General features: G+C 39.0%; 4 protein-coding genes and 2 long non-coding RNA genes across 11 annotated transcripts; 4 read left to right on the forward strand and 2 right to left on the reverse strand.

Annotated features, from left to right (window-relative positions):
* The first annotated feature begins 455 nt into the window (after nucleotides 1-455).
* LOC127450354 (gastrula zinc finger protein XlCGF26.1-like) lies at nucleotides 456-175,829 on the forward strand. Of its 6 annotated transcripts, none has more exons than XR_007898967.1 (2): nucleotides 456-692; nucleotides 71,268-72,842. XR_007898967.1 is itself a non-coding variant. In XM_051714413.1 (2 exons), exons 1-2 carry the CDS (start codon nucleotides 611-613, stop codon nucleotides 175,823-175,825), a joined length of 1,350 nt encoding a protein of 449 aa, XP_051570373.1. In that variant the 5' UTR covers nucleotides 456-610; the 3' UTR covers nucleotides 175,826-175,829. The 6 variants fall into 6 exon arrangements, 4 of the variants coding, with proteins under 4 accessions (XP_051570373.1, XP_051570376.1, XP_051570374.1 ...); XM_051714413.1 differs by lacking the exon at nucleotides 71,268-72,842 and adding an exon at nucleotides 174,558-175,829; XM_051714416.1 differs by lacking the exon at nucleotides 71,268-72,842 and adding an exon at nucleotides 6,499-8,141.
* On the forward strand, nucleotides 44,753-70,190 carry LOC127450405 (gastrula zinc finger protein XlCGF49.1-like). The gene is made up of 2 exons (XM_051714495.1): nucleotides 44,753-45,024; nucleotides 66,670-70,190. The coding sequence occupies exons 1-2, from the start codon at nucleotides 44,943-44,945 to the stop codon at nucleotides 67,359-67,361; spliced, it is 774 nt and encodes a 257-aa protein (XP_051570455.1). The 5' UTR covers nucleotides 44,753-44,942; the 3' UTR covers nucleotides 67,362-70,190.
* LOC127450438 (uncharacterized) lies at nucleotides 77,899-95,511 on the forward strand. Its single transcript, XR_007898989.1, has 9 exons — nucleotides 77,899-77,925; nucleotides 80,534-80,568; nucleotides 92,099-92,614; nucleotides 92,700-92,750; nucleotides 92,852-92,878; nucleotides 93,030-93,094; nucleotides 93,307-93,529; nucleotides 93,632-94,123; nucleotides 95,370-95,511. It is a non-coding gene; the product is annotated as an uncharacterized LOC127450438 (long non-coding RNA).
* LOC127450381 (uncharacterized) lies at nucleotides 81,777-91,366 on the reverse strand. The gene is made up of 8 exons (XM_051714467.1): nucleotides 89,329-91,366; nucleotides 85,696-86,113; nucleotides 85,505-85,589; nucleotides 85,119-85,266; nucleotides 83,747-83,940; nucleotides 83,354-83,501; nucleotides 82,435-82,562; nucleotides 81,777-82,289 (listed from the first exon to the last, which is right to left on the reverse strand). The coding sequence occupies exons 2-8, from the start codon at nucleotides 85,815-85,817 to the stop codon at nucleotides 81,987-81,989; spliced, it is 1,128 nt and encodes a 375-aa protein (XP_051570427.1). The 5' UTR covers nucleotides 85,818-86,113; nucleotides 89,329-91,366; the 3' UTR covers nucleotides 81,777-81,986.
* Nucleotides 175,830-182,263: 6,434 nt separating the features above from the next.
* LOC127450437 (uncharacterized) lies at nucleotides 182,264-184,584 on the reverse strand. Its single transcript, XR_007898988.1, has 6 exons — nucleotides 184,566-184,584; nucleotides 183,548-183,627; nucleotides 183,360-183,452; nucleotides 183,152-183,254; nucleotides 182,482-182,742; nucleotides 182,264-182,402 (listed from the first exon to the last, which is right to left on the reverse strand). It is a non-coding gene; the product is annotated as an uncharacterized LOC127450437 (long non-coding RNA).
* A 21,237-nt stretch (nucleotides 184,585-205,821) lies between these two features.
* Nucleotides 205,822-224,815, forward strand: LOC127450341 (gastrula zinc finger protein XlCGF57.1-like). Its single transcript, XM_051714391.1, has 2 exons — nucleotides 205,822-206,063; nucleotides 217,915-224,815. Exons 1-2 carry the CDS (start codon nucleotides 205,982-205,984, stop codon nucleotides 219,261-219,263), a joined length of 1,431 nt encoding a protein of 476 aa, XP_051570351.1. The 5' UTR covers nucleotides 205,822-205,981; the 3' UTR covers nucleotides 219,264-224,815.
* Nucleotides 224,816-233,257: the final 8,442 nt, after the last annotated feature.

The following is a 233,257-nucleotide window of genomic DNA, read 5'->3' on the forward strand; positions in this document are numbered from 1 at the left end:
GTTGGAGTGATGGCTGCTGGAAATGGGGCCTGTCTAGATTTGATCAAAAATGACTTTTTTCAAATAGTGATGGTGCTGTTTTTTACATCAGTAATGTCCTGACTATACACTGTGATCAGCTGAATGCCAATTTGTTGAATTAAAGTACCAATTTCCTTATGACACAGCAAAATGTTTACATTATTCCAAACCTTTGGCCGCCAGTGGGGGGTTTCAGGTGGGCAAACGCAAAATCCTAAGAAGGATAGGTGGGCAAATGGCGTATGCCTGCATATGCCCTAGACTACACTACTGACTAACAGTAAACGACAGTGTATTTGATGTCCGTATGTTCTTCGATGTTGTACAGTGTGTTCTTGAAAATATTTTCTTTACGTCTCTGGTCCAGATGCTTTCAGTAGGTGGCAATATTGCGCTGTATTAGTTTGTGAATCACCAGTAGAGAAGAGAAGAAAAGAAAGAAAGAAGAAGAAGATGATGATGATGATTCTCTGCGCTGAATGAGAATAAATGTGTGTCTTTCATCTGTTTTATTTCTAGTGTTTATTTTCGGCGGGAGAATTGTAAAACTCCAGGAAACAAGTGAAATCTGTGTGACACTGTTGTAAAGATGTTTATTAAAGAGGAGAGTGAAGATATGGCTTATCCAGAAGCATGCAGAATTAAAACCGAACACACTGACGAACAAACAGGTTGGTGTTCATTCTTCATTCTTTACATTCAGACAGTTGAACAGATTTGATGACTGTAGTTATTAAACCAGAGCAGCTGACAAATAACCTTTAAAACACGCAAAGATAGGGGAAGATGTGGGAGATGCACCCTTAAGAATAGTTACCTGGCATCATTCTTCTGATACCATTCTTTAGTGTATTTTTGGAATTGAATGTAAAATAATAAATCAAATGTATTTTCACAATTTAGTTGAATAATTGAATAATGACAGACAAATCTTCCTCAGTGGTCTAACTTTACGTTTTTTACTTAAAAGTTCATTCTTATTGTTTATTCCACAAATATAAATACATTACTGTGTAAATACATCTCACAAATGTTGATGTTTAGGTGAAATTTGTACAGTTTAGGGATGGGTATTTTCAAGTAATTTTGTAGTTGAGTACTCTAACCCAATTATCGATTACTCGTAATTTAAAATGAAATTAAAAAATAACAAGTATGAAAAATACATAAAATAATATATATATATATATATATATATATATATATATATATATATATATATTTTTTTTTTTTTTTTTCCCCACAAATATTACCAAGAACCAAGTTACAAAAAGTTTCAAAATAAGCTAACTTCAACAAACTATGCTTTTCTTTAAAAAATAATAATAATAAAAAAAATGGGGGGGGGGGATTTAAAAATAACAACAAAAACATTTGCTCTCACTTGGAGCTTATATAGAAACCAGTACTGATGGCATATGTGTAATGCACTTACATAAATTCTGAGTCTACATAAAGGCTCAATAAAATTTTATTATTTAATATTTAATGTTATTATTTGAAAAACAAGTGGTGAAAGTTGGCTTTTTGTAAAATGAGCTTTGTTCAGAAATTGAACACAAAACACATACTGGTCTGAAGCTTCTAACTTTCTTGTACCACTTTGCCGTGTTGCTTCTGGCAGGCAAATGCGCAAATAAAAATCAGTTTGTGATATTCTTATTCGACTAGCTGGTGAGTACTCAAAATAATCTGCAAGAGAACGCAAACATTTTGCGAGAGCACGCTAAAATTCTCGGGGGTCCGCAAAGTTTTGCGAGAGAAATCGAAAGCATTTTCTTTTTTTTTTCTTTTCTTTTTTTTTCCTCGACCCAAAAGGCTATATGATTTTCTTTTAAAGCTTTAAAAACATATGAATGACAAGCAAAGACAAAATGTAAAAGCATACATTTTAAAATAAAGTAATATTTTAAGTATATTTTAAGTATAAAAATATTTCTAAATAACTAAAATATGTCCTTTTTTTTGTGTGTGTGTGTCAGGTTTAGTCTTAGTCCATTTTAAATTTTCATACTTTTTTTAAACCCAGCCAACCTGTATAGCTATTGTATTATAGTATTCTTAAATGAATCACTTCCATACATTATTTTAAGGCTCTCTGATTAACCCATGTGCCCTAATTTCTCATGTAGGAAGACTTTGAGATTCTATTTCTTGCATTTTATCATCTCCACAGAAATAGAGTAGGTGGGCATCTACTGTGTGTGCATGTCATTAACAGTGAGTGAATGAACCCGAAATGACCACGGACATTTGCCATTACATGTTGTTTAAGTGAAAATGGAGCGCTTTGCTTTCACTATTAAATTAATAAGTTTATACCTCGTTTATATTTTCAAGGGAGTTTGGCGCAAGCCTCTGTAGATGGTTCCAGACGTTCAGAGTTGAATGACACAAACTTGTTTTCCTGTGCACTCATGAGACACAGCATGCAGGGAAAGATGAGGCTGAATACAGCTTCTTAATCTTCTGCTTTTTATTCAGTAAAAGGATCTCGGTGCTTCGACACTACACAACTCAATCACTGGCAGGTGAAATGTTAATATTTACTAGCCAGTGGCTAAAAACAGACATATTTTAGTAGCACTGCGCTAAATTTACTCGCATATGTGTGTGATTCACGCTATGTAGAGGAATGCTAAACCAAACCAATCTAATCAGTCTAAATTTTACAAAAAATATCTTGATGCTGCTCATCAACTTTCTCTGTCAACTCAGGCTTTGATCCAGAGTTTAAGATTAGTTCACACTAGGGCTGGGTGGTATATCGACTTTTTAAGGTATATCGATATATTTTCAAACGACATATAGGATGAGACAATACCGTTTATATCAATATAGTTTGAGGTTGCGTTACATAACCTGTTTCTTCCGTAAAGCCGTGCCAGTGTTTGCATCTCTCCTCTCTCACACTCTCCGCACAACCCCACCCCGACTCACCCTACTCTTTAATTAGTAGCATTCCTCATTTCTAAACTATGTGGTATCTTTTTGGCCCTGTCTTCCTCTTTTCATGCAAAGAAGGGGATTATGTCTTTGTTATTGCACTACCCGTACAGCTAGAGAACACAGCTTGTGCGCACGATCAGTAGCACAGCATGATAGTATACAGTTTCCCATAGCAACAGCAACTTATACAGCGTCGAAGTGACTGACTGAAAAGGAACAGTCCGGTTACAACTGTAACCTTGGTTCCCTGAAAGGAATAAAGCGAGACATTGCGTATGCTTGTCGCTCTACTGAATTCTTATTGTAAAGGGACAGAGAGATGCTCTCTCTTCCCTTCATTTGGAAATCCTGATGGCATCAGGGGTGGAGTGTCAAATGTCATCTGCCAATAGATTGGCTTGATTTTTAAAGGCTTCAGAGATCGCCACTCCAAGGAGGAGTTTTCTCATAGAGTCAGCAACAGAGACTGCATCTTGTGATGGAAGGCATTTTGAATGATCTGCCAATAATTCTGAAGATGACAAACTCTTTGGTTCTGATGAAAAAATAACATGAAAGATTTCCAACAAGAATGGACTTGTCAAGTTGAATACTCTTCACACTACCGAATCAATGGGTTTGGTAAAACTTTACAATAAGGTTGTATTCATTAAAGGAATAGTTTGCCAAAAATGAAAAATCTCTCATCATTTACTCACCCTCATGCCATCCCAGATGTGTATGACTTTATTTAATCTGCGGAACACAAATGAAGATTTTTAGAAGAAAATTTAAGCTCAGTAGGTCCATACAATACAAGTGAATGGTGACCAAAACTTTGAAGCTCAGAAAGCACAAAGGTAGCATAAAAGTAATCTATAATACTCCTGTGGTTTAATCCATGTCTTCTAAAGCGATCCAATCGGTTTTGGGTGAGAACAGACCAAAACATAATTTCTTTTTCACTATAAATCTTGAAATCAGCAGTCTCCTTGCCAATCAAGATTTCAAGCTTGATACCAAACCATCTAGCCATCTGCGCATATGTCAAGCACTAGGAAGTGTAGTTGAGCTAGAAATCCACTGTTTGTGTCATTTCTGAAGACATGAATTAAATCACAGGAGTCATATCATAAAATCCAGTCATAAAAATGGAATTAACTGTAAAATGTGGAATATCCTGGAATTTGACATATTTGAGATAAAATGAATGTATGAATACACAATCAAATTAAGATTGTGATGTATCCTAATATTGTGAATAAACCACAAAAAGCAGAGTTAATGAAATAAATACAGTAGAAGTCAGAAGTTTACATACACTTAGGTTGAAGTCATTAAAACTAATTTTTTAACCACTCCACATATTTCATATTAGCAAATTATAGTTTAGGCAAGTAGTTTAGTACATCTGCTTTGTGCATGACACAAGTCATTTTTCCAACAGTTGTTTACAGACAGATTGTTTCACACTTAATTGACTATATCACAATTCCAGTGGATCAGAAGTTTACATACACTGTGTTAACTGTGCCTTTAAGAAAATTAAATAAAAAAATTTCCGGAAAATTCCAGAAAATGAATTTAAGTAATTAGACAATTAGCTTCTGATAGGTTAATTGGAGTCAACTGGAGGTGTACCTGTGGATGTATTTTAAGGTCTATCTTCAAACTCAGTGCCTCTTTGCTTGACATCATGGGAAAATCAAAAGAAATCGGCCAAGACCTCAGAAAAAAATTGTGGACCTCTACAAGTCTGGTTCATCCTTGGGAGCAATTTCCAAATGCCTGAAGGTACCACGTTCATCTGTACAAACAATAGTATGCAAGTATAAACACCACGGGACCACACAGCCATCATACTGCTCAGGAAGGAGACTCCTAGAGATGAACGTAGTTTGGTGCGAAAAGTGCTAATCAATCCCAGAAAAACAGCAAAGGACCTTGTGAAGATGCGTGGACGAAATCAGTAGACAATATCCACAGTAAAACGATTCCTATATCGACATAACCTGAAAGGCTGCTCTGCAAGGAAGAAGCCACTGCTCCAAAACCACCATAAAAAAGCCAGACTACAGTTTGCAAGTGCACATGGGGAAAAAGATCTTACTTTTTGGAGAATTGCCCTCTGGTCTGATGAAACAAAAATTTTACTGTTTGGCCATAATGACCATCATTATGTTTGGAGGAAAAAGGGTGAGGCTTGCAAGCCGAAGATCACCATCCCAACTGTGAAGCATGGTGGTGGCAGCATCATGTTGTGGGGGTGCTTTGCTACAGGAGGGACTGGTGCACTTCAAAAAATAGATGGCATCTTGAGGAAGGAAAATTATGTGGATATATTGAAGCAACATCTCAAGACATCAGCCATGAAGTTAAAGCTCAGTCACAAATGGATCTTCCAAATGTACAAAGACACCAAGCATACCTCTAAAGTTGTGGCAAAATGGCTTAAGGACAACAAAGTCAAGGTATTGGAGTGGCCATCACAAAGCCCTGACCTCAATCCGATAGAAAATTTGTGGGCAGAACTGAAAAAGCGTGTGCGAGCAAGGAGGCCTACAAACCTGACTCAGTTACACCAGTTCTGTCTGGAGGAATGGGACAAAATTCCAGCAACTTATTGTGAGAAACTTGTGGAACACTACCCAAAAGTTTGACCCAAGTTAAACAATTTAAAGGCAGTGCTACCAAATACTAACAAAGTGTATGTAAACTTCTGACCCACTGGGAATGTGATGAAAGAAATAAAAGCTGAAATAAATCATTCTCTCTACTATTATTCATGACATTAGTGATCCCAACTGACCTAAGACAGGGAATATTTTTCTACGCTTAAATGACAAGAATTGTGTAAAACTGAGTTTAAATGTATTTTGCTAAGGTGTATGTAAACTTCTGACTTGAACTGTATATAGTCTGCATGTGCTGGGCGCTTCAAAGTGAATGTGAGAAGCTATCGTCAAAACATGAACGAAAAATGGTTCGTGTTTTCTAAAAAAATATAAAAATTCAACTAATCTAGATGTGTGAAAGTGAAGAAATTGCTAAAGATTTTTTTTTTTACATTATAGTAAATTGTAATATTTAATGTAGTAGTAGTAATAACAATCTGTCTGTCTATCTCTATATCTATTTTGTACAAATTATTTTACAATTGTTGGACTGTGCTAATTAAATTGGCTGCTACTAGAATCAGTCTTGCAATCTGCTGTGGTTGGACTGCAGTAGTCAAGCAAGTGTTATGCATTTTTGTTCTTTGTCCTCAGTATTGAAGCACCAGCATTTTAAGATGTTAAATATTTAACATATCCCAGTTGCAATCGCAATATGACAACAAAAAAACTTTTTATTTTTATTTTGCCAAATTGTGAATTTCTAATTTGTTCACTTGAATCGACATGAGCAAAACACTTATTTTTTTTAATCTTTAGTATATTAAATATGATTTAAAAATAAATACTTGAACCCTGATGATTTGTTCCATTCAATTTCTTCTATTACATTGAAGGTCACTTATATTGCCTTTCATTGATATTTTCTTTTCAGATTTGATGGAAATGAAAGAGGAACATCAAGAACCAATAGAAGTGAAAGAAGAAAGTCAAGAACGGAATGAAGTGAAGGAGGAACATCAGTATCAGAATCCTCATTGTTTCATAACTGGAGAAACATATTTTACTTGCTCACAGACTGAGAAGAATTCCTCACAAAACAAAACTCAACCAGAAAATTCCTTCACATGTCCTCAGTATGGAAAGAGTTTTACACAGAAACATAAAATAGTTCACACTGGAGAAAAACCTTTCACATGCCTTCAGTGTGGTAATAGTTTCACATGTAAAGGATCCCTTAATGTGCATATGCTAATTCACACTGGAGAGAAACCTTTCACATGCCCTCAGTGTGAAAAGAGTTTCAGAGTGAAAGGAAAACTTAAAAAGCACATGAGAATTCACACTGGAGAGAGGCCTTACACTTGCCTTCAATGTGGGAAAGGTTACATAGACAAGTTATCCCTTAAAAGACACATGCTATTTCACACTGGAGAGAAACCTTTTACGTGCTCTCAGTGTGGTAAGAGTTTCACACAGAAAGGAAAACTTAAAAAGCACATAAGAATTCACACTGGAGAGAGGCCTTTTGCATGCCTTCAGTGTGGAAAAAGTTACATAGAGAAATTAGCCCTTAAAAGACACATGCTATTTCACACCGGAGAGAAGCCTTTTAAATGCCTTCTGTGTGGTAATAGTTTCACGTCTGTAGGATCTCTTAAAGAGCACATGAGAATTCACACTGGAGAGAAGCCTTTCATATGCCATCAGTGTGGGAAGTGTTTTGCACACAGATCAGGCCTTAAAGATCATGTAAGGTGTCACACCGGAGAGAAGCCTTACACTTGCCATCAGTGTGGAAGAAGCTTCACGAATAGAGGAGGCCGTTATACTCACATGAGAAGTCACACTGGAGAGAAGCCTTTTGTATGCTCTCAGTGTGGGAAGAGTTTTTTGCGTAAAGCATGCCTTGGCATTCACATGAGAATTCACACTGGAGAGAGGCCTTATGCATGCTCTCAGTGTGGAAAGAGTTTCATTCAGTCAAACGCCCTAAAACAACATGAGAAATTGCATACTAGAGAGAAGTCAAAGCAGTGACCTTAATGTGGGAAAGTTTCCGTCAAAACATCATAGTAAAAAAAACTTTGCTCAGAGTAATTTGCAGGTAATGGTGTGTCATTGATTGATCTATATGTGTTTTCTTATTATATTAATCAATTTTCTATTTTTCTTTTTACTATATGGTGCAAGTAACATGTATGTAATCTGAGGGGTGACTGAGGGTCTGTATATCAGGAATGCAATAACAGTGATTGTTCATTTAACCCGGCTCCCAGAGAACATTCATTTATATTGTACTGCATTTATTACATAATCAACTATACTATATCCACTTGACTTCATGTGATTTTCATGTACTGACCTTGTCTTGACTGTTTATTTATGTGTGTGCCTGAAAATTAGCAGGCGCATCTCACAAGTTTTGTGTGACTTTGGTCATGCCCTAGTTAAGGGAGTATAAGACACAGCTGTTGTTTTGTTGTTCAGTTCACTTGTTCTCCTCTCCTTTTCTTCTTTATTTTTGTATACCAGTTTGGTTCTTGCTTGAGCTCTAATGAAAGCCACTCTTTTTAAGCCCTCGGCCTTCTGTTGTCGTCTTTTTGTCTTCAGAGAGAAACATCACTAACACTCTCAGTGTGGGAAGAGTTTTTTTGCGTAAAGGATGCCTTGGCATTCACATGAGAATTCACACTGGAGAGAGGCCTTACACATGCTTTCAATGTGGAAAGAGTTTCATTCAGTCAAACGCCTTAAAACAACATGAGAGAGTGCATACTAGAGAGAAGTCAAAGCAGTGACATTAATGCGCGAAAATTTCCATCAAGACATCATAGTAAAAGGACTGCTCATAGTAATTTGCAGGTAATGGTGTGTCATTGGTATGAAATTAAGCATTGCATCTAATAGGCTCATTTGCTACATTGTATTTACCTGTAGTGATGAATCAGCTGGCTTTCTATGTAAGGGATAGTAGGAAGTAGAGCTACATTATAGTGTTGTAGCAAAAAAAAAAAAAAAAAAAAAAAAATATATATATATATATATATATATATATATATATATATTCTGTATGTAGTTCGATGTGTTGTGCACTCGGAGTAAGGATGTGCAGAACGACTAATTTCACTGATGTTTAAATGAAAATTTTGAAGTCGACTAGTCTAAACAGAGACCAACCTTCAGAAAAGAGTAATAAAAAAAAAAAGTGTTTATGCGAACCATTTAAAATATTTAATCTATTCCAAATCCGACACTAAATTCCACTGTAAAGGGGCATTTATCTACAACATGCTAGCCTTGCATTATGATAATTTTACATTAAATATAGAACATGACATGCATTCACTGAATCAACGTTAGGGAATATTTAAGTCATATTTATTGAAAACAATTGAAAGAATAGTGCAGGACCAATAGAGCAACCCAGCCTGTTCTAAGCGGAATTCACCAAGTAAAAGTTACTTAACATATTAAAACAGTAAGGATATTGTTGAAAATAATTAACAGGTAGGCTAAGCCAAATCTACGAGAGACATTTGTTTTTCTCATATATTTCACGACGCGCAGTCATGCATTAGCCATTGATCTAATATGACAGCTGTTTGATAAAGAACATTAACTAATAACAGTTACGATGTAAAATAAAAAAGTAGCTATAGAATAGAAAAAAATAGTCCTGTGATGTAGCCTAAAATAAACCTAATGTATTCTAAACATGACTTGCACACAGAATAAAAGACAGTTTAACCCATTAAGCAGTCAGCACTTTAATGAAAATAGCCTTCATCCCTAATCAGCAGATTTAAAAAATGACATACCTAGCCTAAAACAGTCATTTTCTAGGCTACTTACTCAAAAGCATACACTTCTTGATGAGCAAAATTAACACGACGATATGGTCCAGTGAAAGATGGGACTTGACTCACCTGAGGCGATTATCCTGCGCTTGAAAAAGCCTGCACAGCAGAAAAATAACGTACAAGCATGCACAGATTTAAAGAAGACTCAAATGTAGAAAATATCCATAGGGACTTTCAGAACGATTCCTGCCCTTGCTTCCTCCCTCTCTCTCTCCCGGCACGCACAGGAAAATGCCCTCTCGCTAGATGAGAAAACTCAGCAAAGTAGTTATGAAATCACTTTGGCGGTGGTGTGGTAATTGGATTTCCAAACGTTTGAAAGTCCCAGCCTGAGGTGAAATGAAGCTTGGTATCTGCTCCAGATATCCTCTTTGTTTTTTTGTTTGTTTTTTTTTCTCCCCAATTTGGCATGCCCAATGCACTCTAGGTCCTCGTGGTGGCATAGTGACTCGCCTCAATCCGGGTGGTGGAGGACAAATCTCAGTTGCCTCCGCTTCTGAGACAGTCAATCCACACATTTTATCACGTGGCTTGTTGAGCGCATTACCGCAGAGACCTAGCATGTGTGGAGGCTTCACGCTATTCTCCGTGGCATCCATGCACAACTCACCATGCACCCCACCAAGAGCGAGAACCACATTATAGCGACCATGAGGAGGTTAATCCAATGTGACTCTACCCACCCTAGCAACTGGGCCAACTGGTTGCTTAGGAAGCCTGACTGGAGTCACTCAGCACACCCTGGATTTGAACTTGCAACTCCAGGTGTGGTAGTCAGCGTCTTTACTTGCTGAGCCCCCATCAGATATCCTCTTTTTAAAATAATATTTGTATTATTAATTCTATTTTAAAAATTTTACATTAATATGACAGTAATTTAAGCGCAACCTCTGTAAAAATATAAAGCCAAATGTAAATGTGTAAAAATGTTTATCAGTTTAATGGGGTGAAATATTAACTGACTAGTAATTCCAGTGTCGACTAGCAGCATCAAAACCGTTTAGTCGACTAGTTTCGCACATCCCTAATTCTGAGATGCTATTCTACAATTGTACAGAGTGGTTATCTGAGTTACCATAGCCTTTCTGTCAGCTTGAACCAGTCTAGCCATTCTCCATTGACCTCTTTCATCAACAAGGTGTTCCATCCACAGAACTGCTGCTCACTGGATGTTTTTTTGTTTTTGGCACCATTGGAGACTGTTGAAAGTGAAAATCCCAGGAGATCAGCAGTTACAGAAATACTCAAACCAGCCCTCTGGCACCAACAATCATGTCACAGTCAAATTAACTGAGATGACATTTTTCCCCATTCTAATGGTTGATGTGAACATTAAAGGTGGATTAAGCGATTTCTGAGAAAGACTGTTGATATTTGAACTCAACAGCCAAACAAACACACCCCTCCCTTCAGTGCTTCTTCAGAAGCTCCACACCCAAAATTCATGTACGCCCATTGCCAATGCTGTGTGATCGCAACAGTGTTGTGTGGATCGGTCCGATCCACTTTCCCATTTACAGAGCTAGAGCTGTGTAAAAACACCGGAGTTTTTTTCAGTGCACACACATAATGGACAGCTAGCGGTCCGTGAAGAGATATTTGCGGCATTTGACAAAAAGTGTAATGGATTAAAATGACTTACTCCACCTTTAACTGAAGCTCCTTACCTGTACCAGCTTGATTTTATGTATTGCACTGATGCCACATGATTGGCTGATTAGATATTTGCATGAATATGTAGGTGTACAGGTGTACCTAATAAAGTGGTCTGTGAGCATGTGTGTATATACACTGGCAGCCAAAGGTTTGGAATAATGTACAGATTTTGCTGTTTCGGAAAGAAATTGGTACTTTAATTCACCGAAATGGCATTCAACTGATCACAAAGTATAGTCAAGACATTACTGATGTAAAAAACAGCACCATCACTATTTGAAAATAGTAATTTTTGATCAAATCTTGACAGGCCCCATTTCCAGCAGCCATCACTCCAACACCTTATCCTTGAGTAATCATGCTAAATTGCTAACTTGGTACTAGAAAATCACTTGCCATTAAATCAAACACTGCTGAAAGATATTTGGTTCGTTAAATGAAGCTTAACATTGTCTTTGTGTTTGTTTTTGAGTTGCCACAGTATGCAATAGACTGGCATGTCTTAAGGTCAATATTAGGTCAAAAATAGCAAGAAAGAAACTACTTTGTCTAGACACTCATCAGTCAAAAAACACTCCGGTGTTTTGAGGAACGAAGGCAATACAATGCTTGAAATTGCTAAAAAACTGACAGAAAAAGATGTGGAAGGCCAGATGTACAACTAAACAAGAGGATAAGTACATCAGAGTATCTAGTTTGAGAAATAGACGCCTCACATGTCCTCAGCTGACAATGCCCAGGAACTCGCAAGTGCCTTGGTGGAAGGGTGGGGTAAAATCTCACAGCAAGAACTGGCAAATCTGGTGCAGTCCATGAGGAGGAGATGCACTGCAGAACTTAATGCAGCTGGTGGCCACACCAGATACTGACTGTTACTTTTGATTTTGACCCCCATTTGTTCAGGGACAAATTATTCCATTTCTGTTAGTCACATGTCTGTGAAACTTGTTAAAATTATGTCTTAGTTGTTGAATCTTTTTATGTTCTTACAGATATTTACACATGTTAATTTTGCTGAAAATAAAAGCAGTTGAAAGTGAGAGGATGTTTCTTTCTTTCTTTTTTTTTGCTGAGTTTATATAAACAGTATATATATATCTCAGAATCAGCTTTATTGCCAGGTATGTTTACACATACAAGGAATTTGTCTTGGTAACAGGAGCTTCCTGTGCACAACAATACAATACAGCAACAAGACAAAGATAAAAATAAAAAACAACCAAAAAATAAATAAAATAGAACAAAATAAAAATTGAATAGAAAATAAAGTATATAGAGAATACACAATAAGACATTATATATATGTAACAAGGCAAAAGGGAAAGGAGGCGAGAACCGGCTTAATATTTAATGGTTTAAACAAACAGTTATTGAAGTGCGGAGGACAGACTCAGTGACTGCTGAGTAGAACTGTATCAGCAGGGCCTGTGGCAGGTTGAACTTCCTCAGCTGGCAAAGGAAGTACAACCTCTGCTGGGACTTTTTCACAATGGAGTCAATGTGTGTCTCCCACTTCAGGTCCTGTGAGATGGTAGTGCCCAGGAACCTGAATGACTCCACTGCTGCCACAGTGCTGTTTAGAATCGTGAGGGGGGTCAGTGTTGGGGTGTTCCTCCTGAAGTCCACAATCATCTCCACAGTTTTGAGTGTGTTCAGTTCCATGTTGTTTTGATTGCACCAGACAGTCAGATGTTTAACCTCACTTCCGTATGCAGACACATCGTCATCTTGGATGAGGCTGATGATAGTGGTGTCATCTGCAAACTTCAGGAGATTGACAGAGGGGTCCTTGGCGATGCAGTCATTTGTGTACAGGGAGAAGAGTAGTGGGGAGAGCACACATCCCTGGGGGGCACCAGTGCTGATTGTACAGGTGATGGAAGTGAATTTCCCCTGTCTCAGTAGCTGCTGCCTGTCCATCAGAAAGCAGGTAATCCACTGACAGATAGAAGTGGGAACAGAGAGTTGGTGTAATTTAGTCTGCAGAATAGCTGGGATGATGGTCTTGAAAGTCCCTGTTCTGTCCAGATGTTACATCCTCCACACACCTGTTTGCATGATAAACAAATTGAAGGGGATCTAGAAAGGGTCCAGTGATGTCCTTCAGGTGGGCCAACACCAGTCTCTCAAATGATTTTATGATCACAGATGTCAGAGTGATGGGTCTGTAGTCATTAAGTCCTGTGACTTTTGGATTCTTTGGGACAGGAATGATGATTGAGCGTTTGAAGCAGCATGGGACTTCACACTGCTCCAGTGATCTATTGAAGATCAATGTGAAGATGGGTTAGCACAGGATCTAAGACACACGGGTGAAACCCCATCCTGGCCCTGTGCTTTCCTTGTCTTTTGTTTTTGGAAGACACAGCACACCTCACAGATCTTAAGTGCAGGTTGAGTAGCAGGAGGGGGTTGGAGGGGGTTTGCAGGAGGTGTTGGTGTTTGTGTATAGTGAAGGTCAGAGCGGGTGTGGGGTGTGAGATTGGGCATTCCAAATCTACAGTAGAACACATTAAAGTCATCAGCCAGTTGTTGGTTCCCTACAGTGTTGGGGGAAGGTCTCTTGAAATTAGTAATGTCTTTCAGGCCGCTCCACCCTGATGCAGGGTCGTTAGCTGAAAACTTGTTTTTCAGCTTCTCAGAGTATCTTCTTTTAGCCACTCTGATTTCCTTATTCAGTGTGTTCCTGGCCTGATTGTACAAGACTTTATCCCCACCTCTGTAAGCATCCTCTTTGGTCTGACGAAGCTGCCTGAGTTTTGCTGTAAACGTTGGTTTGTCATTGTTGAACGTTATATAAGTCCTAGTAGGAATGCATATATCCTCATAGAAACTGATATATGATGTAACAGTATCTGTGAGCTCCTCCAGATTGGTGTCTGCAGTCTCAAAAACACTCCAATCAGTGCAGTAAAAGCAGGCTTGTAGTTCCAGCTCTGCTTCATTGGTCCATCCTTTACAGTCTTTACTACAGACTTAGCAGATTTTAGTTTCTGTCTGTAGGTTGGAAGAAGATGAACCAGACAGTGATCAGATAGTGCCAAAGCTGCTCTAGGGACAGGGCAACGTGCATCCTTTATTGTTGTGTTGCAATGATACAGTATATTTCTGTCTCTGGTTGGGCATGCAATGTGCTGTTTGTATTTGGGCAGTTCACGTGTGAGGTTTGCTTTGTTAAAATCCAACAATAATAATAACTGAGTCCGGGTATTATTGTTCCGTGTCTGTAATTTGATCATCCAGCTGTTGCAGCGTGGCGCTCATGCACGCGTGTGGTGGGATATAAACGCTCACCAGAATAAACGAGGAAAACTCCTGTGGAGAGTAAAAAAGCTTAAAGTTAATAAGGAATGCTTCCAAATTAGGACAGCACATCTTCTTTAACGTTGTTACATCTGTACACCAACCTTCATTGATGTAAACGCATGTTCCACCACCTCTCGTTTTCCCCGTTAAATCCGCAATGCGATCCGCTCTGAATAGCTGGAAGCCCGGCAGATGTAATGTGCTGTCCGGAATGGCTTCACTCAGCCAGGTTTCTGTGAAGTACAAGGCAACAGAGGTTGAAAAGTCCTTGTTTGTATGGGTAAGGAGATGTAGTTCGTCCGTTTTGTTAGGAAGAGAGCAGAGAATCGCTAGATGAATACTTCGCAGGGCTGATTCCCCGCCTGCGTCACTTGAACAGCACAGCTGCGCTTCTGACTAAAATGTCCAGCAAAGCATCCGAATAGTCAAAAACTGGAAAAAGATTGTCTGGTATATGCTGCTGAATGTTCAGCAGTTCATCCCTGGTAAAACTGATCGGAAAAAGATTACTAAACACAGGACAAACAAACAAAAACAACAAAAGAATTGGAGAGCCACCGAGGTGGCCATCCGCAGCGGCATCTTGATGTAACAATATATATATAACAAGGACACATGTCAAGGTCTGGGTAGATTAGATGGTAAGTGAACAATTAGTTCTCGTAGTCAACATGTTGAATGCAGGAGAAATGGGCAGGAGTAAAGACCTGAGCGACTTTGAAAAGGGCAAAATTGTTCTGGCCAGATGACTTGGTCAGAGCATCTCTGAAACGGCAAGGCTTGTGGGGTGCTCCCGGTCAGCAGTGGTAAGTACCTACCGACAGTGGTCCGAGCAGGGACAAACCAGTGACAGGGTGTTGGGCACCCAAGGCTCATCGATGCATGAGGGCAACAAAGGCTATCCCTTCTGGTCCAAGGTCTACTGTGGCACAAGTCAAAGAAAATTTAATGATGGTTATGGGAGGATTGTGTCACAACACAGTGCATCACATCACAATGCAGCAACTCCTCATTAATGTTCTTAGGAGTGCCAGCTAGGGTCACCTTGGCCCTGAAAAATGCCTGGACACCTGATCAATGACCGAAAAACATATTGCTGGCCATCACACAAGAAATAAAACCTTTTATTTATGATTGTTTAGTTGTTTGATATAAAAAATGTAGCATATTGCAAATAATTAAATCAAACAATAACATCAATACATTCAAAAAATATTTTAAGGTTGATAAAGAGTTTATCATTTTTCTTGTTTCGAAACCAAAAAAAGCTTTGTCAGCCACAGAGGTACTAGGTGCACTTAATTTTTTGACCACCAGATGCCAGTTTATTAAACTGTGTCCAGGGGCTGATTGCACCAGCGATACAGTTACAACTTAGCCTAATTGTGGTGTTAATAGGCACTAAGTCACAATTTTACACACTACTAAATATTTGAGCGTTGCACCATTAAACTTAGGTAGGACGGAACCCTACATATAAACTAAATATCTACAGAAGTCTCCGACCAGGACAACGGATGGAATAAAAAAGCAGACTGATTAAATGAAATCAATGAGCTCATGTTTTGGTTGACAGGCTTCAGTCCTTTCGACATATATGATGATGTTGGCATTTACACTCGTTTACATTAATGGGAGAAAACATTATATAAAAAACTTACTTCAGCACAAAACCGATCTAATGGTGCACTTTCCTGTGTACTCCGCCTGGTGTCAAGTTTCAACATATACAAAATGGATATTAAAATGAATAAACGTCTATTTTTCCAGCCTATTGTATTAGTATTTATATATTTATTGTCCCTTATGCATTTTAGATACAGTTATTTAATATTATTATTTACATATGCTAAAAAATACCATTAATGAAGTCTTGTTTTATTATGTATCGTATTTCAATGGGGATATCATTTATTACAGCTGACAGATATTTGAGCAAACAAGGTTTGAACAAGATCAAACTGAAATTCACAGCTTTTTAACAGTTCTGTGTACAAATTTGAAGGCTGCTTATTGGATCAATACAGGTAAACATACTATTATGCGTCTATGCATTAACGGAGAGCTTATGACCTACTAGTTAAGTCTTTCCTTAAGAACAGGTGGTGCAACCAAATTAAGCACTGACTTAGTTACAAACTAACTAGTAGTTACTAAGCCCTTAGTGTGAACTTTACGTCTCAACTTAAGTGAGACCTTACGCACAGCCGGTGCAACCCTACCCAGAAGCTTAGAGTAATAAAACCATTTTCAATTCATTTGTATTTAAAGCCCCATTGCTTCAGAAAGCTTCATTTTGCCATCACTAGCTATCAGTTAAGCAGTATCTTCCATTATTTACAATGCAATGAAACTATAAAGGGAAATCACTAAATACATGGTACGATGAAGTGCATACAGCAGCTACACCATCTGGAGCAGGAGAAAGGAGTCTTGCTGTTTATGCTCTCTGCTTGATATTTAAGCCTGTCCTGCTCCATTCACCAGCCAGTCCAGACAGGGGAGTGATTAGTTGTCATGACTGTTGGATTTACTGACACCAGGTCAGTGGCGGTTCTAGCATGCCACCCTGGACGGCTGCCCATGTCACCCATTGAAGCACTCATTGAAGCATGTAATGTACCTAATTATTGATTTGTAACTGAAAATAAGATATATAAATGTGGATTGATGTAAAAAATATTGAACTATGTTTTTGTTACAAAGAACAAAACAAAAACAATCAGAGTTAAGTTAAAATCAGCACTGAAGTGATAGAGTTTTCTGCTAATTAACATGCAACAGAGATATGGGGCGAATTCCAAATGAAAGTGATCATCCCTATGCCCTACTCATTACAAAGGACAAAGCTCTTTATGTGGGCACTGTAATGGAAGAATGACATTACAGTTTGAATGTACCCTTCACTAAAAGTCTTATAAAAGGGCACTTTGTGAAAAAAAAAAAAAGAACTTTCCTACTTCTGTTTGGAACGACCCCTCCAGTGGTCTCCCCTTCCTGAAGTGCCCTTCAAGGGAGCAAAAAATGCCATTTTGAAAACGCCCATGGTGATTTGTTACTGTGGTGATCATTGCAAATAATTTAGTGAGAAAATGCATTGATGGTCATACATAAGTGATGTTTATGTAGTTGTGTTTTTTAAGCTAGATGTATTTTGATTTGTTAAATGTGTTTTTGCTCCCATATTTTGATGGAGAGTTGAACAAGCAGTCACAAATATTAATCTTGACAGATCTGACAACCCATTATCTGTTATATTTCATCTGAATTGATGACTGAAGTACTGAGTGATAATGTGAATACTCTGCATTTATACAGGTTGTTTTTTTATGAGTGATTCCTTCCACTAGATGAACGTTGATCCTGGGTAAGGTGAGCCAGAAAGATTCCCATGACATCTCAGCACGCCACCTAGTGGAGTGGAGCTCTTCATCCGGATTAAAATGAGTGCTTTGAGAACAGACAAGAGATTCAAACACTCAGAACACTTTGCATCATTTCAATGATCGCAAGACAATTAAAAAACTACCCTGGTAGTAGGTTTTTTTCTTTTCTTTTTATGAATGTATGTTTTTTTATATAAAGTTCCAGTTTTTTTTTTTCTACATCGCCTCTAGGGGTCACCAGTAGTTGTTATCTGAGTGACAGTACCACAATTAGAGGTCTGCACGGGCCTTAAAATTAAACCCAAACCCGTACCCGAGACAGTGTGGCTCAACCCTACCCGGCCTGAATGATACCGTCAGATTTTAAGCCCGTACCCGACCCGAACCTGATATTGCTCACTATCTTTATAATTTCTTCTCCTAGCAAGCACTGTTGCAATAGGCTGTATTTTATGTAAGCATATAGGCAACATTCATAACAGTATCGAACCAGTAAACATACACAGTTTAGTACATTAGAGTAGAGAGGGAAAAAGCAATAACTCATCGTTTATTTGCTGAAACTTCACTTGGTGCAGAAAAATTATGAAACAATGTAACAGTCCCCTCTATGTAGCCTGAACTTGTTCAGAATGTTGAATCTTTGTGACAACTGTGCTAAAAAGAATGAAACAGAGCGCAGGTGTCTCGACATGCGGCTTTGAAAATTTGAAGTTCTTTTTAACTTGACACGGTGTTTAAACAGTGCCTGTCCTGTGCGAGACACCGTAGAAACAGCGAGACACCACGCAACCGCGAAGTCAAACACATTCGTCCAGCATGTGTTTGCATAGGAAAACAATGGGAAAACAGAACAGACATCTGCAAATACATGTTTGGTGTGAATGGCCCCTAACTCGTCCATTCACACGTGTCTGTGAGTGAGAGCGCGTGCGCGAAACAAGTTCAGTAGGCTGTTTTCTTTCTTTTTTCTTTTTTTTTATGAATTACAAACCCGAACCCGACCCGAACCCTAAGTCCTACTTGAAAAACTGACTTGAACCCGGCCCGAAACCCGTCGGGTTCTTGGGTCCCATCAGGCCCGAGTCGGGTTGCAGACCTCTAACCATAATTGACACTTTGCTAAGCACCTCTCCCTTGGTTATGGTCGCTTGCTTAGACAAGCTCTGCAGAACTCCCCATTGGAATGAACAGGAGATTGTCGTGAACAGCACTTTTTTGCAAAATATTCTCATAAACGGAATGGTTATTACATGGGCTGGTATGAAGAGTGACATTATAATGCATATTTATCGGAAGTTTTTTGTAAAAGAAATTGTTAAATTACACAGTAATTTGATTAACTTTATTTACAGTTATTAGCTTTAATTTACCTTGGAGCAAATGTAGGTGTCGTTGCAGATGTTAGATGTTCATTTGGGAATGAGGGCTGACACAGTTTAATCCATAACTTGCTCTTCTCCAGATTTATTTAAAGATTAACAATAAATAAAATAAAAAAGAAGAAAGAAAAACATTGTGTGTATCCTCTCTGAGTAACTCATGTCACTATTACAAATGACCCGGCAACAATGTGTTTTAAAAAATAAATTTTTTATTAATCTGATAAAGCCCCAATTAAAAGTACTCAAACACATATTACTTCCAAACGCTGTCATTGTAAAATAGCAAACATGTGTCAGAGGGCTTAGCGAAGGGTAAATTGGAGGCACATAATAAGTCATTAAAATATATTCTGAGTTTGGCTCTGTAGATCAGCGCACCCAATGAGATGCCGTCCTAGGAAGCCGCCTGCCTAATGGGTTGACCGGCTCTGATAGGAACACATTACTCTTTATTACCCATTATTTCCATAATTTATAACACATAAAGTCTCAAAATAAAACAGCTAATTATGCAATAACATTTTTAATATTGCTAATATTTAACATAATTCTTTAAATGTTATGTTTACAGTTCAATATTCAATTATAATCAACACATGCCAACTTTGGAGTGTAAAATGCAACACAGGGTCATACCATCACTTTATTAATACACATTACAATGATATTGTAATTTTTGTAATTGCATTACCTAAAAGTACATATTTAGTAAAAGTATATAAAATATGTATATTAGTATATATGAAGTATAATTAAGAATAATAACCTAATAAACCTAAAATAAAAAAACTTCACAACCTTAAACCTAAAATACTGAAATTATTGTCTCCCTCTCCCTCGCCTTGAGAATGCTGGACAGCTAAAAATATATTACATCTATATTGCCAGTAGGTGGTAATATTATATTATATTATATCATATTATATTTGATGCCTTTGATGCCACATTATGATTTTTTTCCTTCTCCTTTCCCCTCTTGTCCTGTATTTCTTTATCTTCATCTTCGTTTCAAACCTTTTTCTTTCTCTGCAATGAATACACCACATTCAAATATAACATCAGTATCTATCTCACATTCTCTATTCATTTTTTATTATCATCATTGTTATTATTATTGTCACCATATCATATTTAATAATTATTACTATTCCTTTCACTCACATTTTTCTTTTCTTTATTATTGCTTTGTTTTGCCCCCCAACCCCTTCCTGTCTTACACCATTTCCTCTTTCTAAATATTACTATATACTTTTATATACAAAAATCCAAAAATATCTTGCTTGCTAGCTTCCCCTTTTTTCTTTCAAGTTCATTTCTTGTCACCCTAATCTGTGTCAATTCAGTCAATCAGCTACTAACTTTCTGAGTAAACTTACCTGGTTTAGTTGCTCAACCTGCTTTCTGGAACAGACCCCAGATATATTGTGTAAAACTTGATCATCAGTGGTGAATTCTCAGGGCCAGCAAAGCCTTCTCTGCTGGCCTAACATGCCAAATAAATAAATATTTTTCATCCTTTCATTCTCAATCACCTTTTTGCCTATGAATTTTTAACCGCTTTCCACTCTTAATTAATCTACAAACAAATAGAGAAAAATGAAAAGTTTATCCAATTAGAATTTATTCCTTGATGCTTACAAGAAAAGTGTGACAACTGTTTCACAAATCGCATGCCCGAAGCAGCACGTGAGTTTGAGCTTCACCCCATCAGTCCTTCAGAATTTCTTCAGAATCTCTAAACAGTGCAAATGAATGGGCAACTAAAGTCAGATTGTCAGATTCATCAGCCAATCAGATTGATTTATTTGTTCTTGGTGGGTGTGATCTTTAGGATATGTCTCAGTCTGGGTCTTCTAGCTGGACTTGAGTGACGCAATCACGCTTAAGTGATGTACGTAATTCAAGAGCGAAAAACGTAAGATCAAGCTGTCTGACGAGTCGGCTGTCATCACTGTTGAGAAAGAGATCCTTATGGATTTAAAAACACGAGATGTTCTGCATGACCGTGTGATTGCTTAATTTATTAAACAGGAAAGGAGGACTGATTTTCACTTCAAGTAAATTGGTAAGTGCTTTTTGCATTGTTATAGCAACATCAGGATTGTTCTAAATGTAAATTAGGCTGCTTGAGAATTAAATGTCGGATCAAGTTTTGAAAAGTAGTGCTGCATTCCATTCAACTCGGAAAGTCAGATTTTACAACTTACTACTAGTAAAAGTGCAATGGAATGCATCTTTAAGTCAGAATTACAACTTGTAGGCTCATGAAGAAATTCTCAACTCCGATTTCACCGAGATGCAGGGGCATGATATCACACAAACATGTCGACACTCAGGGAGATATACAAAGTATGTGATAAACATTCACTTTTTTAAGTAATATCGATAAATGAGTTCGTTTCCACATTACATGATATTAAAGCTTGCTTAACAAATGCCTGCAGAAACAGGTGTATAAAACATTATTTCTTTTGATAATTGTACACCTGAAGCACAAATGCTAGCGCTGCAGCATTGTTTATCAGTTGGGTTGCTAGGAGACCTCTCTAATGAGAGTCAAAACCCTGCTAAGCTAACGGGAGCGTTGCAGTTCCGAATATCAGGGAATCAAGTAGGAATATTCCACATCCAACTTGAATGGAATGCAGCATAACCGTGTACCCTGACGAAACAAAATTTATTGCAAGCAACATTTAAATAACAAATATTATTAGATAGATTTTTCCAGGTATTATAGACCTCCTTGGTAGATTCATATGAAAAATGTTGATTTTTGAATGTCTGTTTGGGAGACAAAGCAGTCATGCTGCAGTTAAAATTAGGCTTGCTTGAGCGTTAAGTGTCGTTTCAAGTTCTGGCTTTCATGCGTGGATGTGTTTTTAAAATGTCAATTGGTATTATTAGTTAGCTGCGACATAATGTATGATGCCCAAAGTCATAGGGTGTCTTATTCATTGTGAAACTGTGTTTTCTTAATGGCATGAATCACACTGAAGGCCTAGACTTTAAATGCACGGCCCGCCACTGTTGATCATGATCTATGAAGTACATTTTTCAGTTTCTACAGATAGTGGTGATGATCAAACCTGACTGCTTCTGCACGAGAACACTGAAACACTGAAACACAAATTGTTGAACAACTGTGTGCTGTTGATTTAAAAGTCCCCTGTTGCCTTCTTAAAGAAAGTGTATAGACCCCTGAATAATAAGACCATAATAAAATGTAGTTTCATTAACAATGTCCAGGAGGAGCACGTTCATTGTTCATCCTCGCCTTCTACAGCTTCCTTCGCTGTTCAGAACTCACTACCACAGCTAAATTCGACCCAAGAATCCACCCCACCATTTTGTTGGTGGACACTTGCTTATCCTTGTCAAAAAGGCAGGCCCCACCATTTGGATGCCACGGGGGTCTCTCCAGCCAGTCCCCCCCCCCCATTATCAAAGTGCTGGACGGGCCCGCCACTACACGTAAGGGCCCTCCCTTTAGAATCGCAGCAGGGGGTTATCCAGTTCGAAAGCGTGCAAGCTAACTCACATTTATTTGTATCATGGGCTCCCCATTCGAAGTGCAAGGAGGACTCCTCTGTTAGAATGCTGCAAGGGCCCCTTCATTGTGTCTGGATGGGGAGCCAGGTCGGTTTCGAGTGGCTAGGATTCATGCCTCCGCTCAAACTGCTCAAGGCCCCCGTGATAGGGCATTGCAGACCCCTCCAACACAATCCATTCAAGGGCTCTCCCATTCGATCAGCAGTAGGATCTCCCTCCCGAATGCAGTTGGAGCCATTCACGTTTATCTGTATCGTGGGCTTTCCCGTTTCTCCTCCCACAGGGCTCACACCGTTCGCCACACAAGCCCATTTGTTGAACTAACCAAGCCAGGAGGGAGACTTAATGTCAGTCCGGCTAGGATTCACGCCTCCGTCTGGGTGACCCTGCCCTTTCTCGGGTGTGTTCCCCACGTTACGGCGTAATGACCTCTCTTGCGCACAGCAGCACTGCCACTGTCCCTTCAGTGTTTCAACTTGCATTCACCCTCCAATTTCTTCGTATCCTACACCTCCCATTTTCCTATCCCCCGACACGGACCCATGTGCGAAGCTGCATCAGCTAGCGGCCCAGCTCGATTCTATCTTCTTTGGCACTCCTGCCCATCTCTCACAAGATTGGCAAGCAACATCCAGCCCTCGCCCCGCATATTGTTCATTTCCGGTTTGTCTTTTGGGGATCAGAGGTTCTTTATAATCCACATCCTTCTAAAATCAAGGCTCCGTAGCTAACGACTCTCTGTTCTGCTTATAAGCTTCTTTTGGGGGGTATTCAAGTCTCGAGCCTCGAGCCCTTCGCCCAGGACAGTGAGCCACACATGTTTACACTATCCTTAATACAGGATTACATTAACTTGCAAACTACTGAAATATAGTTTCAGTAACAAGGTTCAGGAGGAGGAATTTAATGTAGTCTGACCAATCACACAGTCAGAGCAAGAGTATATAAACAGCTGCTTACCTCTACGTGGTACTGAGAGTTTCCGGCATCCCTCCACCTCCCCATCTCCTCCTATCTGTTAAATCAGTACTAATCCAGTCTGGGGGCGGGGGGGTATTCAAGCTCGAGCCTCGAGCCCTTCACTCAGGACAATGAGCCACACTTGTTTACACTATCCTTAATACAGGATTATATTAACTTGCAAACTACTGAAAATATTTTGTGATAATAGGCTACTATAATGAACTGTAAATGACGGTGTATTTGTGATGTCAGTATGTCCTCAATGTTGTATGTTCTTAAAAATATTTTCCTTACTATGTTTCTGGTCCATTCAGCTTTCAGAAGGCACTACGATTATGTACAGGAGGCAGGAGCTATTAGATCAACACCAACTACAGCATTACAGATTAAATTGGGATAAATGCCATTATAACTGGGTTAATATACAGGGGCACAATCAAAAACATCCAACAAGGATCACTTTAAAACCATTGTAGCAGTTCAATGATGGCAAAGGAGGAAGCTTGGACCGGCTTGACAATCCACGTAAGACTTTAATTACACACGACGGTACTACACTTTTCAGAGTCACACATAACACACTGCTTTTCAGCAATACGAAACCATATACACAGATAGCTTGCTTTTCAGCAGTCGCTTCACACTGACACATCGGCACACACACAGTCAGCTCCATGCATCTCTCTCTCTCTCATCTGCCGCTGTCTCCTCTCCTTAAATACTCCTGCCGCCCCTCACTGGAACGTGAGACCGATGTGGCACACAGGTGAACCTCATTCACCACTTATCTTCCCTGCCTCGCTCTGCCCAGATACCGTTTGGCCCCACCCTGTTCGCCACAACCATGTTGTGAAAAATAAAAACTGTAAATAAAGAGTTTTGGATGGGAAATACCAAAGATAACAGAAGATATGGAAATAAATTAGACTACCATTAGACCAACAGTGTAATGGTTTTGCAGTGGGTTGAGGAAATAAGGCCATTGAGGGCTCTTATATGTTCTGACTCAAGTTCTTCATTAACGACATTAAAAATGAGTCATACTGAAAGTAGATCAGATGTGTTGTTTGAGATATTACAAAAGTTTTATAGGACTCAGATGATGGGACTCAGTGTAGCATTTCTATTTCTATTAGATAGCATATGAGGGTGCAAAAGAAGCCACAAAGAAAAGAGATATAGACATAAATGTTAAATATAGTAAGACTGAAAAGTATAAATAAACAACAAATGACAAGTAGATGGCAAAAACAATGGGAGGAGGATAGAACAGGAAGATGGTTTTATAACATATTACAAAGAAATGTAGGGATAGGTAGGGTAACAGGAAGAAATAGTAGACAAGAAACCATATTAATACACATACAGTACTTCAGTAGTTCGTATGTTAATGTAATCTTGTGTTGAAGCAATAAATGCATTTGGCTTGCTGTCCGTATACTGGAGGGCTCAGAGCTTGAGACTCGACTCCTGATTACCCCCAAAAAGGCGTTAAAATGAAAGAACAGAACCATGACTATGGCAGGAAGTATTTAGGACAGCAATGCTTCTGAATTGTTCTTCCCCCCAAAATCTGTATAGGAGTGCTTTACGCATTTGTTTGAAGGTGTGTTCTTGTATGATGGTTCGTCAAGAGGGATATGCTGCGATTCGAACGAGAGACCACCACTCGTCAAGTGGATGGGCGCACGGTATGCGAATAGGGAAGGTGAAAATGAGAGTTGGCTCATGCTGCATTCGAAAGGGAGGGCTCACACTGTGATTCAAACAGGAGACTGTTCTAAGAGAGAGAGAGCTCACGGTATTCGAACGGGTAAGCCCAGCAAGTAGTCGAATGAAAAAAAGAGTGAGAGTTGGCTCGTACTGTGTTCGAAAGGGAGGGCTCACACTGCAATTCGAATGGGAGACTGCTCTATAGAGAGAGAGAGCTCATGGCATTCGAACAGGTAAGCCCAGCAAGCAATCGAACGGGGAGAATGAGAACGAGAGGAATGGGCCTTGTTTGCAGAGGTAGCCTCTCTCAATAGACTACCCATAGATAGGGAAATATGGTGCTTTGAGAAGAGGAGGTGGTGACCGCTATCTGCTGTAATGCTAGCTGCAGCTGCTGAGAAGCAAAGACAAAAAGACTTCGGATGAAGCATGGTAAAACACTGCTGTGGCTGTAGAGTAAATGGTTCTCCTGCAGGAGCAGGGTTAAGGCGGTGCTGTGGCAGTGGATGGAATAGTAAAAGGGGGGGCACTCCTGTGGGAGTGGAGTTTAAACCACTGCTGTGGCAGTAGAGTAAAGTGGGCCTCTCATGGGAGCGGAGTTTAAACCACTGCTGCGGCAGTGGATTGAGTATTTGGGGGCATAGTGAAGGAGCTCCTGTGGGAGCGCTGCTGTATTTCCATTGCTGTAGATGCACTTCTATGAAAGTATGGAACTTAGTCATTGTGGAGAAAATATTAACAACCATGTACACATTTGATATGGGTGAGGCACTGTTGCTGTGGTATCGAGTAGGGCACAAAAGACTTCATTAGATTTATTAACACCTGTAAGGGAAGCAAAGGTTAGTTTGTACTTACCTGTAGGGGAGCAAATGGTTAGTTAGGAATACGTAAATGTATTACCTTTATATACATCTGCAAGGGAAGCAAAAGGTTAGTTATGGAAAACATGTCAATTATGTTCATATGCAGCTTTAAGGGAAGCGAAAGGTTAGTTAAGGATACAACTTTATTACATTTGTCATGGCAGGGCACTGCTGCGGCAGTATCAAAATGTGAAAGGGGGTGATGCTGTGGCATAATCGAGAGTATGGGGGCAATGCTGCGGCAGTATTGAGTGTTGGCAGGCGCTGCAGCACATTATCTGGTGGGGCAATGTGGGTGCAGTATCAAATAGGGCACACATGGTTTATCACATTTAGGCACACCTTATTGTGTGTTGGGCTCATTTCGACCATGAGCAAAGGAAATGCCAATGCCAAGGTTAACGGGAAAAGCTAAAAGGCTCTTAAGATTACTGCACCACCACTGCACTCGAACGAGAGGGCCCACATTGTGATTCGAACGGGAGAGCCTGCATTGCAGTCGAACGGGAGGGCACACATGGTGATTCGAATGGGAGAGCCTGCGACCAATGCGCTGAGGCTCACACTGCTTTCGAACGGGAGAGCCCACACTGCAATTCGATTGGAAAGCCTGCATAGCGTTTGAACGGGAGGGCCCACATTGCGATTCAAACAGGAGAACCTGTGGCCAAATTGCATAGGCTCACACTGCGTCTGAACGCAAGAGCCCACACTGCATTCAAATGGCGGGTGGCGGAGAGTAAAGAACCTTGCCGAATTGCGGTTTGTGATGGGTATATATTTATGAGCTATGACCCTAGATTTTTAATAAGAGGAAACATAAGAGGAAACAGGAAACATGATTGCGGTGTTGTGGGAGATTTAGTGGCACGGCCTGAAAGGTTCCGCAGTTGCGCCACCTGGAAAACACATTTGCGATGCTTTGCCATGTGGTGGGAGTTTGTCACATGGTCCGAAGGACACCGCAGTTGCGGCACCTGTACAGCACGTTTGCGCTGCTTTGTGGTGCCGTGGGAGTTTGTTGCATGACCCAAAAGACACCACAGTTGTGGCACGTGGACAGCACATTTGTGCTGCTGGGTGATGTTTTGAGCTGAAGGCAAGCACTGCAGTTGTGCTTTTTAACTAAAATGGTTGCCATCTTTGGCTCCTCGGTAGGTAATGGTGAAGTCTTGGAATGATACCTAGATAAAGAAAGTGAGAGGTAAACCTGCATACAATCCAGTGACAGGAATTTAAATGGGCCCTGCAGAGACCTGCTGGAAGTAATATTGGTGAGACCCCTGCAGAAGGTGCAATTTCAGGTGTGAAACTTTAGAAAAAATGTGCTAGGGAATACAGTACATCTTCATCAACAATGTGAAAAAACAGCATAAAATGATCTGAGAAATAAGAGCTTTAGCTCTGTACTGCATTCAGATATGCATGAACTTGCAATCATCATTGAAGGATTCACTTAGGCCATTCGCTCCTTAGGAGTATAACTGTCACCTGTAGTACAATATACATCTTGCATAGGAATTGCATCACATAGCAATAGGTGTGAATTATCTAGGAATGCATTGAGTTGCAGCTCTGCACTGCATACAGAAATGCAGGAGATATGTGCTGGGAAATACAGTACATCTTAATAAACAATGTGAAAAACAGCATAAAATGATCTGAGAAATAAGAGCTTTGGCTCTGTACTGCATGCAGATATGCAGGAGAAATGGACTTGCAATCATTACTGAAGGATATGCTTGTGGTCATTTGCTCCTTAGGAGTATGACTGCCCCCTGCTGTACAATATACATCAATAACGCTGAGCACAAGCGAGATGCGTTGTGGGATGTTTATGAATGAGTTGGGACGCGGTGCATGATCCGCCTCTTGCAGAGCCGAATTCAACTTGTGTCTGTTCGGACAGAGGCCGTGTATAACTGCAGTGTGCTGTGGAATGGTAAGAGCGTGTGCTGCACAGCAGCAAGCTTGTGTTAAAATGTCTGCGTTGGTTTGAAAATAATTTGTCATTAGATTATTGGTCGATTGAAAGGAGTTCTGTGTTACATGATGCCCCTGTGTTCAGAATTAAATAAATCGCACTCCGTAGGGCACTTTGGAGGGAGAAACAATCGTGATATACGTTAGAAGATGACGAACAATCGCTGAATAGAGCATGCCCCCTAAACAAGCTGCTGTGAGATAATGAGGCTGACGGGCTTCACCTGTGCGGCAGAACCTGATTAAACCTGCTGGGGTTGAAATGGTGGTTGGACTGAATAGTTAATCTTTGTTTCTCTCACTTTCAAAAATGTAATTCTAATGGCATGAAGCCGGAACGGCGCCCGTTCGCAAAAGCAGCTGGCACTGCTTTCCGGGTGGAAAGTTTAGATAAGAGAACATATGAGTAGTCCTAGAGAGCTGTTTCACATTTTTAAAGTGCAGGAACAGTCAGTTTGCGGCAGCAACTTCATGCTATAAACTGCTTCGTCGAATGGAGTATAGAAAGAAAGACAGGGTAAAAATTTTTTTATATATATATATATATATATATATATATATAAACTGCCTGGGTCTGTTCATGGGAAATAGGCAGGGCCAAATGCCGGAAAGACTCTCATATCAGGAGAGTTGTCACAAGAAGCAGGTTAGCAGTGGCTTTTATACTCCTGCTCGTTGGCTGTGATTTGTCAGATTAAAATTAACATGCTCCTCCCGAACCTCTGTTAATTAACTCCATTTAATAATAGGCTACATTGCACAGAATAGGGAAACATGATTCAGGGAAATAGAATCAGTAGAGCATGTAATGATGATCTGTCCCAAATACTGTAATGAAAGAAAGACATTGTTTTCTAAACTTAAGAAATTTAAGATGAATTATGAGTTGACGAGCATTTTGAAAATGAAATTCAAGGGAAGAATGTTTTTTTCTGATTAACAATTTTTATTGATTCATATAAATGTATCTCATAGAACAAAACATATATACATAGAATCAAACTTAACCCCAACTATTACTCCTCCCCCTCCCAATCCCACCCTAACCCCAACAACATAACAGTGGTCTTAAATGACATAGACACACATGCACACACATAAAAAAAATACGTAAAAATAAATAAATAAACAAATAAAAAAAAACACAACAACAATAATCACACATCCACAAATGACAAATACCTGCCCCATTTCTCCACGAACACTTTATACCTCCCCTTACTTCTGAATGTAACTTCCTCAAAGGCCGTCACCCTTCCCATCTCCGAGCACCACTCCTGAAAAGAGGGTGCTCCAGCCAACCTCCAGTCCCTCAAAATGATCTGCCTGGCAATCATGACACTGGTTAAGACCCAATTCTTTATGTGTCTACTTACAATGTCAATGACCGCCCCATCACCCAAGATACAGAGTCTGGGGCAGAATAATACCTGAATACCTAACACCTCGCATACCAGACTCTGCACCTTTAACCAAAACTTTTGAATTTCAACACACCCCCAAAAGACATGGGGTTAAATCTCCATACTCTGATTGGCATCTCCAGCAGGTGGGTGTGTCTTTAAGACCAAGCCTATACAATTTAGAGGGGGTCCAATAGAACTGATGTAAAATCTTGAACTGTATAAGGCGCACCCTTGCATCTCTAGATGCAGTTTTTATGTTTTTTAAAATCCTAGCCCATTCTCCCTCCTCCAATTCCAGGTCTAAATCCCTCTCCCATAATCTTTTGAGAGTGGTTGAGACTCCGTCCCCCAGACTCTGAATTAAAAAGAAATAATACACTGATGCCTCATGACCTTTTCCAAAAGCAGAAATCACCTCTCCCAGAGTATCTGCCGATCTAGGGGGGTGTATGCTATTCCCAAAAATAGTACAGAGCAAGTGTCGTAGCTGAAGATACCTAAAAAACTGAGATCTGGGGTTCCCAAAATATTGAACCAAATTTTCAAAGGATCTCATCACACCACTCTCATAAAGATCACCGAGTGTATTAACCCCCATCGCAATCCACTCAGACCAACAAAAAGGGGACTTATTAATGCATAGTTTGGGGTTTAGCCATAGGCTCGAGGCAGCATTTAGATAAATATCTGAATTAAACACTCTGGACACTTTTGTCCATACTTAGTGCAAATGTGAAATAACGGGGTGTGATTTAACTTCTCTAGTTAATTTGATGGAAAGGCTTTGCAATGGCAAAATAGGGGCAAGAAGTTCTTGTTCAATGCAAAACCAGGGAGGGGCTCTTTCAGGTGGAAGTGACCAATGAGCCAAATGTCTGAGACCGAATGCATAATAATAAAACAGAATCTTGGGTAGTCCTAGCCCACCTTTGTCCATCGGCCTATGTAACTTATTAAAATTTAACCTGGCACGTTTACCATTCCAAATGAAGGACTTCGCTATGCTATCAAATTGCCTGAAATAAGAGAGGGGGACATCTATAGGGAGAGATTGTAACAGGTAGTTGAATTTTGGAATACAATTCATTTTAATAACATTAACCTTCCCAATCATCGATAAGTGTAATGAAGCCCACCTGTCCACATCATTCGAAAACCTTTTTATTAAGGGATCAAAATTAACTCTGACTAAATCAGACAAATTTGCTAGGAATAAAATTCCCAAATACTTAATGCCCTGTTTGGGCAACTGGAAGGCACCCAGCTGGAAGGCCGTTACTGAACAGTACGCTGTCAAAGCCAAAGCTTTGGATTTAGACCAATTGAATTTGTATCCTGAGAACTTGGAAAAGGAATTAATAATTCTATGGAGGCAAGGCATAGATCTAGTGGGGTTGGAGACGAATAATAAAATATCATCTGCGTAAAGCAGATTCACCCCTGGAAAATCATCCTCCTTTCTTATCGCGGCTTCTAATGATTCCAGGGCAAGACAGAACAATAATGGGTAAAGAGGGCAACCCTGCCGGGTGCCCCTATCCAGAGTAAAATAATCTGAAATTAGTCCATTTGTTAGTACCGCTGCTACAGGGTGTCTATAAAATAACTTAATCCAACCAATAAAAGTACTCCCAAACCCATACATTTCCAAAATCTTAAAAAGATAATCCAATTCTACCATACCAAATGCCTTTTCGGCATCAAGTGAGATGGCAGCGACTGGAGATTGATCATTCGCTACTGATCACATGATATTGATGAAACGCCTAATGTTATCAGAAGAGTTACGGCCCCGAATAAACCCCACCTGATCTATATGTATCAGTGATGTCATAACTTTACTTAATCGGTTAGCCAGGATTTTTTACAAAATTTTTACATCTAACTGGATCAGGGAAATTGGATGGTAACTTTTACACTCACTTGGATCTTTGTACTTTTTAAGAATCAGACTGATCCGGGCTTGTGTCATGGTTGGTGGGAGCTTTCCATTCTTTAATGATTCCGTATAAACTTCTAACAAAATTGGAGCCAGTTCTGTAGCACAAGATTTGAAAAACTCAGCGGCAAAGCCATCAGGTCCCGGAGCCTATCCTGTATGCAGGGCCTTAATTACCTCATCAAGCTCCTCCAAGGTTATCTCAGAATCAAGAGAATTTTTTTGCTCAGTCGTCAATTTAGGGAGTTTTAATGGTTCCACAACTGAGCAATCAACAACAGATGAAATGAGGGACTTAGATATAAAAAAAAATCTATTCTAGAATAAATCTTATGGACTGATGAAAAAAATTTATAGTCCTTACCAGATGGGTTCAAAAGTCTCCAAATATCTGTAAGACCAAGATTTTTACACATCCTGTGAAGTGACATTGTTGCTCTAGGGGGCTTACACACTTTTGCTTCACTATGATCAAGGACTGAATCCATCAAAAGATTAAAGTCTCCTCCCAATATTATATCATGAGGGGTGCCAGTGGCTTACAACATCCCTTCAAGATCTATAAAAAAGCCCTGATCATCAGAGTTAGGCGCATAAATATTAGCCAAAATCAACCTTTGCCCCTGAATTTCAGCTAAAATAATAATTACTCTCCCTAATTTATCTTTAATCTGTTTGAGACATTTGAATTGTAGATGCTTATTTACCAATATAATGACTCCCTTGCTGTTACTTGAGCCAGCACTAAAAAAAACATGTCCACCCCATATCTTCCCAAATTTTTCAGCTTCCTGCGGGGAAAGATGCGTTTCTTGAAGAAACACTATATCATATTTCTTACGTTTAAGAAAAGTAATAACCGTCCTTCCATTTACATTCCATGTGGAGAGAGACAATCCACTCATTTTAACAACTGACATTTTGATATAGTAGAAAATATAAATTGTGTGTCAAAAATAAAATAATACAGACCACATTCCCCTTTATTGAAACAATCAAACCCCAAACTTCCCCCCAAACAAAACAAACAGAAAAAAGAAAAACGTGCGCATTAACCCCGCGCAGGACAGCGCCAACCAGCGACGATCCCTCTAAACTCAAAAGGTCCATGAACGCCCACAAGCCCCCACGACAACTTTGCCATTGGAATGCACAATTTTGCCTCACAAATTACATAACAGAACATACTTTGAAACCAAAATGACGCCCAGCTTCCTCAAAAGCCAGAGTAAGTACAGCGAGTCGACCCACTCACATGAGAAACATCTGATGTTTACTCACCCATTGATTCTATAAAAGACATTGCCTGATTGGGACATGTAAATACTTTGCGACCGTCCTTCGCTTCTATTCTCAGCTTGGCTGGAAACATCAATGTAAAAGTGATTTTACGTTGATGAAAGAGTTTCTTGCATTCCCTGAACCGATCGCGTTTCTCTCTTGTCGAACTCGCAAAGTCCGGGAACAAGAAAATATTATGATTCCTCCAAGAAAGCTTTCCTTTGCTCCTCGCCTGGCGCAACACAAGATCTTTATTGGATGATCTCAGAAATCTGGCCAGGATTGATCGGGGCCTGTCTCCCTCAGCAGATCTGCAAGCAGGGACTCTGTGAGCTCGCTCGATTTCCAGCTTGTGGCCTGTTATGTCGAGCAGACTCAGGAAGAGCTCGTCCAGAAATTTCACCATATCTCTGACCTCCCCATGCTCAGGAATTCCAACTATTCGAACATTATTCCTGCGGCTTCTATTCTCAAGATCTTCAAGCTTCTCAAGAACCCGTTCCAAATCAACTTTGGTCGTGGGCAGATTAGCGGATGATTCCCTCTCCAAAGACTCCAAATAATCGATTCGTCTCTCAACATCAGTCACTCTTGTAACTAACTCAGAGAATTTTATTTCCATCGCCGTAATCGATCGACGTATTACAGCGAGATCCTCCAAGTCAGCAAGAACCTTCGTCAGCATCACCGACATGTTGGACAACTGACGCTGGATCTCCTCTCCCACCGTACCATCTAAATCGAGTCCCCGGTCTGTAGGCCTGTCGGGGCTTTCATCCTGAACATGTAAGTGTCTTTTAATGTCTCCAGAGCCCAAAGATTTTGACTTCTTTGCCATGTTTTACCTCAAAGAGCAAATGTGTTGGGCCTCTTGTATTCAGATAGAAGACAAAGGCAGGCCTAACACAGTCATAAAACCTAACTCAGCCCCCCACATACCAAGTCGTAAATCTTACTGATAAAAACCGTGCAAAAAATCAAACAAAGGGAGTCCAAAACAGACTACAAATCCCATGAAGCCTTGCTCACTAAAGGATCGAACTCTCAACTCCTATTGGATGAGGCACACAACAGAACGCATCTCAACCATGACATCATCAGGAGAAGAAATACCTCTGAAATGCTTCCAGGATTTGCTTCCAGCAACTTTGCTCGCTGTGGGTAGACGCAGCTCATCGCTGCTCTCAGGTGCAGTCTCGTGGCACAAGCAAGTAACGTCCAACTAGAAACTGTGGCCATACAATCTCCATCTCGCTGGACGAGTTGAGATTACTCTGTGTTCAACCGAACACTCTAACGGATCCAAAGGAGACCGCCGAGCAATCCGCATCTTCATCCGTTTGCCCGCAGAAGTGAAGAGATTAAAGATTTCTCTTCCATCTTCAATCAAGTCGACGTTTCTGATTTCTCTGCCAGCCCGCCGAGAATCAGCAGCCGTACCGCCTGCCGACAGAGCGAGGAAATGGCCTCCCGTCATCACCCGAGCCTCGAGGAACCGAGTCTGAGTTAAAGGACGGATGAACACACATTCCACCTGCATCCTCATGCGATTCAAGTAAGAGGTTTACGTCTGGGCAGAGATAGAATCTTATAGTGTGTTATTCTTGTGTTTCAAGGTTTTTGCTTGTACAGTTTACGGACCGCCTTGTCTGCTCATTATTAATACTCAGGGTATTAATTATCACGAATTTGATTTGCTGAATTTTGATTTGTGGTCCAACCACATTGGGCTGTTGTGCATTTCCGCCATCGCGGGTGAGACCGGCAAACTGAGTTTATCCATTAAAGAATCAAAGAATGCGGGACTGTTTACGAGCCGTCCACCGCGTCTCTGAGCGATAAACTAACAGCTGCTTTCTCTCCCACAATCGCGAAATCGGCTTTGGGGCCGTCACTTAATTCTCTCTCTCTCTCTCTCTCTCTTGTACTAACCACACACACACGCGACCCCTCACAAACATTCTGGCACACATTTTTGGCTAGTAGATAGCTTCGTGATAAAGCTCAGCTTTGTCCCTAAGCTACCATTGACTGGTTTCTCTCCGCCCACATTCGTGGTCATATTCCCTGGCCGGAAGTCTCGCGTGACATACTCTCCATGAGTCTCACGTCCGCCATTTTGTGCGCATCCCTCCTTACACACACACACTCTCACACACACACCCTCATGTGTTATAGGATTATTTTGATTTCCATATCTAATCATATCACTGTTTAGTTTGGAAGTTTATTGACTGCATTGTATTAATTATTAATTGTTATTACTGTATAAATAAACTGTTATATTACAAAGAGAAGTGTTTTGGTTTGTTTTGCATACACCTGTGTCATGCTGACGGGATGTCAGTGCTCGGATTCAAGCCTTCATTCATTGTTTTTTTTCTCCCGAAAATCGATATTCTTTGGATGTCGATTTTCCTAAGAAAACGATCTAATATTGAGACTGTTATACTATCTGGTTATTAGTCCCTGATTCCAGGGTGGTGCCCCGTCAATGTTAATCCTTATTAATATTCTATTGATTTTTGATAATTGATAATTATCTTTGATGATTGTTGAATTTGAATGATCAATAAGCTTTTTGTTCATTTTAATGTTCCATCGATGTTAACAATTAACGATTATCTTTGATAATTGTTATTTAAAGGATTAGGAAAAGCTAACATTGATTCTCATCAATGTTCTATTGATTTTAATAATTAATAATTATCTTTGATAATTATTAATTATTGCTAATAACCAAACCCGCTCCTAAACTACATTTACTGGAGCCCCATATAAGGTTTTAATGAGTTAGATTCAATTAATTAATTTAAATATTAATTAATAACTAAAGAAATAATTACCAATTATTTCTGATAGTAACACTGATCTAAACAACCAGTAAAGCCCTACAAATGTGTAACTGGGAGTATCGAATTTCACCAGATTATAACATGAGAATAATTAAAAATTAGCAAAGTGTGCAGAGCTCGTCGCTCACACATCTGCTTCTTGCATGGCGTCACGTGACCCCTAGGGAAGGATGTTTTAAATTTTTAATACAATATTTGAAAGCGACAGAATTAAGTAAGCGAATATGGTCACAATTGTTTAGAAGAATTAGCTGATCCTGACCCACACTCGTTACCAGCTGGTGGCAGAAGTATGAGTCCTTGGCAATAAGCTAAATGTTGTACAGGAATTAAAATATTTAGGAATTGTTAATGACGCTGAACTTTCTTTACAAGGCATGTGAAGAAAGTTGTAAATCCAGTACAATTTAATTTGGCAAATTTGAGATTTATTAGAAATAATCTGATCACCGAGGCAGCAGGTTTATTAATAAATGCAACGATTCTTCCTCATATTACATATTGTATGACTACCTGGACTCAGACATCTGTTCTGAAGCCTGTTGAAACAGTGTACAAGACAAAAAAAGTTTCATCACTGTTGTATTTTAAGTAAGTATAACTTCTTGAGGTGGGAAAATTTGAATAAAGTTGTAGGTCTAATGTTGACTTTTAAAACTTTTTAAAATCTTGACCTACCCATATTTAAACAGTATAAAAATGACAGTAAATGTAACAGGTCTGACATTAGGGGTGATTGTAAAATACTATTAAGAAAGAGTGTTTTTGGTCAGTTATCTTTTGCTTTTAGAGCAACCCATGACTTGAATGGACTTCCAGCTGAACAAGTCATGGAGTTTTCTCTAAAAAAGAAAGTCTGGTTACTGTCATGCCAGAACTGCCAACATGGTATTTAGTGTTAGTATTGTCTTAGGGATTTTTTATATTGTGTTTTTGAGTTTCTTTTATTTCTTCTTTTTTAAAGATTTGTTATTGATTGGATTTATTGTTATGGTAATTTTAACATTTTGTATAATGTGTAATTTTCGGAATAATAAATATAGTGGTAATGCTATATTGTAATATTTAGTGTAACTGGTGGTGTGTTGTTATGACTGTGTGTCCTCAAAGTTGTATTTGTGCTTGTTACAGAGAAAAAAATTACAATTTAAAAACAATTTACATGTCAGGGTATACATAAGGTACAACTTAGCCTAGTTGTGGCGTAAATGGGCACTAAGTCACAATTTACGCACTACTAAATATTTGAGCATTGCATCATTTAACTTAGGTAGAACGTAACCCAACGTAGGGTATAAACTAAATATTTAGGGAAGTCTCCGACCAACAGTAACGAATGGAATAAAAAAGCAGACTCATTTAATGACATCAATCAGCTCATGTCTTGTGTGACAGGCTTCAATCCTTTCGACATACTATATGATGATGATGGCATTTACACTCGTTTACATTTACGAGAGGAAAAAAAACAACTTTTAAGCAGCTCTTCAGCATGAAACCAATCTAATGGTGCAGTTTTCAGGGTGCCTCGTCCGATGTCAAGTTTAAACACATTCAAAATATCTACTGTATAGGATATTAAAATGAATAAATGTCTATTTTTCCAGCCTATTGTATTAGTATTTATTTATCACCCCTTATTTATTTTAGGGTGTTTTCACACCTACTTCGTTTGACCACTCCAAGCGCTCTCAGATCGGTAAAGTGTATGTGAACAACCCAAGTGGACTTAGACCACCTAAAAGGACCCAAAAGCGAACCCACAAACCTGAGGTGGTCTGAGTACGGTTCGTTTGTGGGTCCTTTTGTGGTTCGATTGATTTGTGCAATGTGAAAGCGAAGAGGTACCAGTCCGCTTGGCATTTTATGACATAAGTACCTCGTGGTTTGCCATAGCTGAATTACATACTTCATGTTCCAGTCACAATTTACTGTCCACATATGGGAATTTTAAGTGAATATAGATATACCATGATTACCATGACGTGTTTTTGTGTGTTCTTTTTGTATTATTTGAGCACCTAAAATGAACGGACCAGTCGCATTCAGAGCAGAGCAGCGCGTTAAGATTAACCACTTTAAAGTGCTCTGATGGGCATACCATCTACGGGGGTTCCCGCCAAAATCCCACAAAAATACAAGCGAAAATTTTTATAGTTTCACTTTAATTTTATTTGTGCAATGGCAAATGTTCTTGGCTCATACACACAGTGTAAAATCTTGTAAAAATGTTGTTAATTGCTGTAAAATGAAATACAGTATAATACTGCAAAGCAATTTACAGTTAATTGTTGTATGTGAAATACAGTGCTTTGTTGGTTTTTTACAGTAATATAAAATTAAACTTGTATTATATGTTACAGTGATTTTTTTGTAATTCCACTAAATTACAGTATTTAGCTGGCAACTACAGTTGCCAATAAAATCCTGTAGATACCCCAAAAGCCAAGATTTTGTTATAACAGTTTTACATCGAAAATGCTGTAAAGAATGATTTCTACAATAAACTGTAATCTATTATTTACCAATATCTTGATGTAAATATATTAGAATGAAAACTATTTAAATTTCTTTACAAATTAATAAAATCAAATAAAGTCAAAGCTGTTGTAAGTAAAATATTTATGAAAACTGACAGAAAGCATTTTACTTTAGACTTTTACTGGTTTTTTTAACCGCTTAATAGAAAATCTTATTAAAATCACAGTCACAGTTTAAATCTTGTTAAAACTCACTGTAACTCTAGCTTTATTTAAAGAAAAAGAATATATATTTTGTGATAAACAACATTATGAAACATATGCTGTGCTTATCTTCCATTAAACCCAAAATATTTCATCTAAAAACAACTTTTAAACACTGTTTTTTTTTTTTTTTTTTACATTTTGTTTGTAAGTTGACCACCTTTTGGCAGTGAACAAGATTTTAGTAAAGATCAAAAATGTTAGAATGTAACTTAAAAACATGTATGTCTAATAAAACAAGTGTCTTTTAACAGAAGTCTCCTTCTGTATACAGCAAGTCGTGGTTTTGATACACATGTAAACTTACATGCTTAACCACTCAAAGTCCATTCATTTTCTGAGAAGAGTACACACATGAGGGTTGACTGTGCTGTTCCTCTTCTCTGAGACCTTTCCGCTTTTTTGCCTCCAACCTTTGTTGGGGCTGTCTTGGTGCCAGTGGGTGGGTTGATTCCAACAAAACATCTGCACAAAGATCAGTCACAAAAACACAAGTAGAAGCTTTAGGACAGTGTGCAGAATTGAATTAAACTGAAAAAATATTAAGTACCACTTTACAATAAGCACTACTGCACTAATAATGTATTAATTAGTTAACATATACACACTTATATTAAATACATTTTGCTACCTTTGAACAAATTTAAGTGTGCAGGATGCCTCCTCCTGGTACACCAGGTTGAAGTTGTAATAAGATGAAAACAAAGCTACAAATCCAGCCACAAAGTTGGAGTGTGAATTCACAACCAACCCACCCTCAATACTCAGCATCCACTGGGTCGCAGTGAGAATTTCACCTAAAATTAATAAATATTAGCAATACTTTATAAAAAAAAAATGTAAACTAAAATACAACAGTCAAAGTTTATTAAATAATTTACAACAGATTTCAGAACATTGTACACTACCTAAGACAATCAGTCTGGGAGAGTCTGGAAGCATCAACATTTTCTCCACATCAGCTGCTGTTGCAGACACCTACAAGAAATAAAAAATTGGAAAAAATGTTGTGATACTTTAAATGTATTTACATACAGTATATAAGATCAAAATACACCCCCACAACACACAATTTTGTACACTACATATGACTTACATCGGTCTGAAGAATGAGTGCTTCAGGTTTCTCTTTGAAGTGTGATAGAAACAGAAGGACCACACATGGGATGAAACAAGATGCTCCACTATCATCAAACTTCATAATTATGCACTGTATCTCATCTGCATTAGTCCCCACTGGCTTTTGTCGGAAGAACTGAAGGATCATCTTTCCCTTTTCTTCCATGGAGCTCTCAAGTGTTTCCAGAATGCTGATGTTTGTAAGTGATTTAAAGTTGTTATACAGTTCTTTGGGTGTGAAAAGATACAGCCAGTCATTTTTCAACCCAGCAATGGATGGTGGTGGATGGGCATTGATGGACTTCCGTTGGAGATAGTATGTTGCTTTCATTAATTGACTGAGATATATTCTCTCTACCCCAGCTGGCCCCTCTGTACTATAGTGGTCCTTCATTTCTTTTTGTTTATCTTTAAGACTCTCCTCAGGACACTCAGGCTGTCATCTCACACAACCGTACTGGTCAGCAGCTCCTGGAGCAATGTCTTCCACTGGTGAATATGAGGTCTTTTTCTGTTTCCTGCATCTTGAAAACGAGCAGCCATGATTAACATGCTCTAATCTTGTTTTTAGTTGAGTCAAAAGAGATCCATAGCCAGTGCCAATCCTTGTGCCATCTCTCAGGACATCAGCAAAGCTTTGTGAATACTGTTTAACGATCTTCTTAGCGACAATCAGGCACTGTGATTTTTATGGATTTAACTCTGTCAGTCTCATTTCATCAACAATGATTCTTACCATTTCTCTGCGATCTTTAGCTGTAGGGCGTTTTCCCAGTGCAACAGCTGTTTTAATACCAAAAGGCATCCTATTCCTTGGGAAGTTCAAATGTTTTCAGGCCATACAGTTAAATCCACAGTTGTACTGGAGCTGTTTGTGCTGGACACACTTGGTGTGCTTGAGGAACTAGACTTTGATAGCACAACAGAGGATTCTCCATCATCAAAGAGTATGTTTGTGGATTCTAGAGGTGTTACTTTGACATAACTTGTTTGGTCTGAAAGAAAAAAAAATTCCTTGTAATAGCCTGATACAGCTCAACATCCGCAAACAATGAACGTTGAATTAGTTCAACCAAAAATGATTCTCTCATTACTTGCCGTTATATTGTCTCAAATACAACTTACTTTCTTCAGCAGAACACTAAGATATTTTCATAACTGTAATAAGTCTGTAGGGTCCTTAATTGGAGTCCTAAACTTTCAAGCTCCAAAGGACATAAAGGCAGCATGAAGGTAATTCATACGACTCCAGTGTACAAGGAAGTGTAATCAAACTTCATATATAATCATGCCAAGGAAACTACTGATGTCGAGATTTATAGTGAAAAAAAAAAAAAAAAACATTTAATCTGTCTTCACTCAAACCAGATTATATTACTTCCGAAAACAGGGATTAAACCCCTCCAGTTGTATGGATTATCTTTATGGTGTATGTAAATCTTTTTTGGAGCTTGGAAGTGTTGGGCCACATTGACATGCGTTGTATGAACAAAAACACATCTCCATCAAAATTTCTTTGTTAGTGTTCCACAACAAATCAAAAGTTGTTTGAGTTTGAGACAGTATTAAAGGTGAGAAAATTACATTTTTTTGGTGAAATCTTTATTTAAATCTTTAATATTAAGTGCTTTTTGTACAGTAGTGATCAGAAGATTGACCATGATATACCTTCTACATTCCACGCATTGAGGAGTCGACGGCACTGTATTGGCATAATGTGAGCAGGGAGATCCTCCTCCTTTAATGAACTGCAGGTCAGATTTGGACTCAACTCCTATGCTCACCAACTTGTTCAGGAGAGAAAGTAGTTTCTCCTCTGGTAGCCCAGGTAGGACTGAAAACACAGCATATCGTACATCCTCCCCTAATGCTGACATGACTCTACAAATCTCGGAGAGAGTGATGAAAAATAATCACTGGTAAGCCATTCATCTTGTACTGCACTAATGGATAATAATCAAGGAGATTCTCTTGCTTTACACACACGTAGTTTGACTCTTGAACTGTCTCTGTTAGACAATGGATGCCCATATCAACTAGCTCCACAGCCTGCTGCCTCCTCACAACAAAGTAGACAGAATCATTAAAGTGAACTAAAATCAGTTTAATCTCACCCATGTGTAGACCTTCTTCATCTTGTTTTAGTACAACATACATGTTTTTTTTGTTTTTGCAGCTACAGTGGAGTTTTGAGTAAAATTAAATGCTGCAGTTGCTACCTTAATGCTTTCATTGTAGTCACCAATATAAAATTAATTTCCTCTTTCCACCTGAACTACAGGTGGAAAAAGAGTCCCAGCACTTAAGTATGATTGTAAGAGCTGATGTCTCTCTGGTAAAGTAGCACACAGGTTTTTGAAGTTGTGCAATTTTCTTGCATACTGTTTGAAGTAAGTGTGCTTACTTTCAAATCTCAGAGTCCAAAGACGGATCAGAGGTCCAAATTGGATTTTAAGCTCTGGATAGTGAGAGAGGTAGTGGTGTTTTGGTTTAAGGGAAAACTCAGTGAATAACTCCACTCTAGACTGGATGTATTCTTCAGTAAGAACACCCAAATAAGCAACCTGATCAGCAGTAATAGCTGGTGAACACACATGCACAACTATATCTCTCAGGAGCAAAATCAACTTCCATACACTACTTTTGCTTGTTTTTTTTTATCCTGTCTCCAACCAATAAAGAGAGGACCCTCAACAGGCACCAATTTTAGACTGCATGTCCACCCAACTTCCCACTATTTGGACAAAACTCAGGAGGTTTGTCATTTGCATCATTTCCAAGATAAGTAAACTGACTTATGCTTCTGTTCAGTTCTTCAAATGTGAAATGTTTCTCTGTGTTTACCAAGTGGTTGATGCATAATGCTAAGTCACAGGAAACAATGCCCTCAAAAAGGTCATGACCTAGACATGGTGGGAGACCAGGTTGGCAGACATGAAAGTAAAGCAGCTGGTTGAATACTGAGTCAAATTTTATTCCACACACTGATTCTGTATTGCTTTCTCTTAGGTTTTCAACATGCTGCTGATATGACAGCTGTGTTCTTTTCGATCTTGCTGACAATTGCCTAGACTCGATTGTTTGTCTATCTATGTCACAAAATCTAAAAAATAAAAAAAAAGCACTCCTGCTGAAGTTTTCCAGGAAGCCACCAATACTGTGTGATCCCAGATTGTCTCCTGCTGTTGCGCACAGAGCCTTTTTAATAACTTTACAATCCTTCAGTGCAATGCCACTCTCCTCTAGGTCTTTAAGGTCATTAATCAATTTATTAAAAACTATTTCCTGTCCAAAATGCTTAAAAACTTGTTCCCTCAATATTGGACATTTTGTATGGCAAAATATCACCAAGTGTTAAATATACTGCCAAAATCTTGTGTTTCTTTCGGCCTGATCCTAAAGGATTTACAACCTCAAATGCATCTTGATAGAGAATCAAGGCTATAGATGATTTGTTTGTTTTAAATAAGGCACTATTAGCAATATTATGTCCATACCAAATGTCCTTAAACACATCATTGGTCAGTAGGCGAGAATTTGATAGTTCATATTGCTTTTTGAAAGCCTCTGATTCAAAAAGGGCATTAAGAGTTTCCTTTATAGGCACGTACTGTGCAAAGCAGTCTTTCCCTGAGTCATTAGTACCTAAATACACAGGCACTGGTTCGACATAATTAAAGCAGTTTTTAAAGACTGTCTTGTGACACTGATCTGTTTGCAAGATGGAATTGCCTGCCTTAAGTATATCGTTCTTTTGGAGTTCCTCAGTTATATTTATTATTGTGTCACTAGACACTCCAAATTCAGACAATCTGTCCTTGAGTTTTAAGAAGACATATGACTGGACCAGATCATGAATTCCTTGGACTTCTTCAACGATGGTCTGAATTACACATGAAGGTAAAAGCTTTGCTTGCAGTTTTAAATAAAACAAAGTCAAATTCTTCAGAAAAAAATCTTCATCTACACTTTCAAGGACCTCACCTGGCTCAGGTCTCTCACTCTCATCTAGAGATGTACAGGGTTGACACTCATGTTGTGATGGGTTTGCAAAAACAGCTTCATGTAGATGCTCAGGTGGACTGTTTTTGTGTGTTCTTGAGATATGAGACGCAAATGTGGATTTAACACTAAATGTCCTCTCACAGCTCTTAAAAAGGCATTTTATTTCCCTGCCCACATCTATATGGTCCTTTAAATGCCTAATTAAGCCCTTCAGACTTGTACATGTGAAATGACAATATTCAATCTGGCAAATCAATGCTGTGTCTGTTTGGTCAAATCTGACACCTCTATGAGACCTATGATACCCCTTATGGTCTCTATATAGATGAGACTTGAATGCTGAAAATTTTGTAAAAGCAGGGGAACAGTCAGGTACACCACAGGTGAAGGAACAGTTTGGAACATTCCTGTGTACTTTCATATGCTGAGTAAAACCTAGAATGGTATTGCTTTCATGCTGACACAATTTACAGTGATACATTTCTCATTTCTATTTAGGTTCTAATTATAGTAAGATAATTATAATTAATATATGGGAACTTTGAGCAGTGAAAGAAATTGAAATCGCAAATCTTTTGCCAGTTATTTCGAAAAAGATACATTCCTACAACATCGATCGCATCAAATTGCTTCACGTTCAATGTAGTTATGATGTAGGCCTCTGTTAAACACTACTTTAACATGCCCTCAGTAAGAAATTTAAACTGGCGAAATAAACGAGAAAATCGCAGCATCCAACCATGTTAACATCTTATTTTCTAATGTTTTCGTCACCCAAACTGACTACAAGTACATATTTACCATGTAGTTTTGTCTCACAAGCACTTCAGTCGAATCAAACTAAAATTCACAGCTTTTTAACAGTTCTGTGTATAAATTTGAAGGCTGCTTACTGGATCAATACAGGTAAACGCCATATTATGTGACTACGCATTACTTAACGGAGAGCTTACGACCTACTAGTTAAGTCTTGCCTTAAGAACAGGTGCAAATAAAGCACTGACTTAGTTACAAACTAACTAGTAGTTACCAAGCCCTTAGTGTGAATTTTACGTCTCAACTTAAGTGAGACTTTACGCACAGCTGGTGCAACCCTACACTGCTCCAGATGCGTTCAGTAGGTGGCGATAATGCGCGGTATTAGTTAGTGATTGGAAGAAGAAGAAGAAGAAGACGAAGACGATGATGATGATGATGATGAAGAAGAAGATTCTCCGCGCTGAAGGAGAGTAAATGTGTGTCTTTCATCTGTTTTATTTCTTCAGTGATTTCACAAGTTTGATTTCCAGTGTTTATTTTCGGCGGGAGAATTGTAAAACTCCAGGAAACAAGTGAAATCTGTGTGACACTGTTGTAAAGATGTTTATTAAAGAGGAGAGTGAAGATATGGCTTATCCAGAAGCATGCAGAATTAAAACCGAACACACTGACGAACAAACAGGTTGGTGTTCATTCTTCATTCTTTACATTCAGACAGTTGAACAGATTTGATGACTGTAGTTATTAAACCAGAGGAGCTGACAAATAACCTTTAAAACACGCAAAGATAGGGGACGATGTGGGAGATGCACCCTTAAGAATAGTGTTCTTCACAAATTAAAAATGATGAAAAGCCGACCCGGTAGCATTCTTAAGAATGTTTCCTTCTTTCTTCCCCCCCCCCCCCTTTTTACTAAATCAATTTACAATGTAATTTTGTATTTTCACAAATGAGATATTGGAAATTTAATTTGAAAATGTTATGATCTATTTCAACCCAAGGAATTGAGAAATTAATACCCTAAGTACAGGCTATACAAAATCAGTATTTTCTATTAGAAAGTGGCTGTCCCAAACCCCTAAATTAAAATGTATGAAATCATCTTTTGTATTTGTTTTCAGTGTTGGTTTTTAATTTATTTTAAAGTGAAAGAAAACAATTTAGATTCTATTATAAAACTAGATAATTTTTTTTTTTTTTTTTTTTTTACTATTGAAACGCAAAGTTTTATTCCACTGGCTGAGCATGATTATCCCTGTCCATCATGGCTGTATGGGCAGTAGTTTAGAGCCCTTCATGTTGAAGAAAATGCACTGCAAAGTGTGAAAAATCTGTGTGTAACTTTAAGAATTGTAAGAGAAAACGTTGCGAACATTTTACAGAGAAATATTGCATTTAGATTTTGAAAAATCGTATAAATTGAACTTTGAAATTTGTAAAATGCATCGTTTAAATTGATTATGTTTTTTTGGGGGGGGGGGTGGACATACATAGACATTTTAAGATGTTTCCAACTCTGAGTATAAACCAGTCTGGTAGAATGGTCCATACACTTAGACACCCATATTTGTAATTGAAGGGGTGTCATAATATCAGTAGACTACTATGAATTAAGATTGAATGATTCCACTCATTTTGCCTATAGGTTATAAAGAATAGTGAAGATGTTTGAAATGTACATCTAAGGCATGGAATTATTAGATAATAATAATAATCCCATGATTAACGAAAATAATAAATTATATAATAACACAATAATAAATGAGTGGTCCACCGATCAGGAAATTTGAGGCCGATACCGGAGCTGCTGAATAGCGGTGCAGGAAACACTGACTTATAGACATAAAAACTTGTAATATCCAACATCAGGGATGCTCCGATCAATCGGCCACCGATCGGTATCGGCCGATATTCACGTCCTATGACTCGATCGGTGATCGGTAATTTGGTCGATTGCGTAAACTGATCGCTCATGTTGCAAAAGACACGGAGCTCCTTTAAGATTTCAGCAGCACTGTCATGGCATGACGGAGTGTGGGGGATACTGGCATAGAGTTGTAAGACTACAAACTTGATTTAGCAGTTAAGAATAATGCAGTGGGAGTGGTATGGCAAATATGAAAAGTTTGTGTACTGTACTGTTAATGTGCAGTTTCACACGCGACAAGGCAAAGGGAAAACAGCACGAGCTGTGAAACAGTCCTTATCATTCATGGCATCAGCTTCTCTGTCTCCACCGGGCATAGGCATCTCAGTAATAACACGAGTTACAAGACGTGGTGTAATTCAAACCTCTTCATTAAATATCTCTATTAACTATTAATAAAATCATCCAACTAAATGAAAAGGCAGGGAAGGAATTTATAAATATAATAATTCTTTATACAATATTAAGATAGCATAAAATAATGTATTAATTATAATGCAAAAATAAAATAGAAATAAAATAAGGAATAATAATTATTAGGCTATATGAAATAATGACAATGAATAATTAACCAAATATGTCACATTAAGTTTAATTGCACCTATGGGTTATCAGTTTGTCTTTAGTTTGACACTAAACTTACTTTTTAATAGGGTTATCTATCTTAATGTTTTGTTAGCCTATAATTGTTTGAAAGTCTTATTAAAAAAAGCTTTTTTAGTGTGTGCACCATAGAGACTGAGAAGGACCTTTTGAATCTGCCTATTTGATCCAATTATTTAAAAAGTCCACTGGAAAACGATTTTGCCCAATTTGCAATCACAACATGTCCATTAATGTAATTCCTTGGAGTGAGAGTGGAATGAGTAGTGCAAAATTCAGAGCTCTTCAACACAATAGCTGCAGTTTTTTCCTAACTGAATATTATACAAGGAGAAAAAAATGAAAACGAGAAATAAATGAACACATTCTTATCCTGCTGTTGAAAATAATCCAGAACGCGTAGGTTGCCGCATATAGTTTTAATTTTATAATTAGCCAGCAATCTAGTAATAGCTGTGTGCTGCTTTATGAAAAAGATTTTTTTTAATCAATGTGTGTTTAAATGTGATTGGAGTTCATACAATTATTTTAAATGTAAATTCATCATCTTGACTAGGCATTAAATATAAAACATTGGTATTTTAACTGTAAATGGAGGAAAAACAGTGTAAATAGCTTGCTAATGGTTCTTATATATATATATATATTTTTTATCCCCTTTTCTCCCAATTTGGAATGCCCAATTCCCACTACTTAGTAGGTCCTCGTGGTGGCGCGGTTACTCAACTCAATCTGGGTGGCGGAAGACAAGTCTCAGTTGCCTCCGCTTCTGAGAATGTTAATCCATGCATCTTATCACGTGACTCGTTGTGCATGACACCGCGGAGACTCACAGCATGTGGAGGCTCATGCTACTCTCCACGATCCACGCACAACTCGCCACGCACCCCATTGAGAGCGAGACCCACTAATCGCGACCACAAGGAGGTTACTCCATGTGACTGTACCCTCCCTAGCAACTGGGCCAATTTGGTTGCTTAGGAGACCTGGCTGGAGTCACTCAGCACACCCTGGATTTGAACTTGCGACTCCAGGGGTGGTAGTCAGCGTCATTACTCGCTGTGCTACCCAGGCCCCGCCTGCTAATGGTTCTTAAGTGTTTTTGTATTGTTCACCTCTTGCATATGACAATTGAACTATTATAATACCTGGCTAGGTAATTGGAAATTTCATCAAAGCGCTTCTTCACTGCAGTTTTTTATTGTATTAGCTGATATTTTCTCTGAGAAGAGCATTTTTTTCCTGTGCCAGCGGACACAGATCGTTTAAAAAGGCTTGTTTAGAGGGGGGCCTGGGTAGCTCAGTGGTAAAGACACTGGCTACCACCCATGGAGTTCGCTAGCTCGAATCCCAGGGTGTGCTGGGTGACTCCAGCCAGGTCTCCTAAGCAACCAAATTGGCCCATTTGCTAGGGAGGGTAGAGTCACATGGGGTAACCCCCTCGTGGTCGCTATAATGTGGTTCGTTCTCGGTGGGGCGAGTGGTGACTTGAGCGTGGTTGCCAACATGTGCTGGAAGGTCTACAGCACATGTTGGCTGGGTGCAATACTGCGATAGATTATAAAAATGTCTTAAAATTGACATTCCTAAAATCTTAAGTAGAAATATGAAATTTCTTCAAATTAGATGTAGAATTAATGCTGATACCTCAACTGGCATGAGTAAGCTAAAATCATATAACACGTTCAAGCAATTGGCCTTCTTCATTTCAAAAAGCCCTTTCAGGATAGGCCATGGATGTTCAGGTGTTGAACTGCTGCTTGAGGCATACTCCACATCCGTGATGATTATTAAAAGCAGTTGGTGTCACTCAACCGGTCAGCTGCCGTTCAAGATTTCAGTGCTTGTTTTGATTTGATGGGAGTCACGAGACTCTCCCTAGCCATTCACTTTGATGGATACAAATAAAAACAGATCAAGAAAGTAGCGAAAAGAGACAGTGGGAAAGTAGCGCAGTAAAAGTACAGTTACAGCCCTTAAAATGTACTCAAGTAAAATTATCCCATTTTAAAACTACTCAAAGTAAAATTCTTGGAAAAAAATACTTAATTACAGTAACGAGTGTATTTGTAATTCGTTAATTTACACCCCTGTGTACAGATGATTATTGTCCTCACCCAAATTTTTTGAGGAGGGACTACCTCTTTTGCCTCCTCGGAGAAAACACCACCGAATGATGTGCTTTTTAGAAAATGTAGTGGCCAGATAAAAAGTACATTAAAATGATTGTGATATTCATGATATTTTTTTAATTGGATATGGCCTGCAGAATCATTGCGATGATATCTCAGCCTTGTACAACCTTGTACAGCCCTGTACAACATGTGCTTGTTCTTTGCAGGTGACATGTGTTCACTTTGTTTTGGAAGGAAATCACTCTTATAGTTCTAGAAAAACATCCCTCCTCCTTCAACCTCCCATACACTGCCTGCTCATCTGCTTGAGGAGCGAGTGAGACACAGATGCCTGTTATCGTAGGCCATATCTTGCTCGGAAGGTTTTAAACATTAAGATAGACATTTCAGAAAGTTAAATACAGGTGCATCTCAATAAATTAGAATGTCGTGGAAAAGTTCATTTATTTCAGTAATTCAACTCAAATTGTGAAACTCGTGTATTAAATAAATTCAATGCACACAGACTGAAGTAGTTTAAGTCTTTGGTTCTTTTAATTGTGATGATTTTGGCTCACATTTAACAAAAACCCACCAATTCACTATCTCAAAAAATTAGAATATGGTGACATGCCAATCAGCTAATCAACTCAAAACACCTGCAAAGGTTTCCTGAGCCTTCAAAATGGTCTCTCAGTTTGGTTCACTAGGCTACACAATCATGGGGAAGACTGCTGATCTGACAGTTGTCCAGAAGACAATCATTGACACCCTTCACAAGGAGGGTAAGCCACAAACATTCATTGCCAAAGAAGCTGGCTGTTCACAGGGTGCTGTATCCAAGCATGTTAACAGAAAGTTGAGTGGAAGAAAAAGATGCACAACCAACCGAGAGAACCGCAGCCTTATGAGGATTGTCAAGCAAAATCGATTCAAGAATTTGGGTGAACTTCACAAGGAATGGACTGAGGCTGGGGTCAAGGCATCAAGAGCCACCACACACAGACGTGTCAAGGAATTTGGCTACAGTTGTCGTATTCCTCTTGTTAAGCCACTCCTGAACCACAGACAACGTCAGAGGCGTCTTACCTGGGCTAAGGAGAAGAAGAACTGGACTGTTGCCCAGTGGTCCTAAGTCCTCTTTTCAGATGAGAGCAAGTTTTGTATTTCATTTGGAAACCAAGGTCCTAGAGTCTGGAGGAAGGGTGGAGAAGCTCATAGCCCAAGTTGCTTGAAATCCAGTGTTAAGTTTCCATAGTCTGTGATGATCTGGGGTGCAATGTCATCTGCTGGTTTTGGTCCATTGTGTTTTTTGAAAACCAAAGTCACTGCACCCGTTTACCAAGAAATTTTGGAGCACTTCATGCTTCCTTCTGCTGACCAGCTTTTTAAAGATGCTGATTTCATTTTCCAGCAGGATTTGGTACCTGCCCACACTGCCAAAAGCACCAAAAGTTGGTTAAATGACCATGGTGTTGGTGTGCTTGACTGGCCAGCAAACTAACCAGACCTGAACCCCATAGAGAATCTATGGGGTATTGTCAAGAGGAAAATGAGAAACGAGACCATAAAATGCAGATGAGCTGAAGGCCACTGTCAAAGAAACCTGGGCTTCCATACCACCTCAGCAGTGCCACAAACTGATCACCTCCATGCCACGCCGAATTGAGGCAGTAATTAAAGCAAAAGAAGCCCCTACCAAGTATTGAGTACATATACAGTAAATGAACATACTTTCCAGAAGGCCAACAATTCACTAAAAATGTTTTTTTTTATTGGTCTTATGATGTATTCTAATTTGTTGAGATAGTGAATTGGTGGGTTTTTGTTAAATGTGAGCCAAAATCATCTCAATTAAAAGAACCAAAGACTTAAACTACTTCAGTCTGTGTGTATTGAATTGATTTAATACACGAGTTTCACAATTTGAGTTGAATTACTGAAATAAATGAACTTTTCCACAACATTCTAATTTATTGAGATGCACCTGTATGTATACAATCAGGGTTGGACGGATTACTTTAAAGCAGGGGTTTTCAAAGACAGTGAAGTTGTAAAATAAGGGACACTCAGATTGGGGGGCACTCAGATTCCTGACCCATGACTTATAAAAAGATCTTTTCGTTTTTTTTTTTATATATATATACACTGGCAGCCAAAAGTTTAGAATAATGTACAGATTTTGCTCTTATGGAAAGAAATTGGTACTTTTATTCACCAAAATGGCATTCAACTGATCACAAAGTATAGTCAGGACATTAATAACATGAAATATTACTATTACAATTTGAAAACAATGTTCAGAACTTCTTAAACTACTTCAAATAGTTATCATCAAAAAATCCTCCATGTGCAGCAATGACAGCTTTGCAGATCCTTGACATTCTAGCTGTCAGTTTGTTCAGATACTCAGGTGACATTTCACCCCACACTTCCTGTAGCACTTGCCATAGATGTGACTGTCTTGTCGGGCACTTCTCACGCACCTTACAGTCTAGCTGATCCCACAGAAGCTCAGTGGGGTTAAGATCCATAACACTCTTTTCCAATTATCTGTTGTCCAATGTCTGTGTTTCTTTGTCCACTCTAACCTTCTCTTTTTGATTTTCTGTTTCAAAAGTGTCTTTTTCTTTGCAATTCTTCCCATAAAAGGCCTGCACCCCTGAGTCTTCTCTTTACTGTTGTACATGAAACTGGTGTTGAGCGGGTAGAATTCATTGAAGCTGTCAGCTGAGGACATGTGAGACTTCTATTTCTTAAACTAGAGACTCTGATGTACTTATCCTCTTGTTTAGTTGTACATCTGGTCTTCCACATCTCTTTCTGTCCTTGTTAGAGCCAGTTGTCCTTTGTCTTTGAAGACTGTAGTGTACACCTTTGTATGAAATCTTCAGTTTTTTGGCAATTTCAAGCATTGTATAGCCTTCATTCCTCAAAACAATGATTGACTGATGAGTTTCTAGAGAAAGCTGTTTCTTTTTTGCCATTTTTGACCTCATATTGACCTTAAGACATGCCAGTCTATTGCATACTGTGGCAACTCAAAAACAAACACAAACACAATGTTAAGCTTCATTTAACGGACCAAATAGCTTTCATCTATATTTGATATAATGGCAAGTGATTTTCTAGTACCAAATGATCAATTTAGCATGATTACTCATGGATAAGATGTTGGAGTGATGGCTGCTGGAAATGGGGCCTGTCTAGATTTGGGCTATATACTGAATACTTTGTCTTATATGTATTCAGTAAAGTACTCTGAACACGTCACATAAAAAAGTAACGTATTCAAAATACAAGAATACTTTTAAAATACATATTTATAAAGGTAAGGCACAATTGGAGGAATTAAGGGTGATATGTCATTATTATCTTATCTGAAGTGAATCTGAATATCTAGTTTCTTTAAATTAGATTAGAGTTGGACACTAATGTTTTTATGGAAGGCAGAAGACAACAACAATATTTTAACATTTTAATCTTTTTCTTAAGCCATTATTTGATTGGACTGTCAAAGAATAATACATTTTGATACAACATTAGGTAAGAAATGCAAATAAACCGTATTTATTTTTGAGATGATAACTGGATGGCATAAAGTAGTGAGGTCAGTGTAGTATATTAATGATTTTTAACTAGGCTTGCTTACATATTTCCATATTAAGGCCAATTGTTTTTTTTTTTAATTTCATATCTCTTTTATTACCAACACTTTTATTTTGGGTGCTTTTGATTCTTTTACTCATCCTTTGTTTTGTTTTTTTGTATGAGATGTTTTTTAAAAAGTGAGAAATAATACTAATATGCCTTTGTTTCAGTATGTGTCATACTGATCTAGTCTTACATATGTCTGTAAGCCACAAATTTTATAGTAGCTATTTGCAAGTTTTTCTGTCGTCGTTTCGACTCTGATCTACTTCAAATCCTTTTCCCTCTTGTAGTCTTTGCAGTTCTTTCTCCCATATTTTACCTATTTATATAATTTTGTTAATAACTGCTATTTCTCAAAAGTCCTTAATCTTGCGTGTTTCTGATGTGGATGTGACTTGCCAAATGCTTATCGTGAGCTGTCCGTCTTTACTCCACCTTTACACAGAAGTCGCATCTGCAGCTGCATAAATGTATTTACACAGCAACAATTGCGGGAAACAATGTATCGTGCGCAAATTTTATATTTATGGAAAGCACGTTGCAGACTGTATTGATACAGCTGACAGCGCACTGATTAAGATGTGCCGGTGTGGTTACCAGATATTAAATCCAGGAATAAAACGTTGCATTTCTATTCTTAAGTGCCTACCATCAGACATTTGGTGATCATGGTCCATTTTTAAAGTATCCCAAAACACCTTTTTCTCCAAATTTGGAATGGCCAATTCCCAATGTGCTTTTAAGTCCTCGTGGTCACGTAGTGATTCGCCTCAATCCGGGTGGCGGAGGATGAATCCCAGTTGCCTCCGCGTCTGAGACCATCATCCCACGCATCTTATCACGTGGCTTGTTGAGCGCGTTGCCACGGAGACATAGTGCATGTGGAGGCTTTACGCCACCCACGTGGCATCCGCGCTCAACTCATCACGCGCCCCACCGAGAACGAACCACATTATAGTGATCACGAGGAGGTTACCCCATGTGACTCTACCCTCCCTAGCAACCGGGCCAATTTGGTTGCTTAGGAGACCTGGCTGGAGTCACTCAGCATGCCCTGGGATTCGAACTAGCGAACTCCAGGGGTGGTAGCCAGCATCTTTACCACTGAGCTACCCAGGCCCCGATATTCTAAGATTTTAACCCACGATTGTTTCAAATTTTCCCAATTTGTTGTGAAAGCTGGCAACACTGCACGCCCCGCTGCTGATCAAAAAGGAAGAGAGAGCGAGTGTGTAACGTGCTCATGTGCACTGTTTAGGAAAAGCTGTTTCTTACTTGATTGGCAATAATTTTTTCTTTAATATCTGTATAAAAGTTTTCTAACAAGATTTTATAAAGTAACTGTATTCTGAATACAGGTGCTTGAAAACATAACGGGGGCTGAATACACCTCATTTTTGTGTTCTAAATACATAACACCATTACATGTATTCTGGTGCAGCCCAACCCTGAATATGATATAGTATCTTATTTAATGTAACTCTTGACAGGCTCAGATTTCTAGAATATCTGTTGTGACTCATGTCTTTTTGTACCTCTCTTATCACCTCAGAGGAAAACTTACCTGCACATGTTTGAGAATACAAAAAGTATTTTTTTTTTTTTAAAAGAATGTGGCAGCACGTGTGCAGAAAATCTGAAAATATGTGGAACAAAATCAAAACATGTCCATTATTGAGAGTTCAACATGATACTGTTTCGACGTGTCTTCATGTGTTTGTGACAAGTGCAGTTTCACTTAGATTTTATCACAAATATAGGCTAAAACAGTTAAATAATCCCATTTTCATAAGGACAAACATACACTTTTAATAAAATAATGCAAAATTCAGTTTTGTATCATTAAAACAATATTTATAGTGGTTAATAACGCACCAGTGTATGACGTATCGCCGAATGAGTCTGTCAGACTGAAGGTTATTGATAATTTACATTAAGTCATTAAGCAGGTGCTTTTATACAAAGCGACTTACAAATACAACAATATCTGCAGTTTCACACAGCCGAATTCTCAAAGTGACTGGAGTAGTATAGGAGCTAGTGTAGAAGATATATATATTTTTAATTATCAAATAGTAAGTGCAGTTATTGTGGATTGGTTAAGTGCTCGTGGAACTGAAGTGTTTTCAGCTGCTGCTTGAATGTTGAGATGGTTTAAGCAGATCATGTTGAGGTTGGAAGATCATTTCACCACAGAGGAACAGAGAAAGTGAATGATCGTGAAATAGACTTTGTGCCTCTTTGCAACGGGACCACAAGGAGCTGCTCGTTCATTGACCGCAGAGAGCAAGAGGGGACATAGACCTGGAGGAGTGAATTGAAGAGGGTGCTGCTATACTAGCTGTCCTGAAGGCCAAAGTCAAATCCTTGAATTTGATGCTGGCAGCTATATGTAACCAGTGGAGTGAAATCAAGAGTGGGTAGACGTGAGCCCTCTTTGGCTGATTGAAGAGCAGATGCACTGTGTGGTGGAAATTCTGTAATAAAGACTGAGGTGCCTTCCTAACAAGTATTAATGAACACATATGCAAGGTGGACTCAAAAACCATACAGAGACTCTTAACTCCGACTGGTAGTGAGCAGTGAGCTTCCAAATTTCTGTAGCTTATATGGGCCCTAGGTGGCAATTGGATTTCATCGTTCAGCATTCCTGATAACAGACTCAATCTCAGCTAATAAATGGTTTCTCTCTGGGGCCAGCCGCCCCCAGCTCCAACCTCCCCAACTTGCCCCAGCCATTTGTAAGATAAGAAGAAAGCAGTCAGGAGTGGTACAATGTTTCCACAGGTGCAGGGAGTGTGAGTTTTAGTCATGCACCCAGAGAGAAACACTGAAAAACAAGACTTCACTCAAGACTTAATGTATGATTGTGATTACACATTACTTAGTATATAGTATTAAAATATATTACACACTGCTATGTCCTGGACCATATTTTGTCTTTACTGCACTTGCAGAAGTATAACCAAGTGAAAAAAACATACATTTTATATACAAAATACACTTATGTTTAAGATACATTCTCTTAAAGCAAGTCTAAATATCTTATATGTTGCTTCTCAAGTAAATGTATCTTGTTTTAAGGATTTTTAGACTATTTTAAATGGAAAACAAGACAAAAACACAATAGGATTTTTTGCAGTGAATTTCTTTACTGAATTAAACTTAATAAAAAAATTTTTTTCCCTTTAATTCAGTGAATGTCATTTAGAGGTATTTTTAAAAGATGATTTTGTCGTATTTATTTGTAAGCACGTTTAATACAACCTTTTAAGTCGGGGGACAAGCTGAATAATTGGTTAAGAGCTAATGATTAATCATTGCAATAATCGTCAAATAGTCAAATAATCATTCTAATAATCGTTAGATTAATTGATGATCAAAATAATCGTTAGTTGCAACCCTTACTGTCCAGCATATTCAGACAGGAAAGTTCTACTTTTCCTGATGTTGTAAAGCGCAAACCTGCAAGACTGGGTGGTTGATGAGATGTGGGCAGTTAAATTAAACTGGCTATCTACCAGGTTCCAAGCTATCCTGGTTGGCGTTAGTGCAGTTGAACCAAGATGAAGTGAGGTTGTGGTCAACAGACAACTTGGCTGGGATGGTGAGGAGTTCTGTCTTGGCCAGGTTGAGCTGAAGGTGACGCTACTTCAACCATGACGAAATCTCGAGCAGGCAGAGATATAAGCCGAGGCGGTGGGGTCGTCAGTCTGGAACGGCAGGTAGAGCTGCGTATCATCTGCACTGCAGTGGTAAGAAAAGCTATGTGTTGTAATAGATCTGAGTGAGATAGTGTTGATCGAGAAGAGGATGGATCCAAACACTGATCCCTGAGGAACACCAGTGGTCAGTAGGGCTGGGTTATATATATTGAATATTAACGATATAATCAAGGTCATTTTATTGACTATGTAAAATTGACCAATATCGTGAATATCGCAGTGATTTTAATGTGCTTTCATTTAGCCATTAAGTTTCATAAAGAGCACATCAGTAGACTAATTTCACAATCCTTCAGGGCTGCACAATTAAACAAAGTAACATCAAAATGGCAAGTTGGTCATATGTGATTATTAATCCACAAAAGGCTGTGATTTAAAGACAGATAAACAAGGTCTGTGTGTGATTCAGAACAAACCAGTGACTGCACATGCATGGCGGCGATCTCAGATCAGTTCACATTGTGGCGGTATGGAAAACCGCACACATGCAGGTACATTTGCACCTGTCCTTAATCACCTTGATTGGTGACTCTCTGGAGAATCTGGTGGTTCACTGTGCAGCAGACAAGTCAAGGAGGATGAGGACAGATAATTTGGAGTTTGCTCTCATCAGTCATAGGGTTTCAGCTACTGACAAGAGGGCAGTCTTTGTCAAGTGCCCTTTTTGAAGCCAGCCTGATGTCTGTCGAGTAGGTTGTTCTATGAAAAAAGCAGACATCTTGTTGAATACAACCCTCTCAAGAGTTTTAGCTAGGAAAGGTAGGAGAGAGACCGGTCTATAGTTATCGACTTCTGTGGGGTTGTGTTGTTTTTTTGAGCAGTGGGGTACCTCGAGCCTGCATGAATGTGTTGGGAAAGTTTCAGTTGTAAGTGCTGTAATGGTGATGTGTGCACGTGTGGGTAAGATCGTTGGAGAGGCAGCTTGCAGAAGATGGGAGGAGATATGTTCAAGAGAACTGGTGGTAGCACAGTTAGAAAGAAGCACTTTGGAGATATCTGTCTCAAGAGAGAGGAGAGAAAGGAAAACAGAGGATGGGAAGTAGATAGAGGCGGTTGTGGTTGTGTGGGTTAGAACAGTGTTTCCCAACCTTTTTTCTGCAACGGCACACTTTTTACGACTACAAAATTCTATGGCACACCACTAATCCACATAGGCTAACCATCGTCAATATTTTTCCTTTTCAAGAACTTGTCCATGTTTTCTGTCCGTCTTAGTAGCGTGTTTACTTGTAATGTTTGCAATTCGGCTATGCAAAAAAAAAAAAAAAAAAAAAGTCACATAGGTAGGCTACGCTGTTTGAGGTCACAGGTGGCAAGAGCGCTAAATGGGTAATGAAAAAACAACAAATTTGTTTCTTTTCTAATCTGTAGATTTGTTCTTGCAATGCCACAACAAATTACAGGGATGCAAACTCATGAGGGGCGAAAAAGGTAAGACAATCACTGGTCCACAAATGTTTTTTCTGGGGATATTTTTTTTAAAGAATAAGATAAAAGCATCAATTCCAGCTATTTTAGTGATTCAATTTTATTCAAGTTTACAATTGTGCAGAATTAGCTGCAAAATAAAGAGTATTTTGGTGAGGCTTGCTTCTGTTTCACAAATTTGTTCAATTTTATTAACTGATTAGTTCAGTGACCCCTTCTGGAAATGTCACTAGGTGGCGACAAACGAGCGTCTTATGTGCTATGAGTGAGTCAGTGAATCATTTTGAGTCATTCATGACCTAAATCTACCAAGACACTTTATAGTGTTTAAGCATTAAAAGAACAAAGAAGATCTATAGTCTTCCTTCAGTCTGAGCATTATTTTTCATCCAAAAAGACAACAATAATAGTCTAATAATAGTGAGCTTCAATAACGTCCTTACCTTCTCCTTTATTAAAACTTGCATGGCTACAAATCTGTTGACTTCATTATAAGAATTATAAACACAAAGCAGATCTACGGTATCATTTTCCTACAGATTTAAACTGCTGAGCATGGCTTTTATCAGAAAAGACCACAATAATAGACAAATAATAATAATTTTGAGTTTCGATAATATTCTTTCATCATTGTAAAGCACATTTCACATGAGTTGAGTCGAGGCATCAACACTCCGTTCAGCGCCAGCGTCAATGCTGCATTGCTCTCCACATGACAAGAGTTGCAAAAAGCGTCACAGAGGGGCGATTTTACGAGTTTGCCACGTAAAAAAGCAGGAGGTGTGCACAATAAACATTGAAAACATGTATTTGGAAGAGAGAAAAAAGCTTGCAGTTGCTTTGATAGTAGAAAGTAATAAAAGGACTCGTTTATGTTTAGGTCTAAGCGTTTTCTTGGTGAATTTAAATTAGTTCAATAACTGGGGTCTCTGATGTTCGTAAATGATGAGGTAATATTTAATTAAAAGAAATTATGAGACATTCAATGTCTCTTCACAAATTTGGACAGTTTTTAAATATTTCTTGTTGCTTAGTACTCTCAAAGACATTATTGGTGAAGCAAAAACTTGTGTGTGAAAAACACTTTGGTGTGGCATCACTTCATAGACTTCAATGTATTCTGCAGCGCTCACGTGAGTCATGTGAAAGACCCTTAACGCATATAAATATCAGTCACTTTTGCACATTAATCATTGCTCATCACAATCACAAAAGTGACCAATTATGGTTTCAAAACGGCGAATTTCTCCGAAAGGTGAGGAGTTTGGATCCCTGAATTTTTTTTTTTTTCATGCATTTATTTATTTTGTGGAATTTAATAATTTTCCACGGCACACCGGCTGGGAAACACTGGGTTAGAGAACTAGCTGCTGATGCTTTGTCAGTTAAAAAAACACCTGTCCCCTTGACCCTATCCCCTCCACTCTTCTGCAAGCTGCCTCTCCATCGATCTTACCCACACTCACACAGCACATCTGGTCTTCAATCAGCCAAAGAGGGCTCACGTAACTCCAATCTTGATTTCAATCCACTGTTACCTTTTAGCTGCCCACATCAAATTCAAGGATTTGTCTCTGACCTTCAGGAGAGCCAGTGGAACAGCACCTTCTTCAATTCACTCCTCCAGGTCTGCATCCTAACTCGCTCTCTGTAGTCAATGAACGAGCGGCGCCTGGTGGTCCTGTCGCAAAGAGGCACAAAGTCTATTTCACGATCATTCATTTTCTCTGTTCCTCTGGTGGAATGAGTTTCCAACCTCCACACAATCTGCTGAAACCATGTCAACATTCAAGAACCAGCTGAATTCCATGAGCACTTAACTAATCCACACTATTTGCACTTATTATGACAATAAAGACCAAAGTATGCTTCGGTTTTGACGCAAATGCTGAGCATCTGCATACAGCTTGAATGCACACCTTTCAGAGTATACTTAATTTGACTGTGCATACACAGGCAGTTGGGGCATGTGCACTACGACTGCTCTGGGACACCAAACTATTTATCTTCAGGAGTTTAGACACATAAAGATGTCTTTTTATTCCATCAAACTCAAGTTATACAAATGCAGGTATCTCCGGACCTCCTCACACGCGTTCTTGATGTGCACATCCACTGCACTGTAGAGACATGCATAACTTGAATTAACATAGGCAAAACAACTTTTTTTTTTTACCTTTTAGTACATAAAATATTATATAAAAATCAATACTTGATTTCTTCAATTACATTGAGGGTCACTTCTGTTGCTTTTCATTCATATTTTCTTTTTAGACTTGATGGAAATGAAATGAAGGAGAAACATCAGTATCAGAATCCTTATTTCATAACTGGAGAAAAATATTTTACTTGCTCACAGACTGAGAAGAATTCCTCACAAAACAAAACTCAAGCCAAAAATTCCTTCACCTGCCCTCAGTGTGGAAAGAGATTTGCACGTAGAGGAGACCTTCTGAATCACAGAAGTCTTCACAATGGAATAAGCCCTTACACATGCCATCAGTGTGGAAAGAGTTTCACACAGAGGAAAAGTCTTAACAGACACACAAAAATTCACACCAGAGAGAAACCATTCACCTGCCTTCAGTGTGGTAAGAGTTTCATGTGTAAAGGACACCTTAATGAGCATATGAGAAATCACACTGGAGAGAAACCGTTCACATGTCCTCATTGTGGCAAGAAGTTCATACAGAAAGGAAATCTTAACATGCACATTAAAATTCACAATGGAGAGAAAGCTTTCACATGCCTTCAGTGTACAAAGTGTTTCACACAGAAAGGAAGTCTTAACAAGCACATGAAAATTCACACTGGAATGAAGCCTTTCACGTGCCATCAGTGTGGAAAGTGTTTCACTAATAGAGGAGGCCTTAAGGATCACATAAGATATCACACTGAAGAGAAGCCATTCACATGCCATCAGTGTGGAAAAAGTTACATGAGTAGAGGAAACCTTCATACTCACATGAGAAGTCACACTGGAGAGAAGCCTTTTGTATGCTCTCAGTGTGGGAAGAGTTTTTTGCATAAAGGATGTCTTGACATTCACATGAGAATTCACACTGGAGAGAGGCCTTACACATGCTTTCAGTGTGGAAAGAGTTTCATTCAGTCAAACGCCCTAAAACAACATGAGACTGTGCATACTAGAGAGAAGTCAAAACACCGTCCTTAATGTTGGAAAAAAATTCTGCCAATCAAGGTCTTTAAGACATCTTCGAAAAAGTGTAATTTTTTCAGAGTAATTTGCAGGTAATGGTGTGTCACTGGTAGTGTTGTCAAAAGTACCAGTAATTCGGTACCAAGTCAGTACTAAAATAAAAAATATATAACAATACCAGTGTTTCTGCAGTAGTACCAAGCACCGACTATCCAGTACCAGCACGCAATATGACTGACACACTGACAGCTTTAAAATGCTCACAGGCTTAATTTGAACGCGTGCTTTAATTTGAACTCTTTTTACACTGAAATGGGCAATTAATCCAAGTAATGTCCTAATGTGATTTATTAAACTGCTGAAGGCTGCAATCTTAGTGTAGATGAGCTGCGTACTTTAAATTAATGTATTAATCTGACCACTCATACTCTGGAAACTCCACAGACATTGAGAATCATTCACATTGTTTGAGATGTCAAAGCAGAGCACTAATCCACTGTGAACCACGCAGCACATGTAAAATATATATTTATATAATTAAATCACAACATTGCACTTTAATCTGAACTCAACTTTATTTATATATGTATATACAGCTCTGGAAAAAAATTACGAGACCGCTGCAAAATGATAAGTTTCTCTGGATTTATATTTATATGTATGTGTTTGACTAAGATGAAAATTTTTATTTTATTCTATAAAGTACTGACAACATTTCTCCTAAATAAAAATATTGTCATTTAAGAGCATTTATTTGAAGAAAATGACAAATGGTAACCAATAATCCTCTCAGCAGTCCGAATTGTCCTTTGTAGTCTTCTGATGTCTGATTTCGTAGCTGAACCAAACCAGACAGATATTGAAGTGCAGAGGACAGACTCAATGACTGCTGAGTAGAACTGTATCAGCAGCGCCTGTGGCAGGTTGAACTTCCTCAGCTGGCGAAGGAAGTACAACCTCTGCTGGACCTTTTTCACAATGGAGTCAATGTGTGTCTCCCACTTCAGGTTCTGTGAGATGGTACTGCCCAGGAACCTGAATGACTCCACTGCTGCCACAGTGCTGTTTAGAATGGTGAGGGGGGGTCAGTGTTGGGGTGTTCCTCCTAAAGTCCAAAATCATCTCCACCGTTTTGAGCGTGTTCATCTCAAGGTTGTTTTGATTGCACCAGTCAGCCAGCTGTTCAACCTCCCTTCTGTATGCAGACTCATCGTCATCTCGGATGAGGCTGATGACAGTGGTGTCGTCTGCAAACTTCAGGAGCTTGACAGAGGGGTCCTTGGTGATGCAGTCACTGGTGTAGAGGGAGAAGAGTAGTGGGGAGAGCACACATCCCTGGGGGGCACCAGTGCTGATTGTACAGGTGCTGGAAGTGAGTTTCCCCTGTCTCACAAGCTGCTGCCTGTCCGTCAGAAAGCTGTTAATCCACTGACAGATAGACATGGGAACAGAGAGTTGGTGTAATTTATTCTGGAGTATAGCTGGGATGATGGTGTTGAAAGCCGAACTGAAGTCCACAAAAAGGATCCTTGCATATGTTCCTGGTCTGTCCAGATGTTGCAGGATATGATGCAATCCCATGTTGACTGCATCATCCACAGACCTGTTTGCTTGATAAGCAAATTGAAGGGGATCTAGAAAATGTCCAGTGATGTTCTTCAGGTGGGCCAACACCAGTCTCTCAAATGATTTCATGACCACAGACGTCAGGGCGACAGGTCTGTAGTCATTAAGTCCTGTGATCTTTGGTTTCTTGGGGACAGGAATAATGATTGAGCGTTTGAAGCAGCTTGGGGCTTCACACTGCTCCAGTGATCTATTGAAGATCTGTGTGAAGATGGGGGCCAGCTGGTTACCACAGGATCGAAGACACGCTGGTAAGACGCCATCTGGGCCTGAAGTTTTCCTCCTCTTTTGTTTCCGAAAGACGTGGCTCACATCATCTTCACAGATCTTAAGTGCAGGTTGAGTAGCAGGAGGGGGGTTGTAGGAGGTGTTGGTGTTTGTGTGAAGTGAAGGTCAGAGTGGGTGAAGTGAAGGTCAGAGTGGGTGTGGGGTGTGAGATTGGGCCTTTCAAATCTGCAGTAGAACACATTCAGGTCGTCAGCCAGTTGTTGGTCCGCCACAGGGTTGGGGGTAGGAGTCCTGTAATTTGTGAGTTGTTTCATGCCACTCCACACTGATGCAGGGTCGTTAGCTGAAAACTTGTTTTTCAGCTTCTCAGAGTATCTTCTTTTAGCCACTCTGATTTCCTTGTTCAGTGTGTTCCTGGCCTAATTGTATAAGACTTTATCCCCACCCCTGTAAGCATCCTCTTTGGCCTGACAAAGCTGCCTGAGCTCTGCTGTAAACCATGGTTTGTCATTGTTGAACTTTAAATAAATCCTAGTAGGAATGCACATATCCTCACAGAAACTGATATATGATGTAACAGTATCTGTGAGCTCGTCCAGGTCTGTGGCTGCAGCCTCAAAAACACTCCAATCCATGCAGTCGAAGCAGGCTTGTAGTTCCCGCTCTGCTTCATTGGTCCATCTCTTTACAGTCCATACTACTGGCTTGGTTGATTTTAATATCTGCCTGTAGGTTGGAAGAAGATGAACCAGACAGAATAAGGCAAAGAAAACAAGTTCATATTCATTTTTTAACAATACAATACTAATGTTTTAACTTAGGAAGAGTTCAAAAATCAATATTTGATGGAATAACTCTGCTTTCGTGCGTCTTGGCATGCTCTCTACCAGTCTTTCACATTGCTGTTGGGTGACATTATGCACTCCTGGCACAATAATTCAAGCAGCTCAGCTTTGTTTGATGGCTTGTGGCCATCCATCTTCCTCTTGATCACATTCCAGAGGTTTTCGATGGGATTCAGGCCTGGAGTTTGGGCTGGCCAGGGTTTTCCAACTGCACCCACAATCCCCCCACATCTCTACCAATTTTTATTCCTTTTTGTATATTTATATACAGTTTTGTATATAGGCATATACAATAGCCAAGTAAATAATGAGATAGCCTCTGCCACATTTCAAAAAGAAATCTTTCCATGCCCCCCCACCCCAGTACATTTTGGCCACTTATAACAAACTTATTCAGCAATGCGTCATTCACTGGTGCATGATTAACGGCTATAAATATTTCTATCAATAGTATTTTGCATTATTTTTTTATATTAAAAAATTCCAGTTTGCCCATATTTGTGATAAACTTGCATCACATGAGCCAGTCTCTGTCTCTATTTGAAATTGCACCAATATCATGTTGAACCCGTAATGATGGACACATTGTGATTTTGTTCCACATATTTTCTGATTTTCTACCTAAGTGTCGCCACATGAGCTCTGAGAAAATCCTTTATGTATCCTACATGAACTTGTGCGGTTTGGGGTAATTGTCGTGAGAAAATGTGAGCCGCAACAGATGCTCTAAGTGGACGGTTTATATGTCATTTAATTGTCAGCGAGCATCAAAATATCATTCTTGCTTGTGTGTGTGTTTGTGTGTGTGTGTGTGTGTGTGTGTGTGTGTGTGTATATATATATATATATATATATACACACACAAACACTGGCGGCCAAAAGTTTGGAATAATGCAAGATTTTGCTCTTATGGAAACAAATTGGTACTTTTATTCACCAAAGTGGCATTCAACTGATCACGATGTATAGTCAGGACATTAATAACATGAAAAATTACTTAAACTACTTCAAAGAGTTCTCATCAAAAAATCCTCCATGTGCAGCAATGACAGCTTTGCAGATCCTTGGCATTCTAGCTATCAGTTTGTCCAGATACTCAGGTGACATTTCACCCCACACTTCCTGTAGCACTTGCCATAGATGTGGCTGTCTTTTCGGGCACTTCTCATGCACCTTACAGTCTAGCTGATCCCACAAAAGCTCAATGGGGTTAAGATCCATAACACTCTTTTCCAATTATCTGTTGTCCAATGTCTGTGTTTCTTTACCCACTCTAACATTTTCTTTTTGTTTTTCTGTTTCAAAAGTGGCTTTTTCTTTGCAATTCTTCCCATAAGGCCTGCACCCCTGAGTCTTCTCTTTACTGTTGTACATGAAACTGGTGTTGAGCGGGAAGAATTCAACGAAGCTGTCAATTGAGAACATGTGAGCGTCTATTTCTCAAACTAGAGACTCTGATGTACTTATCCTCTTGTTTAGTTGTACATCTGGTCTTCCACATCTCTTTCTGTCCTTGTTAGAGCCAGTTGTCCTTTGACTTTGAAGACTGTAGTGTACACCTTTATATGAAATCTTCAGTTTTTTGGCAGTTTTAAGCATTGTATAGCCTTCATTCCTCAAAACAATGATTGACTGATGAGTTTCTAGAGAAAGCTGTTTCTTTTTTGCCATTTTTGACCTACAAACACAAAAACAATGTTAAGCTTCACTTAACGAACCAAATAGCTTTCAGCTGTGTTTGATATAATGGCAAGTGATTTTCTAGTACCAAATTAGCAATTTAGCATGATTACTCAAGGATAAGATGTTGGATTGATGGCTGCTGGAAATGTTGCCTGTCTAGATTTGATCAAAAATGACTTTTTCAAATAGTGATGGTGCTGTATTTATTTTTTATTTATTTTTTTTTTAACATCAGTAATGCCGTGACTATATTTTGTGATCAGTTGAATGCCACTTTGGTGAATTAAAGTACCAATTTCCTTCCAAAACAGCAAAATCTGTACATTATTCCAAACTTTTGGCCATCAGTGTATGTGTGGCACAATTATTGGCACCCTTTTATTCAATACTTTGTGCAACCTCCCTTTGCCAAGTTAACAGCTATGAGTCCTGTCCTATAATGCCTAATGAGGTTGGAGAACGCATGGCAAGGGATCTGAGACCATTCCTCCATACAGAATCTCTCCAGATCCTTCAAATTCAGAGGTCCATTTTGGTGGACTCTTCAGTTCAGGTTTTCTATGGGGTCCAGGTCAGGGGACTGGGATGGCTTTCTGGAAGAGGCAGTCAGTTTTTGATTTTTTATCTGTCGATATTTGATAGAGTCCATGATGCCATGTATCAGAAAAAGATGTCCAGGACCTCTGGCATAAAAACAGCCCTATAGACAGACATCCTCTTCCAGGCTGATTCTTAACATCTCCAGTTGATTGGAACTACTTAATTATTGCCCTGATGGTGGAAATGCGCATTTTCAGTGCTTTAGATATTTTCTTATAGCCACTTCACATTTGTAAAACTCAACAACCTTTTGCCGTACATCATAACTTTATTCTTTGGTCTTCCCCATTGTGATGGATGACTAAGGGAATTTGTCTTGTGTTTTAACTTATATTTATACCCTTGTGAAACAGGAAGTCATGGCTGAACAATTTAATGTTCCTAGTCACCCAGGTGTACTAAAAAATGTAAAAATATGAATGGCAATATACTTGAGATATATTTTACTCATAAGAATTTCTAGGGGTGCCAATAATTGTGGCAACCATGTTTTGGAGAAAAATATTTCTTTAACTGAGATTTTTCCCTTCAATTATTTTACTTCAATTAAAGGTTCGATTTTTGTGAATATTTTGAATGAAAGATCAAAAGGATAAACAATAGCGAACATTTTTTACAGCCTTCTTTGCTCATATTTACCAAGGGTGCCAATATTAGTGGAGGCAACTGTATATATATGATCTCTGTAGACCTCCATGCTTTTCTTTGATTTTCATTGATATTTTCTGTTTAGACTTGATGGAAATGAAAGAGGAAAATCAAGAACCAATAGAAGTGAAAGAAGAAAGTGAAGAACTGAATGAAGTGGAAGAGGAACAGCAGTATCAGAATCATCATTTCATAACTAAAAAAAGATATTTTAGTTGCTCACAGACTAAGAAGAATTCCTCAAAAAACAAAACTCAAGCCCAAAATTCCTTCACCTGCCCTCAGTGTGGAAATAGTTTCAATCATAAAGGAAGTCTTAGAAGACACATTAGAATTCACACCGGAGAGAAACCTTTCACATGTCCTCAGTGTGGAAAGAGTTTCAGACAGAAACAAAGTCTTCAGACACACATGTTAATTCACACTGGAGAGAAACCTTTCAAATGCCATCAGTGTGGAAAGCGTATAACACGGAAAGAGAGTCTTAAGATACACATAAGAATTCACAATGGAGAGAAGCCTTTCACGTGCTCTCAGTGTGGAAAGAGTTTCGTACGGAAAGGAGATCTTAACATGCACATGAAAACTCACACTGGAGAGAAGCCTTACATATGCCATCAGTGTGGAAAGAGTTTCATACGGAAAGGAGATCTTAACATGCACATGAAAATTCACACTGGAGAGAAGCCTTTCACATGCCTTCAGTGTGGAAAGGGTTTCTGTCGCTCAGATGCCCTGAAAAAACATGAGAGAGTGCATACTGGAGAGAAGCCATAACAACAGACTTAATTTGGGAAAAGTCAAAGAAAAGGGCATTGCCCAGTTGTTGTTGTGAGCAAAACTGAAAGACAAGACAAAAAGAAAAAAAGAACATGAAATAATATATACAGTATAACTCTTAAGACCACTATTCATACAACTTTTCTTTCTTCCAAAATAAGAATTAAGTAAATAAAATAAAATTGAAACTATAACAAAGGCAAAACCATTTGTGTTACAAATATAATTATATATATATATATATATATATATATATATATATATATATATATACACCTTAATCTCAGTTAATCTTCAAAAAACCTCACCAGTTTTGCCCATTTTTTTAAAAAACATTTCTTTTTTACCAGTTTGAACTCTTCTCACTCTTTCTCTAATTTGTAATAGTGCTTTAAATATATTTTAAATACAGGTAGAAATAAACCTTTACCATCAACCATTTTGAAAATATATACTTTTATCATACAAAATAATACTAGAGGTAAATAAATCTTTTTGTGTACAATCACCCCAAAGTATTATGTATAGATGCAATGGAAAATGTATTTAAAATGCAGCAAGCCATTTCGCTATATTGAACCACAAAGAAGCATCACTAGGACAATACCAAAAATAAATGCATAATATTTTCTTCCTCTTCTGAACAAAATCTACAGGAGAAGTCTAATTCAGTGTTTCATTTACATAACATCTTTTTTGTTGGCATTATTTTATAAAATAATTTAAATTGGAAAGCCTGCATTTGTACACTTGATGATGTTTGGTAAAGCATCCAAAAACATAACTTCACGGAATAGATATATCAAAAAGGTCTTCCCAATAATCCCTAAAGCGTTGTGGAGACAAACATAATTTTTTATGTTGTAAGGCAAACTTATATGTCTTTATTAATTTTCAAATTCCTCAGCCATTTATAGTTTTTCATATTTGGACGGCAAGTAATGATAAATTCCTTAGATATTTTTTACTTCTTTTTTCCAGTTTACAGGTATGGCAGATAGTAATTGTCTATAACAAAAACTTGAACATTTCCATATTTCTTTATAAATTCATCATAATTACTGAAAAACAAACCTATTCAACAAGATCATTTATAAAGTAAATATGATTCTAAATAAATATCTCCCAAAATAAACATTGTCCTCCAATTACTATATTCTGATTACACCATAAAAGCTGCTGAAGTATCTCTACGGTTGAATCAGGCCATTATGGCATCTTTAAAGAAAGGAGGAAGATTATGAAAGGGAGATGGTATTGTTTCTACAGACATTCTATCCCATTGAGAAAAAAAAAAAGAGGAAATCATTTACATGATAGATATTGCCAAATTCATACAAGAAAGAATTTAAGATGTGAACCAATTTTGATTTATATTTTGATTCAGTTTTGATATGTCAGTTAGAGTTAGGGTGCTTGAGTCCGGTCTAAAGTCCAACTTTTAATGGACTTGGAGTCATCACAGACTTTCTGAATTTTTACTTGAGCTTGAGTCAGACTCGAGTCCAGCCGAGTCCATGGCATTTGTGACACACTGATAATAAAAGAAAAAGTACAAAATAAAATAATAAAAACAATAAATAAATGAAAGTGTTTCTGTCTGCATGGAGCTGTAGCACCCCTTTATGTCATAGCCAGAATTTGTTCCACCGTGTTAAACATGCACAGGCGGTAAAAGAGCACAGGCTACTGCTTTCCCCTTTGGTGGAAGTGTTTGTGCTCACACAATCAAGCACTTCATTAAGACAAGTCACTCCATCTTGAAGGTCCATAATCACTTAATGAATAAACTGTTTCACTTTTCAAATAGTGTGTTAATTGTTAGTTTTAAAGCTGGAAGCAGCTCTTAACTGATTAAATAAACAGTTTATTATTGATTTACTGTATTTTCAAGGCATTGACGAGCTGCTTAAAATTCCAGCATACTTCCAGTATTCACAAAATGCAACCATCTACAATAAAATATTAGGATATTATGGACAGCAAAATGTTTTGTTTAGAATTTAATCCTATACAGTTTATTATTCGATGGCAGAATTTGTGAATCTAAATTTTATGTAACAAGTTGAATTTAGTTGGTTATGATGTTTTTTTTTTGTTGTTTTTTTTTTTTTTTTAAACCACTGGGTACCTTATTTACTTCATGCTTTTTATATCTTTGACACGTTTTGAAGGACAACTTTGTTAATTGTATGAATCTGTATTACTATGTGCTGTGTTGAATGTCAACAGAACGCAATAAGAAGTGGAGATGTAACTATATAAAAAAAAATCTAGTTCTTTGAGTTTTGTCTTTATACACTTCTAGCACAGGCCTATGCGTTTGTTCTGAAACCACTTTGAAGTTTGTTCAGCAGGATACGAATTACGAGATATTTATATGAAATGCAACAGAGGGATGTTTTTGTTACATGTATATTGACAGATTGTTTTTCTTAGTTGTGAAAAAATAAGCTTAAAGTATTGATGTAGTGGCTCAGTGTGTGTTGCATTTACTGTTACAGTTTGAATTCAGATTCATTCAGACTTTACTTGAATTTGACTCTGCCTGTCACATACTCTTTAAAGCAAACTGAAAGTAATGGTATGAAATTCATAAATTCAAAGAGCAATTACACATTCTATTTAGCAACAAAAAATGTAAATATAATGTATATATACAGTGTCTACAAAAGTCTACACACCTGGTAAAATAGCAGGTTTTTGTTAAAATGTACGAGATGAAACAAGATAAATCATGTTACATCATTTTCCACCTTTGATTCAACTAAAGAACAAAGTGGAAACTTAAGAGAAAAAATAAAAGACAATAACCTGGTTACATAAGTGTGCATACCTCTTAACTGATATTTGATAAAAGAACCTTTTGCTTGTTAAACAGCACCCAGTCTTTTTAAGAAAGAGTCTATTAACTTGATTTGCCAATTTTTGCCACTCTTGCTACAAAGCTCCAGATCGATTAAATTATGAGGGGACCTCCAGTGCACAGCCCTCTTCAAGCCATTTTGAGGGTCTCAATGCGATGTACTCAGACAGATGTCAGACACTGTGCACAAATTTCAGAAGCCAACTTGAAATATTTGGCACTTTGTTCTTATTGGTCAGCAGCTCAGAAACTGGAAGCAGAGGCTTGTTTAAGCCATCTCCAGGGAGAACAAGGGCATACAGTACTTGCTTGATCTTGCTCACTACTCCTCCAGTTGCATCAAGATGTGTTGTGATTTTTCCTGAGGTGTGATGACAAGTATTCCCATTCCCTGTTCTGTGTACACGTGTACTGCTAATGGATCAACTTGCAAGTGCTGTATGTACCCAGGGCTGTTGCAAAAATCTGTGTTACACACTCTGAGTATTTTTTGAGTGATCATAAGTTCCATAACAATATTGTCATGTAACCAAAGACTCCTTTTGACCTCAGATGATATGGTTTTGAGGACATTTTTGGTAAGACATTGAGAAACGTTTCTGGCTATGAGCCCTGCAGCAGGAGTGCAACTCAGTTTTTTGTAGTAGAAATGAGAAATTCCATCTTTTATTGCCTTTGCAATTTTGCCTCTACAAGTGTAACTTGCCCTATGAAATCACATTTCTGATTTGGCATGTTCAACACGGCCAAATTGGGCAATGCAGATGGTAATTTTTGGTTGTGTGATGCTGGTTCATTATGGGTAAACAAATATATGGCCCTGCAACCAGAGAATGTGCACACTGCCTTTAACTTAAGAAATGGCCCATGTTTTCTACTGTGAGTGCAGCAAAACTCTCTGGTACTTAAATGCAATATGGCATGATGTGTTTTTTTCCTGAACTGTGTGTAAAGTATGTGTCCAAGTTCTTCTGAGTTTCATTCCATTTTTATACAGTCTTTGCTATTTATCTGAGTTGTGAATTTCTTTTTACCAGGTGATGCTGGTCTCCACTGGCTTTCTTCCCTTTGTCCTGTATCCTCAGGTGCACCATTGCTGTCATCCTTTGTCTCTGCAACCTCTTTAGTTGGATGACTTTCTTCAAAGCAGTAGTTCTGTTCATTGCTTTCTTCAGCCATGTCATTGTAAAGATTATCATGTAATATGACATGATATCTGTAATTATATTTTTTTCTACATCTGTATTGACATTGTCTTCATTATCCTGGTGGTCTGTACACTTAAGTTTTCAGCGTAAATTTGTAAGAATTGTCGATTGAACATTTTTACAGTTTCTGTGCCATACAACTGAGAGCAAATTTTTATTTTTGAAAGTGGCACTTCCAAAAATATTTTGGCTAACACAGCCCATATGGTGTAGTTCCATTGTATCCTCTTTTGTAGGTTCAGTTCAACTTTTAAAAACTCTTCAACTAGCCATTCGACCCCTCCACATTCACCCCAAAGTTCTGTAGCACCATGCTTCATGCCTCTTGTTTTGCTAGGTTTGGCCATGCTGGGCTGATTGACTGATTAACCCTGAGTGACATTTGAGAGTCTGATGTGCAGGATTTACCTTTAATGTAGTCTTTTTGATGGATATTGTTTTTGAGTATTTTGATGGTTAACATATTAATAATTCCTATCAAAATTAAAACAATAATGATGATGCAGTAGGACAGTTCTGTTTCTACCAGTGATGAATCACCTTGACTCCACATTTTGTTAGCAACTAGCGCAAAACCCCAGGTTGCACTTCTGCAGTTAACATGATAAAATAACCAACAAAAACCTCCAGTGCATTTCTTTAACACATCCTATTGGCTGGTGCTGAGGCATGTAATTAAACTGTCAAGAAAAATCAATTAATCCGGTAATTGTCCATGAGGACAGCTGGCATTCATTTCAAATATCGAATAAATATTTTAATATAAAAAATAAATTATATTAAAAAAAAGGCATTTTTTGATATAGATATAAAGATATATTTTTTTAATAAATGTAATGTAGTTTAGCCATCAATATTGCCAGTTACATTGCCAGGTAGCCTACTATAACATATATGGACTACTAAACTTAAATATGCTCGACATAAAATAGTAATCTGACAAGTTATATACACTACCGGTCAAAAGTTTTGAAACACTTGACTGAAATGTTTCTCATGATCTTAATCTTTTGATCTGAAGGCGTATGCTTAAATGTTTGAAATGAGTTTTGTAGACAAAAATATAATTGTGCCAACATATTAATTTATTTCATTATAAAACTAAAATTTAATTTAAAAAAATAAAAAAACGTTTTTGAAATTGATGACTTGGACCAAATAATAAAGAAAAGCAGCCAATAAGTGCCCAACATAGATGGGAACTCCTTCAATACTGTTTAAAAAGCATCCCAGGGTGATACCTCAAGAAGTTGGTTGAGAAAATGTCAAGAGTACATGTCTGCAAATTTTAGGCAAAGGGTGACTACTTTGAAGATGCTAAAATATAACACAGTTTTGATTTATTTTGGATTTTGTTTAGTCACAACATAATTCCCATCAGTTCCATTTATGTTATTCCACAGTTTTGATGACTTTACTATTATTCTAAAATGTGAAAAAAAAAAAAAAAAAAAAAAAAAATATATATATATATATATATATATATATATATATATATATATATATATATATATAACTAATTTTATTAAGTCTTATTTAAAGCTATAACATTAAGCCTATGTTATCCTTTAAAATTGTCAGATGTTCAGTCTATCTTGGATGTTTGTAGAGAGACATAATGTCTCATTTCAATAAGAGCATCAACAGATTTTTTTGTTTTTTTACCAGAGATTGTTGCCACCAAAACATTGTGTGATGATAATTAATAATATCATATAATATAGTATAGTATAATATAATGTAATAGAACTATAATTAGTAAAATGGGCTAATTATGAAGCCTGTTTGGTTAAAGCCGAAAAAACCCTGACATTTTTTACAATTGTATTTGCACTACAAATAAAAATTCTAATATTTTCACAAGAGTTTTACATGGTCATTCAGCATGATGTATGTCATACAGTTTATGTGTTGCACAGAAAATTGTTAATTTTCACACATTTTCATGTTATGGCTGAAATGTTTTCAGCGCCAGAATGACTCCGACTAGCTCGAGGCAATTTAAATGTCATTGCCACCTCGCTTCTGTCTGTCGCACAGGGCTCCCCAGCCTGTCTTGGATGCATCCTTGGTGACGACTTTGCATCTGGTCACCTGTCCCAGTGGGACACCCAATCGGAGAAATGAGACCTTCTTCCATGGGCTCAACGTTGAGATGCAACATTGCATCACCAGAGTGCGCAGACGTCCGCGACGCAGTGTGCACCATGGAACTCGCGCACTGAGCCAGTGCTGGAGTGGTTTCATATGAAGGAGGCCCAGTGATGTAACCACGGCTGAAGCGGCCATGAGATCCAAAGCCCTTTGAAAAAGCTTCAAAGGGACCAGACTCCCTAGCTTGAACATTTTCAAGCAGCAGAAAATAGACAGGATGCGCTCGTTAATTGAACTGCATTCCCAAGAATGAGATGTTCTGCACTGGTACAAGGTGGCTTTTTTTCCAATTGACAAAAAATTCCAGGCCTTGCAAATAAGCAAGCAACAGGTCCCTGTGATCCCAAAGCTGCTCCTGAGTCGTCAAGGTAGTTCAAGATGCGCTTTGAGGGGTGCAGGTGCCACATCGACACATTTCGTGAATGTGCGAGGTGCCAGGGACAATCCAAAGGAGAGGACCTTTTACTGATAATAAATCCCCTCAAAGGTGAATCTCAAGAACAGCCTGTGATGAGGGAAGATTTGTACATGAAATTAAACATCTTTCAGGTCCATGGACATAAACCAATCGAGCGCTTGAATGTGCGAGAGGATCTGTTTCTGTGTAATCATTTTGAACGGGAGCTTCGCAAGGGCCCGATTCAAATGATCGAAATCCAAAATGGGCCGAAGGCTGGCGTATTCGGAACAAGAAAATAACGTCTGTAAAATCATCTGTGAGCATCACACGGGGGAATGGTCTCTATTGCTTCCTTCGCGAGGAGATTTTTTACCTCGGAGTGCAAAATGGGTGTGTCCTGCACTGATACACTGGAGGACAGAACACCGTTGAAGTAGAATATGGGAACTGTAGCTCATAACCATGATTTACCATATTCAGAACCCACCGAGAAACACTCAGTAGCGCATGCCACTCAGTCATGTAATGCATGTCCGGGCGAAGGTGCTTAAGCAAGAGATGCGGGGAGCTGCCGTTTATCATATAGGAGTGATTTACAGCAGGCTGTAGGTTCAGGTTTAGAGAGTGAGGAGGAAAAGAGCTCTTTTGTGAGAAAGTGTTTGTCTCGTGCCGACACGGCATCGAGGTGTAATTTCTTTATTAGAACATTTGCAACACACACATTGTGAACATCGCTGACTTGTTGCCAACAACCGGCGGCGGGGAGAGCAGGTGAAATCCGAGCCATCTTCTGGGCTGGACTTACAAAGGAGAGCTCCAACTTCCTTGTCCCTGAGGGTGCTGAGGTTTCACTTCCGGCTCAGCGGGGCTGGGCGAGCCGGGACAGGAGTGATGCCAGACTTAGCAAGGTGCTGTCCAGATGATGAGCATAAGCGTGGCGCCTTCCCAACGGATGCTGCAAGTCGAGGCAAAGAGTGTTTGATTGCCTGGGATTGCTTTCTGACAGCAAGGAATTTCTCAGAGAAATCATAAAATGTATTACAAACAGGCACGTGGGTGATACGGGGGCGTCAAGCTTTTTTATTTTGTTGGCCTCGCATCTCCGACACTTAAGCTAAAGATGCCGCTCTAATGCCACCAACGAGCCCATTGATCTGCCAATGGCTTGAGCCGTGTCTTTTGTGGCGCACAGCGCAAGATCCGTCGTGCTACGCAGTTCCTTAAAGAGTGAGAGGTCTGGACCATGCTCCTCCATGTCTTTTAAGATCTTGGCTTGGTACACCTGCAACACCGCCATAGCGTGCAGGGTAGCACCAGACTGACTTGAAGCCACGTAACGTGGATGAAAGCCTACATGGCTTGGACGGGAGCGTAGGGTGAGATATCCAGGTGGGGGTGTATGCGTTGCAAAGATGTGCGGCGATAGCTTCCTCTACCTGTGACAGTTTTTAATAGCCCTTTTGCTCAGCGTGGTCAAGTGTTGTAAAGGCGGCAGCACCCGAAACGTGACAGTGCACGGAGAATGGCGCTCACCACGTTTTGGAGAGCTCATCGTGCACCTCGGAGAAAATGGAACTGGGCGGCAGGGAGGTGTTTTAGGCTGGCTCGCAAATGAACAAATCTCACAAATCACAAAGCTCTATTTGAGCCTACTGTGACCCGTCTAGGTGCTCCGTGTTTAGAATTATAAGCTGGTTTCTCTGATGGCTTGGACCTTTATCCACTGACACAGCATATTTTGTAATTATTACACAAGGCAATGGGGATAGAGCAGTGAGACGCAATCAGAGGCAACCAAATGTGATTGTGAAATTTTTTTTTGTGGAGGATGATGTCACCTGAATTCACAAATCATGAAGAATTACATGCAACAATATTTACATGTTTTTTTGTCTTTAAAATGAAATAACCAATAAACCTTTCATTTATCACATTTCCGTTATCTGTCTTTATCACATCACAACGATATATGTTGTATTTTCTTGTTTTTCAATGTAAAAAGAAATAGTCAAAAACAAGAAAACAAATATCATTCGAGCATATAAATTATTGAGATGATATTTGTTTTGCACATGTGGGCGGGCCTGAACTCCTGTTTCTACTGATTAGTCTGATTAATTTTTGCTAAATCAATTTAATGTCTGTTAAGACATTTTAATGGCCTGTTATAACAAACAAACAAAACAAACCAAAAAACAAAACAACACACTGTAATGTTGCTTATAAACACTGGCCAGTAGCACTACTTTAACATAAATGTTGCCCTCCTTCCTTCTTTAAGAGAGAAAAAATAATAATTTTGAAGAGAGAAAATATTTTAAGACTTAGGCTCAGGAAGGAACTGAGACACTATTTTATTTTTTATTATTATTATTTTATTTTTCACCGTTATTTATTTTTTCCCACCTTACGGTTCAGATGTTCCGTAAAAATTAACACAGTCAACACATGAAAACACAGATTCAACTTTTAGCAATATATGTCCGAATTGAACACACGAGAAACTTTTGTCCACACTAAATGCATGTGTGAGATAACGGGATGTGTCTTTACTTCTCTGGGCAGCTTGGTAGAAAGACTTTGCAATGATAAAAAGTAAGAAAGAAAATGAAACGAGACAGCCTCCATGACGTATGCGGCCAACAAATGCGACCTCTGGAGGACGCAGCCTTTCCAAACGAGACACAGCCGTGGAAAAATCTGAAGCAACCAATTAGAGAGCAGCCTCGGGTCACCTCCTTGCCAAAAGTTTAAGGACATACACGTTCCACTTCACTTTTAACATCCACCTAGCTAACAGCAAACAGGGGATGTCCCCCGGACGTTGCGAACGTCCACTTAGGTCCGCTTTGTAACGTTCGCTGGCAGACGTTCCGAGGACATTCCGAACGTTCGCTACAAGTCCAATTTTCGTCCGGGCCAGAGTTTGCGACCGTCCCTCATCTGACATTTCCATAACAACACTTGCAAAATCCATTCGCCCATGTGTTCCCTTTTATCATCAGACCTGGCACCTTACCACTCAGACAAAGGAAAAATTTAACTAAAATATAAACCCATATTAGATTTAACCATAAGGAATGTGGGTATTCCTTAAAAACATCCCTTAAATTAACTGTGATAATGGATTTTATGCAGAAACCATGTTTTGTTTTGCAGATTGACATTACTATGATTATGGTTTTGTGGTTGCTATTGTTTTATTAATAAAAATAATAGTTACTATGGAACAAATATTATTTTCCTTAATATTGGTTTAGAAACTACTCAATATTCTGTAAAACATGGCCTTTATATTGATCCTTTACTTATTATATTACAAAGATCCCAGTAAACCTGCTTATATTTGTACTATAATAATTCTATTGTATTTAATCAAAATAAATCAAAAAGATCTGACACCTTGTAATTTATTCATTAAATAAATTGTCCCACCATTACTATATATGACTTTTAAATATTGTCAATTAAATGTGCTTCATAATCTAAATCACAGTGCACATATTCATGCAATAGTGAAAGAATCCACCATTGTGAAGTTATATTTTAACTGATTAAATATAAAGTGCCAATACTGATACATTTATTTTGATTAATATGACACAGTGTGTATAAGTGGTTCTTTTTCATGTGGAGTCTTTGCATGCTCCCATATATGAAGTACTGTGAAATAAATAATTGTCGTCATAGCAAATATCCACACAAGCACATTAAATCAAGGAAAAACAAACTTCAATGTACGACTACAGCCCAAATGGAAAACTCCTAAGACTTTTATTATTGCCAAGGGTTCAAAATGCAAGTAAACAGAAATGCAGAATGACAGCTGCTGAATCAGATGCAAGCAATGACAGCAAATGCAGGAGAGGCCAAACAGGATGGAAACGAGTCCAATGCTGAAACTGCTGGAAAATAAAAATGAAAAAGGTACAGGTAAGACATACATCCTCATGTAAACTTGGACTGTATCACATTCTACACCCATCATTTAAACTGGCAAACTGTTGGTCAGGCTGCAACATAAGGTGATTTCTTTTTTTTTCTAAATAATAATAATAATAAAGAATAACAGTTTCATGCAGAATATTGGGTGGAAATGTAATTTTCCCCTGAAAATATTTTCAGAATTATCTGTAAACCCAAATATTTCTTATTTTCTCAAATAGGATTCTCACCTGTAAAAGGATACAAGCTTGACAAAATGTATACAAATGAGACTATAGATATGGACAAACTACAAACATGTAACCAAATTTTGTCACTACAGACACAAATTGTTTGGCATACTTCACAGAAAAGGGTTGAAATGTTTATGACCCGGTTACACACCAAAAATACTGGTGTGAAAGCACCCTTAAAGAACAGGGGCCAAATGTATAAAGTGTGTCAAAATTCTAAGAATGACATAATTTTACTCTTATTCCTAGACTTAAGAATAAGTGTGATTCATAAAGGTTCCTATGTGTTAAGACTAGGGGTATGTTTACACGACAACGATGTACTAAAAACGGGAAAGTTTTTCCTTTGCGTTTTTGAAAAGTTTCGCGTACAGATGACAACGTTGTCAAAACGATTCCCGTTCACACGGATCCGCGAATACGACTAAAAACGCTATATTATGCATGACAGGCCAGTTGCCGATGTCACTTTGTAAAGAAACACTACGCGCCTGCGCACATAAGCATTCTTCCACAGAGCGGTGAATACAAACAATGAAGATGGCGATCGCTGGTCGTAGTAGTGATGCAGTAAATCTGCACTTTGCTAGAGAAGTATCAATAAACTCAAAATCTTGAGCAGCACAAACACAGTCCTGTAGTCCGTAGCATTCAAAACAGTGTTACTATGAATGCAAACTTTAATACAGTGAAAAAGACACACTATCAGCATCACATAAATATATATATTAATACAATTGGTTCCACTATTCCCACATGTTACATTTTCTCCTACATTCTTTTGAATGTTCAGTGAATAAAATAAAATATTAGATGCCATGAGTGTACCTTCTACCATCATTTCCACATTTGAATTGCAATTGCAATTGCACCAAAATACCACACATTATTAAAATTCAGCAAAACTAAAAGCAATATGCTGATTTCAATTATGACATTTCATGGTTACGTACCCATGTTATCAAATTCTGTCTGTCTAGTATGTAGAAAGGAAACAAGTTGTGTTGTAACAGGAAAGATGAAAGCATATCTCGTTGTTATCATGTGTATTATATTATCATTATAGGTCCTGACTGAGAGCGGGAATAAAACACATTTGAACGCAATGACGTCTCGCGCTTGATACTTCAACTGACACAACGGCCTTAACGTCTGTTGGTTGAAAACAAGCTCCTATTGATTTCGTCTTTTTTCATATAAATTGTGTGTATTTTGTAGTTAATTATTAGATAAGTTAGTTATTTCGTTAAGTTATCTTTATAGGTTAAGTTATAGTTACCATATATAGTATTTATATTAGTTATAGTGTAGTTTGATAAGTTATATTTACTATAGGTTAAGGTTTGTAGTTTATTCAGTGTACAGTTAGATTGTGTGTGTATATATAAGCTATTCTTAAGTGTTTGTTTATAAGATTAGTTAGTTTATACAAGGTTTGTAGCTATATTTACTTGCTATATTTGATTGTTTAAGTGTTTGCGTAGTGTAGTTCATTAGGTGTGGTAGGTTAAGGTTTGTAGTTCTCGTACTTTAGTGATTTTTAGTTTTTAGTACGTCGCAGGTCCATTACTGTCTCCGCGACAACTGAGCACATACAGTTACATTTGTGGTGAGTGCGGCTGAAGTGTGCGAGATAAGTTATATTTCTAGCTCGTGACGCACAATCTGTCGAAAGAATTGATTCTTAATGAATAGAAAAGCAAACATTTACTGTCGTGATAATTAAACACATTTTAACGAAAAATCTTACTTTTCAAAGGGTTTTCTGTCCCCGTAGTCTGCCAGCCGTGCTGTGTGCATATTATAGGCGGATATGGTGATATATATCGTAAATGCAAGTAACTTTTGGGCCAAATCACAATAATAATTCACCTCCTGTGTTTGTAGAAATATGTGGTTCATTAACTTATTCTTAAGGACACAGTTGGGTGTTGCCTGTGCAGCCCATTGATTCAGCCTGAATTTATGTATAAATACATTTCTTTTTGGAATTATCTTTAAACCTTTATACATTACTACATTCAAATTTAAATTAATCAAATTAAAATGTATATTTAAATGAAAAATTCTAACTAGGAACATTTTACAAATTGTTTACTTAAAAACAAAAACATGTGTTACAAGTTTAGTTTTATAAGCTTTATGTCACAAAAAATGTCATGTATTACATTTAATATAAACACGATATTCAAGTAAACATCCAACTTAATCTTTAATAAAAGCAAAAGCACTTGTAACAGTATGGTGGGGGGTTGGGGGGGTACATCTGAGTAACAACATTTAAGCAGCTTCTTAATTTTATGCTGTTTTAAATAGTTTGATGTATATATATTAACTTTCTTAATTTATTTCTGTTTTCTCAGCGTTTATACTGCTGGCAAATATGTCCTCCAAAAAGGTAAGTTCAGTACCAAATCAAATTATGTTATATGGTTGATACTGGTAGTTTGAGAAAAACAGATTAAATCTGGAAATGTATTGAAAAACATAATTTATTGAATTATTGGCAGAGACACCAGTACAGTAGCTTGATGACATCCAAAGAGCATAAGAGGCAGTGCAACAAAATCTGGGCTAGAGTGTCAAGGGCACAAAAGAAGGCAGCCAACAAAGAAATGATCAGTTCAGTTGAGATGGCCAGCATTGCTGAAAGTGACAGCCTTAGTCACAACCAGCATTTTGAGGTGGATAATCTTAACATGTTTTCAGATCCAGCCTTGTCAAGTTCTGAGAGCGAACAAGATATGACACCCACGCTCAGGAAAGAACTTTCAGAATGGGCATGTATGTTTCAAGTTAAACATAATGCTTTGGATGCTCTCTTAATCATCCTTAAAAGATATGGGCATGCAGAACTCCCCCATACTGCAAGGACACTCTTTGGAAATGAGAACCATTATGAACTTACTACCAAAGATGCTGTTGAGAGTGTACAGTTTAATGTGGCAGATCAGCTCTCAAAACATCTATGCAAATATCCTGCAGCTGTGACAGACCATCTGCAGTCACTTGACCTCTCCATAAACGTTGATGGGCTGGCATTATTCAAAAGCTCAAACCTATCCCTCTGGCCAGTTCTCTGTTCCATTTTCCCCCTGTGCATATCCACTGCTGCATCCAAACCCAAAACTCTACACTCTAAAAAATGCTGGGTTAAAAATAACCATTGCTGGGTTATTTGGTAACCCAGTGCTGGGTAAATATTGGACAGAACACATGTTGGGTTATTTTTGACTCAGCTTGCTGGGTTATTTATTTTAACCAGTGTGCTGGGTTGTTTCTTGACACGATGCTGGGTTAAAGCGACTACTTTTTAAAGGTTCTTTATTTTAGATAATCTACTACTAAAAATAGTAATAAGCATGTTATGCTTATTTAAAAACATGTTTAAAAAAAACATGTTTCACAAAAATTCAGATAAACAACAGTATACATGTACAACATGTAAGTATTTTATTTAATTAGTAAATGGCCAGCAAAAATGATCATTTTATTCTGAACCAGGCAGAAAATTAAAAAACTATTAAAAAACTTTTGGATGACAAAATAATAGCAAATAGTTATTTTACAGAATATCAAATTAAATAAATACTATCAATATTTTTATTTAACATTTAATTTATTTAGTCCAGCATCAAATAATTCAAACAGTGTTTAATTAAATTTTCAGAACAAGGCAGTGCTTTAATTATTAAGAATGTACATTAATTACTAAACTGTAGCAAATCAATTCACAATACACCAAATAAATAAATAAATACAAATATATACATACATGGATACAAAATACCTGCATTAGTTAGTTTAATAAAGAATTTAGTCCTCAGCAGCATAAATGGAGGCACGCAAAAAGCGAATTGTTGAATTTTCAGAACCAGGCATCTCATAAACTACCTGCTGCAAAAACTCCCAGGCAAGGGCACACTGTTTTGGAAAGTGGGTGTCAAAGCAAAAAAAGGACTTAAAACAAACATCTACTGCCTTGAGGAGAGTCTGCTCTTCTAGGGCTTCCCCATTCACCACCACAAAAAACTGTCCACCAACTCCAAGTTCTAAGACAAATGGGAAGGTCTTCTCCTCCCTCTGTTTTTGTAGGTACTGCACCATGTTGGTTCCAGACTAAATAAGAAAATAACATCAAACATTAAAGTGTATGTACTCCTTACCAAAACATTGTTACAGTTTTAGTGCACTTGATGAACAGCTGTAATTTAAAATAAATAAGTGAGCCTGCTTTGGTGTTGTTTTCACATGTTCTACTTACTGGTTGTACATCAATGAAAGAGGTTCTGGCTTCCTCAATAGTTGGCCGGAAGGTTTTGTTGCCAGTCTTGTACACTGATGGTGGAATGATCTGAGGTAAAATTTTCAGTGCCATGGTGCCTTTGATATCTAAAAGGAGATAAAAGTTAATTGCAGTGATCCGATCACAAGCGATCAGCACTAAATACAGGTGTAAATGGGGCCCAAAATGGTTTGTAACTGGATCACAAAAAGCATATACTATATGGAGGTCATCAAAACACAAGTGACCACATCACATTTTAGGTGTAAACACTAGTCCATCCTCAATGCGTCCTGGACAGTAGCTAAAATACACCTCTCAGCTCCTAAACAACTCCTGCACTAATAAGAACTTTAAATGTTGCTGGTTTTGTGTGGCTTTAAAGGAATAGTTCACCAAAAAGATTTACTTCTTTCACAGTTTTCTCATCCTCATGCCATCTCAAACTCATATGACTTTCTTACTTCTGCAGAACACAAACAAAGATATTTTGAAGGAGATGTCTGTTTGTCCTTTTAATACAAGTCAATGGGGTCCGAAACATTCAAGTTCCAAAATTGACCTAAAGGCAACATGAAGGTAATCCATACCTTCCAGAGCCCAGTGGTTTAATCCTTGTCTTCTGATTCAATAGCTTTGTGTAAGAGACAGACCAAAATGTAACTTCTTTTTTCCAGGGCTCCAGATTGCAACAACATTTTTCAACTGGTCTGACAATTTTGTTATAGTTCTCACACATCAACAATAATTTGTGTTTTGCAGAGGAATGAAAGTTATTTGAGTTTGAGCTAAACAGCATTTTAGTGTTTTTAAAAAGTGAGAAAAGAGAAGATCAAGAAGGGGCAAGTACTTTTAATGCAACTGTTTCTTCTGCATTTGATTTGACATAATTACTAACCTGCAGATATGTTGTCTAAATTCAGTAAATCCATTTGTCGTCCATCTCTTTTAGCAAAGGCCAGGATCTTGTCAGCAAAGTCAGGCAACCAGGATGAGCACAATTTGTCAGCAGCATCAGGGTGAAGTACTCTGAAGTCTTGAGATATCTGTAGTTGGAAATTATGATTATGACAATTATGATTATAACGTCATAGAATTTTAGTGATAAATTCAATTTATTCTTTATTGTATTTTTATTTTACTCAGTTTTTTTAAAGTGATGAAAGTGAGGCTGGCACTTTATCACATGATTAATGTTATTACAGTTATTATTAAATCAAAATTAAAATTCATCTGCTTCAATCTACTGGGCAACAGAGCGAAAAAGACACTGAGGTTATATTGCATTTACCATGCCTGGGGTATCCATTAGACGAGGGAACTCTGATAAAATCTCAGATATTGGTTTGGAGCTGTTCTGGCGAATCCAGTGAGCCCTAAAAAGAGCAGTTGCTTTCATATACTGCTCAACCTGGTCCTGTGGTCTGGTATTGTTTTTTAGCCATTCTTTTAACTGAATTGCTCTCTCAGTAGACAAAGCTGATGCTGTTGAGAGGTAAATTGGCAATGTGAAAAGTCATACTGGTTAATTTATATCAGCTGTATATGTACAGTGCCCTCCACAAATATTGCCACCCTTGGTAAATATGAGCAAAACAGGCTGTTTATCCTCTTGCTCTTTCATTCAAATACTCACAAAAATCTAACCTTTAAGTCAAGTAAAATGATTGAAAAATCAAAGTAAATAAATGTGGGGGGAAAATCCACAATATAATTGTACTGGAGTATAAATATGAGGAGACACACAGGCCAAATTTCTACAGTCATGGAATACAGTATTGATGTGCAAAAAAAGGTTGCTGAGCTGCACAAATCAGGACATCTCTAAGTAAGAATAAGTAAGAAGTTTATATCTACTGGTAATGTTAATAATGAGAATGGAAAAGGACATGTGTCAGTGTTGACCCCATACATAGTGAGAAGAATAGTTTGAGTGGCTAAATAATCTCCAAGACGAGAGTCATGGCAGAAGCAGGTAATCACACAAGCCCGTTCATTCGCTCGCTCTCTCGATCTCTCACACACACGCACCCTTGTTACCCCAATAACTGATTAAAAGCACCATTATTATTTCTAAAGTGACACTATCAACTATCAACAGCAAAAAAAATAAATAAATAAATAAATTAAAAAAAATGTTTTATACCCAGTATTTTTGTCCTGTTTTACTGTAATAATATCTAAACATTCTTAAAACAAATTTTCTTTTCAAGCAAAATGGCATAAGATATTAAGTCTTGTTTTCAGAGAAATCTGACTTTATTCTTACAACAAGAAAAATAATCTGCCCATGGGGTTAAGAAAAATAAACTTGTTTTCCCAGTGAATTTAAGTTGATTTTTCTTACCCCATTAGCAAATAGTTTTTCATTGTTTTAAACAAATCTTACTAAAATTTAGATTTTCTCTCATAACAAGACATAAGATCTTATGGCATTTTTCTTGTCAAGTAAATTTATGTTGTTATAAGAATGTTTAGGAACTTTTACTTGAAAAAAAAAAAAATTAAGTATCTAATAAAAAAAAAATAAAATAAAAAAAAAGGTTATATTTTAAATATTTTAATGAAAGACAAAGAATATAGACAGGAAAGACATGTTTCCACAGCTTGATTTCCTTATATTTACCAAGGGTGCTGTAGTTGTTTATAAGCAGAAGTCTTACTAGGAATGAAAGTCAACCTCTCCTCACAGACAGGCACTACGGAGGGCTGTGTTCTTAATCTCCGCATCCTCTTTCTTATGTTGCGAAGCCGCTCCTCAAGAAATCCTGTGGAAGGCCTGTGTTTTCGCCCCTGGCTGAACCAGGCCTCCTGAAAGATAATGTTTGTTGTTGTTGTTATATAATGTTTCAAAATCTACACAGTATCATTTGCAACCTTAAATCACCAATGTGCAAAAAACACCAGTAATGGTGGACTCACATAAAAATAAAAAATCATAAAAGGGAACGAAAAGTTGACCAGTATAACTTAATATAACAGAAAAGTTAAATGACAGCTGAGATAGATAATGTCAGTCAGCAGAATAAAATAAGATGAATATACTCACAAAGCCATTTCCTTCAGGGTCACGGAGACAGGGAAATGTCTCTACTAGAGACATGGCCATTGCCTTTTTGGTCTCTGTTGATGGTCTGTATTATGATTGCCAAATAAGAAAGAAAAACATTGTTTCAAAATAGTCTCATTCTGTCTTGATTTGGGTGAAAATACATGCAAATACAACTTATTTATACTCACGTTTCGCCATATTTCTCAATAAGATAAGAAACAGTAATTCGCACCATTGCACGCCTTTGCTTGGTGGTAATTTTATTACTCTCTAGACTCTCCACAATGGAGGGTCCATGTGGTGCTTTCATCAGTATTGCACGGATATCCTGGTACTTAGCAGAGTTGTCAGTAAACTACAGTATCTTACTGAATGCAAATAGGAAATGTTACTTTACAAAAAGGTACTGACAACAAATTAAAAATAGTTGTCAGTAGTCATGCTTTTCCTAGTTGTCAGGAAACATACAAACATGTCATCTTGAAAAAGATTAAGGACAAATGTTGGCTGTGTATTTTCCGATGCAGTGTTGGGCTGTGCAATTTCAGATGCAATGGTGGCCTGCGCATTTTCATATGCAGTGCTGTGCTGTGGTGGGATACTGTTCTACAGAAATAAATAAAAAATAAAAACAATGTTTAGGCAAATACATTATACAGTATTCTATATAAAAATATAAGTTAACTTAATGCATTTAAAATGAACTGAGAAATTGATAAGGAATACTTGGAAATACAAATCATATTTCATATTGCACTTTTTGACACACACAACTGCCAAGCCTGAAATGTGCACAAATTCTATGTCAAAGGTCTACTGGTCCTGACCCGTCTCCATAGCTGGCTTGTGGACATAGGTGCCTCTGGTTTCACAGAACTCTATGCATGCTTGGAGCTAGATAATGATGAAGCTTGCCTCCAACAAAAAAATATCTTCCCCTACCTAGACTGTATTTGTTTGACAAAATGTAAACTGATTTTCTAAATCATTTTTGAAAAGCCTTCAATAACACTAAACACTAAGAAAACTTTATTTGGATTAAACCAGATATGGTTAGATTACATGGAATTAAATGACATTATATTTGACCATTTTAAACAATAACTGATTTCAATTTTTTTCAGACCATTACAACACCCTGTATCGGAGAGACACATAAAAACAGTCATCATTCTTTCTGAATGACTGAACTGTATGAACAGGATGATGATCAGTCAGATCAGTGACATCAATACATGTGATGGCACGAGTGTGTTGCACAGCAAAGGCAAATAAATGCCTTTCAAATACAACAGTGACTAACTTCTCAATCACTGATATGAATTTGGAGTTAAAAGCCAAGCAGTGTCTTATACATCCAAATTGTGGGTCACCACTTGAACAGTAAGACACAAACACTGTCATACCTGGCCTATATGTTGTTCCCTTAAGGTTTACCCAGGCTGGCACATACACCTATGTGTAGAATGGAATATTTTCCAAGCCTCCTTGGATTTCATCACATCTCTCAAGATCAGCGAGAATAGTGCTGTGACCTTGGCCCACTTCAACATTGTGATCAAAGACACCTCCAGAAAAGAAATTGTAACACAACATTACTTGATATCTAATGGCCATCGTCTTACAGATATTCCTGAAGTTGCACGTGATATGGCTTATGCGTTTAAAGAAGCCATGCTTCGCTTCAAATCGCATAGTCCAAAACTGCACCAATGGCCCAAGCTGTCTTATGGCTCTTGGATAATGCAACATGAAGTGGTGTTTAGGTTTCAGATGTTGATGTGGGTACAACTCAAGAAAGAGAGTATGGTGTTCCTCTATTAGCCACTTCAAGTAGATTGTGCTCTCGACAGTGAGAGATGGAGAAAAAATCTATTCCATGCAGGAAAGAAGGAGAAGCAGTAGCTCCCAGAACCTATTTGACTCTGGGACTAGATCTCCAACCATTAGAGGAAGCAGTCTCAAAAGGCACCACATCTGTGCTGCTGTCTGCTTCATGACCCCATCTTTGTTACGCAGGTAATGCTTTGTAATCAAAGTGGGCTTGTTGTGGACATCACTAAAGCCATAGTCAAAGCTTGTTATCCTGTAATTTAGTGTGTCTATAGAGAAGTGTCCTTCCTCAATCAGTGAGTTTATGATCAGCTTCATCTCATAACTCCCTACACCTTCTAAGATGTCATGCATAATGTCTGGTGCCATGTTTTTGCTGACATCAAAAAAGTGGAGATCACTGAGGGCACTTGCACATTTTAGGCCAGTGTCTGAGACACTATCAAGACCAATGTCTCTCTCATTGGACTCAGCAGTTCGGAGAATGCCATGGTCTTCTTTTACCTGTACCCTAAGAACTTCTTTTGGAACACGGCACCACCGGCAAGCATAATTGCTTGCAAAGCTTTCAGTAAATCCAAGAACTGCATTCAGCCCCACATTATCACCAACAACCTGGCAGATGCTGACTTTTACTGTTCCCTCAAAGGATGATGTTTTGATATCAACACCCTCAATCTCTAATGATTTCATGTCCTCCACTATGGGCTTTAAAACGGCATCAGTGCCATAGGTTTTGGCGTCATCAGTTTTGTCGACTGCCAGCAAAAATAGGGAGGTAAGGCTGGAAAGCAGCTCTTTCGGTAAACATATGATAGCAAAATACATAAATCCTAATTTGTGGTAAGATGTCTTTGAGCCAAGGGGATTCACAGTCTCTACATCATCAATGTAAAGAAGAAGAGGAATAGAGACTTCATGGGAGAACAGGGCATGGTTTTTGCAGAGCTCACATCACAAAAGTCTTGCAGAGCACCACTGTCTTGCTTCTGCCATGCAACAACCTTAGACATGATGCCTGGCAGTTCAAGTATCTTTTTTAGGAGAGGTCTAAGTGGAATGCGCTGAAATGTGTCACGCACTGAAATATGCTTAACTGTACCACTGTTGGAATCTGTGTGCTGAACAAAGGAAATGCCAGGGAAAGCCTCCTCAACTGGCTGAATGAAGTTGCCAGACTGCATAAAATACTTAATTTGCCTATATTCAGTTTCTAGGCCTTTGAAAGGCTCAGAAGCTACCTCGAATTGACTGTTCAGTTCTTGTGCTTCTATGCTTTTGTCTTGTCCAAGATCTTTAAGCAAAGACATTGTTCTTTCCTGAAGCTTGGAGACAATATCAGACAACAGACTTGATGTTTCCTGCACTGTAAAATTAACAGCAGTGAAAGTCTGTGAAGACTTTGATTTCAGTTTAGCCAGGAAAAGAGCTACCCGATCTGTCATATCCTCTTCTTCCAAATCATCCAAATCACAAACCCCACTAAAGTCAGACACTTCCTTACAAGAATGTTCTTGAGCATCAAGTGCCTCAAATATCAAACTGGGAGCCTGGTCAGAATCACACCTAGCTGAGCTGCTGGTGTCATGGTCATTATTGTGTTGAACTAGGTGCCTTCTGTATGATCTCATATAATAAAAAGTCCTTTGACAACCATTCAGATTGCATTCAAAATGTGTAGAAGCACTGTTAATGCTGTGGACTGCCCCTAAGTGTGTAAAAAATTGTTTCAAGTCAGCTATTCTGGCTTGGCAACGAAAACAGATATATTGCATGTCTAACTTACTAATTTTAGTTCTTGGAAATGTTTTAAAAATTTTAGTCGGAGGCCAATTTTTGGGATGAGTGCTGCAATTGTGTTCTCATCCAATAACAAGAAACTGTCATCATATATCTGCTCATCTGGAAGATAACAAACAGTAAAAGCAGGCATGGATTACATTATATACATTCTATTGAAACTGAAAAAGATGTTTGTGAATGGTTACCTGCAAATTTTTCAACGAGGCACTCAAGATTCCAGTTGGTGAGTTTTTGTTCCACAAAAATGTCCATTGCTGTACAAAAACACATGGAAACATTTGATTAGCAATATCTTGACTAGGTTAGCTAGCTACTGCTAACCAAACCTAGCTGGCACTGTTGTGTGTCTTGCTAGCTAGTTGTTGTTGTTTTTTTTTTTTTTTGTTTTTTTTTGTCTATTTCAGCTATTCTCAAAGATATGTAATATGCCTAACAATTCAACATTGTCAGGGTTTTTAAGTGTACTATTTCGTGTTTAATAAAACATATTGCACCCCTTTTGTGATGATGATGATATGACGTGTATGCTGGTCATTGGTTGTTACACAGCAGGTGCCGGGGTTGCTAGGTTATGGGGGCGGGTACTGCACTTTGGTTGTAGTGAGTCGTCTGCCTAAACCTTACTTTTCTGAATCCTCTTTCCTTGGTTTACTTAACGGTTTCATTGTGGCCTGATATTTTTTCATCTTATCATCATATAACTTCATCGTTTGATAAGGCTGAAAAACGCAGTATGGAAATAACCTGTTTTATACAACCACTAGAGCATTTAAGACGAAAAAATGAATATGTCTAAATAAATATTAAAAAAATAAATAAATAAAAAACTACATCTTGAAATGCAGTAACCATGAATTAAACTGAATAATTGATGCTGGCCTATTGAATTATTGTCATTAACGGGCACCCGAAGAGTAACGGCCACGACGCGATTACAACCTCAGAGTGTTCATAATTTTTGAATGGTCACTTTTTCCTTAATTTTGTAAATCCCAAAAATATCATACTGCTCACTAGTTGAAATAAAGCTAGTTTTATAGATTTATAGCAAAACAAATATCATCACTCACCTTTACTCATATACTGTCCAACGTCGTCCTCCTCTCGACCGTTACGTTTTGGCTTTGAACAGCGCGAGGAGATGAGGAGATAACCCAAGCACTGGGTCAAATATTCCAAGTGCACTTTGTGGCAACCAAGGAACCCAAACGCTGGGTCAATATGAGCCATTACCGAGAATATAACCCAGCAAAATAGGTTAAAATATTTAACCCAGCGAATGGGTAGAAAAAATAACCCAGCATTTTTTAGAGTGTAAACTTTGTCAATGACACTGTTCAGGAATTGGCAGAACTAATCCAGGATGGTCTGACCTGGGGAGGCAAACGCTTAAACATCCAACTAAGATGTGTTACCTGTGATGCTCCAGCAAAAACTATGGTCAAATGTGTAAAGCAGTTTTCTGGATACTATGGGTGCGATAGATGCAAACAGAGGGGATCCTGGGATGGTCGGATGATATATCCTGAAACAAATAACCTGACCATGAGGACAGATGAATCATTCAGGGAGTGCTGGCAACCTGAACACCATCAAGAAGAGCAGATCTCACCCTTCTCTGTCCTCCCAATTGACATGATCAAATAATTCCCCATAGATTATATGCACCAGAGCTGTCTTGGGGTAATGAAAAAGTTGCTGCTGTTGTGGACAAGAGGTAGAAGAGGTTTCCATCAGGAGATGTGACCCGTGTAAGCGAGAGGCTGGTGACACTAAAGAAATCTATTCCTGACTGCTTTGCCAGGAAGCCAAGGGGCTTGCAGGAAATTGAACGTTGGAAAGCAACAGAGTTCAGACAGTTTGCTCTGTACACAGAGAAGATCGTTCTGAAGGGAGTCCTACAAGATCAGCTGTACGAACACTTTTTGTGTTTCAGCATGGCTCTTTGTATTTTAGTAAGCCCAGATCTTACAAAGGCACAAGGGCCTTATGCAAACCAGCTGCTGAAATATTTTGTGGAGAGAGGACGGGAGCTATATGGGGAGACATTTTTAGTTTACAATGTCCATTCCTTGCTGCACCTTGCAGAAGATGCCCAAAACTTTGGCAGCCTTGACAACTGCAGTGCATTCAAGTTTGAGAGCTATCTTCATCAGATGAAGAAACTGGTCCGCTCTGGGAAAAATGTTTTAGCACAAGTTGCAAATTGTCTGGAGGAAACATCAAAGTCGAAGATAGAAAACAAGGAAAAGTTGATGTCATTCAAGTGCCCAAACAATATGTTTGTGTTAAGCCCTGAACAATGTTGCGAGGTGGTGTCAGAAGAAGTGGACAGCACAGTGTTATGCAGGGTGTACACAAATTTACAGCCATATCTGATGACACCATGTGATTCCTGTCTGTATGGAACATACATGACTAACATTAGGCATTCTCAAATGCTTTGTCTAGACAGAAAGTCACTTCAGAGGAGGGCATTCATCGTGGAGGAAAACCATGGGATCAGAATTGTGATGTCCATACTTTATACTTTCTAGGATGTGACAAAATGTACTTAAATGGAGTAGTTCACCTTGAACTATTCCTTGAAGTATTCCTTTCGCTCCCTGAGTCTCTACCTCCTTCGGCTTCACCCCCGAGTCTCTGCCTCCTGAAGCTTTACCCCATGACTCTCTGCCTCCTACAGCTTCCTCCCTTCTTCTAGTGACTTGCTCTCCAGTGCCATATGCCCTTTTGAAAACTGGACCATGCATGTAGAAAACAAGGCCAAAAACAACCTAGATGTTTCCAGTACAACATTTTTTTATTTTTTTAAATTTTTTTTTAATCGGAAAACACAGTTTAAGCATGAGGTTAGAGAAAGTAGCCAATGGTTGTCTATTAATAGGTCATTTTGTACAATTCATGTGTGTACTGCAAGCTGAACTTACAGATTTATCTGAACTTTACTTACAGGTTAATCTGCACTATGTTGTGCTCCATTTCATTGAGCAAAATGAGGTTGAGGTGGCACCATCCTTGTGGTTAGAGTGGAATGATGGGGTAGGATTTAGTCCATATGTTTTTTTATAAAACATAAATGATAAACATTAAACAAGGTCAACTACACACATATATGAATGAAAGATATTGTTTTGTTATTGGCCTAATTCAAATGCTGGGACCATGGTCAAAAAATGTGCCATACCATTCAAACAGCTATGGGCAAAATATGCAGTCAGAGTATTTTCTGACACAGGTAAAGTACGCAAAATAATACCAAGGTTCTTTTTAATCTCAACAAATACCGGCAACCATTCCTAAAATATAAATTGTTTATATAATGTATATTAAGCAAAAGTTGTGCTATTTTGAGAACAGACAATTACAACATGGCAAGACATCGGGCCCAAACAGCACTGGAAACCTCTCAGGTTGAGGACTCTGATGGAAATAGTGTACGAAAGATCATCCCACCAAGACGATTTAGAGGTATCAGATCTGTGCTGACACTGTAAATAAGGTAAGTTTCTTCACATTGAAAGATAATTGCAGTTTTAACTTTTGTTTCTTGCAGAAGAAGAATTCCAGCCCAGCAAGCCCAGAAGGGCAGAACAGACACAACATTGTAAGCATACATATAAAACAATTGAAGTTAGAATAATCAAGGAAAGCCAAAATGCATGTTGTCTATACATATTTTCTTTAAATGCTCATTTTGTTTTACAGTTCAAGAGGACAGTGAATGATCTCAAGGTGAAATCATTATTATGTCACTGCCATTGCATTCATTGTTAAATATGAGGTTAAACAGTGGGTATAAATGATTCAGAACAGGACCATTTTGCATCTGTTTCTAATTGATATCAAATACTTATTTCTTGCCCTATTACTTTTGGCCCTGAAGATGAGACTTCCAGTTTGAGAGCGAAGAAAATAAACGGTCTAGATCAACAGCAATTGCACCTGAGTGTAAGTAGAAAGTTAAAAACTATTCAACTGTTGAATATTTGATTATAACAAAATGTGAGATGATAATCTAAAGAATACAGAGAAGCCCCTTTCTATGTTGTGCAAAAATGACCTAATTTAGGAAGGCCTATACATTTAGAAATGTCAAAAAACTTTCAAAGTCCATATACAGTTAGTAATGTCATTGATGTTTCAAAACAAATTCTGGACAGAAATATTCAAGTTTTTGAGAGTTTGGAGAGGAGAATAATGCTGAAACGAGACCAAATCCAGGACAACATCACAGCAGCGGTCGGAACAATGCAGCAGTCAATGAGCCAGCCAAGCACCTCTGTCTCTGATCTTACAGAGCTGCTAGAGGAGCCTTGTAAGACTGTGGAGGAATTAGAAGAGCTGTGTAATAAGCTGAAAGATCCTGACTTTTGAAAGAAGATGGTATGTGCCATAACACAAGCAACATTACTAGTCATTGTTAACCTGTAATAATTTAAAAACCATTTACTCTTGTGTTTAATTACTGATTGTTTTTGTTTGTAGATTCGTTATCTGTGTCTTCAGAGTGGAGGCAGCTTGGGAGGTGGAATTAGGAGGATGCTGAAAAAAATTGGAGATAACTCCTTATGGGGACGGTACAGTTACAAAGGGAGAAACGGAAAACTTAAATTTCAGTAAATTTAAAAACTTGCCACTAATGACTAATAATGTGTCTGTGTCAATCCCCAAGATCTCAAAAATGATGTGAAATGTGAATAGGTTGTAAATAAGAATGTACATTGTAAATGTAGAAGTTGTTAGTTCTCATTACATAAATATTCATAGCAGTTAATGGTCTATTTTGACAAGATTAATGTTTGATGCTTTTGGAATAGAACTTTCTACATCTGAGTTCTAGTTTTAATAACTTTGATCTCTGTATTGAATCAAGGTACCTGCAGTAAGGCAAACCCACACCAAAAATCCCAGAGTGTGGAGGAAATGATTGCTGTGACCCTAAAACATGCCCCAGATCGTGCAAAAACAGCTAATCAGGTGAGTGCATTATGGATGGATGGATGGCAAAACACTGTACATATATGATAGTCTATAAAATGGTTAATATGGAATACTAATCAAACAAAAGTACTTGCATTCAAAGGCAGCCGGCACAAACAACATTTTATATCAGTGAACATTTAGTGGAGACTGCACTAAGAGATCTACTTTTAACACAATATATTATAATTTGTATCTGTTTGTCATTATTATAGCTTTGGGCCGTGCATCGCAAACGTATCCACTTTGATCCGGATGATCAAACACGTAATGGAGTTCCAAATGTAGCGTGTAATTAACAAAACTTTTCTTTCGCTTAACGCTGTGGGCAATAATATCACAACAATATCAAAGATCATAAACAGATCAACATATGTCAAGTTATATTACTTGATGTCACAGTAAAACATGAATAGAGGCCATTTTCACACGCTGAGCTTATGATCTCTGATCTGTGACTGAGATGCCCCTGTGACAAGGTCGCCCTGGAAACAACACTAGATTTTTAGTTCAATTACTTGAGCTATTTTTATTTGTAAGCCTACATGGCTGAGCTTCGTCTCTAAAGAGATCGAGCAGTATATTTTAGCATTTGCTTTTACACTATACACACACTGCATAAGCCGGTGACACAATTGTTTCAACCTTAAACAAGTAGCTGCAGAACACTTTACATATAATATAAGCTATAAAATTGATTGGCGGGGGACAAGTTTAACCAGTTTGATCAGAAAAGTCGCGCTTAATTAACAAAGTTTATTTCGCTTTGCACTGCAGACAATAATATCACAATGATATCACAGATCATAATAAAAACAATCAATATATGTCATAAGACAACTTACTTGATGTCACAGTAAAACATAGAGAGTATTTTTCGTACGCTGAGTACATGATCTCTATAGCTGTATCTGAGATGGGTGTGACAAACTCACCATGGAAACGAAGCTACTTTATAGAGTTACATTATGATGTTTGCATTTACACATATACACAATGGGTAACAACTGTCCAAATATACCCACTTTAACATTTAAGCGAACTGTTCACACCAATTATGATGACATAAACAAGTACAAATTAAAAGATTAGGTTAAAAAAGACTTGAGGGCATGCTTTCAGTTTTAACGCAGAATTTTGTCTCCCTCACTTTTAAAAAGATTGTTAGGGCTTTTATTGCAAGACAACATTTTAGACATATCAAATCATAACACTACTGAATGTGTTCATTTCGTTGTTTTAGATTAGAAGCCAATGGGCAGAATTGCCATCGGAATAACCTCACAGCTGACAACCAGAGACACACACACACAATTGCTATAAGCGTGTTTGCCTGACACACACACACACACACACACACACACAGAAAGAGCACAGCACCTTTACAATTGTTCAAAATAAAATAAATGTACTTTGTTCCTTACAATTTCTCACGTGTCTTTTTTCTTTGGTTAGTCGAGAAGTAAAATAAAATGACGTTCAAAGGACTTTAAGTGAAAGTCCCAGCTAACAAAAAAGGTCCTCAGAACGTCCCCTAATGGCCTCTGTGAATGTCCCCTAAACGTCCTGAATGGACGTCCTGTGAATGTCCCCTTGAATGTCCGGAGGACGGCAAGAGGACCCTACACATGGACGTTCGTAGAGGCTATTTAGGGGACGTTCTTAGGAGCTTTTTTTGTTAGCTGGGAACTCCCCTAAGCACTTCCCCTCAGGGGAATCCCCGCTGCCATTTTGGAAATCCGTTCCACTTCGTTTAAGTGAGCCAGGTGAGTTTCTGTTGACAGATCCTCAACCCCTCGATTTTGACCTATGGAGCGAGCCTGCTCTGATGTACGCTTCAGGCAGCTCCATATACCACAATGTGACGTGACAGCAGATCGCACTCCATCAACCCCACCCCCACACAACTCTAATAATGAAAATGAAGTTAGGTCAATTAAGCAGTTTACGAAAATTTATATTGAGATTTAACAGCATAATACTTGTAGCTACCTTAAACTGTTTGTCACACAGTTAAAGCCTATGTGTTCATTGTTATGTTAACATTTTCGTTTGGGTAAATCTTGATTAATCCTTTCTACAATTCATTCTAATTACATTTACATTTTTAAAAAACATACGAGATTTATACATAAGCCTCAGAAAGCAATCTCCGAAAACATTGTTTTCTCAGGTGCACAAATCACTAAATAATTCCACAAATTGACATCAGCCTTCAACATGCTCCAAGTGATCAAGGGTTTAGGGTGTTCCAGTTTAACCACGTCTTGCACGTCTTCCACCAGTAGTGGAACGTAAGCATTGACGTACATCAGAGTCCATGAGATGGAGTTAAGTTTGCAAGGGAAGGGGATAAACCATTTAAACCACGTCTTACATGTCTTTGGCAGTAGTGAACACGCACAGTTTAAGCAGAACGTACATCTGAGTCCATGAGACAGAGTTAAGTTTGCAAGGGAAGGGATACAAATTTGGCCAAGATGGCGTCGTAGGAAGACAGTCTTGTGGTAGCTCTTAAAACTTTGCTCAAATCCTGGCTTTTTTAAGAAACACTTTATGTTCAGAACAAACTAGAATGTGCTGTTAACACTTTAAGTGAAGCCTCTTTTTATCTGCCTTGTTTTTCTTTTCTTTTCTTTTTTCTTTTTTTTGGGGGGGGGGGGAGTTCGACAGACGCAACTGATTTTTGTGATCTAGTTGCTAATTATAAACCACGCACATGTTTATGCTACATACTGCTGACTTGTGAGCACAGAAGAAAAAGAAGAAACACATCTTGCTATCCATAGCTATGCAAGGAGAACACTAAATGCTAAATTGGATGCTGTTGCTTGGCAGCCTGGACTGGTGCCTTTACCCAGTACTCCTGAACCTAAACCAGCCAAAAAGAGCAAACCGAGTACCAACAGTCCTGTGGTAGGGTTGCCAGCCATCCTGTAAAAATATGCGTCCCATATTGAATCAATAGGGGACGCGATTTGTCCCGTATTTAAGCTGGTCAGATGGCGTCACAGTGAAATCATTCCAGATTGCCAATTTAACATTGATATAAGTTGGAAAATTTGCTTACGGTGGATAAGGGACCATTTCAAAAATCCACACATTGTACTAAAACGTGCTAATACTGTGGAGGGTGTGTTGTTTTTTATATAGAAATGTTCGATGAGATCAAACAATGTATGAATACAATCATAAAGACAAGTACAGGTGAAGGAAAAAAATAAACAAATAAAATAAATAAAAAATATTAAAAAATATGTATAAACCATCCAATCTGTATACATAAGATAAAGTAGACAAATAATTGAAAAAATTAAAATACATATATTTTTAAATATAACTGAATTTTTTTTTATAAGTCATGGGTCAGGAAAGTTCTCATTTTAGCATATAAGAAAGGATTTACAATTTTTATTAATAACGCATATTAACTCAAGGCATTTATTGCTAAAACTGGAGGATGTGGTTAGGGGCCGTTGACCACTAAAGATGTAATCAACACTTAGAACTCAAACAATGTTCAATCTCAATCAATAAGCAAATAATTAAGTTTGGTATTTGTTTTTTTTTTTCTCTGAACTCAAATCGGAGCACCATCAAATCAAATCAAATCAATTCAAATCACTTTTATTGTCACACAGCCATATACACAAGTGCAATAGTGGGTGAAATTCTTGGGTGCAGTTCCGAGCAACATAGTAGTCATGACAGTGATGAGACATATACCAGTTTACAATCAACATCAGATTAACACAACACAATTTACATGTCTAATATACACATAATTGCACACAACAATATACAAATAATAACATACAATGTACTGTATACAATACACACAATATAGAATACCCCCAGGGGACTCAGGGATAGTGTCAAACGGAAAGCTTTTTTTTTGTTTGTCAAAAAACACAAGTCAGATTTTTGTTTCCTTCAGGAATGTCATTCTACTAAAGATGACTACAAATGGTGGAAATCTCAGTGGGGAAATGACATTTGGAGTTCACTGAACACTCGGCTGGAGTAAGGATTTTGAGAAACAAATTTGGAGGGGACATATTAGTGTCAGATTTCGATAGTCTGGGTCACTTTCATTTGTTAGTGAGTCAACAAACAGTAATTCTGAGCAACATATATGGATACAATATTTCTCGGGATTTTTTTTTTTTTTTTTTTTTTGACAGATTAGATGAGAAACTCACATATTGCTCGAATAAATTCCTTAATGCACTTTTTATTGTATAGGAGGAGATTTTAATGTATCTATTAACAATTCTTTGGACAGATATCCACCCAAGAGGACAGCTTGTTCTAGTCAAGCACTATTAGGATTAATAGAGAAATTTGATTTGGTGGACATTTGGAGAGAAAGATTCCCTAACAATTTGGAGTTTACCTGGGCCAACAAGAGTGGATCAAGGCAATCATGTATTGATTATTGGCTCATATAAAAATGTATGTCCAGTTATAACCTATCTGTTGGCATCCAATGTACTCCTTTGACAGATCATAAAACTATATAGATTAATACCCCTTTAATGGCAGATTATGCACCAGGCCATAGCAAAGCTTCTTTGTTGAAACTTAACAGTTCACTCTTAGAATTATCAGAAGTTAGGGGAAAATTTGATAGTTAATTGCTAATTATTGGGAATTAGCCACAATTCAAAATTCCTTTTGCACTAATTGGGAGTTACTTAAATTTGAGATTGGAGTTTATTTGAGAAGTGTTGGAGCAAATTTAGCCAAAAAAAGAAGAGCCTTGGAAGATAGCCTGATTGTGAAATTATCTCAAGCCCACAATTTTGATTGCCTGTCTTTCGAGGAAAAATCTGAAGTTGCAGCTTTGCAGACTAAATTGGATGAAATGTATTTGATGAAGGCTAGGGGTGCTTATATAAGATCCAGAAAAAAATGGCTTGAAGAAGAAGAGCTTCATTCTGCATATTTCTTTAATCTTGAAAAGCGGAATTTTGCTCTCTCAACAATTGAGCAACTATGTGCTGATGGAAAAATTGCTAAAGATCCAAAGGAAATAGCAAATTTCAGTGCCAGGTTTTATAAAAATCTTTATAGTTCCAAATGTTCAGAGCAGATGACAACCTCATTTCTCAATTTAGTTAATTACGTTAAAGTGATTTCTGAAAGTGATAGGAATTTTTGTGATGGAGATTTTACAAGTACGAAGTGCAATTAAGAGCTTGAAAAACAATAAATCTCCGGGATGTGATGGGCTTACAGCTGAGCTGTACAAATTATTTGTTGATGAACTTACTCCATTTTTGACTTATGTTTTTAAAGAGAGTATTGATAAAGAAGCGCTGCCTCCTACGTTGATACAGGATGTCATCACGTTAATTCCAAATTCGAAGAAAGATCTCACCAATTTGGACAACCGGCAACCAATCACACTCCTTAATAACGATTATAAATCTTTGCCCTAGTATTTGCGAAAAGTATGTAAACATATATTAAGTAAACATACTTAAAGTATGTTTGGAAAGCCTTATAGATGAGACTCAATATGGATTTATGAGGAATCGACACATAACAAATAACATCAGATTAGATCTAGATTTACTTGATTACAGTGATCTGGTTGAACATAATAGTTTTATTATTTTCCTGGATTTTATAAAGCCTTTGATTCGGTGAAAACAATTTCATTTTTAAGTCAGTTCAAAAATTTGGTTTGGTGAATATTTTGTAAAGTGGTTAAAACTCTTTATTACAACTGTAGTAGCTCAATTAAATTAAAATATAATATTGCACTTCTCCTAGATTTTACTTGTCACGTGGAATAAGACAAGGTTGTCCAGTATCCCCTTATTTGTTTTTACTTGTGTCTCAGATATTTGCATCATAAACGTCCCTTTTTCAGGACACTGTATTTTCAAGATAATTTTGTAAAAATCCAAATAACTTTACAGATCTTTATTGTAAAGAGTTTAAACAATGTTTTCCATGCTTGTTCAGTGAACCATAAACAATTAATGAAAATGCACCTGTGGAACGGTCGTTAAGACACTGAAAGCTTACAGACAGACAATTATGGTCACATTTATAAAAACTTAGGACACTAAAGAGACCTTTCTACTGACTATGAAAAACACCAAAAGAAAGATGCCAAGGGTCCCTGCTCATCTGCGTGAACGTGCCTTTGGCATGCTGCATGGAGGCATGAGGACTGCAGATGTGGCCAGGGCAATAAATTGCAATGTCCGTACTGTGTGATGCCTAAGACATCGCTACAGGGAGACAGGAAGGACAGCTGATCATCCTCGCAGTAACAGACCATGAGTAACAACACCTGGACAGGATCGGTACATCCAAATATCACACCTGCGGGACAGGTACACGATGGCAACAACAACTGCCTGAGTTACAGCAGGAACGCACAATCCCTCCATCAGTGCTCAGACTGTCCGCAATTGGCTGAGAGAGGCTGGACTGAGGGCTTGTAGACCTGTTGAAAGGCAGGTCCTTACCAGACATCACCGGCAACAACGTCGCCTATGGGTACAAACCCACCTTCGCTGGACCAGACAGGACTGGCAAAAAGTGCTCTTCACTGACGAGTTGCGGTTTTGAGTCACCAGGGGTGATGGTCGGACTCGCATTTATTGTCAAAGGAATGAGCGTTACACCAAGGCCTGTACTCTGGAGCGGGATCGATTTGGAGGAGGAGGGTCCGTCATGGTCCGGGGCGGTGTTTCACAGCATCATCGGACTGAGCTTGTTGTCATTGCAGGCAATCTCAATGCTGTGCGTTACAGGGAAGACATCCTCCTCCCTCATGTGGTACCCTTCCTGCAGGCTCATCCTGAAATGGCCCTCCAGCATGACAATGCCATTCCTCCCAGAAATGTCCAGGAACTTGCAAGTGCCTTGGTGGAAGAGTGGGGTAACATCTCACAGCAAGAACAGTCCACGAGGAGGAGATGCACTGCAGTACTTAATGCACCTGGTGGCCACACCAGATACTGACTGTTACTTTTGACTTTAAACAACACCTTCTAAGTAAACTGGATAAAGAACTCTATTAATAATCCCTCCTGTATTTTGAATCTGATCCCTAATATTATTTTGTCCAAACTATGTGGTTTGAGATTCTTATTAATATGCAATTATAACATAATGAAAATTCCAATCAAATTGTCCCTTTTCCAAATGTTATTAGCCTGGTCCCTCATTTTTAAACATACTTTTATACCTCATTCTTATCCCATTTGGAATAATAAGGACCTATTGTATAAACACAAATCTTTTTTCTTTGACAGTTGGTTTAAAAATTTTATAATTTTTGTATTTCAACTTTTCAATCAAAATTGAATGAATCTGTACGTTGAATGAATTCCTATTACTCCAAAAGAATTTGCCATTGTGGCGGATGCAATACCACAAGGAGTACTTATGCTTTTCAAAGGGTTGTCTATGTCTCTCTCTTCTCACTCAGTGGATCTTTGTGAAACATTTGAAGGTAAACAGTGTCTTTCTTCTAAATCTAAAAATAATAAGAAAATCAGGGCTTTGTTTCAGGAGGAACTGGTTTCTATACCCTATGTGATTTCTTACTGGAATGGTATTGCAAATGATATCACAATAAAACACACACACACACACACACACACACACACACTTTTTAGATATAACATTTTTAGATGAGATTTTATGTTATGTACATTTTAAACATACGACTACAATTTTGAAATGGAACACTGCCATGCACACTCATTTGGCCGGCGCCCTGCACACTGTAAGTTTAGCCTATGTATTCACACAAAAATGAACCAAATTCTAAATTCAAATGCTAAGATGACTACCAGGCACATAGTACGACTAAATAATTTTGAAATATATAATTAACTTACGTTTAACATGTTTAAGTAGCCTTCTTTGGATAACTTGAAGGGGGCGGCGCCCCCTATTGACCAGCCGCCACTGTCACCAAATCGCTTTTGGGATGGGATGGAAGTGCTTACACACACACACACACACACACACACACACACACACACACACACACACACACACACACATATATATATATATAATTTTTTTTTTTTTTTTAAGGACAATTATAAATTGGGATGCTGTGCACAGACCAAACTGTAACTAAATAGATTTTGTTATCTGGTCATTGTTGTTGTTGTTATTAATGAAAATTAAATCAAGCCAATAATTGCAGGGGAAACATTAGGGGAAATATTGATGTTCACTGGATGTGAATAAACCTCGCAGGACATCGTCATGGTTTTGAGGAGTACAAAGGACACAAAAGGACCATGAGCTTTTTTGAGGGTAGGGGCTCAGCTCTCATTGTTCATGTAATGTATTATTATTTATTTTATTCTCTCTTTCAGTTTTTTTCATTCGTAGTGTAACCTTTTGCTTTCCAATGTTTATTCGGCATGTGTCAAGTTCAATGTCGACCCGCTCGCCATAACATTGAACTGATGAAATAAAATGCAACCAAACGCACCTTGTTCCTGATTTACTTTAGCTGACATGCAGTTGCATTTTGCTTAGTTTATTTGAAAAAAATCAATAGACCTACCTATCTGAACCTGAAAGCGCCACCCTCACACTCAAAGCATGAATCCCTAGTGTAATTAATTTATTGATCATCTGTTTTATTATTATTATTATTTTATTTTTTATCAGAAAGGTAAATGTAATACACTAAAAGTGTATTAAAAGTGTTGCCCGTTCATTCAACCCGATCCGTAGAGAATCGCGTTGTTGGTAGGCTACATCAAGCCAAAAATCCAAGGCACTCACAAGGAGCACAGGCTTAATTTTAACAAGGCCGGTTATTATAATGGGGTAATAATATTTAAAACCATAATCAAATTGTGGTCAGAAGAGCCTTACTCATGCACAACAATTAGTTGACCTATTTCCCATTAAGTTTTAAACACATTCGCTGTCCATAAATAATATTTGATTGCGTATTGGTTGAACGCATACAGTGAAGGTAACATCTTGTCTGTATGCAGATCGTATAGTCCAGATGTTAAAGAGAGACAACTGCATGATAGATAAGGGTGTCATTGTATTCAATCAGTTCATGGTTAGTTGTTGTATTCTAAAAAATAAAATGAAAACTACTTTCCCCACCGATATTTCAAAAGGTATCCAGATAGAAATGTTGGGCAAACTAAAGTATTTTCTGACTGTAGCCATGGCAAAATGCGCACCTGAAACTGCAACACGAGCACTGACTGTAAAAAAACAAACAAAAATGCTGTCCTCAATATATAGGCTACGCGATAAACTTTCTGTGATTTAGCTCGCCATGTCCCGTATGAAAATAAATAAATAAAAAAAAGAAAGAAAAAAGAAAGAAAGAAAAAAAGGAATGGACAGAGTTGCGACAATCTTTGATCTTGCCGACACGTGATCACGTGGTTCATGTAGCTCTCAATACAACCAGTTTGAATGGTTTCGGCGGGACAGATAGCAGCACCAACTAGATTTACAACCATTTACGGTATATTAACACAATGTCCATTGGTTACTGGTGTGTTATATTATTTATATGTCTGCTACTTTATTATTATTATTTACATTTATTTATATTATATTACTGTATAACACTAGGCAGCAGTATTGGGAAGCAGAGCTAGAAATGGCTATGCTAGCTACTGTACTGTAGCCTACTGAGGACTATTATTAAATGTATTATTACATTTAACGTTAGACTGTTTAAGTAAATGGGACTTGTTCAACACGTTCTTTTATTAATTAGCCCACATTACAATTTACTATGTTGACGATACTTATATTTATAGTACTCGAAGCAATGACAAAGTTAAATCTAATCTAAATATCAATCACACCAGCAACTGCTCAATTTAAGCCAAGAAAGGAGTTTGGTCAATAGTACAGAATGTACAAGGCAACCAATTGCATTCAATAAAACATTTTATTATACAATATGTCCAGTGAGAGGGTAAAGGATGTTCACCCACCCATGGTCTTCCACTCATGTTATTTGTAGTGCTAGATCCAGTGATCTAGATCAGTGGTCTTCAACCCTGGTCCTCGAGTACCTTCTACCCTGCATGTTTTATATGTTTCCCTCTTCCAACACACCTGATTCAAATGAACGGGTTGTTATCAGGCTTCTGCAGAGCTTGATGACAACCAAGTAACGATCTGTTATCTTACGATAAACTTTAAATAAAGCTGGCTACATAAAATACCACTATTGACTAAATTGATAAGAGGTCCACTAATGCTTGGAATATGTAAAAAATTCAGTCATTTCATCAACTTACCAGCAAGCGTGCTTCGGAAACACTGAAAATGAATGCGGTTGCACGTTGTAACTACACAATGTCTGTCAGCCCATGACACGCGTTACTTCCGCATTTTTCGATTACAGTGGAAGTCTATGGGAGTGTCGCAACTCTCCTTTTCAATGGCTCTGGACAGATGACATTGCAGGTTTAACCAATCAGTAGAAATGGGTGTGTCACATCAATCCACTTGTGCAAATCAGATAATAAGATTGTACACTTATTTTAAGCGTTTGAATGAAAAAACAGGAAATCGAGATGAAGTCCTGTTTTTCTATTTCTTTCATGAAATGAAAAAAATAAAAATAAAGTGTTTTCTCAATTTCTTTCTAGAGGAAAGACAAAAATGAGAAAAATAATTATCCGAAGGTACAGTACACGGACCCCATTTGACTTAACACTTAAATGGACCATCAATTAATCCCACGCCACAAGAAATCTGATCAGGTTCTGCGATATAGATGCAGACCTCTAATCTAGACTGTACTTTAGTGTACTTCATGTGTACAGTATATACAGTACATACTCTGCTTCAGTTTAAATGAACTCACACACAGTTAAATACATGTAATAGCTTCATAATTAAATTAAAATGGCACAATATTACATAGTAATAATCACTTTAAAATAAAGTGTATCTAGACTGTACTTAAGTGTACTTCATGTGTAACTACATACCTCAACAAGCTGTGCTTAAGTTAAATTAACTCACTTTCACACAGCTCAATAGATGCCATAGCCATGGTCGCCAGTATTGCCATGGCAATGCTAGTTTTATTTTAAGTATTGCCCGGCAACACTACTTCTCTCTCTCTCTCTCTCTCTCTCTCTCTCTCTCTCTCTCTCTCTCTCTCTCTCTCAAATTCAAATTCAAATTGCTTTATTGGCATGACATACAGTAAGTATTGCCAAAAGCGTTACAAGAGAAACAAAGTGAATACAGTAAAATGGACATGAACAATAAGACAAAACAAAACTAGACAAGAAACATCTAAGGAAACAAAGACATGTAATTGTGCTCGCCATATACAGTAATATGTAAATAATTAAATAACAGTAGCTAAACTAAACTGCTGAAACAGGAGCTGGATGTGTGTTCATTTCGTAGCTTGTGGCATTTGTTAATGTGATCAGCCACTAAGGGTGAAGTGGGTCCTTCACCAAGTAAGATTTTCAGTTTGTCATTTTCACTGAGGGACTGAAACTCTGGGATAAGTTGCTGTCATTTCATATATAATGAATCTCTGTGGTGTGAGTATTTTTCACAGTGAATGAGGAAGTGTACTTCTGTCTCTACTTCACCTGATGTAAAATGGACACATGTTCGATCTTCTTTAGGTTGCCATGTCTTTTTATGCCTTCCTATTTCAATGGCCAGTTGGTGGTCACTTAGTCTGTATTTGGTTAATAGTTGTCTATGTTTGGTATTTCTGACCAAGAACAGATATTCAGCAAGTCTATACCCTTTGTTGAATTGAAGGTAATGTTGTAGGCGACTTTGTGTTTTTGTTTGTTCCCTCCAATGTTCCATGTATATATCGTTTTGGAGATGCATTCTTGTTAGTTGTTTTGAGTTGATTTTGGGTGCTTTGTTTGTGAGTTGTGACACTAATAGGCAGAGAGGACTTTGTAGAATGAGTTCTTGTGTTTTCAGTGCTTTATAATGAAGGATATCTTTAGAACTAGAATTTAAGTGAATCCAAAACTTTAACATTATTTTTTTAATATTTAAGTTGAGAGGTAGACGGCCGAGTTCTGCTCTACATGATTTATTGGGTGTCTTTCTGTGGACATGAAGGACACTTCTACAGAATTCTACATGTAAACCTTCTATAGGATGCTTTTCCCAAGCATTATGGCTGTAATTACTGAATGGAAACCAGACTTCACTTCCATATAAAGCAATGGGGAGTATGACACTATCAAATATCTTTTTCCAAATTCTGATTGGAATGTTTATTTTGAATAATTTCATTTTTATGGCATGCATTGTTCTGCGGGCTTTTGTAATTACTGTTTTAATTTCCAAGTTAAAATTTCCAGAGGGGGTTAAAACAAGTCCTAGGTAAGTATATTGTGAGGTATGTTGAAGTGTGGTATCATTTAAAGTAAATTTGTATTTTTGTTCCAGTTTTTTTTTTTTTTTTCTGAAATATCATAATTTTAGTTTTTTTGGACGTTGATTTCTAGGGCCCAGTCTTGGCAGAATTGGTTTAGGATATCTAGATTGTTTTAGAGACCTTCTGGTGTTTTAGATAAAATTAATAGATCATCTGCATACAGTAAATATTTGACTTCTGTGTTCTGTAGTTCTAGTCCTGGACTGGCGGATCTGTCCAGCAGGTCTGCTAATTCATTAATATAAATGTTAAATAAAGTCGGGCTGAGGCAGCAGCCTTGTCTTACCCCTCGATGTTGGGAAAAAGTTCTTTTCTGACCAATCTTTACTGCACATTTATTTTGGGTATACATATTTTTAATTATGTCATATACCTTACCCCCTATGCCACTTTAAATCTACGAAGCATGCAAATATTTTGCCCTCATTCTTTTGGTGTACATGTTTGTTAATTAATGTGTTTAGTGTAAATATATGGTCAGTGGATCAATGTTCAGGAAGGAAACCAATTTGAGATTTACTGATGACATTATGTTCTTTAATGAAAGATGAAAGTTGTGAGTTGATAATGGAACAGAATACTTTTCCTAAATTACTGGTTACATAGATTCCCCTGTAGTTATTGGGATCTGTTTTGTCTCCACTTTTAAAGATTGGAGAAATAAGCCCTTTATTCCACACATCAAGGAAAACACCCAAAATCAGAATCATGTTAAAGAGTTTCAGCAATGCATTCTGTACTATAGGAGAGCTGTTTTTTAGCACCTCATTTCTGATGTTGTTAGGACTGCAGGATTTATTGGATTTAAGGGATTTCAGTTTTTTTGATTAATTCTTGTTGGGTTATTGGATAATCTAGTGGATTTTAGTTGTTTTTGATGCATGACTCAAGAGTATTCAACTTTTCAAGGATTTTTGTTTGATTAGGGCAATTTAAATAACCTATTTGATGGGTATTGAGGTTTTCAAAATAATCTTTCCAAATGTTGCCATCTTGTATGGCTAGTTCATGTGGTTTTGTTGTGCCTAAGCCATTCCATAGGCTCCAGAACTGACTCTGGTCTATTGTGTTTTCAATGTTTTTTAGGGTCTGGTTGTAGTATTCCTGTTTTTTCTGTCTCAGTGTCTTTTTGTATTGTTTACGAAGATTTGAGTGTTCTAAACGTAACTCCTTGTTGTCTGGATTTTTCTGTTTTTGGTTTGAAAACAGTCTTAGTTCTTGCCTAATTGATTTACAATCACGGGCAAACCGTTTTTTGGGAGGTTTTTGTTTAGTGTCTCTTTTGAACTCATTTGATTTTGTTTCCCTTAACTTTGGTTGTCTGTGAGACCATCGAGGAGTCATGGCTGGTCTGTAGAGCTCTTGTGATGGTCTTGAGTGAGAAGAAGGGCCAGATGAGTCTGAAGACTGCATTCTCCCATAATGTCTTTTGGTTCCTTTATAGCCAGTTGATCGTCCAAGAGCAACATCTTTAATAGCTTTGGCAAATATCTTGGTACCATCCTGATTCAGGTGTAGGCCATCATACAGGTGCCATGGCCTTATAGAAGTATGATGGACTAAGTGTACATTGGGCAGGCAGATGCAGGTATGACGTATCTCTTTATTGATATGATCTATCATATGTGGAGGGATGTCCAGCCGAGGGAGCAGGTTGGAGACCAGCACACGTGTTGAGGGGAATGTCTGTGATGCTTTCTCTGACATTTCATACATGGCTTTGGCTGTATCTTTTCTTAGGCTGTGAAGATCATTCATGCCTATATGAATGATAATACATGCAGGGCTGCCAAGATCATCTGTGTTCAACAGTTCAAGAGCATGTTTAGTGTTTTTACAATGGTATGCTAGTACTCTCTGTCTTGGGAAGAGCTTCTTGGGGTCTATGTTTTTGCCAATTGAGTCCATAAGTAGAACTACTAGTCCCTTAGCCTCTTCTGCTGGTGTGCTGGAGGATGCCTGTGTATGGTAATTCAGTGCATCTGAAGGTAAGGAGCTGTGTGAGATTGACTCATGATGTAGTTGTAAATCAGCTTCTGCAGTGTTGTTGGGAGATTCACTTTTCTTATCTTGATGTTGTAAACAGACTGTACTTTGTTCTTCCCACGTTTCTTTCAACTCGGATGATTCTCTCTCGGCTTCTTTCTCTCTCTATTGAGTCCTCTTTTATTTTTGTAATTTCAGCTCGTAATTTCATGTTGTCTTTGTGCATTTCTTTGATCCTCAGCCTTGAGATTGTTGATGGTGAATTCTTCAGGGCGGGTAAGAATCAGCTGTTTGAGTTCTGCTACTTCTATTACTAGAAGGGCCATTTTCTCTGGGAGACACTGGAGGTAAGTTGATGTTCGTGTGGCCTGTTCTGAGATCAGCAGCTCATCAAATGTAACAGAAGATACACTGACTGGAGAGTAGGCCATCAGTTCATTCTCCTCTTCAGATTCCTCCTCTTCATCTGTGCATTGTTTCATTCTCAACTTTTTGTTTTAAATGTGGAAATGATGCTTTAAATTCTTCAAGGCTGGCTTCATTCCTTTGAATCAAAATCATTCCACTGTTGTACAGATTAATAGTTTGGTAATGGGAGGTATAATCAGCAGTTTCAAAAATGCAGAACTGACAGCCTTTACAGATCCCCTTTTTCTTCGTGAAAGGGAAATGTTCACTGATAGTGTTTTTCCATATTTTGCTCCACTCTGTATAAAATATGAGATTTGTTCTTTTGTATTGAGATGTCAGGTCTGCATAGAGACATTCTGTATTTTTATGGAGAAATTACTGTTTGAAAGCCTTTTTCTTGTCCCCTTTAATGTCGGCAGGGTAACTGATCTCCATGGCAACCAATGAACGCGTCTTTGACCGTTGAGCTATTTTCTAATGTTAGTGCTGTTTGCTAGGTAAATAAAACTTCTTTTGGTAATGATAGTCTTTTCTGTTGGTGAATGTTGGTGAATGTTTTTTTAACGTGTTTCCTTACTATCTTGAGTCAGCGCTGTGTGTTGATTGAATTCAGCACCGGATAGCTCCACTCGCATTGACGGCCGTTGATGGCTGAATCGTAAATGCGTTTTTGAAATGAAAAGGCTGGACGTTTCCACGTGGTTTCATTACTTGTCTTGTCTTTGTATATTTACTGATATCTTAAACCCAATGTTTTATAGTTTTACCTCCGAAAACAACAACATTTAAAGTAAATTAATGAGAGCTCATATTCAGTGCATCTGTTTTGGAACTCTCTCTCTCTCTTCTCTCTCTCTCTCTCTCTCTCTCTCTCTCTCATGGGGCTTGCACTGAGGTGGCTGCCTTCGTTTGGGCCACAGCTTGCATGGCTTTACCAGCTGCAACATTTGGCGGCGCTGAGGCAGCAGGCATGAGGTTTTTAGTAGGGCGCTGACCTGAGACAGACCAGGAGCGAGCTGGTTGTGATGAGGTACTGCCCGTTTTGGCATAATATGTCTCATAGCCCGTGAGTGTTGCTGAGTTGTGACGTAGCTCTCAGCAAATCTATCCAAAGATCTGCAGAAAATGCCGGCTGGAGACACCTGAGCATCAAATAGAGTGGCTTATTCCGGGTCACACATTTCCGTGAGGGTCAGCCAGATGTGACAGTCCAAAACCACCAGGCTGCTTATTGACTTGCCAATGGCCCATGCAGTTTTGTTTCCAGCGCTAAGTCCATAGAGGTGCAAATCTCTTTGAACTCTGTGTAAAGTAAGTGTTTCTAAAGGTCTCATATTTACTACAGTGAATGAGGAAGTGCAGCTTGTCCTCCACGACTCCTTCAGTGCAGTGTGAACAGTCTGTCCTCTCTGGATCTCCAGTTCTGTCTGTGTCGACCTGTCTCTACAGACTCCTTCAGTACAGTGTGAACACAGTCTGTCCTCTTTGGATCTCCAGTTCTGCCTGTGTCGACCCGTCTTACAGACTGTGCTCACAAACACGATACTTTGACAGTAGCTTTCTTTGTCCATAGTCTTTAATATGGATCAAATATGGTGCCAGTTTGTAATCAGTCTTGATTTTGTGGAAGTATCTTAATTTATGTACTTGTGTGACTTTGTGCTGCCAATCATGAATGTATTCTTCCTGGGTTATACTTTCTGTCTGTTTCAGTTTTGCCAGTCTGAACCTGATGGATGAATTTAGTTGATATTTTTCTACTAAATAGTACATAGGGTCACTCTCTGGGTGTCCTGTCCTGTGTGTAAAGGCACAGTGATGGTAGTTATCTGGAAGTGTGTCTCACAAATGGAACCAGAACTTAGCTGCTCTCTTCTGGATTTCAGTGAGGAGAGGGAACTGGCCCAGTTCTGCTCTACAACCCAGACTCTGAGCATTTCTGTGAATTCCTAGGATGTTTTTGCAGAATTCTAGGTGGAAAATTTCAACAGGGCTTTTGTCCCATGATTCATAATATAATTTATATTTGGGGCCCCAGATTTCACAGCCATATAGGACTATAGGTTTGATGATGCTGTCAAAGACATTCAGCCACAGTTTAATGGGGGGGTTGAATTTAAAATAATTTTCTTATACTATAATATGTCCTACTGGCTTTGTCAGTCAGATCTTTTATTGCCAAATCAAACTGTCCTGAAGCAGAGATTGTAAGACCCAAATAATTATAGCAGTTGGCATGATGAAGGATTGTTCCCCCGACTGTAAATATATATTTATTGCTCAAAATGCAATTTCTTTCCCGAAAAATCATGACTTTGGACTTGTCCATTTTTATTGGTACAGCCCAATCACTGCTATATTTTTCTAAAATTGAGAGGCTTTCATGTATTCCCTCTTCATTAGGTGACAGCAGCAGGAGTTCGTCAGCGTAAAGGAGGCATTTGATTTCTCTGCCTACGATTAGTCCAGGGCAAGGTGACTTTTGAAGGTTTGTGGCCAATTCATTTATATAAATATTAAATAGAGTTGGACTGAGGCTACAGCCTTGACGAACTCCCTTGGTCTGATCGAAATAATTGATTCTTTTGTCATTAATCTTAACACAGCATTTATTGTCTTTGTACATGCCTTTTATGACATCATATGTCTTTCCTCCTATTCCACTCTAGATGAGTTTCAGGAAGAGTCCGTTATGCCAAACAGAATCAAAGACCTTTTTAAAGTAAATGAAGCAGCCAAATATGTTACCTTGTTTTGTTTGCTGAACATATTTCTGTATAAGTGAGTGGAGTGTGTAGATATGATTAGTTGTTTGCTGTTTAGGCATGAATCCAATTTGACATTTATTTAGTGTCTTGTGTCCTTGAATGAAGTTCACTAATCTGTTATTTATAATGCAACAGAATAGTTTCCTGAGGTTGCTGCTTACTGTAATGCCCCTGTAATTATTTGGGTTGTACTTGTCCCTTTGTTTGAAAATTGTGGTGATTTGATTTTTCTTCCAATTCTCAGGAAAGTGTCCTGATTTTAATAAGAGATTAAATAATTTAAGAATAGCATCTTTCAGTTTGGCTGCTATGTTTCAGCATCTCATTATATATTCCATCCAAGCCACAAGATTTATTTTTATTTTTGAGGGATTTCATCTTTTCAGTTAGTGATTCAGTTATCATTCATTTAATGATATGGGGGTGTCCAAATGGTGTAATTGATCTTTTATTGTGTGTTCCAGATTATTTAGTTGGGAAGTCAAATGTTTTTGGCTGGTGTTTGGTTCATTTTGTGAATAGAGGCTTCCAAAATGTTCTGTCCAGAGTTTTGGGTTACAGATGGGAATGGATTTTACTTTTTTTTTTTTAATCTAAATTATTCCATAAATCCCAAAAGAAATTTTCGTTGAAAACCTCCACAATCTTGTTGAGTTTTGCTGTCATATGTTCAGCTCTTTTTCTTCTTAGTAGTGACTTGTACATTTTAAGGGTTTGATGATATGTGGTTCGTGTGTGTTGGTTTGCAGGGTCTCGTATTTTTCATTTGATAATGATCATAATTCCTTTCTTGATGTTTGACAATCTTTGTCAAACTTATTGGATTTCACAATATCTTTTTTTGCTTCTGTACATTTGTCTTTTTCTCAGGGCTTTGCTGGCCAATGTATAAAATATTTTAGTTAACTGTTCTGTTGCCAAATTGATACTTTTCTTGTCTAGTCCAAATTTGGTGTAGAAAAATTTCATATTCTGAACATGAATGCTGTGGAGCTCAGCTTCATACTGTGCTGGACTGTCCATATAAATTTTGCAGGGAGGGAATACAATTTACATTTTCTGATCAGAAGATGGCAGATTTGCTGACTTGTTTAGACTAATGACTATGAGACTGTGATCTGAGAAAGGAAGCTGTGACATCACCATGAAGTAGTTGATCTTATTGTGGTCTATATCTGTTATAGCGCAGTCCACTGTGCTGCTGCCTCGAGTTGAGCAGTAAGTAAATCGACCCAGAGAGTCTCCCCTTGTCCTGCCATTAACAATATATAAGCCCAGGCTTTTACAGAGCTGCAGGACTTGTTTCCCATGTCTGTTTATCCTGTTGTCATAGCTCTGACGTGCTGTAGTAAAGAGTTGATTCTGCTGTATATGCGTACTGTTAATATATTTTTCCCCAGCTGAACTAATGTAGTCTGGTTCTTTCCAGTTCTTGCATTCAGATCCCCCATTAACAGTACAGAGCCTAGAGACTGAAACTGAATGATCTCTGACTGTAGTGTTGGTAAGATGTCCTCATAATAATAGGGGGACTCGTATGGGGGGATATACACTGCAAGTGTCCTCATCTGAACAAATTAGTTCCTTATTAAGTTTTATCCAGATATGTGTTTTCCCTTTTTTTACAGGCTGAATATAGTGGGAAATATGCTCTTCAAACCAAACTGTAATTCCTCCTGAATCTCTTCCATTTTTAACATGAGGGTTTTTGATTGAGGGTATAAATAACTCTCTGTAGTTTGAAGGAGTGTAGGTTTGAGACTCTAAACGACTTCATGTCTCAAGTAATATAATTATATTCTAACTAAATACAATATTTAATAAATCAGGGTTAGTGCTTTTCTCTCCAAAAGATGAAGAGAACATCCCCTGAATGCTGTAGCATGTTATTTTAAATGAAGACGTGTTCATTTGAAAAGAAATGTTCTGTTTACCAGAAAGAATAATATATAATTTTGCGACCCAATATTATTTTGAAATATACTGAATCAATTAAAATGCATTTCAAAATAATAATAATAATAATAATAATAGTAATAATAAAGGATTAAAAAATATGCTTGACTAAACTCACATTGTAGGTAATTAAGCTAATAGATTGTCACATATAATTTTCAGCATGTTTTTTATCTGGCTTAGGTCACTGGTGTCTGAACTACCTCTACCAGCCACAACAGCGGCGTAGCTGTTTGACTGTCTGCCGGGATGCTGTGTGACCCTTTCCTTGCTGACAGGACGTGTTCTCTGGGAGCTACTGAGAGCCACGTCCTTGATGGATTTTGCAAATAGTCTCATGCCGTCTCGATGAATGTGGAGATGGTCATATAGATGCGCATGAGTGATGCGCTGATGATTTGCTATATGTATATTTGGCATGAGTGCACACACATCAGTTATCTCTGCATTAATGGGCTTGATGGAATGTTTTGTGGAACATCTCTACGAGGCAGAAGTTTAGAGATGATGACTCTGGAACTGGGGTAGATTCCTCTAGCTGATTTCACCATGTTGATGAGAACTTTGGCAACGTCCACTCTCCTGGTGCTGAGGTCGTTTGTCCTAGTGTGCAGTATAATGTGTGAGGGTGCACCCAATTCACCTTCTCTCAGCAGTTTCAAAGCAGAGTGAGAGGTGGGACACCAGAGTTTCCTCACAGTTCTCCCCGGAAACAGTCGTCTCTGGTCGAGGTGGTTGCCGTTAGAATCACAGAGGATGGCGATGTTGTGTTGTCTCTTCTCTGTTGCTGCTGATAGATGTTGTGGTCTGAGGATATCTCTGTCTGGTGCTGATGTCGTTTCTCTTGGAGTTCTGAGAAGATTGAGAGACCTGAGAAACTTGCGGGGTTGCAGGGGATGGGATGGTGTGTGTTTGTGTGTTGACACACTGCTGGTGTTTTGTTTTGTAGTGTTGTTTATGTGAAGAGGTGTTGAGTGTTTCTGTGCTGGTACACTGTTGCTCTGTGGTTGTGATATGTTCAGGGTTTGTGTGTAGCCATTGTCTCATCTCCTCCAGTTGTTTCTCCAGCATATTACTGTGTTGATCTCTCTTGACCAGTTCATCTCTCAACCTCTTCCGCTCCTCTCACAGCTCCTGGTTGTTCTCCTCCAGCAGTCTGACAGCAGAGCAGAGCTGTTGAAGTTGTTGTATGCTGAGGTGGCTGGTCTGGTTTTGGAGCTGGCAGAGGTTGTTGGTAGTTTCCTCTTTAAACAGGAAGTAGTCCTGCTCCAGGTCAGTGATGCTGTCTCTCAAGGCCTTGATCTTTGGAGATGCAATGTCTGTGTGCTACAGGGGTGCTCGAGCTGAGGTCAGTGTTTGTGGCTGTTATGTTGTAGGACACTACACTGCTCTTCACCTCAGGATCTTTCTTAAACTTCTGAACCTCTATTCTGAAACTCTGGAATTCATCAAGGCTGGGTTCTGACCCTTGGACCATGACTGTACCATTGTGATACAAGTTTACAGTCAGCTTTATCTCCTTTTCTCCTTCTAGAATGATTTGTCTGCCTTTACTGATGCCACCTTTTCTGCTGCAGTTCATGGCAGTTATGAGAGTGATGTGCCAGGCTGATGGGTGATCAGTGAAGAAGAGCAGGTTACACCAGACACTGTTGGGTTCTGGTCCACTGTAATCAGACAGCAGCATCTCTGGGTTCTTTCTCAGCATCATCTCTTTCATCTTCTTATCTTTGTTTGATTTAACTTCTGCTGAATATATTATCTCCAGCTCCTCTTCAGTTTTGAAAGATGCTACTGCCTTAGACAGGCCCAAGCTGTGATCAACAGTTTTAACTGCCATTAGCCTGGCTAGCAGTCAGCTTGATGTTTAGGTTATATGTAATTTTTTATGTGATCTTTAAGTTTCTTAGAGGTCTTACCTTAAAAATCTTCTGCCTCTTTTGATCTTAATTCAGTTTCCAATAATTTAAGTATTGTTGAGTCATAAAAAACTGAAGTTACAGCAGGAGCTGATATTTTTTGCCAACTGCCATCGGAATTTTCTTTCTCTCTACTCTCTCTCTCTCTTTCTCTCTCTCTCTCTCTCTCTCTGAGCACATGCGCGTGAATGGCGAGCGAGTGGAGCATGGCTGTGAGAGCATTTGGTGTACACTGGTCTTTATTTTGTAAATATACTGGTTGTATTGTTTAGTTTTTGACAATTTTCAATTGCTGATTCTGAGCATTACAAATCCGTTTGTTTTGGGGGGGGAAGCCATGGCATGTCCCTCAGGTGAGGGCATGTCGGCGTTCTCTATCAAAAATGGATGCAAGTGTTTTTCTGATCAAGAGTTTACTGTTGAGGATGTTCTCTTGGCCATGGGACACATTGTAGGTTATGAAAAAATCGTGTCGGCTTCTAGAATGAATAAAGCTATTGTCGGTTTTCTGAAAGAAGAAAAACTGGTGAACACACTTGTTGAGAATGGGCTAGTAATATCAGACACTTTTGTGTTGGTGACGCCTTTGCGAGCACCTGCTACTAGAGTGATGATTTCAAATGTGCCTCCCTTCATCACTAATGAAGAAATTGTGAAAGAGCTTAGCAGATTTGGCAAATTTGCTAGTAATGTTAAAGTAGTTCCGCTTGGCTGCAAAAATTCCGCACTGAAACGTGTTGTCTTTTTGAAGACAAGTGTTTATGTTTTTAAATGCGCCCTCCAAGTTTTTGGAAGTTTCTTTTCGGATACAACATAGAGACAGTTCGTACATGATTTTTGCAACTACATAAACATAATAATAATAATAAAAATAATTTAAAAAAAAAATAATAATTTTTTTTTCTGCCCACACAAAAAATAGACGGAAGGTGCAAACGCAGAGAATAATGACACTAATGAGGAGCACTTAGATCAAAGTGACATTAGGGAACATTCTGAACCTGAAAAGAGATCTGCAGTTACAGAATTGATGATTCCACCCGCACAACCCCCCCCACACCCCCTTTCAACATGAAGTTCAAGGTGAAGAGATGAGAGAAGGATCAACAAAAAGTGAAGTTTCTCTACCCACTGAGACCTCTCGTGTTGTTACGCCAGTTGAGCAGAGTGTTTCTGATGAGAGTTCAAAATCAGAGGTGAGTGCACTTAATCTATCTAAGATGGTGAATTTGAAATAGGCCCAACTGTGCAGGACAAAGTTGTTTCTGTTACTGAGAATGGAGATGATACAAATGGTGAGATAGCTAATGTCAGTGTTTTGCAGCCTGATTTATTGTTAGAGAAAGAAGAAAGTTTTGGAGAACCGATGGAAGATTGTGATAGTTGTTCAGATTTTTCTGAATTTGATTGTAGTCAATCTATGGAGGATGTTTATTCTGTTGAAGAAATAAATGAGTTTTTGGATCAAACCAAAGGGAAAAAGGTAGATGTTCTTAAATACTTTCCTGATGCTAACAAATTTGTAAAGTCGATATTGATTGCTCAAAAGACTGTTGGCTTTGATGTGATTTCGAAGCAAAAACGTTTTCGTTTGAAAAAATTTCTGATGGCTGCATGCAAGGCTCAGAATGAGAAAGGACTTGTAAAATTGTCAAAACGAAAAAAATAGATGCACATGGGTGTGGTTTCTAGGTTTTTTTATCTATTTGTTTGCTTGTTTTGTTTTTTGTTTTCCTTTCTCCTTTCCCTCTCTCCTAAGATGCAGTTTTTAAGAGTAGGGTCTTTAAATGTCAATGGAATGAGGGATGCGGAAAACAAGGTTTATTGATTGAGTATCTTAAGCTTAAGGACAATCATGTAGTGTTTCACACAAGAGTGGGGTTTGTGGTGGAAGAGTGGTTGTTTTCTAAGCCATGGAATTAGATAAATGTCGTCTTCTGATTGTAAAAGCTGAAATTAATAATCAAGTGTTTGTATTTATTAATATTTATGCTCCGAATAGAGGGGTAGATAGAATTTCTTTGTTTAAAAAGTTAGGAGATTTCTTTAAAAAAAAAAAGCTCTATTTTTTTTATTCAGCATGATTTTAAAGATGTGTGGAGAGATTGAAATAGTGATGTCAAACAATACACTTGGACAAAAGTTTCACAGGGGAGGATTAGTGCAGCAAGACTTGATCGGTTCTTTATTAAGCACGCAGTAAATAGTAGAGTTGTAGATTCTAAAATATTTCCATGCTGCATATCAGATCACCATTTTATTACAGTGAATATTACTTTGTCACAGTGTCAATCAAAGAGTCCTTACTGGAAGTTTAATGTGAAGTTATTACAAGAGAAGGATTTTCAGGAAAAATTCAAATTGTTTTGGAGTGTCTGGGTTTCTCAAAAAGATGAATTTGACAATTGAATACAGTGGTTGGAAATTGGAAAAACACGAATAAATGTTTTTTTGTCAGCAGTACACTTCTTTTTCTACTATAAAGATCAAACAAAAAAATCTCTGAATCTGAACAAGAGATTTTTCAGATTATGTCAAATGTGCATCAACATTCTGAAGCTTCTATAACTAGAAATGTATCTGAAAAAAAAAAACAGGATCTTGAAGCTTTATTGCAGGTTCGGGCAAAGGGTGCACTTATAAGATCTCGGTTTATGTCTGTAAATTATATGGATGCGCCCACTGCTTATTTTTTCAAAGTGCAATGTACTGTCTGACGACATCTGATGGATCAAAGACTTCAGATTTGAGACAAATGCGTAAAATCGCAGTGGACCTTTTTTCAGAACTGTATAAAAGAGAAGACACAGATACTGACGACACCTCACAATTACAGCACAGCTTCCTAGCATCACTAAAAAGCAGAGTCAAAAGCTGGACTGCACTATTTCTTTTAAGGAGTTATCTGATGCTGTTACACAGATGAAGCCTGGGCAGGTACCAGGAATAGACAGTTTGCCAGTGGATTTTTACAAGGCTTTATGGGGGATTATTGGAAGAGACTTTTATGAGGTGTTTCAAAAATGTCTTGATGATAAATTACTTCCCAAAAGTTGTCAACGAGCAGTGATGGCGCTGTTACCTAAGAAAGGAGATTTGAGTCTTCTAAAGAACTGGAGGCCTGTAGCTGTTTTAACAGCCGATTATAAGTTAATAGCTAAAGTATTAGCAAATAGGCTGAAATCTGTTTTGTCTGATAAAATACATGAAGATCAGTCTTATTGTATCCCTGAAAGAACGATCTTTGATAATATGTTTCTGATAAGAGATATATTGGATTATTCCAAACTAAATAGTTTAAATGTGGGCCTTTTATCCTTAGACCAGGAGAAGGCCTTTGATAGAGTGGATCATGGGTTTCTTTTTAAAACACTGCATGCTTTTGGGTTTGGAGACGTTTTTATTTCCTGGATTAAACTGTTGTATATGAATGCTTCTTGTATGGTAAAAATAGGTGGAGGTTTAAGTCAGCCAATAAGAGTACGGAGGGGCATTAGGCAAGGGTGTCCACTGTCAGGTCAATTGTATGATTTAACAGTGGAACCTTTATTGTTTATTAAGAAAAAACTTTTCTGGTTTATGTGTTGTTGAAAACTTGACTGCGTATGCAGATGACATCACTGTTGTGGTAAAAAATCAAAAAGATATTGAAGTAATTTAATAAAGTCTTCAGTTATATGAGAGAGCATCTTCTGCAAAACTCAATTGGGGTAAAACTGAAGCATTGTGGTGTAACGACAAAACAACATTTTACCAGCCATTTCAGGAAATGTCAAGTGGGAAAAGTCTGGTTTTAAATTTTTAGGAATATATTTGGGCTCTGAAGAATATAGGGAAAAAATTGGGAGGGTGTAAAGGATAAAATATGTGCCAGGTTGTCTAAATGGGAATGGTTGTTGCCTCAACTGTCCTATAGGGGAAGAGTACTGGTTATAAACAGTCTAGTTGCCTCTACTTTATGGCACAAGTTAACTGTGTTGAATCCACCAGAGGATTTTTTTTGGAAGCATCCAATGACTGCTTGTAAATTTTTTCTGGTCTGGACAACATTGGCTAAGAGAGTCAATACTGTATCTACGGATCCATGAAGGGGGTCAAGAACTTATAGATATCAGGTCAAGAGTGGCTGCTTTTAGACTGCAGACTGTTCAGAAATTACTCTACCATCGACCACAGAGCTGGATGGTAGTAGCTTGTGCCTTATTGAACAGAGTGGGACATTTGAATCTGGATAGTCATCTTTTTTTAATGAGCTTGAAAGAGATGGACCTTGGTGGACTCCCTTCTTTTTATGCCTCAGTATTTCAAGTATGGCAGATCTTTGCTGTGGAAAGGGAACAGGTTGACACATCTAGTGCTTGGAATCTAGAAGAACCTTTAATTTTCAACCCTTGTCTGACTTGTGTGTTGCTGAAATCACAGAGTGTCCGTGCATGTCTGGTGAGAGCAGGACTTCACAAGATTCGCCATCTCAGGATAAATGAGCAATTGATCACTGCAGAACAGCTGGCTACAAGAACTGATATTCGCTCTGTTCGAACACTTCAGAAATTACTGGATGAAATCAAAGAGACCTTTCCTGTTTTGCCATTGCAAGCTGTGACAGCTGAGATAGTGTTCCCCAGGATCAGTGTGGCTGTGGATGTTGGAGATTGGCAGGAGACTGAAGGGAGGTTGCTTTCTTTTAAAACACCTGAACTTGGTTAGCCCTATACTCTGCCTGTGTGAAATTTTTCAATCTAAGAGCACTAAAGGAACTTCCTGAGACCAAATGGACAAGATTTATTGAGCCAGGCTCTTCTCTAAAAGGTAGTTGGAGGTCCTTGTATAAGAAGCTAATTGAAAAAAGGACAGGAGATCTTCAATGGCGGATTATATACTGTATAATAGCTACAAAGAGACACAAGGCATATCTAGATCCTTTACAAGGGGAAGAGTGTCCTTTTTGTGGGGTTTCAGAAACAGTGTTTCACATTTTTGTTGGTTGTTCATGTTTAAAATATCTTTTTGTTTTGTTAAGAGAATTTAGCTACAAACTAGGTTTTTTGTTTACAAATAGTTTCTTTATTTTTGGACTAAAATATAGTGCCTCAAACAAGCAAAAAACAGTGTTACTGAGTTTTATATTTGGTAAGGCTAAAATGGCCTTGGAAGTGTAGAGGAATGTAGTTTGGCCATTGGAGAATTGATTGGTCATAAGTGTGTGCTAGCAGCGTTAAGGATGAACAACTCAGTTATTCTATTCTTAAGCACAGTGGAGAAAGTGAATGAAGTTGTGGAGAAAGGCATTGAAATTCAAGATTAAAAAATCACTATCTCGAATGTACCTCCCTTTATTAAAGATGAGATGCTGACTAGGGAATTGTCACATTTTGGTAAACTGATAGCTCCTGTGAAAAAGATTGTAATATGGAGTAAATCGGATTTAGTAAGACATGTGGTATCTTTTAGGAGATTTACCTACATAGTCTTAAAGGACAATAGAACTGAGCTTGATTTGAATTGATTATACTGTCTTTGTCACCACAAACACAATGAAGTGTTTTGGGTGCAGTAAGTCTGGGCATCTAATTCGTGTGTGTCCAGAGAATAGTGCTCATAACAACAAACAAAGCGATGGTGTAAGTGAAATCACTGCGCAAAGTGAAGACGGAGAAGTTGCTAGCACTGCTCAGCTGTCAAATAATAATCTGACCGCCACCAGAATCAGAATCAGAATCAGCTTTATTGCCAAGTATGCTTACACATACAAAGAATTTGTCTTGGTGACAGGAGCTTCCAGTGTACAACAATACAAAAACAATACAAAAACAGTACTACAATCTGTTATCTGTTATGTACAGTGCAAATTTTTTTTTTTTTTTTTTTTTTCAGAGGAATGAAATGGCAGAAGAATGTGTTGGATAAATATAAAAAAGACTAAACTGTGTATTGCACATAGTTATTGCTCAATGGGGCGATTTAACTGTTCATGAGATGGATAGCCTGAGGGAAAAAACTGTTCATGTTCCTGATGGTTCTGGTGCTCAGAGCTCTGAAGCATTGGCCAGAAGGCGTTCATGGTGACATGGTAGGACATTTGAAATATGTCCTAATAGGCAAGTTTTAGTTACATTTAAATGTTGTTTCGGCTAAAGCAGTTCTTTAAATTGTATGCTGTATGATATAAATATGATATGTAATATGATATAAAAATAATATGAATGTTTAGATTATATTTTAACTAGAGTTTATGCTGCCTCATTATCACCAACGAAGCTTGTGCTTGCAAATATCTGTTTGGGTGTAAATGTGTAAAATGTGCTGTAAATATGCCCATATTAGAAAATCAGCATATTAGAATGATTTCTGAAGGATCATGTGACACTGAAGACTGCAGTAATGATGCTGAAAATTCAGCTTTGATCACAGGAATAAATTGCATTTGACAATATATTCAAATAAAAAACTTATTTTAAATTGTAAAAATATTTCACGAATCACTGTTTTTGCTGTATTTTGGATCAATTAATGCAGCCTTGGTAAGCAGAAGAGACTTCTTTTAAAAACATTAAAAAATCTTACAGATCTAAAACTTTTAAATGGTAGTGTAGGTCTAAAGTTTTTAAGTAAAGTCTTTAAGAAAATGTATAGTCAGATTACTTCTTTTAACTTAAACTACAAACAATACATTCAATCATTAAGTCTCCTCACATTTATTCTCTCTCAGGGGAGGGGTCTTTGTCTCCTCAGGTGTGAATCACATCAGTATTCATGATCATTCACGCCTCCTCACATATGGCTTTTCTAACACTAAAAGTGTCTTACAAAAGTTAAATGACTATATTGTTTTGTATGAATGAGTGATCAGGATGGTTTTCACATCATTTTATAGCAAAAGTCTTGTGAACAAATGTTTAGTATGTGTTATATGGCCTTATTTCAGTGACTTAAAATTTTTGTTTTTTCAAAAACCATGCATAAACGTTATTTTCTCAAAAATACAAACATGTACATACATCTTGCTCACATATTATTGTAGCCCCGTTTGTGCTGAATACAGTGTTATCAGACTTTAGCCATTAATATGTTTTTAAGCAAATGAAAAAAGCACAAATGTCAAGGCATGTCAAAACTTCTCCAGGGCCCAAAACACCCTCAGACCACAGAGGGTTAAAGAGAAAAAAGAATGGTGCTGCATTAAAACAAGCAAGAAAAACAGGAAATGGAAAAAGAACAACATAGATGATGGTGGTAGTGAGAGTGAGTTTTCTGACTCCAATGTTTCTGTTTGTTCGCAGTCCATCTGGACATGTCTAGATTATGGAGTAGAAGAAATAAAAAAACTCTTGAAGTTGACCAAGAATGTAAGAGGTGTACAAATTGTAGAATACTTTCCAGATCTAAAACAACTTGTTGAAAATTGTATGTGCTTAATGAGTGAGGGACAATTTACAGACAAAGAAGTCTATAGTTTAAAGAAGATCATCACAAAAATCCAAACTCAATTGAATAATGGTGATGGTGAAATGGCTTAGGTTTTATACCTTTTTTTAGTTATCTTGCTCTTTATTGTGCAGTTTCTTCCTTTTCAGTAAGAATGAGTGACATTCGCATTGCTTCAATAAATGTGAATGGAGCTAGGGACTGCAGAAAAAGAGCAGAGATATATGAAGTAATGAAACAGAACAAAATGTATGCCCTGTTTAAACAGGAAACGCACAGTGATAAAAAAAAAAAATATGCTATTGAATGGGCTAAAGAATGGGTTGGTCTCTCTTTTTTAAGCCACAACACAGAGTTGCAGTTTTATTTAATAGAAGCTTCACTCCTTCATCTTTCTTGTTAGAAGACATTGTAAAAGGTAGATTATTAAAGATTAAAGCTCAGTTTGAAGATCATGTCTTTGTTTTTGTTTGTGTATATGCACCAACTTCACAAGTAGACAGAATGTTTTTTTAGATAAATTATGTGCAGAATTAGAAAAATGTAATAATGATGAGTTTTTAGTTTTGGGTGGAGATTTTAGGAACCATATTGAACCGCATATGGCTTCACGCAGAAAGCTTATACAAATGACAGAAACAAATGAGTTATGTGATGTATGGAGAAATTTCCACATAAATGTAAAACAGTATACATGGACACATGCTCGCGATAATTTGATATCTTTGGCACGGTTGGATAGGTTTTATTGTTTTAAGTATCATTTTAGTTTTTTAAAAATGCTCTATTGTTCCAGTGGGCTTTTCTGACCACAGTTTAGTTGTGTGTACAATCATTTTAAGTTCTGTAAAGTTAAACAGTGCTTACTGGCATTTCAATACAACATTGTTGAGTGATTTACAGTTTAAAGATGTTTTTGAGTTTTACTGGAAGAATTGTAGAGAAGAAAAAGTTAATTTTGTTTCTATACAGGAATGGTGGGATATTGGCAAAGTGTTATGTCAACAATATACTCAAAATGTCACAAAACATTTAACGCAATCTATAAAGAGTTTAGAAAATTATATTTTAAAAGTTCAAGGTTTAATTCAGACATCTGGAAATCAAGACCATATAGAGTCTCTAATCTCAAAAAGATCTGCTTTGTCGGAGTTATATAGAATGAAAGCGCAAGGGGCATTGGTCAGATCATGATTCCAGAATACAGAGCAGATGGATGTTCCATCCAAGTTTTTTTTTGGTTTAGAAAAAAAGAATGGCCAAAGGCGTTATATTCAAAATTTGCATTCTGAAAGTGGGGTTCTGTTGTCAGATCCAGCTGAAATGCATAAAAGAGCAGTTGCTTTTTATAAGGATCTTTTTAGTTCTGAGCGAAGAATAGACCAGGATGATAAAAAAATTTTTTTTGAAGAGCTACCAAAAGTTTCTGAAAAAGATAATGCTAAACTTAGTAAGGCTATTAACTTAAAAGAACTGTATAAAGCTTTGCAAAGTATGGATAATGGGAAGGTTCCAGGGATAGATGGTATCCCTTTTGAATTCTATAAGATATATTGGGCTATTATAGGAGAGGATCTGCTTGAAGTTATCAGTGATAGTTTAGCAAGAGGGCTTCTACCACTGAGTAGTCGGAGGGCAGTTCTTACTCTTTTACCACAAAAGGAGACTTAAGTGACATTAAAAACTGGAGACCTGTTTCATTATTGTGCTCCGATTATAAAATGATTTCTAAAGTATTAGCTATTAGTCTAGGGAAAGTCTTGGAAGATATCGTCAGTCCTGACCAATCCTATTGTGAGCCTGGCAATTCTATCTTTGATAATATTTATTTAATTTGAGACTTAATAGATTTTTCAAAGATTGGTGATTTAGATTTCGGCTTGATTTCCATTGATCAGGAAAAGGTGTTTTACCGAGTGGAGCATAATTATTTGTGGGAAACTCTAGATGCTTTTGGTTTTAATTCGGATTTTATAAATTACATTAAAGTATTGTACTGTGACATTGAGAGTTTATTGAAATTTAATGATGGCTTATGTGCTCCCTTTAAATTTCAGCATGGAGTGAGACAAGGATGCTCATTATCAGGGATGCTTTATACTTTGGCAGTGGAACCACTTTTGCACAGGTTAAGAAAAGTGTTAAAAGGCATCTCTTTGAATGACTTTGAAAATATTCTCTGTTTTTGTCAGCTTATGCTGATGACATTATTGTAATAACTAAGAAACAAGCTGATGTAGATATTTTATGGAAAACATTGGATGATTTTGAAATGATTTCAGCTGCAAAAGTCAATTGGGCCAAGATTGAGGCAGTCCTGGTGGGGAAGTGGACAGCTGGGGTCCCTAAACTTCCAGATGGACTGACATGGACAAGAAAGGGTTTCAAATATTTAGGAGTTTATTTGGGTGATGAAACTTTTCAGTCAAAGAACTGGGAAGGGATATTTGAAAAGCTGAAAGGCAGTCTGGATAAATGGAAATGGATTCAACCAACATTGTCTTATAGGGGCCGAACCTTTATTATGAATAATCTTGTCGCTTCCTCCCTGTGGCATCGGCTTACTTGCATTGACCCACCACCACTTTTACTTGGAAAAATTAAATCATTCTTATAGACTTCTTTTGGGACAAAATGCACTGGGTTACTCATAATGTTCTGTATCTATCAAAAGAGGAAGGTGGACAAGGACTTGTGAATTTGCAGCGCAGAACTGCAACCTTCCAAGTACAATTTATACAAAGTTTTTTGACAGGACCAGAGTTCGTAAGTTGGAGACCAGTGGCCAGTGCTATTTTAAAGACTGTTGAAGGTCTGAGCTTGGACAAATCACTGTTTTTAATTAACTCTGGAACTTTCAACACAGCAAAATTGCCTGTTTTTTACCGGAACCTTTTTAAAATCTGGAACCTTTTTCAACTGCAAAGAACAAGTAACACAACATCCTTATATTGGCTTCTTAAAGAACCTCTGGTGTATGGTGCAAGATTAGATATAACTGGTACATGTGTTTCATTGACTGAAGCTTTTATTATTGCCAAAATAACAACTCTTGGCCATCTAATCAGTTTGGCAGGACGAGAAGTGGATAAAGTGGCAGCACATTTAGGAGTTAGATCCACTCAAGTGATTGCTAAGCTACTGCAAAAGTTACAGACTTTTCTTGCAATAGAGGAAAAAAATATGCTTAGAGAATATTGTGGTGGAAAAATTACTCCTAATGATAAAGACTGTTTTCCAAAGTTGCTGATATCACCTAATTTAGATGAATATGTTGGAATTTTCTTGGAGTCAGAAAATATAATGGATATGGATTTTAAGGAAGCTAATGGTAAGAAGTTATATAAATCTTGTGTAAAATATTTCAATAAGAAAGCATTAGATAGAAAAGTTGATTCACCTTGGCGTACTGTTCTAGGTCTGAACAAAGAGGTAAAACCACAATGGAGAGCTCTTTATAAGCCACCACTATCTAAAAATTTTGTTTTACAGGGGAGAATTTTACATTGTATTATTGCTGTGAATGCTTTTATATCTGTGTTGAACCCAGATGTTAATCAAGAATGCCCTTTTTGTTCTCAGAGAGAGACTGTCTTTCATGCTTTTATGTACTGTTGCAGACTTAAACCTTTGTTTGATGTCTTAAAAGAACTGTTTAAGTGCTTTAATGAAGAATTTTCAGTGCAAATTTTTATTTTTGGTTTTAAGTATACACAGAGACGACGGAATGTCAGTTGTTAAATTTTGTTTTAGGCAAAGCTAAAATGGCAATATATATGACCAGAAAAGACAAAGTTGAATAAGATCATGATTTCAGTGTCGTAACTGTTTTTGGTGCTATGATAAAGTCAAGACTGCAAATTGATTTTCGTTTTTATAAAACTATTGCTTGTTTAGCAACATTTGAAGACATTTGGTGTCATGGGGGGCATTGTGCTTTGTTGTTGATGATGAGCTTTATTTTGCACAATTTATCTAATTATTATTATTTTTTTATTATTTATTTATTTATTTGGGTGGGGGGGGGGGGGCTTGTTGAGTTTAGTGTGAGTGCAGATTTGTAAAGTAAAGTTGCACATTTGCTGACAGTATGTATGTTATACCACGTTTCTACAAGTCAGCTTCGTGATATAACAATCGCTCCTGTTTATACAGTGCAAGCGCGTGACTTTGGAGTGATCTAGTTTTGTTTGTCTCATCACATTGTGGCGCTCCCTTATAAAACAGTGTCTTTGACAAGAAAGGCAGAAATAGCAAAAACGCTTTGTATGTAAAGATACCAGAACTACTCAGAGTGATCACCCTGCTAAACATCTGTTACATCTCCCTCTTCTCCGTCATCTGACGTCGGCTATGCAGGTATTTTCTCTGCCTTTGTGAATTTGTCAAGTTTAATCTTATAAGTAGGCCATATGTACCAGTTATGGTATACATAATAACACTGTAATAATTACTATAATATTAATACTTGTAATATACATGCATAATTTTAAAAATATAATTTTTCTATTTATCTTTAATATACATGTTATTGTCTTTCAGTAAACATCATAACTGATTTAGCAACAAGGTCCTCTCTTTTAGGATTTCATCTGTTAACATGTTCAGTGCATTTTGACTACTTGAAACTTGTGAGCACTGACTATTGAAGGGATTGTTCACCCAAAATGAAAATTCAGTCATCACTTCACATTTTCACGTTTTTGCAAACCCATGACTTTTTTCTTCTTCTGTGGAACTGAAAAGGAGACGTTAGGGAAGGTAACTTAGACTGACATTCTGCTTAACATTTTTGTGCTACACAGAAGAGAGAAATGTATGTGGTCAGGGGTGCATTAACACAAGGGCTTATACGGGCTGAAGCCCAGGGGCCTACAACTGCCATGGGGCCAGCTCACGGCCATGGGGCCCATTTTCCCCTATCCACGTTCGCAGGAGGAGCGCGTTTAAACGCTTTCAATGGGAGATGCAGTTGTTGACATGGTAACAGTGCATAACTGTCCATGTAGTGCTTGTTCAATCCACAGCAGTTGGTGTTGTTTTTGCAAATAATAACTCATGGGGGTGCATGCCCCCGGACCCCCCTACAAAGTAAGTGTACACTTCTTTAATTGGTCAGGTTCCTGTATGTACCCCCTGATAAAATCCTGCAGATGTCCTATATAACATGTATATGCAAAGTAATAGGTTTAAGTAACAGACAGTAAATTCAAAAAATATACTTGTATATAACTATGCTGTGATAATATGCTTAAGTATAGTAAATGAACACAAAATTGAAAAAACATGCTTTTATAGCAGGTAGCCCAGCAACTTACTTAGTGTTATACGACTTGTTGTGAAAATTTGGCAATACTAGTTTGATACATGTGAATACAATATTTAAGTGTACGATTAAAATTACACTTACATAAAAAAAAAAGTCAAATAAATTAACTTTTATCCTGCAAACCACATCTATTATTGATTTCACTGACACTTTCTTTTTTGCAGCCATTTAATCAACTTAATATTGTCTTTTTTGTTTTTAGGTCTTCCGTCTTACATTGTGTCAAATGATTTGTATAGACCATTTCAAGACGGTTTAAGGAAGTGATGTTTATTTGAACATTTCCTGCTAGTTGTGCATTCCAAACGGGATAAATCACCCTCTGAAGGGTACTTTGAAGGGAGAACAGTCATGATAGTCATGCTGTTGCTTCAAGCTGAATTTCCAATAAAAATTGTTTCAAAAGTGAGTTCTGAATGACCCTTATTTTTGAGCCCCACACCTTTTAGCCTTTCAAAGTTCTCAGAGTGGATGGTAAAGTCTTTGAAGAGAATAGCGCATAGGATTGATCACTTCTGAATGGAACAAACCCTCATTCAATACAACAGCATGAGGCACTTCATTCATAGTGACTAACACAATTACTAAGCTCTGAAAGTCATTTACTTTTACATTTAGTCATTTTTGGCAGACACATTTATCCAGAAGAAAGAGACAAGAAAAGTATTTTAATTATTAAACAAAGAAATCCTTAGCTTGTCCACGGATCACACAGACAGCTTAATTGAATGGCTTCATTGCTTATAACCAGAGACTGTTTAGCAGAGACAGGTCATGTCAGTTCAAATGAATGGGAGAAATTGGGACGCCCAATGGTCAATGGATGTAGAAAGAAAGTCCCGCCTTACAGGTAAATGTGCCAGTCACCTTTTAGATACAGACATCATCTGCCAATCAACTCGAGAACACGCATGTGCATTAGCTATACAAGCTGGGAAAAATCGCACAGACAGGTTCATTGAATGGCTTCATTGATTATAACCAGAGACTATTTAGCAGAGACGGGACACTTCTGTTAAAATTAATTGGAGAAACTGGGACACCCAACGGTCTTGACCAACCATTTTGAAGGTTTTTTTTTCTTTTCCCATTCAAGTACACAGGCACTGCACTTGTATGCTGCTTGTTTACATAGAAATTAGCTGCCCAAATAACATTCCAAATATGCCCGAGTGACCTGACTTGCATAAAAAGACTTCGTAATAACAGGAGTGATCATTCCCAATCTCTTTGCTGAGGAAATAATTGTGAGCATCTAAACTACGATACATTTTCATCGACTCTCTCACGTAGATGCTCAGTACCAAAAACACGTCTGGATAAGTCACTTCAGGTAAATGTTTGATGTTATTTGAGGAAAATATGTTAACTCAGATACCTACAGTATTTAAAGGATCCTTTAATGATACCAAAAGTGCTTCCGGAAAACTTGCATTCAAATTCTTTATTATTGTTTACATTCTTGAAATGGTCTATAATGTCATCTTTACCTTTTCACTCATAAGATTCTTCCGGTTTTTCTTCACTTTATTTTGGCGCCGATGCCTCATTGAACAGCTTTATCAAGTGACCATTGTAATGGAATTCTGGACATCACCTGAAAATGTATGTGATGGAATTACTGCTTGATTTATGAAGATAGATATACTTGTGCAGCTGGATGAAATGTGGATTGAAAAAATTAAGGTTTGTTAAATTAATATATAGATTTTACTACAGTTTGTGTACTGTTACTGCGTTGACCAATAGGTAGTTGCTTGGTTTGGTGGAGACCTCTGTGTGGACGGTGCTTCGTAAACTGTTGTGGCAGATTCCCCACACCAGCAATCGAAGCACAATCGAGTCAAAGATTTCTCGGAGTTCTGATTCCAAAAATAGACTTTTATTACAAAGTAACAAAGCTGAGGTGGTTCATGGAGCATCTGAATTTACACTTCAGAACATGACTATTTTATACAGTTTCTGTTCTCCTTATCTCTTTGGGCAATGGCCTCTTCATCCAGTGAAATCATCTTATGCCCCCCTAGTTTCGTCATCACCGTCTCCCTTCATCCTGACCCCAACATGCTTCAGTGATGGCAAAAGCATGACAATTTCATTTTATATGCATAAAACACACTGTAATCACTTCATATGTTTACATATTTTATATTAACTAACAATCATTACTTTCTGCATTAATTTGATTAGTATATTAAATGATTTCCCTTATTACAGTCGTTGGTTACACACATTCCTGTAAGATGGGAAATATGTGCACACCCACATACATTCATTTCATCTAATTTCTAGCGCACATATATCATCTGCCTCACACGGGGCAACAGGCAGTGCCTGACTCTGCTCTTATTAAAACATTATATCTTCCTATATCATCTGCCTCTTTTGGACCAGGCAGTGCCTGACTCTGCTCTAATTAAAACATTATATCATCCTTTTAGTATCGACACACACACACACACACATGTCCTTCTAGGTCATTCACAGAATGGGTCATACAGAGAGATACAGAGAGAGGCTGTAATTTTCCATAGAGAAGTTAAGTTGTATTTTTCCATTGATTTGCACTTTGATTATTAAACTGAGTAAATGATAATTAAATCAATATATGAATGATAAAATAAAAATATATCATAAGACCAAATGAAAGATGTTTACGGAGTAACTCAGTATTCTCATTGTGTTTATTGCTACCGTGTAATAACAACATGAGAATTATTCCAAACAAAGCCAGTTTAAGCTAGAAGAATGATCAAATACCCCCATCTCCCTTTAAACCTGCACACTGTCTTGTTCACAAATATATGTGGAATTTAATGCCAGATGTTGCCCAGTCCGTGGTGGACCACAGGTTTATGGGAAAGCTCATAAACCCATATCGCAGGAATGGAGAGCTTTAGCCACAGCCATCTGTCTGAAATTAACAGTTGCGTGCAATGCTTTACCGGTAAACACAACGTTATTTTTGTTTGCTATATGCTGTCCTTTATATATTTAGATATGCAATAATGAAGCATAATTAGTTTTTGTTATTTTAGGCTTTTTATCACAATATTTGATTCAGAATAAAATAGACTAAATGCATTTGCTGTAGATACAGTTTGGGATGTTTTTTCTTCATGGCAACTACTTGTAACCAGCTAAATAGCATTTTAGCTTAGCGTAAAGCTGACAATTTACACAAGGTTTATTTCTATTTCTTCTGCTCCAAACTTACTTCAAACTTACTTCTCTGTAAGTTTGTATTATAGGTCACTATATATACTTTTTTATTGAATAATGTGTATCTATAGTGTGTGTATTGTACTGTACAGTGTATGTTATTATTTGTATATTGTGTTGTAATTATGTGTATATTAGACTTTAAATTGTGTTGTGTTGATTTAATGTTATTGTAAATTGGTATATGTCTCATCACTGTCACGACTGTTGATCGGAACTGCACCCAAGAATTTCACACACCATTGCACTTGTGTATATGGCTGTGTGACAATAAAAGTGATTTGATTTGATTTGCTCGTATGAATGTAACACATCATTAGAAAGTGTTTCACCGCTGTTCATATGCACTTTGGATCGCATCATTTATATGTATAAATGTTTTCCATCTGAAAGGACTAAATATTAAATGAAACAAATGACAATAAAATGCAAAGTAATCTCTTCAGTAATCAAAATACTTTTTGAATGTAACTGTATTCTAATTACCAATGATTTAAATTGTAACTGTAGTGGAATACAGTTACTTATATTTTGTATTTTAAATACGTAATCCCATTACATGTATTCCGTTACTCCCCAATCCTACCAGCCACAGCATATTATGGCATCATATATAATACTTCTAACATTACTGAAGCTTTTATAGTCTTTATAAAATAATCACCTAGTTTATTAAAGGAGTAATGAGCTTCACTGGAACATGTGACTTGTAGAAAAAAACACTGGTTTCACATTGAATGCATTTCATGGATGGCTGGAATCAAAAGAATACAAGTGTTTTATGGTAGTTAATTTAGCTCTGTGTGCCTCCTCACCCTGTAAATAGGAGCCAAATGTCTCTGTACGGATTTGTCACATTTCTCCACAAACACTGAACACTGGCCCATGCATTTCAGATGATACTGGCTCACTTCTGAGTTTTTCCACAGACATGTGAAATTGTGTGAGGTGGCTCTTTGTGTGCAGGCGGTAGATGACAACATCACCTTGATGCGAATCTGGAATAAGAGAAGTGCTCTGCCTCTGGTCCTGTGTTGACATAATATGAGAGCTTGAGTCAGTGTGTGTAGGTGAAAGGAAGAGATAAATAGACTGTGAGTTACACCCTGAACTGAGTTTTCCTGGGAGGAATATGACTAGATTCTGAACAGGTATAGGACAGGTTTTTCTTTCTTTATCCATCTACATCAGCTTTTTTTCTTTTTTTCCCCCCAAGTGCCAGATACAAGGTTTTCACCAATCAAAGGGAACAGTTTCTTCATACATAGTAACATAAACTTTTAGAGAGATATTATTATTCAAGTTATTATTATTATTATTATTAAAATATTAGCCTACACTTTATTTGACAGTGTCCTTGTTACAGTGTAACATGAACTTACTATAGGTTTAGGGTTAGTTGCTTGAAATTATGCATAATTTACTGTTATTACTATAGTCAATACATATTATATGTATAATAATGTGTTACCATATTTAAAAGCAGAAAAATATTAAAAAAGAAAAATCAAATAGTTACAACACAACAAAAAAATTGACTTGACAAAAAAACAAAAACGTGACTATATAAAATAGCAAAAAAAGACAACAACAATCATAATATTTAAAACAGATTTAGGATTAGATGTAGACTAAATGCGCATTTTAAATTACGACTCATTTTAAAATGATGCTGCTCTCGCATGTCTCTCGCATGTCTATAGGTTCAGCTATTAAATCAGATATCAGAAGACTAAAAAGGAAAGTTCGCTGAGAGGATTATTGGTTGCCTCCTGCCCCCCCTTCAAAAAGTATACACTTCCAGAGTGAGGAAAAAGGCTGGAAAAATCATTCTGGACCCCACTCACCCTGCCCATTACCTTTTTGAACTGTTGCCTTCTGGCCGACGCTTCAGAGCTCTGAGCACCAGAACCGTCAGGCACAGGAACAGTTTTTTCCCTCAGGCTATCCATCTCATGAACAGTTAAAACTGCCCTATTGAGCAATAATTATGTGTACAGTTTAGTCTTTTTATATTTATCCAACACATTCAACCTCTTCTGCTATTACATTCCCTTGCACTGTGATTTGCACTACTATGTATGTATGTGTGTGTCTGTGTATAATATATATATATATATATATATATATATATATATATATATATATATATATATATATATATATGTGCATTCTATATATACTTTATTTTCTATTTCATTTTTATTTTTTTATTCCATTTTTTATTATTATGTCTTGCTGCTGTTTTTGTATTGTTGTGTACTGGAAGCTCCTGTCACCAAGACAAATTCCTTGTATGTGTAAGCATACTTGGCAATAAAGCTCATTCTGATTCTCTCACAGCCACCTCCTCCTGCATTGTCATGTGACACGCTTTGCCGGAGTAAATCAAATCTTGTCCAATCACAGCCTGAGTGGGGCGTGTCCGTTTCTTCACATTTATTTATTTATTTATTTTATGTTTTCACATTCTTTATTTACTGTACTGAACAAACAGGTCTCAAACATGCAAAGAAATTCTTGAAATTACGAATCCTTCTACGGTGGAAGGCAGGGCTCATGAATCTATTACGCTTTATTCTGCTTGAATATTAATTAGGGTACGCTGGCGTTCCTTCCGGAGCGTTGTCTAGCTCAGGGGTCTCTAACATTTTTTGCAACACGACCGGTTTCGTTTTTTTATTTATTTATTTTTATTACAGAACAAGAACACTTACAACAAAATATACATACAAAGGATCACAATGAAATCACTGTTACAATCATAGTAGCAGCAAAGAGTAAAAGCAAAAAGAAAGAAAAAACAATAACAAATAATAATAATTAACCAAATAAAACCAGGGGATAACTTAAAATGAATTAACAAGAGAAAAGGTTTCAAGTATTCTATACATTCGTTTTGCCTTTTTATTTCTTGTATCTTTTAGAGTCTCAATATAATGCATCAGTTCAGTTTTAAATGGTATGATGCTAGGTTTATTGTTTGCCCATTTTTGTTTGTGTATATGGTATTTTCCATATATAATTAACAGATTTATCTCCAAATTTTGTTCCAAACTCTTATTCTAATATAATAAATATATATCTGTACCAGTTAGGCGTTTTCACATTTGACAGACTCCATATGACGTCACTCGCTGCTCTGCGCTCAAGCAGTAACGCGCAAAATTGCTCTGAAAGCAAAGCGGCAACATCTCCGAGTCAGAGCCTACAAAACACATCTCCTTCAATGCATTTCACTTCTTCTCCCTGGAATGTATTCAACACCATCTAATTCTGACTGCAGGGTTTGGAGCCGAGGACCTGTTTGAACGCTTGTACATTTTGCCGTTAGCCTATTATTTATTATTCGCGCGACCCCCCAATTTTTAGGTCGTATATTGTTTCCGCCAGGAGAGCGCCACCAAAGAGCGGTGCTTGATATTAAAGAGGAATAAAATAGCTTGAGCCACGAGTGAGGACGTTTCTCACATCACTTGAAATCAAAATCAGTACATCCTGAACATAATTCCCGCAAAAGACCCTTGGAGACCCCGACGGAGGCCAGCAGCACCAAACGCACAAATACAGGAGGTAAGACTATTTTAGGCATCATCGAACGCCGTCCAAAAATGCTGTCTAAATAGGCAACACAGTAGGTTTTGAGCCACAGCAGACGAATAAGGATGCGACGCTTCCCAAAGACAAGTAGTATGAAAGTCCCATTGGTAATGGTTGTTAATGGCAGGTTCATCGTGTAAACTTGACCATGTTGATCGAAAGTGGCCAGGCTTCACCACACATATGAAGTTGAAAATATGATTTGCGTCCATTTGAATTGGCCCTGAATTTTTGTGACAGTCTTACGGATAGTAACTACGACAGTGAAAGTGGTTTGTAGCAGACCAGAGTCTTCGTAAATCAGGAGACTTAGATGTGGGGTAAGCGGGTCGTATATTCCTAAATATAGGCTAATGTCATGGGCACGTACCCAAACAGAAAACATGGCTCATGCGTGTAGACGCATCCTTGCCATCACCACGGAAGACCTTGCGTTGTGATCCGGTACATTTGTTTTAGTTTGAAAATTGCTTAGAAATGAATTATAAACTATTATAATATTTTAGTTTAGAGATATCTTCGAAATTGATGGTTATTATAACACGTACGCTGCAATGTTCAAGATAATAGGCTACTCAAAATTGGTTAAAAATGATGGGCTTGGCTGTTTTGTGCACATTTGTATGCACTATCAGCATCACTGATCTCAATGCACTGAAGTGCTCTCGTATAACTCCATCAATATTTGACTGTACTGTTTATATTGGAGCCATGCTTGTTTATTATGCATTCCGTCATGTGCTGTACGAATTTTGTCTACACGTGTCTACTAAACTGCTATTTAACCAGTAAAAACAAATTAAACGTGTACTTCTTACCCCTTAAAAGTGGCGCGTAAATGATGTGATTGGCGGATGTTTACACGTGAAAGAATCGATGCAGATAGCGTTATGAATTGTCAATCAGAAGAAGCATGCTGGACCCGTGGGAGTCATAACCTGCATCATCCATTTGCCCAAATGGAAAGGCTTTGATGATAAAGAGATCTAGCCTTTAGTGCAATTTATTTGCCAATAGGGACTATTCTTCAACAGAGTTCAAAGTATAAAAATAGGATATTATGGTATATTATGATGGTATATTTAAATGTATAGCAGTGTATGTTAATTAGGACTGCAACAACTAATCGATCAAATAGATAATTACCGATAATGGAAATCATCGACAACGAATTTCATTATCGATTAGGATATTTGCAGTCAGCACAGACGTGACGTCAGTGACGTTACTTCACAGCCAAGTGAAAAATGTGTAGCGGAAAAAATAGGACCCAAGTTGTCCGGCGCACGAGAGCACTTTATAAACACTTAAAAAAAGATCATAATAAGTATACAGATTAATGTGGAGCGGTTGCTGCATCAGGTGCGTTTACAGAGTGATCGTGCTGTTTGATGCGCGGGAGTTGTTTCTCTCCAGCGCATTACTTACATTTTACTGCTATTTTCTATGTTTTATAATGTATATATATTATGAGTTCAAAATCAGCCGCGTATTTCGCAAAACTGTTTATTCTTACCACAAGCCAGTCTCCGTTAAACTCTAACGAGCAAGCGAGCACGCGCATCCGCGTCAATCAAACCGATCACAATGGAGAAAGGGAGCGCAATCATTTTGATTAAACTCCTACAACATCATACCACGATTTCAGTTTCAATGTAATCAATTGTGCAGCTTTCATGGATATCAGATTGAAATCTCAGCAGTCAAGGTGTGCCGGTTTTTAAAGTGTTTTCTCCTGCTCATGTAAGCGCATATAATACAGGGAGTCTTTTCAGCCTGAGAGTGAATTTGCACAGGGTTTACAGATGATTGTACTGTATTAATGTAAGGCTGGATATAATGTATAATAATGCTAAGGGTCCTGATATTTGAAAGTCCTCCTGATAATGCCACATGTAATGTCTGATTTCACTAGTAAATTTATACAATGGCATACATTATTTTACTGGATAAACATACACATTTTTTTTTTTTTTTTTTTTAAAGAATAGTTTAGAAACATGTAATCAGTGAAAATACTATTTTAAAAACTATAATATTATAATACTTAAATGTATGTAATCAGTGACAGTGTACAAGGATATGTATCTAACATAATTATGTATTTTTCAGCTCATCAGAATTATTATTTCTGTTCTTGTGTCACTATTGCGCTCTGTTGGGCTGATTTTTTTTTCCCACTCCATGCCCTATGGATAATTTTACTCTTTAATGATGAGCACTTTTTGTTAAGTTTTACAAGTAAAGGAACTGTTTCTAATAATTATAATAATTTGTAAAAATCCAAATGTAACTTTTCATGATTCAGGCTTTGTTCAAAGTTTTGTGAGAGTAAAGAACTGTGAATTCAGTAATGTAAATCAAACCAAATCCTTAAGCCCTTCATCATATCAGTTTTTTCAAAAATCATATTTGAATAAAATATGGGAAATAAAATGTCAGTTTTTATCCAATTAATCGATTAATCATAGAAATAATCGAAGATTAATCGATTTTCAAAATAATCATTAGTTGTAGCCCTAATGTTAATATCATAACATAATTTCACTTATTTTATAATTATATAGTATGAGGTATGTTTTCACTATTTGTGGACTGAGATATTCCATCTGATTTTATTCACCCAAATGTTTGAAATGTGTAAAGTGTGTCTTTGGAAAGGCCATGATAAACACACAACTATGTGTTAAAACATAAATCATGACATATTTTATACATTTTTAATTGAGTGTTTTGTATCTCTAAGAGTTGGTAAGATGTGCTGATAAATATGTGGAAGGAAATTTTCTTAGAAGTTTTGCATTTGTATTAAAAGAGATTGAAAAATGTGGTATCAACATGGCTGCATCTTAGGGGCAATATTTTTCCCCTGTTTGACTCTATTAGTCAGGTATTAACTAAATTAAAATAAGTAAAGATGACTAAAGAAATGAACATATATCTATATTTATATCTTTGCGCTTCATGTTTAGACTCCAGAACACTGAAAATAACTATTTTGTGGTGATGTAAATATAACAGAAAAGATTAAGTACTTTCTACATTATATAAGTTAGTTTAAGCATGAACTTGAAAATATTAAGTAAATTCTACATTTGTACTCAATTCAGACATGTAAAAATGAATGCTGTAGCTTATAAGATGTTATTTCTGAATGTTATCTTTACAGTGCGTCATCTTGTATCAGTTGTAAAATAAAGAAAACCTTGTCATATTTATTTGCTAATTTGAGTAAATTTCACAGGTAAATGAAATAAGTAAATTTTACTTAACTTTTCGAACCTAGTGTTCCCAGCATGCACTGGGCTTGAATAATTAATGAGCTTGCATTGTTTCACTATTTGCAAGTTTATTTACACCATTTTTATTGTTGATTTTGTTGTTACATTTGGTAACTTCTTGTTTTGTGAAGTCTGAAGTTAATATTCTACTCAGAATTACCCATTTATGATCAAAACAAATTATCTGTTGATTGTTACCATCATCGTGTTTTGTTTGCATGCGAAGATTACTAAAGACGATAAAAATGAAATGAAATGTTTGTACACATTTAAAAGCATGGCTTAATTCAATGCTACAATGAAATTAGTTAAATGTACAAATAAAGAGTGAGTAAAATTTACCCAAAAAAGAGAATTGCAAAGTAAACGTTACTTGAGAATTTCTAATTAAAGCCACCAAAAAAATATGCGGTTAAATTTACTAGCAATTTCTGAGTGGAAATTGTTTCTGTGGCTTTTTTTAGGCAAGGCAAGTTTATTTATATAGCACATTTCATACACAATGGCAATTCAAAGTGCTTTACATATAAATTTGAAAGAAAATACAAGATACATAAAAAATGAAAATAAAAACAATTAAGAACATGAAATAAGAATAAAAAGTAATACATTGAGAAAAAGTTATATAAAAATAAAAAAAAAGAATAAAATAGAATAATTAAAATGAAAGAAAGACAGAAGCAAAACGATTCAGTGAAATCAATAAGTGCAGCACAATGATCAATACATTTTTAAGTAAACCCCACTCCAAAAATTTTTTCAGTGCAGTTGGACAGGGAAAGCATTGGTCAAAGTGAGAAACTTAACTGTATGCATAGTTTTCTTGAGCACTTTTGTCTAAAAACAAAGGCCCAGGGTGATTCAGTAAACATAGCAAACACGACTTCCTATAACCAGAACAAAATATCTGTACATTTAGGGGCAGTGGTGGCTTGGTGGTTAAGGCTCTGGTCTATTGACTAGATGATCAGGGGTTCAAGCCCCAACACCACCATGATTCCATCATTGGACCCTTGAGCAAGGCCCTTCACCCCATCTGCTCCAGGGGCACTGTATCATGGCTGACCCTGCACTCTGACCCCAGCTTAGCTGGGATATGTGAAAAAAAGAATTTAACTGTGTATGTGTGATAAATAAAATTATGATTAAAATGACTAATTTGTTTTCTTATAATATTTACTCTCTTTGATTTGGTATTCACATAGTGTCTTAATTTGAATGACTTTTGTTTTGTTTGAAATCATTTTATTTGATTAAGTTAATACCACATGTACCAAGAATGATAATGACAAATATTGCATTTCAAACATTATTAAAAAAAAAAAAAAATTAAAAAAAATGTTTGGCTTAAAACAAGAAAAATTTCCAGCCAATTGATCTTTAAGTCTGTACCCTGTTTCAGCTTAAACTTCACAGAAGAGCCTCTCTCCACTTTCCGGAGCTGTCTCATAAGATGTAATGTTTTAATTTAGTTTTACAGTTAATTTACATACGACTTTCTAAGGCTTTTAAGACTTTTAGGACATATTGATGTTCTAGCATTAGGCGAGGGGACTGTGACCCTGCTATGGCCATGTGTGTAGAATCCTGTGTTGCATTTACTAAGACATTTTTAGGTCAAGGTCAAGGTCAATAGCTGCTCTTTACAGAATAAGCGACTAGTCTCTTTTTAAGATTCCATTCCTTGAGCAGCTCTTTCTCTGTGATGAGAGAATACGTAGAGAATCTGTATTAAAAGATGTTACATAAACATGATTTGCCAGCTGTGTTTGAAGATATACCTCCACCCCCTCAGACACTTACATGGGGGACAAATAACATTTTCGCCGCCGTTGCCCACCTCGTTCACTCACATCCCACAATGCAATACTTCTACCAGCATTCAGATTAAGCACACAGGTTTTAGTATGGCTGCTTTATGGAAACACATTTGGGGTTTGTTCCGTTCTACCCTTTTGCTCCCCCATTTGTTCGTTTCGCCTCTAATCACTGTTTGGGGTCAGGCGATCTTTATTCCACCGCCTTTGGGTCCATCTTTTCCATCTCCCATCAATAACAGCAAGTCATTGATTATCCATACAATCTTCAGTCATGCTTCAGTTTTTTTTTCTTTAAAGCACTGCGTCAAAGAAAAAGAAATAAACTCTTGCAGGATGTTGTGGGTGGGTGTTGTGAAAGGCGGCCCCACATTGGATGATTTGCTTGCCTCTCTCGGCTCGTCTGCCATGGAATGGAGGACGGGACCTTTAATGAATATGTATGAGACGAAAGAAATGTGAAAGGAGAAGATCTAGCCTCCTCTTCAAGCCTTTGCACTTATGTCAACCAAGCTCGTGCAGCAGACATTGAGAGTCGGAGTAAATTGTTTAAAGTACAATGTTTATATCGGAAGTCATTTTTGTCAGGCAGTTGCTTGGATAGCCATACAGAGAGAATGGTCCTTTCATCACTCCACTATTATTAGATGCTTGTTTGTTATGTTTAAGCACAAATGCTTGCTAAACCAATGCTGAGCCTCAAATCTAATGCAGTATTATGCAGTTTAGTTCACCCCAAATAACATTTTGTCATTATTTATGCACTCACCCTTATGTTGCTCCAAACCTGTATGACTTTCTTTCTTCTATGGAACAAAATGGAGATGTAAGGCAGAATGTTAGCCTCAGTCACCATTCACTTACATTGCATCTTTTTTACAGTGAAAGTGAAGGTTGACTGAGGCTACCATTCTAACTAACATCCACAATTTTTGTTTAATGGAAGAAAGTCATATGTGTTTAGAACAACATGAGGGTGAGTAAAGGAGTGAATTATCTCTTTAAAGGGGTTATGGCATGCCTTTTATTAATTTTTTAATATGGTCCTTGAGGTTCACTTATAATATTAGTAAAGTATTTTGCACCAAAATAGTCATAAAGTTGTAAAACATGACCATTTTTCACCCTCATTCTGACCCAGTGTCAGAAACGCTAGGTTTAGGTGCTGCTTCTACTTTAAGACTTGACAGTAAACGCCCACTGTTATGATTGGCTCTCTGCTCCTGACTGACCTGCTCTCTACTTGCCATCTCACTGTTCACCGCTACTGGGCAGGCTACGGAAGTGATTAAAGGTAAAGTAGGCATTGATGTGTTGTTGTGGAGGTGGTCAGATGCAAATGTCTACCATAGTGTGACATCACAATGTGGAGGAAGTAGAGAACGAGTCGTTTTGGCAGCTTGGTCTCAACAAATTTTGTTTTGGATGTTTTGAGTTCTAAATTTCTTTTTAGTACAACGACCTCTTATATGACAAAAGATCAAGGAAAATTAGATTCCTCATGTCATGACCCATTTAAATCTACAATGCAGAGTTGTTATGAGAGAGTAGACCAATACAACAACAAATTAAAAAACACGTGCCAAAGCTTAAGGGTGCTATATTTGCCTTTGTTACTCTGTGTCTATAGCCTGGTTTGTTGGTCCATATCACCCACAAACACAAGCTCTCAGGATTTGATTCTTCAATCCTCAGGCTAATTCTGGACCACTGCTCTCTTGGGAGCCTCTAGCAACCAATGGTTGTGTTTACACCCACTGGTTTATTATGAGTAATACCCAATTGAGCTTTTTTTTATTTTTATTAATTATTCTGACTTCTCAGTGAGGATAACATACATACTGTATATATAGAAATATATGCAAGACAAGGCTTATTAAGATATTCAGTGTGCTGGAGGGAAAATGTAATAAGTATAAGAGCGTACCAACTTGTTTTGTTTTGTTCCCTGTATAACACAATGGGAGCGATGGGTTGGACCCATTTCCCTCAAAGGCACAGTTACGGATATACATGTAGTGTTATCCACTGATTTTTCACAGCCAGGGCTTTGTGTTGACAAGTGACAGGAAATATGCTTGATCCAACTCAAACTTGGACTTTAGATGGCTTTTTTCCATTTTTTAAAAGGGAAGAAACAGAGAATCTCTCCAGTATTGACTGAATGTGCGAGGCCCCATTGTTCTTCGAAAGATTTTTTAGGGCCATAGCACTGAAAGTGCGGAGGCCCTATTGTTCTTCTAAGGATTATTATTTTTTAGGCCCAAGTACTGAAACTCAACTCCTTTTTGTGTATATTCACATGTTTTGAGGTATTTGGCATGCTTGAATTTTCAAGTGTATTGTTAATAAAAATGTAATGCACATATTTCTTATTTTTTATATAAATAAAATATAATAAAAATATCAACTGAAATGTAAAAATACTAGAAAATCAAAGCCATATGTCTAACCCAGTTTTGAGTGTCAATTACAAGAAATGTCCAGTAGAGGGCAGCCAAGCTCCATTGTTGAATGATTCCCAAAATAACACTTTGAGAAGATTTATCGTGTCCTGTTTAAATGGGATCCCTCTTTCATACATTATGTATATGAAGTATGTGTAACTACGTTCTTCAGTTAACTATATTTCTAATTTCATGTGTTAAACATCTCCAGTTCTTGAGTTGGAATTTCTGTTTCATCTGATCTGTGTATGTTTTGATTGCTGATCCAGCACTGGAATGTGTTATTTTGAATTTATGATAAATGTTTGTTGTGGCTGTTATCAGTGTTGTTTAGTGTCATCAGTTTTTTCTGCAGCTAACGCTCTTTTCCAGGAAATAGAAAAACGAAATATGTCCCCCATTGTTATTGCCTTCTCGGCCGTATTGTTTGCGTGTATGTAGAGTGTGTGTTGGTCATTATCTCTCTCTCTCTTAATCACTCTCAGGTGTGGGGTAACCAGGTGAGCTGATTGTTAATGGGGAGCACCGGCATGCAGTGTGTTTCATGGCTGGGTGTTCGTGAACTGTGCCATCTTGGTCACCGATGCTCTCGTGCAGATTCCCACTGCTGGAACGGAGAGTTTGTGGTTGCCGCTGTCTGAACTTCGGAGTTCGCAGTTTTTTTTTCTTCAAATATAGAACGGTCAATAAATGTGTCTGTGTTTCCGCTATTCTCGTCTCCCCGCATCTTTCATTGCATTTTATTTTTAAAGTGTAACACCCATCCACTGACATACAAATGCAATCTTGGTTTATTACAATACAAGTTTATATTTGGGTGAATTATAAACCAGAACCTCTAAAAACTAGACGCAAAAATTAACCACTAGACCAACCAGTCATGTTCTTGATTAAATTACTGACATATGTGTTCATCTACTGACTAACAAAATCCCAAGACTGATAGTGGCAGACGTAGAGATTAAATTACCATATAATGTGAAATATCTATTTGATTGATTGAATAGGTCATTAAGAACGACTGTTTATCAAAATAGGTGATTTAAAATAATCTCTTATTGTGCATAAAATAATTATTATTCATGAGTTTCGCAGCACTGCCACCCAAAGTACAGCTTTCCTAGAGTTTATTTTTATTTAGAACTAACTTTGTGTTAATGTTTCCTTTGAAATGGCTTATTCTAGCTGTTACAAAGTTGATAGATCTACAGGATTTTATTAGCAGAATAACATTGGATATGCATGCACAACAAATTGCAACAAAATTACATCCATGCATACACTTAAAAAAATGGTCCTGCATAATGTGAAGTTTATTCCAGATTGCCAGTTTTATGTCAAACTAAGGAACATTTAGAATTTGTTGATATGTTTAATAGACAATGTATTGGCACTCTGGAGACTTTTATGTTGGCAAATCAGTAGCAAAATTGTTACTATGTGGTTCCTGTGGAAATGCAGTTGTATTGCAAATGCATGGATATTTATAATTTGATTTTGACTCCAATTAATGAACTAGTACTTGTTGCAATGAAGCTTGGTACCTTAATCCATAAACTCTATGCATGGGCGCATGCTTTGGTGTTGCCACACCTCATAGTATATAGTAGATAGTACAAATATATGAACTCTAATTGTATTTGTTCGTATATGGCCATATACCAGATTTAAATATCAGACAATGCAAATATTTCAAAAGTCCTAATTACTGAATACTCATTTGTGTTTTTAGTTTACAGATTTATTGTACATTTATTTTAACCATAGATACGTTTTCTTGCATTAACTAACTGCACCGTAATTTGATGACCAAACTTTCGTTGTGGCAATGTAACTGATTATGTTGTGCCAACTGGAAAAGTGAATTTCCTATATTCATAGCCACAACGTAACTTTGGACTGGTGCCAGTCCGTCATTATGATGTTGTGGCAACATCAAGGAACAATAGCTGTTTGTTGGTTGACAGCTGGTAATTTTTGCTTTTAATTATTATTCTATGGGTGGACATGCAGTAGTGTAACCTAATTTATGTCCTTATTTTCCCAACATATTTTAAAGGTGTAACACTTAAAGATGGGAAAGGAGGAAGCTGGAACCGGCTTGAGAAATACATAGACATTTAATAACACTTTTCAGCGTCCAAAGAAACAAAAACACGTACTGCTTTCAGCCAGCTGCTTCAAATCCTAAAGACACGCGGACAAGTTTCGTACATCTCTCTCCCATCTGCTGCTGTCTCTTCTCTTTATATACTCCCGTCTCCCCTCGCTGGAATGTGAGGCCGGTGTGGCGCACAGGTGGAAGTCATTTCCCACTTATCTTCCTGGCCTCGCTCTGCTCCACCCTGCTCACCACAAAAGGCTATTTAAACAGTTGCGTATGAATAACGAATGCAGACTAAAAGTCAATGTACTTCATTTATTTTGAAAGAGAACAGAGAAAAAAATGCAACAATAAAAGAAACTGAGACCTATTGTCACATAATTGCAACAAAATTACAAGGCTAAATGACTTCTGTGCTCATATTAAACTCTACCTAGACCAACTTAACACCTAATGCATTGAATTACAGTTGTTAATTTAATTTAAAGCAATTTTAGAGATATATAAAAATGGTAAATGACTTCATTACGATATAATCTTCAGATCTACATATTTTTTCAATAAATAATTATATTAAACTATAGCAAAAGTATAAAATTAATCAGTTAGCAATAAAACAAAAAAACAGTATGAACCGCGGAGCAAATGCTTACTGAACCGCAGGACTCCAGACTAAAAAAATGACATAGGTGTCCATGGCTCCTAAACTGAAACATTAAGGAGCCAAATGGCTGTTTTTATTTGCCAAATCACAGAATTGCTCAATTTAGATTGCTGTTCAGAACAAGATAGAAAGCCAAAGAAAAGGAAGTCAGCTGATAACCCATTAATCAGAGGTTTAATAAACAGTATCTATATAGTTGAAAGTGTGCATTCACTTTTGTCTCATAAATGTTCACACCCCTTTCATAACTTATACAAATATAACAGATAAAAGTGGCATTCAACCGATCACAATGTATAGTCAGGAAAACATGAAAAATTACTATTACAAATTGAATTTTTTTTTTAAGAACTTCTTAAACTACTTCAAAGAGTTCTCATCAAAAAAATCCTCCACGTGCAGCAATGACAGCTTTGCAGATCCTTGACATTCTAGCTGTCAGTTTGTCCAGATACTCAGGTGACATTTCACCCCACACTTCCTGTAGCACTTGCTATAGGTGTGGCTGTCTTGAAAAGCTCCATGGGGTTAAGATCCATAACACTCTTTTCCAATTAACTGATGTCCAATGTCTGTGTTTCTTTGCCCACTCTAACCTTTTCTTTTTGTTTTTCTGTTTCAAAAGTGGCTTTTTCTTTGCAATTCTTCCCATAAGGCCTGCACCCGAGTCTTCTCTTTACTGTTGTACATGAAACTGGTGTTGAGCGGGTAGAATTCAATGAAGCTGTCAGCTGAGGACATGTGAGACTTCTATTTCTCAAACTAGAGACTCTGATGTACTTAACCTCTTGTTTAGTTGTACATCTTGGCCTTCCACATCTCTTTCTGTCCTTGTTAGAGCCAGTTGTCCTTTGACTTTGAAGACTGTAGTGTACACCTTTGTATGAAATCTTCAGTTTTTTGGCAATTTCAAGCATTGTATATTCTTAATTCCTCAAAACAATGATTGACTGATGAGTTTCTAGAGAAAGCTGTTTCTTTTTTTGCCATTTGTGACCTAATATCGACCTTAAGACATGCCAGTCTATTGCATACTGTGGCAACTCTAAAAACAAACACAAAGACAATATTAAGCTTCACTTAATGAGCCAAATATCTTTCAACTGTGTTTGATATAATAGCAAGTGAATTTCTAGTTCCAAATTAGTATTTAGCATGATTACTCTGATGGCTGCTGGAAATGGGGCCTGTCTAGATCTGATCAAAAATTACTTTTTTCAAATAGTGATGGTGCTGTTTTTTACATCAGTAATGTCCTGACTGTACTTTGTGATCAGTTGAATGCCACTTTGGTGAATTAAAGTACCAATTTCCTTCCGAAACAGCAAAATCTGTACATTATTCCAAACTTTGGCCCCCAGTGTATATCATTTTAATTGTTTTAAAATATTTCTTATGTCTTTCTTTACTGTTACTTGATGGCCCAGACACAGAGACTACAAGAGTACTGCCCATCTTGTACTACTGCAAACTGAATGAAATCCCAGATGCAGTTTATTGTTCTACTCCAATCCCAATCAATAATTACCAGAAGAAAAAATGTGGTACACAATACGGGACTTTTAATTATAAAAAAAAAAAAAGCCTGAAATACACATGGGACACTTATTTTGAAATGTCTGCACTCCCATTTGTGAGTTCACTAACGGCTGATTCGCTGAGAAAGTGAATCTGATTCAAACTGCTAACCTAAGCTCCTGAGTTCAAACCCTCAGTTCTTTTCGGGTGATTCATGAAAAAGATCCGGTTCAAAAGAATCATTTGTTCACGACTCTCTTGCGCTGGGTCAAGTCAAGTCAAGTCCACCTTTATTTATAGAGCACATTTTAAAACAACAGAAGTTGACCCAAAGTGCTTTACAGATGAAACAAACAAAATTAATTTAAAGTTAAATATCGAACATAATAAAATAAATAAAAACATCGAAATACAACATCATGTATTAATCCATTTCACCTATTCAATGATCTATTCAAAAGCCACAGAATAAAAATATGTTTTTAAAGAAAAATTAAAAAATGCTTATGATGAAGCTGACCTCACATGGAAAGGGAGACAATTCCATAGATTAGGACCTATCACAGAAAAGGCACGGTCACCCTTAGATCTATAGCGGCAAGGAGGAACCTTCAATAGATGCTAATCAGAAGACCTGAGCGCTCTGGTTGGGGTGTAAAGGTGTAGAAGGTCACTGATATATTTGGGCCCGAGACCAGATAGTGCCTTGTAGACAAAAATTTGAATTTTAAAATCAACCTTGAATTTTACTGGAAGCCAGTGTAGAGATGCTAAGACCAGGAAAATGTGATCCCTTTTTCTTAACCCTGTTAAAAGCCTAGCTGCCACGTTTTGAACAAGCTGTAGGCGGGATAACGCAGTTTGGGGCAGACCAATGTACAGTGAGTTGCAATAGTCTAACCATGATGAAATAAGTGAGTGGATCACAATTTCCAAGTCTTTATGGGAAAGAAAATGTTTTATTTTAGTGATAGATCTCCGGTGGAAAAAGCTACCCTTGACAACAGCACTGATCTGCTTATTGAAAAGTAATGATGAGTCTAAAATCACTCCAATCACAAAATCACTCACATGATCTTGTACATTCGACGACAGAGGACCTAACTGGGCAACCAGGCCAGGTAAGTAGGACATGGAGGAACCTAAAATCAGAACTTCGGTTTTGCTTTCATTTAATTGTAAGAAATTGTTTGCCAGCCAATGTTTAATATCTTTGAAGAAATTTAGGCCATTATCAGATGAACAATTCTTGTCTACACTCACTGGGAAATAAAATTGGGAATCGTCAGCATTACAGTGATAAGATATGCTGTACTTATTAAAAATAGAGCTCAGAGGAAGTATATACTGTGAAACTAACAAGGGTCCTAAGATTGACCCTTGAGGGACACTGTAATTGAGCCGAAGTAGAAAAAAAATTACCTAAATTCACAGAGAATGTCCTTTCTTTTAGATAGGAGGAAAACCACTGGAGGGTCATCCCCTGGATGCCAACCATACATTCTAGGCGATTGAGGAGAATATTATGGTCGGTTGTGTCGAACACGGCACTGAGATCTAATAAAACTAAGACGACAGGTGAACCTGAATCCATGGAGAGTAAAATATCATTAGTGACCTTCAACAATGCAGATTCAGTGCTGTGCAAGTGTCTGAAACCAGACTGAAATGTATCTAAAATGTTAAATGTATTTAGATTGGAGTAGAGCTGCAAATAAACAACTCTCTCCAAAATCTTGGAAATAAAAGGCAGTTTGGAGATTGGTTTGTAATTGTTGTGTATTGCCTGATCCAAAAAAGTTTTTTTTAACAAAGGATGTAGAATTGCATGTTTAAAACTACTTGTAACAACTCCACTTGCTAATGAGCTGTTAATTATAGCTGTCACACTGGAACTGATAGTCATGAAACCTTCTTTAAGAAGGCATGGAGAAAGAATGTCCAGCTTGTAACTGGAAGACTACATCTGCTAACTGTTCAGATGTAACTGGTTCAAAGTGAGTCAGGGAGCTGGACGGGGAAGGAATTAGTGGTTGATCAAATTGTGCAGGTACAAGCGCACCTTTAATCTGCTCAATTTTATGAGTAAAGAAGTTTAAAAATGTTTCATAGTTCTCTTGGGTGGCGTCCAGAAAAGCATTTTTAGTTGGGTTTAAAACAGAATCAATTGTTTGACCAAAACCTTTGGTCAATTTGCGTTATCAGAGATTAATGTAGAGAAAAACTTGGCTTTAGCTTCCTTTACAGCTCTCTGATAGTTTGTTGAACACTCCTTTAAAATATCATAAGAGACCTGATAAGAAGCTTGTCTTGTTTCCACTTGCGCTCAGCTTTTCTGTACTCTTGTCTGAGAGCGCAGGTGACGTCGTTTAACCAAGGCTGTGAAACACCCTTAACTCTCCTTTGCTTAAGCAGAGTGACATTATAAAGTGAAAAAGTACAAGATTTATTAAAAGCTTCAACCAATGATTCAGTGTCGAGTCCAGCTAAGACATCATCTGTGAAATGCGTTAGATAAAATTCTGAAAAAAGATTGGCAGTAGACGAGTGAATGGACCGGGAGTGATGTAAGGGCTGAGATAAAGTAGGGAGAGGACACGTAGACACAGACTCAAACATTATTGAATAATGATCAGAAATGCCAATATCTAAGACCTCTAATTTGGACACAGAAAGACCATACGAAAACACCAGATTTAATGTATGACCCATATTGTGAGTAGGACCAGTGACATGTCGTACAAAATTTAAAGTGAGGGAGATAAATTCATCTACCAGAGGTTTTTATGGACAGCATACTTGAATATTAAAATCCCCAAGAATCAGGAGTCTATCACCACGAGACACTAGTCCAGAGGGAAAGTCAGAAAATTGTTGGATGAAGTCCTTATTAAATCTGGGAGGTCTGTACACAAGTGCACAGAAAGCAACAATTAGACCTCAAAACAGGAATACATGTCCATAGGTAGCATTCTGCATTTAAAAGAGTTTTTAAAAACAGTGGCAACACCACCTCCTCGTCCTGAAGACCATGGAGAATTTAAAAAGTCACAACCTGGCAGTGTTAGATCCCCCAGGGCCATTTGTTCACCAGGATTCAGCCAGGTCTCAGTGATGAATAAAAAGTCCAATGATTGTGATATAAAAAAGTCATTCAGAATAAAAGACTTGTTTGATATTGAACGTGCATTAATGAGGGCCATCTTAATAGTGGCGACATCCACGTTTTGCGGTGAAATAAAAGATGTGCGTTTCAGCAAGCTGAGATTATCAAAATTGACACCCCGCTTAATATCACTTTCACCAGTCAGAGGGTGACGGTGTGAAGACCAGATGGCCATCATGTAGTTGTTGTCAGGGAAATCAGCCGGTAATCTGCAGGGATATCGGCGTGACCCTCAATGGACATACCGAGGGTGACGTGCAATTCCAAGTGCAGTGCAATAATTGTATACTCTGTCTGACAGGCGGTCCGAGGAATTCAAACATCGGAATCCAGAGATGAGTAGAATAAAACCATATCAGAAGAAAGATGATTGCATGGACTTGCAAACAAGCAGGGGGCTCTCCACTGTAAAGGGACAGTAAAAAACCAGTAAAACTCCAGTTGGTCAAGATGGGCAACAGAAGACAGAACATCCTCAATGCATCCACCAACACAACTCGAATTCAAAGTCAACACGCTCCAGCCCCACTGGACGTCAACGACGGACAGGGAATCAAGCAGCATATTTAAGACTGCACGTAGCAGTCCCGGTGAAAACCATCGGTGAGTGCAGCGGTGTTAATTTCCTTGAAGTAGTCCAGTCAGACGTGAAGTGTAATGTAGATTTCAAACAAACTAAAAAGTCACTAGTCCGTAAGATTGTCCATAAAAGAGATGTATAAAACTTGATTTCCTGAGGTCGCTCATACAAAAGGCCACTAAAACAAAAGCATTTAAAAACATTGAAAAGAACCTGGAGAGCAGCAGCAGACAAACACACCAGCGTTAACTCTACCAGAAGTCAGAGGTTCCCGGCTGGGTTTGTTGTTGCATGTGGTGCAGCGAGCTCGTCAGAAACAGAATTTGTGGAAAGCGGCCTGAGACACACTGGTGGTGTGTGCTCTAAAGATGTATTCAATAACTCACAAGATGATATCTGACGAAACCGCACACACCCCGACTGTCGCCAATGGCGACTAGGTTTGAAATTATTGTCGCAATCAATTATTTTTGGTCGCATATGCGACAATTTAGTCACAGTTTGGAGCCCTGAACCGTGGGTGGTGAACCGTGCGGTTTGGTTTTTTTACCGTGAACCATTATACCCCTAATAGATAGATAGATAGTGTTGTGACAGATTCCCCAAAGCAGCCATCGAAGCACAGTCGAGTCAAAGATTTCTCGGAGGCACAAAGTTTTGATTCTTTTATTATAGAGTAACAAAGCCGAGGTGTTCCATGGAGCATCTGAAATTACACTTCAGAATCATGCATTTTTTATACAGTTTCTTTTCCCCCTTATCTCTTTGAGTGATGGCCTCTTCATCCAGTGAAATCATCTTATGCCCCCCTAGTTTCGTCATCACTGTCTCCCTTCTAGCTGGTCATCCTGACCCCAGCATGCTTCAATGGTGGCAAAAGCACGACTATTTCATTTTATATGCATAAAACACACTGTAATCACTTCATATGTTTACATATTTTATATTAACTAACAATCATTACTTTCTGCATTAATTTGATTAGTATATTAAATAATTTCCCTTATTATAGTCGTTGGTTACACACATTCCTGTAAGATGGGAAATGTGTACACACCCACATCCATTTGTTTCATCTCGTTTCTAGCACTAATTAACGCACATGTATCCTCTGCCTCTTTCAGGCAGGTACCAGGCAGTGCCTGGCTCTGTTCTAATTAAAACATTAGATCATCCCTTTAGTATCAGCACACACATTTTTTTTCTGGGTCATTCACAGAAAGGGTCATACACAGAGATACAGAGAGAGGCTGTAATTCTCCATCAAGCTACATTTTCCCATTGATTTGCACTTTGATTATTAAACTGAGTAAATTATAGTTAAATCAATAAATGAATGATTAAATATCTAACATATTGAATAACATTCATAATGCAGTTATTAATAGTACATTGATTACACATTGTCATTTTTAGATCATTGCATATTGCATACATATTAATTCAGTTATCAAAAATGGATGAACTGAATGATTAAATACAATATTCAATAAAAGATAGATAGATTCACATTTATATTATTTTATGTATAAATGTATTTTAACAAATAGCATCAAATGTATTTACATACATAAAAGCTTATCCTGTATAATACACTTCCGTTAAAAACAATTGCCATAATATTAGCAGACATTTCAGGTGAATAAAGCTGCTAAATAATCACAGATTCAAAAATATTAACAGAACTTCAACTAGAAGGTAATAATGTTAACCAATCTGATGTGGTTGTTGCATTTTCATCAGTGGACCCTTACAATGAAATGCATGCTGTTTTTTGGATTGGATCATAAACAGAGAACATGAAACCTAAGTACTGTCGCTCACATGTCGCATGTTTTAAAAATGCACTCTTTTAACATTTTTAAATGTTTTCACTGTAATGTTCTAATTGCAAAATAAATATTAGTTTTTTATATAAAACTAAGCATTTGTTTTATAGCCACATTCAAACAGCCCACCTGTTGACCAGTGACAGTTAACAGGTTTAAAATGGGCATGTAAAACAGCCTCTGTAGCACCCCAGTTTTCACCTACAGTCACCAGAATTGGTACGTATATAGTTCTCATCAAGCTGGACAACTTTCAGAATTATAATTATTAGCTCTGCCCAACAGGAAGTCATCCATTTTGGATTTTTTGAATATTGCATTCTCTGAACTTTTAAATACTCCTCCTAGGGGATTCATGAGACTGTCACCACATTTAGACAATATTATGCCAAGATATTAAAGATGCTAAATTGCGAAAAGGTTCTGAATTATCGAACGGTGTTGCCATAGTGAGGCACTAAATGTATGGCAAAAAATGGGAAACAAGCAGTGTCTCATATCTTCTGTGAGCAATGTGGGATTTAGATAAAATTTGAGATGTACTGTATGTTGGGGGCTAATCACATGGATTTGACCATTTTGGGTCACGGACGTAGTGTCACCACCGGGCAGCAGGAAGTGTGGCTCTTACAAGAGACTAAAATAGTTATCTTATATTTACCCAAACTGCTTCAAAATTGTTTAGAATAATGTAAAATGCCAAATGCATGTGTCCACCTTGCATTGTTTTCCGAAAGCCAACGTGTGGAAATGGACCCATGGTGCTTGGGCCCGTCATTGTTGCTTGCAGCTATATTTATTATTTTTAGCGCATTCACCCATTTTTTAGGCATTCGTCATGCTTGAAAACACAAGAAACTTGGCACACACATCAGACCTGCATAAAATCAAAAAGTTATGTAGTCTTGAGTGTGGTCGAGGAGCTCTACAGCGCCTCCAAACGCAGGCAATGGTTGGGATGAAGTTGCTCAGATGTGCACAAATTTGGTATGGTTACTGCTCTCATCATGTTAGACAAAGTTCACTTGGTTGTATTTGACTCTGCCCAACAGGAAGTCAGTCATGTTGGATGGAATGTGGGATTTTCAAATTTTCCCGCTGTGTTTTGAGAGGCTTATGATGGCTGAAAACGTATGAAAGTTTACAAATATATTTGTCTTAGGACATCTTTTGATTTGATATTGCAATTCAGCATAGACGTGCCTCATCAGTTCCAGAGCACCCCCTAGTTCGTAAATGCATACTTCATGCCTTTGGAATACTCGAAAACTCTTGAAATTTGGCACACCCATCAAAGTTTGGCAAGATTTTATCATTCTTTTGTCATTTGTCTTGGGTGTGGCCAGTAGACTCCATAGCACCCCCTATTATTTCTGAATGAATTTATCACTGTGGTTGCCACAGAGTTTGTCTGATATTCACAAGTTTTGGTTGGGACATTGTTCTCACCATGACAGACATATTTCCCGTTGGCTTGTATTAGCTCTGCCCAACAGGAAGTCGGCCATTTTGGTTTGTTTGAAAAAATGCATGCTCTGGAGTTTGAATACTCCTCCTAGGGGATTTATGTGACAGGCACCAAACATGGTCAACATCATGCCAAGACATTGAAGATGTTGACGGGATTTTTTATATATCGAACGGTGTTGCTATGGCGAGGCGATAAATTTATGGTGAAAAATGAGAAACAGAAAGTGCTCATATTTTTGCCGTGCATTGTGTGTTTTAGATCAAAATTGAGATTTATATTTGGTATTGGGGGATGATCACATGGATGTGACTATTGTGGGGCACAGTCATAGTGCCACCAACTAGCAGCAGGAAGTGTGGCACTTTTTACAGACTTTGGAATAGCACTCTCATTTTTACCTGAATTGCTTCAGACTTGTTTACAATAATGTCAGGACAATGCTGATGTGAAATTGGTACGGATTTATTGATATATTTTATAATGTTGCCATGGCAACACATTGAATGTTATTATTTCTTTCTTTATATATTAGGTGTGTTTGAAGCACTTGGAATGCTTAAATTTACATGACATTTGGCACACACATCAGAGTTGTTAACCATTAGGGCTGGACAAACGTTCACATGGGGGGGGGGGTCGTGTGGGGGCTCTGTTTTGCCTCCTTTAAAATATGCATTTTTGGGATGCTCTGTAGCACACCTTTTTCCAGCTAAAGTCTCCAAACTCTGTACATATATAGATCTCATCAAGCCGGACAACTTCATGCTGACAGTCTTAATCTCTGCCCAACAGGAAGTCAGCCAGGAAGTGGGTATAACTTGGTCATGCTTGGTCTGATCAGCTTCAAATTGTGCATGGTTACCAATGGGCCATTCCTGATTACACCAACATGGCAATTACGAGTCATAGTTATAGCGCCACCTATATTGAAATAGTTATGGAATATAAATCTTTTTCCCATCAATTTCCCACATTAAACCCAACTTTTAGATGAGAACATCATAATAACCTGTTATTCATACTCACATTATAATACATACTTACATTATACTGTCTGACATGGTCGACATGGAAACAATGCTACATAATGAGGTTAATCAGCTGTCTCGTCTCTTAAGAGATTGACCAGTGAATTTTAACGTTAACATTTACATATTTACACATTTGCTGTAAAAAAGAAAGAAAAAAAGGACAACATAATCACATTTGCCCAGTGAAGAAGTGCAGGGGACAAACTTAGGTTTTATCGAAAGTGTGGGGGACACATCCCTGCATCCCCTGCGTATTCTACACCCATGCTTCAAACCATATGATAACACTCCACAATAAGGTTAAATTTATTAATATTAACCTTGCAAGGGTACAAAGTACGTCTTGTTTCTCGATTATCTTTTATATTATGCATTTTATGCACAGATTTTATTCATAGACAGCCATTTCCCCCCAGAATGACGTTCAAAAGAATACCAACTAGCATACCCTCATGTCACCCTCGTGTCATCCCCAAACTGTTGACATCATTTTAGTTTTAACATGTACAAGTTCGTTTGACAACTTGTTTTGTGCGTTTTACCTGCTTTAACTCATCTTTGACATTTTTCAAACAAGTTTTATTATGCAAATGCATTTGATCATTTTCATTATAGTCACTGGGAATATTACAGCATGGAGAACCACAAGGTGACCAAATTCACCCCTCCATTTTTACAGAAAGTAATATGCAACTTTGGCTCTATTTTAAAGACTTTGGGATAAATTAAAGCATTCTGGCAAGGTGTTCTTCCCCCGTGGTGTGTGTTTATTAAACAAAACATGTTGTATGATGCCATGTTTATTTGTTGTTCTTAGTGAAAAAATGTATCTGTTAAAACTACAAATTTCTTTGAATTACAATCTGTTTAAATTGTAATTCCTTAAAACAAATTCCATTTGAAATTTTTAACTCTGTATCCTATTTGATACAAAGACAAAAATGAAGGAATTAATCCGTGCTGTACATGATTTGAACAGATTTTAATATTTTGTTTACTTGGTCTGGAGAGGACAAGATATGGATTCTATTTATTGTTACTTCAGTAATAAAATTGTAATATACATTTGAATAAATCTTAATGAATTAAATGTTCAATAAAGTGTTTTACATGAAAAAAGGATACATTTCTTAAACCCTTAATGGACTGTACCTACTAAATAGTGAGTACTAAAGTGATTTTACTCTATACCTGTAAACACACTTTAACTGTTAAATTTACACATCTACAGTGATTAGTTCTATGGTACTTTATATATTCTGCAATTTTAATATAATGTCTGAGCTGAAATTTGAAGTAAACAGCAAAAACAGTTAAACTTTATGACACAATCAATTACTGTAATTAATTTTGCTGTAGAGTAAATATAGTGCATTTTAATATATGTTATGCAATTAACTACCATAATTAATTTTGCTGTATCAATATACTGTAAATCTTTATACAGTATAAGGTAAATTACCGTTGTAAGTTTTACATTAATTTGACTGTAGTTTGAAATACAGAACCCTAGTATAATAATCACCCACTCATCTGTCTACATAAATCAATAATAGCACAACACTTTAAAACTGAGACATATGTTTGTCAGTTTGCCCTGGCTACAATTTGCCCTGTGACAGGGGGACCCCTCGTTCATATTGTATTTGATGTGCTGAATTGAACTGTGCTACATTTCAATCCATATTTATAGACCAAGGAGAGGAAGTTGTCATGGTCAAACTCTCAAACATTTGGTGTCTCTGAAAAGCCTAGGGAGGCCTCAGATAATACCCCAAGGTTTACCACTGTAGCATGTATGGGCTAAGAAAAACTTAAATAACAATGTCCTACACAAAAATTAATAGCTGGGCCTCAGGAGGATAATGACCATTAAAGCGTAATGTTTCAAATATGATACATAAGTGCAAATTTTTTTTTTTTTTTACGATTTCGTTTTATAGTTTGCCCAATGATACTAAAAACAGTTTCATGTCAAAAAATTAGAACTTTCTGACAATTCTTTCATATGTCAGGCTTTACAGGGTTAAAAATGTAAATATGAATGTAAATATAAACAATGATTCTTAGTTAAAGGGATCGCTCACCCAAAAATGGAAATTCAGAAGACAAAAATATCTTCTGAAGCGATATAATAAGAGATCAATATTTAAGTAATTTTTTACTATAAGTCTCCACCTTTAAACAGCAAAATTGTGAAAAACAAAACAAAAGAAGAATGTGGAAATGAAAGTGGAGATTCATAGTAAAAAAACTTAAATAATGATCTGTTTCTCACCCACACCTACAGTATCATATCACTTCAGAAGTCATGGATTAAAACCAATGGAGTATGGATTACTTTTATGCTGCCTTTATGTGAATTTTGGAGATTCAAAGTTCTCACCACCATTCACTTGCATTGTATGGACCTACAGAGCTGAAATATTCTTTTAAAAATCTTTGTGTTCTGCAGAAGAAAAAAGTCATACACATCTGGGATGCAATGTGGGTGAGGAAAGAAAGAATTTTCATTTTTGGGTTAACTATCCCTTTAACATTGTCCAGCTGATACACTGATACTTTCACCTAACCGTCCGTAGACCCAGGGTCTCACATATCATTTATATATCTTATGTTGTACAGTTCATATACTGTTTTTCAGAAACAGATACATTGCATAGGTGCATTTTGTGAAGAATGCTTTTGCACGATTATTCTCAGAGAAGAAATCTGTAAACAATGGACAAATGAGGAAAACAATGAAATGATGTTTTAAAAAGAACAGGGGTCTTATCGAGAATGCCCAGTAGTGTGTATTCTTGATGAGCACTTTTCATCCAAAAAAAGTGTCATTCAACCTTCCTTTGCTGCTTCTGTGACATGCACACACTTTAGAGTTGAGAATGTGTGAGACAGAGGCTACTGATTTTCACCATCCTGACTTTATTCAAGTCAGGTTTATTTGAATTAATCCAGATAAATTAAAGCTTATAAATGGTTGGATATAAAAATAGATTTGAACCGTTGCCACAGTTGCTGACAGTCTAAAAATTGGCATTGTAAGACAATAGAAAAAATTGGGAAATTAACTTGCATTAAGGACATGACGATTTTGTTTTTATTTTTTATTTTTTTGGGGAGACCACACATTCTGTAAAACTTTGTGAATTTAAATGCACAATCCAGAAATAATAATAGCCACATAATGTAGTGGAGTTGGCATTCCTAAGAACATGTAATATTTAATCTTTATTCATTGTCATTTTCACATTATTGTGAAAAAATTGCATGACAGTTGTAAAGTGGCATTTACAGTACATGTTGAGGGAAAACCATCCAAAACACCTTGAAACCTGCAGACTTTGACCTTTTGGACACTGGTGTGATATCCATCAAGGCAGTGTTATGGACTGAATTAAGACTGTTAAAACAGTTATCAAAGTTACGACTGATGCATGATGTCCAGTGCATCATGATGTCGACTGATGCATGATGTCCAGAATGTGTGGACATGTGGTTAATCAAACTTTGCTACTTAAAATCAGTATTTGAAAAAATATAGCTCAGTGTTTCTTGAGATAAGGGACGAAACATGTTTAAAATCTGAGTTTTTATTTTTTTAATAGTAAATTAATTTGAAATGGATATATTTGTAGACAAAGGTCTCAGCTAACGAACCATGTAAGGGAACAGGTTTTTATAAAAATACCCTTTTCTGAAAATTGACATTTATTCACTTCATTACTTACATTTTACTGTCAATTGTGTCAACTCTGTCAGATACACAAAAAGCATACTATTTCAATTCGATCCATCCAACAAGAGTGTAAAGTATTGAATTATCTAATAATGGTGTTCAGTAAAGTAATTAAGTAATAAAATACATTCTATAATTTTTTTTCTTCTGGTTTCACACTATTATGAAAATTCAAGTTGACAAATTTGAATATTTTTCCATCTTAATGATGTGTTGTACACTGGAGACATTTAGTTTTTTCCTCAGTTGAAGCTGCCTCAATAACCTGAACTTAAATGCCAAAATTTATCCCACAATTCTAACAGAAATCATCATAATGGGAATGACGGAGTTGACATGTTGAAGCTGTGACCGCAGAGACTTAAACATTGTTTTTTTTTTAAATATGAAAATTACCAGATCATGTGTCCTACTGTTGCATCCAACATGAGCAGGAAGTAGGAAAGGGATCCTCAGAGTTATATCTGACCATGACATTGTCTGATTTATTCAGGATTATATACAAACCTGATGGAGTTGATGCAAAGTGAGTACACAACTTTGCATTTTTTTTTTTTTAATGGAAAATAGAATTTAACATTTACTTTATGTATTATTTGATAACTTAAAAATCCCTACCTTTCATTTGATATTTATATTTAAGAATGTATTTAATTTTTGGCAGTTTAACATTGTGACCTCTTGCTGAGGACAGTTTAAGTTACATGTGCATGAGTATAGAGCATGCATTTTTTTTTACAAATGTAATGAAATTATTTATAAATATTAGTAGGGGTGTAACGGTACACAGAAGTCAAGGTTCGGTACGTACCTCGGTTTTGGGGTCACAGTTTGATACGAGTTCGGTACAACAAGAAAAACAACAAATCCCAAATGCTAGGTTTCTTTTCATTTATTTTGAACAGACAGTAGTGCAAATTACAGTTTGTTCAACCTAGCGGCATATAGTACCCCCTGAGGTAGTTGGTACAGTACAGCCTCCTTTAGTGTATTAAGCACTAAGCAGTAAACAGAATGCACTCTTGCATAGGCCATATTTTTTTGTAGGGTTGATAAAAAACAAAAGGTATTTGGTCATAATCAGCTACAAAACTGAAAAGCATCTCTTGTGTTATAAAAGTACAAAATAAATAGAATGAAAAACTTGTGCATTAGGAGAAGTCATTCTTGTTTTGGGTTGGTGCGTAGATGGTCTCTTCTTCTTCTGCTCTTTTTCCTGTTGTGGCGGTTAGCAAACAGCGTTTCATTAGCGCGTGCACCTCCTTCTGGATTGGAGTGTGGATCGCCTGTGACTGACTCGGACGTATTCTTCATCTGACTGCATGCACCGAACCATGACGTCAGTACCGTGACGGTTCAGGACGAATACATGTACCATTACACCCCTAAATATTAGTAATAAATGCCCTAAGTATACACATTTCCATTAGATTGAACTTTTCCAGTATTTTTATTATCAATTTCTTGATTTTTAACATAAAGATGACTTTTGTATGTAAGACATGTTTTGTCCCTTATCTCAAGAATCAGTGAGCTATATTATACTGTTCCTTGAATATTACTTTTTTCCATGTTTCTTTTTTTTACCTGGTTGGGTCCTTTTTTATATAAGTACTTTATTTTATTCAAACAATTACAAATATAGCTGTTACAGGGCCAAGCACCTAAATAGCCTACAGGGCTATTTGACCCAGCAGGACTCAAAAGGCACACAGAGTGGCTACACCCAATGTTTGAGGTTGTACTCAAGAAATGTACACACATCACCACTCAGCTGACACATCTTAACAATGGCAAAGAGATATTCAAAGTTTAGAGTCAGCACACAAAATTGTTTTGTTATCTTTTGAACAATAGGTGTTGCTGTCTTCAAACTGTTCAGGTACCCTCAGGACATGATGTTTTATTTTTTTATTTCTTGACCCATAAGTGGCACCGCTATCAAACATGGCTTGTACCCTCAGATCATAAAGCATACCATGATTCGTTTCCATAGACTTGCTGAAATACAGCCTTACTTCCAGTTCCCCTTCTGTCACTCACTCGACGTTGTGTCGATGTAGTGACAATAGGGTCGCTCTTGGGAGCTCAAAACACCTCTGATTTTTGAGAAAAGGCCAATGAGAATTGGCGAATGGAATTTGCATGCCACTCCCCCGGACATACGGGTATAAAAGGAGCTGGCTTGCAACCACTCATTCAGATTTTTGCTTCTACGAAGAAGCGTATGCTGTTGGATATACGGCGCATTCCAGCGGCTTTCTCTCCTGCACGATTAGTGCAGAGTACGCCCCTGGGCGCTTCGACAGCACTAAAAAGAGTATATTTTCTGTATTAGAGCAACACATTGACGTGGACATTTTTTTAATGACGCGTCATTTTAAAGATGCCTTTCCGTCTTTGTGTGATTCCAGGATGTGGTCGTTATCTCTCCACCTCTGACGGCCACGGGCGCTGCCTCACGTGTCTGGGCCACGATCACACTGAGGCAGCGTTTGTGGATGGTTCATGTTCTCATTGCGGGAACATGACCATGGCAACTTTGCGGTCACTGCTTTCCTTCCTCCGAGGGAAAGCCACTCCAGCCGCCCCCCGCAATTCCCCCTGCAAGTCCACCAGGCCAAGGCACTGAAAGAACTGCACGTGGGTATTCCTGATCCTGATGTGATGCAGGAGCTGCGCTCGGCGACCGACCTCGCCCTCTGGGCAACGAAGGTCACGGCGTGAGCACTCAGGCAGGCGATGCCCACCATGGTGGTCCAGGAGTGCCACCTATGGCTGAATCTGGTCGAGATGAGGGACGCCGACAAGGTTCGCTTTCTCAACTCGCCCATCTCCCAGATCGGCCTATTCGGCAACACTGTCGAGGACTTTGCCCAGCAGTTCTCGGCAGTGAAGAAGCAGACAGAAGCAATACAGCATATCTTTCCCTGACGTGGCTCAAGATCCGACGTGTTTACGACCGCCGTCATCACATCGACCGGACACGAACACTCGCAGCCAGGGCCCTGTGAATGCGGCCCCCCTGCCTTCGCACGCCCGGCCGCATCACACCCACACCTCTGGCCAGCCAGTTGGGGGCAGTGGTGGCTCAGCGGTTAAGGCTCTGGGTCACTGATCAGAAGGTCGGGGGTTCAAGCCCCAGCACTGCCAAGATGCCACTGTTGGGCCCTTGAGCAAGACCCTTGACCCTATCTGCTCCAGGGGCGCCGTATCATGGCTGACCCTGCACTCTGACCCCAGCTTAGCTGGGATATGTGAAAAAAAGAATTTCACTGTATATGTGCAAAATGTATAATGTGTGATAAATAAATATAATTATTATTGTGACGAGTCTCGAAGATGGCCCAAAATGCCCTTCTCCTCAGTCACTGACCCACCCTATGCCGGGAACATGGAGCAAGGTAAGTGCTTTGAGGTTTCCCTCAGCGCAGCCACCTCAGGACGAAGCAAGGCTCCTTGACGTGGCATTTCCTGCTCCCTCCTGCCGCGTAGAGGAGCCTTGCTTCTTCCCGAGGTACGTCAGACGCGATTGTCCCCTTAGTTCCCCTTGCCTGGAGCTTGGACACATGGCTAATGCTTTCCAACCCGTCGCGGTGGCCAGGACCATCCGACTCGGCTACGCGATTCAGTTGGTTCAGCGGCATCCTCTTCACCTCGGTGCAGGGCGAGAACACCGCCACCCTGTGTGCGGAGATCGCGACCCTTCTGTGCAAGGGCGCGATAGAGCCTGTCCCTCCGGCCGAGATGAGGAAAGGGTTCTACAGCCCTTACTTCATCATGCCAAAGAAAGGCAGTGGGTTGCGGCCAATCTTGGACCTGCGAGTTCTGAACCGGGCCTTACACAGACTCCTGTTCAAGATGCTGACATAGAAGTACATTTTGGCATGCATCTGGCATCAAGATTGGTTCACGGCGGAAGACCTGAAGGATGCGTACTTTCATGTCTCAGTTTTACCTTGACACAGACCCTTCCTACGGTTTGCTTTTGACAGCTGGGCATATCAGTACAAGGTCCTTCCCTTCAGCCTGTCCCTGTCCCCTCGCATCTTCACAAAGGTCACAGAGGCAGCTCTTGCCCCGTTAAGGGAAGTGGGCATCCGCATACTCAACTACCTCGACGACTGGCTGATTCTAGCACACTCTCGATAGTTGCTGTGTGCACACAGGTACCTGGTGCTCACGCACCTCAGCCTTTCAGAGCATCTCTATTCTCGCCTCACAAGCAAGCGTGTGCAGTCATTGCTGAACTGCCTGAAGTCATTCAGGCGGAGGACAGCGGTTCCACTGAAAAACTTTCAGAGGCTCCTGGGGCATATGGCATCCTCGGCAGCGGTCAAACCGCTCAGGTTGATGCATATGAGACCACTTCAGCACTGGCTTCAGACTCGAGTCCCGAATTGGCATGATGCCGCGGCACACATCGCGTGGCTATCACGCCGGTCTGCCGCTACTTGTTCAGCCCTTGGACAGACCTTGCGTTTCTGCGGGCAGGAGTCCTCCTACACCAAGTGTCCAGGCACGTCATGGTCATGACCGATGCCTCCAAGTTAGGTTGGGGCACCGTGTGCAACGGGCACGCAGCCGCTGGCTCCTGGACAGGACCGCGGCTGTGTTGACAGATCACCTGCCTCGAGTTGCTGGCTGTACTACTTGCCCTGCGAAGGCTATTGCCATTGATCCGGGGCAAGCACGTGTTGGTCTGGATGGACAACATAGCGATGGTAGCATATATAAATCGCCAAGGCAGCTTACGTTCTCGTCGCACGTCGCAACTCGCCCGCCATCTCCACCTCTGGAGTCAGCAACGACTGAGGTCGCTGCGGGCCACTCACATCCCAGACAGCCTCAACGCCACAGCAGACATGCTGTCACAGCAGGCGACACTCAGCGGAGAGTGGAGACTCCACCCCCAGGTGGTCCAGCTGATTTGGAGTCGATTCAGCAAAGCACAGGTGGACCTGTTTGCTTCCAGGGAATCCTCCCACTGCCTGCTCTGGTATTCCCTGACGGGAGCTCCCCTCGGTACAGACGCGCTGGCACACAGCTGGCCCCGTGGGCTGTGCAAATACGCGTTCCCCCCAGTAAGCCTACTTGCACAGACCCTGTGCAAGGTCAGGGAGGACGAGGAACAAGTCACCCTCGTGGCCCCGTACTGGCCCACTCAGACTTGGTTCTTGGGCCTCACGCTCCTGGCAAATTCTCTTGAGGGACGACTTCCTCTTTCAGGGACGGGGCACCATCTGGCACCCACGCCCAGGCTTCTGGAACCTCCACGTCTGGCCCTTGGACAGGACTGGAAGACCTAAGTGGCCTGCCACCGGCAGTGGTAGACACGATCACTCAGGCCAGGGCTCCCTCTACAAGGTAGCTTTATGCCCTGAAGTGGCGTTTGTTCGTGAGTTGGTGTTCTTCCCAAGGCGAAGACCCCCAAAGATGCGCAGTCGGGTCAGTGCTTTCCTTCCTGCAGGAGAGGCTGGAGGGGCGGCTGTTACCCTCCACCTTGAAGGTGTATGTGGCCGCCATAGTGGCACACCACGATGCAGTGGAGGGTAAGTCCCTAGGGAAGCACGACCTGATCATTAGGTTCCTCAGAGGCGCCCAGAGGCTGAATCCTCCTAGGCCACTTTTCTCACATGGGATCTCTCCGTGGTCCTCCTGAGCCTCTAGAGTCAGTCGAGCTGAAAGCCCTCTCCTTGAAGATGGTCCTCCTGACTGCGTTCACCTCCATCAAGATTGTTGGGGACCTGCAGATGTTCTCTGTCAGCCATACTTGCCTGGAGTTCAGTCCAGTAGACTCTCATTTGATCCTGAGACCCCGACCGGGCTATGTGCCCAAGGTTCCAATGACCCCCTTCAGGGATCAGGTGGTGAGCTAGCATGCACTGCCTTGGGAGGAGGCAGACCCAGCCCTGTCATTGCTGTGTCCGGTGTGTGCTATGCGCATCTACTTGGATCGCACGCAGAGCTTTAGATGCTCTGAGCAGCTCTTTGTCTGTTTCGGTGGACATCAGAAAGGGAAAGCTGTCTCTAATCAGAGGCTTGCCCACTGGATCGTGAATGCCATCGCTCTGGCATTCCAGGCCCAGGCTGGGCCCGCCACTTTGGGAATACGAGCAGACATCTGCAGAGCAGCGGGCTGGGCAACACCCAATACCTTTGTGAGATTTTACAGTCTCCGGGTTGAGCCGGTTTCGTCCCGTGTTTTGTCAGGTATGAACAGGAAAGTTTGGGAATACGGAACAGCTGGCTGGGTGTATCGCTTGCGAATAGCACCTTTCCCCTCCGTGAGGCGAAGACGTGCGCTCTTCTCCCATGCGAGTTCATGAACCTGTGAACACTGGATGTCCTTCCTCCCTAGCCCTGTGGACCCAGTATGTGTGCTAATATGCACTGTACTGGGATAGGTGCTCCACAGGTGCCGGTTACCCCGGTAACCCGCTGTGATGTATTTTCCGCGGTACGGTCTCCCTGTGGGCAGACCCGCGTCTCCCTTGGGCAGATCTCTCTCTGCCCCCAGTCGCTGTGTTTGTAGAGCTCCTCCCCTTCGAGGCAGGACCTAGCACCGTGCCTCTTCCATGTGCGGCTGGTGAGCCCACGTGACGTATTGCCACGTTACCTCCCTGTCAGGCAGGATGTGGTCTCCGCAGGGTCTTTTACCCCTGAAAGAATAGGAAAGGAAAAGAACACCTTCCCCGGCGTGAATAATAGTGTTATATGGCCCCAGCCGAATCTAATACCCTATGGAGAGAAAACATAGAGATAAAAGGCCGCGGCTAGCGCAGCCTGCTCCCATGCTAGTTATGTCGCTTCCCCCCCTCAGGGGTGTGGGGAACTACATGACGTCTTTTGGGGCGTTGGGGTAGGCTACATGCAGGCTGATACACCTGCTATTACACACGCAGAAGCTTGCTTGCACCTGCATCGGCATTTCACGTAACACAGTTCAGCTGTTTTGGCATTTTGGCATAGGGACCCCTAGTGTCACTACATCGACACAACGTTGAGTGAGTGACAGAAGGGGAACGTCTTGGTTACTGTTGTAACCTCCGTTCCCTGATGGAGGGAACGAGATGTTGTGTCCCTCTTACCACAACGCTGTACTACCCGCTGGAATATCCGGGACACTGTCTCGGATCCTCAGCACAAAACCTGAATGAGTGATTGTGAGCCAGCTCCTTTTATACCCATATGTCCGGGGGTGTAGCATGCAAATTCCACTCGCCAATTCTCATTGGACTTTTCTCAAAGATAAAAGGTGTTTGGGGCTCCCAAGAGTGACCCTAGTGTCACTACATCGACAGTTACGACAGTAACCAAGATGTTTTATGTCATCATCATTAACTTCACATTGGCGTAACTTCTGAACAGTTACACAAATCAAAACTCAGTTTGGTCAGTTCTGTGCAGCAAATTTTCAGGCAAATTGGACAAAGTTTGTAGGATGTGAATCGGAAGAAACGCTAAATAACACAATCCAACATGGTGGCAACTATAATGGGCGAAGTACATTAAAATACTAATACAATAGGTGCCATAGGATCTTTGGTGCTTGGCCACTAATAATAATAAGAAAACTAACAAATACAATACGTGCCATAGCACCTCCAGTGTTTGGCCCCTAATAAGAGCTGATATGCCAGAGGTGCTCAGAATGTCTGGCCTTTTGTCTGCCATTTTGGTTTTTAATTGTTTGTAGTTGCACTTACACCAACTTCTCACTAGCAACATGTCATGTTATTTTGTTATTAAAAATTTTTTATAGATTCCATGCAGCAAATCCAATAGACATAACAGAAAATGCTAAATCAAACCACATGAAATCATAACTTTTCCCCCAAACATTAACCCCCCCACCCCCACCCGACACAAACAAGCACTCCAGTGGTCAAAAGCCAACTGACAAAGACACACAAATAGACAATAAAACAGCAGAAAATATTTAGAAAAAAAAAGTTTCTCTCCACTGCCCCTCCCCAAGAACCTTCCAGAAAGGCTAGATAGCTGCCCCATTTCTTGATGTATATAAACTCAGCAAAAAAAAAAGAAACATCCCTTTTTCAGGACACTGTATTTTAAAGATAATTTTGTAAAAATCCCAGTAACTTTACAGATCTTTATTGTAAAGGGTTTAAACAATGTTTTCCATGCTTGTTCAATGAACCATAAACAATTAATGAACATGCACCTGTGAAACGGTCATTAAGACACTAACAGCTTACAGACGGTAGGCAATTAAGGTCAAAGTTATAAAAACTTAGGACACTAAAGAGACCTTTCTACTGACTCTGAAAAACACCAAAAGAAAGATGCCCAGGGTCCCTGCTCATCTCCGTGAACATGCCTTAGGCATGCTGCATGGAGGCATGAGGACTGCAGATGTGGCCAGGGCAATAAATTGCAATGTCCATACTGTGAGACACCTAAGACAGCACTACAGAGAGACAGGAAGGACAGCTGATCGTTCTCGCAGTGGCAGACCACGTGTAACAACACCTGCACAGGATCGGTACATCCAAATATCACACCTGCGGGACAAGTACAGGACAGCAACAACAACTGCCCGAGTTACACCAGGAATGAACAATCCCTCCATCAGTGCTCAGACTGTCCGCAATAGGCTGAGAGAGGCTGGACTGAGGGCTTGTAGGCCTGTTGTAAGGCAGGTCCTTACCAGAAATCACCGGAAACAACATCGCTTATGGGCACAAACCCACCTTCGCTGGGTCAGACAGGACTGGCAAAAAGTGCTCTTCACTGACGAGTCGCGGTTTTGTCTCACCAGGGGTGATAGTCAGACTCACGTTTATCGTTGAAAGAATGAGCATTAAACCGAGGCCTGTACTCTGGAGCGGGATCGATTTGGAGGTGGAGGGTCCGTCATGGTTTTGGACGGTGTGTCACAGCATCATCGGACTGAGCTTGTTGTCATTGCAGGCAATCTCAACTCGTTACAGGGAAGACAACCTCCTCCCTCATGTGGTACCCTTCCTGCAGGCTCATCCTGACATGACCCTCCAGCATAACAATGCCACCAGCCATACTACTCATTCTGTGCATGATTTCCTGCAAGACAGGAATGTCAGTGTTTTGTCATAGCCAGCAAAGAGCCAGGATCTCAATCCCATTGAGCATGTCTGGGACCTGTTGGATCGGAGGGTGAGGGTTAGGGCCATTCCCCCCAGAAATGTCCGGGAACTTGCAAGTGCCTTGGTGGAAGAGTGGGGTAACATCTCACAGCAAGAACTGGCAAATCTGGTGCAGTCCATGAGGAGGAGATGCACTGCAATAGTTAATGCAGCTGGTGGCCTCACCAGATACTGGCTGTTATTTTTGATTTTGACCCCCGCTTTGTTTAGGGACACATTATTCGATTTCCATGTCTGTGAAACTTGTTCAGTTTATGTCTGAGTTGTTGAATCTTTTTATGTTCATACAAATATTTACACGTTAAGTTTGATGAAAATAAAAGCAGTTGAAAGTGAGAGGACGTTTCTTTTTTTTGCTGAGTTTATATCCAGGTTGCCTAGCCCAACTCGACGCACCACTCACAAAATGAGGGCGCATCAGACGACCTCCATCCCCTGAGGATTACCCGCCTGCCAATCATCACGCTGGTCAGGACCCAGCTCTCCATATATCCATCACGCAAAATACACAGTCTGGGGCAAAATGAAAATTGAGTGTCCACTACGTCACACATGAAGCTCTGAACCCTCAACCAAAATTCTTGGATCTTATCACATCCCCAAAAAACATGGGTTGTGTCCCCGTCTTCTGATTGGACTCGCCAGCAGGTGGGTGTGTCTTTAAGACTAAGCCTATACAATCTAGAGGGGGTCCAATAGAATCGATGCAAAATCTTAAATTGCATCAGATGCACCCTTGCATCTCTAGATGCAGAGTTAACATTTTTTAGAATCCTAGCCCACACTTCCTCCTCCAATACCAAGTTTAAATCTTTCTCCCATAATCTCTTGAGAGAAGTTGAAGCTCCATCCCCTAGATTTTGAATTAACAGGGAGTAATACACTGATGTCTCATGACCTTTTCCGAAAGCAGTAATCACCACTTCCAGAGTATCTGTCGCTTTAGGGGGGTGTATGCTACTCCCAAAAATAGTACAGAGCAGGTGGCGCATCTGTAAATACCCAATGAACTGAGATCTGGGAATTCTAAAATGTTGAACCACATTTTCAAAAGATCTCAACACTCAACTCTTACATAGGTCACCGAGCGTATTAACCTCCCTCACAATTCACTTTGACCAGCAGAAAGGGGACTTATTAATACGTAATTTTGGGTTCCACCATATGCTTGAGGCAACATTTAAATAAATGCCAGAATTAAACACTCTGGACACTTTTGTCCATACCATGTGCAAACGCGAGATAATGGGGTGTGACCTAACTTCTCTGGTTAGTTTAATAGAAAGGCTCTGCAATGGCAAAATAGGGGCAAGAACATTCTGTTTGATACAAAACCAGGTAGGGGCTCTCTCAGGTGGAAGTGACCAATGAGCCAAATGTCTGAGACCGAATGCATAATAATAAAACAAAATCTTGGGTAGGCCTAGCCCACCTTTGTCAATCGGCCTATGTAACTTATTGAAATGTAATCTGGGACGTTTACCATTCCAAATGAAGGACTTCGTTATACTATCAAATTGCTGAAATAAGAGAGGGGGACATATACAAGGAGAGATTGTAGCAGGTAGTTGAATTTTGGAATACAATTCATTTTAATAACATTAACCTTCCCAATCATAGATAAATGTAATGAAGCCCACCTGCCCACACTGCTCGAAAACCTTTTTATTAAGGGGTAAAAATGAACTCTAACTAAATCACACACATTTGCTAGGAATAAGATGCCCAAATACTTAATGCCCTGTTTGGGCCACTGGAAGACGCCTGGATGAAAAGCCGTTACTGGGCAGTACACTGTCAGAGCCAAAGCTTCGGATTTAGACCAATTGATTCTGTATCCTGAGAACTTAGAAAAGGAATTAATAATTCTTTGGAGGCAAGGCATAGTTCTAGTGGCATCGGAGACGAATAATAAAATACAATCTGCGTAAAGCAAAAGCTTATGTGCCATACCTCCTGCCACCACTCCTGGAAAATCATCTTCCTTTCTTATCGCGGCTGGTAATGGTTTCAGGCCAAGACAGAACAATAAGGGGGAAAGAAGGCAACCCTGCCGGGTGCCCCTATCCAAAGTAAAATAATCTGAAATGAATCCTTTTGTTTGTACCGCCCACTACCGGGTGTCTATAAAATAACTTAATCCATTCAATAAAAGTATTCCCAAACCCGTATATTTCCAAAACCTTAAAAAGATAATCCCATTCTACCATATCGAACGCGGCGTCAAGTGAGATGGCAGTGACCGGAGTCTGATCATTTGCCACTGACCACATGATATTGATAAAACGCCTAATGTTATCAGAAGAGCTACGGCCCCGAATAAACCCCACCTGATCTATATGTATGAGTTGTCATAACTTTACTTAATCGGTTGGCCAAAATTTTTGACAATATTTTTACATCTAGCTGGATCAGGGAAATTGGATGGTAACTCTTACACTTGCTTTGATCTTTGTCCTTTTTAAGAATTAGACTGATCCGGGCTTGTTTCATGGTTGGCGGAAGCTTTCCATTCTTTAATGATTCCATATAAACTTCTAACAAAAGTGCAGCCAGTTTTGTAGCATAAGATCTTAATAATTCATCGGCAAAGCGTCTGGTCCCGGAGCCTTACCTGTAGGCAAGGCCTTAATTACCTCGCCAAGCTCCTCCAAGGTTATCTCAGAATCAAGAATTTTTTTTTGCTCAGTCGTCAGTTTAGGGAGATCTAATGATTCCACAAAGTTTCTAATATCTTCATCAGTAGACGAAGATGTGGAACTATAGAGATCAAGATAGAATTCTTTAAAAGCATTATTAATATCAATGTTCGAGGTAAATATTTCACCTCCAGCAGATTTCACTGAGGGATTTGTAGAAAAAGACTCTCCCTGCTTTATATATTTAGCCAAAAGCTTGACTGTCTTGCCCTGACTAGCCAAAACTCCACCTTCCGTGACAAAATAGTATTATATCTGTATTTCAATTGGGTCAATTCTCTGAGGCCATCAGATGACATTCGGTGCTTCAGTTCTGCCTCTGCACTTTTAATATTCTCTTCCAACTCCACGAGTTCTCGTGCTTTGGATATTTTGATGAATGAGGCATACTGTATGATCCGAACCCTAAGAACCGCCTTAAGTGCCTCCCAAGCCATGCCCACAGAGGATACTGAGGACCAGTTAGTCTCCATATAAACATTGATTTCAGCCTTTAACATTTGTTGGAATTCAGGATTTTGCAAAAGGGATACATTAAAGCGCCAACTATATGATTTCCTTTTCTCCAGATGTGGCAACACCTCTAAACTCACCAGGGCATGATCTGAGGCTAAAATGTTTCCAATTGAGCAATCCACAATAGATGAAATGAGGGACTTAGATATAAAAAATCAAAATCTATTCTAGAATAAATCTTGTGGACTGATGAAAAAAAATAATAGTCCCTACCAGATGGGTTCAAAAGTCTCCAAATATCTGTAAGACCAAGATTTTTACACATTTGACATTTTAATTGTAGATGTTTACTTATCAATGTAATGACTCCCCTGCTCTTACTTGAGCCAGCACTAAAGAAAACATGTCCACCCCATATCTTCCCAAATTTTTCAGCTTCCTGCAGGGAAAGATGCATTTCTTGAAGAAACACAATATCATATTTCTTACGTTTAAGAAATAACCTTCCTTCTTTTTATGGGGTACCTCAATCCATTCACATTCCATTTGGAGAGAGACAATCCACTCATATTAACATTTAACATTTTGACATAAAATAGGCTTGTATGTCAAAAATAAAATTATAAAGACCACATTCCAACATTAGTGCAACAATCAAACCCTGAACTTCCCCCTGAACCAAAAAACAGAAAAACGTGTGCATTAAACCCGCGCATTACAGCACCAACTGGCGTCCATCCCTCTAAACTCAAACAGTCCATTTAGGCCTATGAGAGCCCCCGCGACAACTTTGCCATCAGATAGCTCAAGTCCGGTGCTTCTGCACAAATTTTGTGAAACAGAATTACACAACAGAAAATAATCTATAAAACAAACTCCAGCCAACAGGCAGGATAAACACAAAGACATGTAGATTCATCCACATAACTGTTCCAAAGGTGTGTTCTTCTACAAAACAAACTCCAGCCGCTAGGTGGAACCAGCACAAAAAGAAACAAAAAAGGCTCCCAGTTTCTTTGGACAGTCAAGTGAATGTTCAGCGAGTCAGGTCTATATAACTTACTGTAGAGCCGAGGAGGGCGGGGCCGGGCTGGAATGACGCACGCCCGGTCCCCAATCAGCCTGATGGGGCGCGTGAGGGATAAAGACAGTTCGAGAGAGAGAGAGAATTACAGGCAGCTGTACTGTGTGTTTATGGTTGTGTGTTTTTGTTTAAGTTGTTCATTAAATTATTATTTAAGTTGTCAAGCCGGTTCTCGCCTCCTCCTTTCCCTCGAACCCCCCTTACACTTACTTATTCCATTGACTTTATAAAGGACATTACTTGCTGTGGGCATGTAAATATTTACATCCTTAGTATCTATTTTCAATTTGGCCAGGAACATCAGTGCAAAAGCGACCTTCCGTTGTTGTAAGAGTTTCTTGCATTCCTTGAATCGATTACATTTCTCTCATCCAATTCGCAAAGTCTAGGAAAAAGAAAATGCTGTGGTTCTTCCAAGAAAGCCTTCCTTTACTCCACACCTTGCGTAACAGAATTGGCCAGAATTGATCGAGGCCTGTCTCCCTCAGCGGATCTCAGAGCCAGAACTCTGTGAGCTCGATTTCCAGCTTATGGCCCATTATGTCCAGCAGATTCAGGAAGAACTCATCTAGGAATTTCACCATATCTCAGCCTTCTTCGTTCTCAGGAATTCCAACAATTCGGACGTTGTTTCGCCGGCTACGATTCTCTAAGTCTTCCAACTTTTCCCAAATGCGTTCCAAGTCTGTCTTGGTCGCTAGCGGGTAAGCAGCTAATTCCCTCTCTGATGACTCCAGATAATTGATCTGTTTCTCGACGTCCGACACTCTTGTAACCAACTCAGTGAATTTTGTCTCCATGGCAATGAATGATCGACATATTACAGCAAGATCCTCCAAGTCAACAACGACCTTAGCCAGCATTGCCGACATGCTTGACAGTTGACGCTGAATCTCTCCCATCGCACCATCCAAATTGAATCCCTGGTCTGCGGCCCTGTCTGAGGTATCAGCTTGAGCACATAAGTGTCTTTTAATGTCTCCAGAGCCCAAGGATTTTGAATTCTTTGACATATTGTCTTCATAGAACAGTTATGGAACCGGGTGTAGAGAATCTCACTGGTTTATGACACAAAAAGTATTAAAAACTAGCAAAGTGGGGGGCCTGGTTAGCTCAGTGAGTAAAGACGCTGACTACCACCCCTGGAGTCATGAATTCAAATCCCAGGGTGTGCTGAGTGACTCAACCAGGTCTCCTAAGCAACCAAATTGGCCCGGTTGCTAGGGAGGGTAGTGTCATATGGGACAACCTCCTCGTGGTCGCTATAATGTGGGGCGCGTGGTGAGTTGTGCGTGGATGCCGTGGTGGATGGCGTGAAGTCTCCACACGTGTTATGTCTACGTGGTAATGCACTCAACAAGCCACGTGATAAGATGTGCGGGTTGACGTCTCAGACACAGAGACAACTGAGATTCGTCCTCCGCCACCTGGATTGAGGCAAGTCACTACGCCACCACAAGGACTTAGAGTGCATTGGGAAATGGGCATTCCAAATTGGGGAGAGAAAAATAAAACTAGCAAAGTGCGCAGAGCTCGCCATTCACATGTCCAAATGCGCCACGCAACTCAACATGTCAGGTTATTAAGTAATGTTTTCTTCAGAGGACTTCATTCAACTAAACTAATTCAACCTATCCATTTGTAAGAACATGTCTTTTAAATTTCCACTGTAATGACCACAATGCATGAAAGGAATATAAAGAGGTAGATTTCTGCAACAGTGCTCTTTATTCATCACACTTGTCTCACTCATGCACAAAAACAGCTTCTACACTATATTTTTGCACTTCATCAAACACAATACATATATAATTTAACTCACTGATAAATGGGAGCACATCTTACTGTTCTAAGTACTAAACATGATGGTCAGTACGACCATTTGGTCTAGAAATCACACAAAGGCAATTTTAATGACAATTAATAAATCAAATTATTATGCTGTATTTTATTTCCAGCACTAAGATAGTTTAGAATGGCATAAAAATTGCTGTTTTGGAAGTAAACTTTTTACGATTATGCCGTAAATCTGAAAAGAAAAAGAAAAAACAAGGGCTCTGAATCAATCAAATGTCCTGATGTGGTACTGTAGTAGTCAAGCAAGTATTTTGACTTTTTGTTCTTTTGGCCATGATGTTTAAGCAGCAGCAATATGAGATGTTAAACATTTAACATATCAAAAGCAGTTGCAATTCCAATGACAAAATAAGTGAAATATGATTTTTTTTTCCTTTAAAAATAAAATTGTGCAGCCCTAATTTATTGGAATAAAGATACTTGATCCCTTTAGACTTCTGTTATGTTGAGAGTCAAATTTATTGATTTTCATTTATATTAATATATATTTTCTTTTTAGACTTGATGGAAATGAAAGAGGAAGACCAAGAGCCAATAGAAGTGAAAGAAGAATGTGAAGAACTGAATGAAGTGAAGGAGGAACATCAGAATTTCATAACTGGAGAAAAATCTTTTAGTTGCTCACAGACTGAAAATAATTTCTCACAAAACAAAACTCAACCAGAAAATTCCTTCACATGTCCTCAGTGTGGAAAGAGTTTTACTTGTAAAGGAAACCTTTTGATTCACATTACTCTTCACACTGCAGAGAAACCATTTATGTGCCCTCAGTGTGGAAAGAGTTTAACACGGAAAGAAGGTCTTAACATGCACATGAAAATTCACACTGGAGAGAACCCTTTCTCATGCCATAAGTGTGGAAGAAGTTACACAAACAAATCTGGCCTTAAAAGACACATAAGATTTCACACTGGAGAGAAACCTTTTTCATGCCATCAATGTGGAAAGAGTTACACAGAGAAACGAAGTCTTCAGATACACATAAGAACTCACACTGGAGAGAAACCTTTCACATGCACTCAGTGTGGAAACAGTTTCATACGGAAAGCAAGTCTTACCAAGCACATGAAAATTCACACTGCAGAGAAACCATTTATGTGCCCTCAGTGTGGAAAGAGTTTAACACGGAAAGAAGGTCTTGACATGCACATGAAAATTCACACTGGAGAGAAGCCTTTCACATGCCTTCAGTGTGGAAAAAGTTACATAGACAATATACGCCTCAAACGACACATGAGATTTCACACTGGAGAGAAGCCTTTCACATGCTCTCAGTGTGGAAAAAGTTTCGTAATGAAAGGAGATCTTAACATGCACATGAAAATTCACACTGGAGAGAAGCCTTTCTCATGCCTTCAATGTGGTAAAAGTTTCACGTCTAAAAGATCCCTTGAAGTGCACGTAAGGATTCACACTGGACAGAAGCCATTCATTTGTCATCAATGTGGAAAAAGTTTCATTAATAAAGGAAACCTTAAGGACCACATAAGATGTCACACTGGAGTGAAGCCTTTCATATGCTTTCAGTGTGGGAAAAGTTTTTTGCGTAAAAGAAATGTTGATGAGCACATGAGAATTCACACTGGAGAGAAGCCTTACACATGCCTTCAGTGTGGAAAGAGATTTGCTCGTAAAGTAAACGTTGACATGCACATGAGTATGCACACTGGAGAAAAGCCTTACATATGCCATCAATGTGGAAAGAGTTTCAGACAGTCACGCACCCTAAAAAAACATGGGAGAGTTCATGCTGGAGAGAAACTATAACACCAGGATTCATGTGGGAAAAGTCAAAGAAAAGGGCATTGCCCAGTTATTTTAGTGAGCAAACTGAAAGTATTGATATGAAATTCAGAAACTATGGAATATTTTCATTTAATTATTCAGTTAATCCATTTTTGATAATTGAATTAATATGTATGCAATATGCAATGACCTAAAAATGACAATGTGCAATCAATGTACTATGAATAACTGCATTATGAATGTTATTCAATATGTTAGATATTTAATCATTCATTTATTGATTTAATTATCATTTACTCAGTTTAATAATCAAAGTGCAAATCAATGGAACAATACAACTTAACTTCTCTTTGGAGAATTACAGCCTCTCTCTGTATCTCTCTGTATGACCCTTTCTGTAAATGACCCAGAGGGAGATGTGTGTGTGTTGATACTAAAAAGATGATCTAATGTTTTAATTAGAGCAGAGTCAGGCACTGCCTGGTGCCTGAAAGAGGCAGATGATATATGTGTGTTAATTAGTGCTAGAAACGAGATGAAACGAATGTATGTGGGTGTGCACACATTTCTCCATCTTACAGGGATGTTTTGTGTTACCAACAACTGTAATAAGGGAAATCATTTAATATACTAATCAAATTAATGCAGAAAGTAATGATTGTTAGTTAATATAAAATATGTAATGATAAGAAGTGATTACAGTGTGTTTTATGCATCTAAAATGAAATAGTTGTGCTTTTGCCACCATTGAAGCAATTTGGGTCAGGATGACCGGCTAGAAGGGAGATGGTGGTGACGAAACTAGGGAGGCATAAGATGATTTTATTGGATGAAGAGGCCATCACCCAAAGAGATGAGAACAGAAAATGTATAAAAATATAGCTGCAAGCAGCAATGCGGATTCCTCCTCAAAATGGAAAATAATTTAAAAATTGATCAGTAGAGATTTGGGGTTAACCCTTTCACACGTACCATAACACTGGTTTGATCATTCCAGAGTGGTCCCTGGGGAGTACCATCAAACCGGTTTGATTAGAACGTTCGTGTCTCACGTCATCAACTGGCAAATTTTAAAATTTAAATCTGCTTTCCCGCTGTTTAGCTGCCGCTGCTACAGAGAGGGATTGGCTAAGCAATTCCATTTACATGCCTTACACAGCTGCTTGAACAATCTTTTTAACCACAGGATGTTTATTTTATGTTACAGGCATTCAAATTAACGCAGCAGACTACACATTTACTGCTCAATCCACACAGTGTATAACCGTGCAAAACTAACTGAAACTCACCATAAAAGCCGTTGTACTGTTTAGCAGCTACATAGAAAGAGACTGGCTAAGCACTTGTCATTTAGATATCTAAAACAGCTGCTAGAACGGTCTTTTTAAACCATAGAATATGTTTATTTTATGTTACGAACATTCAAACAAACACAGAATACAAGTTTACTGTCCATATACATACACTGTGTATTCGCGGAAAAACTGAGAAACTCACCAAACCTGCTGTCGTGCTGCTGCTGCTACGGAGAGAGAGACTGGCTAAGTGCTTGTCATTTATGTCTAAAATAGCTGCTCAGTCTTTTCAAGCACATGATAAAATAAATTTATGTAACGGGCATTCAAATAAACACAGAGGTATTAGGATACAAGTTTACAGCGCAAATAATACGACAGCAGCAAAAATAACTGAGAAAAACGATCACCTTTCAAACTTAATGTTTTATTCACATGAAACAAATATTATGTTGACATGCTCTGGACACTGAAGTCTACATTGCAATGTAAACAACCATGGCCATGGTCACAGCCCATCAATAATTACATTTATCTCGGTAATAATACGATCATTATAAAAGTTATATAAACACACGTTTGACATATTTGAGAATCTACTAACAAATTTTTAATGTAAATAAGATGTTTTGTTTAAAAACTAAGAATCTGAAATAAAGGGTTGACATCAGTAATGCTTCATAGTTTTCGTTTAAAAAAAAAAATTTTTTTATAATTCGTCATCTTCCCTTTCCCCCAGTGACAAGTGTCACAGCATTCACTTTTACCTCAGATTCGCATTGGCGCTCGTCACAGATTTTACACAAATTCTTTCGCTAATTGCATTTACAGTTCCCTATCTGTCACTCACTCGACGTTGTGTCGATGTAGTGACACTAGGGGTCACTCTTGGGAGCCCGAGACACCTCTGGTCTTTGATAAAAGGCCAATGAAAATTGGCGAGTGGTATTTGCATACCACTCCCCCGGACATACGGGTATAAAAGGAGCTGGTATGCAACCACTCATTCAGATTTTCTCTTCGGCGCCGAACGGTCGATGTTTACTGAGCTGACTGTTCATTCACCTCTGCTAGATCTGACGGCGCATTTCAGCGGCTTCTCCCTCCTCTGCAGTGGTGCACTGCTGAGAACACCCCTGGGTGCTTCGGCAGAAAAAAGAGAGTATATTTTTCTAAAAGAGTATATTTCTCTAAAAGAGCGGCACACACGGAACGTCTTTTTAAAGACGCATCTTTTTAAAGATGTCTTTCCGATTGTGTGTTATTCCTGGTTGCGGTCATTACCTCTCAACTTCTGACAGTCATGATCGCTGTCTTTCGTGTCTGGGCATGACCCACGTGGAGACAACATTCGTGGATGGATCATGTTCTCACTGCGAGAACATGACCATGGCAACGTTGGGGTCGCGGCTTGCTTTCGTATCACGGCGAGTTCCACCTCTTGTTCGGAGCCCGCAAAGCTGATGAGTTCTCGAGCGCAGCATCGGAGAGCGGGCTCGTCCAGTCGGATACAGAAGCCTCAGCTGGGCTCCCCCCCTCGGGTGCGGTTGCCCAGTCACAGGCTGATGCAGAAATGATGGACATGCTTTCCTGGGCAGCTGTGAGCATCAGGCTAGAGTGGAGCTCTCCCCTGTACCCTCCAATCTGTCGCAATGGCTGATCCGGACTGTCCGACCCGGCTACGCGATTCAGTTCGCAAGGCGTCCGACCCAGGTTCAGCGGCATCCACTTCACCTCGGTGAAGGGCAAGAATGCTGCTACCTTGCGCACGGAGATTGCTACCCACCTACGGAAGGATGCGATAGAGCCTGTCCCTCCAGCCGAGATGAAGAAGGGGTTTTACAGCCCCTACTTCATTGTACCGAAAAAAAGCGGTGGGTTGCGGCCAATCTTGGACCTGCGAGTACTGAACCGGGCTTTACACAAACTCCCGTTCAAGATGCTGACACAAAAACGCATTCTGGCAGGCGTCCGGCATCAAGATTGGTTCGCGGCGGTAGACCTGAAGGACGCGTACTTACACGTCTCGATTCTACCTCGACACAGACCCTTCCTGCTGTTTGCATTCGAGGGTTGGGCGTGTCAGTACAGTTCAGAGGCTCCTGGGGCATATGGCATCCTCAGCGGTGGCCACTCCGCTTGGGTTGATGCATATGAGACCGCTTCAGCACTGGTTTCAGACTCGAGTCCTGAGATGGGCATGGCGCCGTGGGACACATCACGTGGCCATCACGCCAATCTGTCACCACCTCTTCAGCCCTTGGGCTGACCTCATGTTTCTACTGGCAGGCGTTCCCCTAGAGCAGGTCTCCAGGCACGTCGTGGTTACGACAGACGCTTCCAAAACGGGCTGGGGCGCTGTATGCAATGGGCATGCAGCCGTTGGCTTATGGACGGGCCCACGGCTACATTGGCACATCAACTGCCTCGAGTTGCTGGCAATTCTGCTTGCCCTGCGGAGGTTCCGGCCGTTGATCCGGGGCAAGCACATGTTAGTTCGGACAGACAACACGGCAACGGTAGCATATGTCAACTGTCAAGGCGGTCTGCGCTCCAGTTGTATGTCACAACTCGCCCGCCGTCTCCTCCTCTGGAGTCAGCAGCACCTCAAATCACTGCGAGCCATTCATATCCCAGGCGACCTCAATGCTGCAGCGGATGCGCTGTCATGGCAGGTTACCCACAAGGGAGAGTGGAGACTCCACCCTCAGGGGGTCCAGCTGATTTTGAGTCGATTCGGTCAGGCACAGGTAGACCTGTTCGCCTCCCAAGAATCCTCCCACTGCCCGCTCTGGTACGCCCTGACTGAGGCACCTCTCGGTATAGATGCGCTGGCACACAGCTGGCCCCCTGGACTTCGCAAATATGCATTTCCCCCAGTGAGCCAACTTGCACAGACCCTGTGAAAGGTCAGGGAGGACGAGGAGCAGGTCGTCCTGGTAGCACCCTACTGGCCCACCCAGACGTGGTTCTTGGACCTCACGCTCCTCGCGACAGCCCCCCCCCCCGGCAAAACCCCTGAGGAAGGACCTTCTTTCTAGGTCACGCTAGGGTAGGTGGGCATGTGGCTAGCCCGTCTCTATCTTTTGGGTAGTCAAGGAAGGACCTTCTTTCTCAGGGACGGGGCACCATCTGGCACCCGTGACCAGACCTCTGGAATCTGCATGTCTGGCCCCTGGACGGGATGTGGAAGACCTAAGCGATCTACCACCCGCAGTGGTAGACACGATCACTCAGGCTAGGGCCCCCTCTATGAGGCGCCTGTATGCCTTTAAGTGCCGTCTGTCCGCGAAGTGGTGTTCTTCCCCACGCAAAGACCCCCAGAGATGCTCAGTCAGATCGGTGCTTTCCTTCCTGCAGGAGAGGTTGGAAGGGTGGCTGTCCCCTTCCACCTTGAAGGTGTATGTAGCCGCTATAGCGGCACACCACGACACAGTGGACGGTAAGTCCTTAGGGAAGCATGACCTGATCATCAGGTTCCTAAGAGGTGCCTGGAGGTTGAATCCCTTCAGACCATGCCTCGTTCCCACATGGGACCTCTCTGTAGTTCTTCAGGGTCTACAGAGAGACCCCTTTGAGCCCTTACAGTCATCTGAGCTTAAGGCACTCTCCTTGAAGACTGCCCTCCTGAATGCGCTCACTTCCATCAAGAGGGTAGGAGAACTGCAAGCGTTCTCTGTCAGCGAAACTTGAATGGATTTCAGTCCGGGCTACTCTCACGTGATCTGAGACCCCGACCGGGCTATGTGCCTAAGGTTCCCACGACCCCTTTTAGGGACCAGGTGCTGAACCTGCAAGCACTGCCCCAGGAGGAGGCAGACCCAGCCCTGACGTCGCTGTGTCCGGTGCGCGTTTTATGCATCTATTTGGATCGCACGCAAAGCTTTAGAGTCTCTGAGCAGCTCTTTGTCTGCTTTGGTGGACAGCGGAAAGGAAGCGCTGTCTCCAAGCAGAGGATCGCCCACTGGCTCATTGATGCCATAACTATGGCATATCACACCCAGGACGTGCCGCCCCCGTTAGGGCTACGAGCCCATTCTACCAGGGGTGTAGCGGCCTCCTAGGCCTTGACCAGGGGCGCCTCTCTAACAGACATTTGCAGAGCAGCGGGCTGGGCAACACCCAACACCTTTGCGAGGCTCTACAACCTCCGGGTGGAACCGGTTGCGTCCCATGTAGTGGCACGCACGAGCAGGTAAGTCCGGGAGAGCCGGCCGGGTGTATCGCTTGTGCATAGCGCCTTTCACCTCCCCTGAGCTGAAGACGTGCGCCGTTAACTCCCAGTGGTGTTCACAAACTGTGTTCCCTGGTTGATTTCCTCCGAGCCCTGTGGCAGACGAGTCTTCGGAGAGACTCGTTGCCGGCTCAGTACACATGCTAACTAAAGCCCTGTGCTGGGGTAGGTGCTCCGCATGTGGCTAGCCCGTCTCTATCTTTTGGGTAGTCGACTTGTACCAAAGGGCCGTTCGACACTCATAACAGTGTTGGGGGAGGTTACGTGTCGGCCTGATGCACTGGCTACGAGGCACACAGTGGTCTGCCCATCACACACCACCAGTTCATGTAACACAGTTCAGCCAGTTGTGGCATTTTTGTATGGGGACCCCTAGTGTCACTACATCGACACAACGTCGAGTGAGTGACAGATAGGGAACGTCCTGGTTACTTGCGTAACCTCTGTTCCCTGATGGAGGGAACGAGACGTAGTGTCTCTCCTGCCACAACGCTGAACTACCCGCTGAAATGGCCGGACCTTGTCTCGGCTCCTCAGCATAAAGCCTGAATGAGTGGTTGCATACCAGCTCCTTTTATACCCGTATGTCCGGGGGAGTGGTATGCAAATACCACTCGCCAATTTTCATTGGCCTTTTATCAAAGACTAGAGGTGTCTCGGGCTCCCAAGAGTGACCCCTAGTGTCACTACATCAACACAATGTCTCATTCCCTCCATCAGGGAATGGAGGTTACGCAAGTAACCAGGACGTTTTATTTACACAATTGCCACAGAAAAAGAGGTCTGCTTTTAAAAGAAAACAATTAATAGATGAGATCAGAGAAATATGTATTTTTTTAATTCTGAAGATGTCCCAACTACTGCTTCATCGCCTGCCCACACCACACCAAAGAAGGTGGAGGAGGTAAGCTCTTCCTGCTGGAGGGTTACCAGCAATATTATCCCTCCTGGACCTCAAAGTCAGACCGCACCTGCATCTCCCACAGAGGTCTAATGCTGAGGAGATCAGGAAACAATCCACTATTCTGCAGAACAGCTGAAGAAAACACCACCTGAAGTGAAAGGAAAGCTGGCAAAGTGGGTTCTGACTAATGTAAATGAGATTAATGTAACTGAGCTTATATTGTAGTTTTGTGTGATGTACTCACTGGTTACACTGGATCCAACACTGACATCCACCACTACGAGGGACTTGGGATCTCTGGGTCCGTCATCATGTCCTTACTGGCCCCTTACTATTGATAGGGCACTCCACTGATTCCCTGCAATTCAGAATCAGCCTGATGAGAGGGCTGCTTGAGAAGCACAGTTCAGGGGCTACCCTGTCTCAGACAACTAGGCATTTCCCCTCTGAAGTTCCTCAAACCACTTCCCAGGGTAGCAGGACCAGGCGGTACTGCAAGGTCCGTCTCCAGCACATGGAAGATAAAGAAGAGGCACTTTAAAAAAATACACATGTATGCTGTGCAACACTCCCTTGTGTGTTACTCCATGCTTTGAGGAGTACAACACACTCAAACATTATTGAACCTATAAAAGGTTGTTTAAATGTTCTTTATAGTTAATATGTAATGTTATTTCATACTGCTAAGTAAATATTATATATATATATATATATATATATATATATATATATATATATATATATATATATTTTTTTTTTTTTTTTTTAATGAAATTTGTAAGTAGTTCTTAAAATTACTATGGTGTATGAAATGTGACATTTCATCATTATTCAATATGTCATTTATTATGCCTCTTGATGAAGCAGAGCCAAGTAACATAGTACTTCACATCGTGCAGACTCAGGACATTTACAACTTATAAGTGAATAACACTCCTTTCAGCATGTTTTTGTTCCTCTCCATGGATGAATCAATGACAAAGTGGAAGGGCAGGCTGGCATTTCATCAGTTTACACCTGCAAAAAGAAACCGATTTCACATTATTTTTTTGTGTGTGTGACATGCACACTGAGTATTTGCAAGACATGATTATTTATATCAGATCCACCATAGACATTCACCATTATGAGGGGCTTGGGATCTCTATGTCTGATGTAATGTGAGGAAGGATAGTGGTATACCAGTCCCACATTCTCCCAGCCATGTTACAGGACCTGTGATACAGGGGGGCAAATAGGATGAGAATGACCATGATCACCTGAAAAATGACCAAAGAGAAAGCAGAGTAGTAAAGTAGTAAGGTACTCACGGAGTACATGAGAGCTGTGCAACACTCCCTTTTGTGTTAGCCCATGTTTTGAGTACCACACACTGAAGCATTACTGAGAACTGTGAAATAAAATAAGCAAATGTTAGTTATGGTTATATTTCAATTGTTATGTATTGTAAATTGTGTATTTTGTCCTTGTAATTGGTTTATAATCTATTAAATGTGTGCATTGTGGGCTTTTGTTACCACAAATGCAATGTAATTGAATGTTATGAATGCTATTTAGTAGCTGTTATGGTTATGTTGCTTTTATTTGTTAAAATATTTATATTGTTATTCATTATATTGATATTTATTCAAAAACAACTTGTACAATCTATAAACAAATGCATATAAAAAGCATAGGTCAATAGATAAAATTAAATAAAATCTAATTTTAAGAATAATGGTAATACGCAACTTATCTCTTGTCTCTCATAGAGCAAAGATACATGTTTTTTGACATCATGTGGCTATTTCTCTATATTCCCTATATACTCTAGTAACACATTTGAGCATCTAATGGTGATGGAAGGAAACGGTGTCACTATACTGCATTACAAAAGTCAAAAATAGTAACTATGCCAACACAGAAACAAAAACAAAAATGGCTTCAAACTTTATTTTAATTGTCCAGCCAATTGTCATAGTCTGTTTGTTGGAATATAAGCATAGCTTGTGTAAAATGTGTATTTTGCCTTTGCATTAGAGTTTATTGCTGATGAATTACATATCATGCTACTTTCAATTGCAACCCTTTCCTAATATTAGCATTAGAATATAGGCTATACCTCAAACAATAGCATTTGATCAAAGTGAACACGATAAAACATTAGATATGTGCAATATGCCCACAACATTACACAAGCAGTGAACAGCACCAGCCATTACGTAAACTACATCAAAGTATGATAAATACAGATCATAAACATATTATTCATGCATTTATCATGGTCTACACATGTTTGCAAACAATTTTCAACAATTCTCAATTGAAAAAGACTTAAAATGTACTCACCAGTAGCAATCCTGTAATGCATTGGCAGAAAAGATGCACGTGGGAGCGAAATTCAAAGCCCGAGAAAATAAAAGAAATAAATGTCAATATAAACCATTGGTTAAAACATTTATTATAGTTTATACATGTTTTAAACCAACGAGGAAGATTTTAAAGTAAAGAAAATAGCTAAACATGACTTGCAACGCTTACCTATTCTCTGTCCTCCAGCTCCAAGCGAGACGAGTTAGTGGTGAACCGTCATGTGACTGCCCAGAGTGTCACGTGACAAGCTTGGTACGTCACACTGGAGTTTAAAATTTGATACGTTGTAAAATAACCGCAGGGAAAAAATTCACACTGGGGGGATCAGTTAAGTAATTTACAATTTACGTGCGAAAGTATTAAACCCTCCCGATGGAGGAATCCTAAAAAACATGTCTTTCTGTCTGAATCCTAAACAAAAAATTATAGCTATGGCTGGATTTGAACCTCTGACCCTTCACTTACCAGCACAACATCTAAGCTATTCACATTGCTGAGCATTTCTGCTTTCAGTTTCTGTATAAAAAAAAGAACCAGTGGCTAGCATTGTCAGATTTGGCCCAAGTTCAAACAGCTGTAATTCAGTCATCTTTTGACATATCAAGGTGAAATTTTGCATGTTACTTCAGAGTGATGTCATCTTGAAGGATGTTAGGTTTAAAAAAGCATCAGTCAAAATGACATTTGATTTATTGACACATATATATTGAGGCAATGTGGACATTTACATAAATACGCCCCTTTCAGCCATTTTGTATTGTATTCATTTTTGCTAAGTAACATATTGAAAGACATCAATTCTACACATTGGTACCAAATTCCAAGTCAATTGGATCTACGGTTCAAGAGAAGAAGATTTTTGTAGGTTTTCCCAAATTTTCACTGTACAGGAAAATCCATCATGATGGACCTTATAGGTCCTTGAGGCTTTTTTGTTCCCCATGAGAAATGAGGCATGTACATCAAGTTTCAGAAGAATTGAACAAATGGGGTGGAAATGCCATCACTTTGAAAATGGGACTTTTTGGCGTAGCCTGTAGTGCCCCCTAAGGGCGAATGTGGGCCATTATTGGTGTGGGGGTTCCTGGTGGCCTGTAGTATCAATGTGCCAAATTAGAAAATGTTTGACTGGTGACTTTCTGAGATATTGGGGCACAAGGAGAGTAATAATAATAATAATAAAACCACCAATAACAATAAGTTTCCTCCTACCGGAGGAATCCTAATAAAACCACCAATAACAATAGGTTTCCTCCTACCAGAGGAATCCTAATAATAATAATAATAATAATAATAATAATAATAAAACCACCAATAACAATAGGTTTCCTCTTACCGGAGGAATCCTAATAAGCATGTTCTGAAGTGTAATTTTAGATGCTCCATGGACCATCTCGGCTTTGTTACTTTGTAATAAAAGTCTATTTTTGGAATCAGAACTTTGCGCCTCATAATTACTTTGTGTCAGAAAGTGGGATTGGAACAGAAGTGGAGTGCAGGCTGCCATGTCAGGCCGGCAGGGGGTGAGCTGCACAAACAAGTGGCCACTCGAGGTAAGAAATTTTGCTTTTAGTACAACAGTTTGTGTTGTTCACCACAGGCCTGCCCGTAGTGTTAAGAGCATTCTTTAAAAAGCTTCTCCAAATTAAAGAATTGACAAATTTCTGATTCCAAAAGAATGTACTTGCATGCAAAAATTTGTGTTTTACTGTTAAGTGGACCGTGATGGATAACATAGAAAATGTAAGATAAATTAATGTGTAGAAAATCCTATGGAACCGATCTATTGCATAGCGATAAGAGGGCTGCACAGGTAGGCAAACATCCTACTAATACCACTTTTCATCATGTCAAGGAAGTGAATCGGCGAGAAGGGCTGCTCGGTAGGTCGCCTAAGTGAGGTGGTAGAATAGTTGCGTTTTAGAATTTTATTATATTTTTGAGAGCTTTGTGTTTATAAAGGCGTTGTGTTTGTAAAAAGAATGAAAGTGTTTGTGTTTGTGTTTGTGAGTGTTTGTACTTGTGTCTGAAAGTGTGTGTGAAGTGACTGTGAAGTGCGATTGTTTGTAAAAGTGTGAATGAGTTCATGAGCCCAGTAGAGGGACTGGAATGTACAATGATTCCTTACAAATAATAAGGAACACAGAGTGTATGTTTCATGAGCCCTATCATAAAGGGACATATGTGAATGGAATGTTTCATGAGCCCTATCATAAAGGGACAGATGTGAATGGAATGTTTCATGATCCCTATCATAAAGGGACACAATGAATGGAGTAAATGTTGTCTAATAAAGAAGGTTTGTCTTTTATATGTTGAATGAATGTTGGGAATGAAAGCCTAACTCTTGTGAAAAATTGGAAAGGTATTTTCTTTGTAAACACAGAGAAAACTAAATATGTTCCGAGATATTGGCTTTGTAGGCTGTTTGGTCATTCTTCAAATTATAGAATTTGTGATCCAGATAGAGAAATTCAACCTTTGCTGCGTAACCAATGAGGAGTATATATGTCATTTACAGAAAAGAAAATCTATTTAGACCTATTCTCAACCTTCCATCAATATATGAGGTAGAAGAAATCTGACCATTAGAGGCAGAGAGGGCACTTAAAAGATATCCTGGTTGTATGATAGTGGGGTTAGTACCAATGATAAAGAATATGGATGGGTAAATGTAATACAGTACAAAATGACAATAGAAAAAAAAATGGTGAGACAGCACAACCTTATCCCATAAAACTAAATGTGCAGGAAAGCAAAAAGTTAACTCTTAGCTGGCTGGACAAAATTTAGCTTTGAGCTGTTCTTTTCATGCCATGAAGGAAGCGTGATAGAAGTACAAGATTAACCAAACTGAGAAAGTGCAGCTGTTGTTATTGTTGGACGTGTACCAGATCATAACTCCCAAACAAGCCTGAAGCATAGAAGTTTATTTGACTTCATACAGGGAATTTATACATTCAAGTGAGTCAAAAGTTCATATCACAGTAAAAAGTAAGAATATTGAAATTATAAAGAACTTTAAAGTGAATGAATTTCAATTCGGAAATCACATTACCTGGACAAGCAATAAAGCGTTGAGTCCAGTGTATCACTTTAAACTAAAGTCAACTAAGTAATACGATTTTAAACAAAGGTTGTATTCAAGATAAGTGTTGTTACATTACGATAAGGTATGATCATGGCAAACACTCCAGTGGAAATACTAAAATCTAGAAATCCACTGTGTAGAGAATTGATAAAATCTAAAAGAAATGGGAAAAAAGAACCAAAAATTTGAATACAAAATGGCCAGGTGGTCAGTTCCCGGTGATGAGAGGAACAATGGAAGTGATTGGAGAGGTTGACATAAAAGGGGAAGTAGAGATAGATGAAGATAGAGTAAGCACAGAAAGAACTCCAGAAAGGGAACGAGCTGAAGGAAGACAGAGGGAGTTAGATTTGGATTGTAATAAACAAGTGAAGGAGGCATTGAGGAAGTCAAAAGAACAGTACAAAGAAGGTTCAGGATAGGAGATATTGGATGAAGAAGGAAGGGAAGATGAAGGTAGTGAATGAGAAATGAGAGAGATAAGGTCAGAAAGAAGCTTTAACAAAGCAGATGGTACAAACTTGGTCAGATGTAGCAACAGACTAAGAAAAAAGAAAGAGTGAAAGCAAGCAGAAAGACTTTGGGAAAAAAGCTGGACAGAGGAATTAGGGGCTAGACCTAAACAATGTCCCATTCTAGTTAAAGGTACACAGGCACAGTATATGCCATGGGCCACACAAAACCTGGAGGGGCTGGTCTCTCATCTGCCCGGCATCCATGTGGGGGCAGGGAAATGGGTTAGGGTGTTTGAAGAAGAGACAATAGGTAAACTCTTGGCAATAGGAGACATCAAGGCACTCCTAGCAAAGATACTGGCTGGAGCAAAGATGGAAGAGATCCTCTTTGATTCCAACCTGGGAAGAGTTGGTGGTACAACCATTCTGGATGGCACAGCCTTCGATCCAACCCGACCAGATGTGTGGAGGGCACTAAGAGCTGAATACCCAACCAGAATTGATCCAAGAGCACTGACAGGAGAACAGCTGGGGGAAGCAGAAATCCCAACAACATATGTCCAGAGACAACTGAAAAGATGGAAGCAAGAAACAGAAGAGGATCCAGAAAGAGACCCTTTGATGACCACACTCTGCCGCAAGCAGTCAAGAGCAAGCTGGAAGATGTGGTAGGACTGAACTCTAAGACACACAAAGAGTTCTGTGACCATGTGTCCCATGCTGTAGATCAACACAGAAAGAATGAACAGAATCTCATGAATCAAGAAAGAGAGCTGCAAAGAAAACTGACACAGCTGCATCTCGAAGAATTGACAAGTAAGAATAAAAATAAGATACAGCTTCCTGTAAAAAAAGAAGAGGCAGAGCAGATAGCAGTGATAGCTCCAATGAACATCCCTCCTCCTCAGATGAACACTCCAAATCCACCAGTTGTCCAACCCACTCAAGCTGCACTGGTCCCTGCAACTGTGAACCAGTCTGGTCCTGTGCCAATTGTCAATGTCTACAGCAGCCAGGACAAGTGGGATGGAAAAGAAAGCCACCACAAGGGGGACAAAGAGGAAGAGGCAGACCAAATTCTGGTTGTGGAATATTTTATCAAGTTAAATATAAATTAATCAAGTATAATCAATGTAAATATAGCCATTTTATTCTACAATTATTTCTGATGGTCAAGCATGTATTTTACTGTGTGGGTTTGTGTGTAGATGCCTGTGAAAATGAGGCCCTCTTAAAAGGGAATGTGTGCTCACATATGGTACTCATATATAGTAAACTTGAGTCTCATGTTTTGACACTAAAGAAAATATAGGATAAGCCCTTAAAGAGGTTCCAGATGGTGAGGACTCCTTCAAATAGTTTCCTGTTCCTTTGTTAAAAATAACAGACTGAAGACACAGAACAAAATGTATGGAGTGTATTGGTCACGCCCTGGTGGATTATGTGTATATAGGCATGCTTAAACACAGACAGTTCAGTTACTCTGCAGACTGACTCGGCTTTGGTATCTCTGATAATAAAGTATATCTTCTGGCATCAAAACCCCAAGACTTTGAGAGTGATTCTTCACAAAGGCGGTGGAAGCCACAACATGGTCCACCTGGAGTGTGCTGGGAATGCGGTCAAGCTGGACATAACAGATGCAACTGCCCAATCAATCCATGGCAACACTCTCCTTATGGTGAAGGGGGGAGGAATTGGCAGCAGCCCAGTCAGATCCAACTGCAAGGCCCAGCAAATTGGCAACAACCAAATAAAACCCTACTTCAAGGTCCAGTAAATCCCCGTGGGGGGGGGGGGGGGTTCCTAAATTTGGAATCCTACAGGGGAGAGTCTGCTTCCAATTTTGACAACAGAAGCTGATCAAGGACCTATGCTGCAGGTTAAAATAGAGTCACACCCATGTTGATATACACTGGAGCAATTTACACTTGTGTAAATTCAAATTATGCCTCTCATCTCCCCATGTCTGGAAAATTTATAAAGACAGCACGTTTCTTGCGTTGCCTTGACTTATTGATCATATAATTTTTTAGAGTGTAGCTTAAGGTCTTTACTTCAAGCACATTTAAGGTGTGGGATTTTGTCTAATCATACTGCAATTCTGCAGTTAATGATGTTAGTATACACCATAACGTGATGGAATAATTAGAAAATCTCTTTCAGACCACACAATTATTTGCTCTCTAAATGGATCATTTTGTACCCAAACTTGAACGTATGGGGAAAACCAGGGACAGTTGAAATGGGTCAGTTGTAACACTGCTATATATCAGTGCTATTTACTCACAATCAGGAACAAGCTATAGTAGTTTTTATGTGCATTTTTGGATATTTCATAAAAACTGCTGGATGGAAAGAAGTTGTGAATAAAATCTCCATAATGCACATAAAAAACATATATGCTCACTTGAGGTGGATAATTTTTATTATTCGAGAATAATAATTGCGCTATGAGGGAACATATACACAAAGTGCTCCCAGAACTGTGATGTGCTGTCGCTTCCAGACATGAGACTCTTCTAGAGTCTTTTGTCTGCCTGTGTGCTCTAAACCGTCAGTGTATTATTAATAAAAGACTCACAGTGGCTACAAATTATCAAGATGTGACGATTTTGTTGTTTTGAACACAAGGGAAGGAAACGCACCTTTATTCGCACATTGTTTTGCGATATGTTTTTTTGCGGAATGGATGGAAACATAAGGTGCATCCCAAACCGCACACTCCTGCACTACTTTACAACATTTTGTATCGTAAGTAGTGTGAGTAGTATGTTTACACTGAAAATGCAAGAAAAAGAAGTGTACTACGAGTACCTGGATGATGCACTTCTTCAACCGTCAAAATGGAGTGTGAAATATTGAATACTTCACGCACTCAGTGCTTGTGCCAGTGTCGTGCTTGCCTTACGTAGCAGAAGGGGTGGGGCTGTCTGGCCTGACAAAAAATAATCAAAATGGCAGAAGGAACAGGATCCGATGAAACTCTAGTGGAGAAAACATTTTACAAAGGTGTGTTCATTGCTTAACAATCATCCCACTTAGTGATTTATGTTTTAATATTTGTAAATTTCACGATATGAAAGTTAAGCTCTCTCCTCTCCACCAATAGCTGGTGTGTGGTGAGTGTACTCGCGCACTATGGCTGCCGTTGCATCATCCAGGTGGATGCTGCACACTAAGGTAAAGCGCTTTGAGTGCAGTGCCAGAGAAGCGCTGTATAAATGTAACGTTCAACGTTCATAAGGTTTTCTAATGCTTTTTATTAACGCAGCTAACTATTTCTAGTGAACTTAAGCACTTCACATTTTGAATTCCATTATTGTAATGTTTGTGTTTAGTTGGCTGTTGCACTTCTCATGTCTTTCTAATTTGTATTAATAAAGCGTTTTCTTCAATGCCTCATTTTCTTAGGGACTGATGAGGACACCCACAATCTAATTATGTGGCGCACCGCAAATGATGCCATGTTTACAGGCCGCCATAATGTTGCGAGTAGGTTACATAATAGCATTACATGGTATAAAATGTAAATCAAACCTAATACTTTGTGTGTTGTGTTTTGAAAGGTCATTTATTTCATATTATGGACTGGACGGCAACATCAGGCTGACCTTGAGTGCAATTTAAACGGAATACTTGTACTTTTACTTAATTACATTTCCAAAGAAAAAAATAATATTTTTTACTCCTTACAATTTTATTTAAACTTTAAAAGTACTCATTAAATGTATTCATTTTTTCTTCCCAATTTGGAATGCCCAATACCCAATGCGCTCAAAATCCTCATGGTGGTGTAGTGACTTGCCTCAATCCGGGTGGCAGAGGATGAATCTCAGTTGCCTCCGCGTCTGAGACCATCAATCCGCGCATCTTATCACATGGCTTGTTGAGCACATTACCACGGAGACGTAGCACATGTGGAGGCTTCACGCTATTCTCCACTGCATCCACGCACAACTCACCACCGAGAACAAGAACCACACATTAAAGCAACCACGAGGAGGTTACCCAATTTGACTCTACCCTCCCTAGCAACCGGGCCAATTTGGTTGCTTAGGAGACCTGGCTGGAGTCACTCAGCATGCCCTGGATTTGAACTTGCGACTCCAGGGGTGGTAGTCAGCGTCAATACTCGCTGAGCTACCCAGGCCCCACTCATTAAATTTATGCAGATTATTTTCTTTTGTCTTACTGGATTGAAGTCGCCTTTTCACCGTATCTGACAAACGACAGATGACAGACCAGAGGTCAGTCATTTCAAATGGAGTGTCGCATGGCGGCTGTGTGGAGTTCCGACCATCTGCAGAGGCGGAATTTCAGATCTGATCTGAGCTTTGGATACATTGAAATATTTGTGCGAATAGACCGTATGTGACCGCCTGACTGAATGTGATGTATTCATTAAAAACTATGAGCACAAAGTGAGAAACACTGATGGTTTTTGTCCTAAACTTTATTCTAAACACCTTCTACAGATTGGACAGCTATGAAGTCAAAAACATCGTAGTTACTTGCGTAACCTCCATTCCCTGATGGAGGGAACAAGACGTTGTGTCAATGTAGTGACACTAGGGATCACTCTTGGGAGCCCGAGACACCTCTGGTCTTTGATAAAAGGCCAATGAAAATTGGCGAAAGGTATTTGCATGCCACTCCCCCGGACATACGGGTATAAAAGGAGCTGGCATGCAACCACTCATTCAGGTTTTATGCTGAGGAGCCAAGACAAGGTCCGGCTATTTCAGCGGGTAGTTCAGCGTTGTGGCAGGAGGGACACTACGTCTCGTTCCCTCCATCAGGGAACAGAGGTTACGCAAGTAACCAGGACGTTCCTTATCTGTCACTCACTCGACGTTGTGTCGATGTAGTGACACCAGGGGTCCCTATACAAAACGCTGCAACTGGCTGAACTGTGTTATGTGAACTGGCGGTATGTGATGGGCAGACAACTGTGTGCCTCGTAGCCAGCGCACCAGGCCGACACGTAACCTCCCCCAACATAGTTATGAGTGTCAAATGGCCCTTTGGGGACAAGTCGACTACCCAAAAGATAGAGACAGGCTAACCCAGTCATGGCCTCTTTTCCCCTTCTTTTTTTCCACTCCCTAAAAAACAAGGGGGATTATCTGACTGGGCCGCCAGGTCTAGTCAGGGGGTGTCCCTCCCAAGGGGAGGACACCGTGGAGACCACACCTCGCCCAAAGAGAGGGGGGGATATTTAAGTGGAAAATACGTCACATGGTCTTGCCAACCATGTGGAGAAATGTCATGGTGGATCCTACCCAACGGGGGAGGAGTTACTACAAACATGGAGACTGTGGCAGAGGGGGCTCTGCCCAAGGAAGACGCAGTTTTCCAACAGGGAAATGAATTAGTGGAAGATATACATCGCATGGGGTTATCTTACAGGGAACAGCCACATGCGGAGCACCTACCCCAGAAAAGGGCTTTTAGTTAGCACGTGTACTGGGCCGGCAGCGAGTCTCTCCGAAAACTCGACTGCCACAGGGCTCGGAGGGAGTCAACCAGGGAACATAGTTTGTGAACACTACTGGGAATTAATGGTGCACGTCTTCAGCTCAGAGGAGGTGAAAGGTGCTATTTGCGAGTGATACACCCGGCTGGCTATCCCGGGCTTATCCGCTTGTATTGCGTGCCACTTCCTGGGATGAAACCAGTTCCACCCAGAGGTTGTAGAACCTTGCAAAGGTGTTGGGTGTTGCCCAGCCCGCTGCTCTTCAAATGTCTGTTAGAGAGGCACCCCTGGCCAGGGCCCAGGAGGCAGCTACACCCCTGGTAGAATGGGCTCATAGCCCTACTGTGGATGGCACGTCCTGGGCGTGATATGCCATAGCTATGGCGTCAATGAGCCAAATGGGTGATCCTCTGCTTGGAGACAGTGCTTCCTGTCCGCTGTGCACCAAAGCAGACAAAGAGCTGCTCAGAGATCCTAAAGCTCTGCGTGCGATCCAAATAGATGCGTAAAGCGTGCACCGGACACAGCAACGACAGGGCTGGGTCTGCCTCCTTCTGGGGTAGCGCTCTCAGGTTCACCACCTGGTCCCTAAAAGGGGTCGTGGGAACCTTGGGCACATAGCCGGTCGGGGTCTCAAGATCACGTGAGAGTAGCCTGGACTGAACTCCAGGCACGTTTCGCTGACAGAGAACGCTTGCAGGTCTCCTACCCTCTTGATGGAAGTGAGCGCAGTCAGGAGGGCAGTCTTCAAGGAGAGTGCCTTAAGCTCAGCTGACTGCAAAGGCTCAAAGGGGGATCTCTGTAGACGCTGAAGAACTACAGAGAGGTCTAATGAGGGAACGAGGCATGGTCTGGAGGGGTTCAGCCTCCTGGTGCCTCTCAGGAACCTGATGATCAGGTCGTGCTTCCCTAAGTGTACTTACCGTCCACTGTGACGTGGTGTGATGCTATAGCAGCAACGTACACCTTCAAAGTGGAAGGGAACAGCCGCCCTTCCAACCTCTCCTGCAGGAAGGAAAGCACCGATCTGACTACGCATCTCTGGGGGTCTTCCCGTCGGGAAGAACACCACTTAGCGAACAGACGGCACTTAAAGGCATACGGGCGCCTTGTAGAGGGGACCCTAGCCTGAGTGATCGTGTCTACCATCGTGGGTGGTAGATCACTTAGGTCTTCCGTGTCCCATCCAGGGGCTAGACATGGAGGATTCCAGAGGTCTGGCCGCGGGTGCCAGATGGTGCCCCGTCCCTGAGAAAGAAGGTCCTTCCTCAGGGGAATTTGCCGGGGGGCTGTCGTGAGGAGCGTGAGGTCCAAGAACCACGTCTGGGTGGGCCAGTAGGGTGCTACCAGGACGACCTGCTCCTCGTCCTCATTGACCAGTGTCTGTGCAAGTAGGTTCACTGGGGGAGACACATATTTGCGTAGGCCAGGAGGCCAGCTGTGTGCCAGCGCATCTATGCCGAGAGGTGCCTCGGTCAGGACGTACCAGAGTGGGCAGTGGAAGGATTCTTGGGAGGCGAACAGGTCTACCTGTGCCTGTCTGAATCGACTCCAAATCAGCTGGACCACCTGAGGGTGGAGTCTCCACTCTCCCCTGAGGGTAACCTGCCATGACAGTGCGTCCGCTGCAGTGTTGAGGTCGCCCGGGATGTGAGTGGCTTGCAGCGACTTGAAGTGCTGCTGACTCCAGAGGAGGAGACGGCGGGCGAGTTGTGACATACAACAAGAGCGCAGACCACCTTGGCGGTTGACATATGCTACCGTTGCCATGTTGTCTGTCCAAACTAACACATACTTGCCCTGGATCAATGGGCAGAACCTCCGCAGGGCGAGCAGAATTGCCAAAAACTCGAGACAGTTGATGTGCCAACGCAGCCGCGGGCCCGTCCATAAGCCGGCGGCTGCGTGCCCATTACAAACAGTGCTCCAGCCCGTTTTGGAGGCGTCTGTCATGACCACGACGCGCCTGGAGACCTGCTCTAGGGGAACACCTGCCCGTTGAAACGAGAGGTCGGTCCAAGGGTTGAAGAGACGATGACAGAACAGCGTGATGGCCACACGATGTGTTCCACGGCACCATGCCCATCTCGGGACTCGAGTCTGAAACCAGTGCTGAAGCGGTCTCATATGCATCAACTCGAGCGAGGTGGCCACCACTGAGGATGCCATATACCCCAGGAGCCTCTGAAAGAGTTTCATTGGATCCGCTGTTTTCTGTTTGAACGCCTTCAAACAGGTCAGCACCGACTTGCGTGCTCATTCGTGAGGCGCACTGTCAATGAGACTGAGTCCAACTCCAAACCGAGAAAAGAGATGTTCTGAACCGGGAGGAGCTTGCTCTTTTCCCGGTAGACCCGAAGCCCTAATCAGCTAAGGTGCGAGAGCACCAAGTCGCTGTGTGCACACAACATGTCACGAGAGTGAGCTAGGATTAGCCAATCGTCGAGATAGTTGAGAATGCGAATGCCCACTTCCGTTAGCGGGGCAAGAGCTGCCTCTGCGACCTTCGTGAAGACACGAGGGGACAAGGACAGGCCGAAAGGGAGGACCTTGTACTGATATGCCTGACCCTCAAATACAAACCGCAGGAAGGGTCTGTGTCGAGGTAGAATCGAGACGTGAAAGTACGCGTCCTTCAGGTTTACCGCCGTGAACTAATCTTGATGCCAGACGCTTGCCAGAATGCGTTTTTACATCAGCATCTTGAACGGGAGTCTGTGTAAAGCTGGTTCAGTACTCGCTGGTCCAAGATTGGCCGCAACCCACTGCCTTTTTTTGGTACGATGAAGTAGGGGCTGTAAAACCCCTTCTTCATCTCAGCCAAAGGGACAGGTTCCATCGCACCCTTCCATAGAAGTGTGGCGATCTCCGCGCGCAAGGTAGCAGCGTTTTCGTCCTTCACCAAGGTGAAGTGGATACCGCTGAACCTGGGCGGACGCCTGGCGAACTGAATCATGTAGCCGAGTCAGATGGTCCGGACCAGCCATCGCGATGGATTGGAAAGCGCAAGCTATGCATCCAAGTTTCGTGCGAGGGGGACCAAAGGGACAACGTCATTGGACGTACCGGCAGGTGGGGCCTCGTGGCAGGGCAGAGCTCAAGGTGCCACACCATGTCGTGGCTGTGCTGAGTCTAGGGACATCGAAGCACTTACCTGGCTCCTTGTGACCACCCCCGGTACAGCCTGGGGTGGGGGAGGAAGAGGCCTGTCCTCGCAACCCGTGGAGACTGTCACATCGGGGACGGATGTGTGCCACAGCTGTGCGCGCAGGGGCGGGGAGCACCAATCCTGCAAGGGAAAAAATGTGGACAGTGGTCGTGATAACGACCGTGCACACCGGGTACCACTCTTTTGCTGAACTGTTGGGTACCGCAGCCACATGAACATGCAGCAAAATCAAATGAAAAGGCAACAAAAGATTCTCCACCCGGCCCTCCACCAGGGGATAGGGTGGTCTTACTACCAACTCCAATGCAGTGGGTTTCGTCGACCCTGGGTCGCCCGTCTCAGGGGTGCTTTGACGACCTTTGTGGGTTCTTGGCAGCCAGCCGTGAGACGGGTGGCGTCTGCTTCCTGCGGTGGGCTCCACGCCGGGCCAAAGGGGCGGGCTGCGGCGGAGCCGGTGCAGTCACCGCAGGGGGACGCCCTTGGCAACGAGCAGACTGGGTGCAGGATCTTGAGCCGCACCAGGGCAGGATATGCTGGATAGCCTCCGTCTGCTGCTTCACCGTCGAGAACTGTTGGTCAAAGTCCTCGATGGTGTTGCCGAATAGGCCAGCCTGGGAGATGGGGGCAGCAAGGAACCGTGTCTTGTCGGCCTCTCCCATCTCGACCAGGTTGAGCCAAAGGTGGTGCTCCTGGACCTCTAATGTGGACATCGTCTGCCCGAGAGACCACGCCGTGACCTTCGTCGCTCGGAGAGTGAGGTCGATTGCCGAGCGCAGTTTCTGCTCAGATATGGGGCGGAACCACCCTTGTGCAGTTATTTTAGCACCTTGGCTTGGTGGACCTACAGGAGAGCCAGGCCGTCAGGGATGACGTGAACCTACAGGGCTTGGATGGGAACTGAGAAATCGGGACCGGGCAGTAAAAGTTGCCTCCCACGATTTTGTCAGCTCCTTATGCACTTCCAGGAAGAAAGGCACTGGAGTGGGGCGCAGCTGCTTTGAGTGGCGCCATGAGCCCAGGAACCAATCATCGAGCTGTGAGGGTTCAGAGGAGAGTGGAGGGTTCCACTCTAGCCCGACGCTCGCAGCCGCCCGGGAAAGCATGTCCGTCATCTCTGCATCACCCTGTGATTGGGCAATCGTCCCTGAAGGGGGGAGCCCAGCTGAGGCTTCTGCATCCAACTGGACAAGCCCGCTCTCCGATGCTGCACTCGAGAGCTCATCAGCTTCGTGGGCTCCGAACAAGAGGGTGAACTCACCGTGAGACGAGCCGGCGGACTCATCCGAAAGCCCGATCATGGCAGATGAGCGTGCTGGGGAATGGGAGGTCCGCAGGGGGATACCTGGCAGAGGCAGTCCCATTGGGGTCCCCAAATCGCCCCCAGTGCTAGCCGCGCTGGCCTCAAACCCGTAGGTAGAAGGACCGAGGTGGGGAGCCGCTGGGGTGGCATGCTTTCTTACGAAATAACGGAGCGTTGCCATGGTTATGTTCTCGCAGTGAGAACATGAACCATCCACGAATGTTGCCTCCGTGTGGGTCGCACCCAGACACGAAAGACAGCGATCGTGACCATCTGAAGTTAAGAGGTAACGACTGCAACCAGGAATAACACACAATCGGAAAGGCATCTTTAAAAAGACGAGCCTTTAAAAAGACGTTCCGTGTGTGCCGCTCTTTTAGAGAAATATACTCTTTCAGGAAAATATACTCTCTTTTTTTTGCCGAAGCGCCCAGGGGCGTTCTCTGCAGTGCACCAGTGCAGAGGAGGGAGAAGCCACTGAAATGCGCTGTCAGATCCAGCAGAGGTGAATGAACAGTCATGAGAATTCAGCTCAGTGAGCATGACCGTTCGGCTCCGAAGAGAAAATCTGAATGAGTGGTTGCATACCAGCTCCTTTTATACCCATATGTCCGGGGGAGTGGCATGCAAATACCACTCGCCAATTTTCATTGGCCTTTTATCAAAGACCAGAGGTGTCTTGGGCTCCCAAGAGTGACCCCTAGTGTCACTACATCGACACAACGTCGAGTGAGTGACAGATAGGGAATGACCATTCAAGTTGCAAATGTACATATATATATATATATATATATATATGCTTTGGAGACCTGGCTGGAGTCACTCAGCACGCCCTGGATTCAAACTCGCAACTCCAGGTGTGGCAGTCAGTGTCTTTACTTGCTGAGCTACCCAGGCCCCACTTTGTGTTTGTTTTTGAGTTGCAACAGTATGCAATAGACTGTTATGTCTTAAGGTCAATATTAGGTCAAAAATGGCTAAAAAGGAGTCACGTGATGTCATGCGAGGATCGGACGTGTGAATGGTGAACTCTGCGCACTTTGCTAGTTTTAATTACACTTTTAATGACATAAACCGGTGAGATTTGATACACTCTGTTCCTAACTGTTCTAGGAGGACAAAATGTCAAAAGAATTCAAAATCCTCAGGTTCTCGAGACATTAAAAGACACTTACTTGCTCAAGCTGACACACCCGAGCAGGCTGCGAGCCTGGGAATCGATTTGGTCAGAGAGATGCGGGAGATGCGGCGAGAGATGCTGGGCATGTTGGTAATGGTGATGAAGGTCATTGCTGACTTGGAGGATCTTGCTGTGATATGTTGAACGATCACTGCCATGGAGGTGAAGTTCACTGAGGTGGTTACAAGGGTGGTGGATGTAGAAAAACAGATCGATTATCTGGAGTCATCGGAGAGGGAATTATCTACTAATCTGCTAGCGACCAAGGTGGATTTGGAGCGTGTCTGGGAGAAGTGGAGGACATGGAGAACCGTAGCCGGCGGAATAACATCCATATTGTCGGAATTCCAGAGGCCAAAGAGGGTCAGGATATGATGAAATTCCTGGATGGGCTCCTTCCGAATATGCTTGAAATAACAGGCCATGAGCTGGAAATCGAGTGAGCTCACAGGGTTCCTTCTCAGAGATCCGTGGAGGGAGACAAGCCCAATCAATTCTGGCCAAATTTCTGAGATCATCCAATAAAGATCTTGTGTTAAGTGAGGCGTGGAGCAAAGGAAGGCTTTCTTGGAAAGACCACAGCATTTTTTTGTTCAAAGACTTTGCGAATTTGACAAGAGAGAAACGTGATCGATTCAAGGAATGCAAGAAACATTTACATCAACGGAAGGTCGCTTTTGCACTGATATTCCCGGCCAAATTCAGAATAGATGCTAAGGATGGCTGAAAACATTCACATACCCACATTAAGCAATGACCTTCATAAAGTCAATGGAGTGAATAAGTTATCTTGTGGTACTCGCGTTGCATCCTAGTGGACCGGCTCACTGAACATTCACTTGACTGTTCAAGGAAACTGAATGCTTTTGTTTTTTGTGCTGGTTCCGCCTAGCGGCTGGAGTTTATTTTGTATAGTAACACACCTTCAGAACAGTTTTATGGATGTACATGCTCTTTGTGTTTCACCTATTGGCTGGAGTTTGTTTTATAGATTATCTTTTGCCGTGTAATTCTGTCTCACAAAATTTGTATAGAAACTTGAGCAATCCGATGGCAAAGTTGTCGCAGGGGTTCTCGTAGGCGTGCATGGACTGTTTGAGTTTGGAGGGATGGACGCCAGTTGGCGCGGTCATGCGTGGGTTTAATGTCCATGTTTTTCTTTTTTCTGTTTGTTTGGTACTGGGGGAGGTTTGGGTTTTGATGGATGCACTAATGTTGGAATATGGTCTTTATAATCTTGTTTTTGACACACAATCTATTTTTTCTTATATGTCAAAATGTCAAATGTTAATATGAGTGAATTTTCTTTCTCCATGTGGAAAGTGAATGGGTTGGGGCACCCCATAAAAAGAAGGAAGGATATTTTTCTTCTAATCTTATTTCAAGAAATTTGATAGCATAGCAAAGTCCTTCATTTGAAATGGTAAACGTCCCAGATTACACTTCAGTAAGTTACATAGGGCGATTGACAAAGGATTTAAACTTGGTATTGGAGGAGGGAGTGTGGGCTAGGATTCTAAAAAACATCAAGTCTGCATCTAGAGATGCAAGGCTGCACCTTTATGATTATTTAAGATTTTACATAGATTGTATTGGACCCCCTCTAGATTGTATTGGCTTGGTCTTAAAGTCACACCCACTTGCTGGTGATGCCAATCAGAAGATGGGGACACAACCCATGTTTTATGGTGGTTTATTAAGATCCAAGAATTTTGGTTGAGGGTTCAGAGTTCTATATGTGACGTATTGGGCACTCAAATTTCATTTTGCCCCAGACTGTATTTAGGTGATGGGGCGGTCATTAATATAGGGGATAAATACATAAGAAATTGGGTTCTAGCCAGTGTTATGATCAGCAGACAGATTATCCTTAGGGGATGGAGTTCGGCTGGAGCGCCCTCATTTTGGGAGTGGTGCACGGAGATGGGCAGGGTGGCAGCATTTGAAGAAATGTCAGATTGAAGGCTAGGTAACCTGGGGGGTATTTAATAGGAAGTGGGGCAGTTATTTTACCTTTTTGGAAAGCTCTCGGGGAGGGGCAGTGGAGAGGGATTTATAGTTTTGAATGTTTGTGATTATTATTATTATTATTTTAATTATATATATATATATATATATATATATATATATATATATATATATATATATATATATATATATATTGTTTTTTTTTTTGTTTGTTTTGTTTCTTTGTGTGTATTTTAGCTTTGACCACAGGGATGTTTGTTGGGGTTCAGGGTGGGGTCCCTATTTGCTGAATTATTATTGTTTTTGTTGTTGTTGTTAGGCAACTATTAATTATAATAATAACTATAAAACCAGCAATGATAATGATAATAATAATGATAATATAAATAATGGAATCTGGGTAAATATTAATTATGAATTTTATTGAATTCATCCATCTGCTCAGCAGTAAGGTTTGTTTGGTAGAAAACCTCAGAAAACAATTCACAAAACCAACAACATTACTAACTTACTTCAAAGCTTCATTTGAATTTTTTTATCTTTCTCTATGTCTCAAAGGGCTGGATGCTCTGACATCGCAATTCGTGTGAGTGCTCTCTCCCATTTAACAAACATTGCGTGACTGTGGCAACATTTTTGCAAAATAAAATTATGTGGTACATTACTCTTTTCAGGGCAGTTCCAAAGTGAAATGTCCACGTTGTTGCGCTAAAAACAAGTGAAATGTTCTCCCGAACAGTTGAGGTTCTTAAGGTTCATATTCAATCAAGATTTAAATCAACAAAACCGACCTCCCTACCCTAAACCTTAAAGGAATATTCCAGGTTCAATACTAGTTAAGCTAAATTGACAGAATTTGCGACATAGTTTATTACCACAAAAATTAATTTCAACTCATTCCTCCTTTTCTTTAAAAAAAAAAAAAGCAAGGGAGTCGCGTGGTGCCATGCGAGGAGCGGACCTGTGAACGGCAAGCTCTGCGCACTTTGCTAGTTTTATTACTATTTGTGTCATAAACAGGTGAGATTTGATACACTTTATTTCTTTTTTTGTGATTAACATTTTTTATTGATTCAACTATTAAACAATGAAAAACAAAACATATACAAACAGAATCAATATTTATCCCTCAATATGGATCCCCATCCCCAGCCCGACCCCCAACAACACCCCAGTGGTCACATAATTATAGACACACACAAATTTTTGTATATATATATATATATATATATATATATATATATATATATATATATATATATAATAAACACACACATCCACTACACCTCTCTCTCCACTGGCCCTCCCTGAGAGCCCTCCATAAAAGACAGATACTTGCCCCATTTCTCCACAAACAAGTCTAAACTCCCAAGTCTTCTGGACGCCCCCTCCTAAAAAGCTGCCACCCTGCCCATCTCCGAACACTACTCCTGAAATGGGGGTGCTCCAGCCGACTTCCAACCCATAAAATGATCTGTCTGGCAATCATAATACTAGCTAGGACCCAGTTTGTTATGTGCTTATTCTGCATATTAATGACCGCCTCATCACCTAAAATACAGAGTCTGGGGCAAAATAAAATTTGAGAGCCCAATACCTCACACATAAAACTCTGAATCTTCAACCAAAATTCTTTGATCTTAACACATCCCCAAAAGACATGTGTTGTGTCTCCATCTTCTGATTGACATCGCCAGCAGGTGGGTGTGTCTTAAAGACCAAGCCTATGCAATCTAGAGGGGGTCCAATACACTCTGTAAAATTTTGAATTGCATAAGGCGAACCCTTGCATCTCTAGATGCAGACTTGATGTTATTTAGAATCCTAGCCCACATCTCTTAGGAAAAGTTGAAGTTCCATTCTCCAGACTCTGAATTAGCAGGGAGTAATACACTGATGTCTCATGACCTTTTCCAAAAGCAGTAATCACCACTCCCAGAGTATCTGCCACTTTAGGGGGGTGTAAACTACTCCCAAAAACAGTACAGAGCAGGTGGCGCAGCTGTAAATACTTATAAAACTGAGATCTGGGAATCACAAAAAGTTAAACCAAATTTTGAAAGGATCTCAATATTCCACTCTTATATAGGTCACCAAGTGTAGTAACCCCCCTCACAATCCACTCTGATGAGCAAAAAGGGGACTTGTTGATACATAATTTGGGGTTCAGCCATATGCTCGAGGCAACATTTAAATAAATGTCCGAATTAAACAATCTGGACACTTTTGTCCACACCGAGTGCAAATGCGAGACAACGGGGTGCAGCTTAACTTCTCCGATTAGTATGACAGAAAGGCTTTGCAATGACGAAAAAGGGGCAAGAACTTCCTTTTCAATACAAAACCAGGGAGGGCTCTCTCAGGTGGAAGAGACCAGTGAGCCAAATGTCTGAGACTGAATGCATAATAATAAAACAAAATCTTGGGTAGGCCTAGCCCACCTTTTTCAATCAGCCTATGTAACTTATTGAAATGTAATCTGGGATGCTTACCATTCCAAATGAAGGACTTCCCTATGCTATCAAATTGTTTGAAATAAGAGAGGGGAACATCTACAGGGAGATATTGCAGCAGGTAGTTAAATTTTGGAATACAATTCATTTTAATAACATTAACCTTTCCAATCATAGATAAATGTAATGAAGCCCACCTGCCCACATCGCTCGAAAACCTTTTTATTAAGGGGTCAAAATTAACTCTAACTAAATCAGACAAAATTTTTTGGGAATAAAATGCCCAAATACTTAATGCCGTTACTGGGCAGTACGCTGTCAGAGCGAAAGCTTCGGATTTACACCAATTGATTCTGTATCCTGAGAAATTAGAAAAGGAATTAATAATTCTGTGAAGGCAAGGCATAGATCTAGTGGGGTTGGAGGCGAATAATAAAATATCATCAGCGTAAAGCAAAAGCTTATGCGCCACACCTCCCGCCACCACCCCTGGGAAATCATCTTCCCTTCTTAGTGCGGCTGCTAATGGTTCCAGGGCAAGACAGAACAATAATGGGGAAATCTGCCCCTATCCAGATTAAAATAATTAATCCATTTGTTTGTACCGCTGCTACCGAGTGTCTATAAAGTAACTTAATCCATCCAATAAAAGTATTCCCGAACCCGTATATTTCCAAAATCTTAAAAAGATAATCCCATTCTACCATATCAAATGCCTTTTCGGCTTCAAGTGAGATGGCAGTGACCGGAGTCTGATCATTCGCCACTGACCACATGATATTGATGAAACGCCTAATGTTATCAGAAGAGCTGCGGCCCTGAATAAACCCCACCTGATCTATATGTATAAGAGATGAACTTTACTCAGTCGGTTAGCAAGAATTTTTGACAATATTTTAACGTCTAGCTGGATCAGGGAAATTGGATGGTAACTTTTACACTCGCCTGGATCTTTGTCTTTTTTAAGTATCAGACTGATCCAGGCTTGTGTCATGGTTGGCTCATTCTTTAATAATTCCATATAAACTTCTAGCAAAAGTGGAGTCAATTCTGTAGCTTAAGATCTAAAAAATTCAGCTGCAAAGCCATCTGGCCCCGGAGCCTTGCCTGTAGGCAAGGCCATAATTATTCCTCAAGGTTATCTCAGAATCAAGAGAATTCATTTAGCTATTAAGACTATTAAGTCATCAGTTTAGGGAGTTCTAATGGTTCCACCAATTTTCTAATATCTTCATCAGTAGACGAAGACGTGGAACTATAAAGATCAAGATAGAATTCTTTAAAAGCATTATTAATATCAATGGCTGAGGTAAAAAAATTCACCACCAGCAGAATGGTAGAAAAAGACTTTCTCTGAGACATTCTTGGGCTATATTTGCCAAGTTTTTAAACTTTTTATTATTATTATTATTATTATTATTATTATTATTATTATTAATATTCTTTAAAAAATTGTTACTCCATTAATATTCAAAATATATTTCCCCCTTATCATTATACACTTTGGGACCACAATAAAACAGATTTTCACTAAGTGGGGTCTTTAGTGTCATTGCACACTAATCAAGAATTTATGCATTTTGAATGGATTTCAATGATTCAGTGACCCGAAGGACAAAAGGAGGGTGCAGATTCTAGACAGTAGGAGGGTTTAACACTTTGGGATCGGTGAACACATATCTCCCGAATACTGTTTGATTGCCAATATATGTTTCAACAACCATAACGGAAAACATGTCCAAGCCCTCCCCCAATCATTTAAATAATTTTTAAACTACACTGTCTTCTGGGTAAATTTCATATTCACAAAGCCAGAGTAATAGATTCCAAATCGAATTATTTTTTTTAATTTTTATTTTGTTTATTTTTTTCTGTGTAAAGTCTATCCTTGAATGCTAAGACGATCAAAAAGAAAATGTCAGATTCCTAAATTGTAGTAACGCTTAAACCTAACGTGTTGTAACTGACTGTGACGTGTAGTGTGATGTCCGTATGTCCACAATGTTCTTGTTGTTACAATATTTTAATTATTTTTATTTATTTACAACGTCTCTGGTCCAGATGCTTTCAGTAGATGGCGATAATGCGCTATATTAGTTTGTGATTCGCCATTACACAAAATAAGAAGAAGACTAAGGATTAAGATTAAGAGGATTCTCCGCAGAGATTGAATGTGTGACTTTCATCTGTTTTATTTCTACAGTGACTTCACAAGTTTTATTTCCAGTGTTTATTTTCGGCGGGAGAATTGTAAAACTCCAGGAAACAAGTGAAATCTGTGTGACACTGTTGTAAAGATGTTTATTAAAGAGGAGAGTGAAGATATGGCTTATCCAGAAGCATGCAGAATTAAAACCGAACACACTGACGAACAAACAGGTTGGTGTTCATTCTTCATTCTTTACTTATAAAACCATATGAGCTGAGAAATATAATTGACGCAACAAAGACGCAAATATCTAAAAACGACTTTGCATCTCAAAGTGACCAAAACATTGAATTACATCTGCACAATTAACATCTTAAAGATTTGTTGTAGGGCTGCACAATCTGTCGAAATTATCATTTAGTTTAAATCACCACATAACAATATTCTTGCTTCCAATTAGTCATTTTAACAGACACTTAATTCAGTAGCAAACGATTCAAATTGCATGTTCCAAATTCAACTTAAAGATGTTGAATAAAAAATATTACAGTACTGTCAAGTCAGATTATACACTGACATTGCATAACCAAATTGCATTGGCAAGTCGGTAAAGTCAGTGTCCTATTTTCTAATCCTATTAAATAGTCCTATTAAATAGTTTCAAACATCATTACTGCTTTTTCACTGATTAAAGCACATTGGAAACAAGATGAAGAGCACAGTCAAGCAGATCATTTTGCATTAAACCCAAAGTATACATGGATTTTGACACGAACGCTCAGCGTCTGCGTACAGTCGAACGCGAGCCTGTCAAAGTATACTCCGTCTGACTATGCGCATACACAGGCGATTGGCGCATGCGCGCTACGACTGTACGAGACACCGGACTATTTCTCTTTAGGAGTATAGACCCATAAATATGCCTTTATAGTCTTTCAGACTCAAGTTATACAAATGCAGATATCTCCTGACCTCCTCACACACGTGTTCTTGACGTGCACATCCACTGATATTTTTACCTTGGTCTCCTGTTAATTACCGGCGATTAAATCTTATAATCAAGTGCATCTTTGTGACAACAACGGCTCAAACGTGAGTGTTGCCACCTATTGGACTCACTAATTAGTGCAAATAATTCCAGGCGCATGCGCAATCTGTTAAAACTGTATGCGTCCAGCGCTCTAGCACGCTCCTGCTGATGAGAATTGCATAAGGTGTCCTTCTGATTTAAGCAGGTGTGTAGATTCCAGGGACAAAACAAGCAAGTGCAACCCCCCAATATTTATACAATGATCAATGGAAACATGTACATTTTTTACACTGTAACCCCCTCAATGTTCAAGCCAAATCTACGCCCTTGGACCTAAGTATACTTTGGGCTTTATGGATGTGAATCGGAAGGAACTTAACGATTCCGGTTCCAATTACTTTTAACGATACCTGTTACTTAATGGTTCCAGTAATGATTCTTTTAGCACTTTTAAGGAAGAATTATTTGGAAATAAGAAATACAACTCTTATTGCATTTACTACACTCTGCAGTGTGTTGCCAAATGATGAGATCATTTCAGATTTCTATGGAGAAGGCACCAACTCAAGAAATAAAGGTAATATAATTCTTGTAAAATGTGTTTGCAGACTTTTTTAGAGACATAAATGCAATCAATAATTGATCCTAACTAGATTTAAAATAGAAATATTCTAAACAAACAAGAAATGTGATAGCAAATTGAATTCTTTCATTTATTCTTTTATCAAATTCACATATTACAATAAAACTCACGTAGCTTTAACAAAACATTTTCATATGAAGAACCAGTCAGTAACTTAATACGGTTCCAGTATTTTTTTAAGAATTCTGAACAAGGTAGACATGTTCTTTGTACCCAACCCTATTTTGCATTGCTGGGTGAAGATGAAAAAAAAAAAAAGATATACTATGCCTAGTTAGCTATTTGATTGCCACTTATTCCCACAACTATCAATGTAAAAGTTATGGAAAACACAACTTTGTCACTTTATGTTAACTAAATAGCTCCCATTATAATCAACGAGGTTGTTCATAGTGGAAGCATCCTTTGCGTCGCGTTACATCGCATCATGCCTTAAGTTGACGGATGCCTTGATTATTGATTAGATATCCACTGCATTGTTGTTGATGTCTAGCCTGTGGTCTCTCAACGTTCTGTGGTTAAGCTTTCAGTGTTGACGCGATGCCATACGCTTCCACTTTCCATGTTTTTCCACTTTTACTGTAGAAAGTGTACATCTGAAGTGTGTTGGACAAGTTCTTCTTGTATCAGATCCGTGGTGAATGTAGCCGCATGGTAGACCAGTCAGAAGAGAGAGGAGGAACAGTTGACCTGCTAAAGCCCAAAGTATACTTCGGTTTTGACATGAATGCTTGGCGCCTGACTACAATCGAGCGCTCACGTTTTAAAGTATGGGGCCTACTTAGTTTGAATGTGTGTGCATACACAGTTGGTTAGCGCATGCACGCTACGACTGCTACTGGACTATTTCTCTTCAGGAGTCTGATGTCTTTTTTTCTTCAGACTCGAGTTATACAATTGCAGGTATCTTCTGATCTCCTCACACACGTGCTCTTGACGTGCATATCCACTGTTGTTGTTTCCACCTTCATCTCCTGTAGTTTACTGGCAATTACATCATCTTCTAGCACTTCTTTGGGACAGCAGCGGCTCAACTGTGAGTGTGCCACCTTGTGGACCCACTAATAAGTGTGAATAATTCATGTGCATACTGCACGTTCAGAGTACGCACTGTTAGAAAAATTGAGCCGCATAAGTTTAGTGCTCGAGCACTCTGCTGATGACGAGATTTGCATCACGTTCCCTGTACACATATGCCTATTGTTTGCGTCTGACCGAAGTATACTTTGGACTTAGATGCCATTCAAGAAATAAAATGCAGAGGCAAAGACTATTGAAAATACTGGTGATCAAGTCAAGTCATTTTTGTTTGTATTTGTATAGTGCAACACACATTTCAAAATCAGCTTTACAGAAAGTTATGCCTAATGTATTAAAATGTCTTAAAGCCTCCATTTACATAGTCTATGCAAATTAGGGATGTGCACGGATAGTCGACATTCGGTTAACCGTTCGATTCGCCACTATTCGAATATCAAAATCACTATTCATTTATTTTACACATACAATACAGGCCTTCAGCCTGACCCGATCTCAACAAGCTCTAACAAACTGTCAGGTTTTCCGGCCAGGTTTGGTTTGGTTTTTCAAGTATAGGGCGAGTTAAGGCCCAAACATACTCTACGCAAGTACGCGAATGCAGACGCATCTTGCTACGCAAGCTCAGTTTCACACGTTGTTGCGTTGAGAAATGTGTCAGCGCTCAATTCATAACACAACGCAAGTATGTGCTGAATTCTTAGCATTGTCACAAGGTGCGCTAGAGCGGAGTTTCTTCTTTCAATCAACAACTGTCATGGTGGACTTGGGCAGCAATTTGAGTTAAATCTTTTTGAAAAATATATATGACATTTTGTCTGCAGTCCATTCAAACGAACTTGTTTTTTCTCAATGTCTCTACCCAGTCCTCAACTATCGACTCATTGACCACATCCGGGCAGCATCCGAAAACGTAAGCAGCTGACTTGCTGCCTAATCTGTTAATGGCTTAACTGACAGCTGTTTTGAATGAATGGAACGTATGGAGCGGGTTATTGAGCAGAGTGTCATACCGCTCTGTTTCGCTCACATGCTCTGGTTCGCTGCCACACGAATGTGTGAAGCTGCCTGTGCAGAACGCATATACTGGCAGTGACAGTTTGATTGTTTTTGTTTGACTTTAATGTGAGATTTGATAAATTGAAAATGTATGTTTTGTGCTATTTAGACTCATAGCTCACTGCGCACTTTATTTGCTGCTGTTTTGAGTAGTGTTTAAGGAAATTCCATTACAATAAACGTCCTTTATTCCCGCGTACAGACTCCAGACAAAAAAATTAACCATTCATGAAACCTTGCGGTTAATTGAATGTTAAAAATGGTAACTGTGCACATCCCTAATGCCAATATAATTTAGCTAAATAACGTGTAATACAAGTCATGTATTGAGTGGAGGTGTTAATGGCATCTGTAGAAATTATTAGTTGTTGTTTTGTTTGGCTTATGTGGATATAGGACAGCGTTTTAGGGTCAGGTTAAGGACAGAAGCCAGGCAGGCATTTCAGGTGAGCAGGTAAGAATTTTAATTTTCTGAAAGGGAAGAATGTTTGACATGATACACAAGTGTAGAAATATTTAAGAGTATGCTATGAATATGATTTTTTTATTCATCTGTGCATTAATTTGAACTGTTATTATGCAATGTGTAATAGGGGTGTAACGGTTCAGATTTCTCACGGTTCGGTTTGCATCACGGTTTTAGGGTCATGATTTCGGTATGGTTCGTTATTTGTTATGTTCAGGAAAAAAAAAAAAACTGCCAATACAATCCAAAGTAAAAATATTCCATTTGGTAAAAAACATTTCAAGATATTTGCCCTCACTAAAAATCACCATGGTTTTACTACAGTAACCATAGTTTAACCATGGTGTTTGTAGTAATATCATAGTAACCACAAAATTAACATGGTTACTGTCATGGTTACAATACTATTGTAAAATCATGATTACTATGTGGAAACTTCAGTGTTCCTGTTGTAAAACCATGGTTAATTTTATCAAGACTGATTTCTGCTAAGAAAACCATGATGACAGCAGTAATTGTTACTTCAGTCATGGCTACTACAATATTACTATAGTAAAACCATGGTTAATTTTCATTAGGATCCTTAAAAAACCCTTAAAATGCATTTCAAACTCAATGTATATTCAACGTTTAGAATCTGTACATCACTATAGAAGAAATAAACTTGCTATTAAAATGAATACGAGAATGGATGTCGTAACACAACGTAAGTATTTTAATCATACATGGAAATGCCACATCTTCATCAACGGAGTAAGGCAACATAACTTTGGCAGTGAACACCCCAAGCGCATTAGTTCTTGTTTTATGTCAAGTACTGAGTGCCTGATTAAAAATGTAACTCACCTGCAGCTCTGTGTATGTTACACGCTATCCGGGTGGTGATGTCGGCATAAATACTGTAGATAATAATATATCGATGTATTACCAGTATACGGCACTCGCGTCGAGCAATGTCTGCAAACAGTGCCTGTTTTGTAAAAGTTTGTTGACCATCACTGTTGTGATTGACTGCATAAAGAAAATGTTCCCATGAGTCATGTGATGCTCTGCGAGGATTGATTGCTTAGAGGCAGGCTCTGCTTAAACATTGCTACAATTATCCTTTTAAGCAATATTAACTGGTGAGAACTGTAATACTTTTTATTTGTTAAATTGTGCTGGGAGGGCAGGATGTCAAAAAATGTGTAATCGTCGGCCTGTGGAGACATTAAAAAGCACATACATTCTCACATGTCGGACACCTCGCAGGATCAAGATGGCAGAGGTCCAGTCGATAGTGATAGCGAGCTTCATGACGTAGGTCGGGAGATCTCAAACATTTATGCAGCACTAAAGATAATCTCGACAAACATGGGGAAATACGTAGAGCGGTCACATCTATGGAGGTGAAACTTTCCACCTTGATCACAAGACAGGACAATGTTGAAAAACAGGTCGAGTTTCTTGTGTTGGCCGAAAGAGAGCTACAGGCTAACCTGCCTGATTCCAAGGCTGATGTGGAACGAGTGTGGGAAAAACTAGAGGATATAGAAAATCGGAGCAGATGTAATAATGTTTGTTTTGTTGGAATCCCAGAGAGAAAGGAAGGTCAAGATATGGTGCAGTATTTGGAGAGGCTTATTCCAAATTTGATCATTGCAGTGGGCTGCCAGCTTGGTCAGCTTGATCCAGATCTATCCTGGCAAGATTCTTACTGTCGGCTGGCAGAGAATTTGTTCTACGAGTGGCAAGGAATAAAGGCAACTTCATGGTTGTTCTGTTGTCTGTCCACTGGCTCCTGCCTGACACTCTCACTTTTTTTTTTCCTCCCTTTGTTGACTTGCTGTTGAGCTCATTTGTTCACTGTGTGGGTTCAGTGTTATTGTTTACTGGGGCCTGTTTTATTATTTTATTGACAGTTTATGTTAAGGGGAAAGAAAAAGAAAAAAGAGGGAGGGAAGGGGAGAAAAGGAAAAAACAAACAAACAAAATAAAAATTATAATTATAAAATATATATTTAGCTCTGAAAAAAACTAAGAGACCACTCCAAATGTTTCTTAAATCATCATCTCTATATAGCAGTCATTCCATTCCACTGTCTGTTGAATTCCTGCTTGAATTTTAAGCCAGGAGTGGCATAAAATCACCCAACAGCAATGTGAAAGACTGGTGGAAAGCGTGCAAAGATGCACGAAAGCTGTGATTGACAAGGGTTATTCCACCAAATATTGATTTCTGAACACTTCCTAACTTAAAACATTAGTATTGTGTTGTTTTAAAATGAATATGAGCTTGTTTTCTTTGCATTATTCAAGGTCTGAAAACACTGCATCTTTTTTGTTATTTTGACCAGTTGTCATTTTCTGCAAATAAATGCTCAAATTGACAATATTTTTATTTGGAATTTGGGAGAAATGTTGTCAGTACTTTATAGAATAAATCAAAAATGTTAATTTTACTTAAAAGCATACTTATAAATAGTAAATACTGAAAAACTGATAATTTTGCAGTGGTCTCTTGATTTTTTCCAGAGCAGTATATATACAATACTAATGTTTTAACTTAAGAAGAGTTCAGAAATCAATATTTGGTGGAATAACCCTGATTTTCAGTCACAGTTTTCATGCATCTTTGCACACTTTCCACCAGTCTTTCACATTGCTGTTGGGTAATTTTATGCCACACCTGGCACAAAGTTCAAGCAGGAATTCAACAGAGACTGGAAAGGAATGGCTGCCATACATTTAGAGATGCTGATTTAAGAAAAATTTGGAGTGGTCTCTTAATTTCCAGAGCTGTAAATATGTGTATAAAAATCACCAGACTTGAGCAATCTGGTAGCATCTGTGTTGCAGAAAATCTAGTGAGTGTGAAGGGACCGTCGGATTTCTGAGTGATGGACACCAGATGGGACTGCTATGCGCAAGGTTGAAGTGCATCTTTTTTCGGTTCTGTGGGTTGTTCAGGATTTTATGGTTACATTAATGTTGAAAAGGGGTCAATATAATTTAGCCATGGGTACACAGGTTTCTTTGCGTGTCAATATGTCACACTTTAATATAGGTAAAATGTTTCTCTCCACATGGAATGTTAATGGGCTGGGGCGCCCTATAAAAAGAAGGAAGGTTGTATCTTTTCTTAAGAATACAAAATCTGATATTATGTTCCTTCAAGAAACGCTCCTTTCTCCACAGGAAGCTGAAAAACTTGGCTGGGCATGGGGTGGGCATGTGTTTTGCAGTGTTGGTTCAAGTAAGAGCAGGGGAGTCATCACATTGATAAGTAAGCATTTGCAATATAAATGTCTCAAACAGATCAAAGATAATTTAGGAAGAGTCATTATTGTTTTGGCTGAAATACAGGGGAAAAATCTTATTTTGGCTAATATTTATGCACCCAATGACTGATAGCTCAATCGGATTGAAAAGCCTTCATGTAAACATCCGATTGAAGGGGTGGTGTAGACCTAAAATATTCTTTCTTAATCGTATTCTGAAGTACCTTGCACTCATGCAGAGATGTAATGCGGATGTATGTATACATGATACTTTTCGCGGAACCTAAAAAGCAATGACAAAACACATTATTAAGGGAATGCGGGCTTGCACTGAATATTCTGCAGGACACATGCGTTCTTCCATGAGATCGCATAAAGCAAAAAATAATGTTGTGTCATTCTTAATAGGGACTTTAAGCAGCAGGTGCGGTTATGGTGTTCTGTGTTGTATTGCGTGTACACGACTTCACTCATTTCCTGACGTCTAAGTCATAATTTCTAAAGCAATTCTTTGCATTCCTAAACATCTTCCTCAAAACTAATGTTAAATTAGACACATAGGCTTGAATAAAAAAAGCCTCAAAAATATTGATAGCCTATTAACAATGATATCTAGGTTTTAGATGTAGGCTATTTATATCATACAAGAGTAAAACTCTTCTTCTTACGGTTATTTAACACTGCAAGCATCCCTTCTCTTGCTGTTTTAAATAGCCTACCTTTTTTTCTCTTGAATAATTAAATGCTCCGTTCTGCCATCATTATTGCTTTGTGATTTAAAAATGTCTTCTGAAGCGATATAATTGGTGTGGGTGAGAAAGAGATCAATATTTAATTAGTTTTTTACTATAAGTCTCCACCTTTAAACAGCCCCAACCAGTAGGTGGCGATATGCATGAAGAATGTGAATTGCCAAAAAACAAAAGAAGAATGTGGAAATGAAAGTGGAGATTCATAGTAAAAAACTTAAATAATGATCTGTTTCTCACCCACACCTACAGTATCATATCACTTCAGAAGTCATGGATTAAAACCAATGGAGTATGGATTAGTTTTGCTGCCTTTATGTGAATTTTGGATATTCAAAGTTCTCACCACCATTCATTTGCATTGTATGGACCTACAGAGCTGAAATATTCTTTTAAAAATCTTTGTGTTCTGCAGAAGAAAAAAAGTCATACACTTCTGGGATGCAATGAGGGTGATGAAAGGATGAGATCATTTTCATTTTTGGGTTAACTATCCCTTTAACGTTGTCCTGCTGATACACTGATACATTCACCTAAATGTCCGTAGACCCAGGGTCTCACATATCATTTATATATCTTATGTTGTACAGTTCATATACTGTTTTTCAGAAACAGATACATTGCATAGGTGCATTTTATGAAGAATGCTTTTGCACGATTATTCTCAGAGAAGAAATCTGTAAACAATGGACAAATGATGAAAACAATGAAATGATAGTTTTAAACAGAACAGGGGTCTTATCGAGAATGCGATAAGTGTGTATTCTTGATGAGCACTTTTCATCCAAAAAAAGTGTCATTCAACCTTCCTTTGCTGCTTCTGTGACATGCACACACTTTAGAGTTGAGAATGTGTGAGACAGAGGCTACTGATTTTCACCATCCTGACTTTATTCAAGTCAGGTTTGTTTGAATTAATTCAGATAAATTAAAGTATATAAATGGTTGGATATAAAAATAGATTTGAACCGTTGCCACAGTTGCTGACAGGCAGACATTTAGTAAGTTTGTAAGACATTAGAAAAAATTGGGAAATGAACTTGCGTTAAGGAAAAAAAAAATGTTTTGGGAGACCACACATTTCTGTAAAACTTTGTGAATTTAAATGCACAATCCAAAAAAAAAAATAATAACCACATAATGTAGTGGAGTTGGCACTCCTAAGAACATGAAATATTTAATCTTTATTCACTGTCATTTTCACATTATTGTGAAAAAATGGCATGAAAATTTTAAAGTGGCATTTACAGTACATGTTGAGGGAAAACCATCCAAAACACCTTGAAACCTGCAGACTTTGACCTCTTGGACACTGGTATGTTATCCAACAAGGCAGTGTTATAGATTGAATTAAGATTGTTAAAACAATTGTCAGACTGATGCATGATGTCCAGTGCATCATGATGTCGACTGATGCATGATGTCCAGAATGTGTGGACATGTGGTTAATCAAACTTTGCTACTTAAAATCAATATTTGAAAAATATATTATACTGTTCCTTGAATATTACTTTTTGCCATGATTTTATTTTTTTTTACCTGATGGGGTCCTTTTTTATATAAGTACATTATTTTATTCAAACAATTACAAGTATAGCTGTTACAGGGCCAAGCACCTAAATGGCCTACAGGGCTATTTGACCCAACAGGACTCAAAGGGCACACAGAGTGGCTACACCCAACGTTTGAGGTTGTACTCAAGAAATGTACACACTTCATCACTCAGTTGACACATCTTAACAATGGCAAAGAGATATTCAGAGTTTAGAGTCAGCACACAAAAGTGTTTTGTTATCTTTTGAACAATAGGTGTTGCTGTCTTCAAACTGCTTAGGTACCCTCAGGACATGATGTTAATGACGTTTACCAATTTTCTTTTAAATCCATCAAAAAGATGCATCAACTTTTAATACAATTCAGTTGTTGAAATCTAATAACCTAAGGAATCCATACACCTCATGATTTTAGGGCAAACAGTTTAAAGGTTATGGGCAAAAATAGCCATTTTTTTATTTCTTGACCCATAAGTGGCGCTTCCACCAAACATGGCTTGTACCCTCAGATTATGATGCATACCAAGTTTCATTTCAATAGACCAAAGCACTGCTGAAATAACTTCCAGTTTTATGTCGTCATCATTAACTTCACATTGGCGTAACTTCTGAACAGTAGCACAAATCAAAACTCAGTATTGTCAGTTCTGTGTGGCCAATTTTCAGGCAAATTGGACAAAGTTTGTAGTATGTGAATCAGAAAAAAACACTAAATATCACAATCCAACATGGTGGCAACTATAATGGGCGAAGTACATTAAAATACGAATACAATAGGTGCCATAGGATCTTTGGTGCTTGGCCACTAATAATAATAAGAAAACTAACAAATACAATATGTGCAATAGCACCTCCAGTGTTTGGCCCCTAATAAGAGCTGATATACCAGAGGTGCTCAGAATGTCTGGCCTTTTGTCTGCCATTTTGGTTTTTAATTGGTTGTAGTTGCACTTACACCAACTTCCCACTAGCAACATTTCATGTTATTAAGTAATGTCTTCTTCAGAGGACTTCGTTCAACTAAACTAATTCAACCTATCCATTTTTAAGAACGTGTCTTTTAATTTTTAAGGATTTTTAGATATTTTTACAGGAAAACAGTACAAAAATTATCAAGAATACGATTTTTCCCTAATATCAAAGGTCTTACTAGAAAATAAGAAATTATGATCCAACGTGAATTTTCTTGATAAAAAATATGATCGTGTCTGGTAACGTGCATGTAAAATCGCTAGAAATAGCATTTTAGCTTAGCGTAAAGCTGACAATTTACACAAGGTTTATTTCTATTTCTTCTGCTCCAAACTTACTTCAAACTTACTTCTCTGTCTGCTCGTATGAATGTAACACATCATAAGAAAGTGTTTCACTGCTGTTCAAATATATATACATTTTTCCATCTGAAAGGACTAAATATTAAATGAAACAAATGATAATAAAATGCAAAGTAATCTCTTCAGTAATCAAAATACTTTTTGTATGTAACTGTATTCTAATTACCAATGATTTAAATTGTAACTGTAGTGGAATACAGTTACTTATATTTTGTATTTTAAATATGTAATGCCGTTACATATATTTCGTTACTCCCCAACCCTGATGACCACAATGCATGAAAGGAATATAAAGAGGTAGATTTTTGCAACAGTGCTATTTATTCGTCACACTTGTCTCACTCATGCACAAAAACAGCTTCTACACTATATTTTTGCACTTCATCAAACACAATACATATATAATTTAACTCACTGACAAATGGGAGCACATCTTACTGTTCTAAGTACTAAACATGATGGTCAGTACGACGATTTGGTCTTGAAATCACACAAAGGCAATTTTAATGACAATTAATAAATCAAATTATTATGCTGTATTTTATTTCCAGCACTAAGACAGTTTAGAATGGTATAAAAAAGGCTGTTTTGGAAGTAAACATTTTACGATTATGCCGTAAATCTGAAAAGAAAAAGAAAAAACAAGGGCTCTGAATCAATCAAATGTCCTGATGTGGTACTGTAGTAGTCAAGCAAGTATTTTGACTTTTTGTTCTTTTGGCCATGATGTTTAAGCAGCAGCAATATGAGATGTTAAACATTTAACATATCAAAAGCAGTTGCAATTCCAATGACAAAATAAGTGAAATATGATTTTTTTTTCCTTTAAAAATAAAATTGTGCAGCCCTAATTTATTGGAATAAAGATACTTGATCCCTTTAGACTTCTGTTATGTTGAGAGTCAAATTTATTGATTTTCATTTATATTAATATATATTTTCTTTTTAGACTTGATGGAAATGAAAGAGGAAGACCAAGAACCAATAGAAGTGAAAGAAGAATGTCAAGAACTGAATGAAGTGAAGGAGGAACATCAGAATTTCATAACTGGAGAAAAATCTTTTAGTTGCTCACAGACTGAAAATAATTTCTCACAAAACAAAACTCAACCAGAAAATTCCTTCACATGTCCTCAGTGTGGAAAGAGTTTTATGTGTAAAGGAAACCTTTTGATTCACATTACTCTTCACATTGGAGAGAGCCCTTTCACATGCCATCAGTGTGGAAAGAGCTTCACACAGAAAGAAATTCTAAAGAAACACTTAAGAATTCACACTGGACAGAAACCTTTCTCATGCCATCAGTGTGGAAAAAGTTACGCAAACAAATCTGGCCTTAAAAGACACATACGATTTCACACTGGAGAGAGCCCTTTTTCATGCCATCAATGTGGAAAGAGTTACACACAGAAACAAAGTCTTCAGATACACATAAGAACTCACACTGGAGAGAAACCTTTTACATGCACTCAGTGTGGAAAGAGTTTCATACGGAAAGCAAGTCTTACCAAGCACATGAAAATTCACATTGCAGAGAAACCATTTATGTGTCCTCAGTGTGGAAAGAGTTTCATACGGAAAGAAGGTCTTAACATGCACATGAAAATTCACACTGGAGAGAAGAGTTTCACTTGCCTTCAGTGTGGAAAAAGTTACATAGACAATATAGGCCTCAAACGACACATGAGATTTCACACGGGAGAGAAGCCTTTCACATGCTCTCAGTGTGGAAAAAGTTTCATAAGGAAAGGAGATCTTAACATGCACATGAAAATTCACACTGGAGAGAGGCCTTTCACATGCCTTCAGTGTGGTAAAAGTTACATAGACAAATTAGGCCTTGAAAGACACATGATTTTTCATACTGGAGTAAAGCCTTTCTCATGCCTTCAGTGTGGTAAAAGTTTCACGTCTAAAAGATCCCTTCAGGTGCACATAAGGATTCACACTGGAGAGAAGCCATTCATTTGTCATCAATGTGGAAAGAGTTTCATTAATAAAGGAAATCTTAAGGACCACATAAGATGTCACACTGGAGTGAAGCCTTTCATATGCTTTCAGTGTGGGAAAAGTTTTTTGCGTAAAGGAAACGTTGATGTGCACATGAGAATTCACACTGGAGAGAAGCCTTACACATGCCTTCAATGTGGAAAGAGATTCGCTCGTAAAGGAAACGTTGACATGCACATGAGAATACACACTGGAGAGAAGCCTTACATATGCCATCAATGTGGAAAGAGTTTCAGTCGATCACACACCCTAAAAAAACATGGGAGAGTTCATGCAGAGAAACCATAACACCAGGATTCATGTGGGAAAAGTAAAAGAAAAGGGCATTGCCCAGTTGTTGTAGTGAGCAAACTGAAAGTAATGGTATGAAATTTAGAAACTCGAAGGTGTAATTGCTCTTTTGGAAGAAATTCTGTCTAAATTAAAAGATTTTTGTACATTGCATTACCTGTAATGATGAATCAGTTGTCATTCTGTATAAAGGTTCGTAGGAAGGACAGCTGGGCAATACAGCAAAAACAGTTAAAATATAATGTATATATAAAGGGGCTATTAAAATGTACACACCCCAGTTAAAATAGCAGGTTTTTGTTGTAATGCATAAGATGAAACCGAGTTAAATCATGTTAGTTCTTGTTCCACCTTTAATGATAATGCAACCAACAAAATTCAACTTAAGAAAAAAATTGATTTTTTTTTAGAAGAATAAATAAAAATAAGACTTACAATAACCTGGTTTCATAAGTGTGCAAACACCTTAACTAATATTTGAAGCACCTTTTGTTTGTTTTACAGCACCCAGTAATTTTTTTCACATTTTGCCAGTTTTTTATTTAGTTACTTAACAATTTAAAGTGTACAAAAAAAAAAAATATATAAAAAAAATAATTAAAAGAAGTACATACACACACACACACACATTCATGACCTGTACCAAACCCCCAAGTCCCCTCCTACCAAATTCCACCTCCACTGAACCATTATCTGGTCTTAAGGTATAGATCAGTCCATTCATGATTGCCCATCATGATTAAGTAAACACAACACAGCATATTATAACAAGAAATGGAAGGAACAAGTAGACTGGAAATATACACAGATGAGCTAAAACATTATGACCACCTGCCTAATATGCTGTTGGTCCTCTGCGTGCCATCAAAACAGCACCGACCCACTGAGGCATGGACTCTACAAGACCCCTTTAGGTGTCCTGTGGTATCTGGAACCAAGACATAAGCTGCAGATCCTTCAAGTCCTGTAAGTTGCATTGTGGAGCCGCCATGGATCGGACTTGTTGGTCCAGCACATCCCACAGATGCTCATTCGGATTGAGATCTGCAAAATTTGGAGGTAAGGGCAACACCTTGAACTCATCATGTTCCTCAAACCATTACCGAACAATGTGTGCAGTGTGGCAGGGCACATTATCCTGCTGAAAGAGGCCACTGCCATCAGGGAGTACCTTTGCCATGAAGGGGTATGCCTGGTCTGCAACAATGTTTAGGTAGGTGGCACATGTCAAATTGACATCCACATGAATGGCCGGACCCAGGGTTTCCCAACAGAACATTGCCCAGAGCATCACACTCCCACCACAGGTTTCTCTTCTTCCCACAGTGCATCCTGGTGCCATCACTTCCCCAGGTAAACGGCACACACATACACGGCTGTCCATGTGATGTAAAAGAAACAGGACTCATCAGACTAGGCGACCTTCTTCCACTGCTCCAAGGTCCAGTTCTGATGCTCGCATGCCCATTGTAGGCTTCTGATAGGCTAATTGGCTAACTGGAGTCAATTGGTGGTGGATGTATTTTAAAGCCTACCTTCAAACTCAGTGCCTCTTTGCTTGAAATCATGGGAAAATCAAAAGAAATCAGCCAACACCTTAGAAAAAAATTGTGGACCTCCACAAGTCTGGTTCATTCTTGAGAGCAATTTCCAAATGACTGAAGGTACCACATTCATCTGTACAAACAATAGTACGCAAGTATATACACCATGGGATCACGCAGCCATCATACCGCTCAGGAAGGAGACGCATTCTGTCTCCTAGAGATTAACGTAGTTTGGTGCAAAAAGTGCAAATTCATTCCCAGAACAACAGCAAAGGACTTTGTGAAGATGCTGGAGGAAACAGGTAGACAAGTATCTATATCCACAGTAAAACGAGTCCTATATCGACATGACCTGAAAGGCTGCTCAGCAAGGAAGTAGCCACAGCTCCAAAACTGCCATGAAAACGCCAGACTACAGTTTGCAAGTGCACATGGTGACAAAGATCTTACTTTTTGGAGAAATGTCCTCTGGTCTGATGAAACAAAAATTTTCATCATTTTTATGTTTGGAGTAAAAAGGGTGAGGCTTGCAAGCCAAAGAACACCATCCCAACCATGAAGCATGGGGTGGCAGCATCATGTTGTGGGGGTGCTTTGCTGCAGGAGGGACTGGTGCACTTCACAAAATAGATGGCATCATGAGGAAGGAAAATGATGTGGATATATTGAAGCAACATCTCAAGACATCAGCCAGGAAGCTCGGTCGCAAATGGGTCTTCCAAATGGACAATGACCCCAAGCATACCTCTAATGTTGTGGCAAAATGGCTTAAGGACAACAAAGTCAAGGTATTGGAGTGGCCATCACAAAGTAATGACCTCAATCAGAGATTTCTGTGATAGCAGTATTCTGCATCAAGCTAACAGAGATGCAGATGCAAAATGTCATCTTGTCTGTGGTTTAAAGTCTGTTGTTCAGTTGATACCCTAAAAATAACGATCAAGGGTCAACATTTCAATTTAATTTCAAGGACATCAGAAAGGGTTTTGAAGAAAGATTTCCTGTAATTCTGCAGATTGGGGCAATGTGTAAGAATGTGATTTAAGAATACTGGGTGGAAGTTTATATTTGTCATACAAGTCAGGGACATTAGGGTGCATTTCAGAAATTTTAGATTTTTTGACTTTAAACTGTGTAAGGCCCAGTCATGTGCATGTTAGGGTAAATCAGTCCTTTTTTTTTTTTTTACTTCAGTGCAGGCAAATTCATGGACATACATTTAGTCTTCTGCAGGTTGAGTTTATAACCTGAGAAACAGACAAAAACTTACATTAAGGATAATAAACCTGATAAACGCACAACTGAGTGGTGACATACAAGAGCCTCGTGCCAGAATAAAAAAGTCAAACATGGTGCCATTGGTACAGAAAGGCTAGATGAGAAGTGTACAACAGACAAATCCAAGAAATCACTCTGTCCTCAAAACCAAACTTTCTTAAAACAGCAAAGGGATATTCCCATTCAATCCGAACAAACGTCTTCTCCGCATCTTCTCCGCAACGAAATAAAAATCTCAAGAGATTTATTACAGTGCTTCAAATTGAGTATATTGAAAAGGGAATTACAGTAATTTTAGATAAAGAATATTTACCTTTAATAAAGCCAGATTGTTTGTCTGATATAATACTTTATAGAACACCTAGATGAGATGCAAGCAGTTTTGAAAGGATCTTAATGTTGATTGGACAGAATAATATCAAGGGATAAGGGAGCGTAAACTGAAATAGAGCTGGTAGGAAAGTCTTTATTTAAAAAAAGTATGAAAAACTGTTTCTCAAGTACTCGAGTGCTTGGAAGCAACAGCAGTAATCGATCATGAAAACGATTATCAATATTGAAAATGCGTGATGTGACTTTCCACTAAATTCGAACTCAAGTGTCAAGTAAACAGATATGTCAAAGAGGGACCTTATTTATAACTTTGAGCTTGATTACATTGTGATTTTCAGCGCTGCCTTGATTGTCAACAGAGACGTCTCATAGCAACCAAACTGATAATGTTGCAATGCTATTGTTTGTTCTACAGAGTTACTGTAAGAGAGTACAATTAACCGTGTTTTGAACCCCTGTCTCTGCAAACGTTTGCTAAACAAGTTTTATTATCTGTCAGGGTCCTTTCACTTTGTTCTGTCATGTTTTTTGTAGTGACATGATCCTGACACTCATGTTCGGTGTTTTCGTGTGAGTGCATGGTTTTGGGTGTTAATTTCTTGCCCTGCGCTCTTCTGTCCAGTCTGTGTTTTTATGTTTGAAGCATGGTGTCTGGATCATGACTCTTCTGTCTTGTACAGTTTTGTTTCTGAGTGAGGATCCAAATACTCATGCTCCATGTCTCGTCTTTGTGAGCACATGGCTTTAAGTTCGGCTCTTTTGCCATGCATTCCTCTGTGTTGTCTTTTATGTTTTGTTTGAGCACATGGTCAATGATGGTTTTGTTTCCCTTCTGTCAGGTTTGTTTGTCATGTGCTCTCCTGTCTTTCGTCGAGACCCCACCCCCTTGTTTCCCTGTGATTAGTTAATTTCACCTACACTATATTGCCAAAAGTATTCGCTCATCTGCCTTTAGACGCATATGAACTTAAGTGACATCCCATTCTTAATCCATAGGGTTTAATATGACGTCGGCCAACCCTTTGCAGCTATAACAGCTTTAACTCTTCTGGGAAGGCTGTCCACAAGGTTTAGGAGTGTGTTTATGGGAATTTTTGACCATTCTTCCAGAAGCACATTTGTGAGGTCAGACACTGATGTTGGACGAGAAGGCCTGGCTCGCAGTCTTCGCTCTAATTCATCCCAAAGGTGCTCTATCGGGTTGAGGTCAGGACTCTGTGCAGGCCAGTCAAGTTCTTCCACACCAAACTCGCTCATCCATATCTTTATGGACCTTGCTTTGTGCACTGGTGCGCAGTCGTGTTGGAACAGGAAGGGGCCATCCCCAAACTGTTCCCACAAAGTTGGGAGCATGGAATTGTCCAAAATCTCTTGGTATGCTGAAGCATTCAGAGTTCCTTTCACTGGAACTAAGGGGCCAAGCCCAGCTCCTGAAAAACAACCCCACACCATAATCCCCCCTCCACCAAACTTCACAGTTGGCACAATGCAGTCAGACAAGTACCGTTCTCCTGGCAACCGCCAAACCCAGACTCGTCCATCAGATTGCCAGATGGAGAAGCGTGATTCGTCACTCCAGAGAACGCGTCTCCACTGCTCTAGAGTCCAGTGGCGGCATGCTTTACACCACTGCATCCAACGCTTTGCATTGCACTTGGTGATGTATGGCTTGGATGCAGCTGCTCGGCCATAGAAACACATTCCATGAAGCTCTCTACGCACTGTTCTTGAGCTAATCTGAAGGCCACATGAACTTTGGAGGTCTGTAGCGATTGAAGTTGGCGACCTCTGCGCACTATGCACCTCAGCATCCGCTGACCCCGCTCTGTCATTTTACGTGGCCTACCACTTCGTGGCTGAGTTGCTGTCATTCCCAATCGCTTCCACTTTGTTATAATACCACTGACAGTTGACTGTGGAATATTTAGTAGCGAGGAAATTTCACGACTGGACTTGTTGCACAGGTGGCATCCTATCACAGTACCACGCTGGAATTCACTGAGCTCCTGAGAGCGGCCCATTCTTTCACAAATGTTTGTAGAAGCAGTCTGCATGCCTAGGTGCTTCATTTTATATACCTGTGGCCATGGAAGTGATTGGAACACCTGAATTCAATTATTTGGATGGGTGAGCGAATACTTTTGGCAATATAGTGTACCTTCCCTCGTTACCCTCCTCATTTCCTTCCCTATTTTTTCTCCCTGTTCTCTCTGTCCTGTGCCAGTTCGTTGTGTGTGATTTTTCACCCTGATAGGTTTCTGTCAGTTCCAGTCAGTCTGTCTGGTCCTGTTCCTCCAGCCCAGCCAGTTGGTTTATTTGTCTGCCCTGGACTGTGAAGTTTTCCCCTACGGGGTTTTTTCATTTATGTAAATAAAGCCCTTTTTACTTTAACTCTGTGCTTGAGTCCTTTCCTCTCTCTCCGATTCCTCACATTATCATATAATGTAGAAACTTTACTCATTATTGTTTATTATTTAATATAGTGAATGTTTATCATTGACTGTAAATCTCCCTGGGTGCCGACATGTTTGCATGATGTCACACACATCTCAGCAAAGTCAGAGTTGAAGATTTCCACACGAGTTTCCAAGTTGTATGTCAAACATAAAGTGGAGTCCCATTGCACATTTCCCATTAGGAAGTTGGGAATTCCAAGTTGAATGGAAAGCAGCATAAGCCATCACAGCAACAAACTCCAGAAATATTGTAGTGTGACTTTCTCTTCCGGGGGAAGAGCGCACAAACACCAGGCGAGTTCTTCCTTTAAAGCAGTTAGATGAAGCACAGCTAAATAGAACAGAATGCAGGGTCTTTAAAACAATTTTCAACTTAACACGGTGTATTAAAAATGCAATGTATATGGTGTCAACCGTGGTTTGAAAATATACTGTTCAGCCAGCCGTGATGAAAACAGGGTGCATGCTTACTAGGATAATTATAAGATAATTATGATAAGATATTTACGGTAAGATAAAAGATGATTAAGATAATTACTAAGACAATTATGGTAACCTGAAGGAACAGAGGAGAAATGCACTTTTTGAGCATTCTATCATTGAGTTGGCCAGTGAGTCATCATATAATGACAATATTATGCATTATATTTTGATTATGCCATCTTTTGTACTTTTAACATCTGAAAGCTGTTTGAAGTCTTTTAGTTGTTTTTATCAATATTCACTTCCTTTTTACTGAAACATGATATTTCACTAATGTCACTAGAATGCAGCTATGCATGGCAAAACAAAGTCAAACTACATCATTGCAGCGTGTGTGCAAACATTATTACAGTTCTAAATAGCCCAAAAGCAAATTTTTAAGCTCAGAAAGTTGTTTGGACTCATTGTTTTTTTTTTTTGTTTTTTTTAAAATCAGAATTCACCTCCTTTTCACTGAAACATGACGTTTCACCAATGTCACTAGATTTTATCTATGCATTGCAAAGGAAAGTAAATCTGCATCATTGCATCATGTTTGCATGCATTATGAAGGCTAAGCTTTTAATCTCAGGAAGCTGTTTGGAGTCATTTTTCTTCAGAATTCTCTTTTACAATGAAACATTAAATTTCACTAATATCACTTCATTGGCAGCTATTTATTGCAAGAGAAAGCATTACCAGTCAAAATGCAGCATTACAACATGTTTTCATACATTATAAGAGCTTAACTATATTTTAATAAAAGAATCTGTATGTCAATCTAGAAATGTGCAAACTTCATGAAACAGCTCTCAAATGCCCAAAAGCAAAATTTTAAGCTCTGAAAGCTGTTTGGAGTCATTATTCATTAGAATTCACTTACTTTTCACTGAAACATGTCATTTCACTAATGTCACTAGAATGCAGCTATGCACTGCAAAAGAAAGTCAAACTGCATCATTGCAGCATGTTTGCAAACATTATGGGAGCTAAACAGTCATTTTAAAGGAAGAATCTGAATGTCAATTCAGAAATGTGCATACTTCATGAAACAGCTCTCAAATGCCCAAAAGCAAAATTTTAAGCTCTGAAAGCTGTTTGAAGTCTTTTATTTTGTATTTTTATTTTTTTATTTATTTATTTTTTTTAATCAAAATTCACTTCCTTTTCACTGAAACATGACATTTCACTAAGATCAATCATGACTTTTCAGTAATGTACCTCATTGGCAACTCTGCATTGTAAAAGAAAGCATTAAAATTGAAAATGCAGCATTACAACATGTTTGCATGCATTATTAGAGCTAAAGCATCATTTGAAAAGTTGAATCTGATTTTCAACACAGAACTGTGCAAACTTCATGAAACAGCTCTCAACAGCCCAGAAGCAACTTTTTAAGTTCAGAATGTTATGTAACAGATTAGGTTATAACAGCCTATAATAATGAATAGGTGAGATATTGGAACAATGAGACGCAATGCAGCAGCCAAAGATGTATGACTGATATATGTGTATATACTGTATATGTACATCATCCCTAAAATAGGTAAGTATTTATCATTCATGTCTGAGGTAACTGTACTGAAAGAAAATAGAATATGTTTGTTAACCCTTTAAAGCCTGAGTCCAAAATTCCCAAAATTCCATTCTGTGCCAGAATATGATATTCATATCCAAATTCATATTATATCAATATTCATATAAAATCACACACCTGATCTGTATATACCATATTGAAGAGAAGAACTAGGGCTTTCAAATTATATAAATATATGTATGATTATTTAAGGCTAATCATCCTTTATCAATAAGATTTCACACAGCAATTTTTACAAAAATCTTCTCCGGCCACCATACTTCATCAGACAACTACATTTTCAACCATTTTAATTACAAGCTAGAGGGAAATTTAGAGTGTATGAAATATACATAATTTTGTGGGCAATGTAGAATAGCAGACATATTAGAAATATAATCTATTTAAAAGTTATAACCATTCTAGTGATTAGTGGGAAAACGGAATAAAACAAACATTTAGAATGTTAAGATACATTTCATATGACCACTCCTCAAATACTCCTTTTGAGCACCTGTAATAATAAATTGAGATTGCATCTGAAATTGAAGGACACAAACACTGAAATATACATTTTATGTGTTCAATAAAACACACACTTTATTTAATTTGAACATTAGAATTACACAGCAAAACATACAAAATCAAACTTTCGAACTATCTACAGTAAATACATTTTTAATAAAGAGTGCAGGAACAGAATATATATAAATTCATAAATATTCAACAACTGCAATACCTGTGGAGAGAAGAGAGGGAGAAAAGAGGGGAGGGGGAGGACAACACCAGTAAACACAGCCCAACCTAGGCCTCTTCGCAAAACTGGTCACACTCAGCTGAGTGCCAAGATTGAAAACAGTTCCTATCGCGAACCAAGCAAAGTCTTTTGCCATTACATTCCGGCGCGCAACAAGCTACTTTAGTTTTATTTTCAGTCCTACTTTTCCGATATTGACGGAATATATATATATATACTGTATACGAAATTGAAGAACGAATGGGTGTGATGTCATTTAGAACAAAATGTGGCCAAAAAGTTTTTTTTGCATGCTTGCTGGGGCAAACTTTTAGGAAAAATTCTTACCGGCTGCAAAGCACCTTCTTACTGTCATTGGTCCACATCATTTGTAGGTGTGATCTAGAGCTCCACCTACCTTGAGGCCGACAGCTCATTCTGTTTATGTTGTTTAGTCAGTCAAAATCAGTCAATAGGAACACATCGGCGTGTAGAGTTATTAGCGAGCTGGTGCAAATTTACCTACATCTGTATGATCATTCGCTTAGAGATATTTTCCAAGACCATGTCATGCATTTTTTTTTTTTTTTTAATTAGTCTACTAAAGGAATCAAATCTTCTCAGATACTCTCAACTGCCCATTCACTCATGTGCCATGTGCAGCGAAGGCCATTCACACATCTGTCTGAAGTAAGATATGCCTCTTATCATCATTCATTTGTCTTTATTCTGCACATTAACACTTTTATACACTCAAATTTGCAGTAGTATCAGTGTCATCATAAATCATAATAACAGAGTTTAACCGGCGCATATTATGGCCGCGTATAGCGTGTTAGCACATTGTGGTGATAGGGGCGTGGCAGAGCAAAGTCTGTGGAGAGCGAGGTCGAGAGAGTGAGTGCGGTAGGGTTTGCGGTAAGGTTTGGCACCTGCAGGAAATCACCGCTAACAGCTGTTTGTGTTTGCATTGAGAGCAGAGAGAGATTTAAAGAGTGATCCAGACTGTCTGAGGAGAGAGAGAGCTGAGCCTGCACGTGTGTGGGGGGATCATTTGTGTGTACAAAAAAAAATTAGGCTGAGCGAAAATAAAGCTACCTTTTGAGTTTGATTCGCCGTCTCCCACTTCCTCCTTGAGAGAGTGAAAAAACCTCGTCACAGTGGTATGAAACCCGGGACACCATTGACCCCATGTGATGCAAGCGAAGACCCAGAGGCCTTCCTGGAGCTCTTTGAGTGCACGGCCATAGCCCTGAAGTGGCTGTGCTCACAGTGGGCAGTCCATCTGCTACCACTGCTGTCTGGGGAAGCCCAACTTGCGGCACACCAACTTCTGGTGGCCAACCTCCTTGGGTATTCCTATTTGAAGAAAGCCATCCTGCAACGGATCAGCCGCAGCCCGGAACAGCATCGCCAACTGATGCTGAGCGAGGTCGGCCGCCCGTTCGCCTTTGGTGGTTGTTGGCTGAGGAGGAGGGCGATTCCGACGACGTCATCAACATCATGGTGCTGGAGCAGTTCGTCTCCCATCTGCTGAAAGGGATGGCGGATTGGTCCATTGCCACCATCTGGCTTTGCTGGAGGAGGCGATCCAGTTGGCTGAGGACCATATAGCGGTGTATCCAGGAGATGGCGAGCCATTCTCTCTCTCCCCCTCTTTCTATCTTTGCTCCCCCTCCTCTTGCCCGTGTCCTGTTCCCCAGAAATGGGGAATTCCCTCTATTTTTCTATACCCACCATTTTTCCTCATAGTCTTCCTTCCGTCCACAGAACCAATATTTGTCCCACTAAATACCCATCCCACGAGCAATTTATTCCATTCATTTCTATAGGTATTTTGTGGACACCCCTCAGAAAGCTTCAAATGACTCCAATTTGAAATCTATAGCTTCTCAGGGGCCCTTTAGACAGTGTTTGAAGTCTGAATGAGTTCGTTAAGTGCTTAATTGGCTGACTTGTGAATGAAATGTGACAGTTATTTTTCTATAATATATTTCTTGAAGTACTTCCCAAACTCTGAGGGACACCGCTTTTTAATATTTTGTTTCTAAGGGCCCTTTGATGAAGCATTCGAAGCCCCCAGGTCTTAGAACCAAAGTTAAGGTTATTTTTACCAGGTCACATAGGAATTGCCCACGTGCAATCTATTTCAAGTCCACCAAATAGGTGGTCCATGGACAGTAATGTTTCATGCAAAATCAATATTTTCAAGACTTGTGGGTTATGTAAATGTGTTCAATTTGAATCCCTGTGTGTTGTGCATGTGGTTTAATCCCAAAACTCATCCTAATAACTATAAATTATCTGATGAATGTACTGGTGCATTTAGGCCTCTCAGGCAGTCTGTCTCATAGGCTTCTATGACAGGCAGACAGATCTATTGAAAATAATGAAAAATACTTTTTGCATCTTAGGCCTTAGTCCCCTTAGTACATCGATAAGGGCACTCGACGTGTCAGCATGTGAAATTTGGGGTCCGTAGGACCTCACGGAGTGATGCTACAGTGCATCCCACGTACAGTTTATACCATTCATTTTCACTAGCTGCTTAGTGGACACCACTCAGAAAGCTCTAAATGACTCCAATTTGAAATATTTAGCTTCTCAGGGGCCCCTTAGTAAGTGTGCAAAGTTTGAAGTCTGGATAACTTTGTTAAGTGCTTAATTGGCTGACTTGTGAATGGAAAGTGACAGTTATTTTTTCTATAATATATTTTTAATTTTTTTTAAAGTACTTCCCAAACTCTGAAGGACACGGCTTTTTAATATGTTGTTTGTAAGGGCCCTACGATGAAGCATTCAAAGCCCCCAGGTCTTAGCACCAAATTTAAGGCTGTGCACAAAACCCCTACGGAATTGCATTGGTTTAATGGGCAAGTGGGACGTCTAGAAAAGGGGGTTCCGAAGGCCACAGTATCTTGAAATTTGAGATCCTCGACCAGCAGAGAATTTGCGGTCTCTAGAACCTTCCTGAGTGTAGATCCAAACCCTAGTTGTCTCATCATTCAAGAAGCTCTGTCACGCTATGAGTGCAAGAGGCCTGTGTGAGAGAATCATGCTTGAACTCCAACAAATACTTTTCCTTTTTTCTAGAGCCTTGTGCTCTCGATATGTCTTTTGAGGGATATCAGGCTACCACTGTGTGAAATTTGGGGGCCCCGGGACATTTCTAGAAATTTGGGGTCCATGGGACCTCACAGAGGGATGCTAGAGTGAATCCCATGTACAACTTATACCGTTCATTTTCTCTAGCGGCCTTGTGCTCTCGATATGTCTTTCGATGGACATTGGGCTACCACCGTGTGAAATTTGGGGGCCGTGGGACCTTTCTAGAAAAGTCCCACCTGCAATTTATTCCATAATTTTTTGGTAAGTGGTTGGTGGGCGGTGCTAAGAAAGGTCCAGACGCCCCAAAAATGGCAAATGCATCTCGATAGGGTTCTCTTAGTCTGTGTCCAGAGTTCCGTGACCCTTTGACCTTTTTTTAACACTTAATTGGCCCAATTAGGGATGTCGTCCACAGACCCTTTATGAAAATTGCATTGGTTTAATGGGCGAGTGGGATGTCTGGAAAAAAGGGGTCAAAAGGTCATATGAACTTGAAACTCCAGATCCTAGGGCCTCCGGGGCCCCCGAGTTGGGCCTTGAAATTTTGGGGCTCTAGACCCTTCCTGAGCATAGATACCAACCCTAACCCTAGCTGACTCTGAACATTCAAGAGGCTCTGTCTGGGCATGAGTTGAAGAGGCCTGTGTGAGATATTCCTGCATAAATGCCCAATCAATCTTTGTCCTCATTCTAGAGACTCATCATCTTATTATGGTGTTTTAGGGCCCTCGTGCTACCACCATGTGAAATTTGGGAGGCGTGGGACCTTTCTAGAAAATCCCACCTTCAATTAATTCCATTCATTTTTGGTAAGTGGTTGGTGGACGGTGCTCAGAAAGGTTCAAATGCACCGGAATTTACAAATGCATCTCGTTAGGGTGCTCTTAGGCCATGTCCAGAGTTCCATGACCCTTTGAACTTTTTTTCACTTAATTGGCCCAATTAGGGATGTCCTCCACAGAACCTTTATGAAAAATGCATTGGTTTAATGGGTAAGTGGGACATCTAGAAAGGAGGGGTCAAAAGGTCATAGGCTCTTGAAATTCAAGATCCTCGGCTGACAGGGGCCCCCAAATCAGGTTCTACAATTTGGAGGTCATAGGTGCTTGCTAAGTATTAAAGTGTTTGATGAATGTACTGCTGCATATGGGCCTACAGGGCAGGCTGTCTCACTGATTCCTGTGACAAGCAGGGAGATCTATTGAAAATAATGAAACATACTTTTCTGCATCCTAGGCCTTAGTCCTCTTAATATTGTGTCGAGGGGCACTCGATGTGTCACCGTGTGAAATTTGGGGTCTGTCGGACCTCTGGGCACGCTGCCAGGGCGCATCCCATAAGCAATTTATTCCATTAATTTCTATAGGTGGTTTGTGGACACCCCTCTGAAATCTCCAAATGACTCCAATTTGAAATCTATAGCTTCTCAGGAGGCCCTTAGACAGTGTGCAGAGTTTAAAGTCTGAATGAATTCGTTAAGTGCTTAATTAGCTGACTTGTGCACCTAAAATTATAGTTATTTTTCTAGAATATTTTTCTTGATTTTTTTAAGTATTTCCTAATCTGTGAGAGACACAGATTTTAATACTTTTTTTATGATGGCCCAAAGATGAAGTATTCGAAGCCCCTAGGTCTTAGCACCAAATTAAAGGTTATTTTCACCAGGTCACACAGGAAGTGCCCACGTACAATCTGTTTCAAGGCCACCAAATAGGTGGTCCGTGGACAGTCATCTTTTAAGCTAATTTCACTTTTTAAAAAGTTATAAGTTAGATAAATGCATTTATAGGAGTGCCCTGAGTGTTATACATGATGTTTGGTTGATAATATTACATGCAAATAGCAAGAAAAGCCAGACTTGTTTTGTTTTTCCACAGACCACCTATTTGCTGCACTTCAAATAAATTGCACATGGGCACTTCCTGTCTTTTTGCTAAGTCATGCAGGAAGTGCCCACGTACAATTTATTTTAATGGTGGCAAATATATGGTTCATGGACAATCATTTTAATGCAAATTATACATTATTATGTGTTGTAAGTTGCATAAATGGGTTCCATTGAGTATGTTAAGTGATATACTTGATGTGTGATTGACAATATTACATGCAAATAGCAAGAAAAGCCATAAAAATGACTGTCTACGAACCATGTATTTGCCACCATTAAAATAAATTGCATTTGAGCACTTCCTGTCTTTTTGCTTAGTCATGCAGGAAGTGCCCTCGTACAATCAACTTTAATGGTGGCAAATACATGGTTTGTGGACAGTAATTTTTTAAAGCTAATTACACTTTTTTAAAAGTTATAAGTTACATACATGCATTTATAGGAGTGTTCTCAGTGCCATACATTATATTTGATTGATAATATTACATGCAAATGGCAAGAAAAGCCATAAACATGATTGTCTATAGACCACCTATTTGCTGCACTACAAATAAATTGCACGTGGGCACTTCCTGTCTTTTTGCTTAGTCTTGCAGGAAGTTCCCAC

This window comes from Myxocyprinus asiaticus, chromosome 13 (assembly GCF_019703515.2).
Source record: "Myxocyprinus asiaticus isolate MX2 ecotype Aquarium Trade chromosome 13, UBuf_Myxa_2, whole genome shotgun sequence".
Lineage (NCBI taxonomy): Eukaryota > Metazoa > Chordata > Actinopteri > Cypriniformes > Catostomidae > Myxocyprinus > Myxocyprinus asiaticus.

Excerpts from the sequence above, each read along its gene's own strand:
- LOC127450354 (XM_051714413.1), top strand. The coding sequence starts at position 611 with ATGTTTATTAAAGAGGAGAGTGAAGATATGGCTTATCCAGAAGCATGC. Across the intron at positions 693-174,557 it reads ACACACTGACGAACAAACAG|ACTTGATGGAAATGAAAGAG; the intron begins GTTGGTGTTCAT and ends TTTTCTTTTTAG.
- LOC127450405 (XM_051714495.1), top strand. The coding sequence starts at position 44,943 with ATGTTTATTAAAGAGGAGAGTGAAGATATGGCTTATCCAGAAGCATGC. Across the intron at positions 45,025-66,669 it reads ACACACTGACGAACAAACAG|ACTTGATGGAAATGAAAGAG; the intron begins GTTGGTGTTCAT and ends TTTTCTGTTTAG.
- LOC127450381 (XM_051714467.1), bottom strand. The coding sequence starts at position 85,817 with ATGAAAGCACCACATGGACCCTCCATTGTGGAGAGTCTAGAGAGTAAT. Across the intron at positions 85,267-85,504 it reads ACCCTGAAGGAAATGGCTTT|GAGGCCTGGTTCAGCCAGGG; the intron begins GTGAGTATATTC and ends ATTATCTTTCAG. Across the intron at positions 83,502-83,746 it reads TAATGGATACCCCAGGCATG|ATATCTCAAGACTTCAGAGT; the intron begins GTAAATGCAATA and ends TTCCAACTACAG.
- LOC127450341 (XM_051714391.1), top strand. The coding sequence starts at position 205,982 with ATGTTTATTAAAGAGGAGAGTGAAGATATGGCTTATCCAGAAGCATGC. Across the intron at positions 206,064-217,914 it reads ACACACTGACGAACAAACAG|ACTTGATGGAAATGAAAGAG; the intron begins GTTGGTGTTCAT and ends TTTTCTTTTTAG.